Below are 205,242 nucleotides of genomic sequence, written 5' to 3'. Positions count from 1 at the left end.
GATTGCCAGCGAGGAGCTAGGCACTGTGGGAAAGGAGGTAGCTCACACCCCTCAACCCCCACCACACCACGGTTTGGCCATTGGTTTGTTCCTGAAAAACATGAACCTTTTGGAAATCCACAAAAGTCTCCTAAGGGAAGAAGAAATGGGTGGGAGGAGACTTGCCATCGCATGTAGAATGTGGATTCAGGCTGCTTGTTTTTTAAATTATGAAATAGAAACCCCTGATAATTGAAGGACTTGGGGATATTAGAGTTGGAGGTATTTGAGTTCATATCCCAACCCCCTTAAAGTAGTGTTTCCAAAATTGGGTGTGCATATCACTGGTAGTACACAAGTTGATTTTAGGGGACATATGAAATCTGTTATTTTATAGTTGTGCTATTTTGTTTAGTTACCCTTTGTTTACGGCATGTGATACTGGTTTTCCATCTTCAGTGATGATATGTGCAAGTTACAGAAAGATATTTAAACAAAGGCAATAATTTGATTTAAAGGAAACTTTTAATAATCGCACATATATTGTATAAATATGCCATGAAAACTAAGTGACTCAAGTTTGAGAAACACTTCTTTAAAGGTAAATTCTGATGCCTGCATGCAACAGATGACAAGGGGGGTACGGTGTAGTTTAGTGGCCTGGCCAAGGGCCCTGGCTACTCCATGGTGCTACTGGGATACACAGCCAAACCCGGGAAGATGGTCCATGTCCTCCGAGGCCAGCTGGAAGGGCTTGTCCAGTGAGGCAGCTACAGGGCTGGGCCTGGAGCCCAGGGCTTCCCAGTGGATGCTACTGCTCAGCCCTCCTGGCCCACATCTCTTAACTCACTTGGAGGGGGTCCCTCCTGGAGGCAGGATGCCCCTTCACACCCTTATCCTCCCTTCTCATTTTCCAACGTGGCCAGCAAGTGCTTTGATCTCTCTTGGAAATGTCTCTGGCCTCCTGACTTTAGGAATGAAAAATGTCCACACCGTGGCCTGGTGGGGGTGGGGTATGAGTGTTAAAAATCAGTCTTCCAAGTGGAAAAATATTTGATGGGAATTTTGACAAACAGTTGGGGAAGGATTAGGATAAGAATGAAGTGATTTATGGAAATGAAACTATGGCCGAAAAATTCAAATTTTTTTTGTCAGCATTCCAAATGACAAAATTATTTCATCACTAGACCTCGCCAAGGCTTTCTGAAAGTTGAATACCCATTGGTCTTCCAGGGTCCAGCTCATGCCCTGCACCAAGAGTAGGGATGGGCGAGGAGGGTGTGACCCAGCAGAGAAAGTTTCAGTTTGTGAGCAAACACCTGTCATGTCCAGGAGGCCTGGAGACCTTGTGGCTCTTGTCACATGATGAAGGGGTTGAAGAAATTCATCTACACACTGTGGAACCCGGACTCAGCCCTGGACCACAACTTTCCCTCTGTCATTCATTGGCTGTGACACTGAGAGATCAATTTCCCCTCTGAGCCTCAGTTTTTCCATTTGCAGAATTGGGGAAGGAACCCCCTCCCTCTTGGGTTTGTTGTGCGAAGGCAATGAGGTGTTTCCCATGTGCAGCTGTGAACACCATGAGAACACATGCCACTCCCCATCTTCCCAAGAGCCTTGACGCCTTCTGCATGGGCATGTCTTCCACCGCAAGCAATAGAAACTGTGTCTGGTTGACTGGAGCAAGAATTGGAGAGGATGTGGGTAGCTCTCAGAATCAAAGAAAAAGTGCAAAATCAACCCATAAGAGCCAGCGTGCAGACAGTCCCCTCTTAGGAACTGAGGGACACTCCTCAGGGAGCCATGGCAGCAGCACAGCAGGTCAGCTGTTTCCGTCTTGGCATGGCTCCACTATGACTCAGCGTCCTGGGGGAACCAGAGTCTGATTGGCTTGGCCCGTGTCCCAGCTCCTCGCCCAGGAAATGCCTCAATTGATTGTTACACCAGGACTGCATGCAACATAGACTTGTGCCCTAGAGCCAAATCAGTGAGTGCCATCAGAAGGACCGGGCATGGGGAATGAAAATAAACCACCACCGCCAACAAAAAAACGGGGGAACCAACCATAAATTCCTTCCGCTGAATGTTGGAGCCCATCTTTTCATTTGCATGATCCACCCTCTCCATTCTGTGTCTTCCAGTTGCAGCTACTCTTCAAGGATCACTAAGGACCATTCCACCTACTGAACAGTGATCACAGCATCAGTGTGTTAACTTCTGCTGTGAGCACCAATCTTCACATTCTCCAAAGTGCTGTGTGATTGCAGTTCCTATCATATCCACTCTTGTTGGCTTTTCACACGTACTGATGAGCTGTCAAGGCAGGAGATCCCCCATTTCCAGGGCCCTACAGAGGTTCAGATGAGAGAAGAGACAGGAAGTGAGTGACCTAAGCTCATAAGGCTTGTACGTGATGGAGCTAGGGCTTTACTTACTAATTTTAGGAATTTTTCTGTTTATTCTCTTGAGACTTCTGCAGATCAAAATCATTGTATCTGAAAATAGTAATGTTTTATGTCTTCTCTCTTAATAATTATGTATTCTATTTTGTTTTTATTTTATTGCACTACTAAAAAATTTTACAATAAAAAAGTGACAGCTGATACCTCTATTTATTTCCTGGACTTGATGAGCGTGTTTCTCAGGTTCTGCTGTAAAGCACAATGTGTAAAGTATGTAAAATGGTAATACTTGGCATACAGTAAGTGCTACATAGGTGTTAATATTTGCATCACTCTGTAGTTCTGAACTCATCTGCCTAACAAGCACAGCCTGCCCCCACTATCCCTCCTGTGCCCCAGACATGGGTATAGCTGAAGAGGGCCTTGGTTTGGTTTGATTCCATCATGTATGCACTCAGTGGAGACTCAGTAAGTGTTTATTAACTTAAAATGCATGCCCGAATGAACGAATCAGTCCATTGAGTTCTAGCGGCCCTTACCTGGGACACGCTGGCCTCATGGCCAAGGAAAAGAGCTTGCGGAACCAGGTGATGATTTTTAAAGCTTGGTATGGATAGTCTCCAAAGACAGTCACCATCAATTTCTTTCCTCCCTGTATGTGCTGGATGATTCTTACACCAAGTACTGGAATCTTGCCTTTGTCTTACTAACAAAGTCTGGACTAACCTTAGTGACTTGCTTAACCAATGGATTGTGATGGAAGTAACATTCTAGGACTTCTGAGGCTGGGCTTGTAAGATGCCTGGATCTCTTGATAATGTTCCCTCCTGGAATTTAGCTGTCAGGCTGTGAGAATCCCAAGCCATGTGGAGATGCCATATGTGAGTGCTCCAGTGAAGAGCCCCCACTGAGGCTCCAGGTGACAGTCAGAATCCACTGCTCACTGTGCGACTCGGCCATTTTGGACATCCGGCCCAGCTGAGCCTTCAGGTGGTGTGCAGCCGCAGCCAGAAACTGACTACCACACATAAGAAACCTAAGAAAGAACTACCGCACCCAGTCCACAGGGCCATTACATCATAATGAACCATTATTTTAAGCCACTCTGTGTTGGGATGGTGTTTTTGTTTTGTTTTGTTTTTTTGTTTTATTTTGTTTTTTGTGAGACAGAGTCTTGCTTACAGGCTGGAGTGCAGTGGCGCGATCTTGGCTCACTGCAAGCTCCACTTCCTGGGTTCACGCCTTCTCCTGCCTCAGCCTCCCGAGTAGCTGGGACTACAGGCGCCTGCCACCATGCCTGGCTAATTTTTTTTTGCATTTTTAGTAGAGACGGGGTTTCACCGTGTTAGCCAGGATGGTCTCGATCTACTGACCTCGTGATCTGCCCACCTCGGCCTCCCAAAGTGCTGGGATTACAGTGGGATGGTTTTAAAAGCAGTAACAGATACCCAGAGAGCTTCTGCTTAGAAGGCACACATCACTTCCCTGCTCAGAATCCAGCACTGAACTCCCAATTTATTGGTCAAGAAGTGATGTCCACAGGGCAGAAAAATATGGGCATTCCTCAAAGACGTAGCAAGTATTTAGGGATAATAGTAAGAGAATAAAGTGGCTGGATATAAAATAAACACAGTGATAAGTTGCATTTATATATACTTGCAACAACCCTTTACAAAATAAAGTGAACAAAGATCTCTTTTACAATCACAATAAAAATAAAATATCTAGAAACAACATTAGTGCCTTGGATACATCTAGTTCCTAGTACAATCCCCCAGGGAGGCTGTGAGAAGTTTTGTAATGAGCTTGTTAACAGAGATTGTATATTGGGAAATTTCCAGCAAATTTGCAAATTGGCATACTACTTCTGCCAAATGACTAAAAATGTTCTGTTGAACTGCTAAAACTTTCCTGTGTATGTGCTGAGGTTGTGATAAAATGGCAAAGTAGGATGGCTGGTCTGATTGGACTCCAATTGAAACATTCTCTCAAGTATGTGCTAAAGCAAAAAGCATGAAGTCAGCTGCAAGTGAACAAGTTGTCAGGCTTGTGCCTCAGCTTCCATGAAAGGAGCTGGCAGAGGCAGCCCTGCTGACCTCTGAGCTTTGCACGACCTGGGTGTCCAGCATAGATCTGGGTATGACCTCCAGGAGGAGGCAGGCAGCCTTCAGGGCTGCAAGCTTCTGTTAGAAGCTTAGCAAGCGTCTCTGACCATCACTTCCTCTGGAAATGTATTCTTTAATAAACCATTGCATTCATGAGTGAAATTGAATAAACATCCCAGGATTCTCAATCTTTGGGAAAAAGCTCATTCTAAAGTCACAAATTGTCTCACTAGAGAAAAATGCCACTGTATGCAGTACACACAAATGATTACATACTGCTTCTAATGGTTACTGACTCTGTGACCCTTGTCCCCAAGCCCCAAGTTGAGAAAAGCTTGTATTTTAGAGGTTTGAATGACAAGGGGAGGGAAAGGATAGGGAGATGAGACAATCCCTCCCCAAGATGAACCCTTCCCGCAGGTGTGTCCATCTCCTAGGTGCAGCCACCTCCCAGGTGTACCTTTCTCCCAGGTATACCCTTTCCCCAGGTATACCCACTCCCCAGGTGTACCTTTCCCCTAGGTACACCCTTTCCCTAGGTGTACCTTTTCTAGGTGCACCTTTTCCACAGGTACTCCCTTCCCCCAGGTGCACCCACATCCCAGGAACACCCTTTCTCCAAGTGTACCCACTCCCTAGGTACACCCTCTCCCCAGGTGCACCCACTCCTCAGGTATACCCTTCCACCAGGTGCACCCTCTCCCCAGGTGTACCCTTCCCCCAAGTGCACCATTTCCCCAAGTATACCCACTCCTTAGGTGCACCCTTCCCCCAGGTGCACCCTCTTCCTAGAGGCACCCACTCCCCAGGTGCACCCCCTCCCCAGGTGTACTCTTCCCCCAGCTGTGCCCTCTCCACAGATGTACCGTCTCCCCAAGTGCACCTACTCCCCAGGTGAACCTTCTCCCAGGTGTACCAACTTGCCATGTGTACCCTTCCCCCAGGTGCTCCCTCTCCCCAGTTGCACCCTTTCCTGAGGTACACTCACTCCCCAGGTACACCATTCCCCCAGTTGTACTTTTCATCCAGGTGTGCCCTTCCCACCAGATGCTCCTCCCCCTGGTGTGCCCTTCCCCTGGGTGTACTTGACTCACTTTCCTTCAGTAGGTTTCCGCTCAGTTATCACTCTATCATGAAGCTTCCCTCACCACTCTGTTTAAAATGCAACCTCCCTCAACTCTCCCTCTCCTCTCCCCTACTTTATTTTTCTCCATTTCATATAGCTGATAATTCCCATCTTTATTATGCTTATTGTCTGTTCCCAGTCAGGTAAGTCCTATGTGGTGTTTTTTTGAAATTTTGTTCTTTGCTATATCTCAGTGTCTGGGACAGTGTCCAACATATCCTAGGTGCTCAGTACACATTTATCAAGAGAATGAATGGATTGGACACATCCATCTCCCTTCCCTGACTCTGAACTTCTGGAGCACAGGGACCCTGCCTTTTTCATCCAGGCCAATACATAGCAAGTGCTTGTTTAAATGTTGGTTGAACTCAGTGGCCCACCCATTACAACATAAAGACACCAATACTTTCAGGAAGCTTCAGCGAAAAACCCTTATAGAAAAAACTCTCCCAGGTGTATGCCCTCTGCACCAATTGCAAAGCTCTCGACCTCATTAAAAAGCATTTCATTAGAAGGTGACTGATATGGTTTGGATTTGTGTCCCCGCCCAAATCTCACCTCAAATTGTAATCCCCAATGTTGGAGGAAAGGCCTGGTGCGGGGTGATTGGATCGTGTGGCCAGATCCCCACTGTTGCTCTTGGTATAGTGAGTTCTCATATCTGGTTGTTTAAAAGTGTGTGTCACCTCCCGCCTCTCTCTCCTCTTCTTCCTTCTCTGGCCATGTAAGATGTGCCTGCTTTCCCTTTGCCTTCCACCATGATTGAAAGTTTCCTGAGGCCCTCCCAGCTATGCTTCCTGTGGAACCATGAGCCAATTAAAACTTCTTTTCTTATAAGTTACCCAGTCTCAGGTAGTTCTTTATACAATGCGAGAACAGACTAATACAGTGACCTCATTGGGATTTATGCAATCTTATCAGAAATGAAATTTCACAAGTCCACAGTATCAGTGCCATGGGGAACCTAAGAATCCCGGAAGTCAAGGGCAGCTCTTTGCCTGTCCTGAGCCCTCAGCACAGGGAATCAGTGCTGTAATTGAACTCACTGGAGTAACCCTATAAATGGAGAGATGGCCGCGTGTGAGTCTAAGCAGAACTGGACTTGGCAGGGAGGACCCAGGCAGCCCAGGGACACGGTGCCCATGTTCCCGTTTCCTGTAGAACTTTGCAAGCATGATACCCATCTCTAGCATGAGCCATCAGGGCCCCAGCATGGACCTGAAATCAGAGCCTGCAACCCCCGTGTCTCCCTCCTTCTCTTTCTCAGCCTACATCCCTGCTTCCTTAGCCATCAGGCCCTGCTAGGGAGGCTGTCCCAGCCCTACCTGGCCTGACCTTTGGGGCCTGAGAGGGTAAGTCCAGCCTAGGTGTGTGTGTGGGGGGGTGGGGTAGACAACAGCCAACTGCCTTAGGAGCAGGTTCCCTACACACAGACCCCTGCTCCCTGAATGTGGCAGAGGGATATCCAAGGACGTGTATGTGTTTGCCTGTTCATTAGCTCACTAAGCCCTGCCTTCTGCAGACACCCTGGTGGTGCTAGGTGTACAAGGATGAGACAATGGACCTCCCCTTCTGCACCTGAAGTGGGCCTGCTGCACACATCCAACAAGAGTGGAAATACCAAACACATTAATAAGTGCTTCCAAATAATACGCTTGCACAGCTATTGCCCAATGAGTAATTTCTGATATGCTCTGCGGAGTGTTTGTCAGGACAGATGAAGATTTATTCCTTGTGCCAGCCCCCTTCTCTGCATTTTCCCTTTCTCCCCAACCCTCCAATCTCCCAGTACGGATGTAGTAAAATATTGATAAATTTTACAATCTATTATACATTAGTAGTCTATTAAGACTATGTACCACACTGCAAACGCAATAGTAGTATATGGTGGGGTTTTTTCCTAGTCCAACTTTTTGTTTCGCTTAGAGTTAGTGATGACCTCATTTTAAAATTTGCTTCATTTTGGTGCACTGATCTTTATTTATTTTTTCAAAATGCTGCATTAGACCTGTCAAGTACATGGCCATATCCTTTATAAGGTGCCTCATCTTGCAGACTCTGTCAACCCCACTGTGCCCCAGCACCTCTGCCTTGCTGCACAGGACCTCTGGCTGCCCAGCCTGCAGGCATCCTGAGACTGACTGTAGCCCGTGTCCTGTACCAGTACCCGCCCCCACGGCTCCTGCATCCAGATCTTGCTGTTCCTTTGTTTGTTCTGTTTTTTTTTTCTTTTTTTTTTTTTTCTGGATTGCGTGCTCCAGTGGCTTCTAAAAAAGAGTTTTGAGGAAGGGGGCATATTTTCAGTCCTTCTTTGAGTTAACAAGTGCTCCTGTTTCATTGTCTCATGTTTCATTGGGAATAAAATATTTAAAAGTGGGTTCCTGTCTTCCTTTCAAGTGCAGCACCACCTTTTTCCAAGATGCTGTTGTTATTTGCATCCTAGTTTCCTTGTCCAAGAGCTGTGTGGATGTGGTTGTCAGCATCTCTCCTTTCCCTTTCTCATGAATGTCTGCTTCGCAACTCATCCTTAGTGGGCATGAGGCCAGTCTTTGCCATCTGGGTGTCCTGGCCCTTCAAGTCTGAAATGGAACTGGCTGAACTTCCCACCTGCTGTGGTGGAGTCTGGGGCCGTAGCTAAGAAGGCACAACACTGTGATTGTCTGAGAATGTCTGCAATTGTCTGTGATTGAACGCTGTGATTGTCTGAGAGTGTCTCAGTTCAGTGGTCAGTCTATTCCCTACATGTCTAATAAATGAAAAAAGTTTCATACAGTAACTGGAAGTCAACTAGAATATATGCGACTTCACTTATTGTTCAATGTTGGGTTGATTCATGGGTGGATTTTCTAAACCTTTCATCTTTTATGGGTTGATTTTCTAAACCTTTTATCTTTTATGTTATTTTCCATTTATTCATCATTTTAATCTAATTTTTGGAAGGTGTTTCTAACTTTATATTTCAAACCTATTGAATGTCATTATTTCACTTATCTAATTATCTTCTTAGAATCTTTCTTGTTTTCAAATTATTTTTTTATTGAGACCAAAGAAGCTACATAAAATGTTACAAGCCTAAATTTGAACTGAAAGTTTCAATATCAATTTCATTTTGTTTTTGTTTTTAGAGACAGAATCTCACTCTGTCACCCAGGTTCAAACTCCTGGGCTCAAGCCGTACTCTTGCTTCAGCCTCCTAAGCAGCTAGGACTACAGCTGCATGCTGCCATGCCTGGCTAATATATTTTTTAAAAAATCTGTAGAGACTGTTTTGCCCAGGCTGGTCTTGAACCCCTGGCTTCAAGTGATTCTCCCACCTTGGCCTCCCAAAGTGTTAGGATTACAGGCGTGATGCTTGAATAGTAACAAGAGTTTTTGCAGGATAGTAACAGGCCTTCAGTTCTGTACACAAACAACAGTAATAGCAATTGCCTCAGGGAAGTCCAAAGAGGGTGAGTGGGTTGTTAACTTTTTCTCTATTCATTTTTGGATTGTTTCGTGTTTTATACCAAGCACATATTCCTTTTGTAGTTAATTTTAACCTTATAATAATTTCTGTTTACAGATCTTACATGTTGTGTTTAATGGGTTTTGGCAGTTTCACAACCTGCACAGCCACCATCTCGAACAAGCTAGAGGACATTTCATTGCACCAAGAAATATCCTGGGGTTGCTTTCCGGTCAACCCCACCCTCACCCAGTGACTGTGCTGACTTTTATTACCATACATTAGTTTTATCTGATCTCAAACATCCTGTAGAAAAGTCACACAGCATGTACTATTTTGAGTCTGGCTTCTGTCACTTAACATAATATTGCTGCATGTATTCCTTCCTTTTTATTAATAAATAATACTCTACTGTATAAAAGTATTAATTTTTTTATTCATTCTCCAATTGGTGGGCATTTGACTTGTGTTCAGGTCTTGACTATGGTGAATAGGCTGCTGTGAACATTCTACAAGTCTTTGTGTGGATGTATATCTTCATTTCTCTTGGGTAAAATACACAGAAGTGGAATGGCTGGGTCAAAGAGTGCATAGTTAATTTTTAATAACATAATTTGAAAAATAAAGCAAAAAGCTACAGCAATTACAAAAGGTGGTGGCCAGCCCAGGAATAAGCAAACACCAACTGCAGAGAATGGAGAATATAAGAATGTGTGTGCTTCCCATCTTCAGCCTCAAGCGGGCCCTCATGGCCACAGCCACCTCAGGAACCCTCCTTAGAACTCTTCAGTAACATTTGTAGGGGCCATTGATTTGAATCAGGCTCCTCTCCTGCATCCAGCAGACCAAGCCAATATGGAGTCACTCATGCTAAATGTCACTAATTTCCTTAAGAGTATACTAAGGCAACAAATAGCTGAGTTTGGTTAGTTAAGGCTTGAGCCTTATGTCATAGTAGGCAGTCAGCCGACCCAGTGAGATAAAACGCTGAGCTGTAGCCAACTTAGTTGTTCTTTTTGCTCCATGTTGGTTTTCTGTTCATAAATGCTGTCTGACCATGTGGCAGGCAGGAGTTCTCTGAACTTGTTCTAGTTCTAAGGGCTGCCCAGCTTGCAAGTTTTTTTCCCCTTAAATAAACCTGATAAATTTAAGCTTGCCTGAGGTTTTCCCTTTTCAACAGATCAGTGAATGTGAAGAAACTCAAAGAGGAGCATAGTGACCCCCAGGAGCAGGGGGTGGCAAAGCAAAGGCACCCACCAGGCCCATTGTGCCCACTGATCCCCTGGAACTGGGGATGGTGGATTGAGCCCTCTCGGATTCTGAGCTCCACTCATTCGGGTTCTGAGCTCTCTGAGCTTATTTGAGAAATTTGATCCAGACTGGGTTCAGAAATCTTCAAACTGGACTGGATCCTATAGAGGTTTCAGATGTCTGGCTGGGTCAAGAAGAAACTGAACTGGGTGTGGTAGGTAGGGTTCCTAGGAGATAGGGAATCATGGGTTCACTGGGATCCAAGGAGCTTAGAACTCCCCCATCTGGGACTCTAGTCAATTTCTTGTATATGAACTATGGACCCAGAATCAGGGCTTTTCTGGAGAAATGGGTGAGCCTTACCAAAAATAATTTAGAGTTACAGCAGCCACAGTGGGGAAGTTTGTTTGCTTGTTTGATGAGACAGAGTTTTACTCCTTTTACCCAGACTGGAGTGCAATGGTGCGATCTCGGCTCACTGCAACCTCTGCCTCCTGGGCTCAAGGGATTATTCTGTCTTAGCCTCCCAAGTAGCTGAGATTACAGGTGCACACCACCCCCCGCCCCCAGCTAATTTTTGTATTTTTTGTAGAGATGGGGTTTCACCCTGTTGCCCAGGCTTGTCTTGAACTCCTGGTCTCAAGTGATCCATCCCCCTCAGCCTCCCAAAGTGCTTGGATCACAAGGATGAGCCACTGTGCCTGGCTGAGAAGTTTTAATTTAGATAAAATTGTTTATTTTCAGGGAAAAATTAGAAATACAAAGAGAAAAAACCCACAAGAACAACGGAATGCATTTTTAATTGGTATGCAGAAACATGTAAAAGATTAAACAAAGAGTGTCTGACTTAAAGGTTTCTTCCCAGGAGACAAATAAAAAGCTTAATCAGCAAACTGAGGACCAGAGGAAGGAGGACTGCCGCTCATTGAATTGAATTAACTCTGACTGCTCCTTGCTGTCTTTGCCATTACTTCAATACCCTGAGTCCACTGATTGTTTTGCTCAAGTACCTTTCCATCTTGAGGAAAATGAAAAGGAGAGGTTGGACAACTGTCTTACAAAGTGAGACCCTCTGAACACCTAGGCCTGCCTGCTGTAACCACTTTTACTCCATGCTCTGAAGCTGAACTTAGAGCCTTCATAAGATACTTTCCTGATGCAAGAGAAAATCCTCAAATGTTTACCTAGGAATTTAGAATCCCCATAGGAGCTTATGATCCAGGAACTTCTGACTTTATCAATTTATTCACTTGATTTTGGGACTTGGTAAAGCTCAAAGGTGTATGAAAGCAGCAGAATAGAGAGAACCCGAGGGGATATTAAAGACCTTAAAAAACCTTCTTGCTACAACAAGCTGGAAGAACACTGAAAACCTTTTAAATTCAGTTCCTAAGTCTTCTCCACAAAAAAAGGATCCATCTGTCAGACAGTCTTGCAGGTGAAAAAAGGACGGACCCATTTCATATTGCAGAGCTGGTTTAGAAACACTATTTGTGAAACATTCTGCACTCAAAAGACAGCAAGGAGAATTTCCTGTAGGGACTAAAATGGCATTAACTGCTCTATTTATAAACAAACGTTGTCCCGAATTTAGCAGTTGCATTAAGAAGCATGAACTTGGATGGGGAATGACAGACATGGTTGAATTCGTGGCTTTAGCTGAGCATTTTCAAAGGACTCCAGAATAAGAAAAAGCACAAAAAGCTAATAAGCTTATGTCTTTTCAATTGCAACAATTACAGGGGCCAAAGCCAAAGGGACCATCTTCTCCTTGTTTTAAACCACAGCCTAAAGAACCTAGAGTAAGAAACCCTTCACCCCAAGATGTCTGCCTACATTGCAAACAGCCAGGTCCCTGGGAGAGAGGCTGCCTAGTCATCCAAGTCTACCAAGGAGCCTCCTCCTTTCAGCGGGGATGGTCTGCCCACTAGAGGGAGTCCATGAGATCACAATCAGCCTGGCTGCAGGAGGGACCCTCCAGCTAGCTGTTGCCTGTGATGCCTTTTGATAAATAATGAGAAACAGAGGCTAAGACAAGCAGGGAACGTGTACCATGCTGGTGAATATTGGGGCTACTTTATCTTTCACAAACCCCACTTTAATAAGCTGTTAAAGCAAACTAAATATGGCTTGAGAAGGACTCTGTACTTCTATGTTTGAGTCCTTGTGGATGAACTGCAACCTAACTTAATAGGTGGACAAGATTGAAAATCTAACTTAGGAGTATGCACCTGTAACAATCGCTGAGTCCTGGCCAATCCCAGCAGCCATACTTCAACCACCCATACACCACTCAGTGTTCAAACTGTGTTCAAATAAGGCAAACGCCGAGCTGTAACCAATCCAGCTGTTCTGTACCTCACTTCTGATTTCTGCAAGTCACTTCCTTTTTTTTTTTGTCTATAAATTTGTTCTGTCCACGAGGCAACCCTGGAGTCTCTCTGAATCTGCTGTGATTCTGAGGGCTGCCCAATTTGTGAATCGTTCATTGCTCAATTAAACTTTTTTAAATTTAATTTGGCTGAAGTTTTTCTTTTAACATGGTGTCAGAAGCGGGATCCAAAGTACAGCTTCTAGCGACCCCCAGGAGTACTGAGTGAACAAGCAAGGTAACTGCAGGACCTATTTGTGTCCATTGATCTCTCAGAATGGCTGGGGATCGTGGGTAAATTCTCTCTCGGATTTCGGAGCTCCATGGATTTGTGTTTTGAGCTCTCAGTTTCTTTGAGCAAATTTCTGATCCAAGCTGGGTTTGGAAGTCATGACAGAAACTGGACTGGGTCCAGGAATGGATTTGATCTGGGAATTAACTGGCTTGGATCCAGTTAGAGGACTCTTACATCTGACTGGGTCAGAAAGGAACTGGTCATAAATGGTAATATTGCAGGGGGTGTAAAATTTGGCTTTTAAAAATTTTCAGGGATTTTTGTATTCTACTCTTTTGTTTCATTTTTCTTGTGCGTTTAGGTGGGAAAAAAAATTCATTGGCTAAGTTAATCTAGGAAACCTGATAGTAAAGCCAATGTTTTAGGTAAAAATGGGATCCTTAATTTCTGGAAAACCAAGTTCCTTCTGGCTTATACATTAGGCCCGGGAGGCAGCAAAGTCTTACAGAAACAGCGAAACGTTACTAAAGATAACTTACAGTGGTACATTCCAAATAAACAACAAATACACTAGAGTGCATTAATTTTTTTTCTTTTGTGTTGCAGCAGGTCCCTGAAACAAACAAACAAACAAAAACTGGATTAGGTCTCCATCTTGTTTTATGTCATTGGTAGCTTGAACTTGTAACTTCGTGGTGGTACTTTCTCTTGGTCTCTGCCTTCCAGGGGATAGGAATTTTAGGGTTCATGTCACAGCAAACTCTAAAAATTATCTTGAGTAGTTGAAAGGCTTTGCAAGCTCAAAATTAACTACTCTAGACTCCTTCTGGGAAGGGCGATGGAGACTGCCCAGTATTGTAGCTCAGTAGCTAAGGTTTTGTCCTTTCACATTGGTGGCCTGGGTTTGATTCCAAGCTTAGAGAATGAGTACTTTCTGGTTAACACCTGTGTGACTTTTACCACTTCCTGATTTTCTTCCCATCCATGAACAACCTCTAGCTTCCCTTCTTAAATCTTCCTTTCTCTGAGCTACCTTTAAAAATTCCAGGTTTTGTAAAAACTGCTTACCACCTCTTTGAAAATACCTAGTACACTTGTGGTTAAGTCATATCCTTAGTTGAGCTTTGTTGGTTTCATCTGTAAGGTTACCATTGGTAAAGTTCAGAAGCCAGAAATATTGGCCATTTGGCCTGGCTAAAGTCAGGTAATAAGAAATTTAAAAGGAGTTTTTAGAAAGAGCACTATGGTTAAAATTCAGCTTAATTAAAAGCAGATATTCAAGCTCTAACAGCCTTGGGCTCTTTGGGAAAAATAAGAGGTGCCAGAGACCCCATTTTGGAAAAAAAAAAAAAAAAAAGCTGTTTTCTTCATGGAATCCCAGGCATTGGAAATGGATAGATCCCTCTCAAAATCTAAGGCTCTGTTCTTTAGACCAGACCAAATGGTATAAAAATGAGACCCTTAATTTTTGAAGGTCGGTTTTGCCTTCCAGCTGTGACTGCTTATTATATTAGGCCCTAGAAACTGCATGCTTTCCTGGCCCTGTCCTTCCAAGGACTCTACCCTAAACCCAGTAATCCAATTAAGAGACATAGAAACTACTGGGTCTTCTTTTTTTTATTTTTTATTATACTTTAAGTTCTAGGGTACATGTGCACAATGTGCAGGTTTGTTACATATGTATACATGTGCCATGTTGGTGTGCTGCACCCATTAACTCGTCATTTACATTAGGTATATCTCCTAATGCTTTCCCTCCCCTCTTCCCCCACCCCATGACAGGCCCCGGTGTGTGATGTTCCCCTTCCTGTGTCCAAGTGTTCTCATTGTTCGGTTCCCACCTATGAGTGAGAACGTGCGGTGTTTGGTTTTTTGTCCTTGCGATAGTTTGCTGAGAATGATGGTTTCCAGCTTCATCCATGTCCCTACAAAGGACATGAACTCATCCTTTTTTATGGCTGCATAGTATTCCATGGTGTATATGTGCCTCATTTTCTTAATTCAGTCTATCATTGATGGACATTTAGGTTGGTTCCAAGTCTTTGCTATTGTGAATAGTGCCACAATAAATATATGTGTGCATGTGCCTTTATAGCAGCATGATTTATAATCCTTTGGGTATATACCCAGTAATGGGATGGCTGGGTCAAATGGTATTTCTAGTTCTAGATCCTTGAGGAATTGCCACACTGTCTTCCACAATGGTTGAACTAGTTTACAGTCCCACCAACAGTGTAAAAGTGTTCGTATTTCTCCACATCCTCTCCAGCTCCTGTTGAGAAACTACTGGGTCTTCTTTTGTTCTGCCTGTGTAGTTATATATGTGTTGAGTGTGTAATGTTTATATAAGAGAGCTCTAATTAATTGGCCTAAAGAAAAATATGTGCTTAAATCAAATATTTTGTCAGGAAAGTAAAAACTGTAATGTCTTAGTTTATATAACTTTAGTAATCTTTGGGAAATAAAAACAGCTTTAAAGATTATTGGTAAAATAAAGATATTTGGTCTAATATAGACAGGTCAGATATTAGATTTGCTAAATGCTTTAAGGTTATAAACTGCTTTGACTTTTGAAATTGTTCAACTTACCTACTTTGGAGACATTAGATTCTAGATAAGGCCTGGGGACATGTGGAATTAGCCATGCATCTTGGCTATGCAAAGAAGGTTATACAGAAAAGAGATTTTATATAGGAAAGGATCTCGCATGGTAAATTTTTGTCCTAAAATAAAATAACTAGTTGTTTAAAAAGAGGGATGTTTAGGACAAGTCAGAAAGTCCAAGCATGTTGTAGATGGTCTGTGTACATTGTGAAAGGATTCATGAAAAGAAATTTATGCACCAAAAGTAAAAGTTGCTAAAAGTTACCATTGTAACATATAATTAAAACTACTAAAAAATAGTTTTACATGCAAGGTATGTGAGGAGAGTGAAATGTGTTTTTGGTAAAAGATTATAAGAAGGGATGGAAATGTAAATTTTTGCCTAGTTTAGAGGGCTAAAGGATTGTTTCAAATTAGATAAGAAAAAGCTAAGGGTCTGAACAAGTTGCGGAAGTTTTCTAAAAATTAATCTGGTAAAAATATTCTGTGTTTGAACATATTGACTAAATTTAAAGGGGTATTATTCAGTTTTTCCATAAATCGAACATTGAAATAAAAGCACAAATGGTTTTCTTGAAGCACTGATCTGCTCTTTTACAAAAATTGTAGAGGGTGATAAAAGGTTTATAAGAATCTCACCTCATGGTTAAACTGATTAAGCATAATACCAAGTGTTTTAAACCTTTAACATATTTGATAGGCTTTCCAAAATCAAATTTCAGCTTCAAAATAGTCTTTTCTGACCTTAACTTTGGGATGCTACAGAGAGCCGCTGAAGCATCCAAAAGAGAGGTAAACAGGATTATTTGATATGTTATTACATAGGAAGCCTTGTCAAAGAAATAATGTTTAACCTTCTTCAGATTACATTTAGTGAATGATACTAATGTATATTCTAAAATTGTATGGGATTTCTAAAATTCTAATATGTCTGAGTATATGCTATCAATCATAATTATGGTTATTATGTTAAGTTACTGTAGACCACAGAAATAACCAAATTACTATTTATATTGTGCCTTTGACTATTAGTATTTAAAGTCATTTCCACAGTTAATTGCTTAGTGCTGATGCAGTTTTTGAAAACTTCACAAGCACGTAAAATCCTAGAATATGGTGTCTTTTAGGAGACTCATGAAAGGATGAAATGGACCCTAAAAAGCACTCTGGAGTGCAGGTTTCTAATAACTTTAGAATCATTTGAATTGGGTAAGAATTCCTGGAACTTTAATGAAAAGACTGACTAGGTTATAAAATTGCTAACCTAAGTAGAACAAAAATTAATTAAATATCAAGAAAATACTTTGTCAGATTTTCACAGTAAATCAGCCAATACTGAAATTTTTTAGTTATACAATTTGAATGAAATGCATGGTCTACTTCAAATTGCCTATTATGACCCATCAGTTATCAGTGCTATGCACCTAATTTGGAAAAACAACTGGTATTCAAGAGAATATAACTCTGATGTTAATTAAGCATGGACTCATGGAGAACCAGGATGGCTGCCTTGTCCTTCCTGAGCCCAGCCGAAAGAAACATGGGACCATGAGGACACTGTAAGCTTTGAATGACATGCTGAGACCAGAAACCCAAAATGATGGTAACTGAAAGTGGTGCTACGGCCCTAAGTTTTGGTTACACTCTCACTTAAGTGAGAACCCAGCAAAAAGGGGGATTTTTTTAAAAAAACAAAATTATAGGAGGCCAATTGTTTTGGACTGAGCTCATGCACTAGACTCCAACAGACCAAACCAAACAAAAATGGAGTTGCTTATACTAAATGTGACATAATTGAGCTAAGACTTTAAGGAAGGACACAGATCCTAGACTAGAACAGACTAGGTCTGTTTTTCTCTTATAGATAGTGACATCAATGACTAAAGTTTTGGTCAATCTCTCAAAACTGAGAAAATGACCAAAAGGGGGAATTATTAAAGCAAACTAAATATGGCCTGAGAAGGGCTCCATACTTCTATATTCAAGTCTTGTGGATGAACTGTAACCTAACTTAGTAGGTAGACAAGATTGAAAACCTAACTTAGGAGTATGCACTTGTAACAGTCGCTGAGTCCTGGCCAATCCCAGCAGCCATACTTCAACCACTCACACACTGCTGAGCATTCAAATTGTGTTCAAATAAGGCAAACTCCAACCTGTAGCCAGTTCAGCTGTTCTGTACCTCACCTCCGATTCCTGTATGTCACTTCCCTTTTTTGTCTATAAATTTGTTCTGACCCTGAGGCATCTCTGCAGTCTCTCCAAATCTGCTGTGATTCTGGGGGCTGCCCGATTCACGAATCATTCATCACTCAATTAAACTCCTTTAAATTTAATTCAGCTGAAGTTTTTCTTTTAACAAGCTGACAAATCCCTGAAAGTGGAAAGGTCATTTCTGTGGTGGGGGTTTTGAATCAGACACAATAGTACCCATGTCGGAAACTGTCCAGTTGATGCTGGGGCCATTTTCAGAAAAGTGAACCTTCTTCCTATGTGACACTCTTCTAGTAACTCACTAGGGCAAGACTTATCTGCTAAGCTAAAGAGGCATATGAAGTTTCCTGCAGAGCAGGAGTTAATGTTAGAATTTCCTGACCTCCTGAACGAGATCTGTTGTGCTCTCCACAGGCAGAAACTGACAAGATCAAAACTCAGGCCTGCAATATCTTTGATCTCTCTAAAATACCCAAATGTTTATAGGCTTCTTCCTTTACTGATATAGGAAGGGTTAAAAGTATGGTACCTATAAAAGTCTAAACCGATCATTCTAAACCTTTATGTAAATTATCCTAATATTTACTGAGGCCTGGGCAATTCAAGGACTCTCATCAATTGCAGAAGATTTAATTAAACAAGGACTTATTCTATGTATCAGTCCTTGTAATATTCCAGTCTTACCAGTTAAAAAAAATCAAGGGACAAGGATGCACAAGGAGGGAGATTTGTTCACGATTTACGAGCACTTAATAAAATCGTGATACCAAGGTTTCCTGTGGTTCCAAACTCTAACACTTGATTGTCCAGTGTGCCCATTGATTCAGAATGGCTCACAGTCATAAGCCCCTGTCCAGCTTTCTTTAGCATTCTAGCTGAGAAAGAGAGTCAGTATTTGTTCGCTTTTTACTTAGAAAAATCAAAGTATACCTGGACTGTAATGCCACAGAGGTTTCCTGAAGCGCCTCCTTATTTTTCCCAGGCATTACACCAGGACTTGACAACCTTGCAATTTCCTTGAAATTCTCCCCTCATTTGGCATGTAGATTATCTCTTGCTTTGCTCTCCCACTAAAGTGTGGTCTAAAATGGACTTACTTCACCTCTTACAGCAACTTGCACATAAAGGTCACAAAGTTTTGATGGAAAGCCTTCAGTTTTCAAGGAGAAAGTTTCACTCTAAGGCATGACCTGACTGTGGAAAGGGTTTCCAAAAGAATAAAAACCACTCAAGGTTTTCCCTGGCCTACAGCTAAAAGACAGTGAAGAGGTTTTCTGAGACTTGCAGGATACTGCAGATCCTGGGTTCCAAGCTTTTCCTTAACCATCTCACCATTGTATGAGCTCACTAAGAATGCAGCACCAGAACCTGCACCATGGGAGGGCAGTCAGGAGTAGGCTTCTCACTGGCAGAAACCGGCCTTACCGCAGCCCCAACCTTAGGACTTCCAAATTGCACTAAACTTTTCACCTTGTTCATTCATGAACATGGCAATCAGGCATGAGGGAAAACAATAGGCCCATTGCACATTACAGCTGGCAGTCAGCCCCCGCAGCTGAGGCACATCCTCACCACTAAAAGCAGTAGCCACAGCTGCCATATCAGTAGAGTTTTAACCTGAGTTAGTCTTAGGGAATGAACTTTTACGCAAGCCCCACATGTTGTGGAAAATTTATTAAATTCCAGTCAAATTCAGCATTTTTCAGCAAGTAGATTGTCATCTAATGAAATCCTTTTGCCTCCCAATCTCCATCTAAGCTGTTGCACTCTGCTACCTCTGGCTGATTACAGTGTGAGTGTGGTATCTCAATCAGTGGTCTAGCATGCTGCTTTATGAAGCACTCCATTAGCTAATCCCAAGGCGACATTTGTTTGTTGATGAGTCTTGGGCTGAAAACTCAGAAGGAAAATGTCAGGTGGGGTATGCTGTTACCACTCAAAATGAATTAATAGGAAAGGAAACTCTTCCCCAATTTAAATCAGCCTAACCTGCAGAGCTTTTTGCTTTTACCTGAGATTGTCACATAGTTAAGATAAATCAGTAGATATTTTTAGATAGCAGATATACTTTAGAAGTACTTCATAATTTCAGCATGTTATGGAAACAAAGGGGGCTTCTCACTTCCAGTGGGATCCCCATCAAAAATGAACTCCAAATAAATGAACTCCTTTCTGCCATCCTGTTACCATCACAAACTGCCATTATTAAAATCAAAACACCTACTTATAAAACTGCACCTGAGTATCAAGGGAATGCCCTGGCAGATGTTCATGCTAAGTCAGCCAGTACTAAAATTGTTAGGATGTGTAATTTCAATAAACTCCATAAGATTGATCAAAGTCAGCTCCTCTATGATGACTTACTTAATAAACAGTGCAGTGCACCAATTTGGAAAAACAAAATTGGTATCTGAAAACACGTAAATTCAGCGTGAAGTGTGGACCCATGGAGGCCCTGGATAGCCACTTGGTCCTCTCTGAGTCCTTGAAGCTTCCGTTGTTAAGGGCTCTGCACTCCATAGCTCATTACGGTGATCCAAATTACGAAAAATATTGGTGGGGTGATTGTTCTAAAATTGCTAAAAGAGTTGATAGCCAATGTTTGATTTGTCAAACCCATAATCCTGGGAAGACAATGAAAGCTTCAGGTGGTGTATTTATTTCTACCACATGATGAACCATTTGAATATTTGCAGATGAACTTCATTCAACTTCCACCCTTGATGGGATATCAGCATGTTATTGTAATAGTTTGCATGTTCTCTGGTCAGATAGAAGCTTTCCCATGTAAGAAAGCTGATGCTAGGATAGTTGCTAATATGTTATTAGAAATGTGTTTCCTTTCTGGGGCGCCCCTGGAGAAGAATCTCCTGCAACAGAGGAATCTATGTTACTGGACAAACTCTAAAGCAGTTAAACAAGGTATTGCAAACACAATGACACTATCATTGTCCCCATCACCCTCAATCTTCTAGAAAAGTTGAAAGAACAAATGGCATTTTAAGAAACTGAAATTGACAACTGAATCAATTGGATTGCCTTGGCCAAAGGCACTACCATTGGCTTTGCGGGGAATCAGATTCACTCCCAGTGGAAAACATAGACTGAACCTTTATGTAGTAGTTATTGGAGGCCTGTGCCCTTAAAAATAGAACTCATGTATCTCCCACTCTCCTCAATTCTGATATAACTAAATAATGTAAGGCTTTCATGTATTATGCCAAAGTATATTCTCACCAGATAAAAGAAACTTTCCATGATCCATGAGCTGAGAACAATCAAGTCCCTCACAGTTTAGAACCTGAAGACAAGGTCTTCTGGAAAAGACATCAAAGAAAGATTGCCCTGGAACCCTGTGGGTAGGCACCACAGCAAGTTCTTCTCACTACCCACACTGCAGCCAAGCTTTGGGGCCTTGAACCTTGGCTGGGTTCACAACTCACAGCTCAAACGGCCTCTCAAGTTTCCTGGAAGTGCACACCTGTTGTAGACTTTAAGGTAAAGCTGGCCATGGGGAAATTTTCCTGGAAGCAGATGACATGTTAGATATGAACAGTTTTCCCAATACGTGGGAACTAAACTCTTCTCTTAATGAGACGCTTTCCCTGTTGAGTTTTCCTCGTTTATGCCTACTTTTTTACTTGGAAGGATACTTCTGTAGTTAGAAATTCACCATAAATACAAAATGTTGAATTTTTTTTCTGCTAATCCAGAACTTTACATGATCTAAGGGATCCATTAGTTCACTTAGTGATTAACTTTAGGAACATACCTAATGCAATTGCCTATTTAAATTGTATTTGTGGTCCCTTTTATAGAGCTGGACTTCTGGCCCACAAAACTCCTGCTTTGATTTGGCCCAGTCATGGGATGCGAGATGGCTTATCAGCTGAGCAAGGAGGAGTCGGTGCTGATGCTTTTTGTTGCATATGAATAAATACGTCGGGTACTGTACAGACTCAGTCACAAAAAAACAACAAACAGGCTATTTGGTTAAAATGGGTGCACTCTTCATTTGGTGTATTGTTTGATCTATTCGACTGTAGTTGATTTGTTTCATGGGGACCCTGGGTAAGGGGCATACTTTAAACTCTTGGTATCATGCTCCCAATAGTCATAATAGTAGTCTTCCTGGTGCATTGTATTCTTTCAAAAATTTTTAAATGTTTGCATGCAGCTATCTGTTAAACATTAAATGGTATCTATTTATTGGAATGACAAAAATCCTCAAAAGTATGATCATGAGGACTATGAATAAATGACACGTTGAGACTGAATATCTAAAATGACGGTAAGTGGGAGGAGCGCTGATGCCCTAAGTTTTATTCACATTCTTACTTAGGTGAGATCCTGACCAAAAGGAAGGGGTTGTTAAATTAAATTTGCAGGAGGCTACTGATTTGGAGAAAGCTCCTTTACTGGGCCCAACAGACCAAGCCAATATGGAGTAATTCCTGCTAAATGTAACTAACTTAGGAGCACAGTGGTCTCTCGGTATCTGCAAGGCATTGGTTCCAGGACCACCTGCGGATACCAAAACCCGTGCATACTGAAGTCCCACAATTGCCTCTGTGAAACCCATGAATACGAAAAGTTGGCCCTTTGCATACACAGGTTTCACATTCCACAAATGCTGTATTTTTGATTTGTATTTGGTTGTAGATGCAGAAACTGCCAATATGGAGGGCCAACTGTATTTATTTTAAAAATCCTGCAAACATGGACCCGCACAGGTCCAACCTGCGTTGTCCAAGGATCAAATGTATACTCATGTCACAAATATCTGACTTTCAGTTAGTAACAGGCAGCCGGCTGCTTCAAGTGAGATACAATGCTGAGCTGCAACCAATTAAGTTGTTCTTTTTGCCTCACTTCCACTTTCTGTCCATAAATGCAGCCTGACCGTGTAGCAGCCAGGAGCTCTTTGAACCTGTTCTGGTTCTGAGGGCTGCCCAACTCACAAATCTTTTTTTTTCTTCTCAAATAAACTCTGACAAGTTTAAACTTGCTTAAGGTTTTTTTCTTTTTGACAGAGCCGTTGTCACCCGAACCTCTCGTTCAGACTCCTCACCTCCACCTTCTGTTCTGGGTCTGCTCTTTTAGTCTCCGGTTCAACTGCTCCAGCACGACCCTCTCATTGGTCTTAAAGGGCCCTTGATAGTTTCCCTCAATTCACCAGCATTTTCCTCGTCCAGCTCAGAATCTGCAGTCCAAGACTGCCCTTTGATTTTCACTGAAACCATCTGGGTCAGTCTTGGGTAAACTCAGAGATGGGTTTCCTTTTCCTCCGTGCCTGCTTCTTGAGTAGTCTGATGCTTCTGGGGTCTCAAACGCGCAGTTTCGCCCCACTGTAAACTGAGGTGTGCCTTCAATACGGCCCAGGGTCCTTCCACCGCTCTCCCATTCCCCAATCCCACAAGGACTGCTCGAGCTTCCCTCTCCTGCATCCCACCTCGGGAGATGACCTTACTCCACTCTTTAGAGAGAGAAGGAAAGCCACAAGGGGGGATCTTGTACCAACATGAACCATGGGTAAAGAAACCCCACCGTCCATCTAGCTACCCACCCATCCATCCTCCCACCCTCCCTTCCTTCCTTCTGGTTATGATGCTGTTCAAGCCACCTCGGAATCTGCTTTTGGACATCTTCCCTTCCCCCCGTTTTTAGGAACCACAGACACTACTGATTCTCCCCTTTCTTTCTTGTACATTCAACTTTTCCTTCTCAGCTGAGTCTTTCTCAATAGCTTTTTACACTCTTAAGTCTCTCTCATTACAGCCTTTCCCCGTTCCCACCATGACCTTCTCTTGTTACCTTCCCCTTCCCAGCCAAACACTTCGCAGTGTGTGCTCCAGGAATGGCAGCAGCCTCTCCTCGATCCCCGCTCCCCCTGAGCAGCCCTGGGTGCCTGTTCCTGGATGGTTCCAACTTCAGAGCTCCACAGTGACTTTGCCCTCCCAGCGTCCGTGCAGTTTCAGGTGGTGGCGGCTGGTGCTACTGCTGATCTCCAGCTGCCTCACCACTTCTTTTTGCCCTGCAGCATTTCCAGCACTTTTGCAGCTACTTCACATGGAGCTCCCTCCACTGAGCAACATGAGGTGGGCTCTCCACTGACTGGACAGTGCCACTCATCTGCGGATCCCTCTGGTCCACTCCCCACCCTTCACGGGGCCTGGTGCTTGGAGTCTGACCTGGGAGGGCTGCAGCCCCAGGCCTCTCTACCTCTGACTTGCAGAGACTTAGCCATTGGAGGGTCCTGGAAGGACATGAGGTGAGGGAGGGAGCTGGGTCTTCCCTGCTCCCTGTTATGATCACAGTTGCCGCATCTCCCAAGCAGTCCCTACACGCTGCACTCCTCTGGGTTCCATGAAGTTCTCCACACCCCAAGCCCTCAGGCTCAGGGTCAGGGTCAGGGTCAGGGTCAGGTTCAGGGTCAGGGTCAGGGCCCTGCTGTCCCTGGCCCTGGGCCATGGCACCATCCTGTGCTCCCCAACCAGTGCCACGTTCTGCTCACTTGTCTTGCACATGCCTGCGCTGAATCCTGGGTGGGTGATTTCCTCACACTTAGTGGCCAGCCCAGGCCCAGGGCCATCAGGGACAGAGCTTCCAAGAAGGCCCAGTTGCTCCTTTCAGCTTTCTGATGCTACATGAGCTTTTCCAATGCAATTATGGTGATGGCTGATGGAAACTGATTTTTTAAAGTTATTATTTTTAATTGTGGTAAAATAAACATAACCCAAAATTTACCATTTTAACTATTCTTTAGTGCACAGTGCTATGTTTTTAAGAGCATTCACACTGTCGTGCAACCATCACTGCCATCCATCTCCAGAACTTTTTCAACTGAAACTCTGTCCCCATTAAACATGAACTCCCCATTCTCCCCTCCCCATGGCCCCTGGCACCCCCCATTCCACTTTCTGTCTCTATGAACATGAGTACTTTAGGGACCTCATAGAAACAGAACCATTTGTCCTATTGTGGCTGGGTTAACTCAGTTAGAATAAACTACTCAAGATTCCTCCATGTTGTAATGTGTGTCAGAATTTTCTTCCTTTTTAAGTCTGAATAATACTCCAGAATATTGACTTTTTAAAGATGTTTTTACTTTGCAAAATAAGAAAATGAGAATCTAATATCAGTTACTGGAATGCTGTTGAAATTGCCCTGGCCTATGAAATCAGAACATCTTGTTACCACTGGACAACAGAGTGAAACCCACAGTCTGCACCCCATGTTGTGGCCTCGTGACCCCTGACTTTGCCAGCTTCTCTCCTGCAGCTGCAATGCTTTCTCCTGATTCCTCAAAAACAACCCACATCCCCACCTCCATGCACCAATGCATCATTCTTACATTCTCTCCAACTGGAACGTTTCTTATTTTTTGCTGGTTAAAGTCATCACAGTCTTACTGGGCCTTATCTCCCAGGTGAAGCCTGAAGTACCCAGACCCGCTTTCTTCATGTCTCACCTCTGTGATGGTTCACATCCCCTCCCACCTTTCATATCTGCCACCTGTGCATTCATCTCCCCCATAGAGGTGCGAGCACCTGGAGTAGAGACACCGTCCCTGCCTCCTCTTTGCTCATTTATTCCTTTACAGTGAGTTTCTGGGGGCCATGTGCCAGCCAGGTGCTGGCACCAGCCAGTTTGCATGGGGGTGCAAACACGCAACACCCCCAGGTTAGATTTGGCATGGGGCTGGAGAGGACCTGGCAGGAGCAGGGCTGTAAGCTCTGTGGCCCAGAAGCATTCCATCTATGTCTGCAGGTCATCAGGTGGGCTCTGGTGTGTGGCACAGAGCTCTGTTAAGTCTCATCCCTACCTTCGCCTCTACATGAAAAATTGCATGCAGGCCCTTTAAAGGGGGAAATATGGAGAAAACCATTTTGAATTCTTGGTTCCCACTGGGGAGAGGTTCTAAGGGGTGGGGATCAGGTGACATCATGAGTAACTCACGAGGCAGGGTAGAAGCATCTGAACGAGGCATCCTAGGAGATAAAGAGAAACACTGGCTCCAAAATTAAAACAAAACAAAACAAAACAAAAACAAGCCCAGGTCACTTGGCCTCCCCGCTTTGATTTCCCACAGGCTATGACCTTCAAGTTAATGTTTCCTTTGCAGCGTACACACAGTCCCAGTTACTGATTCCCCAAAAACAAGCTGAATCATCATTATACAACAGAAAGAGAACCCATGTCTATCCCATCCCCCATTCACAGAGCCCTGAGCCAGGCTTGTCTCCTAATCTGCCTCTGGATTGGAGCAGTAGCCCCCATTGTTCTACCCAGACTTGGGCTGTGTAAGTGCACACTGCTTTCCCTGGGAGGACTTAGCCACCAGGGCCCTGCGGAAAGCCCGGGCAGAGGCTCTCTCTGCAGGGCTTATCCAGCCACTGTCACTGCAGGTGCCTCTCCTGGATCAGGGCCTGTGCAGGGCTGTGGGATACACAGATGAAACAGGCCCTGTCCCTGCCCTCAGAGGTGTTGCAGTTGATAAAGAGACAGACACACATATAAATAGTTGCATTAGAGTGTGGTCTGTGCTGTGAGTGAGGGAATTCCCAAGGAGAAGGTTGGGGTCAGGCTTCCCAAAGGAGATGATGCACAAGCCCATCCCTGGGGCACAGGCAGGGCTCAGCTGGTGGCTTCAAGAAGCAGGGCATTCCCGGCACAGTGAACTGAACTGGCAAAAGAGGGTTTCAGTGGGACTCGTTCAGAGAGTATCATATAGTCCTGGGACAGGGACAAGCTGGCTTCTGCCACTGTCTGACCTCAAGCCTCAGCTTCTCTCTCTGGTCTATGAAAGGATGGATTCGGAAATCACACAGTTACTTCCACCATCTTTCATGTGTTAAAAGGAAGTCACTACGTTCAGCCTACATTCAAAGGCAGGGGAATTAAGTGCCACTCCTTGAATGGAAGAGCATCAGAGAGTTTTAAAATGACCACAGTCCACCTACTGGCCACAAACTACTTACATCCTTCCACATGCAAAATACATTCGCCCTCCAAACATCCCCTCAAAGCCTCATCCCACTGTAGAATCAGCTCAATATCCAGAATCTCTGCATCTAAATCAGGCTTTGATGTGGGTGAAGCACCTGGGGTATTATTCCCTCAAGTGTAGCTCCTTGAGTAGAGTTGCTCTCAATCTACAGACTTAGGAATTCCAGAGACAAATTAACTGCGCCTCCCCCCTGCACCCACCTGACATAAACTGGTGGGATAGGCATTGGATAACCACTGTAGACGTGCCTGCTCCAAAGGGAACAAGGACAGGAGGCATGCAGGAGTAACTAGTGTACGGCAATTCTAAAATCTTCCTGGGCGGGTCCTGAAAGTCTCTTGAATAGGACTCAGTCTGACTCTGGCCCCAGAGTGATTCTCCACGCTCTTGGCTCCACCCTTTGGGTTCTTTGTTCTATTCCCCAAGTCATCCCTTCTTTTCCATGAAATGCAGCCCAGGTTCATATCCGTATAGTTTCTCAGCTTGCTTCCTCCCAGAATTTGGGGGAGTCTAGAGGTCTCTTTTCATTTTATATTGTCTCTGACCCTTTCAGTCCAAGTCTACACTGTTTTGCTCATATAATTCTTTTAAAAATGTTGCATGTCTCCTGTAGATCTCACTGAGGTTCATGCCTTTAGACAACTGTCAAACCCACACATCTCTTTGAGAAAAGCCCTTCTCTCTCTTGGGCTTCTGCTGAGACTGCTGTCAAGGACAACTGTAAGCTTCTTAGAAATCCTACTATTTAACAAAATATTCTGAGGTGTCCCTTTGTTCTCTTTGAAGATTTTACAAAAGATCTCATGACCACACTCTTGGCTTCATCTTTAGGCCATCTTCCTTGCACTGGCCTGCATTTGCTCTTTGCCTGGAAGCCATTTGTTAGTTTTAGCATCATATGACATCTGGAGAAGCTGGACATTTTCACAGCCCAAGTTATGGTTCCTTTTTATTTAACAATCCTTCCTTTGGCTTATGTCCCTTCTCTCACATTTTAGTATAAGCAGCAAGAAGAAGCCAGGAGGAGGCACCTTCAACAATCTCCTTAATGAGATCCCCCAGTTCATCTGGTACATTTTCTACTTTCCACATGATTTCGGAACACTTTCTGCTTAAAATTCCCTCCTCTCCTGCTCCATACCTCTAAGAGTATGGATTCCTCTCTGATTTCCTAATACATCTTTTTGGGGTGTCTAACCTCCAAGCCATTGTTCAGTGGTTCCTGTCGCCCATCTGCCTTCTCAATTTTAACTCCCAAGTTCAGAACACACCACTTTCCCATTGCAGGCCCCTAACACTCAGCCAGTTTTCCTACAGATTATATGGCACACCTTCCACACACAGGGCATGCATTCAGCCCTGGGGACTTCCCAGGAGAATAAGCTAGTCTTCGCCATCATTGTCCAGAGACATGTTAATCAAGCAATCCCAGAAGCAGTGATAAAATTGCAGTTGAAGGCAGGGTGCAGTGGCTCATGCCTGTAATCTCAGCACTTTGGGAGGCTGAGGTAGGTGGATCATCTGACGTCAGGAGTTTGAGACCAGCCTGGCCAACATGGTGAAACCCCGGTGAAACGTCTACTAAAAATACAAAAATTAGCTGGGTGTGGTGGCGCATGCCTGTAATCCCAGCTACTCAGGAGGCTAAGGCAGGAGAATCGCTTGAACCTAGGAGGTGGAGGGTCCATTGAGCTGAGATTGCACCATTGGACTCTAGCCTGGGTGACAGAGTGAGACTCTACCTCAAAAAAAAATAAATAAATAAAGTTGAGAGAGGTTCATGAAGAAAAATTACAGGCCTCTCTGTGATCACATAATGGAGGAATCTGTCCTAGTAAGGCTGAGGCTAGGGAAAGCTTCCCTGAAGTCATGGCATTTTAGTAGGAACTTCCTGAAGAATGATGGGGGTTCTCTGGACAAAGATGAACGGCACATGGAAACTTTATGAGTCGAGAAGTTCCACAGATATGAGGGACAGCAGGGAGACCTGCAGGCTGGAGCCTAAAGAACAAGGGGACAGTGCCTGAAAGTAGGCTAAGTGGATCAGCAGGCACAGGCCACCTCAATCCTGGGTGCCCATACTGGCTTATGTGAGCAAAATACATGCATTAAGCCATTCAACAAACATTTATTTAGCAACTGCTACAAGCCATCACTGTGTATTGGGGATACAACAGTGAATACATCTCACAAATTTCCTGTCCTCAAAGAGCTTACAGTCTAGTGGGAGAGACAGACAATGAACAAACAAAGAAACAAGGAAATATCAGATATACAGTTAAGTGCTGTGAAGGAAATAGAACAGGGTGATGTGGCAGGGAGTGGCTGAGGGACTTCCTTAGTTTGTGTGACCTGGAACAGCCTCTCTAAGGCTCTGCATCAGATATCTGATATGTGATACCATATGGGAGCAGGCTCTGAAAGAACACTACAAGTAGAGAGGTAAAGGCAGGGGCTGCAGCAAGCCTGATGTGTTCAGGCACTGAGCAGAGAGAGGGCCAGGTGGTCGGGACTTAGCGAGAGGGTCGCCTCAAAAGAAGTGAGGCTTAGCAGGGCACGGAGCAGTGCGGCCGCAGGTGTGGTGGGAAGGGTGTTCCAGGAGAAGGAGCCACCTGGACACAGGCTTGCAGTCATGAAACAATACGCAATTATCACTCCCGGCATTCTACATGGCCTTGCCTGAGACCGGGCTGGCCAGGATCTCTGGGAACCAGGAGGAGGGGTCTGCGGCACCAGGACTGAGTAGAAGGGAGAGAGTGGAGAAGGGGAATTGCAGAGAGAAAACCAGGGGCTGTTTTTCTCTCGGAGAGGCGGGTAGGCACTGGGCGGGCAGAAGCGCCGCTATCCACCCGGATGCGCAGCTGCTAAGGGGCCGCCTCTGCAAGCGGCTGCAAATTCCCGGAGGGCAGCGTCTCCTTTCGCTCTGCTGTGTCCGTAGCACATGGCAGGTACTTGGCCCATCAAGAGTGAGAGAGGGTGAGCGAGTGAGTGAGTCACCGGCTTGGCGAGGGTCTCCTCTGACCCACTTAGCCTTGCCAGCGCTCAGAACTGCCAGCCCTGCTGGGTGCTTGGGACTTTTCAAAGCCCTGGGAATTCTCCAAGGGTCCACAGTAAGTCTTCTTGACCTAAGCGGGAAAGAGCGCAGGCCCCTGCGGGGTTGGCTTTTACATGGCATTTATAGACCCGCCCGGAGAGGGTGCGCTGCGCTCCCGCCATAGTCCCACCACCGGTGAGCGCCGCCCCCACTCGGCTGACTCTCCGCCCGCCCCGCGCCCCTCCCCTCACGGGCTCTGGCCTTAACCAGAGCTCGCGGACTGGCGGGGACAGGTCCCACCTCCTGGCTCCCAGGACGGGTCTGCACCAACCTCAGTTTCGGGGCTGCGGCTCACAGAAGTCTAACCTGCCCGGGACGCCCGCACCAACTCCTGCGCGCGGTGAGTTTCTGGGCTCTCGAGAGCGCTGGACTCCCGGCGGAAAGGAGGCTGCCCCGGCTGCAGCTCCGGGGGCTCCGGGGGCTCCAGGGGCTCCAGGACTCGGTTCTCACCGCAAGGGCTCCTGCGGGGCCCATCAACTTCGCCGCTGGGACGCCGGGCTCGGGGTACGGGTCCGGAGTTCTTTGGAGCAATTGAGGCTGAACCTGGCCAGGGGTCATCAGGCTAAATGACCGCAGCGCCAGGACTGGCCCGCCGAGGATCTGGCCGGCCGCGGTGGTAGGGCCCTTACGGAGCTGGCGCCAACCTGTGGGGTGGGCACTGCTGGCCCGGCTTATGGAAGAGAAAACTGAGGCTCGATAAGAGAAAGGGACCAGCGAAGGCGACGCGATGATTTGTGACTGGGGACTACCTGTTTCCTGGGCCCCTCGACCCCATTCTGTGACAGGGAAAGGTCTTCCCTGATTGGCCAAATCTGGGGGCCTGGCACGAGGGCCTCTTGTGATTGGAGGGGTCGACGTGAGCGCTCAGGGGCTGCGCTGGAGTCCCAGCTCCAGCCACTGCGCTCAAGTGGACGGTCGCGCGTGCAGAGGGAGGCCGGATAGCAGACCCCACAACGTGGCTCCTGGGGCCCCGCTATCGAGAGCTCAGGCCCCGCGGGCACTTGCCTAGGAGAGGAAAGAATCTTCCCAAAGTGCAGACAGAGACGGAATTTAATCAGGAGTCCCAGACTTGGAGTTTGGAGGCATGGGCTCTGGTGTCAGGTGACTTTGTTTCCTCCCCACGCCTCCACTTCTCCTTGACCTTGGGCAAGTTTCTTGTGTTCTGAATCTTAGTTTCTTGTCTCTAAAATCGGGAGGGGCAATGAACAGTAGTGCCTGCCTCCCAAGATTGCTTGAGAATTACATGAGACTGCCCCGCGCCTGGCCCTAGGAAACCCTCGGAGAATGTTGGCTGCTGTTTGTTTGTTTGTTTGTTTGAGACAGAGTCTCGCTCTGTCGCCCAGGCTGGAGTGCAGTGGCACGATCTCGGCTCACTGCAACCTCCGCCTCCCGGGTTCAAGTGATTCTCCCGCCTCAGCCTCCCGAGTGCTAGAACTGCATTCATGGGCCCCAGGGCCCTAGCACCAGAACAGAGGGCCCAGAGCTGCAGTCCTGCAGGGTGGCCCAGCCTCACAGGGACTAGAAGCTGGGTCCTGGAGAGCCAAGCCTGGGCTGGGAATTGGGTAGGAGGGTTGGGAGGCCCAGGAAGCCTCCCAGTGTCCCCACACCACCAAGTGAAAGGACACTGAGCGGCCATGACTGGGGGAGGAGGTGGAGGCCTGGAGGCGGCCCATACGGCCCACAAGGGGCTCTATGGGCTTCACTGCAGGCCCCTGCTCTTTCTGGGGCCAAAGGGCAAGCCTGATTGAGGCCCCTCCCAAGGCTCCCGTGCCTGCCATTCTGGCTTTCCCTGGACTGTGACAACAGCCCCTTGGTGGCCACCTGGACTCTGCCTCCCTGCAGGGGGGGAACGACATACTCTTTTATTTTTTTTTTTCAGAAGTAATCATGTACAATATAAAAAAAGAACATTCAGTTAAGAAAACAAAATAATTACAGTCGTCAAAAACCTCTGAAACCCAAAACCCTTTACCCAGTAACTTTCAACATTTCAGTGTAAATTCTTCTAGGCTTTTACCCTGCAGATAAACACACGCATGCACACACAGACACACACACACACACACACAAACTTAAGCCTTACACAATTATCGTGGTTTGTTACTTGTTGGGTGTTTTGACAGTGTCAGGTTTGTATAACTCAATATTTACCAATATTTTCTAATAATTTAATGTTTTCTTCTTATATTTGATTTTCAAGTATTTATTTTTAACCCAATTGGACTGTATTTTAGAGTAAGATGTGAACTATAGAGCTAGATTCATTTATTTATTTCAATTAGTAGACATTTTTAGAGCAGTTTTAGGTTTACAGAAGAATTGAGGACGGAGTGCAGAGTTCCCATATTCTCAGTCTGTCCCTTCCTGCGCGCTTTCTCCTATTTTTCTTTCTATTCTTTTCCTTTCTTTTTTTTTTTTTCTTTTTTTTTTTTTTTGAGACAGGGTCTCACTTTGTTGCCCAGGCTGGAGTGCAGTGGCACAAACACAGCTTACTGCAGCTTTGAACTCCTGGGCTCAAGTGATTCTCATGCCTCAGCCTCCCAAGTAGCTGGGACTACAGGCATGCACAACCACGCCTGGCTAATTTAAAAATTTTTTTGTAGAGATGGGTCTCACTTTGTTGCCCAAGCTGGCCTTGAACTCAAGGGCTCAAGTGATCCTCTGCCTTGGCCTCCCAAAGTGCTGGGATTACAGGCATGAACCACTAGGCCTGGCCTCCCCTATTTTTAACATCATGCATTGATAGGATATTTTTGTTACAGCTTTTTTCTTTTTGAAACAGTCTTGCTCTGTTGCCTAGGCTGGAGTGCAGTGGCACAATCTCAGCTCACTACAGTTTCTGCCTCCCAGGTTCAAGCAATTCTTGGGCCTCAGCCTCTCGAGTAGCTGGGATTACAGGTGCACCACCATGCCCAGCTAATTATTGTATTTTTATAATAGTAGAGACAGGGTTTTACCATGTTAGCCAGGCTGCTTTTGAACTCCTGGCCTCAAGTGATCAGCCCGCCTTGGCCTCCCAAAGTGCTGGGATTACAGGTGTGAGCCACCAGGCCTGGCCAATTTTGTTATACTTGGTGAGCCAATATCGATGCAATGTTATTAATGAAAGTCCATAATTTACATTAGAATTCCCTCTTGGTGTTGTACCTTCTATGGTTTTGGACAAACATATAATGATGAGTATCCAGTGTTACAGTATCATAGAGAATAGTTTCACTGCCCTAAAACTCTCCTGTGCTCTACCCATCCACCCCCCAACCCCCCTACCTATCCCTGGCAACCACTGGTTACTGCCTTTGTAGTTTTGCCTTTTCCAGAATGTCATATAGTATGTATGAATCATATGGTATATAGCCTTTCCAGACTGGCTTCTTTCGCTTAGCAAAATGCATTTAAGCATCCTCCATGTCTTTCTGTGACTTGGTAACCCATTTCTTTTTATCATTGACTAATATTCTGTTGTATGGATGTGGAGGTACCACAGTTTATTTCTCCATTCACATACTACAGGATATCTTGGTTGCTTCCAAGTTTTAGCAGTGAATAAAGCTGCTATCAACATTTGTGTGCAGGTTTTTGTGTGGACATTAGTTTTCTTCTCCTTTGAGTAAATATCAAGAGCGATTGATGGATCACATGGTAAAAGTATGTTTCGTGTTATAAAAAACTACCAAACCTTTTTCCATAGTGGTGGCATAATTTTTCATTTCTACCAGTAATAAATAAGAGTTCCTGTTGCTCCACAGCCTCATCAGCATTTGTTGTCAGTGCTCTTAATTTAACTCTTCTAATACGCATATAGTAGTATCTCATTGTTATATTTTAATTTGCAATCTGTAATGACTTACAGTGTTGAGCATCTTTTTAAATGCTTCTCTGCCATCTGTATATCTTCTTTTGTGAATGTCGGTTAATTTACTTGGCCCATTTTAAAATTGGGTTGTTTGTTTTACTGTTGAGTTTTAATAGTTCTTTGTATATTTTGGATAACAGTGCTTTACCAGATATGTCTTCTCTCCCCAACCATGGCTTGTCTTTTCATTCTCTTAACAGTGTCTTTTGCAGAGCAGAAGTTTTAAATTTTAATAAGGTCTAATGTACCATTTTTTTTCCTCCATGAATTGTGCTGTTGTTGTTGTATCTAAAAAGTCAAATCCAAGTTTTGGCAGTTACAAATAAAGATGCTGTAAACATCAGTGTACAGATATTTGTGTGATTTTTGTGCAATGCAGATTTTCTCCATTGTCTTGCCTTTGTCTCTTTGTCAAAGTTCAGTTGACTGTATTGATGTGAGTTTACTTCTGGGCTCTCTATTCTGTTCAATTGATCTATCTGACTATTCTTTTGCCAATACCGTACTGTCTTGATTACTGTAGCTTTATAGTAAAGTCTTGGGGACAGGCAGTATCGGTCCTCTAACTTCGTTCTCCTTCAATATTGTGTTGACTATCCCAGGTCTTTTGTCTCTCCAAATAAACTTGAGAATCAGTTTGTTGATATCCACAAATAACTGCTGGGGTTTTGATTGGGATTGCATTGAATCTATAGATAAAGTCGGAAAGAACTGACATCTGGACAGTATAGAGTTTCCCTACCCATGAACATGTACTATCTCTTCATTTATTTATACATATTTTTATGTTTTCATCAGTTATGGTTATTCTCACATAGATTTTGACCTATTTTAGGTTTATGTATAAATAATTCACTTTTTGGTGCTAATGTAAATGGTTTTGTGTTTTTAATCTCAAATTTCAATTGTTTATTGCTAGTATATAAGAAAGTAATCAATTTTTGTATATTAACCATGACTTTACATCCAGCAACTTTGGCAGAATAACTTATTATTTCCAGTTTTCTGTTGCTTTGTTGGCATTTTCCACATAGCCAATTATGTTTTTTGAGAACAAGAACAGTTTATTTCTTCCTTCCCAATCTGTAGACTTTTCATTTTCTTTTCTTTTCTAATTACATTAGCCAGCACTTCCAGTATAATGTTGACTAGGAAGGGTGAAAGGGAACATCCTTGCCTTATTTCTGATCTTAGGGGAAAAGCTTCTAGTTTCTCTCCATTAAGTATGATGTTAGCTGTAGGTTTTTCATAGATCTTCTTTATCAAGTTAAGTTCCCATTTATTACTAGCTTGCTGAAAGCTCTTATCATAAATGAATGTTAGATTCTTGTCAAATGCATTTTCTGGATCTATTGATGTGATCATATAATTCTTCCTTAGCCTATTCATGCGATGGATTACATTAATTGATTTTCAAATGTTTAACCTAGAATAAATCCCATGTGGTGGTTATGTATAATTCTTTTTAAACATTGTTGGATTCAATTGCTGATTTTTTTGAGGATTTTAACATCTATGTTTATGAGAAATATTGATCTGTTAGTTTCCTTTCTTGTAATGTTTCTGGTTTTGGTACCAGGGTAATTCTGACCCAAGAAAATTAGAGAATTTCCTCTACTTCTATTTTTTGAAAGAGATCATAGAGAATTGGCATAATTTCTTTCTTAAATGTTTAGTCATATTCATTAACCCTAGTGCTTTCTATTTTGGAAGGCTACTGGCTCCAGTTCTTTAATCAGTATAGGCCTATTCAGATTATCTATTTCTCTTTGTGTGAGTTTTGGAACGTTGTACTTTCAAGGGATTGTTTCATTTCATTTAACTTACCAAATTTGTTGATATAGAGTTGTTCATACTAGTATTTTATTATCCTTTTAATGACCGTAGGATCAGTATTGATGGCCCTTCTTTCATTTTTGATATTAGTAATTTGAGTCTTCTCTCTTTTTCTTCTTAGTTAACCTGGCTAGAGGTGTCTCAGTTTTATTCATCTTTTCAAGGAACCAGCTTTAGGTTTTGTTGATTTTCTCTATTGACAGCATGTTTTCAATTTCACAAGTTCTGCTGTAATTTTTATTATTTCCTTTCTTCTGTTTATTTTGGATTTAATTTGCTCTTCTTTTTCTAGTTTCCTAATTTGGAAACTTGCTTTTAGCTCTTTCTTCTTTAATAATATATGCATTCAGTGCTCTAAATTTCCCTCTAAACACTACTTTAGCAGCATCCCATAAATTTTGATGTTATATTTTCATTTTAATTTAGTTTGAAATATTTTAAATTTTTTCTTGAGAGTTATTCTTTGATTTGTTTACATGTTGTTTAGAAGTGTGTCATTTAGTTTCCATTTTTTTAATGTTTTTCAGATATCTTTCTGTTATTGATTTCTAGTGATTCTGTTGTGATCTCAGTAATCTCCATCATAGAAGTCATTGATATTTGTTGTTGTATGTTTTATGGCACAGAATGTGGTCTGTCTTGATGAATATTCCATGTGAACTTGAGAAGAATGTGTATTCTGTTGTTGTTGGGTGAAGTATTCTCTAAATGCCAATTAGATACACTTAATTGATGGTGCTGTTCAACTATGTCCTTACTGATTTCCAGCCTGCTGGATCTATCAGTTAGTGGGTACTGGCCAGGCACGGTGGCTTACGCCTGTAATACCAGCACTTTGGGAGGCCGAGGTGGGCAGATCACCTGAGGTCAGGAGTGCGAGACCAGCCTGACCAACATGGAGGCTCTACTAAAAATACAAAATTAGCCGGACGTGGTGGTGCATGCCTGTAATCCTAGCTACTCGGGCGGCTGAGGCAGGGGAATTGCTTGAACCCGGGAGGCGGAGGTTGCAGTGAGCCGAGATCGTGCCACTGCACTCCAGCCTGGGCAACAAGAGTGAAACTCCGCCCCCCCAAAAAAAACGTTAGTGGGGACTGACAGAGAGGTGTTGATGTCTCCAACTGTAATAATAGTGGATTCATCTATTTCTCCTTAAAATTCTGTCAGTTTTTGCTTTACACATTTTAGCACTGTTGTTAGGCACATACATATTAAGGAGTATTATGTCTGCTGGGATAATTGACTCCTTTACCATTATGTAGTGCTTCTCTTTATTCCTAATAATTTTCCTTTCTCTGAAGTCTGCTTTATCTGAAGTTAATAGAACTACTCCATATTTCTTTTGATTAGTGGTAGCACGGTATATCTTTCTCCATCCCTTTATTTGTAACCTATCTGGTTTTTATGTTGAAATGGGTTTGTTGTAGACAACATATAGTTAGGTCACGATTCTTTATTCACTCTAGATAGTCACATGTTTTAATTGGTATATTTACACCATTGATATTTGAAGTGATTTTTTGATATAGTTGGATTAATATTTACCATATTTATTACTGTTTTCTATTTGCCCTTTGTTTCTTTTTTCTTCCACACTTTTTTCTGCCTTTTCTGATCTTAACTGAGCATTTTATATGATTCCATTTTCTTTTCTCTCTTAGCATATCAGTTTTACTTTTTTGTTGTTGCTTTTTTAGTGGTTGACCTACAGTTTGCAATATACACTTAAATCTAATTTAAGTCTGCTTTTGAATAACACTATACAACTTTATGGGTAGTGTAAGGGCCTTATTGCAGAGTATTCTTGATTCCTCCCTCCCATGCCTTATTATTACTGCTATCATTCATTTCACTTATCCATAAGCTACAATCACTGAATACATTGTTGCAATTATTATTTTGAACAAATTGTTATCTCTCAGATTAAGAATAAGAAAAAAAATTATTTCACATTTATTTCTAATACTCTTTTGTATGTTGAGTTTCTGACTTGTTTAATTTTCCTTTTTTTCTGAATTACTTCTTTTAACATATCTTGTAAGGCAGTTTACTGGTGACAAATTCCTTCAATTTTTGTTTGAGAAGTCTTTCTCCTCCACTTTTGAAGGACAATTTTACTGCATACAGATGGAATCTAGTTAGTTCTAAGTTGATGGAATGTTTTCAGTTCTTTAAATAATTCTTTCTATTCTATTCCTGATTGCATGGTTTATGAAGAGACGTTTGATGTAATCCTCATCTCTCTCCCTCTATAGGTAAGGTGTCCTGCCCTGCCTCTCCCTGGCTTCACTGAAGATTATCTCTGTGTCTTTTATTTTTTGCAGTTTGAATATGATATGCCTAAGTATAGATTTTTTGGGGGGTGGGGGGTGATCTTTATCCTATTTGGTTTCCTCTGAGCTGCTTGGATCTTGGTTTGGTATCTGTCTTTAATTTTGGAAAATTATCAGTCATTATCACTTCAAACATTTTTACTATTCCTTTCTTTCTTTTTATTCCATCTGATATCCCTATTACAAGGATTTACACCTATGGCAATTGTCCCACCATTCTTGGATATTCTGTTTTGTCTTTTTTATTCTATATTTCCCTTTGCATTTCAGTTTGGGAAGTGTTTGTTGATATTTCATCCATCTCATTGATTATTTCCTCAACTGTATCCAGTCTATTGATAAACCTATTAAAGACATTCTTTGCATTTATCACAGGGTTTTTATTTCTAGACTTTTTTTGATTTTTTTCTTAATTTCCATCTCTCTGCTTACATGACCAATTTGTTCTTATATGTTCTCCACATTTTTCCATTAGAGCTCTTAGCATTTTAATTATCATTGTTTTAAATTTTCCATCTGAAAATTCCAACATTGCTTCCATATCTGATTGTGGTTTAGGTGCTTGTTTCATCTTTGCAAACTGTGTTTTTGTCTTTTATATATCTTGTAATTGTTTTGCAGAAAATCAGATATAATGTATTGGGTAAAAGGTACTGAGGTAGATAGGCTTTTAGTGTGAGGTTTGATATTTACCTGTCTAGGAGTTAGAATGTGTTTACTATTTGCTATAGCTGTGGGTATCAGAGGATATAATTTTCTCTCTTCATCTTCTTGTTTTTGTCTACCCTGTTGTCTTTGGGTTTTTGTAGAAACTCCTTAAATAGGCTCTGGCTTGCAGTTCTCTTATCCGTAATCCCCTTGTTACTATACTGGAGCCCTGTGGATGTAGTAGCAAGGTGTTTTGGTGGGGGGAAGTGTTTTACAGTCCTACAATTAGGTCTTAGTGTTTCAGTGAGCCTGCACCCCTGGGCTGTGACCTTCACAAGTGTTTCTCAGTCCTACCCCTTTTAGGTGATGAGAAAGGCTAGAGGGGCTGGATTTGGGTTTTTCCTCATCACTTAGGTTAGTTAGGCCCTGGGTGTCCATTCACTTAGGCTCTGGTATAATAGTTTCTATGAGGGTAGATATGTTGAGAAAAAAATGACTGCTTTCCTTGCCTCCTGCCAAAACCAGAAGGGGATTTTTCTCCAATCCTTACTGTGAGAACTGTAAGAATTAAAGAAAGAGGAAAGAAATACAAAAGCTGGCTTGCCAGTTAAGACATTTATTTTAGAGAAAATCAACCTGAAAGGAGCCTTCTGGCCAAGTTAGGTCAGAGGCACACTCTCTTACAGACTGAGTTTTTAAGGATTCAGGATGGGAGAGTTTATCAGAGGCTTGGACTGCTTCTGTGTCTCTTTGTTGTGCTTATCTGGGAGGGAGAGTTGTGTGCCTGTTTTCATACATTTTTCCTGCAGCTGCAGGTATAGTCCCTGAGTCTGTTTTTACTTATTTATTGAGACAGAGTCTCGCTCTGTCGCTAGGCCGGAGTGCAGTGGCGCCATCTCGGCTCACTGCAACCTCTGCTTCCCAGGTTCAAGCGATTTTCCTGCCTCAGCCTCCTGAGTAGATGGGACTACAGGCATGCGCCACCACGCCTGGCTAATTTTTTGTAGTTTTAGTAGAGACGGGGTTTCACCGTGTTAGCCAGGATGGTCTTGATCTCCTTACCTCGTGATCCGCCCGCCTCGGCCTCCCAAAGTGCTGGGATTACAGGCATGAGCCACCGCGCCCAGCCAAGAGTCTGCTTTTAGCTTTCCTGTCTTAGTGCCCCTGAAGGAAAGGGAATGTGCTTGTTCCTTATTATTAAGGCCCACTGTTTTACTGGGGCCCATCGTATGAGGGTGAAGTTTGGCAGTTACCCAAGATACTTTCCCCCCACCTCCCTTTGTGTCCCAGCTGTCTTATCCGTGTTTTACTGTCTGCTCTTTCTGGCTGCTTGTAGTTAGAAGAGAAGTGATTTCCTTGAAATGCATGAGGCTAGAAAGGGAGCTGGAATTTAAAGTGGCGGTGTTTGTCTGAGATGACAGTACTCCTGCTCTATCATTCCAGACCCTATGGTTATAAAAGGACAAGAGGGGACATGTTCTTTCTAGCTACTTCCTGCTGATGCGGGGGTGGAGAGTTTTTTGGTCTTAGATTGACTGTAGGATCAACACCATTTGTAGATGTTTTTGGGTAGTTGCGAAATGGCCATGATTCTGTCGGTTAAAAATTTTTGATAAAGGTTAATTAGGCAGAGTAAAAACATTAGTCCTAGGCTTTTCAGCAGCATTTTTTATTAGGCCCGACTGGTTGAGACAGAAGTAACTTTTTTTTTTTTTTTTTTTAATGACAGGCAGAGGTGCATGTTTGGAAAGACCCATGTGTTATTTTTTGTTAGTAACTGTTATTCCTGCTATGAGGATAATAATTAAGCAAAATGCTACAGTAATTGAGATTCTCTGTCAGATATTCCACTCTGAGGGTTCACAGTCCTACTGCAAATAGTAGAGTGAGTACAGCAGTTCCCGCGAGGGTGTCATAGTAAATAATTTTCATTAAAAAAGGTTTTAATAGTTGGCTTAAAAGGAGAAGTAGAAACGACAAAAAGTATTTGGTGAGGTGGGGTTGAGACTGAGTAAGATGAGCAATTTTTACTTAGTTACTTAACTTTTATGATTTTTAGCTTAAGATTTCTTATTTATTTTTTTACATGAATAGGACTTTTTTTGGACTGTTAGGGGTTGCTTTCTCAGCTCTTTAGGCTTTGACTTGAATATGATGTATCCAGGAGTTGATTTCTGTAACGGATATAATTTAAACTGTAAAAGATAATAAAAATTGAAAAATGTTAGGCAAGACTAGAATTTAACAACAGGTGTGCTATAGTTTTTGAAACATAATTTTTACTTTTCAGTTTCCTATTTTTATTAAAAGAATTTATGATAGGACTGATTTGCTTTATTATACTTGGCTTAATTATTTGTATACAGTGCAGCAATAATAATTATTTGCTACATAGGCCTTTTAAATCAGCTTTGATGGAACTTTGTTACATAGAAGGAATTTGAGATAAGAGTTGTTAAAGCCAAGCCCAGCCATGGATTTGTACCATTAAATACTTATGAGTTGGGTGAATTCCTTTTCTTTTGAGGTTTTAAGATAACTTGGGGTTCCTGGCCTGTCAGAAAGTGACATTCTTTACTTACCACACATCAGAAACCCTGTACAGGGACTGTGCACACAAAATATGAGGCCAGTTTTCCAAGGGTTTCATTGGCTTCTTAAGTTTGATTCCTTAGAGGAGAGCACACCATTCCAGTCAAAGCCTTGGGAAAATAACCAGTTTTTCCAATTGTATTCTGTTACAAAAGAAAATAGATTCTTATTGCACTGATGCAAACAACTGTAGTGTTGTCCTTTAAGAATGCTTATAACTAGTTTTTAAATTCTAGAGGAACTAGGCAAAGAGAAAAAAACACGCTTTAAATTCTATTTACAGGAGTATACTTTACTTAGTTGTTAGAAGCTGTAGCTAGCTTAAGACAAGTTTTCTTGACTCTGAAAAATAAGATAAAGATTAGCAGCATTCTAAGGAAAAGGTAAAAACTTGTTTTTGTTTTTTATTAGTTTAGTGCATTTTATTAATTTTTGTTTTGCTTGATATTTATAAACATTTTAGCTTTTTGTGAGTTCTGCATGTTTTGTTGTTGTTGTTGCTGTTGTGAGAAACCTGCCTTTGAGAGCGCTTGTTAAAGTTTCACAGCTTGAATATAAACCACGTTTTGAAGATAATTCAAACAAAATAAAAATTGTCTGTAAATAACAAAATGTCTAGTTTGGATACTGTTAGAAACACAATTGACAAAGAAATGTGGTTGTTTTTGTGGTTTACAATAACCCAACATAACAACTTTAAGTGTGATTAATAGCACATATTTAGACATAAGAACCTTAGACATCCCATACAGTTTTGGAACATATGTTAGTATTATTCCTTAGAATATAACCTATTAGACAGTCTTTTGGAAATTTTATGTTGCTAAATAATTCTGTTTACCTCTTTTTGGATGGTTTAGGGGTTTTGTGCAGCACCGAAAAGCCAGGGGTTAGGAAAGACAACCTCGAGACTAAAGTTTGATTTGGGGAAGACTGTTAAATATGTTTAAAATTTAAAACCCTCGATATTATGAAATAGAATTTTAGATTACCGTTAAGTTTTTTTCTGTTTGTTTTGTTTTGCTAAAATGATGAGATAACAATCTGGAAAAGCAAAAACCATTTATTAGCCTTTTGTATTACAGGAAAATTTTGTTTAAGAGAGAAAGTTAAATTTTACCCTTTCATTAGTTTGCTATTAATGTTAACTTTAATTTTAATGAAACCTTATAGATAATTTTATTTAATTTTAATGAGTTTGACTATGAAGTGAGATTTTTATATGCCCATTATAACCCTTGACAAGTTTTGCTAAAGAGTAGATTAGCATTTTAAGAAAATCTTGTGGTGCTTTTATTTTAGTGTTTAATTTACAGAAAAAAAGCATATAATACTCTTTTGAGTTTAGTTAATGTGTTAACACACAAGAGTTTTATTTGCAGAATTAATTTTTATGATGTTTTTACAATTTGCCTAAACCTTTCACTTTATTTTATTTAATTTTAAGACAATTTATTATTCTTCAGCAAAATGTACATTTTTATGCCTTTTTATAATTTTTAACTAAAAACACTTTTTACTGTTTTTATACACCTTGCATGCAAATCCATGTTTAGCAGTTTTAATTACATGTTATAATGATAACTTTTAGCAATTTTTAACTTTAAGGTAAAATGTGTTAAGTTTTTTTGTGTGTGACTTGAAACTAAAAACACTGACTCATTTTGTAATTTGGGCGAAGTAGCTCTGAAATATAATGCTGTTTTTTCAATTTTAAACACTTGGGTAAAATCGCAAGGTGAGTGCTTAGGTAGAAATAAGTAACTACTGAACAGGTGGGAGCAAAGTTTAGTTGGGCAATACTCTTTATGATACCGACATGTGAATGCTTACTAGTTTTAAAAGTGCTGGCTTTATTGTTGTAGTCACAGAGGAGTCTAAAGGCAAGGCTGGGTAGCTTCTGGCTCCCACGTTAACATTATTTATTTAGTATGCCAGATTTTTCTTAAGGTGCACTAGCCACTGAGGATATTTTTGCTGGTGGGAACTGAGATTTTCTAGACAGGTAAATTAGCTGCCAATTATGGTTTATCTTAGGGACATGTTTATAGAGATAGTATTCTTACTTAGCTTGCATTCTAAATTTTGTTCCCTTATTATCTTGTTAAAGCGATGAATATGTTTGTACAATGAAGACAACTTTTTTTGCCTTTTTAGGTTAGAGCTTCAGCATGAGAATTATACTTCAACACAGAAAGTTAGGTCTATAAGTGAAATATAATAAAGTGTTCTGAAAAGAAGGAGACTACCTTACAACCCCAAGAGAAAAATATGCGGCACTAAGCCCTGGTTCCTTTTTTCCTTATTGTTTTGTCATTTTTTTAGAACTTTGGGAACTAAAATCTTTTTGCTTAAATGCTGAATTTATAAATTGAAACAGACTCTTGGGTTTTGTTATAAAGGCAACGTAATAATACTTCTATGTATTTTATAGGCTTATATAGTATAATAACTTGAATTTATGGTTGGATTTGACTGAACCTACGTAGATACTAATCTGAATGACTCATATACAGAAAATGTGCAGTATTTTAAGTATAAAAAATTAAACTGGACTAGTTTGCTTTTGTTTTATAGTATAAATGAAAATGACCCAAACTATTTAATTGTATGAGCAGAAATTATGAATGAAAGATGTATTTTAGAGCTATATGACAGAGGGGCATTTTAACTTGAATTCCCCAGTGGCAAAAGTAGTGTATAAACTAATGCTAGTGTATACACTACTGAAGTGCCAACTTATGTAACATTTTTAAATTTAATTTTTAAAATGAAAGATTTTTTTTTCACTGTGAAGGGCAGTAACATTAAATTTTCCCAGTGGGTATGAGTGAATGATTTACTTAGTACATTGATATACTTAACTATTAGCATTTTTGGGAAGCTGGATTTGATACAAATTTATTTTGAAAAACATGGTTTATGAAATTTTATAATAAAATTATTAATAAAGACATTGTTAAGTTTCTATAAACATGCACTAAAAGTGGCAAGACAGAGTGGAGAAATGTAATTTTGGCTGAGAAAAAAACTTTTTTCAGGAAAACAAGATTTATGAAGAGAAAAACATAAAGGACTTTTGAATATACTTTCTTGGATATCCATTTTAATTAAGCTGAGCACTCTTTTTTATTAAAGGTAAGGGTGGATTTTGGAATTATATAAATGTTATGCCAAGTTAAATGAAAGGATTGAGTTATATGCAGGAATTCCCTGTGATAATGAGAGGGATTTTTAGAGAAAGATCCCAGAAGCTGTTCTATCTGCCACAAATCAGACATGGAGAAGGGGACATGAACGTGAGCAATGCCTTTAACCCTGGCCACTTCCCGGAGAGGGAGAATGGCAGGGGAGGTTTGACTGGTTGGAGCAGTTTTTGAACCGGTGGAGAAGGACGAGGGGTGCGGTTTAAAGTAGAAGAAACCCTGAATATGGGGAACCTATTGCCAGAATCTCTGAGATACAGCTAAAGCAGTGTTAAGAGGAAAGTTTCTAGCACTAAATGGCTTCATCGAGAAGATAGAAAGATCTCAAATTAACAAACTAACTTCACCTAAAGGAACTAGAAAAAAAGAACAAACCAACCCCAAAGCCAGTCAAAGAAAAGAAGTAAAAATTAGAGAACTGAATGAAATTGAGATGCAAAAATCCATACAAAAGATCAATGAAATCAAGAGTTGGTTTTTCAAAAAAATAAAAATAAACAAGATCATTAGACCACTAGCTACATTAACACACAAAAAGAGAAGATCCAAATAAGTATAGTCAAAAATGGCAAAGATGACATTACAACCAATCCACAGAAATTAGAAAAGATTCTTAGAGAATACTGTGAACAAATATATGCACACAAATGAGAAAATCTAAAGGAAATGGATAAATTCCTAGAAACACACAATCTCCCAAGACTAAAGTAGGAAAAGATTGAAATGCTGAATAGACCAATATTGAGCTCTGAAACTGAATCAGTAATGAAAACAACTACCAACCAAGGAAAGCTCAGGGCCAGATGGATTCACACTGAATTATACCAGACATACAAAGAAGTAATGACACCAATCCTATTGAAAGTATTACAAAAAAATTGAAAAGGAGGGGATCCTACCTGACTCATTCTGTGAAGCCAGCATCTGCCTAATACCAAAATCTGGCAGAGACATAACAAAAAAAGAAAACTTCAGGCCAATATCCCCGATGAACATAGACACAAAAATCCTCAACAAAATACTAGCAAACCAAATCCAGCAGCACATCAAAAAGTTAATATACTGTGCTTAAGTGGGCTTTATTCTTGGGATGCAAGGCTGGTTTAACATACACAAATCAATAAATGTGATTCACCACATAAACAGAATTAAAAGCAAAAACTATATGATCATCTCAATAGATACAGAAAAAGCTTTGGATAAAATCCAACATCCCTTCCATAAGCGAAAAACAAATAACCCCATTAAAAAATGGGCAAAGGACATGAACAGACACTTCCCAAAAAAACACGTACAAGCAGCCAACAAATGAGGAACATTTCAATATGTTCCTCATCACTAATTAAAATGAGGAAAATTTTAATATGTTCCTCATCACTAATCATTAGAGAAATGCAAATCAAAATCACAATGAGATACCATCTTACACTGGTCAGAATGGCTATTACTAAAAAGTCAATAACAGTGCTGGTGAGGCTATAGAGAAAACAACGCTTATACACTGTTGGTGGGAATGTAAATTAGTTCAGCCACTGTGGAAGTTTCTTAAAGAAAAGTTTAGAGATTTCTTAAAGAACTTAGAACTACCATCCAACCCAGCAATCCCATTACTGGGTATATACCCAAAGGAAAATAGATCATTATATGAAAAAGACACATGCGCTTGTATGTTCGTCGTTGGACTATTCACAACAGCAGTGACAGGGAATCAACTTAGGTGCCCAACAATGGTGGATTGGATAAATAAAATGTACATATACACCATGGAATATTACACAACCATAAAAAGGAGTGAAAGCATGTCTTTTGCAGCAACATGGGTGGACTAGAGGCCGTAATCCTAAGTGAATTAAGGCATAAACAGAAAACCAGATACTGCACGTTCTCACTTGTAAGTGGGAGCTCAACATTGAGCACACATGCACATAAAATGGGAACAACAGACACTGCAGACTGCTAGAGGGAGTACGGGAATGGGTTGAAAAAACTCCGTTGGGTACTGTGCTTACTACCTGGGTGCAATATGTTCATATATCAAACCTGCACCTGCACCCCCTGTTTCTAAAATAAAAGTTGAAAGAAAGAGAAAGCTACACCAAAACCTGAATAGGACATTTGTTACAATGAAGTATTTGACACATCAATATTTCTTTTCTTCTTTTCTGCCTCACCCTGCCCTGCCCCGCCCTACCTTGCCTTGCCTTGCCTTTTTTTTTTGAGACATAGTCTCACTCTGTTGCCCAGGCTGGAGTGCAGTGGTAGGGTCTCAGCTCACTCTAGCCTAGACCTCCCAGACTCAAGTGATTCTCATGCCTCAGCCTCCCAAGTAGCTGGGACTACAGGCACGTACTACCATGTCCAGCTATTGTTTGTTTTTGCAGAGATGGGGTCTCACTATGTTGCCCAGGATGGTCTTGAACTCCTGGCCTCTAGCAATCTGCCCACCTCAGCCTCCCAACGTGCTGGGGTTGCAGTCATGAGCGACTGGGACTGGTTCATGTCAATATTTCTTACAAGCATAGATTTAAAAACAAATAAAATACCAGCTCTTCAAATTCAGAGATATATAGAAAGGTTATACATCATGGTCAAGTGGTATTCATTCCAAGAATGCAAAGGTGGCTTAACATTTAAAAATCAATCATTATGATCCACCACAATAAAATAAAAATCTCATGACCTATAGGAAGAACATTTGGTAAAAGTCAACTCCTTGTCATGATTGGCAGCCAGAAATATATTAATAAGACAACTTTCATAATATGCTAGTCTATCTACCAAAATTCCCCAAAGCTAACCAATGGTCAAATATTGAATGGTTTCTTCCCAAGGTCACAGGAATGAGACAGGAACTACTATCACCATCTGTATTCAATATTGTAGTGGATATATTGGCAAGTGCTATAAGAAAGTAAATGAAATGAAAGACTTCAGGATTAGAAAGAAAGAATTAAAACCAACATCATAACATGATTTTATACTTAGAAAACCACAAAGAATCTACACAGTATGAAAATTTATATGTGAAGCAATTAAGGTGCTAGTTAATACAACGTCAGTGTACAAAATCAATTGTATTTCTATATGCTAGCAACAAAAAAGACAAACCAATTTTTAAAATGGGTCAAAACTCGAATAAACATTGCTCCAAAGAAGGTATACAAATGGCCAAAAAGCACATGAAAAGATGTTTAACATCATGATTCAATAGGAAAATACAAATCAAAACCACAATGAAATACCACTTCACAACTACTAGGTAGATCAGCTACAATAAAGCTTTAGGTTATGTATCTTCACCACTACAACAAAAAACATTTTTAAGCTATACTAAATGCAAAGATAGACAAACTGACTAAAGTTTCAAAGATAGATGTGTACATGTATGATCCTTTTCAATGAAGAAACGTCTTTTCAGTAACTAGTGCTGGGTTAATTTTATATGCAGATGGAAAAAAAATTCTGGACTTCTACCTTATATTGTATGAAAAAATCAGTTCCAGAGGGATTGCACATCTAATGTAAAAGGCAAAACAATAAAGATCTTGAATGACAAGGAGAACATCTTCATGAAGTTGGAGTAGGCAAAGATTTTTTAAATAGAATACAAGAACCACTAAACATAAAGGAAATGTTTGATAAAATGTACTATATTAAGTTTAAGAACATCTGTTCATCAAAAGACATTATACGAGGATGAAAAAGGCAAGCCACAGAATTAGGGAAGATATTTTCCATACACATATCTGACAAAGAGCTCAAAGTCTAGATGATTAAAAAACAAAACAGAGCAACAATACAAAAAAACTCCTTTTCAATAAGAATAAAACCACCCAATGGAAAAAAACAGACAAAAGATTTGAAGAGATGATTCCCACAAAAGGATATCCAAATAGCCAAGAAACAGGAAAAGGCATTCGACTTCATTGGTCATCAGGGAATTGCAAATTAAACCCCAATGAGACAGCTGTATTTCATGTTAGGAAAAGCGCTAAAATGAAGACACAAGCCAAAGTGGAGAGCACATGGAAGTGGAAACTAATACAACCACTCTGGAAAACTGGCAGCGTCTGTTAAAGCTGGAAATTTTCACACCTATGACCCAGGAATTCCACCCTAAGTACACACCTGACAGAGATGTGTACATGTGTACCATGAAGACCATGTGCAAGTATCTTTGTAGCATCCTATTTGTAATACCTTTAAACTGGTAACTACCCAAATTCCATTAACAATAGAATGAATAAATGAACTAGAGGTCATCCACATATCAAAATACTCTGCAGCAATGAGAATAAACTCAGTACAACTACATGCAACCACAAAGATAATGTTGAGGGAGAAAATCTACAAAACACTGCATGGTTCCATTTATGTAAAATGAATACATATAAAGGGGATATATATATATATCAAGCGAAACCATTCGATGCTGTTAGAAGTCCCATCATTCTTGGTGAATGTAGTGACTAGAAGAGGCTCAAAGAGTTCCTGGAGTTTTTCTCTTTCTGGTGGTGTTGACAGTGGTGTGTTTGGTTTGTGAAATTCATTGAGCTACACATCTATGATTTGTGCACTTTCTGTATGTATGAAGTACACATTACTTTAATAAAATTTTCCAAAATAAAATCTTATTTTCGTAAAAGGACAATTTAAAGAACTGTATTAAGTGAATAATAGTTCAGGTTTTACAGATATGCGTGAGGTGAATGAATGACCAATCTTTGGAGAATGTGCATGATTAGCTAGGCTTCATTCTACACATCTTCCTTAGTGGAATCCCATTCCACTTTCCACCACCTTCATCCTCAGGCGCCCCCACGCAGGCCCCTTTTCTGTTGCAGCTCAGCTGGACAGCCCCTTCGGCGGGGACTCCCCTTGCTCCTTTTGTGACTCCTGGCTCAGAGGAATAAGCCTAATTTGTAGGCTGAAAGCCATTTGAGAGATGTGGCATCTTTCTCATGAACAAGTGTGACTTGACCAAGGCCATAGAACTGGTTAGTTACAGAAATATGCTCAAATACATATCAAACATCTTGACACCCAACATTCCATGCCAGTTTGGAAGGTTTCAAAAAGAAATCCCCTAATTCTACAATCCATTTCCAGCTCACCTGCTGTCGCATTGAATATTCTGACATTAGGGATCCATTGGGTCATGTGTACATGTTTCATCTGGTCTCTCTTACAGTGGCAGTCTCCCCTCAGTGGCCTGCCACCCACAGAGCCACAGAGGGGACTGGGGTAGAGCAGGCCAGGTGCCATGAACTGCCCTGTCTTGAACCAGGGCTGGCTTCTCTGAGACCAGCGATCTCTGTCTAATTGCTGCCTTATTCCTTCTCCAGGTCCTTCCAACCCTCCTGCTACCATGAAGATTGCAGTGATTGGACAGAGCCTGTTTGGCCAGGAAGTTTACTGCCACCTGAGGAAGGAGGGCCACGAAGTGGTGGGTGTGTTCACTGTTCCAGACAAGGATGGAAAGGCCGACCCCCTGGGTGAGTGAGCCAATGGAGCAGGGAAGCTGATGGAGGGCGGCCCGCCCATCCAGGTAGAAGGGAAGCAGTAGGTGGGAGTCTGGGAGCAGAAGTCTGCAGGGCCTGTGCTCTAGCTGGGAGGCAGCCATAAGTGGTCTACCTTGAATCCTGCTCCAGTGCCAACAGGCTGCTGGGCTTTTCTGGAATAAATTGGAGATCCCCTCCCCACCTGATCATGGGGTGGCATTAGGGTCCTGGAGAAGGGCTATAGAGAAGCCCAGCCTGGTCCCAGGTCCCACACAGAGCTTCTCTGACCCAGCACCCATGATTGGGAAGGTCTCCATGTTCTGAACTGGGGGTCCATATTCTGAAAGGTGGGCATGCGCGGCATCACCATTGCTGGGGCTGCCGTCAAAACACATAGTGCTCTACTTACCCATCAGGGGAGAGACCATGATCACAAAGGTGGTTTTCCCAGGGCGAGTCTTCTCCATTGTACTCTGGATGTGCTGATCCCTGCAATTTCCCCAAAGGTGGGAAACTCGACTTCATAATTTGTGGTAATGGGGAACTGCATTTGCACTCTCCCCTGGCATTTTGTAAAAGAAAAGAAAAAAACACAGAGAGTACTAAGCGCACCCTGAGAGTTTCGGATTCAGAATGAGGTGGAAAAGTCAGAATTAGGTGAAATTGTTAACCTGGGACAAGTTCCTGGGAGATACTGGCATCTCTTGTACTAGGAAAAGCACGTTTTGAGAATCATGGGTCTGGGTCACTGCCTTTGAGCTGGGAACCTCAGCAGACAGGATGCAGGGGCCTCAGCTTGGATGAACAGACCCTCTAGGAACACTGACTGGTCCTTCTCAGGCCTGATGGAGACAGACTGTGGGGCAGGGCTTAAGGATAGAGGGCCAGGATTAGGAAAGGGGGCTTGTAGGCCTGGCCAGGCACAGAGGTGTAGTTTGTTAAGGAAAGCCAGTCTCCCTCAGTGGGGAAGCTGCAGCCTGGCCCTAGAATCAACTCCAACACTCAACACCCAATGCCAGCCAGGCTTCAGTCTTGGACCTGACCACAAGTGACCCATGACATACCCTGACCCCACCACAGCCTGGGTCCTACACCCAGCCACTAAGTGACCACTGACCCCAGCTGCTGACCCTGGACCCAGACCAGGCCTGGCTGGGACTCCTACTTGGCCTTGATCTCAGATGTCCTGAAGCAGTATTTCATTGGTCACTGTGGGACAGCTTTTGCAAGTGCAGTCCAATCTGCTGACATCACATCCCACCCTCTCTCAAAACTACCAGACACCAGGACAGAGTGACAGAGGAGGAGACCGGAGAGGAGAGCCAGTCCAGTCAGGGCCCAAACATCACACCAGAGGCTCTAACAGAGAACTGAATACAAAGAAGTGTTCCTTGGGTATTGAAGAGTGGAAGGCAGAGAGCCCAAAGTTATTGGGGACAGCGACTGCAGGAAGCAGCTGCCACTGTAAGGCTAAGATAAAGGAGGACGCTTTAACTATAAAAACTTGGGAGCTTGGGCCTGTAATCCAGACCTGTGAGGAGGGTGTGCTGGTGACGGGGCAGGAGGAGGGGCCCTGCAGGCTGTATCTGGTCCTCTGGGGTGTGTGTGTGTGTGTGTGTGTGTGCACGCATGTGTGCATATTGAGGCTAGTTCTGCAGATGATGGAAAAACTGATTTAGCCATTGCTCTGAGAAGGAACGACTGTGACTGGGATGAAGAAGCTGGGCTGGGGGAGGCTCACAGGACAGGAACCCACTGGACAGAAAGGAGTGGGGATGCCCTGTTGCCCTTCTTCCCCTTCTTCCTCCATCAGGGAACAGCTGACAAAGCAGAAATGCCATCTGCAGGGGGGCAGTCCCCATCACAGAGTGAGCAGTAGAGGGGGCCGGAAGACAGTAACTCAGTGACGGGGATGGCAAGGCCTCAGGAGAGGAATGAGGGCAGAGGTCAGCCATCTGGGTTCTGGAAGAGGGAGGCACTCAGAGGTCCTGGGGTTCAGCAAAAGTCAGGATGCAGGCAGGGCAGTCCCCAGAGCCTCATGCTTGGCTGGTGCATCCGTCTGTGTTGCCCAGTGGAGCCTGGCTGGGGTGTGGGTGAGGGGGCAGGAATGGAGAGAAGTCCTATGAGCTGCTCTGCTGGGAAGGCAGAGGTGGCTGCGTGTGGGTGGGTTATGGAGAGGGGCCAGTTTCTTATCCACCGTCCCACAGGTCTGGAAGCTGAGAAGGATGGAGTGCCGGTATTCAAGTACTCCCGGTGGCGTGCAAAAGGACAGGCTTTGCCTGATGTGGTGGCAAAATACCAGGCTTTGGGGGCCGAGCTCAACGTCCTGCCCTTCTGCAGCCAATTCATCCCCATGGAGATAATCAGTGCCCCCCGGCATGGCTCCATCATCTATCACCCGTCACTGCTCCCTAGGCACCGAGGGGCCTCGGCCATCAACTGGTGAGATGGGGCAAAAACACAGGGGGCCATCCCCATACATGTCCCTCCATCAGCCTGACTTGTCACTTTCCATTAGCCCAAAGCATTTCTAGGGCTGCAGAGTGGGCATCGTGCAGGTGCCTGTCCTGTGGCTGCCAGATGTCAGCCACAGAACAGGCTGTGCAACGTTATCAATGAGTGAAGGCTCTAGAGCACTGGGAGCAGGTGTTGCTAAGCACTCTGCATTCCCACAGTTATTGGAGAAGCTGGCACTGTCAGTGTTCCCATCCCCCAGCTGAGACAGAGAGGGCACCAGAAGGCGCAGGGACAGAGAGGGCACCAGGAGGCGCAGGGGCCAGGGTGCCACCCCAGGCGGTGGGCTGGGGGTCCTACTCTAACTTCCACTGCCGCTGCTCTGGGCAGCACACTTCGTAGAAAGAGATAAAGATGGAGCAAAGGATGGCCTCCACAAGGTACTCTGAGGGGACAGAATTCCCAAGACAACAAATGGGGTGACAAGGCAGATGGGTGGTCAAAGAGGGAAGACATTTGAGTTGAGAAAAGAGAGTGGATTTGTAGTCGGACTGGTCTGTTGAGATTCAGGCTCTCTGATCTTTGTGGGTGTCGCTTCACTTTTCTGGGCCTTAGTTTCCCTATCTGTAAACCGAGTATACCTGTTATCCCTGCTGTGAGGACTCAGTTACATAAGGCATATAGAGCTTTTAGCACAATTCCTGGCCCATGGTTGTTATCAATACATGCTGTTTTCCTTCTTCCGTTTCCCGCCGGAGCCGGTGTCAGTCCTACCCCTGGGAAGAGAGGGCCTCCTGGAGGGTGGCAGGTCCACGGGCCTGTACCCAGGACATCCTCCGTGGCCCTTCATCGTGGACTCCAGGTTTCACTCTTCTGCTTCCTAGGACCCTCATTCACGGAGATAAGAAAGGGGGGTTTTCCATCTTCTGGGCGGATGATGGTCTGGACACCGGAGACCTGCTGCTGCAGAAGGAGTGTGAGGTGCTCCCGGACGACACCGTGAGCACGCTGTACAACCGCTTCCTCTTCCCTGAAGGCATCAAAGGGATGGTGAGGACCTGGAGCCGGCCGCGCCCTGCCCGCCCCGACGCACCCTCAAGCATCCTCCCTAGACCCAGCCCACCGCTCCTGGAGGCCAGGAATCTGTTCCCCAAATTCAGGATTCTGGAGGGAGAGGAGCTCTCACTTCAAGGTTTCAGAGGCAGGATTAGGACAAACAGTGTATTGTATTAGGAGGGAATCTTGCTCACAACGGACAGAACCCAGCTCAAAAAGCGTTTGGCAAAAAGGGGACATTTTGGGGCCCGTTCAATAGACAAGGAAGGCTAAAGGCAGGGACTGGGTCACACCCTGCTGAATCCAGGAGCTTCAATTATGACATCGTTAGGATTCTATTTCTCTCTCCTTCACTCGTTGATTCTCCTTTTCTCTGTGTGATTTGTTTCATTCTCAGTTTGGCTGCCCTGAATTAGAGGAAAGATAGCCACTATAGCTCAAGGATTCTAATTCTTGATTCCAGGGAAAGAGAAACACTTTTTCTCCTAGAATTCATCAATCACAAATCAGGGGAGATTCTGATTGGCCAGCTTGGGGGTCATGTGATCCTCATGAGCCAATCACCAGCTGGGGTGATGGAGTGCTCTGATAGGCTGTCTCCGTCACATGCTTCCTGCTGGGAAGGCCGTGACCTGTGGTCACATGGCCTGAGCGGCAGGGCGGCTCAGTCACCTGGGCAGCTGGTACTGCTGAGAGGCAGGGTGGCAGGCTATGGGCCGGAGCCCACAGCTGCAGGAGGGGCCCGGGGATCATATGTGAGGGCTGCTTGCCCCTGCCCGAGGACAGGCTGGCAGGGACGGCCACAGGCAGAGGTGCTGTCCAGGCATGCAGCAGGAGGGAAGGAGGCCCTGGGGAGCCCTTGCTGTTTGGGCGCAGCAGGAAGAGCAGCTGCAGTGTCCACTGTCCCCTCGTCCTCCTCAGCTCCTGGCCACTGCCTTTTATTTTTCGGTTGTGTTAAACTTGTCTTCCCCACAGATTGACCAGCTCACAAAAATAGTGAACAAAGTAGAGTTGCTGGAGATTTAGTGGTACAGAGAGGGAGCTTACCTGTGCTTCCCACGGCAAGCAACTCAAATACTCCTTGAAGCTGCACTGTCCAACAAGGCAGCCACTGGTAACATGCAGCTATTAAATCAATTAAAATGAATTATACTGAAAAATTCAGTTCCTCAGTCTCAGCCACATTCTAAGTCCCCTGGCCACCGTGTTGGACCGTGCAGACTTGGAACTCATCCATCACCACAGAGGGCTCCATTGGGCAGCCCTGCCTCAGATGCTCTGACACCCGGTCACTTCCCATTCTTGGCACCTCCCGGTCTCTTCCCTCAGGCTCTTGCTCACGTGGGCCCAGACTCCTTGGCTCTCCTTCTCCCTCTCTGATTCCTTTCCCACCACCTTCCTCTTTCCTGTCACAGAGAAACAACTTCCTGCTTCATCTCAGACCTCCAAACTTCCACCTTCAAGCCCACCACGGGGCTCAGGACCCACTCTCTTTAAAGGCAGAGAAGGCTTAGACAGCAACATGGACATTTGTGTCTGTGTTATACCTGCAGGGCTTTACAGTTTATATAATCATCTAAGATATCAGAAGATGTAAGATCTATGTAATCTAAACCTTTGCCAGGTAGAGAGGACGGGTCTGTGTCCGTTGTGCAATAGAAGTTAGGTTCACGCTGACTCCCTTGTTCATATGGCAGGTGTTTCTTGGGTGACTGCTGTGTACCAGGCAAGTCTGGTCAGTCTGGGGAAGGGTCCAGGCTCAATGTGGGCCCTGGGGCTGGGAAGGAGGCAGGGTCCTATTGCTGGGGATAGCAACCCACTGGATCTCCCCAGGTGCAGGCCGTGAGGCTGATCGCTGAGGGCAAAGCCCCCAGACTCCCTCAGCCTGAGGAAGGAGCCACCTATGAGGGGATTCAGAAGAAGGAGACAGCCAAGGTGAGTGCTGGGTCCCTCCACACCCTCATCCTGCCTGTGAGCAGACTGGGGTTGTAGAGGGCAGCCTGAGGAGGCTGGGGTTCAGCCCAGATGGTGCAGGTTGTAATTCTTTGAGGCCAGAACACAGGGCAGCCCAGGTCAGGGATGCATGAAGAGAGCCGTGGAGGAGGAGGACCCTGGCACCTGGGAGGGTAGCGAACAGGGTCCATTCCAGGTTCTTTCCTGTTCCTCTTTAGGAGGAATGGGCAGACAAAGCCCACAGGGAGATAAGAGTGGGAGTTAGGGGGCAAAACGTCAGCCGTAGTGCGAGCAGTCTTCAAGGCAAGGTGTGAGGGACAGTGCGGGTCTCTGGAGCAATAGCCAGTGGAGGAGCCTCAGAAGCCTGTAGGCTGTGTCTCAGCTCAGGAGTATGGGTTGCTGTGTGGGGACCCACAGGGGCCCTGCCAGTGAAAGGTTGGGCCCTATGGGACGGGCCTGAGTACATTGTGCTGGGGCCTCTGTGTAGGGTCTGGGCCATCTTGACAGCAACAGAACATTATCTTCCCCAAACCATTCTGAAGTCTGCTCAGCCCATGAGAGACTGAGGGTCAGAGAGCACCCAGAACTAGGGGCACCAGCTCAGGGACTCCTGCAAGTGTCTAAGAGGAAGCTGGGGTTACCAGCTGTCTCACAAGAGCTTGGTCCACTGTCCAGATGTCATCAGGGTGGGAGGGGAGTGAGGAGAGACCAGCTGAGCACACACACCTTGCTCCCCACAGATCAACTGGGACCAGCCGGCAGAGGCCATTCACAACTGGATCCGCGGGAACGACAAGGTGCCGGGAGCCTGGACAGAGGCCTGTGAACAGGTGTGTCCCTGCATGGCTGGAATCCAGCCACGTGCATTGGTGTATCCCACTGGCCATTAAACTGTCACACATGTTTGAACTGGTTGGTATAATAAATAGCTACTGCCCTGGCCCCTACTCCCACTGGGTGCCCCCTAAACATCCCAGCCTTTCCCCAGGAGTGAGAGACCTACCCAGCCTGCAGTAGCTAAAGGATAGATGTCCTGCGTAGCTGGAGGCCTCCAGGCCCTTGTAGTGCCCCTGGGGCCCAGCTGTATTGGTGGTGAAATATTTTGAGTCTCACCACTGGGCTTGCGGAGACCCCAGGCCCAGTACTCACTCTGACTTGGCCTCAGGCAGGGTGGAGCAGCACATTCAGGGCCAGGCTGACCGTGGGCAGGCCAGATGCTGAAGATGGGGAGACTTGGGGGTCACAGGCTCTAGTGAGGCATCAGGGGTGGCGGGACTGTGTGTGGTGGACTTTGTGCAAACCTTGAGGGCAGTCTTGTCCCCCACACAGTCTCAGACTCTCCAGACCCCTGACCCCCAGCCGACTGCCCAGACTGTGGCCAGAAGCCTCTCTGCTGTCCTCATCAACGCAGAGCCCTTTGTACTAGCAAATGCATCTTCTGATCAAAGCAACCACTCCTTGGCAGCACCCTGAAGGCAGGTAGCCTCATTCCGTGATGCCTGGAGCACATTCTCCCCCAGTCTGTGCACCTCAGGTCTGAGGCCATGGGCCAAGGAGAAGGGTCTTATGGCAGAGTTGAGGCAGACCTGCCATCAGCTCCCTGAGGCCACTGAGGCTCCTCCAGGTCTTGTTTGTGCCCCAGGAGAAAGGGCCTCAGGGGTCACATGGGCTTTGAGCCGGCTCCCAGGTCTCAGCTACCCCTGGCCCCTCTCCCTCTCCCAGCCCTGCTCAGACCTGCCTGGGCTACTGGCTTCGGGGGCTTCTTCTCACCCACCATCTTCTGATATTTCTCCCCTTGACAGAAACTGACATTTTTCAACTCAACGCTGAACACTTCAGGCCTGGTGCCCGAGGGAGACGCTTTGCCCATCCCAGGAGCCCATCGGCCAGGGGTGGTCACCAAAGCAGGACTCATCCTCTTTGGGAATGATGACAAAATGGTAAGGGCACGGCTGTGGGTCACTTGCCTGCTCAAAGCCACCCATGCTCCTGTCCTTGGACTCAGGCCTCACAGGAAGACCCTAGGCTCCTCTGGAGAAAATGGAAAAAACCAGACCCAGGAAGGAACACTGACCCTGATTTGTCCCTGACCACCCGGCTGGTCCTGAGCACAGGGTGTCCGAGGCAGTTTACCCACTTCTCTGTTCTGGGAAAGCTGGGCTCCCTACCCTTCCTGGCTAGGCACCCATCTCCAGGCTGAGTGCCCTGTGTGGGTGTCAGGCAACCTAGAATCAGAGAGAAGCCCTCCCAGGGAGCCTGGGTTCAGGGCCTCTCTTTGGTCTATCAGAAACACCTCTGGGTGTGGGGTCATTAAGCCTCTGTGCCTCAGCTCCCATCTCTTTGAACGGCGATGCCATGGTAACTTAGCACGTGCAGAGCCTTGGGAGCCATGCCGGCCACCTGCTCTTGTTATTAGCAGACTACAACTCACGGTACCAGCAAACACTGATGGAGCACCTTTTATACCAGAACAATGTATATGCGTTAAATTTAATCTGCCTAACAACACTATGAGATATGTATAAATATTATATCCTTATAGAGGAAAAAAACAGAGATTTAAATAACTTGTCCAGGATCATCCAAGCTAGCCCGTGGCAGAGCTGGGATTCAGACTCTGAAATTCTGGCTCCAAAGCCGTGATGCTGGTCTTGGCCATGGTAGCTTCCTGTTCATATGCACTCTACTACTCCTTCTCACATGAGCAGCCGGGGGTAGGGAGAGGGCAGGCAGGGATCTTCCCACACACTGACAGGGTCCGGACAAACCCCATGGGCGTGGTACCCCCAGCCGTGTTGCTGTGTCCGGCCTACCAGAGTGAGGCGTGGCAGTATGGGGCCTGGCCTTTGCTCGCTCTTGGTGTCCAGTCTGCCATGCTCCCCTGTCAGAAGGTCTAGGCTGCTGTTGATGTCTGCAATGTAGTGTTTTGGGTATCCAAGATTGATATATGCAGTTGCAAGAGAATATCTGTCTGTGGTCAGGTTCCCTAGAAGCAGCATCTAAGGTAAAAATTCTTGTGCAAGTGATTTATTGAGGGAATGTTCCAGAAAATCATGCGAGGCAGTAAGGGCAGAGGAAAGCAAAGCAAAAGTAAAGGTTCAGGAGAAGTCTAGCCTGGGGCTGCTCCCAGGGTGGGTTTTGGAGTATTAACTGCACCCTCCAATTATACCTGCCTGTCCCCACCTCTGTCAGCCTTTGGTTTCAGTGGCCCCTGGGGTGGGGTGGAGGACCCACCAGGCATAATCCCTCGGCCTCTTTGTGTACAGGAGCTCTTATCCATCCACAGCAAGCAAGGATGGGACAGTGCAGGCCGTTATCATCCAGCCCTTGCTGCAGCTGGAGGACAGGGCACCAGCCACAGGGGTCTGAGCAGGGCACCCACAGCATCTGTCCAGAGACCTGCAAAGACAGGAATGCAAAGAAGGCAATTAAGTGTCTTAAGAGGAAGCTGGGGTTATCAGCTCTCTCACAAGAGCTTTGTCCACTGTCCAGAGGTGGTCAGGGTGGGAGGGGAGTGAGGAGAGACCAGCTGAGCACACACACCCTGCTCCCCACAGATCAACCCAGAAGACCCTGGGTTGAAGCATCTCTCAGCCACGCCCTGTGGAGTCTGGCTGGGCTTTAGCTTGCAGAAAGCTCCAGAACATCTTTGAAAGGCAATGGGGCGAGGGTCAGGCCGAGAGGCAAGTTCCAGTTCTGGCAGAGCATGCATACAGAGTACCATTCTTACACAGCCACTCTTAACGCACAGTGACATGCACCCACCCATGAGCTTATCCATAACTCTTTTTGTACATGTGTTTTTTTTCCTGGCCCCTAACAAAAGCATTTGTTGAAAAACTATTGATAAACAAGCAGGCCCCAAACAATTCAAACATCTTATTAAATACAGTAAATCTGAGGCAGACACTAGAGTAGCCCAGAGTCATGAGCTACAATGGGGGCAGTTCATGTCTGGCAGCCAGAATCCCCTTGAACTGATGGCTGGACGCAGGCTCTACCTGGGACCAGCTTGAAGTGCTATCCTGAAGCTGCAGACTGCAGGGCCGGCCAGACCCTTTTTCAGCCTCTCCTCTTCCCACCTCTGTATCCCACACAGGCATCTGGTGATGTTCTCCAGGTGTTTCTGTGGCAGTTCTGGGAGCTACTGGGTGATTGCAAGATTAGTTTTTTTTTCTAAGTTGACTTTCTATGTGGTGCCTGAATGACGTTTTCTTTTTTTGTTCAGTAGGAATCCTTTTTTATAGAAGTAATAAAGTCATTACACTTAAAAACAAAGTGAAAGTGTGGTGGGAGTGGGTGATGGAAAATCGAGCAGCTGGTAGGGGACACAAGCTCTGCAATTCCCTCTGTGTCCCTGGAATAGTGGCCTCCCCACTCTGAACTCATCACTAATCTGAGACTCCCTGCTTCTTCCTCATCTGAAGGTTGGAGACAAGGCTGGAGCGCCCAGCACAGCACCCCTTGTGGGACACCTTCATCACTGCCTCAGGTCCGACCACAGGAACTGTGAAATCCTTCCTTTTGGCCGGGCGCAGTGGCTCATGCCTGTAATCCCAGCACTTTGGGAGGCCAAGGTGGATGGATCATGAGGTCAGGAGTTCGAGACCAGCCTGACCAATGTGGTGAAACCCCGTCTCTACTAAAAATACAAACAAAAATTAGTCGGGCATGGTGGTGCGCGCCTGTAATCCCAGCTATTCAGGAGGGCTGAGGCAGGAGAATCGCTTCAACCCGGGAGGCGGAGGTTGTAGTGAGCCGAGATCGCACCACTGCACTCCAGCCTGGGCAACAGAGCAAGACTCTGTCTCAAAAAAAGAAAAGAAAAGAAAAGAAATCCTTCCTTTTGCAGCTGCTGGTGAAGAATATTCAGCTGGAGGATGGCAAAATGATCCTGGCCTCGAACTTCTTTAAGGGGGCAGCCAGCAGTGTCCTTGAGCTGACAGAGGCAGAGCTGGTTACTGCGGAGGCTGTGCGGGTAAGAGGCAACTTCAGGGCTGCCATCCAGTTGGGCAGGTTGTGCCGTGCACATGTGTTCTGCAAATCACACTCCCCAGAGTTGGGCAGCGCCAGCCCTCTGTGGGTGTCTGTTTTGGCTCCAGGTGCAGTGTTGGTTCTATCTCGTCTTGGAGCTTTCTGTTGTCTTCTTGCTGCTCCTTCCTCTGCAACTGGGGCCCTGGGATCTGGCCAGTTCAGTCTGACTCTTCTAGGGGCTCATTGTCAACACTTAATAAGTGAAACAGAAGCTCCTGGAATATTTGAAAGAGTCAGGTGTCAAGCCCATGTCCCTGTGATTAGAATGTGAGCACTGGAGCCTTCCAGAAAGGCTGCACCAGAGGCAGCATCCCGGGCTGTGACCAACACAAGCTGCCCATAAGGCACACCTGGTCTCCAATCCAGCTTTGCCCCAATATGATGCTGTAGGGAGCTTTCGTCTCTAAGACTCAGTCTTCTCAACATGAATTTCCATCCATGCTCACTTCCTGGAATTTGTTCCTGACCCTTCATGCTCCCTCCCACTGTATCCTTCTTCCCTGGGTGGAGAGAAGAGATCTGGGGGAAGACCTTCAAGAGAGAAGGAACAGCAAATGGCAAGGCCCTAACAGGGCAGAGGCCTCCCTGTGTTCAGGGAGTCACCATGGGAGGGCACTGTAGCTGGAGCCCAGGGGGTGAGGGGCAGAGTCAGGTGGGCACAGCTGGGGACCTTGGGTGTTAACAGCACATGTGCGGCAAGGCTCAGCAAGGATGGACATGAGGCATTTGTGTGATCCAAAGGTGCTGAGAGCCAGCAACTTCCTTCTTGAAAGTGGAACACCTTGAAGGTCTGTTTAAAAAAAATCCTATTTATTCCAAAGATATCCCTGGAGCAGTTGCTCTGGCCCTGACTTGGCCTGCCCTGGTGTTGCAGGGCCAGCTGGACAGACAGCCCTCCTGGAGCCCACAGCTGAGTGGCTCTGGGGATGAGCTGGGGTCATCGTTTGTAGATGTAGACCTGAGTCAAACGATGCTATCTTACAACAGCTGCAGCCAAGTCCTGCATCTGTAAAATGGGAATAACAAGCCCTTCCTCAATGGAGGATTGGTAGAGGAGATAACACACATGAAGAGGTTTAGTTCAGTAGCTGGCATCTTTGAGGAACTCAGTACACATCGGCAATACGTCTAAGCATCTCATGAGAAAAGCAGATACTTCTGGAGTGTGTACTGTGGACAAAAGTTCTCAGAAAATGAGTTTGGAGAACAGAGACTTTATTCCAGTGACCAGTTTGCAAACCGTCCAAAGGCAGCTTCTGGTGTAACAGGAAGGTGCATTCCTGAGAACAACGGGAAGGGTGGGGTTTTATAGCAAAAGCTCTCACCCAGGTTCCCATGCAAAGGAAGGGTTGAAACCAGTTCTAATTGGTTGGTACAGCTGAGCCCTGATTGGCTGGTTCAGGTGAGCTCTGAAAGACTCAAAGATAAAAAGGTGCAGGTTTTAGGGGAACCTAGAGTACATGTGTGACCCCCTAGACAGCAAGTGTCCACTTGGCTCTGTTTTAAATTTAGGCCCAGTTTGCTGCTGGGGATCCATCTTGAAGGATTGGCTATTTCAGGTTTGCATTTGTTCACCGTGCACATTCAGAGTTCCAGATCCTCCTGGAAGAGCGGCGTGTTTATTCATGATAACAACTCTATGCAGTAGGTGCCCTCAGTACCTGCAGGTCTCAGCTGTGGAGCCAAGGCCTGAGGAGTGGAGTCCGGGCTCTGGAGGGCTGGGCTCAAGTCCTCCTCTAGCTGTTCACCGTGCAGCCCCCTAAGGCCATCGCTAGGATGGCTATCATTAGGCCTCTTGCTCACAGCTGCACTCGGCCTCCAGGATGTATGGTCTGGAGACCGATGTGATAGAGGGGACATGGCCAAAACGAGGGGAGGCCAGTCTGGGGCTGTGCAGCTCCCCGGTGTTGGTGGAGGGGCCTGGCCTGTGGCTGTTCAGGAGAACGCTCCAAGAGCCTGCTGTGGGCTCGGCAGGTAGTGGGCCACAACCCCCTATGCCTTCATGAGCTGAGGCTGGGCAGTTGCTGCCCATGGCAGAAACGTTGTGTTTGCTGACTCTCCCTGTAGTCCAGACTCTCTGCCTGCCTCACACACGGAATCCTTACACAGCTGCTGTCAGCACTGAGGGGCTGCCTGCATTTTCATGGCTTGGTGGGCTTTGGCTTTGTGGTGCACTCAGTGACCAGTCTGCCGCACTGCCCCTTTGTGGCTCCACTCTCATCTGATAAGGGCCCTGGACGCTAGCAGGTGCCATCCAGTAGGGGACAACTGGTGGCCCCAAGCGGTGTGGTCTGAGGCAGGTAGATCCTGCCAGTAGAGTAGCCAGCAAAGGTTTTGGGGAAGAGGTGACACAGGAATTGGACCCTTAAGGATGCCCAGGACTTAAATATTAGCTGGGGAGTCAGGGGAAGGTGTCGCCAGCAGGTGAGAGCCTAGCAGAGACCTCGAGGGGCAGGCAGCAGGTGTGTGGCAGACAGTGCGTGGCTTGGTGTGGTGTTGATGCTCGCCCTGAGGATGGGAAGGGCAGATCCATGACATTTTTCCAAGAAAGAAAGAGGAGAGCCGGGGGTGCTTGTGCCAGGGGTTGGGGGAACTGGTTCTGATTGGGCCTGGACCAGCATCTCATGCCTCACCCCCAACCTGGGCCCATGATTGACAATGGCCTGGAGTTCATCCAGAGAGTGGGGACCTGGCCTGATATTGCTGGGGCCCCTCCTGACTCCTGCCCCACTGGGCCTCACCAGCAGCCTGCCCAGAGAGCAGTCATCCCATCTTGACTGCTGGACAGCCTTACTGGGTGCCTTAGTGGGAGCTGAGCACCCACATCCACAGGGCCAGCTGGCTGGGCACTGCTGCCCTCCATAGGTCCCAGACTGAATCCTTCAGAGGACACAGACCAGTTAGCATCTTGGTGAGGTCAAGACCCAGGTCTCCTGAACCCATCTGTGAGCCTCATAGTCACCTTCAGGCCCACCCTGTCTCCAGCCTGCTGCTACAACACCCGGGCATCGGTGTCACACTAGGGACACCAGAACCTGGGCGCTAGCACCAAGGTGAGTGGGGGTCAGGAGCAGCTGGGCCCCACCTTCCTAGTCCCCAGCCATGCCTAGAGGCCTGGCACATCTGTCCTCCATCAGCTGGACTGTCATGGGGACCCCAGAGAAGCTGGGGGTTGAGGTGAGGTGGGCATGAGGACAGCAGCCAGCATCAGAGGGCCCTGGGATGTGGCAGCTCCTTCTTTCCCAGAAGGTGGTCACTCCAGGACCATTAAGCCTCCTGGGATGAGGCAACAACTTGGAGGTACATAGAGAAGCCCAGCCTGGCCCCAGGCCATCCATGAGTCTGTTCAGGGGTTGTTGTCCTGGAGTGGCACTTGTCCCCAGCTCCCCTGGGGCCAGCCTCTCATCAGGTCTTGCTTTGCAGAGTGTTTGGCAGCGGATCCTCCCCAAAGTCCTGGAGGTTGAAGACTCCACTGATTTCTTCAAGTCAGGGGCCGCGTCTGTGGACGTTGTGAGGTAAGGCCAGGAGTGGAGGGGTCCTGTCCCAGGTACTTGGTGCTGTGTCACAAATCTCTGCAAAACTGAGCAGCAGGAAACAACCATTTGTTACACTCATGGATCATGTGGGCCAGGGACCCAGGAAGGGCCAGTGTGCAGGTCTGCGTGCACACATGGTGGGCAGCACAAATGAATGGTTGCAGGTCTTTATGCAAATGTTAAGGGGGCGTAGTTGCATGCAGCCTCTCTGGGGAAGTTCTAGGAGGGAATTTGGGAGGAGTTGATTCAGAAGAACAGTACTGAGTTCATAGGGAGAATTAGGGTTATGTATTGTGCCAACCATTTGTGCTGTGCAACAAAGCACCCCAAAACATTGAGATTTAAACCAACACCATATCCTTAGCTCACAGTACTATGGTTCGACAGTTTGTGCTGGGCTCAGCTGATTTGCATCAGATTCAGCTGCTGTCAGCTGGGCTCACATAAGGGCGGGATCTGCCAGGTCAGCTGGGGGCTGGCTGGTCCTGTGGTGGTGGTGGGTTCCAGGAGGGAGAGCGGGAGCCCAGGGAGGGGGTCTCAGAGTGAGCACGTTGTGTTCATTGCATTCTGTTGGCCAAAATGAGTCACAGAACAGGTCCAGCTTCCAGGGTTGGGGAAAGAAACTCCACATCTTGCTAGCAGGTGCTGCACCTTCACATGGCCAAGGCTGTGACTGCAGGGGTGGGCATTGTGACCAGTTTTGCAATTGACCATGCATATGAGTTGGGGCTGAGTGGGCTGAGTTGGGCCTATGTGCTTGGCACTGTGGACCTCTAGTAACTCACTGTGAGGCAGTATGCAGTTTGTAATAATTGTTTTGTAAAAAATATGCCAAGAAGAAGAATGCCAGACACCTGAGAGAATGGTGTCCAGAGGCCAGGCCATGCCTTGTGTACAGCTACCGAGCTGAGGATGCAAAGAAAGCAAAACTGCTTTTCTGTAAATAGTTAAGAGTATATGTCCTTTTAAAAAAAATGTGGCAAAAAAACACATAATACAACATCTACCTTCTTAAAATTATAGCTGTATATTGTAGGATTGTTAACTATGAGCACAGTGTTGGTCAGCAGATCTTTAGAACTTTTTCTCGCACAACTAAACCTTTCTGTCCGTTGAACAGCCACTCCCCATTTCCTTCTCCCTAGCCCCAGCAACAGCCATTCTTTTTGCTCTGATGAGCTTGGCCACTCTAGTACTTCATACAAGTGGAATCATGCAGCATTTGTCCTTCTGTGACTGGCTTTTTACGCTTAGCATGATGTCCTCAAAATTCAGCCCTTTTGTAGCACATGGCAGGACTGCCTTCTTTTTATGGCTGAATCCTATTTCATTGTACAGATAGACCATATTATCTGCTCATCTGTTGATGGACATTTGTGTTGTTTCCACATCTTGGCTGTTGTGAATCAATGTGGAAGTGCATGGGAATTTGAGATCAGTTCTTTTGGACAAATACCCAGCAGTGAGATTACTGGGTCATATGATAGTTCTTCTTTTAATTTTTTCAGGAACCTCCATATCATTCTCCACAGAGGCTGCACCATTTTACATTCCCACCAACAGTGCACAAAGGTTCCATTTTTCCCATATCTTTGCCAATGCTTACTTTCATTCCTATCTTCCTTCCTCTCCCCTTTTCTTCTTTCCTTTTGAACAATAACCATCCCAACAGTGATGAGATGGTATCTCATTGTAGTTTTTATTTTCATTTTCCTGATGATTAGTGATGTTGAGCATCTTTTCATATACCTGTTGGTCATGTGTATGTCTTCTTTGGAGAAATGTCTATTCAAGTCTTTGCCCATTTTTAAATTGGATTATTTGTTTTGTTTGCTATTGAGTTGTAGGAACTCCTTATATGTTTTAGGAATTAACCTCTTATCAGATACATGGTTTGCAGAAGTTTTCTCGCATTCCATGCTGATTGTTTCCTTTGCTTTGCAGAAGCTTTTTACTTTGATGCATATGACTTGTATATTTTTGCTTTTGTTTCCAGTTCTTTTGGTGTGATATTCAGGAAATGATTGCAAAGACCAATGTCATGGAGACTTTCCCCTATGCTTTCTTCTAGTTTTATAGTTTTAAGTCTTAAGTTTTTCATATATTTTGAGTTGAATATTTTTATGTGTGGGGCAAGATAAGGATCCGATTTAATTATTTTGCATGTGGACATCCAATCTTTCCAACATCACTTGTTGAAGGGACTATCGCTTCCCCATTATGTATTCTTGGCACCCTTGTTGAAGATTAGTTGGCCATATATGTTTAGGTTTATTTCTAGGCTATCTTGTTCATTGGTCTATATATCTGTGTTTATGCCAGTATCATACTATTTTGATTATTGTAGTTTTGTAGTAAATTTTGAAATCAGGAAATGTGAGTCCTCTAACTTTGTTCTTTTTCAGGATTGTTTGAACTATTCACAGTCCCTTGATAGTCCATATGATTTTAAGATGATTTTTGTAATTTCTGCAAAAAATCACTTGGGATTTTAATAGAGTTGGCATAAAAATTGTACATAACTTTGGGCAGTATTGTCATCTTAACAATATTAACTTCTCCAGTCCATGAACACAGATGGCTTTCTATTTATTTAGATCTTCTGTAATTTTTTTCAGCAGTGTTTTGTAGTTTTCATTGTACAACTCTGTTGGCTACTTGGTTAAATTTATTCTTATTTTATTCTTTTGATGCCATTGTAAAGGGAATTGTTTTATTAATTTCCTTTTTGGATTGTTCATTGCTAATTTATGGAGTTGCAACTGTTTTTTTGCATGTTATTTTTGTATCCTGCAATTTTGCTGAATTCCTTTATTAGCTCTAACAGTTTTTTGGAGGTGCAGAATATTTAAAGTTTTCTTTTTCTGTTTTTTAGACATGGTCTTGCTCTGTCACTTAGGCTGGAACAGTGGTTTGATCATAGCCCAATGCAGCCTCAAATTCTTGGGCTCAAGTGATCCTCCTGCCTCAGCCTCCTGAGTAGCAGGACTGCAGGCATGCACCACTACACCTAGCTAACTTAAAACAATTTTTTTTACAGACAAAGTCTTGCTATGTTGCCCGGGCTGATTTTGAACTCCTAGGCTCAAGTGATCCTCCCACAGTGCTTGAATTACAGGGTGAGGCGTTACACTTGGCCCATTTAAAGATTTCTACATGTAAGATCATGTTATCTGTGATGAGATATGATTTAACTTCTTCCTTCACAATTTGGATTAATGTTTCTTTCTTGCCTAATTGCCTTGGATGGAACTTCCAGTACAGTAGTCTCCCCTTATTTGTGGTTTTGCTTTCTGAAGTTTAAGTTACCCATGGTCAATCATGGTTGGAAAATATTAAGTGGAAAAGTCCAGAAATAATTCATACGTTTTTAAATTGAGAGCCATTTGATAGAATGATGAAATCTCATGCTGTCCCGCTCCATCCCACCTGATACGTGGATCACCCCTTTGTCCAGGATATCCATGGTGTATGCACTGCCCACCCATTAGTCACTTAGTAGCCACTGGTGTTATCAGAAAAAACATAGAATATATAGATGGTCCCAGACTTATGATGCTTCAACTTAGGATTTTTTGACTTTATGATGGTGTGAACATGATACGAATTCAGTAGAAATTATGCTTTGTGTACCCTTACAAAATTCTGTTTTTCACATTCAGTACAGTGTTCAATAAATTGTATGAGATACTCAAAACTTTAGTATAAAATAGGCTTTGTGTTAGATGAGTTTCCCAACTGTAGGTTAATGTAAATGTTCTGAGAACATTTAAGGTAGCCTAGGCTAAGCGCTGATGTTCAGTATGTTAGGTATATTAAATGCATTCATGATTTAACATTTTCAATTTATAATGGGTTTTTGGGATGTAATCATATCATAAGTCAAGGAGCACAGTGTAAGGTTCAGCCCTATATGTGGTTTCAGGCACTCACTGGGAGCCTTGGAACAACCCCAACCCCCGACCCTGCCCGTGGGTAAGGAGGAACTACTATAGTGTATTGAATGGAAGTGGTGAAAGCAAGCATCCTCATTTTGCTGCTGATCTCAGGGGAAAGGCTTTCAGTCTTTCACCACTGAGTATGTTAGCTGTGGATTTTTCAAATATGGCCTTTATTATATAAAGGATGTTCCCTTCTATTCTTAGTTTGAGTGCTTTTTAATCATGAAAGGATATTGAATTTTGTCAAATTCTTTTTCTGCATTAAATGAGATGACCATGTGTTTTTCTCTTCATTCCATTAATGTGGTATGTTACACTGATTGATTTTCATAGGTGAAGTATCCTTGCATTCCAAGAATTAATCCCACTTGGTCATGGTATGTAATATTCTTAAAATGCTGCTGAAATCAATTTGCTAGTATTTTGTTGAGGATTTTTGCATCAGTTTCCATAAGGGATATTGGTCTGTAGCTTTCTTTTGCTGTAGTATCTTTGTCTGGCTTTGGTCTCAGAGTAAACGCTGGCCTTATGGACAGAGTTGAAGATGTGTTCTCTTCTCAGTTTTTTGGAAGAGTTTGAGAAAAATTGGTGTTACTTTCCCTTCAAATGTTTGGTAGAATTCACCAGTGAAATCATTCAGCCCTGGGCTTTTCTTTACTGGAAAGATTTTGATTACTGATTCAGTTTCCTTACTAGTTATATATCTATTCAAATTTTCTGTTTCTCCATGAGTGAGTTTTGGTAGATTGTGTGTTTCTGGGAATTTGTTCACTTTACCTAGTTATCAAATCTGTTGCCATATAATTTATCATGTATTTTCTTATGATGCTTTTTATTTCTGTAAGATTGGTATAATGTCTCCCTTTGATTTCTGATTCTAGTAATTTGAGCCTTCACTTTTTGTTTCTTGGTCAGTCAGATAAAGGTTTGTTAATTTTGTTGATATTTTCAAGAAATCTAAATTTGATTTTGTTGATTTGCTGTTTTTTTTTCTGGTCTCTATTTCATTTATCTCTGTTCTAATCTTTATTATTACTTCCTTCTGCTAGTTTTGGGTTTAGATTGCTTTTTAATCTCATTCCTTAAGGTGTACAGTGTAGGTTACTGATTTGAGGACTTTATTCTTTTCTAAGTATGTATTTACACCTGTAAACTTCTTTCTTAGCACTACTTTCCCCGCCTCTCATAAGTTTTGGTATGTTGTGTTTTTATTTTCCTTTGACTAAAGGTATTTTCTAGTTTCTCGTGTGTTCTTCTTTGACCCATTAATTGTTTAAGAGTGTGCTAGCTCATTTTCATATCTTTATGGATTTTCCAGATTTCTTTCTGTTATCGATTTCTAGTCTCATTCCATTTTGATTAGGAAAGATATTTTGTAAGAGTTCAATATTTTTACATGTGTTAAGACTTATTGTGTAGCCTAACAAATGATTTATCATGAAGAATGTTCCATGTAACCTTGAAAAGAATGTGTGCTCTGTTCTTCTTGAGCAGTGTTTTGTACATATCTGATTGGTTTGTGGTGTTCAAGTATCTTATTCTCTTGAGTTCTATCCATTTTTGAAAGTTGGGCATCTAAGTAGCTAACTACTATTGTAGAAATGTCCATTTTTGCTTCATATATTTTAGGGCTGTGTTAGGTGTGTATGAATTTATAATTGTTATATCCTCTTGCAGCATCAAACTTTGTATCAATATAATGTCCTTCTTTGTGTCTTGTAAACTTGTTAGATTTAAAGTCTCTTTTATGTTACTATTTGCATGGAATATTTTCTCTATCCTTTTACTTCCAGCTCTTTTGTATCATTATATCTAAGTGATTCTCTTGTAGCATATGTATGGATGCTGGGTTTTATCCAGTCATCCAATTTGTGCCTTCTCATGTTTAAACTTTAAATAGATTAAACAGGAGAGTTTAATCCATTTACATTTAACTTGGTTACTAATAAATAAAGATTTATTTCTGCCATTTGTTTTCTGAATGTCTTATTTTTTTGTTCCTCAGTTTCTCTATACTGTCCTTTTTTGTATTTGGTAATTTTTTTTGTAGTGTATCACTTTGATTCCCTTCTTTCTTTTACTGTATGTTTTTAGTTATTTCTGGGTTGTTACTTAGGGATTACAATTAACATCTTAAATTTATAACAAGGTAGTTTGAATAATATCAACCTAGCTTCAATAGTATACAAACACTCTCATTCTATACATCTCTTTTCCTTCCCCTTTATAGTGTTACTGTCACAGTGTACATTTTTATACATTGTATACCCATTAATATATATTTAAAATTATTGTTTTATGCACTTGCCTATTGTCATATAGGAAAAAGAGAGAAGTTACAAACCACAATAAAATACAATAATATGGACTTTCATACTTACCTATGTAGTGGCCTTTACCTGTGTTCTTTATTTTTAATTGTGTCATCAAGTCTATGGTACTTTTATCTCAGCCTGAAAGACTCTTTTCAGCATTTCTTCTAGGGCAGGTCTACTGGTAACCAATTTCTTCAGCTTTTGTTTCTATAGAAATATCTTAATTTCTGTTTCATTCTTGAAAGATAGTTTTGATGGATATGGAATTCGTTGTTGCCATTTTTCCCCAAAACTTTTAATATGTTATCCAACTGCTTTCTGGCCTTTAAGGTGTTTTAGTGGAAGTCAGCTTTTAATCTTATCAAAGACCCATTGTATATAACAAGCCATTTCTCTCTTGCTACTCTCCAAATTATTTATTTGTCTCTGAATTTCAACAAGCTGGGTGTAATGTGCCTTGGTGTGGATCTCTTTGATCCTGCTTGGACTTCATTCATTGTATGTCTTAGATGTGTATATTCATTTCTTTCCTCATGTTTGGGAACTTTGGGGCCACTATTTCTTCAAATACATATTTAGAGAAACCTTTTTCTCTTTTTTCCTCTGGAGCTCCTGTGAGTATGTTGGTGTGTTTCATGGTATCCTATAAATCCTTCAGGCTCTTTTCATTTTTCTTCATTCTTTTTTCTTTCTGCTTCTCAGACTGGATAATTTCAAGTTTGCTCATCTTTCCTTCAGCCTGCTCAAAACTACTGTTGAACCTCTTTAGTGAGTTTTTTGTTTGTTTCAGTTATTCTACTTGCCAGCTCAAGAATTTCTATTTGACTTGTTATTATAGTTTCTGTCACTTCGATATTCTCATTTTGTTCATACATCACTTTCTTGATTTCCTTTAGTTTTTTGTCCATAATTTCCTTTGTCTCATTGAACATATTTAAGGCATTTGACATAATGTCTTTGACCAATAATTCCGATATCTGATCTTCCTCAGGGGTACCTTCTTCAAATTATTTTTTGTTCCTGTGAATGGGCTCTTCTTTCCTATTTCTTCATATGTTTTGTAGATCTTTCTTGGTCATAACTGGACATTTTGGGTGTTATGTTGTGGTAATTCGGGAAATATATTTCTCCCACTTATTAGGGATTATTGAATCTTCCTTGTTGAGGGCTAGAACTGTCTGTTTGTGACTTTTCCAAATTATTTTTTGCAAGGTGTGTTCCTTATTGTGTGTTGTCGTTGAACTTTCTGTTCCATTGTTCCTGCAGTCAGCCAGTGACCTAACAAAGATTTCCATAAATGTCTGGCTACCAAAGTGGAGGGAAAGTATTGCCTTTTAAAATCTCCTAGAAGCTACTTCAGCCTGTGAGGGTTGAAACAATGACTGCCAGCCTTTGTGATAGCTTCTCAGCAATCAAAAGGAATATCAGTGCTCAGGACACAATGCTGGTGGTCAGAGGACAAGGTCCTTATTGCCCACCCTGGCTTCAGCAAGCTGCGTCTGGAATATGACCCAGCCCTGCTTCAACTTTTTGTGGCAGAGGTGGGAGGTGGGGGGTGACAGCCAATATCTTATGAGAGGCTGAAAATCATTTAAATTGATTGACATTTACCAGCTTCTTTACCAGTCTTTCTCCTTGGTGCTGAAAGCATTTGACTAGACCCCAAAGTTCCAACATATTTGATTCATGTAAGTTCCATAGTTATTTAGATAAGGGGATACATTTTTGGAGCTTCTTGTTCTGCCATCTGCTGTCTAGACATTGGCCTTTATTTCTTTTGGATAAATACTTGAGAGTGAAATAGGAAGTATGTTTAATTCTTTAGAAAGTGCTAAACTGCTTTCCAAAGTGGTAGCACCATTTACATCCCTGCCAGCAGTGTGTGCAAGCTCCAGTTGCTCAGGGTACTACATCTTTCCCAATAGTGGGAATGGTCAGGCTTTTAAATTTTAGACATTCTAATAAATATGAAGCTATATTCCATTGTGGTTTTAATTTGCATTTCCCCAGTGCCTAATGATGTTGAGTGTCTTGTCATATTCTTATTTGCCGTCCATATTTCTCCTTTTGAGAGGCATCTGTTCAATCTTTTGCTCATTTTTAATTAGGTTGTTTGCTTTCTTAGTATTGAGTTTTGAGGGTTCTTTATTCTGAATACAAGTCCTTTATCAGATAATGTGATTTGGAAACATTTTCTTCCAATCTGTGGCTTATGTTTTCATTCTTTTAACAGAGATTTTTGGAGATTATTATTAATCTGCTAATTATTATTATTATTAGATGGGTTGTCGTATTTACTCATCGCAAAATAGCAGAGCAGCTATTATTATTTCTGTTTTACAGGTGAAGAAATTAAGGCTTAGAGGAGTTAGTCATTTGCCCAAGGTCACAAATTAGAAAGTAATGGAGCGAGAATTTGGACCCGGGACCATCTGAGTCCACAGCCTGAGCCCTTCTCCCCAGTTCTGGGCTCATGGCTACCTCTCGGTGCTGGGATGGAGCCTCTCTGGGGTGTTTGGCCCCACTGCCACTGCTGCTAGCGATGCAGGCCTGCTGAGCCCCTCCCGTGTCCCCATCTTTCCATCTCCTTCCTCCAGGCTGGTGGAGGAAGTGAAGGAGCTGTGTGATGGCCTGGAGTTAGAAAATGAAGATGTGTACATGGCATCCACCTTTGGGGACTTCATCCAGCTGTTAGTGAGGAAGCTGCGAGGGGACGATGAGGAGGGCGAGTGCAGCATTGACTACGTGAGTGCTGGGCCCTCCCTGCAGCAGGCCCTGCAGAGCCCTCAGGCAGCTGCATCTATGACTACATAAGACAAGAGGGGAAACCTGGACATTCAGAAAGCCAGGGCCCCAGGAGCCCACCCTTCAGTTTCCCACACTCTCCCTGCACCCGGGATAGCCTGGGGATGTCAGTACAGTGGGGCCAGCTTGCCAGAGGATGTTGCTGTCTGATGCTCAGGACATGGGCCAAACTCTGAGTCCCAAGGCAGGTGATCAAGATATTAAGAAGAGACTTTTAGTTCCCACTAAGGAAACAAATAATCCTATACATTCAACTTGTGTGTATGGAAGTGTGACAAGTAATTGAAAATCTGTTTTTTAAGGAAATTAAGAAATCTTCCTTGAGCTATCTTGGTAGACTGCCACCTCCCATAAGAATGGGCTTTAGCATAGTTTGTTTGGCTGGTAGATTGGAACAAAAGTGGGTGAAGTAAGGGGCCAAGGTGGACCTAAGGGTGTCCTTGGGATTGAGGACAAATGACTGACGAACAGATTTCAGGAGGAGGATCATATCCCAGAGGTGCCTGGGTTCAGGGAGGAATTGCCAATCCACAGGGATGTGAGTGGTGGGTTGTAGCATGTCTGGGGCTTGCCAAGGGCTTCACTAGCCACTGGCATTTTCCTCTGTCTGAGTCCTCTTAGCCCACCCTAAGGAGGCTGAGGAGCCAGCCCAAGGTGGCACAGGGAGTAGGTGGAAGCGCAGAGCTCCCGCCAGGCAGCCTGGCCTCAGAGCCTGTCCTTTGTCTCTCCCCTGCTCAGCTGTTGCCTACATGCAGCTCTGAAGCCCCAGGAGGCCCCTGGGCAGTGTGTGTGTGTGACTGTGTGGCCATCTGTGTATGCTTCCTGCACCCTGCATGGGTTTGTGCTTGTCACTGGGGCCTTTCTTTCAGGTGGAAATGGCAGTGAACAAGCGCACTGTCCGCATGCCCCACCAGCTCTTCATTGGGGGGGAGTTCGTGGATGCCGAGGGCGCCAAGACCTCTGAGACCATCAATCCCACCGATGGAAGTGTGAGTGCAGGCCCAGCACCCCTTCTCCACATTCCCCAGCCTCCCTGTCCTTCCTTCCCTGCCCCCACTGGCCTCTGGGGGTCCTGACCCTGAGAGTCTCTGCTTGGACATGTGCCTTTGAGAGGGACGGGAAAGAATGCCAGGTCGTTTCCAGCCCACCTTACTGGAGTGGAGTGGAGAGGAGGTGCAGGGTGGTGGCAGGTGGCAGGAGGGCTCGGAAGGGTCTTGCACCTGCTTCAGAGACTGGGAACAGAGTTCCTCCTACCCCAAGGAAGAAATTAGGCCACTGCCACACTTGCACACTTCAGCAGTAGCCCCAGTGTGAGACTACCTTGTCTACTACTTGAGCCCTCCACCGTTAGGACATTCTTCTTCGACCTGAGTCCTGTGTTTGCCACTCCTTCTTGACTGTGACCTTGTGGCATCATGAGCCAAAGCACGCCTATGGTAGATACACACGTGAACATATCCAAAACACAGGTTTCAAAGCAGGGCTTGCTTTTATGGCTGCATACTGACATTTTTCTATCCTGTCCATCCTATAGAATTGGCCAAGTCCTTGCAGAAGACAGAGAGCACACTCAAAATGAGTCATTTGAGAGGAGTTAATGAAAGACTCATCTGCAAAGGGAGAGGGAGGGGGTAGGGACACAGACAGGACAGTGCGGTGCCCTTGGGACGGAGCATCAGGAGGGGCTGAGGATGGGGCCTTGGCAGAAGGGGCATGGCTGTCTTGTGGCGGCAGACAGGAGGCACTGGCTTTGCCCTCCCTGGGCTGCCCTCACCACACCCCACCGGCTCCCCTCACCACACCCAGCAGGCACCAAGGTGAGGGAGCCTGCACGGATGGCACACTCAGGGCAGGAACAGGGTGGGGACCTTGGGGTGTAGACACACAAACAGCCCTCTCCCAGGGCCCTGTCTTCCCTTCCTGTGTAAACCCTCCCAGGGTTGTCCTTTGGCCATGCTTCTCCTCCACACCTGCTCATGTGGACAGGGGCCGCCTCACTGGGGCCCCAGGAGGAGGCCAGGGAAGCAGGCAGGGGTATCTGTGTGCAACTGGCTTAGGGAGAACTTGTCATGGCTCTGCTTCCACTATAGGTCATCTGCCAGGTATCCCTGGCCCAAGTCACCGACGTCGACAAGGCAGTGGCCGCAGCCAAGGATGCCTTTGAGAATGGACGGTGGGGGAAGATCAGTGCGCGGGACCGGGGCCGGCTGATGTACAGGTGGGAGCCCAACATGTACCTGCCAGCCACTGCCACCATCAGCTTCTGGGCAGTGGCACGGGGGGGACTTCTGTGGAGGCCCTTTTACCTGCCAGGAGGAGCTGGGTCCTGGGGAGGCTATGGGACCGAGGCCATCAGATGGGCCAGGCTGGGGCTCCTTGCCTGAGGCTCAGAAAAGGCTTCTCAGAGGAAGGGATATGAGAAACAGGAGACATTTCAGCAGAGTGGGCTCAGGGGAGGTGCCTGGTGGAGGTGAGGAGGTGCGGAAGCCAAGGGATGCTTCCAAAGTGGGCGCAGGCTGGGCCTCCCAGGCAGACAAAGCACTTCCCTCACCAGCCTGGGCTGGAGGGGACTTAGCTCCTGCACGCAGAAGACAGCAAGGGCCAGAGAAGGGCTGGCCTGGTCTCTGCTTGCTCAGCCAGGCTCTGACTACTGGAATCTATAGGTTTCACATTTTCTATTAAAAAAAAAAAAAAAATTTAAGCCAGGGAGAAAGGGGCCTTCTCTCCTTAGTTCCAGTTCAGACGTCTTAGGCAAGGACTTATGATGACTTTAGCTTATGACCTTAGAGTGAGAGGAAGGCCTGGAAGAGAGGTGCTGTGCCCCTGGAACCACAGGGCCTGGCGGGAAGGAGCAGTCACCCTCACAGAGGTGGAGTGATGTTCCTGGGAGAAGAGAGGGTGCGGCCAGATGAGCCGAGAACACAGGTGTCTTGGGGCCTGGCTCTTTCGCTGGGGTCCTGGGAACGTCTAGGGGTGCGAAGCCAAGTTATGGCGTGGTCCCAACGAAGCTCCTCACCTGGCAGGAGAGACCCTGCCTTGGCCTTGCGGTCAGAATGGCTTCTGTTTCTGTTATACTCCAGAGGCCAGAAAAGCCGGGGCAGCCCAGCAGCAGGAAACTAGAGAGAGGGGTTGCAAGAGCATGGTCTGCAAAACCGAATGGAGATTAGGGTTGGGGCAGGGAGGGCTGTGGGGGTCGGGCATGCCCAGCCTTTCATAGGTTCCAGTCCCCTTCGCAAGCCCCTCAATTCTAGAAAGGCACTGGCCACGCCAAGTGGTCCCTAGAGTTCCTGGAGGTCAGGAAGAGCTGTGAAACAAGCACGACAGGTGGCGGGAGAACCTCTGGCCTGGGCCCTGCGTGCGCGTTTGGTGGACCGCACAACCAACAGCGTGCGTGGGGTCCCTCCCTTGGCCTCTGCTGCCATCTGGTGGCTTGTATCATAACAGATTCTACTCACCCATAATGACAGTGAGGGGGGCACCCTGGGCAGCTGTAAGTGGACCCCTTCCTGTCCTATGCAAACTCTCAGGCCCCGTGAAGACCTGGGAGTGCCCATTACTGGTTCTGCCTCAGCTCAGCACAGCAGAGGCTGGGTCTAGGTGTCCCGGAGGGGGCAGTTCAGGAGCTCCCAGATAAATGGCTGCAGAGCACCCTGTCAGGGTGGCGGGACCACCGTGGGTGTTAGGGAACACGAAATTCACTGCAGGAATCAGACATTACACAATTGTGGAAGCTAGGAAGAAGGATCCAGAGGGAGAGTTAGACAAGGTTCCTAGGCAGTCCCCTGAACTCCTGGTAGACAGGATAGAACCTCCAGGGAGTAGGAGCAGCCGTATCCAGCTGCCAAGTGGGGCCACAAAGAGGAGCTCCTGGGAAAGACCGTGGGGGAGCTGCTGGCTCTGCCCAGATACCACTGTGGTCCACGGCTGAGAATCTGACGGTGGTCCAGGCTGCTGGTGGTCAGTAGGGCCGGCCGAGCCTGCTGGGCACCCCTGCATCTGCCCTGCAGACCTTCAGAGGGAGATGGCAGCAGCTTCACTTCTCCTGCACTGCTACCCTGGCACCCAGGGACTGGGCTCTGGGGAGCATGGGTGCCAGGGTGTGAATTCAGCAGCCTAACTGAATTAACAATAGAATAGTCCTGCAAGGCAGCCTCTCAGAGCTTCCCGAATAGTGCACTCGGGTGATGGATACTTTAGAAAGTGTGTCCTGGGAACTGGATTGATGACACAGCCATGTCACACACAGGTGGAATTATCTAGAAATGTGGGGGATTCAAAGGATTGGGGCTGATGAAGGAGAAGGATGTGAGCAGGGGAGGCATGGCACACCACAAGCTTTAGTGGGCTGCAGGTTGGGTAGGGTTGCAGGAGACGAGCAGTGAGACTGTCCCAAGGCTGCCGTGTGGGCTTCCATGTCCAGGTGACAACACACAGTGATGCAGTGGGAGCCTCTGGGTCTGAGGGCTGCCAAGGGCAGTAGCAGCTTTCACCTTATCACCCCAAGGCCCTGTTTTATCAATGGGCAACAACTGCTGGTTGAGGTTCCTCTGGGTATGCAAAGCAGCGGGCCCTAAGTGGCTAAAAACGTACCTGTTTGGGCTACTTTAAGCCTAACTGGGAGTGGGAAAATTTGAGTTTGGTGCCAGCAGGCTTTGGAGCAAATGGGTCTCATTTATATAACAAAGAGGCAGCTCCTGTCTTCGCAGCTGGGGAGCCTAGTCCTCTATCGGCCGCTAGGTGATGTTTTCACTATTTGCTGTACAAAATCGGTTTTTCTCAGGAACCGATTTACGCATGGGCTCTCCTTGCCCAGGGTGGCCTCGCTCAGTTGGTTTTATGCAGCAAACCTGAGCTGAGTGCTTCCCAGTGCTGTGCTGGAGCTGGGCGCTGCAGAGAGCAGGGAACCAGACAGCGCCCTGCCTCCTGCAGCCTGGATTCCAGTGGGCAGGCAAATCGTGATGAAATTATCATCTACCTGAATGTCTGTTACAAACTGTAGTGGTGGGGGAGTGAAGAAAGGCAGAGGAGGCTATCAGAGGATGTGACAGGGAGCTCTGATCAGTCAGAACATGGTTGGGGATTTGGGTCGGCTTCCCATTGAGTCCGTGTCTGAAACAAGTACAGAAGGCTAAGAGGAGAAACAGGAGTGTGGAAAGGGGGCCCAGACATGCAACACAGCCCCTAAAAGCCAAGGCAGGAGGCCTGACTGACCTGAGCACCTGGAAGAGGCCGATGTGAGGAGGAGGAGGGAGGCAGAGGAGCTGGGGTCTTGTGGCCCCAGAATGAAATGGAAATGGCCAGGAGCTGCTTGGCCAGGCACAGAGTTGCAGATGCATCCTGAGTGGCGTGGACAGCTGTCACGGGTCCTGGTGGGTGTAGGCAGGTGAGGACCGGAGCAGGCCTGGGGTGCGTGTGGGCTTCATGGTGCCTGGGTGCAGAGGGGAGCAGTGTGGGAAACGGCTGGCAGGCTTTGGTCCCACACTTGCCTCTGGGCCCGAGCTGCCCTGTCTCCAAGGCTGAGTTTGCTCTGGGCCTGTGGTCTCCACTTTCCCTGTCCACCCTCCCCCTAGGGGATGAGAGGGGCACCCTCATAACTCCCAGGCTGCCCACAGCTGCACATCCGTCAGAATCAAGGGAGGGCAACCCGACCTCGGCATGCTCAGGCTGAAGCCAGTCTGTGTAAACGCGTCAGCCCCCACGTTGCTCCCTAGTCAGCCCTTCTGTGATGGGGATGGGGCCACCTCTCCATCTCTGGAGATGCCAGGCTCAGGAGCATGCCCCCACCATCCTGGACTGAACAGTTGGTTTATTGGTGCTGGAAAGACAGATGGACTTTCTCCTGGTTCAAGCTTTCCGAAGACAGGAAGGGCAGCCTCTTGGGCCATGACCCCTTTGCTGTCTGCAGCAAGTGGGTGAATGCCTCTGCAGGATAATTTCGGAGGAATAGGATAAAGTAGTGGATCCACAAATACTTCAGGAAGGAAGCGAGGGAAGATCGAGGAAAGGAGAGAGGGACAGAGGGTGTCATCCTCACAGCTATCCGGTGGAGTAAACGGTGCTGGCCCATTGCATGGATCAGAAACGGAGGTCCGCACATCTGAGAGTGGCAGAACTGGGGTAGAGGGCAGGACCCCAGCTCCTTGAAGAAGGGCCTTGTGAGGGCAGATGAGGCCGTGCCAGGCCTGAGCCCACCTCCCGCTTCCCCTCACCCTGGTCAGGTTGGCAGATCTCATGGAGCAGCACCAGGAGGAGCTGGCCACCATTGAGGCCCTGGATGCGGGTGCCGTCTACACGCTGGCCCTGAAGACCCACGTGGGCATGTCCATCCAGACCTTCCGCTACTTTGCTGGCTGGTGTGACAAGATCCAGGTGGGGCCCAGGCTCCCACCCAGTGTGAGCACATGCAGACTGGCCCAGCCATATAGGAGAACTCCAAGGGCAGCACAGTCATCTGCATGCTGCGCAGCAAATGACCACAACTGGTGGCTTGGAATGACACCTGTTTATTAGCTTGTGGTCCTGCAGGTGGGAATTCCAGGCAGGCTGGGCTGGGTTCCATGCCAAGGTCTCACAAGGCCAAAGCTAAGGCGCTGGCTGGACTGGGCCTTATCTGGAGACTCTGGGACAGAACCTGCATCCAGACGAGTTCGGGTGTTGACAGAGTTCAGTTCCGTGTGGATGCAGGGCTGAGGCCGCAGGTCCTTCCTGGCTGCAGGTCCCTGCTCAGGGCACTGTATCTCCCAGCGGCAGCAGGTCACTCTCGGGCTTGGGATCCCTGTGACACTGTCTTCTGCCTGCTTTTCTGGGGGCTCCTGCAGTTATTCTGGGCTCATGGGCACTATGTCCCCACCTTAGGGTCAACAGGGACAGTCAACACCTCATAGGAGGGAGTGTCACCATATCTTCAGGCTCCCGCCATCAGTTGTGGAACTTGGGGGCCATTTGTAGAGGCTCCCTGGGGAGGTCCACCTCTGCAGGACTCATGGCGTCTCTGCCAGATCAGATCTGGGCTCCATGGTTCCTCCTCTCCACCAGGGCATGACAGCGACAAGGGAGGTGGGCTGCCTGGTGCCCGCCCCTACTCCGCAGCTGTGTAGCTTCTGGCTGCAGCTGGACCCCCCAAGGCCTGGGCCTTCTACATGTGCTCAACTGCTTAGAGCTGTGGGGAGGGGGACACCCGGCCCTGCCCCCACCCTCACCCTTTCTTGCTCGAATGTCAAAGCTAGAGGCTTTGCTGGTACCAGGACCAGCTTCCACCCAAGGGCTCTGCCTGCCAGGCTCAGAGTGGAGCAAACACCTTGCCCCTCTGGCTGCCCCCCTGCCTGTCTCTCAAGCCTCAGGTCACACCTAAGCTGGTCGCTTTGACTTCCTCCTGGAGACCCTGGTGGAGACTTGCTGCCTAGAGGGGAAGGGGTGTGGACCCTGGGCCCCTGGGTGACTGCCCCTGTTCCTCTTCCAGGGCTCCACCATCCCCATCAACCAGGCCAGACCCAACCGCAACCTGACCTTGACCAGGAAGGAGCCTGTTGGGTGAGTTCCTGCCCAGGGCGAGGTGCAGCCTCGCGGTGCTTTCCATGCAGTACACGGAACTGTAGCACAGCCTGCGGGAGCTCACAGCACCCTGTGCGTGCATTTATCAAACAGCCATCCATGTGCTTCTTGAGCACCTGCTCCATGCCAGGCATTGTTGTAAGGACTTGAGGACAATTGTATTTAATCTCCCAGTAACACTGGATCAGTCAGGTCCACGGTGGGAAACAAGAGTAAACCCAAAAAATGTCCAAAATGGGTATGGTGGTCAGTGTTCATAAAGATGAGGAACTCCTGCACAGCACTGAGGAACAGGAAATATAGAACAAAGGAGGAACAGGCAGAGGACGAGAGCTGCTCAGCAGGAGGAGTTCGGACCCCGCTGGATGCCAAGCATGTAGGCGCCGGGAAATGAACCTGGCGTGAGGCACCTCACCTCGCCACCCAGTGGCCCCAGGGCAGGAGTAGGGAGAAGGGCTTGGAACACAGCCACCGGGCTCTGGGTTTTCCCTGCTAGAGGAAACTGGGCAGTGACCTCTCGAGGCCATACATCCTGATTTGGCCCCAGTCCTGGTGAGTTACTCACACGCGTGCCTGAGGAGGCTTACCCAAGAGTGCATGGCCACTGTGCTAGGCCGGTGACAGCAAACACCAGAGCAGCAGGTGCTGGTGCAGCCCTGATCCATGATCTGCACTGAGGATGCGCCTGCAACTGGACCTAGAGAGCCCCAGCCCTGGGTCCACCCTCACTGCGCCTGCACGCGGTGCCACAGGAGAGCCTGGCCAGGGTGACCTGGGAGCAGGGCCCAGCTGGCATGAGCACCACAGTCATTCCCACCTGCTCTGTGCCCCTTGCAGGGTAGGGGACCTCACAGCTGTGGGCATGGCCAAAGGCCCCTCAGCTCCACCTGAATGTTGGAGTATTTGCAAGGAGAACGTGCTCCAATGTCCCTGTGTCACTGACAGCTCATGCAGATGAACAACCAACTCCTCAAGCACGGGCTGGAGGAGGCTCCTGTGGGAAAGTGGGCTGTGGACCCTTAGAGCCCCAGAGAGGAGCCAGGCTGCAGGTGGAGGCATCGCCTCCAGGGTCCCCACAGAGGACATCGGGCAAGGTCTGCACATGGTTTTGGTTGTCCCATCAGAGGGGGTGATAGAGTACAGCCCCCCACAACAAAGAACTGCCCCGCCCCAAATGTCAGTAGTGTGGGAGCCAAGAAACCCTGCTATGGGGCAGTGGTCAGAGACCTTTGTCGTGCTTTGAAAGGGGCTGGGCTGGGCTGGGCAGGGCAGGGCGGGTCGTGGCCCACCTGGGGCCACAGTTCAGAGCCACACTTGGGTCTTTGAGGCTGCCCACCCCTCCCAGCTGCCAGCATGGGGTTGGGGGGTGTCCACCCCCATCAGACTGAGGAGGAAACAGACACTGTGTCACCCAGAAGCATCCCTATGTCACCCTGTGAGGCTGGCCTTGGACCCAGGACTCTGGGCGCCTGGTCAGCACCCCAGTGTGAACACATCCTGCCCTGGGGCCTGGTCCCAGCAGCTCACACAGACCAGGGCTCGCCCAAAGGCAGGTAGGCAGGGCCACTGCTGACCATGCACCTGGTGGGCCGTGATTCTGGAACTAATGGTCTCTGCCTGGCAGGGAGGCCGCCAGGGCCTCTGGGCTTCACCCCTCCCCACCTTCACAGGGGACCTCGCCTCAGTGGGAATGTTCTGGAGCCGGAACCCAAGGTTGGAATCCCAGCTCCTCCCCTTTCTAGGGCAAGCTCCCAGCCTGTCTGTACTCAGTCTCCCCAACTGTCAAATGGTAATAAAACAGTCCTGTCCTCACTGAGTTGTTTGGATGGGTGAGCATCAGGTGTCTAGGGCACAGCATGCTGTGAAGGAGTTAGGAGGGCCAGGTGAAGGAGCCATGCAGGGCCGGGCCTCCTGGGTAATGGGACTAAGAGGAGAATTCTGTATGTGGTTCTGAGAAGGAGCAGAGTCCAGCTCTTTTGGATGTTTGTGTTAGGAAATTTACTAGAGACCATGTCACTGCTCCACTCGGAATCCTCGGGTGGCTTCCCAGTGCCCTTGACATGGAATCAAACTTCTCGCTTGGCCATGCAATCCGGGCCTGGTATCCTGGCCCCCTCCCCAGTCCACTGTGGTTGGCTGTGCTGGCCTCACGGATCCCAGGCCCTCCACCCTCATGCCCCACTGAGCACTTGCACCTGTGTCCCACCTCCAGCCCTCACCAGCTGTCCTCCAGCTCTCATCTGTGATGCATCCGCCAGACCTCTGCTCCCAGCCTGCCCTCTCTAATCTATAATCTCATTTTATTCTCTGTGTGAGCATTCAGACTGATGCTGCCCTGTGCCCATGCCTGTCATCATCCCAGCACACCTGCAGTGTCCCATAAATACTGCAGAATGACTGAGTGATCAGAGCTAGAGAGCCCCAGCCCCGGGTCCACCCTCACTGTGCCTGCACGCGGTGCCAGAGGAGGGCCTGGCCAGGGTAAGGGGCTGCCCATCTCCTCCCCTGGCCAGTGCCACCGCAACCTCAGCAGTGAGGCTGCAGCTGCCTCGTGGGGAGCCCCTTCCCCTCATGTCTTCAGCCGCACCCTGGCCCAACAGCCACTCGAGCTCCCTAGTGAGCCAAGCATTTCTTGGGGACACCAAGAAACCTTGCTTGGTGTCCCCTGCCCAGGCTCCATGCTCCCGAGAGAGAGAAGGAACTCCACCCTCACCGTCCATGCAGCTCCCCAGGAGCGTCAGAGGGCAGAGGAGGGGGCTCAGGGCCGCACAGCAGGAGAATGGCCCCAAGGGAGGGAGGGACGGGCCTAAGAACCATGGGGTGGTTGTCTCACTGGATGTCCACTCAGTCTCCCACTAAGAAAGCCCACTAGGAATTAGAGGCAGCAAGGCTAATGAAAGTCGGTTTTCACAGCAGCTGGGCAGGGAGGATTCACCTGGGCCTGGGTCCTGCAGCCCTGCTCCTTTGACCCCGTGCCAGGGCCAGCTCTGCACACTCCAGTCCCGGGGCTCGGCCTTTCCCCTAACCAGTGAGTGTGGGCGTCAGTTCGGGCTGCTGTAGAAGAGACCACCAATCCAGGGCCTAATCAATGGAAACTCGTCTCCTGGTTCTGGGAGCTGGAAATCTGAGGTCAGATGTGGGCAGAGCTGTTTCCACATGAGGGCTGTGAGGGTCTGTCCTGACCTCTCTTCTGGCATCTGGTGGCTGCTGGTGACCTCTGGCCTTCCTTGGCTTGCAGGGAGACCCCGTCTCTGCCTCATGCCCTCTTGGCATTCCCACTGTGAGTCTGTCTCTCCATGTGGTGTTCTTTGTATGAGGACAGCATTCCTCCTAAATTAGGGGCCCGCCCACCCCAGTGCTACCACATCCTAATTAATTACAACACAGCAATCTGGTCTCCAAGCAAGGGCATGCCATTAGACTCTGGAGATTAGGGCTTCAGCATACGAATTGGGGAGTGGGGGCACAATTCAGCACATAATTGTGGGGCTTTTCTGATGTGTTTTCTTTTCCGAGCTCCCCTCAGCCCCGTTCACTGTAACCGACGGCTTCACCTGCTCCCTGGGAACACTCAGCAGCCCGTGCTGTGCTCCCAATCTCCTGGGTGTGTGTGGGGTGTGGGGCAGCTCCCCTATCTCAGTGCTCCCTGCTGCTCCCCCCTGATGCCTCACACGGGTCCTGCCCACCGCCTGTGTCTGGCTAAGCAGCTTTCTTTTGGGGAAACACCCAGTGATGGTGGTGGGGTGGCGACAGGAGCCTGTGCGTGGTCTACGGGGCTCTGTGTGGATGTCCTCATCTGACTGTCCAGCGCTCAACCAAAGTGGTGCTGTATGGGGGGAAGGCAGGGCCACACAGGATTCATACCCGGCCAGTGTGCCTGCTGGTCCCTGGGACTCTGCGGCCTCCCCAGTGCCCACGGTGCTCTGAGTATGAGGCACCTGTGCCTGGCCAGAGGCTCGCTCTAGAACCCAGGGTGGCACTGACACTGGGCACCATGGCTTCACACAGAGCACCCTGACTTCATCAGTGCTGCCTTGCTGACTCTGTCTTCTCTTCTTGAGGATTGACACCTGGCCTCACACTCTGGAGGACCCTCTCCAGGCCCTCCTGACCCACCCCTGGTGACCCCTGACCCTCTTTAGCTGACCCTGGCCTGTGTCCTCACCTGTGCCTGCCTGCCATCACCCTCTCTCATTGCCTGTGCCCCAGACAGTTCCACAGCTTCCATCAGAAATGGTCCAGTATCCCATGCCATCCTGCCCTGCTAGGAAGAGGGGCTGCTGCCAGACCAATTCTTACTGTAGCATCCAGGACAGAAACAGCAGGCGTGAGCTGCCTCTCAGAGGGACCTTGGGTGCCTTATCAGGAAGCCTGGCTTTGAGAGTGGATGTCAGGCCCTGGGTGAGGTGGAGGGAATTGGCAGGTCCACTGTGGGCCTGGTGGAGAAGAAGGACAAAGGCCAACCTCTTTTGTGTGGCAGGGTTTGTGGCATCATCATCCCCTGGAACTATCCCCTGATGATGCTGTCCTGGAAGACAGCTGCCTGCCTGGCTGCCGGGAACACAGTGGTGATCAAGCCTGCTCAGGTGAGCGTGGGTTCACTCTGGACAGGGCCTGCAGGCCACAGAGAGGATCAGGAACTCACTCTATAAGGGAGGAAGGGAAGGGCCTCTCTTGGCCACACGGGCACTGGAAGAAGGGTCCTGCTAATGCCAGCTGCCCTCCATGGGCCCCACTCTCAGTGGGCAGAGGCGTATGTGGCAGGCAGAGCTCTCCAAAGCAGACTCTTTTTCAGCCATGGCTGCTTGAGGCCATCTGGCTGTGCTGGAACTTGCAGCTGCTCGGGTGAGCAGAGGCAGGGATTTCTGCACTCTGGATTCATGGGGCAGAAACCAGGCCCCATGCTCTAAGACAGCCTGAGTAGTCTATCCATAAAGCTGGTGCCATGTCCCTTATGTGGCTTCCGAGACCAGAAGTCCTGGAGAGAAGCAGGGTGAGCGGTGGGATTCGTGGTCCCCATCCCTGCACACAGAAGCTACGCAGTGTGGTGTCTGAGAGGTGTAGGTGGGGGAGTAGAGGCGGGATGTCAGGGGTCACCCAGGCATGCTGGGAAGGTCCTTGGGAGTGAGGACATACCCAGTGAGCCTCAGTTTCTCCATCTGTACATTGGCAATGACAGCCTGCCCGCTGCCTGCCTCCCAGGATGGTGCATGACATGGCAGGGATGGTGTGCCCAGGAGGGCACCCACTCGCCAGCTTCTTTGGGGTAATTTCGCGGCAAGGGCATTGATGTAATGAAAAACAATAATGATGGCTGACATTGATAGTATTTACCCTGAGTCAGGCATGCCTCAAGCATTTCAACATGTATCACAAATTAGGTAGTAATTTACATACATTTGCTTATTTAAGCATCACACACAACCCTCTGAGGAGACCTTAACCTCTGGCTTTAGAAACTTATGCTGTGCAGAAGGGAACCCAGGCCTGGCCGGCTGGAGCCCTGCCAGGAGGAGAAGCTAGGGCACCAGATGTTGGCCCACCCTGATTCCCAGCTGGTGCTGTGGGCGCACCGGCTGGGCAGGCAGGGCCCCCTCTGGTGGCTTTCCTGGGGTCTTCCTGGTGCCACAATCTGCAGCTACTCTCCCAGCTTGCTGCTGGGCTGCTGGGAGAGGAAGGCGGGGAGGGAAGGCAGAGCCCCACTTTCAAAAACCTCCTTACCCAGTCTCCTTTCCTGGCCCCACACCCAGGTGACCCCACTCACAGCCTTGAAGTTTGCAGAGCTGACATTAAAGGCCGGCATTCCCAAAGGTGTGGTTAACGTCCTCCCAGGATCTGGTAAGAGCCATTGTCGGGGGCAGGGCTAGGGCTTCTGGCAGCTGGAGATGCCATTGGGCAGAGCAGGCCCTACTGGATAGTGGCGTGAGGGCAGAGTAGCCTGGGGAGAGCCCAGGCGGGGGCCAGCCTGTGACAAAGGAGGCCCCTCCCATGGGGGAGAGCACCTGCACCTGGAAGGGCTTTCGTCTTCAGATGCCCCAGCTGAATGTATTCCAGTGTGTGTGTGTGTGTGTGTGTGTGTGTGTGTGTGTGTCCGCGCGCCCTGGAATAAACTTGTTACTTGGGGATTTTCTGCCCTTGGAAGTTTGAGAGAATTTTTCTTTAGAACATTTCAGGCTTAAAGCATTTAGGGAGGTCATACATGAATCACTTTTTAAGTTTTTGTTGTGTTTAGTTGTCTAGTTTATGGAAAAGTCTCTTCTTGTGCAGATTTCAAATGTATTAGCATGAAGTTGTATATAATAATCTCATAATTTTTATCTCCTTTTTGGATTTTCCTTTTGATTGTTGTAATACATTCTTTATATTTTTCCTTTTTCTCTCTCTTTTTAAGTTGATTAAATTGGTGAAAAGTTATTGCTTGTTTGTCTCCATCCTCCACTCTAAAAAAATCAAATACAGCTCCTGGATTTCCTTACCTTTTCCATGGCTATTTTTATAGTTTCCCCCTTGCTTTTATTATTCCCTTGTGTGTTCTCCTGAGTGGTTCTTCTATTTTTTTTTTTTTTGCAGCTTTTTGGGTTGAAAATTTAGTTCAGTTTTTTTCTAGTTCAAATAAGGAAAGCATTTGAAAAAGTTTTGGTGATGGCCAGGCGCAGTGGCTCACACCTGTAATCCCAGCACTTTGGGAGGCCGAGGTGAGTGGATCACCTGAGGTCAGGAATTCAAGACCAGCCTGGCCAACATGGTGAAACCCCGTCTCTATTAAAAATACAAAAATTAGCTGGGCATGGTGGCAGGCGCTTGTAACCCCAGCTACTCTGGAGGCTGAGGCAGAAGAATCGCCTGAACCTGGGAGGTGGAGTTTGCAGTGATCCGAGATTGTGCCACTGCACTTCAGCCTGGGTAACAGAGCGAGACTCTGTCTCAAAAAAAAAAAAAAAAAAGAGTTTTGGTGATACCTCACACCTTGTGACTGACACTTTTATCATTCATTATAAATGCCCCTGTTTATCTTTCATGATCGTTTTTGTGTTAAAGTCAATTCTGTCTTAGTATTACTACACTGGCTTTCAAATGGTTGCTGTTGACATGATATATATTTTTACATTTTTTTACTTTCAACCCATTCATACTTTTGAATCTAAAATGTGCCTCCATATATAACATATAGTCAGATCTTGTTTTTTATCCAGTCTCATAATCTCTGCCTTTTGACTGGAGACTTTACATTAAATATTGATACAGTGGGTTTACCATTTTACTTTTCATTTTCTATGAATCTCCTGTCTTTTTTCCCTCTGTTTCTCCTGCTGTACTACTTTCTTTTGCATTAAGCAAATATTTCCTAGCATAACATTTTAATGCTTTCAATAATTATTTTCAGTATACATTTTTAGTTATTTTCTTAGTGGTTACTCTAAGACTTATCATATACTTATCAAAATCAACTTCAGATTTATACGAACTTAATCCCAGTGAAATGTACAAATGTTACTTCTGGATAGGTCTGTTATCTTCTCCCTGTTTGTGCTAGGATCATGTATTTTTGTACACATATAACATCTATATATGTTACAAACCCAATAATATATTGCTATATATATTACTTAATTTTACACCTACTAAAGAAGTTGAGAAAAGAAAGGAGAACAAGTCCCTATGTGCAGAGTTTATATGTTATCTGACTCACAAGTTCTGGTCCTCTTCAGCTGGTCCTATGGATTTGAGCTACTATCTGGTGTCATTTCCTTACTCCATTTAAGTTTTATTCCCACCTACCTCCTTTCTGCTTTTATTGTCCAATATGTTAGATTTCTATTTGTTACCCCACAATTATACAATTATGTATATAATCATTTTACACAATCGCTTTTTAAATCAGTTAAGAAAGCAAATAAAATATGCATTGATACTGTATTTTATAATTACCTAATTACCTTTACAGTGCTCCTTGCTTTTTCCTGTGGATTCTGACTACTGTCTGTAGTCACTTGCCTTCAGCTTGAAGAACTTCTTTTAGTATTTCCTGTAAGGTGGGTCTGCTAACAACAGATGATCTGTTTTTGTTTATCTGGCAATATCCTTATTTGCCTCTGCTTTTTGAAACACAGTATTGCTAGATGTAAGATTCTGGGTTGACACTCTTGTTCTTTCTTTGCACTTGTTCTGCCTTGCAGTTTGAATACAGTCATGTACTGTCTTCTCCATCTGGCACACCTGAGGTAGAGTCTTCCCCTTATGAGTGCGGTCTGGGTGGAGGAAAGGGCCCCAGCATCTTAGCCATAGTCACCAAGAACTTAGCTTCTGCAACTGAGAGTTGGCAGAAATGAGAGGGCTTGGTGGCCTGCACCTCCTGGTGGATGCCAGCTTCCTTCGCTGGGAGCTGAGAAGGAAAGAAGCGCTGCCTTCCTGGCCACACCTGCCTGGAGTGGAGCTTCCCTCAAGGGGAGGGAGCAGACTGTGCCTTCAGTGCTACAGATATTCCCTGCTCTTACTGAGAGTCAGATTTTCTTGAAGAATGTTTCTCCATTTGTCGTATGCCCTTAGAAGAATTTCCAGGGAGTTTAAGTGGTTGTTTTTAGATCATCTTCACCAGGATAGTGGTTTCCCTGGGGAATTGTCCGCAGGGCTCCTCAAGCTGGCCTTCCAGAAATGCACTCCTGCCTCATGCCTTTTGAGCAGGTTGTGTTCATGTTTTTATTACTCTTAAATATCATATAGTTGTAGTTTTGGTCTTCTCTCTAACCCAGTAAGTAAAAAGAGATTTAAAAACAATTGCCAAGTTGTTTTTTTGTCTAAAATTTAAAATTCCGTTCTTATATTTCTAATTGTATTATGTCATGATCAGAGACTATGGCCTGTATGTGAGTTTGCCAGGGCTGCTGTCACCAAGCACTGCAAACCGAGTGGCATAAACCACTGCAAGGCAGCGCCGCGCAGCTCTGGAGGCTACGAGTCTGGATGGAAGGTGTTAGCAGGGCCATGCTCCGTCTAAAAGGTTCTAGGGAAGACTAATTCTTTGCCTCCTCCTAGCTTGTAGAAGCATCATCCCGATCTGTGCTTTCATCTTGACACGGCATTTCCCTGAAGATGTGGTGTCTGTGCCCAAATCTCCCATTTTTATAAGAACACTGGTCATTTTGGATCAGGGCCCACCCCAGTGACCTCATCTTAACTAATTTTACCTGTACTGACTTCATCCCCAAATAAGGCCACATTGTGAGGTACTGGGGGTTAGGATGGTGACCTATGAATTTCTAGTGAGTGGTTGGGGGAGGCACAGTCCAACACATAACAGCTTGTAAAAATTTTGTTTTCTAAAATGGAGAATTTTCGTGGTCTGATATATGATACCTTTTTGCAAATATTTCTTAAATAGCCTAAGAGAGTGTTGTTATTTTTATTACTATTATTATTATTACTAGTAAATAGACTTGATTTTAGAGCAGTTTTAGGTTGATAGCAAAATTGAGCAGAAAGTACAGAGTCCCTATACACCACCTGCCCCCACACAGACACAGCCCTCCACTACTAATATCCAGCACCAGAGGAGTATGTTTGTTACAAACAATGACCTACATTGACACCTCATTATCCCCCGAAGTCCGTAGTTTAGGGGTCACTCTTGGGTTGTACATTCCATGGGTTTTGACAACTGTGTAATCCCTTGCATCTACCATTAGAGTGTAACACAGAGTAGTTTCACTGCTGTGCTATACCTTTTATCTCTTCCTCTGTCTAATCCCTGGCAACCAGTGATCTTTTTCTTGTCTCCATCGTTATGCCTTTTCCAGAATGTCATGTAATTGCAATCATATGCGGGCTTTTCATTTGGCTTCTTTCACTTAGTGATATGTATTTGAGGTTCTTCCATGGCTTCTTGTGACTTAATAGCTCATTTCTTGTTAGCACTGAATAATTTCCCTTGTCTGATTCACATCAGTTACTTATCCATCCACTTTCTGAAGGACGTCTTGGTAACTTCCAAGTTTTGGCAATTCTGAGTAAAGCTGCCGTAAACATTCGTGTGCAGGTTTTGGTGTGGACGTAAGTTTTCAACTCCTTCGGGTAAATATCAAGGAGCACAGTTGCTGGATCATATGGTAACAGTGCATTTGGTTTTTAAACTGACTGCTAAACTGTCTTCCCGACTGGCTGTGCCATTTTGCGTTCCCGCAGCAATGACTGAGAGTTCCTGTTGCTCCACATCCATCCCAGCATCTGGCATCATCAGTGTTGTGGATTTTTGTTGTTTAGTAGCTGTGCAGTGGTATCTCATTGCTGTTTTAGTCTTTTATTCTCTAATGACAAATGACATTGCGCACTGTTTCAGGTGCTTACTTGCCATCTGTCTGTCTTCTTTGGTGATGTGTCTATTTCTGTCTTTTGCCCAGTTTTTAGTGGTTGTTTGTTTTCTTATTGTTGAGTTTTGAGAGTTCTTTGTATATTTTGGACACCTGTTCTTTGTCAGATATATCTTTTGCAAACGTTTTCTCCCCAAAACAGTGATTTAATGGGGAGTGGTGGAATGGAGTTAGTATCAAAATCACTGGTAGAGCTTTAACTGTATATAGAGGGAGGATACAAGGGTCTTATTCCAAACCTGCCAAACTGGAACCTTCATGGGCGTGCCTGGGCATGTGAATTTTACAAGCCTGGAGGCAGGGGAGTGGTGGAAGATGGAGGGACTGGATAGGTGCAGGAGCTCTGGACTGAGCGAGTCATGGGATGGAAAAGGGAGGTGTCAAGAATGACTCTTGGGTTCTTGGATTGAACCAAATGGCTGCCAGGAGAAGTTGTTTACTGAAATGGAGAACCCTGGAGGAAGAGCAGGTCTAGGTGAACGATTAAGAGTTCAGTTTCAAATATGTTGAATTTGAGAAGCCAGAAGACATCCAAGTGCAGATGCCAAGCAGGCAGAGGAGTGACCAATGGATCTGAATCCCAGAGGAGTTTGGCTGGAGAGGCCGATTTGGTTGGGGGGTGACATACCTGAAGATGGCCCTTGGAAGCCTGTGAGATCAGCTGAGCACGCAATGTAAGCTGAGGAGAGAAGAGGGCCTGGTACAGAGCCAGAGGTGCTGGGTATTTTAAGGTTAGGTGAGAAAGGAGATGGAAAAAGAGCCGTCAGAGAAGTAAGAGTCGAATTAGGAGGGTGCAGAGTCAGAAGCCAAAACAAGATAATGGCTTAAGTGGGGAGCTACGCTGAGTCTGGGAGGAGGCAGCGTCAGGGAGCCCACTCTGAAGTCTCGTTGAGATGGAGACCTGAGGGACAGAGAGGACTTAGCCAGGTTGGGGACAGGGTTTGTGCAGGGCGTGGCTCGGAGTAGGGGCTGGGGGCGTGGGACGGGGCAGGAATCACGGCATTCCCTGGGAGGAACAGCAGGTGGCAAGGCCTCTGTGGCTGGCTCACCTGAGGGCGGGTGTTTTGGAGTCTATGATGCTTAGGATGCCACATCCTCGGGGACCTGATCAGGCATCCTTGGGTCTCTGTTCGAGCCCCTGCAAGAGCTGAAGGTTTGGTGCCCTCACCTTGGGGTCTGCCTGATGGTGAAAAGCCATGTGGGGAGTGGGTTGATTTGCTTGGGCTACCATGTCAAAGCTCCGCAGACTGGGGCTTCAGAAACAGATGGTTATCATCTCTCAGTTCTGGAGGCTGGAAGTCCAAGATCAGGGTGTCAGCAGCGTCAGCTTCTCCTGCAGCCTCTCTCCTGGGCTTGCAGACGGCTCTCCACCCTCTATGTCCTCGCATGGTCATTGCCCAAATCTCCTCTTCTTAGAAGGACACCAGTCAGATTGGATTAGGGTCCATCTCAATGACCTCATTTTGCCTTAATCACCTATGTAAAGGCCACATCTCCAAACACAGTCCCATTCAGAGGTACAGGGGATGAGGGTTTCAGCATTTGAATTTTAGGGGACACAGTTCAGCCCCTAATAGGGAGCGAGGCTCCATGAGCCCCAGGCACCATGGGGATCAAGCATGTGGGGAGCATTTTGAGGGCCTCAGACCCCCAGTGAACCTGTGCAGTCCTGGAGGTGGGCTCCTGCCTCCCCAGCACCAGGGGGACCACTCTGATTCCCCCCTCCCTCCCGCCCACAGGCTCCCTGGTCGGCCAGAGACTCTCAGACCATCCTGATGTGAGGAAAATCGGGTTCACAGGCTCCACAGAGGTGGGCAAGCACATCATGAAAAGGTGCGTGGCTGGGGGTGGAGCAGAGGAGGGGCTGCTGTGGGCTGCGCCTGGGACATGGCAGTGCTGTCCCAGGAGCTGTGTCCTGCTTCCCAGGCTCCAGGGCACAGCCACTTCCGTGGCCCTGCTGGGCTCTATGCAAACGCTGAAGAGGCATCTGCCTTTCTGGCAAAGCCCCGGGGAGGCCTGGGCGGAGACCTGTGGAGCCCTGTCAGACCAGCAAGGGGCTGGATCGAGAGGTGCTGAGAGTATAAAACACGCATGGATTTCAAGAACTGAGCACCCACAAAAAAGTGAAATAGCTCATTAATAGGATGTTTGGGGTTTTTTTTTGTTTTGTTGTTGTTTTTTTTTTTGAGACAGGGTCTTGATCTGTCACTCATGGTGGAGTGCAGTGGCACCATCATAGCTCACTGTAGCCTTGACTTCCTGGGCTCAAGTGATGCTCCTCAGCCTCCCAAGTAGCTGGGACTACAGGCATGCACCACCAAGCCCAGCTAATTTTTTGTGTTTTTCATAGAGATGGGGTCTCATGGTGTTGCCCAGACTGGTCTCAAACTCCTGGGCTCAAGCAATCCACCTGACTCGGCCTCCCATCTCCGTGCTGGGATGACTGACGTGAGCCACTGTGCTCTGCCTTCATTAAGTTTTTATATTGATTTCAAGTTGAAATGATAATATTCTTGATTAGTTGGGTTAAATAAAATATAATAAAATATACTATTAGGATTAATTTCACCTGCTTCTTTTCAGGTTTTTTTTTTTTTTCAATGGAGTCTCACAGTGTCACCCAGGCTGGAGTGCAGTGTCGTGATCATGGCTGCAGCCTCTGCCTCCCTGGCTCATGCGATCCTCCTACCTTAGCCTCCTGAGTAGCTGGGACTACAGACACGTGCCACCATACCTGGATAAGTTTTTAAATTTTTTGTAGAGATGGGGTTTTGCTATGTTGCCCAGCCTGGTCTCGAACTCCTTTAATGTGGCTACCATCAAAAAAAGTCCCATTGTCTATGTGGCTACTGTTTGAAGCTTTCATTCTATTTCTATGGACAGAAGTGATCTAGGTCAACTCATGTCTTCATCCTTGGACTTTGGCCTCAAATTGACTGGTGTCATCTCCCAGACTCTGTCACTAAACCACAATATGACCTGGGCCACACCCATGCCTTGGGTCCCCCACCAGTTCCATTACAGCAGTTTGATAGTGCAGGGGTTCTGGTCTCCATCACTGACAAGCTGGGAGAGCCAGCCAGGGCCAGACCACAGGTGGAGCCCTGACTGACACTGGAGCCTGCCCCAGCCCTGACACTGAACTTCTGGGGGTGGGTTTTGGCACCTGCACTTTGAGTGACGTGGGTAGGGGAATGGGGTAACTGCAAGTAGTCACTGCAGGTTTGCCTCTCCTAATTCAAAAGCTAGCTGGTCTCTTCCTCTGAGGTGTGTAGGTTGTAGCCATGTCTGAGCACATGTGAGTCAAGTCCAGGGTGAGGGCTCAGGAAATGTCAGCTCTGAGCACTCCAGAGCTGGACAGAGGGTTTGGGGGGCAAGATATGTTGATCTGCCTCACCATGGTAACCATTTTACCATCAATATGTAGTTCATGCTATAACCAGGCATGTGGTGGCACGTGCCTGTAGTCCCAGCTACTCGGGAGGCTGAGGTGGAAGAAGCCTGGGACACGGAAGCTAAATGAGCCGAGATCACGCACTGCACTCCAGCCTGGGCAACAAAGAAAGCCTGGCTCAAATAAATAAATAAATAAATAGAACAGAACAAAAAAAAAAGTACCTCAATTTGAACATTTTATTTAAAAAAATAAATACTAGGCTGGGCATGGTGGCTCACACCTGGAATCCCAGCACTTTGGGGAGACTGAGGCCAGCTGGTCACTTGAGGCCAGGAGTTTGAGACCACCCTGGCCAACATGGTGAAACCCCATCTCTACAAAAAATACAAAAAAAAAAAAAAATAGCCAGGTGTGGTGGTATATGCCTATATTCCCAGCTACTCTAGAGGCTGAGGCAGGAGAATCGCTTGAATCCGGAAGGCGGAGGTTACAGTAAGCTGAGATCACACCACTGTACTCCAGCCTGGGCAACAGAGTGTGACTCTATCTCAAAGGAAAAAAAAAAAGGCTGGGTGCTGTGGCTCATGCCTGTAATCCCAGCATTTTGGGAGGCCGAGGTGGGCAGATCACCTGAGGTCAGGAGTTCAAGACCAGCCTGACCAACATGGTGAAACCCCGTCCCTACTGAAAATACAAAAATTAGCCGGGCGTGGTGGCACGTGCCTGTAATCCCAGCTACTCGGGAGGCTGAGGTAGAAGAATCGCTTGAACCCGGGAGGTGGAGGTTGCATGAGCCAAGATCATGCCATTGCACCCCAGCCGGGGTGACAAGAGTGAGACTCCATCTAAAAACAAAACAAAACAAAACAAAACAAACAAACAAAACTAAAAAACGAAATCATGCTATGAACCTCAAATATACACAGTAAAATTTATTAAAAAAAAAAAAAAAAGAAGAGCAAAGCAGAGCTCTGAGCAGCTTCCTGCCCCAGCATCCCTGGTTCTGCTGCTTTCTTCTTCCCAGGCAGCCGTGTCACACAGACCTGCAGCTGAGATGGGTGCCATCTCCCTGGGTTGCTTCTGCAGAGGAGGCCTCTCCTCCCCAGTGGAGCCTCCTACCTGCCGGCTATTGACTGAGTGTCCAGCTGAGGACAGCATCCCTGCAGTGCATTTCTTGCCCACTGATGTGATGTGTTCATGACTCCCAGCCTCTCTGTTTGCTCTGCCACTAATACAAGGAGGTGCCCCAGCCTCTGGGCCCCTGCAGCTGTGCCAGCGGATGGTGCTGTTTTGTATTCCTTAATTTGTGCAGCACCAGCTGCGTGCAGGCACTGTGCTTGGCACCGGGGCTGTAATAGGACCCAGACAGATGCGTGCCTGCCCTGGCCAGGCTCATGCTCTGCAGGTGGGGTCAGAGGTCAACATGCAGTAGAGGAAAGGACAGCAGATGGGGTGCACAGGCAGGCTGTGGTTTTATACGGGGCGATCAGGGAGGCACCCCAGAGAAGGGAACACAGGCCTGCAGGAAATGAGGTGTGGAGTGGGCAGCAGGAAGGGCAGTCCAGGGGGCAGTGGGGCACAGGCCTGGTGTGTACAGGCCAGAAAGGAAAGGCAGGTGGCCGTGTGAAGCCGCAAGGGGTGGGGGGGAGTGGGGAGGCACTGGCCGGGTCTTGCTTCTTGCAGCAAAGCATGCTTTGGGCCTACCCAGGTCCCTGCCACCTGGGGTCCCAATGCCCCTACCTGCCCTGGAGGGACCGGCCCCACCAGCCCTCTGTTCCTTGCAGCTGTGCCATAAGTAACGTGAAGAAGGTGTCCCTGGAACTGGGCGGGAAGTCACCCCTCATCATCTTTGCTGACTGTGACCTCAACAAGGCTGTGCAGATGGTGAGGGCCGGGCCTGGAGGGGGCAGGGACAGTGAGCGGGAACAGGGACTGTAGGGACCAGGAGGCCCTGTCTCTGATTCCACAGCCACACTCACACGTGTAGCCCTGGTGGAGTCCATAGCGTCATCACAAGCATAGCGTGGCAGGCAGCAGGCTTAGGGAAGAATGACGTGTGCCCTCCAAACATACTTCCCAAGAAGTTTCATAGCTGCCAGGATAGCTGAGATCAACTGCCTATAACATATGTGTGTGTGTGTATTACATATAAATATGAAATTGGGAAACACACGCCACAGCTCCATCTGTTCTGAAATAAACATTGCAGCCTTTTCTGTCTGATGAGAGGGCAAATCAGATGTGTTGATCTGCTTCACTATGGTAACCATTTTACCATCTATATGTAATCCATAACTTCATGCTGTAAACCTCAAATATACACAATAAAATGTGTGTTTTTAAAATAAAAGAGCAAAGCAGAACTCTGAGCACTTGGGCCCAGCCCTGCTGACAGTGACCCTCTACCGGTGGCCGTGGGTGCAGTGCCTGGCTCCACCACTGACTTAGTGGGCAGCCTTGAGCAAGTTACCTAACCTCTGTGGCGTCTGTGCTCCCACCTGTGGATAGGGACCATGGTGATACCCACCTCCCGGGTGGCTGCAGAATGAATATGTCTGAAGGGCTTAGGTTAGTGGCAAGTGCCACTTGAGACATGTGTCAGTCCTTGTTCTCACCATTAGTATTGTTGTTGCCTTGGTCCTGTCCTGACTCCTGTGGGAGCAAACCAGTAAGACCATGTTCAGCCAGGTCCCCAAATATGCCCCCGGCCCTATCTAAGTTCCACTGTGCCGTGGAGGGTGGCCTAACACCCTAGCTTGGGTGTGAAAGGGAGTCCAACCTCATTTGGTGGAGAAACTGAGGGAGGCAAGGGCCTTGTTCACGGGCCCGGGTGAACCCATCAGCACGGGGATCTAGCTGGGCCCTGTGCTGAGCTGGAGGTCGGGGCCCTGTCATTGGCTGTGCAGTCCCAGGTTCCAGGAGAGCCAGGCTTGACCATGGCTCTCCGTCCTCCCCTGGGTCTCCCACAGCAGGCGAGTTTGAAAAAGCAGGCTGCCTGGGGCCTCTGAGGGCCTTTGTTCTGGACTCCTGCCAGGAGTTCCCTGGGCCAGGGCTGCCCCACCTCTCACCCACCCATGTCGGGGCTGCCTGCCTGTGTCCCACCCTCTGCCCTGTCACCCACCGCCTGCTCCATGCTTACACACACGGCTGGCATCTCTCCTGTCAGCTCCCAAGAGTGTAGACTCTGAAACAGGAGTCGGCACCTCCTGGGCCGCCCCAGTGAGCCACCCAGGGTGCAGGAGGGTCTCAGGCAGGCCAAGGCTCACTCCCACTTGGTCCCCATGCTCTGCAGTGTGGATGGCAGCCTTATCCTCCAGTGGTGGGAGTTGGGGCGTGGTGTCTCTCTGTCACTGCATGGGCCTCAGCGTCTTCACTTCCCACACAGTTACCTCTCACCTCTCCTCTTGAGGTGACTGAGGATTGAGTGGGGCCCACAGGAGGAGATCAGGACACATGGGTGCCTCCTTTCCTAATTAGAAGAGGCGGCTGGGCCCTGGCAGAGCCGGGGGCTGGTGTCCCAGGAGGAGCAGTGACCTGGTGTTCTTGTCCATTCTCTGAAGGGGATGAGTTCTGTTTTCTTCAACAAAGGAGAGAATTGCATTGCAGCAGGCCGACTCTTTGTGGAGGACTCCATTCATGATGAGTTCGTGCGGAGAGTGGTAAGTCCTGCCCCAGGGTCTGCGGGCGGCTGGTTCACTGGGACAGCAGCGCCTGGCTGGAGGGGGTTGGAGGAGGGGAGACAGGGCAGGGTCAAGTGAGGCTGGGCTCCTCCTGGAGGACACTCCCCCCGGGGGTCAGGGAACCCACAGCGGGAGCTGTGCTGAGTCTTCACTGGATTTTATTATTTCACCAAGAAATAGCAGACCTGTAGCAAAACTGACATCACCAAAAAGGGCCCATCTTGGGTTGGTCCCCTAGAAATAGAGCCTGGGGCAAGAATTCAGTGCAGGTGATTTACTCAGAGTGGACTCTTGGGTGAAGCCTGGAAAGAGAAGAGACCAGGGGAGGACTGGACAGAATGGAGCAAGAGCCTGGTCTCAGGTCAGCCTGGGCCTGACCATGGACAGGGGCCCTGGAGCACGAATCCCCCTACACAGGCATACCCCTGGAGCCAAGTGGCCAGGCTGTGGGCCCCTGTGGCAGGTAGGCTTGGCTGTGGGCCGCCAGCAGGGGAGAGTAGCTCCCGTCAGGCTCTGCAGCCACCTTGCATGGCCTCGGGGATCTGGTGGGCACAGGACAGTGTCTCCCACCAGATTTATCCACTCAGCCACACCTGGAAGAGCAGGCTTGATGCTGGCCTCGGGACAGATGGGCCATCCTGAGTCCCCTTGGGAGGTTTGTAATGCCTGGCTTCTCAGTTCCTCAGCGGGTTGGCTTCATCCTCTCCAAGCAGCTCGGATATGGTGGGAGTATGGGGCTGATGGCACCAGCATTACCTTCTCACCACATGGTGCCAGAGTGGGACATGACTCCTTCCTCACCACCTCTGTTAGAAAACACTGTGGGGTTGACACGAGCCAGGCCTCAGCCATCCTTCATCCAGGCCATGATACCAGGGGGGGAGCAAGCTGAGGTTGGCTTAGCTTCCGCGAAGAGCACCGCCCCCCACCGCCCCTAGGTTGTGGAGAGCAGCATCTAATCCCAGTGGATAGTGGCAGGGATGCGGGAGAAACAGCCAGCAACCGCCACACATGGTTTCAGAGAGATGGTACCTGGGAAACCAGGGAAAAAGACGGCCTATGAGCAGAGGGGTGAGGGAGGGGCCCCTGGAGGAGAGCTGGTGCTGGACCTGGGGAGGTGGCTCAGAGTCCGGAAGCAGTGGGAAAAGGAAGGACTTTCTAGGACGGGCTAGAACAGTTTTTGCCATATAACGACCCTCAACACGGAGTGGCTGGAAATGAAGCCCTGCCCTCAGCTCATGTTTCTGTGGGCAGCAGTGGCAGTCTAGGCTGGGGTTTGTTGGGGCTCATCTGGGTTTGTCAGAGCTTGCCCAAACATCTGCAGTGAGACTCAGGGGCAGCGGGGCAGCGGGTGGCTTCGTGGGACAGCTGTCGTTGCCCTGGGGGCCTGCATTCTGCAGCGTGTGCTGGGACATGTTCACGTGGACAGTGGAAAGACTCCTAAGAGTGAGAGCACAAGTTGAGAGGCCTCTTGAAATGCACGAAACATTGCTTCCATGCATTGTGCTGCCTAAGCAAGTCACAGGCCGGCCCAGATTCAAGGGGTGAGGAAACAGACTCTACCACGTGATGGGAGGCACAAGCTCATCTTCCATAGTTGGGGAGCTGGCCTGCCCGGCCAAGTGAGGCCCACTGCCACGATGGGCCCGGCACAGGAATAGCAGGACCAGGATACAGACCCAGGGACTACTGGAGATAAAGTGGCGGTCATGGGGGGAGTGTGACTGCGGGGACACAGAGCTGTGCACACAAGGTCCTGTCTGGGGGTCTTAAGGGAGTCATGAGACTTCCACAGAAGGGTGACTGCAAGGGCCAGAGTCCCAGGGATAATTCTCAGGACAGTCACAATCCCAAATAAAGGAAGTGAGGCCAGTGTTCAGGAGGCTCAGTAGGCTGCTTGTTCTTTGTATCCAAGATACAAAGCCATTTGATCGGGGTGCGGTTTGGGGCGACAGGACAGGAGCAGAGAATAAGGAACAAAAGCAACCGGGTTTGGCTACAGGGTGGAGACAGGACAGTCAGAGGCACACAGTGGGCCCTGGTGAGAAGAGCAGAGGGGTGTGCCGGGTGCTCGAGTCACACCTGTGTCTGATTAGGGCTGATTAGGGGTGCAGAGTTTGCAAGATGTGAGATGCCCTGGCCTTGGAGGAGGAGGGTCAGCAGACTAGAGCCTTGGGCCCCTCCCCTTCACTTAATTTCTTTCCCACTTTGGCACCAGGACTATTGCAGCAGGGCTGGTGTATCCCACCTACCGCACATCCTGGAGTCCCCCGGACAAACAGTTCCTTCAGCTTCTTGGTCCATGAGGCTGGTGCAGGACCAGAGTCAGATACGTGTTGTATTGAGCCCCATCTCAACTAGTCAAATATGCCGGCCTCTGTCCTCCTCACCCACACCCCTGTATGTCTCCATTTCCAGCCCATATGTTGCTGGGCTCCTGTCTCCTTGGAGACTTCTGTCCCTCTACACATAGGAGCCATTTGGGATTTCAGCCTGGAAGGTGGATTTAGAGTCAGAATTCAGAAAGCCCTGAGGCTAGAACAGAGTGTGGACTTTCCCCAGGGGTCAGCCATGAGAGCTGAGTCAGGTGAGGATCATTGTCAGAAACTGTGGCAGCACAAGCCACACCTGACTTGGAGGACTTTCTGCAGGTAGAAGAGGTGCGGAAGATGAAGGTGGGCAACCCGCTGGACAGGGACACCGACCACGGGCCGCAGAATCACCATGCCCACCTTGTGAAGCTGATGGAGTACTGCCAGCATGGCGTGAAGGAAGGGGCCACACTGGTCTGCGGCGGGAATCAGGTCCCTCGGCCAGGTGAGTCAGAGTGTGTCAGGTCCGCTTGGGTCAATTGAGGCAGCAGGTCCCATGGCCTCTGGTTCCCTGTCCAGCTGAACTGGAGACATCTGAAGGCCAGGTACCTACACAGTCAGGCTGCAGCCCCATCTGGGACCTGGGATGGACTGGGCTGTGGCTATTTGGGCACCAGCCAGACCCGGGGATGGGACGAGCATTATTCAGTGCTGGTTTATTCAGTATTGAACTGGACTCTGACTTGCCCTTACTGTCACCGCAGCCTTGACAGTCTCTCCCCCATAGATTTCATGAGACTAGATTTTATTATTTTTCCTCTATTTCACTGGCTGTTAACCTCTCAGCCGTTGCTTCACCTGTTCTCTCAATGCAGGTGCATCCCTGCCTATCCTTAGCTTGGAACACCTCTCATGGGGGACTTTTTGCCCGCAGGATCTCTCCCCTGCAGCAGCTCAGACCCTACCAGATACAGGCCTCCAGGCTCCACCCCACCCAGAGCTCCTGACCGCACAGCCAGCGGCACTGGACACTTCCACCTGGATGTCCCCCAGGCCCTTCAAACTCAAAGGTCATTGCAATGTCCCAGCTATAGTTGAGCCCAGACACACACACCTGCTGCTCCAGGACCCTCTGTCTGATCGAGCAGTCCAGGCCAGAAGCGCAGCAGCCACGGGGATGGACCGTTGACGCTGCTGCTGGGGGACAGGTGCCATGACTGTCTTCCTCACCCCTAGCTCCTTTGTGCCTAGACCGGGCCTTGCACAGAGTTGGTGCTCAGTTAATTTGATGGCATGAAGGAGGGAAGGAAAGAAGGAATCCCTGACTCTTCTCTTTCTGTGACCCTCATTTAAATTATTGGCCTGATTCTGTCAAATCTGAGAATTGTCCCACTCTGGGCCTCCTCTGCCTCCCTGACCCTTGTGCGGGCTCCCTACATCTTGCCTCGCTCAGTGTCACAGCAGCCTCCCAAGTGGCCTTGTGAGCCTGCTGATCCTTTATTCACACAGCTGCCAGGGTCTGGTGACCTCTCCTCTGTTAAGACCTTGCAGCAGTGACCCATCCTCCTGCAGTGCAAGTTCGGACTCCTTGACCTCACAGCCGGAGTCCTTCATGATCTGTGCCTGACTTGCCCTTGACCTGTACTGCAGCTGCATTTCATTCTCTCCAGAGGCTTCTCCTGCTTTCTTGGGCTCCATGCATTTGCTGCTGCTCGGCTTAGTGGAGGCTTTCCAGTGTCCCCACCTGGAGAGCTCCTGCTTCTTCAGCTCACAGGACATCCAAGCCCGGGCATGCCCGTGTCACAGGGCATCGGGCACCGCACACCTCAACAGAGCTCTCGTGACCATTGCACTGCTGCTGTCACTGTCCACTTACCCTCTTCCCACTCCCGCTGGACTGTGAGTTCCATGAGGCAGGTGGGGTTGGGGGAGCATCACCAGGACCCTTGCAGTGCAAGGATGGCCGGGTTCAGGATTGGTGGAAGACAGTGTGATGGAGGCCTTGTACCAGGAGCAGGGCTAGGGAGCCAGCAAGGGGTAGAGCAGCACCCAGGAACCAGGAACAGTGGGGAGCCATCACCCCGCCCTGGAGGGGGTATGAGAAGGAACAGAATTCCTGCAGCCCAGTGAGGGGCAGAGCATGGGATGGGGCTGCCTTCTGGTGGCCCAATGACCAGGAGACCAGCTCTCAGGGTCTAGAGGGGACAGGGGAGAGTACAAGGTAGATGGGGAGGGGATGACAGAGGGGTGGTCAGCATGGCTCACATGCCCTGGCAGAAGTGGTGCAAGACTGTGGAGTAAACACAGGCCACATAAACCACTATGCATGTACATGAGTCACATTTTCAGAATTGTAATCAGTGTTAAAACATCATTTATGTATGTATGAAAAATATTGAACATTTTATTAAATAACTTTTTAACATGGTTTGAAATTTTCTATTTCTCTAAAAACTAGAGTGAGAAAATTCCCAGTCTCTTGATTATTCCTAAGTTAGGCAGGATTGAATCTCAGTGAGGTCAGGCAGGATTGACCTCAGTGCAGCAGGTCTTAGGGCTCTGTCTCTAGAGAAAACAGAGAGGAAGCATTTCAGTTGTCAGAAGTGCTTCTGCCCTGGCAACCAGGGCCTGTAGGGGCTGCATCCAGGGTTGGGAGTAGGTGGTCCCTTCTTGACTGGAGAGCATGGAGCTGGGCCTTGGTAGGGACCCTGGGAGGGCAGAGGGAGGAAGCCCCAGGAGGTCCCAGTGCCCAGAGCTCCTCCCCTCTCACCTCCTCCTACTCCACGGGTTGTAGCCACCAGGGTCAGTGGCAGAGCTGCCTGGGAGGTTTCACCTGCCAAAGAATCTAGGTGGTTTTAGATTAGCTGTCACCAGAAAAGCTCAAGTCTTTGCTTCGGCCATGGGTTCTGGCACTAGGATTGGATGGACTTGGGATCAGGTCTCAGCTCTGTCACCTGCCAACCGGCGGCCCCATTTCCCTCAACAGCACTCCGTTAAAAGCACGGTGAGACCCACATCAAAGAACAAGCCAGGTGGGAGAGCCATCTGCAGCGTGGTGACACCCATCACACGGGTGCCGTGACCCGGTGCTTATGTCGGGTCATCCGCAGGTGGCTGGTGTGGCCCAGGCCCTGCTGACGGAGAGGCTGGACCATCGGGCACCGTGTCTCCCATGTGCAACGGGCTTTTATCTCTCTTGCAGGGTTCTTCTTTGAGCCAACTGTTTTCACAGACGTGGAAGACCACATGTTCATAGCCAAGGAGGAGTCCTTCGGGCCTGTCATGATCATCTCTCGGTTTGCTGATGGGTAGGGAATCCTGCTGATGTCTCAAGGGCCCTGACTCTCTCCCACGTGTTACTGGGGTCTTCATGTGGGCTTTGGGAGGTAGTCTACGGGCAGTCAGGAGGAGAACTCAGGCAGGGCGCAAGCCGTGGACACCCCGCTTGTGCCGCCTGCTGAGTCTCCACACCCCTGAGAAGAGAGCCCAGTGACCTGGGGCTTTGAGTCCCCCCTGTGAGCAAAGGCAGCTCCCTTCCCTGTCCTTGTCACTTGTCACATGCTCCAGCATGTTTCTCACAGCCCGCTGGGCTCTGTTCTAAGGTCTGTTACCATGCATTAAACCACCCCCCACACTGAGTGGCTTGGAATAATCAGAGATTTATTTTAGTCACGGTCTAGGTTCAATGAGGCAAACCCATCTCTGCTCCATGCAGTGTCTGGCCTCAGCTGGGGTGACAGAGTGGCTATCCTGATGCTGCTGGGGGTCTTGCGGGAGGCTTCCTCCGCGTGGCAGCCTCGGGGTTGCCGAGGCACCTGGTTCCCTTCGGAGGCCAGGTGGAAGCCAAAAGGCTCTTTATAATCTAGCTCTTTAGAATCCCAGAGCATCCCTTCCACCACGGCCTGTTGATGAAGCAAGTCACCCAGACCAGGCTGGGCTGGAAGGGAAAAACTGTACTCCACTCACAGTGGGGCCACTGAGGCCCATGCTGTCACTTCTCAGGCCTGCCCCTTGTCTCCGTAGCACCTTGGAGCAAATTGCAAAATCGTGCCTCGTCCTCACATTTTACTATCCAACTACCAAAAAAACCCCAGAAATTATCATCGTATGTCAGTGGTATTAGAATAAGAGACTTCACTGCCACCTAGCCAATAAATATGGTTGTAGTAAGTCTCCAAATCGCTGATGTCTGGTGAATGCCCAACCTGCGGCGGGCACATGTGGGTCCTTCTGCATGTGAGGACCCAGCGGCCCCTCTCTGGGCCCCTGCTCCCAGTCTGTGGAATAAAGGGCTCACCCGATGATCCAGGAGCCCCTGTGGTGGCCACCTGCCCATGGGCCTCTGCCCTTCCTCCTCGCTCGCAGCCCAACCCAACCCAATCTTGCCCCCGGCGCTGCAGCCCGGCACATTTTCTCCTCGGAAGGTCTTATGCAGCTGGGGTGTGGAGTGGGCCGGGGTGTGGAGTGGGCCAGGCTCTCCTCTGCACCTCCCTCAGGGAGTTCTTCCTGGACTTTCTCTCCAGGGACTTGGATGCCGTGCTGTCTCGGGCCAATGCCACGGAATTTGGCCTGGCTTCTGGTGTCTTCACCAGGGACATCAACAAGGCCCTGTATGTCAGTGACAAGCTCCAGGCAGGCACTGTGTTTGTCAACACGTACAACAAGACCGACGTGGCCGCTCCCTTCGGAGGATTCAAACAGTCTGGATTTGGCAAAGATCTAGGTAACCTACTCCTGCCTGTGGGGTTGCTTTCATTTATTCATTCAACAAACATCTGTTCAAAACCACTTAGGGCCAGGTCCTATCTCAGATGCAGGGACGTAGCCTTGAACATGATGGCTGTCAGGGTTCGCTTCTTACTGGGAGGGAACTTGTGACAAGTCCGTGAGCAAGATGCTTGCAGAGGGGGGTCGTGCTGGGAAGAAGGCAAGAAGAGGGGCCTGGAGGAGACACTCCAGCCAGGAGGCACTGGGGGCCTCTCTGGTGTGGTGGCACCTGTGCTACCCAGACCTGCATAGCAGGGAGGAGTTGGCCATGAAGACCCAGGGGCCCGTGTTTCTGGCTGAGGGTTCAGCAGGTCCTTGGGGGAACCAGCTTTGGTCGTGGAGCTGCAGAGAGGCCAGAGTGGTGGGAGTGGGCCAAGGGGGAGCAGGAGGGAGGAGAGAAGGCCTGAGAGGCAGGTAGGGGCCAGATTGAAGGCCCATGGGCCATGGTCAGGGGCTCAGGTTGCATCCTTAGTGTAAAGAGGAGCCATGGGACCAAATGTACCCCCGGGTGAACACCACGGGTGTTGCAAGTCTCCCAGTAGAGGTGAAGTTACTCAGGCGGCAGCAGGCGGGGTCCACCGGCACATAGCAGGCGGGGTCCCCCGGCACACAGCACAGGCTCCCCAGTGCTCTGCCTGCTGGGTGGCATGGAGTTCTGCTCCGGCCCTCTCTCCCTGGGCTGCTCCAAGCCTTGGGCCTCGTCCTGCTCTCTCAGCAGGGGGGACTAGACAGGTCTGATGGGCAAGCTTGGCAAGGGTGGCTGGCAAGGTCCGGGGAAGCCATATGCTGTCTCAGAGGTCCCACCTGTCTCTCCAGGCTCCTGTGCCAGCCCAGAGACCACAGGGAAGGTCATGCTGAGGCTGGGGGTCAAAGGCTGGTCACTGTTTCCAGTTTTCTCTCCTCCCCCTGCCCCCATCTTTCAAGCCCTGCAGAAGCCCCCAAGGGTACCCATGAGAGGGGCCCATGTGTGCCCACAGGGCTGGACTCACATGCACGCATGTGTAGGCTGGACACTCCTGCTTCCTCTGTCCCTGTCGGCCTCCTCTTCCTGCCTTCTCCCAGGCCACCTTCCTGGTGTCCACCAGGGGAATCCATGAGGCCCATGGCCACCCAGGGAAGGCTGTGGCTGCCAAGTCCCCAGGACGTGATCTGGGCCCCTTATGAATCCTCCCCGAGTTCCCTCAGCTCCCTCCTAACCCTAGTCCCCATGTCCTGCTGAGAGGACCAGCACCCTCCTGGGACAGGCCCACAAGCCAAGCCTTCCAAGCAGCCTGCCTGGGCAGACTCAGGACCTCAGAGGGACGGGGCAGTGCCACTCCTGGGGCCAGCCAGAGCTGCTGGGGAGCTGTCAGGCAGCCCCAGGCCTCACACTTGTCATGGGGCTGAGATGCACCAGCCACATAGCACTGCCAAGGCCTGGGGCCTCAGGGCCCTGCGAGGCATCCCCTTTTCCCAGCCACAGCTTGATGCAGACGTAGCTGGGGGCAGCCATGAGAGAAGAGATGGGCCAGTGAGTCTGGGCAGTAACGCCAAGTCTCTCCACCCCCTTCCACCTGAAGGGGCTTCCCACTGTCCAGACAAGGCGGTGGGAGCTGGGGAAGATTCTTAAATGGCTGCCTCAGATTGGCTTTGTATTCTGGGGAGTCCTGGCCCACTATCCACTGCCAGGGATAACCTGGGTAAGATTCATGACCTCGCTGGGCCTCGACTTCTCACCTGGAAGTGGGGTGAGCCAGAGCTGCCCCCACGTGGTTGCTGAGGAATAAGACACTTGCAGCCCCGAGCAGTGCCCTGCCTGTGGTGGGAGCTGCTGTGACCTTTGTGGTGTCTTACAGGAGAGGCGGCTCTGAACGAGTACCTGCGGGTCAAGACAGTGACCTTCGAATACTGAAGAAAGGTCTTTGTGAGAAGAAAGTCCCTGCCCCTCCCTCGTGGCTGGGGCCCCCTCCCTCTTGAGCCTGGGTGCACAGCACCTCCCACCTGGGGGGCTAGTGGAAGCCCTCCTGCCTGCACACCATGTCTGCATCTTGGACGCCCTCTGTCCAGTCAGAAGCAGCCCTTGGCTGGGTGAGGTGTGCCCCTCCCAGGGAGAATAAAGCTTCTGAAGAGAGACCGTCCACATCTCTGCGTTTCTCTGCTCCACCTGTGGGTGTTCCTGGGTGGGCCTGGAAGTTGCGCAATCACCTGGGTATGATGGTGTTGCTTGGCCTGGGAGAGCCAGACACCTGGGGAGAGAGACAGGAGGAAATGGGTGTGGGTCATCTCAGGCCCCAAAGAGCAGAAGCTGCGACAGTCAGGGCTGCAGGAGGTTTGGAAGGGTAACCCCTGGGAAACAGGTGGGAAGACGGGGATTGAGCTGGGTGAGCCCTGGACTGGGAAGCAGCTCAGACTCCCTCAGCAGATGGGGCCGGGCCCTCGCCCCTGCTCTGTCAGCACGGCCGTGCTCTCAGCTGGTAGCCAGCCCGAGGGCCTGCAGTGGAGGGCTGGGCCCAGCTGGGAATGCCAGGCAGAGCTGTCTTCCGTCTGACACGGTGTCTCCTATGTACCTTTATGGCTTCTCCTTGGCCCAGGGACCTGAGCTATAGCTCTCTTTCCTGTGCCCTCTCCCTGTAGGAGCTTGCGGCCCTCCTCTCTGCACCCACATCCTATAGGCACCAAACACTGCAACCTGACCTACCTGCTGTTACCTCAGTTTCCCCACATGGAGCTCTCTTCTTAGCATCTCATCTCCCCACCCACCTGGCTCTGCCCCTCTGGGTCCCACAGGCCCACTGCAGGCCCCTCTGTCCCTCCCACAGGCCCAGGCCATGCTGAGAGCTCCAGGCCCAGCCTCTGCATGTCTGGGAACATCTTCAGGCCTCTCTGTGCGTCATGCTGCCCTTCAGAGGCCTGTGAGTTCCCCGTCTCCTCAGGGATTCCCTGCCCTGCTTTCCTTTATGATTCCTGCTCTTCTAGGAAGTGTGTGCTTCCATAAAGGCCTGTCCAGACCCCGCCTTTCGAAGGCTGCCAGCAGCAATAACAACAGGCAGTGCCAAGCTCCATACTGGCTACACTTCTGTCCCTTGAGCCCCAGCTCGATGCCAGGCAAGAATCCAAATCCTCCATGCATGTTTCTCTTGCTACTCATGATCCCAGGGAGGCAGGAGGTATTTTTATCAACATTTATAAATGAGGAAATGGAGGCAAAGAGACATCTAACTGCCCAAGGCTGCACAGCTACTGTGAAATTGTATTCCCCTTACTTCCCAAGTTAGGAGGACGTTGAAGCTCCCTCTGCCTGTAGAGGAACTCACCCCTCCCAGGTGCCGAGTCTCCCGGAATAGGCCTTGGCTGGGGGTGGCCTGGCAGAGGTGGCTGTGCTCCTGGGCACCCACACCCACCATAGGGGAGGCTCTACTCTCCCATGGCCACCCCACCAAAGCAGGCCTTGCTGGTGATGCCCCGTGCACTGCTGGAGTCAGGCTGAGCTCACAGGCCTTTCTAGAAGTCCAGGAGAAACCCACCAACTCCCACTCTGTGCAGTTCCTCAGAGCCTGAAGCCCAGGCCCAAGCCAGGCCCCCCGGGAGCCTCCTTTTTCCCACTTCCCACCTGCCTTCTGCGGCAGGGTCGGCTCAGACCCCGGCGTGCTCCTGGCATGTCCAGCCTCACATCTTGCTGCCTCCAGACAGAAAAGAATGTGCCTTCACTTCTGCTTAAAGCCTTCTGGGCTCTGTTCCTAGCTCAGAATTGGTCTTCTACCACAATGCCTGGTGCTGGAGATGGCAGCTTCCCGGAGAGAAGCTGTTCCCGTCCCTAGCGGTGGGACTTGCCCTAGCACGTGCCACTTATACCAGAACAGATGAGTCCATGTCAACTGCTTCCTGAGTTCCCTTTGTTCTGCCTCAAACACTACCAGGGCTGGGGTATCCACGGCAGCATCCAAGCACATGCAGCTGCCTCTCAGCCCACAGCCAGGCCGCTCACACTCCTCCCAACAAGAGGTGGAAGCCAGCCTGGTGTCTCCATAGGGTCAGTCCTGGCTTCCCCGTAAACATCCTTCGTGACAGAAGAGCAGGCAAAGCCTCGAGCACAGGCCCATCCAACTCAAACAGAGCCAGGAAGTGCCTCTCCCTGCTTTTCAGACACAAACAGAGCTTGGTTTTAGCCAGGGCGCCCACTGCAGTCACGCTGGAGACCTCTGGTGCAGATGGGCGAGACTGGACCCAGCTTTCCAGCTTTCTTCCCCTTTCCATAATTCTCCTGAAAGTGTAAGGTAAGGACATAAGACTTCGTTATCCCCCAATTTCCTTTCTTTGTCCCCTTCTTTCTTAAGTCATATAACCTCTGCATTTTACCTGGGCACACGGCTGCCCAGAAGAAAGGCTGGATTTCCCAGCATACTTTGCACTAAGTGTTGGTCATGGAACCAAGTTCTAGTCAACAGGATCTGGCTGCAAATGATCTGTGCGGTTTCCAACATGCACCCTGAAGGGGGGTCATGCTGTTGCCCTCCTTTCCCTCCCCGGGCTGGCTGGAAGCAGACCCAGTGACACGGCGATGGGCATTGCCCAACCCCGCGGATGTGGGCAGCACTTGGACCCGGGGGAAGGAGGGGTGTGCGGCTGCCCGCGATGGAGGAAGCCGAGTCCAACATCATGGAGGCTCATCTCCCCCGGGGCGACTCACTGCCAGGCTATTCTGTGGGAAATAAGCTTTTATAAGCTTTTGTGGCCTTTGAGAACGTTTATGTCTCGCCATGTTAACAGAAGCATTTAAGGTGGTTTAGAAGTATAATAAACAAAAATATGCATGAGTGAACGGGGGCTGAGAGGAAAGTGGTGGTGAGTCAAACCCGGAGTGTGGTTGTATCCAGACTGCAGGCTGTGAAACTGCATACCCTTCTAAAGCTGGGCCACAATTCAGCTCAGAGCTTTCTGGCTGCTGAGAGTGCAAGGACACCTGACTGGTGACCTCATTCACGGTGTCCAGATGCCAGAAACAAATTAGTGTTTCTGCTTCCCATAGAGATAACTGCTTCTCATAGAGATAGTAATCCATCTCATGAATCCTCCTTAAAAATGTTTTATAATATAATGACTGCCGTCTTATGTGACTTCATATGGTGGCAAGTTGCACACAGCTGTTTCTTATGACCTTCCCCAGTGTGACTGAATGCACATTAAACCTCCGCCACTACCAGCAGCTCACCAGGGCAGGGAGTGTGTGCATGGGGTGGCAGCACGCTGGATCCAGGGCTCTAGTGCTCTGCTGATCTGACTTCATCCAACTGGGATAGGGTGAGGAAGTGGAATTCACCAGAAGTCTTTCCAGAGAGAGCTTTGCATTTACCTAGAACATTCTGATGTGGTGAAGCTGGGGCGGTGGGACATTCAGAATCAAAGGCTGGCCACAGACTTGCTCCAGGTAATAAAGGGAAGGAGAATCCTAAGGGAGGTGGAAAAGAGAGGAGGGCCCGGTACGTGGCAAGAGGGGGAGGGAGGGGGAAGAGGACCCTCCGTGGCAGAGTGGAGACCTGTCTTTGGGGAGAATACGGGAGTATGTAATGAAAATTCCCTTCCTTTTCTCCCCTCCAAAATCAACAGTTCCTCTTTGTTCCCTGTTCTTTGTGGGAATGACCCCTTTTGGGCAAGCTCAAAGAGGAGTTGATTTCTTTAGCTACAGAGACACAAACAGGAACAGACTGCAGAGCAAAGCCCACCACATCAGGTTGGACTGCACATCCATTAGGCATCCTCCACAAAGGCCGCTATTCCCTCTGCCAACCCACAGTGGACATGAGTAGGACCAAGAAATTAATCCTTGCTGTCATAAGCTACTGAGAGCTCAGGGCTGTGTTGATGGCCACAGTGACAGACTCTGGGTATCAGTTATAACGCAGTTATAAAGTTTTGGAGCAACCAAAACAGCAAACAGTAGAGGAAGAGTTAAAACAATGATTCCCAACCTTAACTACCTGAATATCTTCATTCTACCCTCTTTATTTATTTATTTAGATAGTCTCTGTCACTCATGGAGTGTAGTGGCGCAATCTCAGCACACTGCAACTTCCCCCTCTCGGGTTCAAGCGATTCTCCTGCCTCAGCCTCCCGAGTAGCTGAGACTACAGGTGCCTGGCTAATTTTTGTATTTTTAGTAGAGACGGGGTTTCACCATGTTGGCCAGACTGGTCTCAAACTCCTGACCTCAAGTGATCCACCCGCCTTGGCCACCCAAAGTGCTGGGATTATGGGCGTGAGTCACCACACCTGGCCTCATTCTACCCTCTTTAAATCCTCTAATGAAATTCACAGATCATATTACCAACACATTATCTAAATGATATTAATATATTGCCGTCACTTTAAATGAGAAATAAAGAATAGAAATTTTAAAATAAGATAATCCATGCTTCACCAGGTAGATGGTGGGAAAGTTCCAGTTGCTCCCGGGCTCTGGAGCACTAACTTGAATTCAGATTTTACTCACAGGAGCTCAGAACCTGAGATTCAATTGCAAAGTAGCTGAGGGCTAATCAGATCTGTCCTGGGTTGCCTTCTGCACTGCCTCGTGGTCACAAAAGGCTCCAAGCATGGACTTTAAAAATATTATGAGAAAACATACTTAACATAAAATTTGGCCAGGCACAGTGGCTCATGTCCGTAATCCCAGCACTTTGGGAGGCTGAGGCGGGTGGATCACTTTGAGCTCAGGAGTTGGGGCAACATGGCAAAACCTCGTCTCTACAAAAAAATACAAAAAAAAAAAAAAAAAAAAAAGCCAGGTCATGTCCATCCCTCCTGGAGCAGCTGTCAAGAGAAGTCAGGGCTTGGCCAGCCCACCACTGGGGCCTGTTCCCAGAGGGCCACCTGCCAGCAGTGGAGGGGAAAATGGAGGCCAGCCCTGGACTAAGGCTGCTGGCACCAACCTGGAATCCATTTGGGAAAGATGGAGACTGGCTGGGAACACCAGCTGGACACTGTGGTGGCAGGGTGACAGTGACAAATTGGAACAGTCATGAGGGAAGGTGTGGGCAGGGCCAGGCCTGCCTGGATGCCCATGTCAAGCTCACAGTCAAGCCCTCCCTATTCCTCAGACCTCCCCCGTGGTCCATCTGGGAGCTGGGAATCCTTCCTTCCTTAGAGATTAGTCCCATCAGGGTTTTAGTAACAATAATAAACATAACAGCAGGAAACACTATTGACCTCACTACATGTGAGGCGCCATACTGTTATAGCAGCTCATTGCAAAATACCATGGCCCAGGGGCTTAAACAATACACTTATTTTCTCACAGTTCTGGAGGCTGGAAGTCTGAGGTTAAGGTGCCGACAGGATTCTGTCTGATGAGGCCTCTCTCCCTGTCTTGCAGATGGTAACCTTCTTGCTGGTGTACTTGTGCAGAGGGAGGTCTCCCCTATCTCTTTCCCATCTCTTCTAAGGACTCCAGTCCTACTGGATTAGAGCCCCACCTTATAACCTCACTGAATCTTTACTATCTCCTGATAAGCCCTATCTCCACATAGAGTCACATTGGGGGCTAGCAATTCAACATATGAATTTGCAGGGACCCAATTCAATCCTAATAGCTCCTAACATTGTATGAGACTTTATTATTTACCAATATATCTTATGTCTATCCTATCTTTAGTTTCCACTGAAAACTGCAGTTTCAGCATAGCAGCTCTTTGCCAAGCTACTCACTGCTTAGACTCCAGCCAGGCCTCTGGATTCCTGAACTAGCATTTGCAAGTGCTCTGTGTAAGGGGGAGACAGAGGGGCATGAACTAGTCTACAGGAACTGGTACACACTGCCTCCCACTTACCAAGGTCCCAAGAAGTGGATCCTGTGTGCTGGTGTGGTGACTGCCCTTTGGAGCTTGGCTGCAATGCTTGGTTGCCTCCTTTTCTAGAATGCTCCCATTTTCCCCGTGCTTTCTCCTTGACTGAGGCCAGCTGCTGGTTGCTGTTTGTCATTTTACTTTGCCAGTTTATTTTTCATGCATTAGAGTTAGGAAGAAAATAGTGTCTTGTACCCATAACTCTATGAAAACCAGACAGGCCCAGCTCAAAATTTATAGAGCCCAGGGCAAAAGTACAAGTGAGGGTCCACAAACCATATATCTAAATATTTCATGATTATTGTAAGCCAAAAATAAAATTATAAGTCTCCCAACCAATTGAATGTGTTACAGATAGTTAGGCATGAGCGGGGTAGGATAGGGCTCCCCCTTAATCCACTGAAAATGTTGGGTGGTGGTTCGGCAATTACTGAATTGCCTCTCTAAGAATGCTAATTTCACAGCGCCAGGGAGAGGCCATTTCCTGGTAGTCCACACCTGTTAACAGCAAAATGTTAATTGAATGCAGGCCCCAGGGAGAAGCAACTTCCTGGGCATGCATGTTAAGAGGCAAAACATGGTGAAGTATGATCTTCCGGGGGCACACTCCACTGGAAAAAGGAAGAAAGCCTCAGATGGGCCTGTGTATAACTCCCTAAACACACCACACATGCTCAATTCTAAAAGGTAAGGAAAGCACTGGGCATGAGGAAAACCCACCCTCAGGGAGGAATCATGGGAAAGAAGGGAGCTTATAAAAGTCCTAGGATCATGGTCAAACATGACCTTCTCTCTTTAGCCTTCACGTGCTTGCTCGGGTCTCTTCCAAGCACACCTTCCTTTCATTCCTGTTCTAAGACTTCTTAAATAAACTTCCATTCCTTTTCTGGAACTTGCCTCAGTCTCTTTTTCTGCTCTATGCCCCTCAGTTGAATTCTTTCTTCCGAGGAGGGAAGGACTGAAGTTGCTGAGGACCTGCCAAGACCAGCTCAGTTGGGGAGACCCTAACCCAGCAGCATTAGAGGAATTACACACACACAGAAATACAGAGGTGTGAAGTGGGAAATCAGGGGTCTCACAGCCTTGAGAGCTGAAAGCCCTGAACAGAGATTTACCCACGTATTTATTAACAGCAAGCCAGTCATTAGCATTGTTTCTATAGATATTAGATTAACTAAAAGTATCCCTTATGGGAAACGAAGGGATGGGCCAGAATAAAGGGGTGGGTCTGGCTAGTTATCTGTAGCAGGAACATGCCCTTAAGGCACAGATTGCTCATGCTATCGTTTGTGGTTTAAGAACGCCTTTAAGCAGTTTTCCACCCTGGGCAGGCCAGGTGTTCCTTGCCCTCATTCTGGTAAACCCACAACCTTCCAGTGTGGGCGTTATGGCCATCATGAACACATCACAGTGCCACAGAGATTTTGTTTATGGCCAGTTTTGGGGCCAGTTTATGGCCATGTTTTTTTTTGGGGTGGGGGGGCTGTTCCCAACATGTCCCCCTTTTTTGATTTGCAAATTGATAAAAGCAAAGGCACCTTTGTCACGGTGAGCTACTTCTCATAGGAGTCAGGATCCGCATCTGCAGACTATACAAAGAAAAACAACAACACAGATTAAAAGCATAATAATCATTGAAATCACAGAGCCTCCAAGTGTTTTTATCCATTTTAATGGGTTACTAGCTGCTAATCTGTCTGCAGCTCCTTCAAGCACTCCAGTTCTTGGCATTAAGGTCAGGTGTGCCTGGGATGCTTTAAATATTTGTTTTTTTAATTTTGCAATATCCAAAAACAAGTTTGTAGAGTGTCCTTCTAGATGCTTTTCTATTCTTTCCCAAATTTTGATCTTATTAAAAGCTATTAATAGTTTCCACAAAATCTTATGTTAGCTCCTACAACAAGCCATATCATTTGAGGTTGAGGTGCCACTATACTGCCATGGTTCCAGATAATAGGAACTCTTGTCATACTTTTTATCATTTCTACCATCTGACCGTTTTGTTCAGACCATCTGAACATAGTGTGGCCATGGCATGCAGACTCAGAGGTGCAATTCAAGCTAAATATCCCCTTAGGGGACCAATTAATAATGATTCCATAGGAATCGTTGTGCAGCACCTCTGCCTGTTCTGCAATGCAATCTTCCTAAACAAGTACGTTCATTTTCTGGCCAGGTTCAATTTTGTTTACAAATAGGTTTTTGAGGGCTGTATGCCTCAATTATAGGAACAGATTTATTATGGTAAATACTGAGATCAGAAAGCATGTGTAACTGTGTCATAGAGTGATTACATCCAGGCATTATTGCCAGCCAAGATTGATAAATATGCCCAATAAGTATAATTGTTCTCTGTGTCAGCCCTTGTTGAAGGAATACTCACGGCAATGGTGATCATCACTATCGTAGCTACTATTAAATTACTCATTGTGACTGGCTGTCTCGCTTTCCTTAGGTTTTCTTCTGCCATCTGTGACAGCTTCTTGATCTGTCCTCCGGTGGGTGGTTGTGTTCAACAGGTGTTGCTTGTGACAGTTGGGGTCCTCCTGAGCATCAGCCTCAACACGGCTGCAACAGGGGGTCCTTGGGATCCTCCTGGAATCTCTTCCTTGGCATCTGGCTCATGATAAGGTTTCAGGTGTCTTGATGGTATCCAAATCGGCTGTTGATTTTGGCCTGGAGAGACATAAGCATAACCTCTACCCCAAGTTATTATTTTACCTATTTCCCAATTTTTTGTTATTGGATCTCACCACCAAATCAGTTGTTCTGCTTCTGGCTTTGCAGCTGGTTTCTGTAGATGCTATTCAGCTACTGATAACATCTGGCCTTTGGGCAGGCTCAAAAAATTTAAAGTTAATAATGCTAGATTCAATTGTGTATGGGCTGTCCCAAATCCCTGTTTCTCCCCCTTTTTTGTTTTTATTATCAATTGTTCATCTGTATGAAATTGTAACTGAGCATTTTCAATTAACTGTGTGGAATGAACCACGTATGAAGAATCAGAAATCACATTAATAGGCATATCAAAAACAGTCAATACCTTAATTACAGCTACAAGCTTTGCTTTTTATAGGGAGTCTGGAAAACTTTACTTTTCGAGCCAGAATAAGAAGCTTTACCATTATTAGACCCATCTGTGAAACAATGAAAATGCTTAGCAGGCTGCAGGTTGTTTACTGCAGGAATTATAAATGCAAACTGTTCACAGTCTTGCTCAGCTAAAGGGATAGTAAAGAAACAGTCTTTTAAATCTATGAGTATTAAAGGCCATTTTTTTGGAATTACAGCAGGAGAAGACAATCCTGGCTGTAATGTTCCCATAGGTTGTATAACTGAATTGATGGCTCTTAAGTCAGTTAACATTCTCCATTTACCTGATTTTTTTCTTAATTACGAAAACTGGAGAATTCCAAGGCGAAAATGTTGGAGCTATGTGCCCATTTCCTAATTGTTCAGTAACTAATTTCTCTAAAGCCTCCAGTTTCTCTTTACTTAGTGGCCATTGTTCTATCCAAATTGGCTTATCTGTTAACCATTTTAAAGGTATAGGTTCTGGAGGCTTAACAATGGCCGCCATCAAGAATGATATCCTAATCTTTGGTGGGAACTTTGTCTTTCCACTTGAAGCAGTTCTTTCAAATCTTGCAAACTTTTTTCTAGTCCCATACCAGGGACATACCCCATTTCATGCATCATATGTTGACTTTGAGGGCTATATAATTGTTCTGGAATTAGAACTTGTGCTCCCCATTGTTGTAATAAATCTCTCCCCTATAAATTTATAGGTACAGAAGTTATAATTGGTTGAATGGTCCCAGGTTGTCCATCAGGCCCTTCACAATGCAAAATATAACTACTTTGATATACTTCAAGGGCTTTGCCAACTCTAACTATGTTAAATTGAGCAGGTTGAATTGGCCACGCAGACGGCCAGTGCTGTAGAGAAATGATCGAAATGTCCACTCCTGTATCTACCAAATCTTTAAATTTCTTTCCCTGAATAGTTATTTCACATGTAGGATGTTTATCAGTAATTTGATTTACCCATTAAGCTGCTTTGCCTTCTTTATTTGTGTTTCCAAATCCTCCTGTTCATTTAATTTCACTTTTTCCCATTCCCACATATGGCACAATCAGGAGCTGTGCTATGTGCTCTCCTGGCTCTGCTTTCCAGGGAACAGAAGTAGATATAACAATTTGAATTTCCCCATTGTAATCTAAATCAATGACTCCTGTTTGTATTTGTACCCCTTTTAAATTTAAACTAGACCTTCCTAAAAGTAATCCTATTGTCCCTGATGGCAAGGGTCCACAGACTCCTGTTGGGACCTTTTGTGGGGGTTCCCCAGGCAGAAGGCTCACAGCTTTTGTACAGCATAAATCTACTGCAGCACTACCGGCTGTGGTAGGGGAAAGACATTGTACAGGGGTGAGGGAATGGCCTGAGCTGGAAATGCCCTGGTTTGGAATGGGGCCCAGGACAGGCCCCTCATGGCATTTCCCAAAATCGGGTTCCCATCTTTATCAAACCTAGAGTTACACTGATTAGCCCAATGTTTTCCTTTTTTATATTTTGGACATATTTCAGACTCAGCAGTTTTCTTTTTTCCCCTATCTGGCAGCCTGACTCGCTGATTATTTCTACATTCTTTTTTAGTATGAATAGCTTGTTTAAATTCTTTGAGTAATTTAAAAGGAAAAGGCTCAAATGTAGCTATATTTCCCTGTTGATCTGGAGGGTGTATTCTAACAGGGAACTGCCAAGCCTCTATATCACCCTCTCTTCTAGCTTGCTGGATTCTTGCCTAAATAGAACTGAAAGCGGTCGCTTGAGGTGCTGCTCGAACAGTCACTGGGGCAACTACTTTTCACCCAGTATCCTGCAGAAAAGAAAGATCTGGAGGGTCTTTTTCTTCAAAATAATAAGCAGGGGGTGCAGAAGGGTAGGGATGAACCTCTCCCTCCTTTGCTGCTTTAGCTTTAGCTGGCAAACAAACCTGCTCTGTAACCTCTACTGTTACTTCGTTACACTCTCCTTCTTCCTCATCATCAGTGTGAAAAAGTTCCAAGGTGGAATGAACCAGACTCCACACTTGTCCCATTGTTACCCTGATGCTTCTGAGCTCCCCTTCTTACTCACCATGGGGATTGCTTTAAGAGTACTCGGGTGTCCTCCAGCTTAGTTCTCCACGTTCTCCAACCGTCACTCTGGCAACCCTTCAACCTGGATTTGAGCCCCCACAATGGACGCCACTTGCCGTGACCAGCTCAGTCGGGGAGACTCTAACCCAGCGGCGCTGGAGGAATTAAACACACACACACACACAAATATAGAGGTGTGAAGTGGGAAATCAGGGGTCTCACAGCCTTCAGAGCTGAGAGCCCCGAACACAGATTTACCCACGTATTTATTAGCAGCAAGCCAGTCATTAGCATTGTTTCTATAGATATATTAACTAAAAGTATCCCTTATGGGAAATGAAGGGATGGGCCGAAATAAAGGGGTAGGTCTGGCTAGTTATCTGCAGCAGGAACATGCCCTTAAGGCACAGATTGCTCATGCTATTGTTTGTGGTTTAAGAAGGCCTTTAAATGGTTTTCCACCCTGGGTGGGCCAGGTGTTCCTTGCCCTCATTCCGGTAAACCCACAACCTTCCAGTGTGGGCGTTATGGCCATCAAAAGCATGTCACAGTGCTGCAGAGATTTTGTTTATGGCCACTTTTGGGGCCAGTTTATGGCCAGGTTTTGGGGGGCCTGTTCCCAGCAGGACCAGTATAAATTTGCTGCCAGTAACTCAGGGTAACTCAGATCTCTTTCATGGGTAACAAATGGATCCCTCCTCTTGGCCAAGGACCTGAAATTAACCTGAAAAAGTAGTTCAGGCCATGATGGGGAAGGAGGAGAGTTGGATGTGCCTCATTATACACCCCTCTGTTTGGATTCAGGCACAGCTGACCAGCATTAACATCAACACAAAGACCTTCAGATTGACAGAGCAGACTCTTTGTAGCAATAAGACACCAACATGACAGATAGCAGGCCATAAAATAAATCAAAGTATTTTACCCCCAAATGTATTTCTTTGACATATTTTGAAGTGGCCCTGCAAAGCTGTCTCTAGTGAGGAAATCTACATTCTGTAGAGAATCCCCTTCCCTTTCCATGTCTTTTTCCTGATCCAGGAAAGAATTAACTAAGAGTCTGACAACTTTTTAAGTCTGATAAGAAACATTTACAATCTACTCTCTCTGAAGCCTGCTACCTGGAGGCTTCATCTGCATAAAAAAACCTTGGCCTCCACAACCCCTATTTCAACCTAGACACTCCCTTCTGTTGATTCCAGGTCTTCAGATAAACTTTTTCAACCAATTTCCAGTCAGGACGTCTTTGAATTCACCTGTGACCTGGAAGCCTCTCCCTCCACCCCGACCCCTCCTGCCCACTTCCAGTTGTCTCTCCTTTCTGGGCCTGACCAATGTAAATCTTTCATGTGTTGTCTTTTGTTTCCCTAAAATGTATAAAACCAAGCTGTAGCCAGACCACCTAAGGCACACGTTCTCAGGACCTCCTGAGGCTGTGTCATGAGCATGTCTTTAACCTTGGCAAAATAAGCTTCTAACTGATTGAGACCTGTCTCAGATACTTTTTGGTCTACATTATAAATAAAACCAAACAACTGTAAAATGGAGTCTATCTTCTGGCCTTGACAAATGTACCTTCATAGAGATCTGTAAGGCCAAGTTCAAATGTAGACTTCTTGGACTCCTTGGAGTTCCATGTGGCCCTGTGAGAAGAGACAGCAATGCCCCAACCTGCCTTTGTAGGTGTGTGCTGATCTGGGCACACATCCTAGAAGGGGATTGGAGCCACTGGACCTCTCAGGTCCTAGGCAGCTGGGGTACCATGCAGAGGCTCCCAGAGAACATGGCCCCTCACTCCATGACAAGCAGGGGATAAAGGCCGGAAGAGGGCATCTTCGTATCTGTTATTGACTTGGAGGGTTTGACCTTGACTTAATTTTATCCCTCAAAATTGGCCCTTACAATCTCACATGCCCCACTCTTCCTCAATAGCTGCTAGGCCTAGAGGGAGGGTGCTTTTATAGTTTCAGCAGCAGAGCATTTGTAGTGAAACAGGTCTGGGCCCAGTGGGATGCTAAACGAGGGACTCATCTCTGGCCTTCAGAATACCATGATTTTGGTTTCCTTGGAAGTAAAACAAGGAGAGAGAAATAACATTTATAGTTTGACAATTATAAGAGTAATTTGTGTGTCAGAACAGAAAAAGGAGCCTATTCAATTAGGGCACCAATTAAAAATATGAAGAAAAATTATAACCTGGTACTCTCTATAGGATTATTGTAGCCAAGAAATAATTCATGATTTAATCTACACTTTAAAAAACAAAAATTATGGTCAAAATCTACTGCCAAGTGTTACACTTTTCCTTTAAAACCATTTTTTAGCTCCTTTCTTTTCTACTAAAGAGAAATTATAGTAAGACCAATTTCTGTGTAAAGTAAGTTCTAGGCTCATTATACTTGTCCTGATTATTTGCATAAAATTCAGCAAAAATTGATTAGCCACATAGGCTCCTTCTAAGTTGGCTTTGCTGGAACTTTACCTAAAAATATACTATTTTAGTTAAAGTCTTTGTACATTAACCATTGTCTCCAACTGTTCTGTTTTAAAAGACTTTTATTGAACTTACACAAATAACTATATTGTCATAAAACCACAATCCAGATTTTGGAGAACTTAGAGAGAAAGGTACATTTGCTTAAAAAACATACTTCACTCAAATAACTAAAAAAAAAAAAAAAAAAAAAAAAAGATTTTCTTGACCTTCTTTAACTAGAGCAGCATCTTTTAAATGAGATGTCTATTTACCTCGGAAATACCATTCACAAGCCAAGCAGCTCATGAGAGCTGTCTATCAGGCACTGTGGAATCCAGCAACTCCTCCCAGAGTTAGAATTAGTCCTAAGAAAGGGCTCCTTGTTTATCAGTATCTCCTCCTTATATTCCCAGGTAGCAAGATTCTATGTAAACCATTTTTATTTTATTATGGAACTCTTTTGGGCACCATTGTTTCCATTAACATAGGGATAGCTTCAATTAACATTCCAGATTAAGGCAGTAAATGGCCCTCAACTGGAAATTCTCTAGTTTAGTTTTTGTCATTGGGAAGTACTCAGTCTTTTGCCATCAGCCCCAGTAAATGTTCCACAAACGATATGAAGTGGAGGATTTGTCCTGACTAGTATTCCAGCTTCTACCCTATAGTATGTGGGTTCAGAAAACCTTACTAGTTCCCATTTGGTGTGTCCAATTTCTCAAAAGAGCAGATTTACATGCCCTTAGTTTTATAGCACTAGAAAGGGGAAACATCCCTCAGTCAAATGCAGTACCCATTTTCATAAGACATTTAGGTAAAAGGTGTTACAACTACCTTACATAAAGTTTGTTTAAACATCTTACATTTCATTATTTTATTAACCTGTATGTTTTTATGTCCTGGTCCCAGGAACCTTTTTCTACCCCAAGACCATTTTACCTTTTCTGGTGAAAAAAGGTTTGGGTTCCTAGCAGCAAGCTGCATCTGCAAAACTCATGAGGGATAGCAAATTTGATAAGGCTTCTCAAGCAGTCGTTATGATTCTGTGGGAGGGGCAACCATGTAAAAGGGACCCCCTCAACCCCCAAATTTACCATGACTTCGGTAATAGGCATATTTGGTGGAAGGATATACCAGTTATCCTAAATCCAGTTATATGGCTTGCACATGAAGCATATTAACTGCTTCATCTGAGGTGCTTGTTTCACTTGGTATTTTATACAGAGAGCTGGGCAGTCCCCTTCTCAGGGCAACCAGACATTATGGTGGCATTTATCTGGTCCACTAGACTAACTGTTCTCTCAGGAATGACCTCTTCTGCATTTGGATCATATATACTCATTAGTGATTGTTCAATAGTGAGCTGTGGGGTGCTGCATCAACCCAAACAAGCTCTTAATTTCTGTAGCATTTAAAATTAAGGATTTTGTCCTTAAAGTGGTTATTTTTACAATCCGCTATACATTTTTTTAAGAAGCTGATGATACAAATCTACAAAATGAAACAATTTCTTTATATTATACCCTCTGGTTTTAAATAGTTTTGCCCTTCCCCCACATTGACTATCTTTTTGATAGCCACAGGTCTGAGTTAACTTTTGTTGCTCTGGCTTAATTGTTCTATTTAGTTTTATCTGTATATATTTTTTTCTTCATTCTAAAGCAACTCTTAAGTAGTTTTTTAACTAGCGAAGAAAAACCTACTTTCCTTTTCTGGCAAAATCAACATCCTTGTGTTTTATAAACTTCACCAAAAACATATTTTATGCTCCTATTTTAACTTTTAGTAATTCAAAATTTCCAGTGATAAAAACTGAGGTTTTAACATGACTTTAAGATTTTAAATTACTAGAGAGTTTTGAGATTAAATTTGCCAAATTACTTTTACCAAAGATTACCAAGATCATGTGAATTAAAAGTCATCTGAGCTAGCATCTACCAATCTGATAAGCACTTACATTTTTAAAGTTACTAGGTTAGAGCTCTTTCATGTAGTTTGGTAGTGAAATATCACTTCCACATGACACAGATAAAGATATAACAGGCATGCAGAATTAAAAGGTCTACAAGATCTAATTTTATTGGCCTGTTTTCAAAAAAAAATTATCTCCCTTCAGATAATTTTGTTAATTATCCTATAACTATTATTAAGTTACAGGAACCAACAAAAGGTGAAGGAGAGATCTATTATCTAAGGCCATTTCAAAAGAGAAAGAGCTGAGCTTGTGAGATATCAATCTGCAGAATGTCAAAGAGACAGATTATAGAGTTTATAAATTTAAAACTTATTACATTAAAAATAAGTCAATATTTGTAATAAAATACTGTTTTAGCCAATTATTTAGTTTTGTATTAGTGTATTTTTTAAATATCAAAGACCCATCTCTAGAAAGACTACTATAATTTCTTCTTAATCATAGCCAACTGCATTATACAATCTTTTTTTTTTTAAACAAATTCCTTTTACTAACCTTATTACAACTTACATAGACCATTCACAACATGCTTAAATTTTCTGTTCTGTCCTAAATATCTTTCTTGAACAACCTAGTCATTTTATTTTAGGACAAAAATTCGCTACACAAGATTCTTTCTTATATAGTATCACTTTCCTTTTTACCTTCTTTACCAAAAATTACCTCTTTATGTCTTATGTTTCTCTACATCTCTTATTTCCTAGTTCCTTTTACCTTGTTTTATACATAACCTTTAAATAAGCTTTGAATTAGAAAAAGATATTTACCATTTAAAAAAAAGTTTTTCTATAATTTTTAAATTGGAAATTACCCAGATACTTAATACTTATTAATAACCTGAGGTCCTAAATTATATGACGTTTGTTTACAAACACTTATTCCATTACCTTTACCTGATTAATTTATTTGTTTACCTGGATTATTAACAAAAACTGTGACAGTCATTATTGAAGTTATTTCCCTGTTAACCATTTTTATAGCTGTGAATTTCAGGTGTTTACTTCAATAATGAACTTATGATTAAATATAAGAGTATTTTTTCCAGTAACTCATGATTTAGCTGTTTTCATTAAACCAACCATATTCCATGTCTTATTTATCAAAAATTATACAAGCAAAGATCATTCTGTCTTGGGCTGGGTTTTATAGTTTTATAACCCTATGGCTAATCTTATAGTATTCTGAAGGAATAAGCATGAAGCTACTTGATCAATAAATGCAAACAAAAATACTAACAATTCTTAGAACATTTTAATTTTTTTTACCAATGATTTTAAAGACAGTTTATTTATTAAATATTTTACTTGTCACGTGAACTTGAAAAGCATTGATTAGTATTTTTTGATCAAGTATTTAAGTGCTTTTATTTTTACTTAAGCTAATTAGAGCTCTTTTACATATTTTTAGTAGTGACACATTGTGTACACAACACATAAATGCATAGCGTATTAGGCATGGCAATAGAAGTACATCTTATGTATTTGTAAGACCTCTTTTTCCCTTAGACTTTTAAATTCATGATAGCCTGTTTCATCACCCTGGGCAGTTGTCAGCTAAATAGTCCTACATTTGCATATTAAAGGAAACAACTCTTAGGTGAAAAATCAGATAGCAAAATTTACATCTCAAAGTACCAAGAGACAGTCTGGTTTGCTAGAGGGAAATTAAAATGGATTTAATTTGCCATTTAAACAAAATTATAGAAGTCTATTATAAAATCCTTTTAAATACACACACACACACACACACACACACACACACACACACACAGATCCTATAGCTTTTACTTCAGAACTTTAGCCATGAGATAAATACAAATTCCCCAGCTTGCAAAAAAAAAAAAAAAAAAAAAAAAAAAAACAAGAAAACAAAGAAAAAGAAAAATAGGTTAGATCCAAACAGTGGTTTTTAATTTCAGTACAAAAGTAAAAGCAGATTTAAAGCAGGCAGAAAATATAGAGAAGAAGAGAACTTAGGAACTCTATAGTGTACAGGTTGACCTTAGGGCTCTTTTCCTTAATGTAAATGTGCACAAGGATCATTATATTTCCATTTTACATAAGCTCTGGCAAGTAGACGCACCATAAAACCAACAGAGTGCCCGAAATGAGGTCATTCTCCTTGTTTTCTCCTCATTCTTAGATCATTTGTTTCCCACCTTTTTTTTTCTTAGAAGTAGGAACTGAGCTGTGGCCTAGGGTTTTTGTGTGGTGGATCAATGTGTGCTGCTTGTGGGCAGGACCCCACCATGTGTCACCACTGAGTTGTTTCCACCCTGTTACATGTCTCAGTTTCTCTCTCCAGAGGTCTATTACCTTTGAGAGGGCTCAAAATGATGGGTGATCAGTCCTTATATGCATTCCTGGACAAGCCATTTTTAAAATTAATTTTTGTTGGGGATTTCCCCATAGGGCTGCTGCATGTCACAGGATGTCAACCCCCCCCCAGACACTCCCACAAGGCCCCCAGTCACCCAGGAGCACGTTTTGGCTGGGAGGAGCAAATGCCTTTCTCTTTGGAGTTGAGAAAACTCAGTCTCTCATTTACCTATGAAAACAACAGTTCAATTCCTCACACAAATGCGCAGACAAGCCGAATCAAGATTAATTTTGGGAGAAAAAGCAATAAAGAAAACCCTTTAGAATGTGTCTCTGAACTAGAATTAGAATCCTTAAACAACAACTTCCTAGGAGAAAAACCAGCTCACACTAAACGAAGGACTGTCAACCAAAGGGCGATCTGGGGCTCAGGAGAACTTAACCAGTTCCATCGGGGGAGAAGCTAGAAGTCTGGGAGGCTTCAATGGGCCCCACTGGTATCTTCGCTCCGAGTTCAGGCAACTCCTTTGGGGTCCTGAGTCTTCTCTGAGGCCCCACGCTGGGTGCCAAATTATTGTGGAAGAGTCAAACTCTGTAAAATATTTGAAGAGATTTATTGTGAGCCAAATATGAGTGACCACAGCCAGTGACACAGCCTTCAGGAGGTCTTGAGAACATGTGCCCAAGGAGGTCGGGGTGCAGCTTGGTTTAATACATTCTGAGGAGGCATGAGACTTCAAGTTAAGTTCATTTAAGAAATAAATTTGTTTGATCCAGAAAGGCAGGAAAACTCAAAGAGGGGGAGGGTGGTTCTAGGGTATAGGTCAACTTAAACATTTTCTGGTTGACAATTGGTTGAGTTTGTCCAAAGACCTGGGATTAAAGAAAGGAATGTCTGGGTTAAGAGGTTGTGGAGACCAATGTGTTTTATCACGCAGATGAAGTATTCGGATAGGGTAGCAGGCTTCAGAGAGAAGAGGCTGTAAAATGTTTCTTATCAGACTTAAAGTCTGTGTTGATGTTAATGCAGGAGAGGGATAATGAGGCATGTTCGGCCTCCACTTCCCCTTATGGCCTGAACCAGTTTTTCAGGTTAAATTCTAAAAGTCCTGGCTGAGGAAGAAGTCCATTCGGATGATTTGGTGGTTGGGAACGGGGAGGTGCCTTATCATTTATTTTTTGGTTTAAAATATAATGATATATTTTACCAAGTCTTGTGAACCATCAGGCCTCCCTCAGGCCCGGACTGGGAATTGCCAATTTCGTTAGGTGTGACCGTAATACTATGAGAATGTTTAAAAAAATAGGCCTTACTGATTAAACATACTCGAGTATTTAAAGGAGAATTTATCCACTGGGATGCTTTAAAATTACTCTGGGAAAAAAGGGAAAACGAAAGGCATGTGTGGGGTGAAGCACAGACTTGTCGTTGTTGTTTTTAAAGCAAAAGGCGGGTCCCAAGGGAAGTTGGCTGTCGGTGGGTTCCCGTTCTCCGTACCTTTCTACCTTGACAGCTCCATAATAAAACCTGCAGCCGCATAGGCGCCTCTCCCGTAGCGCTCCCGCGGGGGCGCCAGTGGGGCCCCAGCTGCGAGGAGGGCCCGGGCTCGCGAGACTCGGTCCCCCACTTCCGTCCCCGCGATCCCCGGCTCCCAGCCCCCCGGGCCCCCGGCGGGGCTCTGCGCTGCCGGAGCTTGGGCGTCTGCTGCTGTCCCGGAGCGCCAAGTCGTCCGAGGTCCGGCCGCCCGGCCGGGGCGGGGCCAGGGAGGCCCGGCCTTCCCGCTTCCTGCCTGAGCCGCAGGCCCGCCCCTGCGTCCTCCGCCCGCCTCTTTCCCGCCGCCGCCTGGGAGGGGACCCGGTAAGCGCGGCCCTGTTCCGGGCGGGGTTGGGGCGGAAGGTGGGGTCAGCTGGGGCCCAAGGGGGGTCGGGGAGGCGCGCGGGAGAGGGCGCCCGGGAGTGGGTGCGCGGGAGGCGAGTGAGCCGGGCGCCGGGCCCTGGGGGCTCGGCGGGAGGGGGAGTCAGGTGGGGACCGGGATTTGGGGGACTCGGTGGGGGAAAGGCGCGCGGGAGATGAGGTAAACACGAGGGGTCGGAGGGGCGGCCTGGGGCGGGGTGGGGCCATGCCTGGGGTAGGCCACGCCTCGGGGAGGCCGGGAGAGAACCCAGGCGCTGGGGGTCGCGGGGGAGCCGGCCGGTCCTACCCTTAGGTGTCTGAGGCCGCTCCCCACACCGCTGCGGTGTGCATTCAGCGGCCCTGTCTCCTCCTTCCTGGCCTGCTCAGGGCACGGCTCCTGGTTGGATGTCACACGCGTGACTCCTGCAGCGCCCGCGCGCAGGGACCCCTCGCTGCCTCAGCCAGACCTCCCGCCAGCCTCTACCACAGGCTCAGCCCACTGTCCTGGGTGGGCTCGGTGCAAACCTCTGGTGAAGAAAACCTCCTGGGGGTGCCCAGCCGGGAGTCTGTCTCAGAGTCCCACACTCTCTCCATCCAGGAGAGCCGGTGGGATAGGTCTCTTTAAAATCCCGTTATTTATTTGTTTATTTTTTCCTCTTTCTTCCAGTTTTTTCCATATGACTTTAGTGATCAAATCCCACTTTTTTTTAGAAGGCTTTTTTTACACCAGTGGTTTTCAAACTGTGGTCCCAGGACCAGCAGCACTGCCTTTCCTGAGATCTGCTAGAAATGCGGGTTCCCCAGCCCCACCCTGACCTTCTAAATCCTAAACCTTGGGGGTGGGTCCCCATACTTGTCTTTAGCAGGTCCTCCTCGTGGTTCTGACCATTGATCTGAAACCTTAGGGCTTTGAGGAGTCTGAACTGGGGTTGAGGATGGGCCAGGTGCCCTGTGATGATAATGCATGACTCCATTTAATCTTCACAGCCCTACACAGTAGGTAGTATTACCCCATTTCACAGATTAGGCAACAGAGGTACAGAAAGTTTAATTTTTCCAAGGTCACAGACCTAGAAAGGGGAGGAGCTGGGATTCCAACCTTGGGTTCCGGCTCCAGAACATTCCCACTGAGGCGAGGTCCCCTGTGAAGGTGGGGAGGGGTGAAGCCCAGAGGTCCTGGCGGCCTCCCTGCCAGGCAGAAACCATTAGTTCCAGAATCACGACCAGCCAGGTGCGTGGTCAGCAGTGGCCCTGCCTGCCTGCCTTTGGGCGAGCCCTGGTCTGTGTGAGCTGCTGGGTCCAGGTCCCCGGGCAGGATGTGTTCGCACTGGGGTGCTGACGGGGCGCCTAGAGGCCTGGGTCCAAGGCCAACCTCACAGGGTGACACAGGGATGCTTCTGGGTGACAGAGTGTCCGTTTCCTCCTCAGTCTGATGGGGGCGGATACCCCCCAACCCCATGCTGGCAGCTGGGAGGGTGGGCAGCCTCACAGACTCAGGCGTGGCTCTGAACTGTGGCCCCAGGTGGTCCACAACCTGTCCTGCCCAGCCTAGCCCCTTTCAAGGCACAAGGGTCTCTGACCACTGCCCCATAGCAGGGTTTCTCGGCCTCCACACTACTGACATTTGGGGTGGGGCAGTTCTTTGTTTTGGGGGGCTGTCCTGTATCACCCCCTGTCGGGACAACCAAAACCATGTGCAGACATTGCCCAATGTCCTCTGTGGGGACCTTGGAGGCAATGCCTCCACTGGCATCTTCTGGCATCTTGGCTCCTCCCTGGGGCTCTGGGATTAGAGGTTTCCTGGCCCACAGCCCACTTTCCCACAGGAGCCTCCTCCAGCCTGTGCTTGGTTGTTCATCTGCACGAGCTGTCAGTGACACAGGGACATTGGAGCATGTTCTCCTTGCAAACACTCCAACATTCAGGTGGAGCTGAGGGGCCTTTGGCCATGTCCACAGCTGGGAGATCCCCCACCCTGCAAGGGGCACAGAGCAGGTGTGGTGCTGACACCAGCTGGGCCCTGCTCCCGGGTCACCCTGGCCAGGCCTTCCTCTGGCACCATGTGCAGGCACAGTGAGGGTGGACCAGGGCTGGGGCTCTCTAGGTACAGCTGCACACGTGTTCCCAGCATGAATCACGGATCAGGGCTGCGCCAGCACCTGCCGCTCTGGTGTTTGCTGTCACCAAGCACAGTGGCTGCGCACTCTTGGGTTAACCTCCTCAGGCACGCGTGTGAGTGACTCACCAAGACTGTGGCTGAGTGAGGATGTGTGGCCTGGAGTGGTCACTGCCCAGTTGCCTCTGGCAGAGGCAGACCCAGAGCCCTGTGGCTGTGTTCCAGGCCCTTCTCCCCACCCCTTGCCCTAGTGGTGGTGAGGTGAGGTGCATCACACCAGGTTCATTTATTTATATTAAAAAAATTTTATTGACACATAATAGATGTACATATTTTTGAGTTGCCTGTGATAATTTAACACGTTCATGTAACTTGTAAAGATCAAATCAGTGCAATATAGACATCCATCATTTTAGAGATTGGTCTTTTATTCCAGAAACATTTGAATTCTAGCTATTCCGAAATATAAAATAGATTATTGTAAACTATAGTCACTGTATTGATTCATCAAACACGATTTCTTATTTCTTCCATCAAACTGTGTATTTCTAGCCATTAACCATCCTCCCTTTTTCCCCCTGTCCCGCCACAGGCTTTGGTAACCATTGAACTTTCTACCTCCTTGAGATCCCCTCCTTCAGCGCTCACATATGAGTGAGGCCATGTGATGTTTGTCTTTCTGTCCACGGCTTATTTCACTGAATGTAATGACCTCCAGTTCCATCTATATTGTTGCAGATGACAGGATCTCATTCTTCTTTATGGCTGAATAGTACTCCATTGTGTATATGTACCGCATCTTCTTTATCCTTTCATCTGGTATGGAAACTTAGGTTGATCCATATCTTAGCTATTGTGAATAGTGCTGCAAGAAACATGGGGTACAGATATCTCTTCAATATCCTGGTTTCCTTTCTTTTGGATATGTACCCATTAGTGGGATTGCCGGATCATATGGTAGTTCTGTTTTTAGTTTGTTTTTTTTTTTCAGAGATGGAATCTCGCTCTGTTGCCCAGGCTAGAGTGCAGTGGCACAATCTCAGCTCACCACAACCTCCACCTCCTGGGTTCAAGTGACTCTCATGCCTCAGCCTCCCAAGTAGCTGGAACTACAGGCGTGTGTCACCACACCCAGCTAATTTTTTGTATTTTAGTAGAGATGGGGTTTTGGCATGTTGGCCAGGCTGGTCTCAAGCTCCTGGCCTCAAGTTATTCTCCCACCTTGGCCTCCCAAAGTGCTGGGATTACAGGCTTGAGCCACTGCATCTGGCTTGCTTTTAGTTTTTAAAGGAACTTCCATACTGTTCTCCATAGTGGCTGAACTAGTTTACATTCCCACTAACAGTGTACGAGGAACACTTTCTCCACATCCTTACCAGTGTCCATTATTCCCTGTCTTTTTTATAAAAGCCATTTAAAATGGGGTGGGATAATATCTCATTGTGGCTTTGACTTGCATTTCTCTCATGATTAGTGATGTTGAGTACTTTTTGCATATATGTGAGCCATTTATGTCTTCTTTTGAGAAATATCTATTCAGATCTTTTGGCCATATTTTAATTGGATTTTTTTTATATTGAGTTGTTTGAATTCCTGGTACTATATATTCTGGTTATTAATCCCTTGTGAGATGAGTGGTTTCAGATATTTTCTTCCATTCTGTGGGTTATTTTTTCACTTTGTTGTTTCCTTTGCTGTGCAGAAACTTTTTAGCTTGATGTAATCCCATTTGTCTATTTTTGCTTTGGTTGCCTGTGTTTTTGAGGTCTTACACAAAAAGTCTGCCCAGACCAATGTCCTGCAAAATTTCCCCAATATTTTCTACTAGTAGTTTCATGGTTTTAAATCATATAAGCCTTTAATCTGTTTTGATGTGATTTTTTAATATAGTGAGAAATAGGGGTCTAGTTTCATTCTTCTGTATATGGATATCCTGTTTTTCCAGTCCATCTATTGAGGAGACTGTCCTTTCCCCAGAGTATGTTCCTTGTGCATTTGTCAAAAATGAGTTGGCTATAAGTGTGTGGATTTATATCTAGGTTCTCTCTTCTGTCCATTGGCTTATGTGTCTGCCAGTACCATGCTGATTTGGTTACTACAGCTTTGTAGTATATTTTGAAGTCACTATGATGCTTCAAGCTTTATTCTTTTTGCTCAGGATTGCTTTGGCTATTTGGGGTCTATTGTAGTTACATATAAATTTTAGAATTGTTTTTTCTATTTCTGTGAAGAATGACATTGGTATTTTGGTAGTGATTGCATTGAATCTGTAAATTGCGTTGGGTAAAATTGTCATTTTCATTGAAATTCTTCCATTCCTCAAACATAATGTATCTTTCCATCGGCTTTCATTTTTATTTCCCTAACCTCTTCTCAGGTGGCTGTCTAGGCTGCCTTTGTGTTTCTCCAGCTGAGCTCTTGTTCCCATCCTGTGTCAGTTTCTCCATGGTTTTCTCTGTAGGAGTTCTTCATTCTTTTTGCACACTTATCCTTTGTCTCTTGTATTGGGTCCAACTATTTTCTCCTAGGCTTTTGCTTGCTTTTAAATTTTATTTAGAAGTTTTGTCCTACAGAATATTTAAACTTTGATGTAGCTAAATTAATCATTTTTCCCCTTTGGTTTTTGCTTTCTATTGTGTGTGTGTGTGTGTGTGTGTGTGTCCCTTACCCTTAAGGAATTTAAATCCCTGATCGTGTGTGGGTGTGTGTGTGTGTGTGTGTGTGTGTGTTTCCCTTACCTTAAGGAGTTTAAATCCCTGATTTAGGTTCAAATTTTTTTCTGGCTGTCCACTTCCCTGGTTGCTCAGGACATCCAAGCCCTGCCTTTCTGGCAGAGGGAGCTGGGAAAAGTTAACCACCTCTCTTTGTTCCTGTCCATAAGCCTTGGGCGTCTGGGTGCCTGTAGCATTGCTCGGGTGACCACTGGCCTTGGCAAGAACAGTTTGCATCAGGAGAAGAGGAGGGGAGGTGAGAACACACTGTGGGCATGATTCTTTGTATAGTTTTGCCATGAAGAGGAGGAGGGGAATGAAGTGAGAGATAGCTTGACGTCAAGGCTGGGTTTATAGAGGCAGATCCTAGAGCAAGTTTCTGTTCTCATCAGATGATCCCACAGAGGTAGAGGGGAGAAACTGAGGAGGCAGGAGAGAGGGGTTCCTTGTAGGTGCGACCCCTTGAGAGGACCCTGGTAGGGTCCCAGGCCTAGGGGAGACACTGGCCTTTCTGGTGCTCTTTTAATTCTCTGTTTCCTCTTCTGCGTAAAGTGATCGTTAATAGTCTAGCCTTCCCACAGTCCCGTAAGGATTAAAGGAGGTAAAGGCATACTGCATAGGTCATCGGTAGCTGTGTCTGTTATTTTTTGAAAAGATTAGGGATCTGGCATTGCAGGGACCCCATGATCCCCACCCTGTTCTGCCAAGCATCCTTCCTCCTCATGGTTCTGGGGCTTCCACCCAGAGAAGCAGAGTGGGGCCTGGAGAGCCGGCCGATAGCTCAGCTCTGTGTGGTACGGGTTCCTCCCAGTGTGGGCAGGGTCCAAGTCCTCCTCCTCTCCTTTCTTCTCCACTAGCTGTCTCTCCATGATCTCCAGGCTTCCAGTGTGAGCCTGGCTCAGTTTTACCAGCATTGCTACAGAGGATGTGATAGGAATTTAAAGAAAATGGCTGGTCTGGCCTGAGGGGTCAGGCTGGAAGGTTGAGGACGAGAAGGTCATGAGGAAGGTGGAATGGGTTCTGCTGTTAGGACCTAAGGGATGCAGCAGTGGCCTTGCCTAGCCAGGAGAGTGGCCATTCCTGCCTGTGGGAGTGGGGTGGAGAGTTGGAGGGGCCTGGTGTGGTGAGAGGGAGGCATTTTCTGCCCCTGGCATTGGGCCCCTGCAGGTCCTTCAGGGAGGTGGGAGGCAGGTGGGAGTAGGCAGTTCCCATCTCTGTTTATTGCCTCTTGGAGCCACACCGGTGCCGCCTGGGCCCAGGTTCTCTGGGCTGGATGAGGGGCACCGTTCCTGCCACCGAGGGTGCCGCCAACTCGAGATGCCTCCCTGTGCCCTGTCCCCACTGCACATCACAGTCGCCCAGGCCGGCGGCTCCTTTGCTAACTCATCACCTGCTCCATTCAGGCCCCTGAGAAGGAAGCACGGAGGAGGCAAGAGGCGCCATGACTCTCAGCTTCTCCCTGCTGCAAGGCACAGTGTGGGGCACACATCCCTGTTCAGTTCTTCCGTCAGCTCCTCCTGAATCCATAAATTCCTTGGGAAAATGTTTTACCAGCAGTTGGGAGGCATAAGCCTACCACCTCATTCCTTACCTGAAACTGTGATTGACAAGCAAGGATGACAAGCAGGCATGTAGACATTTTACTGAACACGGGCCAGAGATGTATACTTTCTATCAAATAAAATCCAGGATCTAGAACATGGATTAAAAAAAACAGTGAGTGTGTGGGCCTGTGTCTGTGTGGGTAAACATTGGAAGGATATACACTAGACTTGCACTGATTATTTTGGAATAGTGAAATTGTCAGTGATTTTTAAAGTGTTATTTTATTTATTTATTTATTTATTTTTGAGACAGAGTCTTACTCTGTCCCCTAGGCTGGAGTGCAGTGGTGCGATTTCAGCTCACTGCAGCTTCCGCCTCCCAGGTTCAAGTGATTCTCCTGCGTCAGCCTCCTGAGTAACTGGGACTACAGGTGTGCATCACCACACCTGGCTAATTTTTTGTATTTTTTGATAGAGATGAGGTCTCACCATGTTGGCCAAGCTGGTCTCAAACTCCTAGCCTCAAGTGATCCACCTGCCTCTAGCTCCCAAAGTGCTGGTATTACAGGCATGAGCATCGTGCCCAGCCTCGTTATATTATTTTGTATTGTCTAAATTATATTTTTTATTAACACATGTCACTTTTGTAATTGGAAAAATAATCCAGTTATTTTCATTTTGGAAAGGAAAGGAGGCTGAGGTGGTTTATTGATTGTAGAATAGATGAAGAGATTGTGGGGCAGTCATACAGTTCAGTTTTCTACAGCAATAAAATAGATTCGGCAGCATGGCTGAATCTCAGAAATCTAATGTCAACTGAAAGAAACTGGACATGAAAAGAATCCGTGGAGTGTTACTTTGTTGATCTAAATCGCAAAGTAGGCCAAACTCAGCTGTAACACTTAGGGCTGCACACATTGTAAAACTAAAGAAAAAATAAAACAGATCGAGGAATGGTCATCCCCAGAGTGAGGCTAGTATCACCTCGGGTGGGGAGGAATGAGTTGTTATCAGAGAGGGGCTCAGAGTGGAGAGGCTGGTCATGCTTTGCTTCTTGAACTTAGTGGGAGTATAAGTGTGCTTGCTTTAATATTATCTCATAAATGATTCATAATTTTTTTATTGTGATATAAAGTTCATACCATAAAATTCACCCCTTTTAAATGTACAGTTCAGTAGAACAGAAAACTTATATTCACACAAAGACTTGCACATGAATAGTCATAGGAGTATTATTTATAATAGCCCCAAAGTGGAAATAACCCAAATGTCTGTCACTCATTAGTGGGTAAGCAAAATATGATATGTCCATGTAATTGAATATTACCCAGCTGTAAAAAGGAATGAAGTACTGATTCATGTAACAACATGGATGAAGCTTGACAACATTATGTTAGGTGGTATCTTACTGTGGTTTTGATTTGCATTTTTCTAACAATGAAGCTGAGCATCTTTTAATGTTAAGTGAAACCATTGTTTCATGTGCTTATTGGCCATTGTACATCTTTGGAGAAATGTCTGTTTAATTCCTTTGTCATTTAAATTGTCTTTTTATTGTTGAATTGTAAGTATTCTTTATATATTTGGGATACTAAACCCTCATTAGATATAATGATTGGCAAATACTTGCACATTTTGTGGATCGTCTTTACTTTCTTGAGAGTGTTCTTTGAAACACAACTTTCAAATTTTGATGAAATCCAATTTGTCAGTTTTTTCTTTGGTTGCTTGTACTTCAGATATCACATCTAAGAAACTGTTGCCTAATCCAAAGTCCCTGGGATTTACACCTGTATTTCATTCTAAGTGTTTTAGGTAGTTTTAGCTCTTATGTTTAACTCTTTAAGCCATTTTGAGTTAGTTTTTGTATGTGGTTTGAGGTAGGGGTTCAAATTCATTCTTTTGCATGTGATTATTCAGTTGTCCCAGCCCCGTTTATTGAAGACACTACTCTTTCCCCATCCAATGGTTTTTATACCTTTGTCAGAAATCCATTGGCCATAGATGCATGAATTTATTTATAGACTCTCAGTTCTGTTCTGTTAATCTATATTTCTATTCTTTGCCAATACCAAGTTTTACAATAAGTTTTGAAATTAGGAAGTCTGTGTTCTCCAACTTCATTCTTTTTTTTCAGGATTTTCTGTTCCCTTGCATTTCCATTTGCATTTTAGAATCAGCTTGTCATTTTCTCCAGAAAGAAAGAAAGAAGGAAGGGAGGGAGGGAGGGAGAAAGAAAAAAAAAAGACCACTGGAATTTGAATAGGGATTGTATTAAACCTGGAGATCAATGTTTTATAGTTTTCAGGGTACAAGTTTTGGACTTCTTTTGTTAAATTTGTTCTGAAGTTTTCTTCATTTCTTGCATTTCTATTGCAAATGCAATTGTTTTATTTATTTACTTTTAGATTATTCATTATTAGTGTATAAAAATAAAACTGGCCGGATACAGTGGCTCACAGCTGTAATCCTAGCACTTTGGGAGGCTGAGGCAGGAGGATCAGTTGAGCCCAGGAATTTGAGACCAGCCTGGGCAACATAGCAAGACCTCATTTCTACAAAAAATAAAAAACTATAGCCAAGCATGATAGCATATACCTGCAGTCCCAGCTGCTCAGGAGGCTGAGGTGGGAGGATCACCTGAGCTCAGGAGTTTGAGACCAGCCTGGGCAACATAGCAAGACCCTGTCTACAAAAAATAAAATACTAGCCAAGCATGGTGGAATATGCCTGTAGTCCCAGCTGCTCAGGAGGCTGAGGTGGGAGGATCACCTGAGCTCAGGAGTTTGAGACCAGCCTGGGCAACATAGCAAGACCCTGTCTACAAAAAATAAAATAGTAGCTGAGCATGGTGGAATATACCTGTAGCCCCAGCTACGCAGGAAGCTGAGGTGGGAGGATTACTTGAGCCTAGGAAGTTGAGGGTGCAGTGAGCTATGATCGTGCCACTGCACTCCTGCCTAGGTGACAGAGTGAGAGCCTGTCTCAAAACAACAAAAAAAAAACAACAACCAAACAACCCAAAAACCCAAACAACAACAAAACAAAAAAACTGACTTTCGTGTATTGACCTGCGTCCTCCAGTCCTACACCTTGCTGAACTTGTTTACTGGCTGTAATAGTTTGTGTGTATGTGGATCCCTTATGATTTTTTACGTATAAGATTATGTCGTCTGTAAACAGGGATAATTTTACTTCTTCCTTTTCAAGCTGGATACGTCTCATTTCTTTTCCTTGCTGAATTGTGCTGGCTAGAACCTCAGGTACAGTGTTTAATAGAATTGGCAAAAACAGGGATTCTTGTCTTGTTCCTAATCTTAGTGGGAAAACTTTCAGACTCTCGCTAAGTTTGTTAGCTTTGGGTTTCTCACAGATGCCCTTAATCAGGATGAGAACATTCCCTTCTATTCCTCTTATCATTATCAAATATCCTTCTTTGTCTGTGGTAAGAATTCTTGTCTTAATGTCTAGGAATAGAAGGGAATGTCCTCATCCTGACTAAGGGCATCTATGAGAAACCCAAAGCTAACTTTTTAAAGTGTTTTTATCGTGAAAGAGTGTTAGTTGTTGCCAAATGCTTTTTCTGTGTCTGTTGAGCTATGTTTTCTCCCCATTATTCTATTAATTTGGTGTATTACATTGATTTTCATATATTGAACCAACTTTGCATTCCTGAAATAAATCCCACTTGGTTATATTGTAAAAGTCTTTGTATGTACTAGTGGCTTGAGTTTATTAGTATTCTGCTGAGGATTTTGTGTCTGTATTCATAACACACATTGGTCTGTAGCTTTCTTGGGTTGTCTTTACACTGGTCTCATACAAGCGGTTGGGAAGTGTTCCCTTCTCCAATTTGTTGTTGAGAGTTTATGAAGGATTTGTGTTATTTTTTTTTAAATGCTTGGTAGACTTCTCTAGTGAAGCCATCTGGTGTTAAGCTTTTCTTTGTGGGAAGTTTTTTGATTACTAATTCAATCTCTTTATCTGTAGATCTATTAATATTTTTTATTTCTTCACGAGTCAGTATTACTAGTTTGTGTTTCTAGGAATTTGTACATTTCATCTAGGTTTTCTAATTTTTTTAGCTTTATTTATTTTTTAACGTTTAGGTTCAGGGGTACATGTGCAGGTTTGTTATAAATTAGGTATCATGGGGGTTTGGTGTACAGATGATTTTGTCACCCAGGTAATAAACATAGTACCTAATAAGTAGTTTTTTGGATTTTGTTTGTTTGTTTTTGTTTTTTTTCTGAGACAGGGTCTTGTTCTGCCACCCAGGCTGGAGTGCAGTGGTGCAATCTCGGCTCACTGCAACCTCCGCCTCCCACGCTCAAGCGCCACCTGCCTCAGCCTCCTGAGTAGCTGGGACTACAGGTACACTCCACCATGACTGGCTAATTTTTGTATTTTTTGTAGAGGGTTTCACCATCTTGCCTAAGCTGGTCTTCAACTCCTGAGCTCAAGCAATCTGCTTGCCTCGGCCTCCCAAAGTGCTGGGATTACAGGCATGAGCCACTGCATCTGGCCAGATAGGTAGTTTTTTTGATCCTCTTTCTCCTCTCACCCTCTGTTCTCAAGTAGGCCCTGGTGTCTGTTGTTCCCTTCTTTATATGCATGTGTACCCAATGTTTGGCTCTCACTTATAAGTGAAACATGGTATTGGGTTTCTGTTTCTGCATTAGGTTGTTTAGGATTATGGCCTCCAGTTCCATCCATGTTGCTGCAGATGACATGATCTTGTTTTTTCATGGCTGCATAGTGTTCCATGGGCATATGTACTACATATTCTTTATTCAGTCTTCTGTTGACAGGCATTAGGCTGATTTTGTGTCTTTGCTATTGTGAATAGTGCTGCGATGAACATACCTGTGCGTGTGTCTTTATGGTAGAATGATGTATATTTCTTTGGGTATACACCCAATAATGGGATTGCTGGGTTGAATGGTACTTCTGTTTTAAGTTCTTTGAGAAATCACCTCCACTGCTTTCCACAATGGCTGAACTAATTTACATTCCCACAAGCAGTGTATAAGCATTCCCTTTTGTCTACAACCTCACCAGCATCTGTTATTTTTTGACTTTTTAATAATAGCCATTCTGACTGGTGGCTTTTCCAATTTGTTGGCTTACAGTTAATCATATATTCTCTTATAGTTATGTTTAGTTTTGGTTGTAATGTTTCCTCTTTCATTCCTAATTTAACTATTTGAGTCTTCTGTCTTTTTTTCTTCATCAGTCTACATAAAGGATTGTCAGTTTTGTCGATCTCTTCAAGGACCCAACTTTTGGTTTTGCTGGCCTTTTTTTTTTTTTATTTTTTTTTACAATTCTCTTTCATTTATTACCAGTCTAATCTATATTAATTCCTGCCTTCTACTTTTTTGGGTTTAGTTTGCTCCTCTTTATCTTAAGGTGGAAAATTGATTTATTAATTTGTTCATTTCTTTTTAAAGAAATTGATAGTTATAGCTATAAACTTCCCTCTAAGCACTACATTAACACATGCCATGATTTTTTGGCATGTTGTATTTTCATTTTCATTCATCTCAAAGAAATTTCTAATTTATCTTGTGATTTTTGTCTTTGACCCATTACTTATTTAAGAGTATGGGCTGGGGCATGGTGGCTCATGCCTGTAATCCTAGCACTTTGGGAGGCCGAGGTGAGCAGATCACTTGAGCTCAGGAGTTTGAGACCAGCCTGAGCAACACAGTGATATCCCATCTCTACAAAACTTTAAAAAATAATTTAGCTGGGCATGGTGGCACACACCTGTAGTCCCAGCTACTTGGGGGGCTGAGAAGGGAGGATTACATGAGCCCCAGAGGTCTAAGCTGCAGTGAGCTGTGATCATGCCATTGCACTCCAGCCTGGGTGCCAGAATAAGACCCTATCTCAAAAAAAAAAAAAAAAGTTGTTTAATTTCCGCATATTTATAAATTTCCTAAATGTCCTTCTGTTATTGATTTCTAATTTTATTTTGTTGTGGTTGGAAAACATATTTTGTATGATTTCAGTCTTAAATTATTGAAGTTATTTTTCCTAAGATAGATCAAGCCTGCAAAATGTTCCATGTGCACTTGATAAGATTGAGTATTCTGCTATTGTTGCGCGGAGTGTTTTGTATAGATGTGTTTGATCTAATTGGTTTATAATGTTGTTGAAGTCCTCTTTCTTTTGTTGAAATTCTGTCAAATTGTATTATCAATTGTTGGAAGTGAGGTATGTCCAACTATTATTATTGAATTGTCTTTTTCTTCCTTCAGTTCTGCCACTTTTATGTATTTGGGGGCTTTGTTGTTAGGCATATGTACGTTTGTAATTGTTATAGCTTCTTGATAGATTGACCCTTTTATCATTATCAAATATCCTTCTTTGTCTGTAGTAAGAATTCTTGTTTTTATGTCTGTTTTGCCTGATATTATTAATAGTATTAAAGCCACTCCAGTTATCTTTTGGTTATTGTTTGCATGGTATATTTATTTAAATCCTTTTACTTCCAACCTATCCATTTATACTTAATGTAATAATTGATAAGATGGGATTTATGTCTGCCATTTTGCTATTTGTTTTCTGTCTGTCTAATGTCTTTTTTCCCTGTTTCCCCATTACTGCATTGTTTTGTACTAAGTAGATCTTTCCTAGTGTATCACTTTTATTCACTTGTTATTTCTTTTATATTTTTTTTTCTTAGCAGTTGCCCTGAGGATTACAATCAGCACCTTGGTTTATAATAATCGTGTTTGGATCAATAACAACTTAATTCCAACTTGATTTATGTGGTTGTCTTTAAATTGGATAAGAGTAAAAAGAGTTACTAACAAAAATGTGTTTATACTTAAAAAAAAAAATCTGTCTAGGTGGTTACCTTTGCCGATGCTCTTCCTTCCTCTGTGTGGATTCTAGCTAGTGTCTAGGATCCTAATTCGGCCTTAAAGACTCCCTTTCGTGTTTCCTTTAGGGCAGGTGTGCTGGGGACGAATGCTCTGTGTCTGTTTATCTGAAAATCTCTTAATTTCTCCTTTACTTTGAAAAGATAATTTTGCTAGTTAAGAATTCTTAGGTGACAGCTTTTGTTCTTTGAGCACTTTGATGCCATCCTGTTGCCTTCTGGCTTCTATTTCTGATGAAAAATGAGCTGTTAATCTTATAGAGCAGTGGTCCCCAACCTTTTTGCCACCAGAGACTGGTTTTGTTGAAGACAATTTTTCGATGGACTGGGGCGGAGGGGAGGCACTGGTTTGGGGATGAAACTGTTCCACCTCTTCATTAGGCATTAGATTCTCATAAGGAGCACACAACCTAGATCCCCTGCGTGCGCAGTTCACAATACGGTTTGAGCTCCTATGAGGATCTGATGCTGCCGGTGATCTGACAGGAGAGGGAACCTGATCAGGCAGTGATGCTCGCCGGGAGCCGCTCACCTTCTGCTGTGTGGCCCAGTTCCCAACGGGGGTTGGGGACCCCTGCTCTAAAGGATCTCTTGTACATCATGAGTTGCTGCTCTCTTCCTGCTTCTAAGATTCTTGGCAGGTCTTGGTGTGCTCTCTCGGAGTTTACTCTACTTGGAATTCGTGGAGCTCTATGGATGTGGAAATTAATGTTTTATGAAATCAGGAAAGTTTTTGCCCATTATTTTTCAAATATCTTTCTGCCTTCCCCCTTTTCAACATTTATATTGTTATGCTTGATATTCTTCCATAGTTCTCGGAGGTCCTGTTTCTTTTTCTTTATTCTTTTTCATTTCCGTTCTTCATACTGAATAATCACTCTTGATTTATCTTTCAGTTCAGCAATTCTTTATATTCTCCCTGCTCAGATCAGCCATTTGCTCTTCTAGGGAATTTTACATTCCAGCTCTTGTACTTTAGAACTCGTGAATTTCTATTTGGTTATTTTTAAAAATAATTTTCATCTCTATATTGATACTCTGTATTCAAGTAGACATCATTCTGAAACTTTTCTTTGCTTCTTCCGGTACGGTTTCTTAAGTTCTTGGAACATATTTAAAACAGCCAATTCAAAGTTTTAGCCTCCTTCAGGGACAGTTTCTATTAATTTTTTTTAATGGGCCATACTTTCTTATTTCTTGGCATGTCTCATTTTTATTGTTGAAAACTAGACCTTTAACAGTATATAACGTGACAGGTGTGGAAATGAGATTCCCCCCTTCCCAGGATTTACTGTTGCTGCTTGTTGTTGTTTGCGTAGTGATTTTTCTGGACCAATCCTGCAAACATCCTCCATTCTCTGTTGTATGTGGCCACGGCAGTCTCTGCCCAGTGCCAGCTGATGACCGGTTACAGATTTCCTTGAACTCCGTGCCTGGAACTCCATGCAGGGAATGAGTGTGCCTCCTGGTCTTTACCCAGTGGCTCTGTGTGCACACTGGGTACATCCAGTCCGGTGCTCACCAGAGCCTCCCCAGCCTTTACCTGCTGCTTGTGCAAAGTGTCCAGGAGGTACAAACTTGGGGCCTTCCTAGGAATTTCCTGAGTGTGTTCCTAGCCATGGGTGTGGCACTATCCATTGGTGGCCTATTAGGTTGGTGCGAAAGTAATTGCAGTTTTTGCTGTCAAAAGTAATAGCAAAAACTGCAATTACTTTCGCACCAACCTAATAGATGCCCAGAGTGTGCGGGAATTTTTCGAAACCCCTGTTGACATCCCCTTCCTCAGCTTTTCCTTTTAAGTGTTTTCATTAGTCTGTTGTTCACCCCAGCTGGTAGCCACTGTGCCTATAATTGTTTTCTACTAACTTCTCCCAGGGCAAAAGGTTTTGCACCAGGTGAACTCCAAGTGGGGTTAAATACAGACAGCCCTCCAAGTGGGGTCTTCCAGGGATCTCCAGATGGGTCAAAAAATAATTCTTTGGGCATGGGGACTTGTAAGAACTCCAGCCTTGTCATGCCCTTCAGGCTGCTGGCTCTCACTGCAGTTGCAGGCTGTCAATTTTCAAGGCTAGGGCAGAGCTGGAGAGGGTAGTGGGACCAGGCATGTTAGAATGTCACCAGCATCTTGAATGTTACAAAGTGATCTTTCTTGCTGAGAGTCAGCAATTTTTCTTGAATGGGTATTCCTGGATGCCTTGAGCCTTTGGTATCAGTAAGAGTTCTGAAAAAGATGATTTTGACAGTTTTTGCTGGGTTTTTTTTAAATTGCTTTTATAGGAGAGAGAATTTTCAGAGGCCCTTTTTTGCTGACTTTAGCCCATATATGTTTGTGCTTTTCTGTATGTTTTGTGCTCACACATGTGCATATTAAACAACAAACTATTGTAAATTGGGGTGCAGGAGGCTGGTGGAGCAGGTGCTGAGTAAGGGCTGTGGGTTGGATGGGACCATGCCGGCCTGGGGCTGGACAGGTGCCTGAGGCTCCTTGGGTGTTAGCGCCATGGGAATCAGGAACTTGGCCCTACAACTTTGTGTCTCCCACTGTAGGGCTGCCAGGCGCCCAGCTGTGCCCAGATGGATGGGACAGAGACCCGGCAGCGGAGGCTGGACAGCTGTGGCAAGCCAGGGGAGCTGGGGCTTCCTCACCCCCTCAGCACAGGAGGACTCCCTGTAGCCTCAGAAGATGGAGCTCTCAGGGCCCCTGAGAGCCAAAGCGTGACCCCCAAGCCACTGGAGACTGAGCCTAGCAGGGAGACCACCTGGTCCATAGGCCTTCAGGTGACCGTGCCCTTCATGTTTGCAGGCCTGGGACTGTCCTGGGCCGGCATGCTTCTGGACTATTTCCAGGTAAGAGGGAACTAAATGGGGACAGGGAGCGGGGCACTGCCGAACATCACCTATAGAGTAGGCAGCTGCATGTAAGGTTGAGCTTAAAGGTTGTCGGGCAGTCCTCTTGAAAAGCCATTTTTTTTTTCTATATATTGGGCAAGATTCTTTTAGTCTCTGGTGACAGAGACTAAATTTAACCCAAGTTAATCTTCAGTAGACAATTTATTAGCCCATATGATTGATGTAGACCAAAATTTACTTAATCATTTCCCTTCTGATGTACTTTGAAGTTTAACAACTGTGTCAGTCAACTACTGCTGCCATAACAAAGTCCCACACACTGGGGTGCTTCAACAACAGACATTTATTTTCACACAGTTCTAGAGGCTGGAAGTCCAAGATCAAGGTGTTGGCAGCATTGGTTTCTCCTGTGGCCTCTCCTTGGCTTGCAGACGGCTGCCTTTTCTCCGTGTCTTCAGGTGATCTTTCCTCTGCATGTCTCTGTCCTAATCCCTCTTCCTAAGAGGACACCCATCAGATTGGGTTAGGGCCCACCCTAATGACCTCATTTTAATTTAATTACCTCTTAAAGGCTGTGTCTCTAATTATAGTCTCATTCTGAGGTACTGGGTGTTAGGACTTCAACATACGAATTTTTGCAGGGACATAATTTAGCCTGTAACCACTTAAAAAACAAATGTTGCAGTGAATCATCTTGACATAAATCATTGTATACATCTCTGAATAAATTGGTAGGATAACTTGTTGCGAGTAGAATTGCTGGGTAAAGAGCATGTGCATTTGTGGCTTTGATGGAGATCACCAAATCATCTGCTTAGTGGTGCGGTGGCCGGGGCGGGGGGCGGGGGGGCGGTCCAACCCACAGACCCTGACCCAGTGACAGATGAGACATGTACATTGACACACATTGACACAGATATTTTGCCTGTCAATCCAGCTAAGGGGCTGTGCTCTGAGTCTGCAGCATCGCCCCATACGCCGGCGAAATTCATATTTATTTAGTACAGATTAAATGACAAAGGCTTTGAGTCAACACACCTGTGGGTAATTAATTTGGTTGCCCTCCACCAGAGAGAGCAGTCCTACAGATGATCAAAGGTTTGTCTTAGGACCGCATGAGTAAACAAGCTATTTAGATAAACTCCCCCACATTCCCTTGTTATTTGCTCTTCTGCTATCAACTCAAGGTAAAGAGGATTAGGCTGCCTTCAGCTAAATCTTTTACTGAAGCTATGCAACACCCCGGCCTTCCAAGAAGGTTTGTGACTATTTCCTATAACTATCTTTATAATTTTTCCCACTACTCTGACTGAACTCCCGCATAGTGGTAGGATGTTGTACTTCCTCCAGTACCACAGGGAAATGCTTGTTCCCAACACTCATCAACACAGGTTTTTTCAACCTTTTTGATCTTTAGTAATCTGCCAGCTGGAAATTGCATTTCATTGTATTAATTTAATTTCTCTTGATGCCTAACAAGTTATCCCAAAACTCACGCGTTATATTAAGCATGTATGTATCCCAATAAAACACACATGGTTCATATGATAGCATGTATTATCTCGTGGTTACTGTGGGTAAAGAATCCAGGTGAAGTTTAGCTGGCTTTTCTGCTTCATGGTCTCTCCTGAGGCTGTGGCACTAGCCCAGCTCACTTAGAGGGTGACATTCCTGGTGGATACTGGACTGCGAGCCTCAGTTCCTCACTGCTGTTGCCCAGAGGCCCCCTCAGGTCCTCTCCATGTGGACATCTCCATCATGGTGCCTGCCTCATCAGGGTACAGTCCAAGACGGAAAAATAGTCTGCTGGCAAGACAGACATCACTGTCCTCTGTAAACTAGTCATAGAAGCAGCATGGCCTTGCTTCTGTTGGTGAGAATCAGGTCACCAGGTTGAGCCACATTTCAGGGGAAGCAATTGGCTAAAAGCATCAGTACCAGGAGGCAGGGTCGGGGGCCTTCCTCCAGGGCTGCTGCCTGCTGTGGTCATTATGGTGTGATCTGTGCTCCTTATTATGAGTGAGACAGGTTGAGGTCTTGATATTTCTATTTATATTCTTTGCTCATTTTTCTATGGGGTGTTTTTCTGTTTTCTTATTGATACCTAGGGGCTTTGTATATATTAAGGAAATTGATCATTTCATTGTGATGTGGATTATAAATGTTTCCTTTTTTTTCCATTTATCTTTTGACTTTGCTTTTGGTGGCTTTTTGCTATGCATTCATTTTTTAAAATGCAGTCTCAGTCATCTTTCTTCTAAGGCTCTGAGCCTATGCCTTCCTTAGAAACAGAAGCTGCTTTTTATACAGGTGCCCATCTGCCCATGTGCGTGCACAGGGCAGCACATATTAGAGACTAGGGATGTGTTCCCATGAAGAAGAAAAACTCTCTGCTACAAGTCTGCTTTCTTTTCATTGCATATATGAGAGGTTCAAAGTGGGTGTACACAGCTGTCGTGCTGGTCTGCATCGGTTTGTTGGCTGGTTAGTGTTCAGTTCAGTGCAAACATTTCAAAACTGGAAGCTTTTCATTAAAGTGCTTATATTCAGCTCCTCTTTAAAACTCAGAAGATTTGGCAACATGTGGTTTTTGTATCAGTTTTATATCGCTGTGTTCCACATTACCACAAATTTAACAGCTTAAAACAGCACGCATTGATTAGCTCATAGTTCTGTAAGGCAGAGGGCAGGCATGGTATGGCTGGGATCTCTGCTCAGGGTCTCAACAGCTGAAATCCACGTGCTGGCCAGGATGCATTCTCTTCATGAGGCTCTGGGGGAACATCCACTTCTAAGCATAGTCCTGTCTTCAGAACTCACCTCCTGGTGCTGGGTTCCTCCCTGAGGTTGAAGGACTGCAGTTCCATTTCCTTGCTGGCTATCAGCCAGGGGCTGCACTTCACTTCTCGAGGCCACTCCTACGTCTTGCCTTGTGGCCCTTCCATCTTCAAAGGCAGCAGTGGAGAAACCTCCCTTGGGTGAAATCCCTCTCTGACTTCAGGAAGCACCTGCTCCCTTTAAAGGGTTTACCTGATGACGCCAAGCTCCTCCAAGTTAATCTTTCTGAAATTCCACCAGGACTCCTCACTGGAATGCGTGGAGCAGGCAGGAATGGCAGCAGTCTCCAGAAACTGATGCAGTCCTGGGCTCTGTGGGTGGACTGGGATGAGCATTGTGTGCATGTGCCGGGAAGAACGGGGGTCTCCAGGCAAGCTATGGCCTTACAGAGACACCGAGCGGTCTAGAAAGGCCAGGAGGGCAAGAGGGCTGGCTGGAGGGGTGTTTCATGTGGGCAGAGAGAGAAGACTGGGGGTGCGGGAGGAGGTGAGAGCAGCCTGTTTTAATTGCCTCCTCTTTACTCTGCTGGTGAGGGTGGGGAGTCCTGCCCTAGGGTTATGGGGATGGTGGACACTCAACACCTGGCTCTGGACAGGTGAGGACCACGGCAATTTGTTAGTCCTCATACCAGTCACCCAGGCAGGAGGATGCTGCACACCTTGCGGGGCCACTGGGGAGCAGAGTGAGTCAGCAGGGGATGTGGGGGGCAAGATTTGTCATAACAAGAGAGTGGGAAACCTGCCCTCCATTCCTGACTATATGCGTAATTCCACAGGGTGGCAGAAACTGAAGCGTGCTCCTCGGGGATGTGGAGGGACAGTTCCTGCCCTGAGATAAGGAGGCTCTTGGGCTGGGAACCTCATCCACAGGAGCAGAGTCAGGAGGGGAACGCGCCGCTCACATTATCTTGCTTTCTCCAGGTGTTGAGGCCGCACTTCGTAGTTTTAGGCCTTACCCCACCATTGACCCCTTGATGCCTCGATGCCAGCTTAAGTCTTGGTGGTGACTGAGACTTCCAGGGAATAGAAGAGCCTCTCCAGGAAGCAGCACAGACCCTTGGCCAGGAGGGAGAGTACCATGTGGTGCTCTTGTCCAGGAAGGGCAACAGAGGGATTTGGTGGCCTGGGTATGGGGAGTGTGTGTCCCCGGGGGGGGGTTGGATCTGGCTTAATCAGTGCCTGTGACAGTGGTGACACCCAGTGGAGGTCACCTTGCCACCTGTCACTTCATCGGAGTTGAAGTGAGGGGCCCATGTGCCTCCTGCTAACCCTGGCTGCCTGTGGCCCACCCAGGAAGTAGAGGCTCCACTGGGTGCTTCCTGCAGAGCTGGTGCTCTATATTTCAAGAAGGAAATGAGGGCCTTGGCCACCGTCGGCCATGTCTGAACTTTAGAGAGGATCAGGAGTGACTGGCTGAGGCCTTGTGTGTGGCTGTAGTATATGTGTAGGCATTTGTTACCCTGTTTTATGTTTTGTGTGTCAGTGAGGCAGGAAATTCCCAGAGCTCTCTACCCCCAAGTGGGGCATCTTTGAGGCTCTGGGCCAAGAGCCTGTGCCCAGGTGCAGAGGGAGCTGCCAGCAGGCCAGGGCGCCTATGCTGTTGATTGCCTGATGCTTGGCCACTGCGCTGACCCTTAGAGGTTTGCTCTTTATCAGGGACTTCCTGGTTAAGATGGGAAGCAGCAGCCTTCCCCTGAGCTCCCTTGCATATTACACGGCAGCACCCACCGTGAAGCCTATAGCTCCCACCGTGAATGGCCAGCCCATCTCAAGGGGCCTTGGGTAGCCAAGAGGCCCAGGGAGGGGTGACTCCTCTGGCACCATGGCGTCTGGCAAAGGACTGAGGACAGGGGAGACCACCCCTCCTGCAGGTGGCATATGCCAGAGAGCCCAGGTTTGGCTCCATTCTATTTTTAAGGAGACCTCAGTAGCTGTACTGAGCTTGGGGGTGCCACATGTGAAGGCATAATGGGCAGTGGGAATGGAGGGTCACAGGCACAACGTCTGTGAGAACCTATGCTTCCAGGAGAGCCCAGCATGTGTCCAGCAGCTACTCCTCTGATGGTGCACAGTGCAGGGTGGAGGAGAGCATTTCCCTGGATCCGCAGCCCCTAGACAACTTACGGCCATCAGCCTGTAGACTCCAGGGCTTGAGGGGAGGTTGCTAATGCCCCTCTCTTCCATGAAGGCGTTTCTGGGGGCACTAATAAGAGTAACTGCTGATATTAACTTGGGCAGATCCTAGAACCTTTTGTTGGAGTGGCCTGTTTGAGTTGGCTTGCTTTGCAGATGACAGCATAAATGGGCGTAAGTAAAATTTGTAGATGAGAAATATGTTGCTTCCAAAACCCAAAAAGAACTAAAAGATATTGGAGACTTGTATTAATGTTGTGGATGCTGAGAAGGTTAATACTTCTTTTGTTGCAGTGTTGGGGACGGCTCTCAGTTTACCAAGTAATTTTCAGGCATTTAACCAAGGTGCCAGGCCTCGCACCACATGTAGGGTGATGGCCCCCTCTCTCATTGTGAGTGCCTTTGTGAGTTACTTGTATGCCCTTAATGAGTGTGTCAAAAGAGCCTCTGCGGAGGAGGGCATCATCAGTGTAATGTAACTGTGCTCCTGAGAAAGGCAGATGCAGGGGAGACCTTGGCCGCATGACTGTGTGTGATGGCAGAGCTGCGGAGGTCCCTGTGGGGAGCCTGGAAAAGGTATCTAGTGTCCCTTTAGAGGTGAAGGCCAACTGTGTCTGAGAGGCTGGTGAAATAGGCACTGAACAGAATGTATTAGCCAAGTCTATAGCAGCAAAGTACCAGTTGATTTGGATGGAGTCAGTGATTTCAATAATATTCGGTATTGGATGTGGGGGTCTGAATGGACAGGGTCATGCCATTAAGGTGGTGGTAATCCACCAGGAGGCACCCTTTTGTTCTCCCCAGGTTTAGGAATGAGCCATATTGGCCTGTGTAAAGGAGAAGCAGGAGGATTGACATACCCTGTTTAAGTCTCACATAATAAATTTCCCTCCTTGAAGGTCCTGTTGTAATTTGCATTGGGTAGTATTAACTGTTTTAATGGTGAGCAGGGGAGGGTCTGTGGAGTCTCATCTTGTCAAGCCAATTTGTAAGTCAGACCAGGTGGCAGGAGTGCCAGGGAGCACCCACCAGCCCCACACCAGCCTGTAGTCAGTTAACAGTGGTTCTCGTCATGGGGGCGAAAATAACCCTTTAGGGTGGGAGGAGATGACAGAGCCCAAGAGAGACAGCAGAGGTTCAAGCCAGCAATTTGCAGTTGCATCCCAACTGGCTGTGTGGGCTTGTTAGCAAGCAAAGAACAGGCAGGGAGAGCTGGCCAGGTGTCCTCAGTCACGGTGGGCCCATCTGTTTGTGAGCCTGTTGTTATGGTCACCTCCTCTTCACCTCATCAATGAGGGAGGGGGTCTCACCCTTGGGTTAAGGGTATGGTGGACCCTTGACACCCAGCCCTGGACAGGTGAGGGCCACAGCAGTTCGTTCATTCATTCATTCATTCACTCATTCAGGCAGCATATACTGTGTACCTGTGCCAGGCAGACACCCCTGCCCTCATGCCGCTCACACAGCAGGTTCTGGGGTCAACGTTGATAGCAATGAGGGCTGTGTGCTCCAGCAAGTGGTGGGAGCGGCCCTGCGGAGGGAGGCCAAGAAGATCCCCCTTCCCCAGGAGGAGGTGTTGCAGGGGAGGCAAGAGAGGCTGCTTGGAGACAGTGTGGGAGCAGGCCAGCCTGGCAGGGGGTGGACAAGTCTTTCATCTTCACCTGTGGGTGGGTTCTGCCAGTCGAGATCAGAAGCAGAAAATAAAGAAGAACCTTAACAGTTATTTAAAATTTAATTGGCCTGATCTGTGAGACCTGAACAAGATGGGGGAAGAATTCATGCCTGTAAGAATGACCATCTGGCCCAGAACCTGCCGAGGGTCAAGGTGACCCTGAGAAATGAATTGGATGCTGCGTTGGAAACTGCTCCTGGTAAACAAGCAGTTCCCACTGCAGTGTCAGAAATGTACTCCAGAGCCCCTGCCCACACTCTGTGGACCCTCCCCTAAAAACACACCCCAGTAAGAACGAGGTGGTGGGCAGAGATCAGTGGTCCTCAACGTTCTGATCCTGTGGTCTTTGTGGAGCCTGGGCGGCCTGTTGCAGAAGCTCCTCAGGTGGTCCTGGTGCCCCTGATGGGTGAGCACCACTGATCTTGTGCCACTTGCTCATGCTGTGGGCTGTGGGGTGGGTTGGAGGCCCAGAGAAGGTCACACAGAAACCGCTGGACCCGGCTTCCACCTGCTGCTCCGTGCAGCTGGAATCTAGTTCAAGCTCTTTGAGATTCTTCTGCTGTGCTACTGAGCTATTTTTAAAACCACACTTTTGATTTTCTGGATTATAACCCAGTGAGCTGTGTTGACATGTTTTCTTCTCAGGTTTTCACAGGAAAGTCATTTTTCTTATATAGTTACATTATTTGCTTTTGATAGTTTTTTATTTATAAAAGCAAATAGTCACAATTGTCAGAATAGACAAAAAATTATAAAGATTACTTATGAACCCACCACCCAAAGGCAACTACTGTTAACATTTTGGTATATATCCTTCTGAACGTTTCACTGTGCATGCACGTGTGTGTGTGTGTGTGTGTGTATCCTTCTCACTTTTTTTTTGAGACAGAGTTTTGCTCTTGTTTTCCAGGCTGGAGTGCAATGGCATGATCTCAGCTCACCGCAACCTCCGCCTCCCAGGTTCAAGTGATTCTGGTGCCTCAGCCTCCCGAGTAGCTGGGATTACAGGCATGCGCCACCACGCCCAGCTAATTTTTGTATTATTAGTAGAGACGGGGTTTCTCCATACTGGTCAGGCTGGTCTCGAACTCCCGACCTCAGGTGATCTGCCCGCCTCAGCCTCCCAAAGTGCTGGGATTACAGGCATTAGCCACCGCACCCGGTCTCTCACTCAATTTTTAAACAGATTTGAGAAACATTTTTGTAATGATTTGTAACTACTTGGTCAGACACCTCTTTCTATATGAGAGTCTGCAAATGGTTGTTTATTTCTGCGTCTCCTGTGCTGATGAGGGTGGTTCCAGGATTCACTGTGTATGATTATACGTTGTGTGATGATGTTTGACCACGTCCGAAACTATGATGACACTGTGAGAGGTGGTGACACCTGAAGGAAGTGATCACCTGTTTGGGGGCTGCTCAGCTGTATGCCTTGGGAATGTGCATCCCACAACAGGCCTTGAGCAGCCAGGGAAACTAGGCCAGCCTTAAAGACAGAGGACTCTGTCTTTAACCAGGTGATGCCTTTAAACCAGTAACCTTCTGCAACACTTCTCTCAGAATCAGGCCATTTCTCTCTGCCTCCTGCCGGTTCAATCTCCTGTTTGAACAAACTGATCCTAACCATGGATGACGGGCAGTGATGGGGTTGGCAGGCAGCCCAGAAGCTGAGGGTCTCGGCCTGCCTTTGACACTAACTTGCTGTGTGATCTTGGGAAACTGTTCATTTTCTTCATTTGCAAAACAGAATGCTATAGTTCCTGTGAACATCCCAGGGCTGTTGTGAAAATGATAGAATGTGAGAGAGCTCTGAGAAATACAGAGTGCTGCACAAGGGAACAAATGGGCACTCCTTCATCCAATTGCAGTGACTGAGTGTTACGGGCATTCCTTCATTCATTTGCAGTGACTGTTTGCGTGTGGCCGAGTCTGCTCTGTGCCCTTGTTATGCCCTGGGTTTGCTTCAGAGCACTTATCACAGATCATCCTTCCTTTCTTTCTTTCTTTCTTTCTTTCTTTCTTTCTTTCTTTCTTTCTTCTTTCTTTCTTTCTTTCTTTCTTTCTTTCTCTTTCTTTCTTTTTTGACTGATAACCTGTGTTTGTTCTGCTCGCAGTGTACCCTGGCATTTAGGGCGGAGGCTGGCAATTACTAGGCCCTAAGTACTGATCTGTGGAATGGAGCCATGGAGAAGCCCCAAGATTGCAGCAGTGAGAAGGGCTCTGTTCTCAGGAGGGGTGCGTGCCAGGGAGGGAGAGCAGATACACCTGCATTTTATGCTTCTGTTATGCAAAAGTGGGACCTGTCTTCAGGAAGGTTCAGAGAGTACGTTGGGAATTCTGGGGAAAGAGCTGTTAGGCTCTGGCTGAGAGGAGGTGCCTCAGCTGGCCATGAGGCCTGGCAGACGTTTGGCCTGGGTGATGTGTTGGCCTGCAGCAGAGGGGAGGAGCACGGGCATGGCCCCCGTGAGGGTCATGAGAAGTTCTGTCTGCAGCTGCAGCATATGACCATGTACTTGCAAGAAGGAGGCTCACGTGGATGTGTCTTTCCAGATTGCAAGGGGTCCGGATGCTCCTTTCTCAGGCAGTGTGTTGACCACACACTGTGTGAGCAAGGGCCATCCTCACAGTGCACCTGTGGGTTGTGCCTGTGAAGAGCACACAGTGGTTTTGTGAGGAGACAGATTAGAGGGACAAAGGGCCGTGGTGAAGGCAGCGTCTGTGGGCAGGAGTGGGGGACAGCTGTGGGAGAGGTGTGGGGACAGGCAGAGTGGATGTGGGACTGAGATGGTAGGGGCTCCGAGTGAGGCTTGCATTTCTGGCTGCACCTTTCCTTGAGGCAGGCCACTTGGGAGAGGCAGGCTTGGAAGTGGCAGTCCTGAGAGACTGGTGGAGTGAGATACATGCTCATCCCTACCAGAGCCTGGGTATATGATCTGAAAGCTCAGAGGAGAGGTCTGGGCTGTGAGAGGTTTGGGAGTTGCTACATCTGAAATAGCGAGATCACGGATGAGGAAGAGATTCCCCAAATGCAGTTAACTACGGCTATGTAACGAAGGACACCCAAGCTTAGCAGTTTGTTTAAAGCCAATTATTGTTTGATGCGGAATCTACAGGTTGGGCAGGGCCCGGTGAGAAGAACCGCCTGCTCTGCGTGCGTGGTGGCTGTTGGGCCAGCCCAAGACGGCCCACTCATGTGCAAGGCTGGGCTGTGAGCAGGACCCTGGCATACGGCCTCTATGTGTGACCACGTGGTCTTCCTCACAGCAGAGTGGCTGGGAGCATGAGCAGCCCAAGAGATAGGACATAGAAGTTGTCAGTTTCTTAAGATCCATGCCTAGAAACTGACTACCACAGCGTCTCTTCCACTTTGTTCTCTCGGTTAAGCTGTGGGGACAGAGGGAAGAGGGGGTCAGAAACTCTAGCTCTCAGTGGGAATTGTGCTGGAGTTTAGGGCCAGTTATGCATTGCTCCTATGAGGGGCTTAAAAATATCTGTTGAATGAATGAGTAAATGAAGGGTGTGCACAAAGACGCAGTGCAAGAAATATTGGGGGCACGAGGGGAACAGGTGCTGGAGAAATTCGTCTGGAGTTCGGTTGCAGGGACAGCCTTGGGGAGGCCGGTAGGATCCACACTGGGGAGGGCAGTGGACTCCAGGCTGGGGTCTGCACTTAAGCCTGGGATAGTCCGACGGGAGAACCAGGTAACGTGCCCACTAGGGCGACAGTTTAGGGATGGGAGTGGAAGTGAGGCCTAGACCCGACCACAGTGCTGGGTTCAGCTGGTGTGAGTCTGACCCCCAGCTTCGGGCTTCTGCCTGCCCCAGCCTGCCCTCAGGCCTGAACATTCTGTTCCTGGTGCCTGTGGAATGCGCAGAGGACACACCCAACAACAGAACCCCAGGAGTCAGAGGTGGCTTCCCAGCCCCTTCTCCTTCTCTGGGTGAGGAGGGGTCAGCAGGGCCAGTCTGACATTTGTAGCTGAAGAAAGCGAGGCCACTTTGGAAGCATGTTTATGAGTCTTCCAGGCCATGGAGGGAGAACAGGCCTGCGTTTTTTTCTGTGAACACAGCTTCCTGTGGCCATGAACCCCCTGGCTGGACACAACTTGAGATGACCCAGGGCGTGGCTTCCTGCTTGGGGACCCATAGACTGCTTGACCTTGAGGAATAAAACTCGAGGTCTGTAGAGCTGGCCTGAGGAGGCAGTCCCTCTGTGCTGATCTCTCCCCAGGCCCTCCTCTGCCAGGAGGGGAACAGCCCAGCACACTTGTACAGGGCGAGGTGGCAGCAGACCTCCGTGTGGGCACTCACCAAGGCCAGGCACCACGTGGGCTTCAGCTCTGTCCAGCCCAAGCCAGTATGGACCAGCCTGCTGGGCTGCTGATTGCTGTCAAGGCCGGTGCAGAGGGACCATGAGCCTCCATGGCAGACTGGCAGAGGGAGGTCCCGGCGGACACACAGCCACTGTCTGAGGAGAGCCTGACCTTCAGGGAGGGACAGCAGGGCCTGGCAGAGTCTCTGTAATGAGGCCGTGAGTCACACTGGCCTTTGTTCCTCACTCATCTGTGCTGGCCCTCAGCCGAGGGGCTGTTGGGGAACTCTCTGCAGGCACAGGGCACCTGGTGACTGGGAAGCTTCTGTTTGTGTGGACTTCTTGGGAACAGCGTCCTGGTGTGGGCCAGGAGGAGAGGACTGGAGCACCCCAGGCTCTGACTTCGTGCTCCTGGGATCGTGGTGCATTGCCTGGCCATGGTGGTCACCCAGCTGAATCTGGAGTTTTGCTTTCAGGGCAAGAAGCTGCGAGGCTTCAGCTGTGAGCTTACCCGGTCCCCACATGGGGTCTTGCCTGAATCTTTCTTCACCATCATGTGCCAGGTCGTGGTGCCCATTCTGCTGTCCGGCTTGTGCATGATGACAGCCGGCCTGGTGATGAACACCATTCAAGTGCGTACTGGGTGTTTGGGGGATCAGGGGTGGGAGACACACAGACTGGGTCTCCTGGCACCACAGACAGGGCAGGCTGGAGACATGAGGGGCCTCTACAGTGGGAGGGCAGCCCTCAACCTGCCCTTGCTGCTTGGGCGTCCCGGGTGTCAGCGAGGCTGGCAGGAGGGACCTCCAACGCTGAGACCTCAGCATTAGAGATTCGCAGAATGATGGAGGTTTGTCAGAACCTTAGCCTGCATGTGCCTCCTCAGCCCAAGGAGCTCAAACCGCCTTCCTCCCAGTGTATGTGGGCTCAGGAGGCAGAGTCTGCCACTCACCAGTGGAGGGGATTTTTAGTCACACTGTTCTGCCTTGATTTCCCCATCTGTAAAATGGGGATAATGAAAGCCCTCACCTCACAGAATTGTGAGGACCAGATGACTGAGTCTGTATGCTGTGGTCCCTGTGGGCAGAGCTGCAGTGTGCCCAGCCCGCAGCATCCTGGCGTGGCCCCTGGTAAAAAAGGACAAGGTTTGCAGCCCTGGGGGTGCAGGTGGGAGGGCCATGGCGGTCTCCCTGCAGTGGAGGCGTGTGCTGAGGGAGATTTGCTTATCACAGTCTGTTTCTCCCCTAGCATGGTTTGGGCAGCGTATTGGAATCATTGAGAGGTTTGTGCTATCTGTCAACTGAAACATTTCGTAGAGTCAGTTTAGAAAAATTGGAAAATACACCCAAGCAATGGAGGAAGGCTGTCCCTTCATCTCTATCACCGCTGCTGTGGACCTTTCAAGACAATTTTCTATGTACATATAAACATATACATATATGGTTTATAGTATGCAGTTTTGCTTTTTGTTTTTTTGAGACAGAGTCTTGCCCTGTCGCCCAGGCTGGAATGCAATGGCGTGATCTCGGCTCACTGCAACCTCCGCCTCCTGGGTTCAAATGATTCTCCTGCCTCAGCTCCCAAGTAGCTGGGATTACAGGTGCCCGCCACCAGGCCCAGCTAATTTTTTTGTATTTTTAGTAGAGACGGGGTTTCACCATGTTGGCCAGGCTGGTCTCGAACTCCTGACCTCGTGATCCACCCACCTCAGCCTCCCAAAGTGCTGGGATTACAGGTGTGAGCCACCGTGCCTGGCCTGCAGTTTTGCTTTTTAATCTGTAAATATAAATTTAAAATTTCAACCCATGAGGACACCCCAAGTAGCATTTCATGTTCCCGAGTGTATGCAGCACCTCCTTCCTAATGGCCACTCAGAGTCTTTCTGTGCCCCTGGGTCCAAGTTGGAGAGGGGCAGTCTGTACCCACCAGGCCACCCAGCCTCCTAATCTGAGCTCACGATGCCTCCCAGGTGGCTTCTGCTTGCTCGTCTCAGTTGATGGGACGCTCATCCCCTTTTGGGGCTGGGGTGGCCTTTTGCATCCTGGCCAGCCCCCCATTAGAAAGCCTGTGCTTCTGTGGGCTTGCAACCTGAATACCCACTTGTTCCCCCAATAGCCTCATCCTAGAGCTGTGCTGAGAGCTTGTCGCTCCTTCCCTGAGACCACCCTGCTGATGCTGGGGAGAGAGACTATTAGGCGTTCCGGAGGGCTGGGCAGGGAGTGGAGGCCACAAGGAGGTGTTTGCCTGTGAAGGAAGAGGGAGCAGTCATTCTTCCTAGGGGCCAGGGGATCTGCAGAGGAGCAGGACAATTTGATTTGGACTTTAAAGGTAATGTAGCAATTTCCAGGATGCCCTGAAAAGACGTGAACATTCCAAGCAGAGGGATTTGTGTGCAAAGATACAGGTGAATGATAGTGTGCATTTGTGGAAAGTGAGAGACAGGGGTGGCCGCTGTCATGGGGACAGTGATACTGGGCAGGAGTGAGGGGCTCTGTCTACTCTGCTCAGAGGGTGTGCCGTGCACTGAGTGTAGCAGGTGTTTGCTTTATGTTAAAATGAGTGTCTTGCTGGTTTTATTGAAGGGTAGCATAGACACGTAGGAGAGCACACAACTGTGCAGCTCCATGGACCACCTCAAGGTACAGGGGCCTTTGCAGCCCCACCTGGGGCATCCTCAGCAGAGCCCCAGCAGAGTCCTCTGTGCTTAGTCATCTCAGCCCCACCTCTGACTCCAGTGCTGTGGGTTTGCGTTGACTGTTCTTGACATATGCCTGTGTGTCTTTGGGGTTCATAGGACTTATGTGTTAGGTATACTCAGGAGAGGAGTTGGCAGTGAAGGGTTACAGGTGGCTGAGTGATGGGGTCATATTTGTGCCACAAAACCCACCCCAGACAGTGGTGTCAAAGATGACCCCGAGGGTGAGGCCGGAGGAGCAGGGGAGAGCTGGGGGACTGTGGGCAGAGTTCAGAGCCCCTCAAGTGCAAGAATCATTATTTCTGATGATTTCAGCCTCCCCAATGACTGATATAGGCATCTTTACAGTGTTGCTGGAGAGGGCGGTGGCAGAATTTAAAAGTTGTGATGACTTGAATGTCAGATTGGGGAAAAGAAGGTGTTGAGTCCTGGCTGGCAGAGCAGGAAGGACACGGGTGGCAAGGAGAAGTTTGGAGATTTGGAGTTTGAGGTGCTTGTGGGGTGTCCAAAGTTCAGCCAGAGTTGGATGGGCAGATCTGATGCTCACAGAGACTTCTGAGTCATAGACACTGGGAGGCACCCACACAAGCCCAGGGTATCAGTCAGTGTATTTGCTATTGGCTGCAGGTAACAGGAAACCTAACTCAAAGGGACTTTAAAAACAAAGACACTGATTATCTCTGTAAAGAAGTCTAGAGATAGGACAGTGCCAGAATTGGTTAGGTAAAAACAAAGACACTGATTATCTCTGTAAAGAAGTCTAGAGATAGGACAGTGCCAGAATTGGTTAGTTACTGGATTAACAGTGTCACCCAGTATTTTTTCACTTTACATTTGTATTAGTTTGCTAGGACTGCCATCACAAAATACCACAGAGGAGGTAGCTTAAACAATAGAAACTGATTTTTTTCCGCAGTTCCAGAGGCTGGAAGTCTGAGATGAAAGTGTTGGCAGGGTTGGTTTTTGAGCTTTGCAGATGGCCCTGTGTCTTCACATGGTCTCCCCTCTGTGCATGTCTAGGTCCTAATTTCCTCCTCTAATGAGGATGCCACGCATACTGGGCTAGGACCCACCCTCATGACTGCATTTCAACTTAATTATCTCATTAAAGACAGTCTCTCCAAATACAGTCATGTTTTGGTACTAGGCATGAGGACTTCACCATACGAGTTTTGGGGGACACAGTTCAGCCAGTGTCCATAGACTTTAGTCCCGTCACGGTTGTGTGATACCCGATGTGACCAGACAGGACTTCTCAGGTCTCACTGACCAGTCATAGCAACGTCTGGCAAGGAGGATGGGACCACTATGCATCAGGATTCAGCTTCCCCCGCCGTCTTCCGCCCAGGCTTCCTGCTGAAAGCCCCGGGAGCATGGAGCAGGTGGGGTGTCTGCTGGAAGATAGTGCTGTGTGCACAGTGGAAGGGTACTCGAGCTGCGGAAGGGAGAGGGTGTGAGGAGAAAGGAGAACTGAAAAGAAAGCAGGAAGGAAGATCGGTATTAACATGGTCAGGAGGAAGAAGAGGGGCCGAGATGGGGTGGATAGTGAGGTTGGCAAAGGACTGGGGGTGGAGGCCCAGAGGCCAGGGGAGAGGGTACAGAGCTGTGCCTGTCAGCAGGTGCTTTATCCGTGGAGGGGAGGACAGTGCCACCCTGCAGGGAGAGCAGCAGATGGGGCTTACCCATCAGGAGGCCACCACTTCCTTTAGGGAGACGGTGAGAGCCATAGAGTTGCAGCACTGAGGGTGATGGGTGAGAACAGGCACTTGTTCAGAGGTAGTAGTGCTCAGAGAGCAGGAGGAAGGCTGCTGGGTGGCGCAGGCTGAAAGGAGGAGTTTGCTGTGACTTTGGGGTTGGTAGGTGCCGGGTCTTGGGTATAGACAGAGAGAGTGCCCATGAGCACGCTGGGCTCCACAGGACGTTAGGGAGGGTGTGGGTGGTGGTGCCCAAAGGCCAGCTGGGGAGTACTTGATGATGGCCTTGGTTCCCCTGCTGAGGACGGAGGCCCACCCTATGTGGAGGGTGTGCAGGCTGAGAGGACAGCTGCACAGAGCTGTGGCCAGATGCCACCAGGAGACTGTGAGGTGTGGGAGGACACCCTGCCTGGTGGCATTGTTTTCTTCTCAAGTTTTAAGAGAGGGCAAACTCAGAACTCCATCAGAGCTGGAACTGGATTCTGAATTCCACAGCCTGGTAGATAAGGTACAGGAAGAAACTAAACAGTGCTCATCTTCCTTGGTCTGAGAGCAGAAAGGAGTCTTAAAGGGCCTCTGGTCTGATCTCTTCACCTTCACGCCTGGTCAAGCCTGTTGCTGGGCAGCTTATGGATGACTGTCCAAGTCCCTAGGGGCTGGGTGGATTTGCACATCTTTACACAGCTCTTGCCTTGTAGGGGATGGACAGGGCCTAGATCCCAGGCCGCCTTTCTCCTTGATGACGAAGCAGGGATTTGTTTCCAGGTCTAGAATTCCAAAACCAGGAGAAGCTTCTAGTGTTAGGCGTCAAAGATCTCAGCAGCAGCCAGACAGGCAAAATAAATCAGTAGGATCAGGTGGGGCATTAAAACTGATTTAGGGGAACATCTAATTGCACATTAAACAGTTAAGAATTGTTTTCACCTCTGCCAATAAGTGTTTTCTCTTCCATTTTCCTTGAAGCATGAATCCCTTTCATCTGTCTTTGAAGTTATTGATTTTTCTACTTTTAATGGGATAGAGGCATATTCTATCTGTTTTTAAAAACCCTGAGCCCCACAGGGTGCTCAGTGGCAGCAGGCACGCAGTCCCTGGACCTGGGGGCAGAGGGAGGCAGGGCCTGCATGGCCTGTGTGAAGATCGTTGATCCCCGGTAGAGTCAGGGCCCTTCCTCAGCCTGGCCGTCTTGTGGGTGTTTCTAGGCCTCCCCATTCATGAGAAATTCCCATCTTTCTCATCCGGGACCTGTGCATGCCTCTAGAGAACCCATGGTGCAGAGCACATGCAGCATGGCTGCCACCCGCTGGCCTCCAGCCTGGCCCAGCCCCCAGTGTGCTTACGGCCGCTGATACTGATTCAGTTAACAGCACTAAAAGGTTTTCACAGCTTCATTTATTTCTGTTTAGTTTAAAGCCATTTAAGAAAGTACTTAGTCCTATTTGTTCATTTTATAGGGAGTGAAAAGTGACTTGCTGAAGGTTCTCTCAAGAAATTTCCAGAGATTTGCTGATGTGTGTGTTTGGCTTATCTCCTTACTGTTTCCCTACCAGCACTGGCCTGTGTTTGTGGAGGTGAAAGACCTTTTGACATTGGTGCCGCCCCTGGTGGGCCTGAAGGGGAACCTGGAGATGACACTGGCATCCAGACTCTCCACAGCTGTAAGTGGACACCTGGACATTCGAGGCGGCCACAACGTGAGGCAGGCGCGTCCCTACCACCTGGTCTCCCCTGGCTTGTGGGCGGTGGGTTGGATTCTCCAAAACAATGGATATTTCTGGGTTTTGATACCTCATCATGCTGTCCCTTGTCCCTCTCCCAGCCCAATGCCTTGGCTTTCCACTACCAAACTGGATGACTGAGGGATGTGCACAACCCTGTTTGCCCCTGTTCCTCCTTTGACCTAAATGTCAGTGGGTGCCTTGTGCCCCGAGTCTGCACACCGCCCTGCCACCCGCATCCACCTGGACCCTGAGCTCAGCCCCATCACACGTTCACACAGAAGCCACGACAAGCAATGCAGACCTGATGGAGGGTTCCATGGAGGAGACAGGAAGGTTTTGTCACCCAGATTAACCTTTCTCAGTGGCTTCTGCTCCCCAGAATGGCTCCCTGAATGCTTGATCACTGGAGGTGTCTTCTCTGGGCTCTTGAACCAACACAGTTCCTAGCTTTACCAGCTCTTCTCACACCTTCCCAGCTATCCCAGGAGACTGAAGCTTTTTCCCTTCTACTACACAGAATGGTTTCTCCCTTTCTCTGATGCCCATGTGATATCCTGTAGGTGACAAAGACTGTGGCAAGAGGAGGTTGTGGTGTGTTCAAGGATCTGAGAGGACAGCAACGTAGCTATAGAGTAGAGGGCAGGTGGGGTGGGGGCAGGGGGCTGCCGAACATGAGGCTGAAGAGATAGGTGAGGCGCAAGTGGCTGAACAGTGGCCCCAGAGATAACCAGGTCCTGGTCTTGGAACCTGTGGATGTTAACTTATAGGGAAGAGGCCCTTGCAGAGGTGACTAAGAGAAGCCCCTTGGGATGGGAGATTGTCCTGGATTATACAGATAGACCCAGTGTAACCACAGGGGTCCTTATAGAGAGGAACAGAGGGACGTTTCAGACAGGAAAAAAGGCCATGTAGTGGAAGCAGCATAAGAGAGGAAAGATACTGTGCTCCTGGCTTTGACGACAGAGGAAGGGCCATGAGCCAAGAGATGGAGCTCTGTGTGCTGGGAAAGAGAAGGAAACAGATTCTCCCCTAGAGCTTCCAGAGGGAGTGAGGTTTTGATTTTGACCCCATAAGACTCATTTCAGACTCCTGTCCTCTAGAACTATAAGAGGATAGATTTCTTTTGTTTTAAGCCACTAAGTTTGTTACAGCAGCGAGAGGAAACTAACACATGGGGCCAGATCATGTGGAGCCTTGTGGGATGTGGAAATGTCTGAGCAGCTGGTAACATGATACAGCTACACACATGCACACACAACTCATGTATACACATGCATACGTGTGTGCACAATTGTTTTGGTCAGTGTTTGGGAGGGAAAAAAATGTTGATAGTAATCTCTGCCATGGAGGCATTTCAGGTGTTTGTTTCATAGTGTTTAACTGCATTTTTTTTTTGAGACAGTTTTGCTGTGTCACCCAGGCCAGAGTCCAGTGGCATGATCTCAGCTCACTGCAACCCCTGCCTCCTGGGCTCAAGTGATTCTCATGCCTCAGCCTCCCAAGTAGCTGGGATTACAGGTGTGTGCCATCACACCCGGCCAATTTTTGTATTTTTAGCAGAGGCAGGGTTATACCATGTTGGTCAGGCTGGTCTTGAACTCCTGACCTCCAGTGATCTGCCCGCCTCAGCCTCCCAAAGTGCTGGGATTATAGGCATGAGCCACCGTGCCCAGCCCGTAACTACATTTTAAACACTTCTCTACAACGATCGTATCTCAGTGTTTTAATTCTCTTAAAATATGTAAAACATGAGAGGAAGAAAAGAACTATTAATGTAATTCTTGAACTTCCGACCTCGTGATCCACCCGCCTTGGCCTCCCAAAGTGCTGGGATTACAGGCGTGAGCCACCGCGCCTGGCCATATTAATGTAATTCATTACAACAGTCTGTCAAAGGAGAGCAGACACATTATCATAACAGTAGAACCTTCAAAGGTTTTACTTTGTTTTTTTTTTTTAAATCAGTCTTAAGGTATAAATTGATAACAATAAAAACAGAGGGTTTAAGTGTGCAGGTCAATGACTTTTGACGAATACATACACCTGTGTAGCTGTGACCCTAGTTGAGACACAGAACATCTCCATCTCCCTGGAAAGTTCTTGTTGCTGTTGCAGCCCACTCCCCTACTCCATACCGGCCCCCTTTGATCTACCTTCAATCTCCATCTGTTAGTTTTGCCTTCAACTCCCGTATGTGACTTACAAAGATACTCTTAGTGCAACTTGAAACAGAAGAATATTTTATTTATGTTGTTCTGTGTATTCTGGCTAGTATAATAAACTAGGAAAAGAAAGTAAGAGTCTTAAATATTGGAAAGGGAGAGAAAAACTTATTTTATTAGTGATATGCTTGCCTTCTTGGAAAATCTAAGCAAATCACTTAGAAAACTGTAAAACAAATGGTAAAGTAGGCCAGTTTCAAAACATCTAAATGAAATAAAATATATACATGAACATACATAAACATGTCTCTATATACTCCCGTACACACTGGAAATAGTCGTTTATAAGGTATAATTTAAAAAGAGATTCCCTTCAAACTATTAACCAGTTTTTAAGTAGTTTCAGAATAATCCTCAAAACAAAATGGGCAAAACCTATACAAATAAACTACAAAGCTTTATAAAGAGAAATAAAAATTTGGAGAGAGAAGTTCCTGAATGGCAAAAGTCAATGTTGTAAAGTTATCAATTCTCTTTCTTTTAGCTTATAAAATTAATACAAATTTTTCTAATAACTAGTGATGGTGAGCATCTTTTCATGTGCTTATTGGCCGTTTGTATGTCTTCTTTGGAAAACTGTCTATTCAAGTCCTTTGCCCATTTTTTAATTAGTTTTTTTGGTTGTTCTGTTGTTGAGTCGTAGTTCCTTATATATTCTGAATATTAATCTCTTATCAGTATATGCTTTGCAAATACTTTCTCCAGTTCTGTAGGATACCTTTTTGCCTTATGTCCTTTAATGCACAGAAGTTTTTAATTTTCATGTAGTTCATCTATTTTTGCTTTTGTCACCTGTGCTTTTGGTATCATATCCAAGAAATCATTGCCAAATCTAATGCCTTGAAACTTTTTGCCTATGTTTTCTTTTGAGACTTTTGTAGTTTGAATTTTTGTTTAGGTCTTTGATTCATTTAGAGTTTATTTTTGTACATGGTGTAACATAAGCATCCAACTTCATTCTTTTGCATGTGGATATTTCGTTTTCCCAGCTCCATTTTTTTGAAGACTCTCCTTTTCCCATTGAATGTCCGTGGCACCCTTGTCATTTGACCATATATTTAAGGGTTTATTTCCAGGATATTTTATTCCATTGATCTCCATGCCTGTCTTTATACCACACCATTTAGATTACTGTAGCTTTATAATAAGTTTCGAAGTCATGAAGTATGAGACCTCCAACCTTGTTCTTTCTTGAGATTGTTTTGGCTATTCAGGGTCCCTTAAATTCCATAGGAATCTATAAATGTATTTTTCTGTTTCATCAAAATACAGCATTTAGTTCTTGTTTGTTTGTTTGTTTGTTTTGAGACAGGGTCACCCAGGCTGGAGTGCAGTGGCACGAACCTGGCTTACTGCAACCTCTGCCTCCCAGGCTCAAGTGATCTTCGCACCTCAGCCTCCTGAGTAGCTGGGACCACAGGCATGAACCACTGCACCTAGCTAATTTTTGTATTTTTTGTAGAGACAGGGTTTCACCATGTTGCCCAGGTTGGTCTCAAACTCCTGAGCTCAAGCTATTTGCCCATTTTGGCCTCCCAAAGTGCTGGGATTACAGGTGTGAGCCACTGTGCTGGCCAGCATTTAGTTTTTTTGCTTAAATATTTTAATGTTTAGGTTTTGATGAGATTGTATTAAATTTGTAGATTCTTCAGCTAGTATTGACATCTTTCTTTTCTTTTCTTTTTTTTTTTTTTTTGAGATGGAGTTTCGCTCCATTGCCCAGGCTGGAGTGCAGTTGTGCCATCTCAACTCACTGCAACCTCCACCTCCCAGATTCAAACAATTCTCCTGCCTCAGCCTCCCAAGTAGCTGGGATTACAGGCACCTGCCACCATGCCTGGCTAATTTTTGTATTTTTAATAGAGAAGTGGTTTCATCATGTTGGCCAGGCTGGTCTTGAACTCCTGACCTCAAGTGATCCACCTACCTCGACCTCCCAAAGTGCTGGGATTACAGGCATGAGCCACCATGCCCAGCCTAGTATTGATATCTTAACAATATTAAGTCTTCCAGTCCATGGATATGGTATGTCTTTTCATTTATTTGTGTCTTCTTGAATTTCTTCAGAAACACTTTGTGGTTTTTAGTGTACTAGTCTTTTGCCTTCTTGGTTAAGTTAATTCATAAGTATTTTATTCCTTTTGATGCTATTATAAATGGTATTGTTTCTTAGTTCTTTTTTGAATTATTCATTGTTATTGTATAGAAACGCAACTGATTTTTGTTTGTTGATTTTGTATCCTTCATCTTTGCTGAATTCATTTATTATAAAAATTTGTGTGTGTGTGTGTGTGTGTGTGTAATCTTTAGAGTTTTCAGCATATAAGATTACATTATCTGCAAACAGAGGTAATTTTACTTCTTCTTTTCTAATTTGTACACCTTTTACTTTTTTTATTTCTTGCCTAATTTCTCTGACCAGAACTTTTAGTAGTGTGTTAAAAAGAAGTAGTGAAAGCAGGCATCCTTGTCCTGTTCCTGATCTTAGAGCAAAAGTTTGTCTGCCACCATTAACAGTGATGTTTACTGTGGGATTTTCACATATAACCTTTATTATGTTGAGGTAGTTTCCTTTTATTTCTAGTTTGTTGGGTGTTTTTTTTTTTTAATCACAGAAAGGTGTTGAATTTTGTCAGATGCTTTTTCATCATGTGGTTTTTTTTCCCCCCATTGATTCTGTTAACATGGATTGATTGATTTTTGTATGTGGAGCTATCTTGTATTCCAGGAACAAACCCACTTGGTCATGGTGCATAATCCTTTTAATATACTGTTGTATTCAGTTTATTAGTATTTTTTGAAGATTTTTGCATCAATATCCAGCAGATATTGGTCTGTAGTTTTTCTTCTAGTGTCTTTGTCTGGCTTTGGTATTAGGGTAACACTGTTTCATAGGATGAATTTGGAAGTATTTCTCCCTCTTCAATTCTTTGGGACAGTTTATGGAGGATTGGTGTTAATTTTTCTTTAAATGTTTGGTAGAATTCACTAGTGAAGGCTTCTGGTCCTGGGTTTTCTTTGTTGGGAGATTTTAATTACTGATTTCATTTTCTTAGTTTTCAGTATATTCAGATTTTGTATTTCCCATGATTCAGTCCTGGTAAATTGTTTCTCGAGGAATATATCCATTTTAATTAGGCTGCCTAGTGTGTTTGGATACAATTTCCTTTCTTGTATTCCTTTTTATTTCTGTAGAATCAGTAGTTTTGTCCCATTTTCATTTTTAATTATAGTTTTTTGAGACTTCTTTTTTTTCTTAGTCAATTTAGCTAAAGGCTTTTGAATTGATTTTTTTTTTTTTGAGGAACCAATCAATTCTTAGTTTCATTGATTTTTCTCTGTTATTTTTCTGTTCTCTATTTTATTTATCCCTGCTATAATCTTTATTATTTCCTTCTTTCTGTGAACTTTAGGTTTAGTTTGCTCTTTTCTTAGTTTCTTAAGGTATAAGTTTAGGTGGTTTATTTGAGGTCTTCTTTTTTTAATGGAATTGATTACAGCTATAAATTTCCCTTTAAAACTGCTTTCACTGCATCCTATAAATTATGATGTGTTGTATTTTCATTTTCATTTGTCTTGAGATATTTTCTAATTTACTTTGGAATTTTTTTTTGGACCCACTGGTTGTTCAAGTGTATGTTGCTTGATTTCCACATTTTTGGAGATACTTCTGTTGTCTTTCTATTGATTTCTAGTTTTACTCCCTTGTGATTGGAAAATATACTCTGTATGATTTTTTTTTTTTTTTTTTTTTTTTTTTTTGAGATGGAGTCTCGCTCTGTCGCCCAGGCTGGAGTGCAGTGGCGTCATCTTGGCTCACTGCAAGCTCCGCCTCCCGGGTTCACGCCATTCTTCTGCCTCAGCCTCCTGAGTAGCTGGGACTACAGGCGCCCACCACTACGCCCGGCTAATTTTTTTGTATTTTTAGTAGAGATGGGGTTTCACTGTGTTATCCAGGATGGTCTCGATCTCCTGACCTCGTGATCCACCCGTCTCGGCCTCCCAAAGTGCTGGGATTACAGGCGTGAGCCACTGCGCCCGGCCCTCTGTATGATTTTAATCTTCTTAAATATATTAAGACTGGTTTCATGGCCTAATATACGATCTGTCTTGGAGAATGTTTCATGTTCACATTTCATTGAGAAAAATGTGTATTCTTCCATTGTTCGGTGGAGTGTTTTGTATATTTTCTTTTAGGTCCAGTCAGTTCCTAGTGTTATTCAAACCGTCTGTTTCCTTACTGATCTTCTGTCTGGTTGTTGTATTCATCATTGATGATGTGGTATTGAAGTCTCCAACTATTATTGAACACCTCTCTGTTTCTTTCTTCAGTTCTGTCAGTGTTTGCATCATGTATTTTGGGAACTTTGATGTTTGGTAAAACATGTTTCACTATTTGTAATTGTTCTATCTTTGGAATGATTTCATCCTTGTATCATTGCATAATGTCTTTCTTTGTATCTTGCAATGGTTTTTGACTTAAAGTCCATTTTGTCTCATATTAGCATAGCCACCTCTGCCCTCTTTTGCTACTCTTCGCATGGAATATCTTATAGCATCTTTTCACAATAAACCTTTGTGTGTCCTTAAATCTAAAGTGAATTTCTTATAGACAACATATAGTTGAATCCTGTTTTTTGTTTTGTTTTGTTCTTAATCCATTCTGCTAGTTTTTGTATTTTGATTGAGGGATTTAACCCATTTACATTGAAAGTAATTACTGATAGGAAAGGACTTACCGTTGCAATTTTATTTGTTTTCTGTGTCTTAATAGCTTTTTTGTCTCTTATTTCTTCCCTATTGCCTTCCTCTGGGGTGTTTTTTTTTTGTTTTTTTGTTTTTTTGTTTTTTTTTGCAGTGATATGTTTTGATTGCCTTCTTAGTTCCTTTTTGTTTATATTTTATAAATGTTTTCTTTGTAGTTACCATGAGGATTACATACAACATCCTAAAGTTATTACAATTTACCTTAAACTGATAGCAGCTTAACTTCAATTGCATATAAAACTCTACTGTTTATAGCTCTGCCTCTGAACTTGGTTATTGATCTCATAAAGTATATCTTTTTATATTGTGTACCTATTAAATATATATTTTTATGCTTTTGTGTTTTAAATGCTTATAAAATTTTTTACAAACCAATTTTAAAATAATACAATTTTTAATACTTTTTTGTGCATTTACCTTTATTGGAGAATATTATATTTTCATTTGGCTTCAAGTTCCTGTCTGGCATTCTTTCATTTCAACTTGAATGACTCTCTTTACCATTTCTTGTAGGGCAGATCTAGTAATAATGAACTCCCTTAGCTTTTATTTAGGAATTTCTTAATTTTTCCCTCATTTGTGTAAAATAGTTTTGCCAGATACAGAATTCTCAGTTGACAGGTGTTTTTATCCAGCACTGTAAATATATTAATATTACCTCTGGACTGCAAGTTTATGCTGAGAAATCCACTGATGATTTTATTGAGGATCTTTTGTATGTTATGAGTCTCTTTCCTCTGTTGGCTTTGAAGATTCTCTTTTTGTTTTTGACTTTCAAATAGTTTGTTTATAATGTGTCTCAGTATTGATCTTTTTGAGTTTATCCTACTTGGAATTCATATACCTTACATTTCTATATTCATATCTTTTTTTTTTTTCAAATTTGGGAAGTTTTTGGCCATCATTTCTTCAAATAAGCTCTCTGCCCACTTATCTCTTTCCTTTCTGGAATTCCAAATTGTATGTATTACAATTGAGTGTTCTGTAATTCCATTAAGTTTTATTCACTTTTCTTAAATCTTATTTATTTTTGTTCTTTCAGACTTGATAAATTCAAATGACCTGTTTTCAAATTTGCTCATTCTTCAGACTTTTAGAGTTTGCTGTTGAACCTCTGTAAAGAATTTTTCAATTCAATTATTGTGTTTTTCAGTTCCAGTATTTCTGTTTGGTTCTTTTTTTATGATTTCTGTTTCTTTGTTGATATTTTCATCTTGTTCATATCTGTTTTTTAAATTTCCTAAAGTTATATGTCCTTTAGCTCACTGAACATATTTAAGACAGTTGCTTTAAAGTCTTTGCAAGCTCAAAGACTTTCTTTAGGGTCAGTGTCTGTCAATTTTTTTGTTCCTGTGACTAGACTGTGTTTCACTTTTTTTGGTATCCTTTTTCATCTTTTATTAAAAATTAGGTATTTGCAAAACAGCCATCTCTCCAAATCTTTGCAGACTGGCTCTGTGTAGGGAAAAATCTTCACCAATTAGTCTGGCATGAAGGCTTAAGGTCTTTTCGGGGGTTTTCTGGCATGCATCTCCCAGGGCCTGTGGATGTGCTTTTTCTCTCCAATTCCCCCATATACATGGCTGCTTTTAAATGTCTTAATATCCCTCAGAATGTCAACTCTGCTTCTTCTCAGGGCCTTGACATTCTATTGTGTTCCTCTGTCCATAATCTCTTTCCCCCAGGCACGCATGGGCCTACATTTCCTCCATGAGAACTCTAATATGTTGGGCACCTCTGTGGCCTTCATCCTAATGTCCAAACTGTGTCACCATTTCCATTTGCTTTTGAGAGACAGACAGAAACCAGTTACTTGGGCAGCCCTCAGGCAAGCCAGAGGATAGCCAGCAGGTTCTATTCCTTTCTTTCCTTCTTTCTTTCTAGGATTAGGTGGTTCCTCCCAACTGCACCATGCTGTGTGGAGGAGGGGGTGGTGCAAGGGCAAGCAGAAACACCATGGAATTCCCTACTGGTTTGAGGGTGGCTTTTTCTTGGTTGGATTTTCTCTTGGTTGCTGCAGATCTTAACTGGTTTCTGAGCTGCCTCAAAGCTATTTTGGTCACTCTGTGTTGCTTATTTGATGTGTCTGTGCGGAAACAAGGGCCTGGAGGTGCCTATTCACCATCTTGCTGGTGCCACTCTTTGTCAGCTTCCTTTTAAATTTATTTTTGTTTTGATTGAGTACATCCTCTAGTAATTGTTTTAGATAAGATTTGTTGGAAGTAAACTTTGGACATTTGGAGTAGGAAAATGCTTTACTTTTTCCTTACCATTGAATGCCAGCCTGGCTGGCTAGGGAATGCAATGTTCATAGTTATGTTCCTGCAGTACTGAAGTTATACTTTCAGTATCTTCTTGTGCCCAGTGTTGCTGATGGAAGCCTGCGCCCTTTTGAGTCTCATTTCTTTTAGGTAATTTGTTTATCTTTCTATCTGGACTTTTTGGAGATTTTTTTCTTTTATCATCTGTGTTATGGAATTTCACCATGATGTCTCTGGCATAGAGTTTTTCGCATTATCTTGCATGTATCTTGGAGTTTTTCAATCTAAAGACATCTGTCTTCAGCTCTATAGAAAACTTTATTATTTTTTGTATTTTTATATTCATTCCCCCACCCCCCCTCCATAACTCCTATTTGGGTACATATTGTAGTTTCTGAGTCTACCTTTTGAGTTTCTTAACTCTCTTTTCATACTCCCTACATTTCTGCTAGAATTCTTCTGCTCCATTTAATTTTTCACTGATTCACTCTTCATCACTCTGTCTCTTCAACCACTGTGCTATTGAAGTCATCTAATGAAAAGATTTTGTTTTTGTTTTTTATTTTAAATTTAGAGATTAAGTATGTACTTTCTGGAATCTTAAAAATTATCTTTTTATTTATGAAGGACCATTCTCTGACATCTCATTTAATTAACTTATCCTAGATACTTATTCAGTTTCATACTTTGATTCTGTTTCCCTAGATTTTGTACTTCCATTGGTTGACTTTGTTGAGTTTCAAACTCAGAGGCTTGTGGCTTGCCTTTAGTGAAGAGGTGCTTGTGCATCATTTTATTTTAGATTTACACTTACCTCGTAGATCTGTGAATACTGCCCTTAGAGGAGGCTCCAATCTAAAGATTGGAGGGAGGGCACTCAGAATGTGTTGACTAGACTGTGCCAGTAACTCTTTTCATGGGTAAGGGGGCTCTGTGTCCCTCTTGTCATGGTCACTTGGGGCACTGCCCTGCCTCTCTGACCCCAACACTCTCGCTGCATCTGCTTGGAGCCAGGCCAGGTGGCCACATCTCATTCTTGGCACAAACCAAGCAGGCAGGGGAAAGGTCAACCCTCCTTGAAGCTCCTGCAGAGGTATCTGCAGCAAATGCCCTTTCAGCTGCTCCAGGCTCCCTTCTGCTCGCATTATCCCCAGGACTACCTCTGCCTTTTGCAATAGGCCTTTCCTCTGTCGTTTTCAGTTATGAATTCTCTCGTCAACCCAATTTGTCACTTTCCATTCTTCAGGGATTCCTTTTCATTTCTGTTACAGCATAGATACCTCTTCTTGTTTTCCAGCACTCTTGTGCATTTTAAAAACGATCTCCTCAATGCTAGAATGAATCCTGTGATGCTGGATTAGAGTTGGAAATAAGCATGAACTCAAGTTCATTGTAATATGTATGTAGATAGATATTTATGACATGTATAGATGCATAGATAGTTACTATATTCTTGAGGTTAAAAGCCAGCACCCATATTTATTCTGTTGCTGAAATGGTTCTAGCTCAGATGGCTCCTGCTTCCTGACATGCCCCACCCGCTCTTGGGCACTCCCTTACTTTTTGGCACTGTCAGATACTCCAGGTACACACCTTATATTTTCCTTGCCCTGGCCCTAATGAGCCATTTTCCTAAGGAAGCTGGCTCCTTTTATTGAAGAACTGAATTTAGCAAACAAGATCTGGGCAGTGGGTGTACTTGTTGCTCCTGGGATGCCACACTTCTAGTTCCTCTCAGTGCACTGAACTAGGAAACGTATGTATGTATATATGCCAACCTGTGTATGTACACATATCCACAGATAAGATCCCTTAATACATTATTAGAGTGTGGGACTTTAAAGAGAAGTAGGATCTTTGCATAGCCTCAAAGTATCTCTTTTAAATATGTGTGGATTGTCTGGTTGTTTTAACGTATGTCCTCAAATCTTGGATATACTGCCTTAGAGGAGCTAAAGCTTAATTCCTTCCCCTTGAGTGTGGGCAAGACCTAACGACTCATTTCTAACTGAGAGTATAGGAAGCAAAAAAATAGTGTTTGCAGTGGAGAAACCTGGCAGACGCCACCTCAGCAGTGACCTGGGTCAGCAGTATTGGTGACAAGTCTCGCTGCTATCACCCATGACAGGGTGCACAGTGGAGGCACCTCACCTCACTGGTCTTCTACCTCAAAATGCACAATCTCAGTTTAACCATGAGGAAGCCTCAGGGAAACCCAAATTGAGAGACATCCCATAAAATAGCTGATTTGTATTCTTCTACAATGAGATTCAGGAGCTGTGGCTAAATGCAATGGGCAATCCTGATTTATTTCCTGGAACATAAAAAAGGACATTAGTGAGAAAACTGGGGACATATGAATACATTCTATAGTTTAGTTATTAGTGTTGTACCAGTGTTCAATTTTTAGTTTGGTGACTGTGTTAGCCCATTTGTGTTGCTCTAAAGGAATACTTGAGACTGGGTAATTTATAAAGAAAAGAGGTTTATTTGGCATATAGTGCTGCAGGCTGAACAGGAAGCATGGTGCCAGCATCTGCTTCTGGTGAGGGCTTTAGGAAGCTTCCAATTATTGTGGAAGCTGAAGGGGAGCCAGTGTGTCACATGGTGAGAGACGGAGCGAGAGGGAGGGAGGAGGTGCTAAACTCTTAATCAGCTCCCATGTGAACTCAGAGCAAGAACTCACTCATTACCATGAGGAGGGCACCCAGCCAATCATGAAGGATCCACCCCCATGACCCAAACACCTCCCACCAGGCCCCACCTCCAACACTGGGGATCACATTTCAACATGAGATTTGGAAGGGATAAATATCCAAACCAGATCATTCTTTCCCTGGCCTACCAAATATCTTATTCTTCTCCCATTACAAAATACAATCATCCCTTTCCAGTAGTCCCCAAAAGTCTTAACTCATTCCAGCACCAACTCAATCAAAAGTCCAATGTCTCATCTGAAACCGAGTGCACATTTCTTCCACTTATGAGTGATTTACTCCCAAGATGCAATGGTAGTACAGGCATTAGGTAAACATTCTTATTCCAAAAGGCAGAAATCAGTTGAAAGAAAGGAACAACAGGCCCCATGCAAGTCTGAAGCCCAGCAGACAGGCATTACATTTTAAAGCTCCGTAATAATCTCCCTTGACTCCATGTCCTGCGTTCAGGGCACACTGGTGTGAGAGGTGGGCTCCCAAGGCCTCTGGACTTCTCTACCCCTGTGGCTTTCCAGGGTGCAGCCTCTGTGGCTGCTGTCATAGTGGGAATTGAGTGCCTGCAGCTTTTCCAGGCACATGGTACAAGCTGGCTGGTGGCTCTACTATTCTAGGGTATGGAGGGTGGTGGTCTCCTTCCCAAGCTCCACTAGGCATTGGCCAAGTGGGGGCTTTGTGTGGCCTCTAACCCCCATTTCCCCTTGATACTGCCCTAGTAGGGTTTCTCCGTGGGGGCTCTGCCCCAGTGGCAGGCTTCTATCTGGGCACCCAGGCTTTCACATACATCCTTTGAAATCTAGGTGGAAGCAGCCAAACCTCCTTCACTCTTGCATTCCATGCACTGACAGACTTTACACCACTGGGAGCCACCAAGGTGTAAGACTTGCATCCTCTGAAGCAGCAGCCGAAGCTGTACTTGATGTTCTTTGAGCCATGGCTGAAGCTGGAACAGCCAGGGATGTTGGGAGCAGTGTCCCAGGGCTGTGTAGGGAAGCAGTGCCCTGGCCCCAAAACCATTCTTTCCTCCTAAGCCACTGGACCTGTGATGGGAGGGGCTGCCTCAAAAATCTGAAATGCCTTCAAGGCTTTTTTCCCATTGTGTTGACTATCAGCACTGGTTCCCTTTTCTCTCTAGAAAGTGGTTGCTCTTTAGGCCCCTTTGATTCCTTTTCTACCACAGGACCAGGCTGCAAATTTTTCAAAAATGTATGCTCTGCTTTTCTTTTAAATATAAGTTTCAACTTTTAGTCATTCATTTGCCCCCACATCTGTTTTTAGGTTGTTAGAAGCAGCCACACCACATCTTGAGAAATTTGCTCCTTAGAAATTTCTCCTGCCTGATACCCTAAGACAGCACTCCTAAGTTCAACCTTCCACAAATCCCTAGAGCCTGGGCACAGTGCAGCCAAGTTCCATGCTAAGGTGTAACAAGGGTGACCTTTTCTCTAGTTCCCAATAACTTTGTCATTTCCACCTGAGACCTCATCAGCCTGGCCTTCTCTGTCCATATCTCTATCAGCATTTTGGCCAAAACCATTTAACAAGTCTGTACGAAGTTCCAAACTTTCCCTTATCTTCCTGTCTTCTTCTGAGCCCTCCAAATTCTACAGGCTGTACAAGAATCATAGTGGTGGCATCTGCTTCTGGGGAGGCCTCAGGAAGCTTCCATTCATGGTGGAGGCGAAGGGGAGCAGGCATCACATGGCAAGAGAGGGAGCAGGAGAAGGGAAGGAGGTGCTAGACTCTTAAACAATTAGCTGTCATGTGAACTCAGAGTGAGAATTCACTCATTACTATGAGAAGGGCACCAAGCCATTCATGAGGGATCTGCCCCCATGACCCAGACACCTTCCATCAGATCCTACCTCCAATACTGGGGATCACATTTCCACATGAGATTTGGAGGAGACACACATCCAAACCATATGCGTGACTGTCTCAGGTTATATAAGTATTATCAGGAGAGGTTGGGTGCAGGGTATGTAGGAGCTCTCTCTGTTGACTTTGAAACTTTTCTGAAGTCTAAAATTATTCCCAAATAAAATGTTAAAGGATTGTCTTACCCCAATCTGGAAAGGAGAAGGATAGCAAAACAGATGTTCCATCTTCCATCTTAATCCAGTAAGTGTATTTTGTTATTAGAAAAAAATACAGAAAGTAATGACAAATTATGTGAGTGAGCTAAATATCCTTCTGAAGGGATGAGTCATTGGATAGGTCAGGATCCTGGCAGGAGAGAGGTGATATACAGGTGGGCAGTGAGCGGAGTTTCAGGAAGGGTTCATTCAGGAAACCAAGAAGAGGCAGCGAAGCACCCCAGGACTCACACCCACAGGGAGTGAGTATCACTCCAGTTCTCAAGGGGCAGAGGGAAGAAAGGCAGTTTCCAGATCCTGGCGGGTGGGGTTGGGGCTGTGCGTGTAGCTGTAGGTGAAGGCTGACCCACCAGAGCTGTGGGTTTGGGTGGAAGATTACAGCCCCTGCCCCATAGGAAGGGTGCAGGGGTCATACACCCCAAACTCACTGTTGGGCCTCCAGTATCCTCCCAATGGCTCCCCATTGGCCAGAACCAACCAGAAGTGAAAGGGCAAGGGGGGTGTGTTGAGCTTGTTGATGCCATCCTTACAGGGCAGCCTCACAGGCCCAGAGCTGGTGCAAGGGAGAGCAGGCCCGAGGCGTGCATGGAGAATACTTGGCGCTGGCGCCCCGAGTCAGTGAAAGCAGGCTGTTTTACGTAGACAATAAGGAAAGGCTTAGAAAATCTAGAACGGAGACAGGATCCTGTGAGATTTTTCGTAGAAGCCTGGAATTGTCAGATTCAAAGAAGTTTTTTAAAAAATTCAATGAAATCTTAAATGCACATCGAGGAAGGGCCTCTGTGAAACCCTTCTATTGAGGAAAATCTGGGTTGCTCTCTGTAGATGCTCCTGCCTCCCACTGGTTTTCTCTTTGAACTCTTCATTCCTATTCAGACTGGCCCCATGCCTGCAGCTATTTCCCCTGATATCTCTAGGACCTCCATTCCAGGGCAGAAAAATATCCCTACCTGATGGAGACCTGCTCCCCCGAGAGCCCCCTCGTGGGTGGCGACAAACACTCCTTCCTTGACCAAACCCAAGTCAGGCTCCTCTGAGCTGTCTTCTCCACTTGCCTTCTGGCTCTGTTCTAGAGAAGAGCCCTGCTAAGCCGGTTTACTGGAAATCCCCTACCCTGATATCCAGCCAGGCTCTTCTTCTCCACTCTTGGTATCTGATCATAGTGCTCCCTCCATCCTTGATACCCAACTGAATTCACTTAGTAATTTCCATCGGCTCCCTTGCCCTGCGCATTGGCTTTTCACCCTCAGTTATCCCTGTAGTGTTCAGCGTTGATTTCGCTCTTTCTCCCTCATGGCAATAGTCTTGGAGGAGGTCCTCTGCTGTTTTTGACAAGCGTCAGGATTGTTTCTCTTAGGTAGCGGTCTGTGTTCCTCCACCCAAACCCGCAGCTCCTGTGGCTCCTGTTGGCCTGGCTGGCATGCTGCTTCCTGTCTGTCCCATCTCGCCTCCTTCCCTCCTCATCACCAGCTTGGTCAGCCCTGGGAAACGTAGTGTTCAGTGGTCTTCTCTATACTAAATCCCACCACCATCCTGGAAGGTTTCAGCATCCACAGGGATGACTCATCCACAACCCAAGCCTCCGAGTTTTTGGACAGCTCAGCTCTGGTGAGTGCCACCTTCAGTCCACTCCAGCCACCCTGGCCCAGAAATACTCTGGACACTCTGAAATCTTAATCCCTTTACACCCTACCTCTTGCCATACTTCTTCCCCTCTCATGTCTCTCTCTCCCACCTCTGTGGATGTCTGAGCTCCTCAGCCTCCTGCCCTCACCGCTTTACCTCTTGGTCTCACTTCCTGCTTTGTGCAGCCTTCGCTCAGTGATGTGCTCCTGGATGCCAGTGATGGACTCAGGCTCACATGCACAGCAAGGGCCAGGCTGCCACGTGGGCTGTACAGGCTATAGATGTGTACTTTTATTTTAACTGTTTTATAGATGATAAAAAATATTTTGAGAAAGGAGTGTCTTTTCCGACTCATACTCAGAAATCATATGGGCCAGCACAAGTCCCTTATCTGATAAGATCAGCACCCAGGTTGGAGCTGGTTGATTAATAGAAAACATGAGTTGAAGCAGCAGACAGGCACACTTAGGTCTCAGTGAACACACAGTGCAGCTGCAGAGCAGAAGAGGGGTGAGTCATTGGCCACTCGTGCTCAGCACGCCCTGGGTTCCACTGAGTCTCTACCCTGCCTCCTTCCCTTACTGTTCAAACAGGGACACCTGCGGTGGGTGTCATATCTACTCAAGAGTGGACTGAGGCCTAACCACAGTCAGGTGCCGCATCCCAGATGTCAGTCGTGCTGAAGACAAAAAGGCTCCCCTTCTCTGTGAAAAGAAAATGAATTATCAAGTGTGTTAGCAGTAGGCACATTTTTATATTTTTCTCCTTGGAGTTCAGGAACTTAATGAACTGAGTTTAAGGAATCTAGGAAAATATATTTGCTTTGAAAACTTTTCTGATTTATGTCTTGAATTTTGTTGGTAAGTGTTATGCTGTTAGGAGCCAAAAACCATTTTTAAAGGATAAAGTCATATTTATGATCTCAGTTTTTTATCCTAAGAGAAGAGAGACTTATATGTGTTCCTTAAATGGGATGATTTTGCCAAGGTGACATTGAGCGGATTGGTGGTCATTGGAGATAAGGCTAGCTTCAGGGTAGAGGAGGGTGTTGTAGGTGGCAGGGGGACCTGGCCAAAGACTGGGCTTCACAGTAGGAGGCCTTGACTGAGGTCTGCACATGAGTTTGAGAGCTAGAAATGGCCTTCAAATTGCTGGTAACATGAATGCCTGTGTGTGTGCATGCATGTGTGCCTCTATGCATTGTGTGGCTGTGTGTGCCTGTGTGTGTACCGCTGTGTGTGTGCAGGTGGTGCAGTCATATGCTTGCATGGTCATGGAGGACTGATCCATGACCCCCATCCAGTTCTCAAAGGGGTCTGTGCCCTAACGTTTCTCCCCACTCCCCGTATAAGAAGGCCAGGTCGCTGTTTGGAGAGCTGAGCAGAGGAATTTTTTTCTGACGCTGATGAAATGGTATTTGTTGATTTCTTCCCTGAGAGACTGCCTTTCCCAGGAAGGGTTGACCTGGCTTTGGGCCTAGCCAGTCCTACCTTTGTCCTTTTCTCTTCATTCTAGGCCAACACTGGACAAATTGATGACCCCCAGGAGCAGCACAGAGTCATCAGCAGCAACCTGGCCCTCATCCAGGTGAGTCTTCACCTTGTCCGACCCTCCCTTCTGAATCTGCAGCCAGGCTTCCCCAGGTGGGAAGGGTGAAGGCTAAGCGAGCTCTTGTCCCTGCACTCTGGCCTGAACTTTGAGAACAGGTAGCTACCTGTCCCTCCCACATCCAATAGACCACATTCACGCAGCTTCTGGAGGCTCAGCCCACCTGAAGCAGACCCAGGGTTGTCCCTCCAGCTTCCCCACTCCCTCCTTTCCAAGCCCCACTTCTTGAAAGACTCACCTGTACTTGCTCCTTCTCTGTCTCATGGACTGCACAGTGCTAACAGGCTTCTCTTGCCTCTAATTGTGCTTCTCAGGCCACAGGTGTTCCCCTAACTGAGGCAACCTGTAATTGCCTCTTACATGTGATCTTACTTTTTCTGGGCATCTGTAGATCCTTCCTGCCTGGAAATCCTCCCTTGGCTCTGCTCCTGCCTCTCTGCCTGCTCCTTCTCAGCCTGCAAGAGACATCTTAACCCCTTAGCTGCTTCATGCTCCTCTCACTCACACATCCTTCTCCTTCTCCCAGGTCCCAGTTCCACTGAGCTCTTATCCTGGGACCTTGCCACAGAGTGTCACTAAGTTAGGAGGCCCAAGGCAGGGGGAGATGAGGAAAAGATTGGCTCAGAGGCAAGAGGAGAGGCTGGGCCTGGACATAGACAGGAGGTAGCTTTATCCTAGACCCTTCTGGGCCTCTCTGAGTTGGGGTGGTCTGTGACAGCACTGAGAATATGGACCCTGAGATCAGATCAGCCCATTGTTTATCCACTGGATAGCCTTGAACAGGGCTGACTCCCCCATCCATCACATTAGAATGATACCTACTTTATCCCGCACCTGGGTTCCAGAACCAGTACATCTAACTGTACGGGGCATCTCCATCTGCCTGTCCCAGAGGCACCCCCAAAACAGCCAAGTCTGGCCTCATTGTCTTCTCTCCCCATACTCACCTCTGCTAAAGTCCCCAACTCAGTCTAGTGTGATGGTTGAAAGCTCACTTTGGGAATCAGCCCACTGAGGGGCCTCAGGCAAGTCACTTCACCTTACCTGTGCAGGGTTGTTGTGAAGTTGTCACCATGTCAGAATGTGGCATCTGGCTGGCACCTGGACATCACCCTGTCCTGTCAGCTGTGCCTTGTGGATGGTCCTTCCCAGTAACCACACCAGAAACCAAGTCACCCCAGCTGCTTCTCAGCATGCAGTCGCTTTGAGGCTTCTGCCTCCGAGTTGTGCATGAATTCCGCTTCTCCTCCTCCTCCCCTGCCTGGATAGTGGCAGACCTCCACACTGCTCTAGGCACTCCCAGGCCAGGAATCCTCCAGCTCCTCCTGGCCACCTGGGTGGCCTTTCTAAAACCCAGTCAGTTATGCCTCCTCTCCTTCACTGGCTCCTCTCGTCCAACTGTGGGCCTGGCCGCGCTGTCTTACCAGCTTCCTGCCCAGCCCCCACCCCTTCACACCTCCCTGCCGTGCATCTTCAGCCACCTCTCCTGGGAAGGTCCTTTCTCCTCTAGTTCAGCTGCCAGTGAAGTTCGTTAAAGGCTCCACTCAGGTGTAAGTTCCTACCTAACACCAGGTGTATCTCTTTCTGCCTTTTACGTCTTTGGTGCCTTATGCATGCTGCTGCGGCTGCCCTGATTGTAGTTGTGTGTTTACATGTCTGCTGCCCACAGCTAAGCTGAGTCTTACGGGCTAGCACCATGTCCTGTGGCTGAGGAACTGCAGAGTTGAATGAGATGCTGGGGATGCCTCTAACACAAGGTCTAGCAAGGGGCAGGTAATAAATGCCTCGACTACAAGTCACACTGGTTGTACTTTGCTGTTTTCCATAAAATCTTTGTCCATATGGATGTGCATTTCCACATAATTGATTCTCAACATATGTTTATGAAGCCCTGCTCAGGGACAGGCACTGGCTTGGTGTATAGTCCCAATCCTAGCATGAATGTAATTTTGTCTCCTCCATTTTTAAAAAAGCTTAATTAACTCTGAATCATCAGCAGTGCAATAAGTTTTATTCATTGGACTTTTTAAGAACTTCAGCATATTCTGTCGTATAAATGTGGGGAGGCAGCAGTGACCAAAGGGCAGCCACTAAGAGCCGGTCCCCTGGGAGTCCACTCAGCACCAGCCCTGCCCACTTCCCTGAACCCTGCCACTGAGCGGGGCCTTGAGGTCTTCCTAGCCTTTGACTTACTTGAAAGATTATACTGCAATGAAAGTATCTTTGTGCATGAAATTCCTAAGATAACTTCCCACAAGTTCAAAGGGTATGAACAGTTCAAAGCTCTAGATTTCCCTCCAAAATGACTAAAAATTATTTTATTTCTTAGTATTAAATAATTAGCCCTACCATTAATATTTGAGCAATATTTGAATCAGTTTCTCTATAACCTCATTAGCATTGAAAATGTTCTTCTAAACTACTTTTTGAATTCACCATATAAATGTGTGTGCCCATAGATAATATATATGGTTTTCTGTATTGTTTAAACATAAAAAGTTTTACACACATAATTCTGTGACTTGTACTTTTGTCTTAATAACGACTTATTGAATAAAAATTACTTCGAGCATGGCAGATAGCACTCAGTAAATATCAGCTGTGAATGCTTTGTACAAATACACAAATGTTTCTTTTGAGAAAATGCTGAATCAGAAGGTATATAGATAAATTGTAGCCAAAGTTTCCCCCTAAATTCCTGTACCAACATTGACCCCCTTCAATGTATAAGAGAACCATTTTCTCACATACTTGTCAATATGTATTTTATATTATCAACTTTTTAAATTTTAATCTTACCTAATCTGATGAATAAACAAAGTATATCTTGTGCATCCATCCATCCATCAACCCAGCCACTCACCCACCGACCTACCTGTCTACTCATCCATTTGTCCATCTGTTTATTTGTCCATCCACCCACCCATTCACCCACCTACCTATTCACCCACACATCTGTCATTCATCCATCTGTCCATTGAGCCTGTATAAGTACCTGCAGAGTGCCAGGCTCTGTGCTCAGAACAGGAGACCCCAGTAGAAAATAAGACAACACTTACCTTTTAAAAGAGGAAGAACAGCATCAGCTGTTAATGAATAAGATACCTTCAAATGGAGATTTTATTTAGAATTTTCCTAACTACTAGAGAAGTTGATCTTTATGCACGTCTGTTATCCCTTTGTATTTTCTTTTCTGTGAGTTGCCTATCCATAACCCTTGTGCATTTTTCTAGTTAGTATCTAGAATAATGAAGTCCAGTGTATAAATGGACTTGTGTATATATGTATAATATATATATAATTATATATTATATATCATATATATTATATGTTATAAAGTTTTATATAACTTAATATATATTGTTTAAACATAAAAGGTTTATAATATACATATATTGAGATTTTATTTAGAATTTTCCTAAAATATAATAACATATATAATATATATTATACATATTATAATTATATATTCTGTATAATATATATTACATATGTATTATATTTATTTTATTTTTTGAAATAGTTTTTATGTTCAGGGGTATGTGTGTGAATGGTATGAAGTAGGGACCCATATTTTTCCCAAACCTAGATATCCAGTTTTTCTTACCCTGTTTAATATTTACCCATTCCATCCTGATTTGCAATGCCACCTTTATCCTGCTATATATTCATGATTACATTCTTATATATTAAATTTTCATATATTCATGGTTCTTTTATGGGGCTGTGTTCTGTCCTGCTGATCTATTTGTTTCTGTCAGGACCACACTGCTTTCATTCCTTCAGCTTTAAAATACACTTTGATCATGAGTATGCCACAACTCCCTCTTTGACCTTTCTCAAAGCTGTCTTAGCTATTCTTGCACAGTTACTCATTTTTGTGAAATTTAAAATGAGTTGTCAAGTGCCGTGAAAGATCTTGTTGGGACTTTGACTGGAATTACATGGATTAACTTGGGGAGCAATTTTTAGCTTTAAAAAACTAGCTCTTTGTATTAGTTCATTTTGCATTGCTATAAAGAAATATCTGAGACTGGGTAATTTATAAAGAAAAGAAGTTTAATTGGCTTATGGTTCCACAGGCTGTACAGGAAGCATGATACTGGGATCTGCTTGGCTTCTGAGGAGTCCTCAGGAAACTTCCAATTATGGTGGGAGACAGAAGGGAAGCCAGCACTTCATGTGGCCAGAGAATGAGCAAGAGAGTGGTGGGGGAGGGAGTGCCACATACTTCTAAAGGACCAGATCTCAGCAGAACTCACTCATTGTAGATGACAGCACCAAGGGGTCACCATGAGAAACCACCCCTGTGATCCAGTCACCTCCCACCTGGCTCCACCTCCAACATTGGGGATTATAATTTGACATGAGATTTGGTGGGGAAACAAATACAAACTATATAATTTCACCCCTGGCCCCCCAAATCTCATGCCTTTCTCACATTGCAAAATATAATCATGGCTTCCTAACAGTCACCCAAAGTCTTAACTCGTTCCAGCATTAACTCAAAAGTCCAAAGTCTCATCTGAGACAAGGCAAGTGCCTTCTAACTATGAGCCTATAATATCAAAAACAAGTTAGTTACTTTCAAGATACAGTGGGGGATACAGGTATTGGGTAAATACTCCCATTTCAAAGGGGAGAAATCAGCCAAAGGAAGGGGTTATGGGCGTCATGCAGAATTGAAACTTAGTGGGGCAGTCATTAAATTTTAAAGCTCCCAAATAATCTCCTTTAACTCCATGTCTCACATCTAGGGCACATTGGTGCAAGGGGTGGGCTCCCAAGTCCTTGGGCAGCTCTGCCTCTGTGGCTTTGCAGGGTTCCGCCCTGTCTGCTGCTCTCATGGGCTGGTATTCAGTGCCTGCAGATTTTCCAGGCTGATGGTGGCAAGATGCTGGTGGAGCTACCATTCTGGGGTCTGGAGGATGGGGACCCTCTTCTCCCAGCTTCACTAGGCAGTGCCCCAGTGGGAACTGTGTGGGGGGCTCCAACCCCACATTTCCCCCAACACTGCCTAGTAGAGGGTCTCCATGAGGGCTGTGCCCCTGCAGCAGGCTTCTGCCTGGATAGCCAGGCTTTTCCATACATCCTCTGAAATCCAGGCGGAGGCTCTGAAGCCTCAACTTTGCACTCTGTGCAACCGCAGGCATAACACATGTGGATGGAACCAAGGCTTATGCGTTGCATCCTCTGAAACAGCAGCCTGACCTATATCTGGGCCCTTTTGAGCCATGACTGGAGCTTGAGCGACTGGGACATGGGACAGAGTGTCCTGAGGCTGTGCAGGGCAGCAGGGGCCCTGGACCTGGCCCATGAAACCATTCTGTCCTCCTAGGCCTCTGGGCCTGTGAGGGGAGGGGCTGCCAATAAGGTCTCTAAGATGTCTTCTAGGCCTTTTCCTATTGTCTTGGCTGTTAGCACTTGGCTCCTTTTTATTTATGTAAATTTCTGCAGCCTGCTTGAATTTCTCCCCTGAAAGTGGGTTTGCCTTTTCTACCGCATGGCCAGGCTGCAAATTTTCCAAACTTTCACTCTCTGCTTCCCCTTTAAATATAAGTTCCAGTTTTGCATCATTTCTTTGCTCATGCATATGAGCATAGTTTATTAGAAACAGCCAGTTCATATCTTGAATGTTTTGCTGCTTAAAAATTTCTTTCACCAGATACCCTAAATCATCATTCTCAAGTTCAAAGTTACACAGATCCCTAGGGCAGGGGTATAATGCAGCCAAGTTCTTTGCTAAAGTGTAACAAAAGGAACCTTTGCTCCAGTTTCCGAAAAGATCCTCATCTCCATCTGAGACCTCATCAGCCTGGCCTTCACTGTCCAAATTATTACCAGAATTTTGGTCACAAACATTTAACAAGTCTTGAGGAAGTTCCAAACATTCCCTTATCTTCCTGTCTTCTTCTGAGCCCTCCAAACTCTTCCACCCTCTGCTCGTTACCTAACTCCAAGGTCGCTTCCACATTTTCAGGTATCTTTATAACAGTGCCCCACTCTTCAGTACCACTTTTCTGTGTTAGTCTGTTCTCACAGTGCTATAAAGAAATATCTGAGACTGGGTAATTTATAAACAAAAGAGGTTTAATTGGCTTACGGTTCCACAGGCTGTACAGCATGGAAGCATGATGCTGGCATCTGCTTAGCTTGTGGAAAAGCCCCAGGAAACTTACAAGCATGGGGGGAATGCAAAGGGGAGTAGCACTTCACACAGCCAAAGAAGGAGCAAGAGAGAGGAACGAGGTGCCACACACTTTTAAATAACCAGAACTCATGAGAACTCATGATCACCGATGACTTCACCAAGGGACAGGGTGGGGGGTGGGGGTGGCGGTGATGTTAAACCATGAGAAACTGCCCCTGTGATCCAATCACCTCCCACCAGGCCCCATCTCCAACATCGGGGATTATAATTCAACATGTGACTTGGTGGGGCTACAGAGCCAAACCATATCACTCTTCTCCCCCTACATGGTGGAGCTCTTTGTTTCTGTGTCCTTCTTTAATAACGTTTCCAGGTCAGCATTTTGGATTAGAGGTGCCAGTGTCGATGTCCAGATCAGGGCAGCTCCTGGCGCAGGCTGTGGTGTGTGTTTGGCAGGACAGAGATGGGAACAGAGCCTGGAAGGGGAGGGTGTGAGCAGGGTGCCAAAGGAGAGACCAAAAGTGTGTGAAGTCCTCCCGTGTGACTGCTCTGTGTCGTGGGGTACACCACATGGCAAGTGAGGTGTGTTGTCTGCACTGCCGGGAGTTGCAGAGGACTTCTGCTCAGACCAGTGAGAGTGGAGTTGCCAGCAAGATACCAGGTGGCCCCTGACCAAAGCCTGAGCAGATGATGGAGAAATAGATTCTGCTCTTGAAGGCAGTGCCTAGCAAGGGAGCAGAGGTGGCCAGCGTGGTTTCGGAGGAGTTGAGTTCAAGGCAGGTGTGGGGTGTGGTATTAGTTTTTCCTGGGGTGAGGGCCTGTGAGATTTTAGGGTAAGGGAAAGGAGGCAGTAGCATGTGGCACCCGGCCCCTTGCGGTGAGTGAGGTGTGAAGGGCAGGGAGTGTGGCTGTGGCCCCGGGGCCCCCCTTCATGCTTCTGATTTCTGTCCAACAGGTGCAGGCCACTGTCGTGGGGCTCTTGGCTGCTGTGGCTGCGCTGCTGTTGGGCGTGGTGTCTCGAGAGGAAGTGGATGTCGCCAAGGTGGAGTTGCTGTGTGCCAGCAGTGTCCTCACTGCCTTCCTTGCAGCCTTTGCCCTGGGTGAGCCATGCCCCAGCTGTGAGCCCCCACCCGCTCCCTGCTCCTCTGAGGTCCCACCTCAGAGCTCATTGTGTTTTCAGTTTCTGGGGGTGTGAGTCCCACTGCTAATGGGACTGATGGTGGGCTCAGGGTTCTCACTGGCAGGGTGGGACGAGCCAGCTGGGTCTTCATGGCCCACCTTGTGCCCTCACCCAGGCAGGGGTGTGTGCCGCTCCTGCCACCACTCGCCTCTGCTCTCTGCTGTGTAAAGACCTGTCCCTGCTCTGCAGGTCTCTTCAGCTGGTCACACTCCCGTGCTGAGGCCTGACACCTGCACAGAGCAGGCTTGTTCATCTGTGCAGTCAGCCTGTTGGTTTTAAACACTTATTGAGCATGACCTTACACACAGGCCTGTGATGGGCTCTGGAGGCTGCAGGTGTCCTGAGGGTAAGGCACAGATTTGAGCTTCCTTTTCATGTCTTCAGAGAGGCCTTTCTAACCTGTCTGAGGAGACTGTGGCTGCTGTGACGGAGCCCCCAGTCAGCGGCTTGGCAGCAGCAGACATTTACTCCTCGTGGGGCTGCAGGCTGGAGCCCGAGGTTGGGCGTCTGCGGGGCTGGGCTCACAGCTGCTCCCTTTGAGGCTGCAGTCGGCCCTTCTCGCTGTCCTCACACAGTGGAGAGAGGTGGGAGCTCTTTGGAGCCTCTTTCATAAGGGCCCTCATCTCATTCGTGGGGCCCCCATCCTCATGACCTCACCTCCCAAAGGCGCCACCTCCTCACCTTGTGGGTGAGGATTTCAACATGTGGGTTAGGGGGACAGCAGTGTTGAGTGCACAGCACCACACTCCCACATGCACCCACGTCCTCTCTCCCCTTCCCATGGGCCCCGGCTCTGCTTGTGTAGCTCAGATTGTCTTGTTGCATCATCTTGCTGCCTCACCTCCCTGCTAAAATGTCAGCTCCTCAAGAGTGGGGACCCAGTAGTTCCCACCTGCTGTCTGCTGCTCCTTTCTCATGCCAAACACAGCTGGTGCTTAACGTGTATCTGCGACACACGGGAGACAGATGCGGGCAGACATACCCCTTCCTTGGGGCTCGCACATGTGCAGGGAAAGCAGTTGCCACACGTTGGCCACGTTGCATGGTTGTCCATTGGTGATTCAGTTGTTGCTGGGTGTCTGCTGTGTGCCTGGCACGGTGTAGTGCTGGGGATATACTGTCAACAAAATGTGTTTTGATTTTATATTCTAGCTCAGGGGCAGACAATAAGCTTATGAATATACAGGACACTAGAGTGAGTGCCACATGTCGCTTTTGTCCTGAGGCCTCCTCTGACCAACACTAAAGTGACCATTCCAGCCATGCTTTACGTTAGTGTCCTGTTTTACTCACCTCACCTCAAATGTGTGTTCACACATGTGTGTACTGTCTCTCCCCACACCCGACAGGCATTTCCACTGATGGGAACAGAGCCTTTTGGTTATTGTCATCACTTAAACCAGGGCCAGGCTTATAACCAGCTTGCAGATGTTCGCTGAATGAATGGACTCTCCTCCAGCTCTCTCCTGGGTCACGTGTCTTTGTGAATCTTCCAGACCACGTGCCTTGCTTTGGTTCAGTGAAAGAAGGAAAAGTTGATAACTTCATAATTGAACCTGTGTTTATACATCCATTCCCCCACCTACTTGCTCAGTCAGTATCCTCTGGGCTCAGCTCTCTGTGGGTTACCCATGTGGGCTATTCTCATTCCTACCAGGCAGCTAATCAGGCCCATTCCTGTGCCAGTGCATGGAGGGTGTAGGCCAGAAGAGGACTGTGCCAAAGCAGGCTGCAGGTTTACAAACCACGTGTCCCTGCTCAGGGTGTTGGCTGAGGCTGGCTCCTAGTCACAGCCTGCGCAGGCATGGACGGATGGTGGATGCCATGACCCAGCCTGGTCCACAGATGGGGCGGGATGAATGTGCCAGACTTTCCAGAGAAGAACAGTCCAGGAGACCCTCAGCATAAAGTCTCCTGAAAACAACACAGTCTGACAGTCCTGAAGGCCAGCCCTGTCTTTGCAGGGACTTGTAGAGAACACCATTCCCAGCTCCCCATTTTACAGAAGGGAAAACTGAGGCCCAGAGATCGGATGAAGCTTAGCAACACAAGCAAAATCTGTATTGTCCATGGCTGTTCAGAAGCATTGCGGTTACCTCACCAGGCAGTGTTGAAGAGGCTATCACAGAAGCCTCAGGGTAGTGGTTTTCAATAGGTGCCCCCAAACCACTGGTGTTCCTTTAAATGGTCCTTGCAAGATTGTCCCCAGCTCACTGAATCAGCGTGCGAACTCGGATTCACTTACAGCTGGCATTCAAAAGGAGACACAGGGCTGTGACTTGTTCACAAGATCAGGCAAGGCACAAACCAGCTTGTAGTGGCAGCTTGAGGATGGCATCAGGTGGTGATTGTAATTATTTTTAGAGTTACAAGATCCTGGGTAAAGTGTTAAAATGCCAATAGCCACAACACAGAGTATCTTCTTAGAGAACCAAGTGAGAGTCTGTTGAGTCAAGTCCTAGGCTGTGGATGGGGACTAGGAGATCACATGTGATAGTCCCCTTCAGAGCACAGTCTGAACAGTCTGAACAGGAAGGAGGACTTCGGAGGCATGGTAGCCACGGAAACGTGAGCCTCACCTCTTCAGTGCTGCCCCCAGAAATCCGCCACCACTGCACGTGCTTCCCAGTGCACCATGGACAGCACCGCTAAGCTCCCAGTGCAGGACTGTTCCTGGGAGACACGGGGCCCTCCGAGTATGCATCTGACAGCCTGGCTGAGCGCACCTAGAAATGCAGTGCAGTCTTAGATGTACCCCACCTTCGCTGCCCCCCTCCCCTGTGCCCTAACTGTGTTGATGTCCTCCAGTGCTCCCAGCTCCCTCCTGCCCTCCCTGTCTTCCCTCACAGGCTTAGTCCCTAATCAATCTCTTACCTAGCTGTTTCCATCTGGATGTCTGCTTCTCAGAGGATGCCAGTAAACACAGGAGGCCATGAGCTCACCCCGAGGGGTTCCATTGCTCCGAGCATCTTTGGAGCAGCCCTCATGCAGCATGGGGCTGTGGGCTGCCTGTCTCTGTGGTTCCTGGTGATTTGGGAGCTCGGGAGCCACGGGTCACTCCTTAGCATCATGTGCACAGGTCACAAAGTGGAGTCCAACTCTCCCAGCCTTCTCAGGCCTCCAGTGTAGTGGGAAGCTCTGAAAGTCAGGGCAGCCTGGCTTCACGTCAAGGACTTTGTGGAGGGAGGCAAGTTAATGAGCAGCCTCCCTGCCACCTGCCAGTCCCTACTCAGTGCCGCCCATCCCTGTGCTGCTGTGCCTGCTCAGAGCCATCTGGCTCCCTGGGATTTGAGTCTGCTGTTTCTCCTCTCTCTCTCTGCAGGGGTGCTGATGGTCTGTATAGTGATTGGTGCTCGAAAGCTCGGGGTCAACCCAGACAACATTGCCACGCCCATTGCAGCCAGCCTGGGAGACCTCATCACACTGTCCATTCTGGCTTTGGTTAGCAGCTTCTTCTACAGACACAAAGGTAAAGAGTGTCTTCTTCTATAGACACAAAGGCTCCGTGGAGGGGGGGCCCTGGAGCAGGTCACCACTGAGGCTGAGTGGGTACTTTTGCACCCAGCCCATGTGCTGTTGTTTGAATGTGTCCCCCACATTTCATGTGTTGGAAACTTAACCCCTAACTTGGCAGTAATGAAAGGTGGGGCCTTTAAAAGGTGATTGAATTAATGGATTGATGGATTAATGAGTTATCATGGGAGTGGGACTGGTGGCTTTATAAGAAGAGGAGGTGAGACCTGAGCTGCACGCTGGGTTCTGTCACCATGTGGTGCCCTGCACCACCTCCAGACCACAGAGTCCCCGCCAGCAAGAAGGCCCTCACCAAATGCTGCCCCTCGACCTTGGGTTCTTCAGCCTCCACAACCATAAGAAATTTCCTTATGAATTATCCAATTTCTGGTATTCCATTATAAGCAAATACACTAAAGCAAAAAATTGATACTGAGAAGTAGGGTGTTACTGATGTCAACCTTAAATAACAATATCCAGATAATATTGTTACCAGCGGTGAGTCCAGCTATCTGGAGAAACTCCAGAATGGCAACTTTGTGGCAATTTCAGTTCTTTGTCTTCTGGAAGGAAAGATTTCAAATGAGAGACACAGGCAAGGTTTAAAGCAGGAGGGAGAATTTATTTTAAGCAAAGCGAGAATTTATTAGAGAGTACACTTGAAGGAGAGCCATGTGGGTGACTTGAAAAATCAAGTGTGTTGTTTGCTTCAGTCACGCCCCCCACATCCATGCCTGGGCAGTTGTTTAAAGGTATTTTGTTCCTAACTGCCTCCCCCATTATCTTCATGTACCTGGAATTTGTGATACAATGAACAATAATATAGCCAATCCATAGCTTATGTTATTTTAATGTAAATTCTTTGTAAACAACTTAGGAACAGCCTCTTCCTTTATCTTTAAAATCCCACTTGTAACTGCTACTAATTGAAGTGTATATTCAGGGCACTTGAATCTATGCTCCCACTGAGCTGTTCTTAAGTTTTGGGCTCAGGTGAACTCTAAACTTAGTCATAGAATAGGGTGTTAGACATGAGCAGGGCAGGAGAGAGGGCCCCCAAGAATGTTGGGCAGTTGTCAAGCCATGGTCAGGCAATTATAAATCTGTCCCCCTGAAATAATGAGCAGGAGAAGGGAGGAACCCCAGAGCTGTCTGGTTCTCATTAAGTAACGGACAGGCAGGCATAAAACCGTCCCTCTAAGATAATAAGTGGCCATGACTGGTGCCTGGAATGACAGGAGTCTTAGAACAGACAGAAGACACCTGGAATTAGCAAGCCATAATCCCCGATAGGGTTTTAAGCATGTGCAGTGAAAGGGCAAGATGGTGAAATTTAACTGGTATATGACCTTCCTCTGGAGCGCTGGACCAGTGAGAACTGCCCCTACTGAGCATGTGCACCACTTCAATAAACACACTGCACATGCAGCTCTCCCAAGTGCTGGCAGGGCCACTGCACATGTGATAGATAAAGGCCCGCCCAGGGGAAGAACAAAAGGAGGACACAGAAAGCCCAGGAAAAGATAGGGGGTATAAAAACTCTAAACAGGCCAGGCGCGGTGGCTCACGCCTGTAATCCCAGCACTTTGGGAGGCCAAGGCGGGCGGATCACGAGGTCAGGAGATCAAGACCATCCTGGCTAACACGGTGAAATCCTGTCTCTACTAAAAATACAAAAAATTAGCAAGGCATGGTGGCGGGCGCCTGTAGTCCCAGCTACTCGGCAGGCTGAGGCAGGAGAATGGCGTGAACCTGGGAGGCGAAGCTTGCAGTGAGCCGGGATAGCGCCACTGTACTCCAGCCTGGGCAACAGAGAGAGACTGTCTCAAAAAAAAAGAAAAAAAAAAACTCTAAACAAAGAAGCAAACAACACACCTGATTTTGACAATCGGTTGAGTTTATCTAAAGACCTGGGATCAATAGAAAGGAATGTCTGTGTTAAGAAAAAGGATTGTGGAGACAGTTGTTATTTGCAGAGAGGAAGCCTTCAGGTAGCAGGCTTCAGAGAGAAGAGATTATAAAATGCTTCTTACCGGACTTAAAGTCTGCATTGATATTAATGCTGGAGAGGGATAATGAGGCATGTCTGACCCCCACTACCCGTCATGGCCTGAACCAGTCTTTCAGGTTACATTTTAAGAGTGCCCTGGCTGAGGAGGAAGTCCATTCAGGTGGTTGGGATGGAGCTTCGAATTTTGTTTTTGGTTTACCTGGTGAACTCTTAGAGAAAATGGAAACGGCGGGAAAATTGGGAAAATTTTTAGCCTGGCCATATGGTAGAGAATGAAAGAGTTTCCAGGAGAGGAATCCAAGGGTGTGACTGAGCCACCAGTTTCTAAGGAGATTAGCATGGCTGAAAGGGAGCTGGGAGCTAATAGTCAAGACAAGGGGGAAAAGGCCCAAAAGCATTTCAGAGATTTTTTGAGGCCCCCCCTCCCATCACAGGCCCAGAAGCCTAGAAAGACGGAATCGTTTCAGGGGACAGGCCCAGGGCATGAGCTTGCTGCCCAGGGCCACCTAGGGACTCTGTTCCCTGTATCCCAGTGCAGCGCTCCTTGGCCATCCCAGTCATGGCTCACACGGCTCGGGTGCAGCTCATGCTGCCGCTCCAGAAGGTACAAGTCATAAACCTAGGTCCATGTGGTGCTAATTGTCCAGACTTGCAGAGAGCAAGGGCCTTGGAAGCTTAGTAGCCACTACCAAGTTTTGGAAGTATTTTGTCCAAAGCCTGGGGGCCCAGACGAAGACTTGTTTCAGGGCTGAAGCCACTGCAGAGTTCCCCTACTAGAGCAGTGCCAAGCAGAAATGTGGGATTCGAGCTGCTCCAGAGTTCCACCAGGACAATGCCTAGTGGAGCCATGGAAGCAGGACTCCCGCCAAGACCCCAGGACTGCAGAGCTGTTAGTGTGCGATTTCAGCCTGGGAGAGCTGGGTGGACTGAGCACTGCACAGCCATGGTTGGAGGTAGGGGGATCTCAGAGGCCTGGGAACCTCAACCCCCACACCAGCGTGTAGAGGATGCCTGGCATGGAGTCAGAGGAGAAAGCTCTGGAGTCATAAGCCCCAGTGTCTGCTCTCTCAGGTTTTGGCCTATTGGTCTTTTCTTTTTGTCCATTTCTTCTTTTTGGATGGGAATGTCTGCCTTATGCCTGTACCACCATTGTATCTTAGAAGCAGGTAGCTTGTTTTGATTTCATAGGCTCACATGTGAGACTCTGGACTTCGGGCTTTTGAGTTGATGCTGGCATAAGTTAAGACTCTGGGCTATGGGGATGGAATGAATGTATTTTGCATGTGAGAAAGACATGAATTTGGGGTACCATGGGTGGAATGCTGTGGTTCGAATGAGTTCCCTAAATTTCATGTGTTGATCCCCAATGTGGCAGTATTGAAAAGTGGGGCCTTTAAGAGGTGATTGGGTCATAAGGGCTCTGCCCTCATGAACAGATTAATCCATTCATGGATTAATAGATTAATGGCTTAATTGGATTAATGAGTTACCATGGGAGTGGGACTGGTGGCTTTAAAAAAGAGGAAGAGAGACCTGAGCTACATGCTCGGTTCCCTCGCCATGTGGTGCCTTGCGCCACCTCCGGACTCTGCAGAGTCCCCACCAGCAAAGAAGGCCCTCACCAGAGGCAGCCTCTCAACCTTGGACTTCTCAGCCATTATAACCGTAAGAACAAATTCGTTTTCTTTAGGAATTACCCAGTTTCGAGTGTTCTGTTATAAGCAACAAAACTGACTAAGACACTGTGACCTTCAAATCAGCCATTATTCCCACAGGAAGGACCCTGCTGTATTACAGTCAAAAATCCTTTTACAGAGGGAAAGCCTGAGGTTATTCCACAAGTTCAAGGAGTGCTCAGGAAAGTGCCTCAAGCTCTCCAAACCATGTTAGGAAGAATAAGCAACTGAAGCCTGCATTTATATGGGTTGTTAACTTCTACCTTTAGGGCAGAGGTGTACTAGGAGGTTGAGTGGGGCCTGAGGCTGGTCGGCCACACTGATGTGTCCTCACAGGATTGGAGGGCAGTGGGCATGCAGTGACAGTTGTTGAAGAAGTGCCCAGACAAAGGGAAGAGCCTCAGCAAAGCTGCAGTTTATCACTCCCCATGGGAATGTAGGCCTAGGGATTTGAGAAAGCATCCCATCTTTACCTGTTGGCAACTGAAGCAGACAAATAAACAGCTGTGATTTAGAGGGTATGGGCACTGGGACCCTTTCTGTCCCAGCTTTGGGACTGTCTTCTTGCCATCCTGGTGTTGCCTGCCAGCAGTGATGTTTAATCACCAGGGAGATTCGCCAAGTTTACTTAAGTGGCAAGGGAGATCTGTAAGAAAGAATAAGATGACCTAACTTTACTTTTAAGCTAAACTAAACTTAAAACAAGAAGATTTGTATATGGGTTATTTGAGTTGGATTTGCAAAATAAGTGAGAGTTCAGGCATCACATGAACCTTTGCCTCTGCCCCAGGCTGTACCGTGTGCTCATTTCCACATGACTTATGATTTAGACACAAAATCACTGTTGGGGCATCTGTCTCTCCAGTGAGACTGTGACCTTCTCTCTGTTGCACTCAGGAGTCACTGGGACTGGCCTGTATTAGATAAATCTTGACCCGCTGAGGTGTGAGCAGCTGACTGTAATACCTGCTGGGTGTAGTTGGGAATTGGCATTGCATATTGGGGAGGTGTGCTGGGGAAAGCATGAGGCAGGCCCTGGGGGTGCTTGTGAGTAGCTAACTGAAAACTCAGACTGGATTCAAAAGCATCGTATAAGGTGATGCTTCTGCAGGCCGCTGTTTCCCAGAGGGTGGGAGACCTGGTTAGAGGTGGCTGGGCCTGGCTTATATCTCCTGCAGAGGCCACGCCCTCCTACCATAAAGTACCTTGTCTGTAGCCAGTCTGGGGCACCTGAGGCAGAGGAATGGGCCATAACCCTTTAGTGCAGAGAAGGAAGGAGCGGATGTTCCTGATAACACCCCCAGAGAGGGAGTACATGGGACACAGACCCATGCCTGGGTACCCCTGAGTGTTGGGCCCCCTTGGCAGGTGAGCCTGCCCTCCAGAGGGTGGGGCTGAGGGTGAGACGACCACTCTAGAGAAAGCCAGTGTCTTGTTCTGTCACTTGTGGGGGACCCTCACACGGAGCACAACACAGAAAGGGAGGAATGAATGCACGAGATGCCCGAGTGTGTCAGGCTTGTCCTGGGCCCCCGCAGCAGTGACTGATCCAGCACCTGCCCAGTCTTCACTGGCCTCTCGCCAGTGGAGAAGATGAGATGGGGACACGAGTAGCTACCCGGCTGGTGACCCTTGGTTGCCTGGGACTGGCCTCAGCCAGGACCATGGGTGGCATCCCATAGCCGGCCCTGGCGTTCCATGGACCCAGGCCATAGCCCTGACGGGGCTGCTTGCTGTCTAGGCAGCCACCCTTTTTTGCACGTCTGCTTCCTCCTGCTGCCTGTCTAAGCAGGGGCTGTCGAGAAGGTGAGATGAGATTGTGCACCCGAAGTACTGAGCATAGTGCTGGCTCATGGTGCATTCCATACATTGTACTTCTATTTATTTATGACAGTAGCATCAGGGTGGGAGGAGGCAGAACAGGGTACTTTATATGGGGAAAATAGCAAGTTTGCCAGAGAAGTGGAGTTGAATGTGGCAGGAATGGAGGACAGAGAGGAGCTTTTCCAGTTACTTCTTGGGATGGTGAAAGTTCTGTGAAAAGTATGGCAAGGCAGTTCCCCCTCAACTGATGAGGACAGGAGCGTCCTCACCCACCTCTCATTTGTGAAACCCAGGCCCAGCCTGTGTGTGCTGGCCTTGGCCACATGAGCTGCGTGTGTCCCTGTTCTCCTTTCAGATAGTCGGTATCTGACGCCGCTGGTCTGCCTCAGCTTTGCGGCTCTGACCCCAGTGTGGGTCCTCATTGCCAAGCAGAGCCCACCCATCGTGAAGATCCTGAAGTTTGGCTGGTTCCCAATCATCCTGGCCATGGTCATCAGCAGGTGAGCAGGAGCCAGGGCCACGGCCCCTCTTCCTCCTCTCAGCCATGAAGGCCCCTAGAACCAGGGTGACACTCACTGCCTTGGGGGACAGGAATGGAGTGAAATGTAGCTGTGGGCTCTTTCAGTAACTCCCATTGCTGATTGAATCATACCTTTTTTCCTTTCTTCTCTCCCTTTCACTGAGAACCCTGGGCCTTGTTGGTTCTAAGAGAGGCTGCCCTGTTTACATTTGCCAGAGCACCAGGGACCCAGGAAGAGCCAAAGCTGGGGCCGGCACTGGAGTGCACTGGAGCCCCAAGGGAGACAGCGGCTTTCAGGCCATTGCCACTAGAGCTTTGCTGGCCCAGATCCCTGCTTAGGTGGCAGGTCCCCCACCTTGGCCTCAAGGCCACATCTGCTGACTCACTCGTCCTCCTGGTCACTGGCCACACATGGCTACTGGTGGGACCTAGACAGCTGTGGGGTTAGCGCCCTTCCAGAGCCTTAGAACCTTCAGCTGAGCCCAGGTCCACCACCCTCCAGCTCCCTCTCAAGGCTCATTTCCTGAGAGTTGACCTTGATGGGGGCCACCCCTGTCCATTCTGATGAGTTTTTCTAACTTTGAGTCTTGGGGAGAAGAGGCGATAGAGTAGGTATCCTTGCTTCCAGGAGGCTCCTGGGCTCCTTATACAGATTGACCTAGCTTCTCCAGGGCTCTAAGAAGTCCCAAGGGGTGGGAAAGCTTTTGCTAAACTACAGTGGCCAGTGGGAGCAAGGTCTGGCTGCAGCATTTTCTGAGAACATGGGGTGGGCATGAGGTGATCCTCCTGCAGGTTCTGTTTTCTGCTAAAGAGCATCTCAGTCGTGGTGCCGGAGTCTTGGGACAGCCCAGCCAGCTGTGTGCTTTTGAAAAGGCATTTGTTAGTTTTGCAATAAGTGGGTGTTCTCGGATGGCCTTCTGCAATGGTTGAGGCTCAAAGTGGAGATGGAAAAGCATGAGCAGGGTGCAAAGGATGCTGGGGAGACCAGTTTGGCCGCAGCAGATATTTTGTGTAGGGGAGAGGAGAGTGACAGCCAAGGATGGGAAGCTGGGCTGAAAGGGTGATTTGTGTGGAGAGTTGCAGGGCCACTGTAAGTGTAAACTCTGATAACTTGACTGCTGTCTGCTATTTCCCCAGTTTCGGAGGACTCATCTTGAGCAAAACCGTTTCTAAACAGCAGTACAAAGGCATGGCGATATTTACCCCCGTCATATGTGGTACGTATTTGAAGGGTTCCCATGTGGTCCCTGGGTTGGGTAGGCCCACAGGATTGGGTTGGACCGGAACAGCAGACCTCAGAGGGGCAGCACCAGCCCCGCACAGGCAGTTGGGCAGCTGAGCCGTGGACAGACTGCTGCCTTACAGGGATGCTGGAGCAGGTCTTCTCAGATGGAAGAAGCCTGGGGAGGAAGCCCCACACACTGTTCGCAGCAGCTCAGACCCGGCTCCTCACAGGCAGCCCTGGGACATAAGCTCTCCTGACAGGACCGAATTCCAGGCTTTGCAGGCACTGAGTCAAACTCCGGCCTCGATGGCACCTGCCAATTGAGCATGGCCTTCAGAACCGGGGCGCTGGCTCTTGTGGCTTTTCTTTTTCCTTTTTTGGATTCATTGCTGACATCAGAACTCAGATATTTACACTTAAAAATCTGGATTTCTTCTTCTTAAAAATTAAGACTGTAACAAATACCGGGTCTCTACCCTGGGCACTGCAGCAGTGCCTGAGACAGATCCAGGACTGTGCTTCCCAGCTGCCTTGATCTCCCCCTTCCCTGTTGTCTGACACCTGGCTCTCTGCACATACTTACCTCCTAGGCCTACACCCTGTGGGGTTTGTGTGGATGACCCCTCTTTTAACCAAAGCTTAGCTTGGTGTCTGGTGTCTGATAAGTTTCTGTAAATGGAAGTGATCAGTTAGGAGAAGAACAAAACATGTTTTGTCCAGTTTAGCCCCCAGGCCCTGGCCTGCAGGGACTGAAGAAACAGCCTTCAGAGGCTCCTAGGCAGCCCCTGCGTGTCCACAGTGTCCCTCCTCCCTTGCTCCCTTAGGGGACCATGTCTTTATTCCTTGCATGTCAGTGGGCCACCCAGCGTGTCCTCACCCCAACAGTGCCAAAGTGCCTTCACATTGTGCATGAGAACAGCAACAGAGGGCTTATTACGTTGGAGTGATTTTTTGGGATGAGTCACCAACTCGGATGCCTTCAGTGGCCAAACAATCTGCATGAATTATGCAGCTAGACAGTGAGAAATGGCAGGGGTAAGCTGCAGAATGCATTTCTCATATGAACAGTGTGGTGCCTGTCCAGCTCCAGCCAGTAGTTGCCTCGGGAGAGTGTAGGTCCAGACTTGCCAGTGCTGACTTGGGAAGAGAAGCTGGGAATCTGTATTAAGGGCCTAATTTGTAAACAGTACCAATTAATTTGAGGTTTTTTTTTCCTTTTTCTTTTTAAAATTATGTATGGGCCAAGCCGAATAGATCGCAGCAGTCCTCTGCCTGAAGACAATTGTTTGCATCCTCTAGAACAGCCTGTGTGGTTGGCCTCTGCCTGAGAGGTCACTGGTGCACACCTGGCCCAGCTAGGGAGAGTTCTCCATGGCACTGAGCAAGTAGGATAGGGGAATCCCCACCTTCCATCAGCCCGCCCCCGCATCTGCCCCCACAGAAGGAATGCTCAGCATGGCCTTTGTCAGCTGGACCATCTGGCCCGGGCAGAGCTTGAAACCTTTTTCATACCCTGTGGGATCCCGGAGTCTCAGCAGGAAGCCCTGGTGTTCCCAGAGACCGCATGTGCTCATGGTTTTCTGGGCCTCATGACTCTGCCTCTAGGGTTCTGTGTTCTATGCCCTGTCAGTCTACACATGACCCCGCTCGTCCTGTTTCCCCTAAAGCCACTTGCTCTGGGCACACACCCAAAGCATCTATGAATGTGGGAGTTTGCACTGACAACTGAGCTCCGAGAGAGGGGCTCACCTAGCACCACAAATTGAAATCATGCAGCAGACAACGTCTTTTCTTCAACGCTCTCAGACCACACAGCCATGAGAGGTGTCCCAGGCATGTCTCCTGCCGCATGCTTGCTTTGCCACCTGCCTGTGATCATCTCTGTCCTCCCCTCACCTTCCCTCTCATTCTTTTTTTTTTTTTGAGACAGAGTCTTACTCTGTCACCCAGGCTGGAGTGCAGTGGCGTGATCTTGGTTCAGTGCAATCTCTGACTCCTGGGTTCAAGTGATTCTCCTGCCTCAGCCTCCTGAGTAGCTGGGATTACAGGTGTGCACCACCATGCCCAGCTAATTTTTTTTGTATTTTTAGTAGAGACAGAGTTTCACCATGTTGGTCAGGCTGGTCTCGAACTCCAGACCTCAAATGATCCACCCACCTCAGCCTCCAAAAGTGCTAGGATTACAGGCATGAGCCACCATGCCTGGCCCCCTCTCATTCTTATCCACTGTCTTCATTCCTCCTCTCTCCTTCCCACCTTGAGTGAAAAAAAAAAAATCACTTTCATTTTCTCAGATATTCCAGGCTGTAGTCTGTTTCCTGTCAATGCCTGTGGCCTTGAGGTCTGACTTATCCAGACTGCCTTATCACACTATTCTCAGACCTTTCTATCCACTCTCCCCTCATCCTTACTTTGTCCCTGGATCCCCTCCCTCCCATCCTCGCTCCAGCCAACAAATACTTATTGAGAACCTACTTTACAGCCGCACTCCCCTCACCTTAAGAGATGCCAGCAGTCAAGGTGATGCAGTTACTCCCTGGATACCTCACTCACAAGCTCTGGGCCACCCTGACTTGCTGCCAAACAAGATCTGTGGTCAAGTGGGAGGAAAGGAAAAGATAATGAAATACTGAATTAACCAAAGAAGACTTCCTGGAGGAAGGGAACTTAAAATAAGGGATACAACTTAGAGACTGGCGTAAAGAAAGGGAAAACAGATTCCTTTTCTCCTCGTAGGTGTTGGTGGCAATCTGGTGGCCATTCAGACCAGCCGAATCTCAACCTACCTGCACATGTGGAGTGCACCTGGCGTCCTGCCCCTCCAGATGAAGAAATTCTGGCCCAACCCGTGTTCTACTTTCTGCACGTCAGGTGGGTGTCATGTCTTTCAGAGGCCATGATAGCCATTTCTTTAAACAAGAAAACATCGGTGTCATTGGAATCTGGTGTTTGTAGCAATGGATGCCTGAAGCCAGGGCTGATCTCGGCACACATCACCTTCAGGGCCCCAGAAATGAGACTCCCCGGCCCTGCCTTTCCTTCATTCCTTCATTCAATTATTTATTGAATGTCCACTGGGCACTAGGTGTTAGGTTAGTGGTGAAACAGGGAGAGCTGATTTCTTGCCCTTGAAGTACACAGTATAGAAGGGCAGATAAACACAAGTGGGCTCGTAATTAAAAATTATGTTGGGTACCGAGCAGCAAAAGTGCAGAGTGCAGTGAAAAAGAATTAGAGGAAATACACTTGGGATAAGGAAGCTCCTCCCTGAGGACAAGTGGGTGTTGTTGGGAGGAGGAGGGCAAGAGAAGAAGGGGCTTTCAGGGCAGTGGGTGCAGTCTAGCAAAGGCCCAGAGGCAGGAAGGAGTGTGGCAAGTCTGAAGAACTGAAAGGCCAATGTGGCCTGAGCTGAATGGACAGGAGGGGATGAAGGAGGCTGAGGCCAGAGAGGCCGGAAGGAGGTGATCCGACAGAGCCTTGGAGTTGAGGAAGGAACCTGGATTCTACTCAGAACCACTGGAAGCTTTTGGAGATGTTGTGTCTTTTTGTTGGCTTTGAAAAATCAGATCTTCTTTCCTGTTACATTGTTTTGGATTTCCTTTCTAAGAACTACCTTTAGCCTTCTTTTGGGTTGGCTGTTGGCACATTTCTGAAGGATATTTTCACTGGTTGTAAAATTCGGTGTCAATAGTTGTTTTCAAACACTTGAAAAATGTGCCACTTCCTTCTGATTCCATGACTTATGATGAGAAATCTGCCATTTCAATTTATTTTGCTGTATAGGTATGGTGCCATTTCTCTCTTGCATATTTCAAGACCTTGTCTTTAGTTTCTAGGAGTTGGATTATGATATGTATTGGTATGGACTTTTTGGGGTTTATCCTATTTGGGGTTTGTTAGGCTCCTTGAACACATGGATTTATATCTTTTGTCAAATCGGAAAATTTAAGCCATCACTTTTTCAGCTGCACTCTCCTTCTTTTTGATATTCTAATGACATGAATGTTAGATCCTCTGTTACAGCCCCACAAGTCCCTGAGACTCTGTTTGGTTTTTGCAAAGTCTATTACTCTCCTTGTTTAGATTGGCTCATTTCTATCACTTTTTTCTCCAAGTTGACTGATCTTTTTTCCCCTGCCCTCTCCATTCTGCTATTGAGCCTATTCACTGAGTTGTCTGGGACTTTTGGGGGTATTGTATGTGTTTAGTTTTAACATTTCCATTTGGTTCTTCTTTCTTTCTATCTTCTTTTTCTTTTCTGAGACTTTCTATTTCTTTGCTTATACTTTCTATTTTTTTGTTTGTTTCAGGTGGGTTTGTGATTGCATGATGAAGGATTGTTGTAGTGGCTTCATTAGAACGGCTTTCAGGTGATGCTGACGTCTGTGTCGTCTCACTCTGCTGTCTGTTGGTTGTCTTTTCTCATCCAGGTTGAGATTTTTCTTGCTCTTGGTAAGATGAGTGATTTTCATTTGAATCCAGACATTTTGGGTATTATGGACAAGACTTTGGATCATGTTTGAATCTCTACTTAGCTGGCTTCCTTTGACACTGCACCACTGGGGAGAAGGGATGGACTGCTGCCCAGGTGGGGATGGAAGACTGGGTTCACCATTCAGCCTCTATTGCTATCCTGGGAGAAGAGGAGCACCTTGTTATTGCTGGGCACAGTGCAATCTAGGTTCCTCACTAGGCCTCCTCTGAGACCACCTTGGCTGGGACAGGGAAAGATGCCTTGTTGTTGCTCCCCACATGGCTTCACTGACAAGGTGGGGGCCCCATTAGCACTGGGTAGAGATGAAAGTTCTGAATCTCACCCTGCCAGCCACAGGAGATGATGGTGGTCCCACCAGGCCTTTCCTGATGAGGTCGGGGCTGCAGTTTTTCCTGTGGTGTTTGTTGGAATAGAGTTTGTTGGAATAGAGTTATTGTCTGAAAGTTGTCTGTTTTGCCGGGCTTCCCCTTTCCTGGCCTTTGGTGAAAAAGATCAGACTTCTATGGAGTCTCTTTTTTTGAGACAGGGTCTCACTCTGTTGCCCAGGCTGGAGTGCAGTGGCGCAATCTTGGCTCACTGCAACCTCCACCTCCCTGGTTCAAGCGATTCTCCTGCCTCAGCCTCCCAAGTAGCTGAGATTACAGGTGTGCGCCACCATACCCAACTAATTTTGTATTTTTAGTAGAGACAGGGTTTCACCATGTTGGCCAGGCTGGTCTCGAACTCCCGACCTCAACTGATTGCCTGCCTTGGCCTCCCAAAGTGTTGGGTTTACAGGCGTGAGCCACAGCGCCTAGCCTATGGAGTGTTTTTTGTCTATTTGTATCTGCATTTCTTGATGGCTGAGGCCAGGACTCAGTCTTGGTTATGTGAGGCAAAGAAAGAAAGAGAAAAAGGACAATTCAGGGGACTCACGACCATGTTGTTCATTGCAGCCCAAGGTCCCCAGCCAGCCTTTCAGAATCTGCTTACGTTTGTTTTATATACAATGTTTAGGGCTTTCAGTTGTACTTAATGGGAGAAATAGGACGAAGTGTGTCTTCCCCATTTGTTCAGAAGTCAGACTCCGTGTTATATTTTCTAACTTGTTATTTGTATATAGAAAAGCTGTTATTTTCTGTGTTGTGCACCTAAACATTTTATTGAATTCTTATTGTTTACATGGTTTTCCTATAGATTTTCTTGAGTTCTCACACCAACTTCCAATAGTAGCTTCTTCCAATCATTTTGCTGCTTCTTTTTGACATTTTTTAAAATAATACTTTTATTCCATGTCTGATTTCTCATCATGAATAGATGTCGTTGCTCTTCTGCACTAGCTTTGAGCTACATGTGACCTTTTTTCTCCTTTTATTATTTTGGTGAAATACATATATTAACTCAGAGGCAAATGGAGACCTACTTTTCATTAGAAGTCTATTTCCATTTTGAGAAATCAATCATATTCATGTTAGAATTTTAAAAAGTATTTGTGGTAGGGCCAGGGTCAATCACACTTATTGTAAAGTCTCAAACTCAGAGCATGGGAATCTAAAGGAAACCCAGGGCTCACTGGCACATTGCAGGTATGCTGACAGGGCCACAGAGGCTGCTATGAAGAAGGGGCTGCCCGAGGTCCCCTTTTGAGCCGACTGCCCTCCCCAGATCACCAGCGCTGCACTGAGTGAAGCACCATACCCAAAGCTCTTTTCCTCCTTAAGCCCCTTGTATGTTCTCTTTTCTCTGCTCAAACTCCTCTCCCCCAAATTCAAATCCCAGCTGAAATGTCATCTGCAGGAGCTCATCCCCACTGATAAACACTTCCTGCTTTTTGCCCTTCTTTTTACCTTTATTTTCTTTAAAGTACTTGTCACAGTTTGAAATAGCCTTTCTTGCTTCTTTTTATTTCTGCTTACTTGATTCTTGTTTCTCTTCTCTAAAATATCAGCTCCACGAGGGAAGGGGAAAGACTGTATCCCCATCTGCCAGAATATGCTTGCCACAGAGTAGGTGTCCAGTGAACACTTGGGAATAAATGGATGAGTGAGTGTGGATGCCTCACTGAGGACTGTCACATGCCAAAGTGGCCTCGCTTCAGGTCACATGACCTTCTTGGTTCTGTTTCTTTCAGAAATCAATTCCATGTCAGCTCGAGTCCTGCTCTTGCTGGTGGTCCCAGGCCATCTGATTTTCTTCTACATCATCTACCTGGTGGAGGGTCAGTCAGTCATAAACAGCCAGACCTTTGTGGTGCTCTACCTGCTGGCAGGCCTGATCCAGGTAAGCCTGGCTGCAGCAATTAGAGGTGCGCAGCTGTGTAGTCAGCCAGCAGGCTTGATCTCTTGTCTGAGTGAGAGGCTGAGGGAGGCGGGTGGGGGTGGCTGGACGTGTGGGGCACAGTCCTTATCTTCCAGGAGTTGAGTCAACTTGTCAAATACAGAGGCCATTCCACACTGCACACCACATGCTACATGCCACACACTCCACACCACACAGCGCATCCCACACACTCCACACCACACCACAAACTCCACACCACACACTGTACCCCACACACTCCACACCACACACTTCACACCACACACTCCACAACACAGTGCAACCCACACACTCCACACCACACACTTCACACCACACACTCCACACCACACAGTGCACACCACACACACTACACACTGCATGTCACAGTGCATGCCACATGCATGCTACAGAGTGTGTGCTGCATGCTACATGCTATACAGCTTACGCTACGTACTGCACTGCATACTACACATGTCATCTTGCACATCACTCGTCACATTATGTACTGCATGCTAGACACGGCACACAACATGCCACACACTGCGCGCAGCACATTCATCATCACAGGATAAGAGGAGCAGCCCTGAGGATGAAGCATGTTCCCACGGAACAGGCTGAGGAGTGGTCCAGCTATCCACTGCCTCCCCAACGGTGGGTGGGCAGGGCCAGACCCCTGCAGGGTCTGCTGCTGCAAGGCATGCGTAGACATTGATCAGGGCTGGACAGCAGTAAGCATGGTGAAGGAGATTAAGCTGGTGCCTGTGTTGGGCAGGTATTCAGCACACTGCCTAGACTGCAGCGGGCTGATGGTCCCCAGTGGGTCTGGGGCCTTTGCAGGGAGCACCGTGGGCGCTGGAGGGCAATTCTATGGGTGTGGTGCTGGTACTGGCACTTTCTCATCTCCCAGAGTTTATGGCATTTGTAATTGTGGTATGTTCCTGACCCTAAAGGGTAGGATTAGGGAAATCCCAGAAGTTGTCCTGAGCAGCAGCAGCTTATGACTCCAGTTGGGGAGAAGGAAGGAGCTGGGGTTAGCCTGGACAAGGGATTGAGGAGCCATGAGACCTGAGCAGGCTTGTGTGGACTACCCCATGGCACCTTCAGGAAGGGCTGACTGTCCTAACCTCCAGGGGAGAAGGGCTCAGGCAAACCCAAATGGACATCTCGGCAAAGTCCCATGAGTAGAGCCTATCGCAGCAGAGAGAGCCCCAGCTGGTGAGTGGCAGTGGGTCTGATTGGCCCTTCAGGGTGCCAGAAGCTGGGCCCACTAGAGGGAGGCTAGGTAAGTACAGATGAGGGTCACCTCTCTAGCCACTGCTTGAGCTCGGAGCTGGGCTTCAGACCCCAAGAGAAGCTGGATGAAGGAGGCTGGCTGGGGTTGACCTGTCCACCTTGGTATCTCTCCTTGAGCCTCAGCTAGTGCTTCCTGCCTGTACTTGACTTTCTGACTTGGTCTTCTTTTGTGTCTCTTTGCCCTTCTGACAGGTGACAATCCTGCTGTACCTCGCAGAAGTGATGGTTCGGCTGACTTGGCACCAGGCCCTGGATCCTGACAACCACTGCATCCCCTACCTTACAGGGCTGGGGGACCTGCTCGGTACTGGCCTCCTGGCACTCTGCTTTTTCACTGACTGGCTACTGAAGAGCAAGGCAGAGCTGGGTGGCATCTCAGAACTGGCATCTGGACCTCCCTAACTGGGCCCCGCTGGTCCCATTTGCTCATTAGAATTTCCTCTCACATCAGTGGGATACAGAATTCAGTTTCTCCCTTGCCAGGTCCTTGGGATGGTTGACCCCTGCCTCTGCAGTAGCCTTTTGTGAGTCTGCTAAGGTAGCTCTCACACACCTCGGCTCTGGGGTTGATACCTGAGCCTGCAATAGAGCCCTGAAATCAAGAGCATGGCTTGAGTGTGTGAATATGATGTGTGCACATGCTTAATGAGCGTGCAAGTGTGCACACGTTTGTGGAGAGGAGGGTGTTCTGGCCTGAGAAGGTAAAGAAGAGGCATGTCCAGTATGCTTTGCAGGGTGTGTTTGCTCTTTTCCATGCCCATGCAACCCAGATTGGGGTGGAGCAGGAAGGAGCTCTTTTCTGTTCCCAAGCCTCAGAACTCTTGAGCTGTGGCTTACTTGCTGTCTTCACCAGGTTCAAGCTCCGTGGGCCACACTGCTGCTGTGCCAAGAAGGTGTACAGCCTCCCCAGGATGGGGCCTCATACAACCCTTCATCTGCACTCAACATTTAATCGTGTCCTTGCTGTCTTTTTATTTTCCTTTTTGTTTGTTAGCAAAAACCTCTATTTAGATTTCAATAATCAGAGAAGTGTAAAATAAAACAGATTATATTGTACTTGACCCTTTATGTCTTTAAAGATAGTTAATGCAACCCTGAGGCTTGGGGTCTATAAATAACAAAAGCATCTGGCATTTCTCTAGTGCAGTGTTTCTCAAAGTGGCCTTCAGCCTAGAAACGTCAGTGTCACCAGGAAACTTGTTAGAAGTGCAAATTATTATCCCTCACCCCCTGGCCTGACTAGCCAAATCAGCATTTCTTGGGAGTAGAGCCAGCTATATGGGTTCCACAAGCCCTCCAGGTTTCTCATACACACCCACGTTTGAGAACTACTACTCGAGAACATCATCTTTAAAAAATGTATGATCATTTCCTGTCTCTTATTAACTCATCAGGACAACTGTAGCCATGCTTGGACTTGAAGATTATTATCTTCATGTGGTAAAACAGACATCTATTCATGTATTCAACAAATGTTGATATAGAACCTCTTGTTTTAATGTTCTAGAAGGAAAGACATGGTACATTAACTGGAATAATTGAGCAGACTTTAAGGAAGGCACAGTTTATAGGTGCATGGGGACCAGAAGAAGGGGTGAAGCATCCTGGGGCCAGGCACTACCAGACATTCACCTGTCCTGGAGAATAGTTGGGATTGTGGTTTCCTGAGATGCATGGGGATCTCTAAGAAAGAGACACAGCTACATCAGCTTGTGGCCTGGCAGAGAAAGCCAGGGAAATAAATATCCCAATCTCATTCTCTGTCCACCCTATTATCTCCTGCCAGTGTCTCCCATTGGCCAAACCCAACCAGAAGTTCAATGACTGGGGAGCCGCTTGACGATCCACAGAGGTTTCAGCCTCCTGGGGCACAGAGCCAGGGGAGGCTGGGGATAGATCTGGAGAGGCAACTGGAGAATATTCAGCACAACTATATGCCAAGCTCCATGCTAGATACTGGGGACACACTTGTGGGCAAATCACTCATCATCCCTGGTTCAAGTCC

The 205,242-nt window shown here is 46.7% G+C and overlaps 2 protein-coding genes, 4 long non-coding RNA genes and 1 pseudogene across 41 annotated transcripts, besides 21 other annotated features; 3 read left to right on the top strand and 4 right to left on the bottom strand.

The window, feature by feature from the left end:
- Positions 1-485: 485 nt before the first annotated feature.
- Positions 486-30,590, bottom strand: ALDH1L1-AS2 (ALDH1L1 antisense RNA 2). The gene is made up of 2 exons (NR_046383.1): positions 30,111-30,590; positions 486-2,329 (listed from the first exon to the last, which is right to left on the bottom strand). It is a non-coding gene; the product is annotated as an ALDH1L1 antisense RNA 2 (long non-coding RNA).
- Positions 1,327-2,526: an enhancer, noted in NCBI's record as "MED14-independent group 3 enhancer chr3:125926972-125928171 (GRCh37/hg19 assembly coordinates)". NCBI's record gives its function as "activates an origin of replication core promoter dependent on BRD2, BRD4, P300/CBP and CDK7 cofactors, and independent of MED14, by STARR-seq in HCT116 cells {active_cell/tissue: HCT116}" and the evidence as "EXISTENCE:reporter gene assay evidence [ECO:0000049][PMID:35650434]".
- Positions 12,268-12,317: an enhancer, noted in NCBI's record as "active region_20437". NCBI's record gives its function as "activates an Ori minimal core promoter by ATAC-STARR-seq in GM12878 lymphoblastoid cells {active_cell/tissue: GM12878}" and the evidence as "EXISTENCE:reporter gene assay evidence [ECO:0000049][PMID:35858748]".
- ALDH1L1 (aldehyde dehydrogenase 1 family member L1) lies at positions 12,710-107,085 on the top strand. Of its 9 annotated transcripts, none has more exons than XM_024453325.2 (23): positions 12,710-12,920; positions 49,653-49,802; positions 52,016-52,250; positions 53,147-53,312; positions 55,152-55,253; positions 56,012-56,101; positions 57,074-57,211; positions 60,124-60,249; positions 63,729-63,820; positions 72,695-72,842; positions 73,772-73,891; positions 74,993-75,120; positions 79,121-79,271; positions 80,362-80,432; positions 84,934-85,039; positions 86,204-86,291; positions 92,557-92,650; positions 95,999-96,098; positions 97,775-97,873; positions 100,546-100,711; positions 103,409-103,514; positions 104,730-104,929; positions 106,809-107,085. In XM_024453325.2, the coding sequence occupies exons 2-23, from the start codon at positions 49,676-49,678 to the stop codon at positions 106,862-106,864; spliced, it is 2,709 nt and encodes a 902-aa protein (XP_024309093.1). In that variant the 5' UTR covers positions 12,710-12,920; positions 49,653-49,675; the 3' UTR covers positions 106,865-107,085. The 9 variants fall into 9 exon arrangements, 8 of the variants coding, with proteins under 8 accessions (XP_024309093.1, XP_011510657.1, NP_001257293.1 ...); XM_011512355.2 differs by lacking the exon at positions 12,710-12,920 and adding an exon at positions 29,108-29,187; NM_001270364.2 differs by lacking the exon at positions 12,710-12,920 and adding an exon at positions 29,469-29,693.
- Positions 25,755-26,049: an enhancer, noted in NCBI's record as "tiled region #2719; HepG2 Activating DNase matched - State 5:Enh, and K562 Activating non-DNase unmatched - State 24:Quies". NCBI's record gives its function as "activates a minimal TATA promoter and a strong SV40 promoter by Sharpr-MPRA in HepG2 cells, with weaker activation in K562 cells {active_cell/tissue: HepG2 | K562}" and the evidence as "EXISTENCE:reporter gene assay evidence [ECO:0000049][PMID:27701403]".
- Positions 28,900-29,653: an enhancer, noted in NCBI's record as "H3K4me1 hESC enhancer chr3:125899845-125900598 (GRCh37/hg19 assembly coordinates)". NCBI's record gives its function as "activates a minimal SCP1, AML or CMV promoter by ChIP-STARR-seq in primed H9 embryonic stem cells {active_cell/tissue: H9 hESC(primed)}" and the evidence as "EXISTENCE:reporter gene assay evidence [ECO:0000049][PMID:30033119]".
- Positions 29,654-30,409: an enhancer, noted in NCBI's record as "H3K4me1 hESC enhancer chr3:125899089-125899844 (GRCh37/hg19 assembly coordinates)". NCBI's record gives its function as "activates a minimal SCP1, AML or CMV promoter by ChIP-STARR-seq in primed H9 embryonic stem cells {active_cell/tissue: H9 hESC(primed)}" and the evidence as "EXISTENCE:reporter gene assay evidence [ECO:0000049][PMID:30033119]".
- On the bottom strand, positions 41,158-50,572 carry LOC105374083 (uncharacterized). Its single transcript, XR_007096056.1, has 3 exons — positions 50,480-50,572; positions 50,218-50,370; positions 41,158-41,244 (listed from the first exon to the last, which is right to left on the bottom strand). It is a non-coding gene; the product is annotated as an uncharacterized LOC105374083 (long non-coding RNA).
- RNU1-30P (RNA, U1 small nuclear 30, pseudogene) lies at positions 50,210-50,372 on the top strand (annotated as a pseudogene).
- Positions 52,029-52,529: an enhancer, noted in NCBI's record as "H3K4me1 hESC enhancer chr3:125876969-125877469 (GRCh37/hg19 assembly coordinates)". NCBI's record gives its function as "activates a minimal SCP1, AML or CMV promoter by ChIP-STARR-seq in naive H9 embryonic stem cells {active_cell/tissue: H9 hESC(naive)}" and the evidence as "EXISTENCE:reporter gene assay evidence [ECO:0000049][PMID:30033119]".
- Positions 55,470-55,639: an enhancer, noted in NCBI's record as "experimental_64577 CRE fragment used in MPRA reporter constructs". NCBI's record gives its function as "activates a minimal promoter by MPRAs in K562 erythroleukemia cells, with activity observed for both the introgressed and non-introgressed 3:125873944 variant alleles {active_cell/tissue: K562}" and the evidence as "EXISTENCE:reporter gene assay evidence [ECO:0000049][PMID:34662402]".
- Positions 73,295-73,795: an enhancer, noted in NCBI's record as "H3K4me1 hESC enhancer chr3:125855703-125856203 (GRCh37/hg19 assembly coordinates)". NCBI's record gives its function as "activates a minimal SCP1, AML or CMV promoter by ChIP-STARR-seq in primed H9 embryonic stem cells {active_cell/tissue: H9 hESC(primed)}" and the evidence as "EXISTENCE:reporter gene assay evidence [ECO:0000049][PMID:30033119]".
- Positions 76,323-76,402: a silencer, noted in NCBI's record as "silent region_14674". NCBI's record gives its function as "represses an Ori minimal core promoter by ATAC-STARR-seq in GM12878 lymphoblastoid cells {active_cell/tissue: GM12878}" and the evidence as "EXISTENCE:reporter gene assay evidence [ECO:0000049][PMID:35858748]".
- Positions 78,000-78,817: an enhancer, noted in NCBI's record as "H3K4me1 hESC enhancer chr3:125850681-125851498 (GRCh37/hg19 assembly coordinates)". NCBI's record gives its function as "activates a minimal SCP1, AML or CMV promoter by ChIP-STARR-seq in primed H9 embryonic stem cells {active_cell/tissue: H9 hESC(primed)}" and the evidence as "EXISTENCE:reporter gene assay evidence [ECO:0000049][PMID:30033119]".
- Positions 80,949-81,719: an enhancer, noted in NCBI's record as "H3K4me1 hESC enhancer chr3:125847779-125848549 (GRCh37/hg19 assembly coordinates)". NCBI's record gives its function as "activates a minimal SCP1, AML or CMV promoter by ChIP-STARR-seq in primed H9 embryonic stem cells {active_cell/tissue: H9 hESC(primed)}" and the evidence as "EXISTENCE:reporter gene assay evidence [ECO:0000049][PMID:30033119]".
- Positions 97,377-97,891: an enhancer, noted in NCBI's record as "H3K4me1 hESC enhancer chr3:125831607-125832121 (GRCh37/hg19 assembly coordinates)". NCBI's record gives its function as "activates a minimal SCP1, AML or CMV promoter by ChIP-STARR-seq in primed H9 embryonic stem cells {active_cell/tissue: H9 hESC(primed)}" and the evidence as "EXISTENCE:reporter gene assay evidence [ECO:0000049][PMID:30033119]".
- Positions 102,585-126,440, bottom strand: ALDH1L1-AS1 (ALDH1L1 antisense RNA 1). 2 transcript variants are annotated; one of them, NR_190231.1, is made up of 8 exons: positions 126,203-126,440; positions 117,934-118,090; positions 115,174-115,466; positions 114,329-114,379; positions 106,989-107,198; positions 106,690-106,831; positions 105,963-106,044; positions 102,585-105,122 (listed from the first exon to the last, which is right to left on the bottom strand). It is a non-coding gene; the product is annotated as an ALDH1L1 antisense RNA 1 (long non-coding RNA). The 2 variants fall into 2 exon arrangements; NR_189119.1 differs by lacking the exons at positions 102,585-105,122; positions 105,963-106,044; positions 106,690-106,831; ... (2 more) ...; positions 115,174-115,466; positions 117,934-118,090 and adding an exon at positions 124,275-125,296.
- Positions 106,594-107,415: an enhancer, noted in NCBI's record as "H3K4me1 hESC enhancer chr3:125822083-125822904 (GRCh37/hg19 assembly coordinates)". NCBI's record gives its function as "activates a minimal SCP1, AML or CMV promoter by ChIP-STARR-seq in primed H9 embryonic stem cells {active_cell/tissue: H9 hESC(primed)}" and the evidence as "EXISTENCE:reporter gene assay evidence [ECO:0000049][PMID:30033119]".
- SLC41A3 (solute carrier family 41 member 3) lies at positions 109,135-204,298 on the top strand. Of its 27 annotated transcripts, none has more exons than XM_005247563.3 (12): positions 109,135-109,226; positions 142,409-142,708; positions 159,605-159,712; positions 176,977-177,048; positions 184,176-184,320; positions 187,723-187,869; positions 193,780-193,924; positions 195,082-195,161; positions 197,906-198,040; positions 201,775-201,923; positions 203,430-203,541; positions 204,091-204,298. In XM_005247563.3, exons 2-12 carry the CDS (start codon positions 142,436-142,438, stop codon positions 204,246-204,248), a joined length of 1,524 nt encoding a protein of 507 aa, XP_005247620.1. In that variant the 5' UTR covers positions 109,135-109,226; positions 142,409-142,435; the 3' UTR covers positions 204,249-204,298. The 27 variants fall into 27 exon arrangements, with proteins under 27 accessions (XP_005247620.1, XP_047304360.1, XP_016862196.1 ...); XM_047448404.1 differs by having other exon boundaries at positions 159,605-159,757; NM_001008485.2 differs by lacking the exon at positions 109,135-109,226 and adding an exon at positions 126,531-126,562.
- Positions 109,520-109,709: an enhancer, noted in NCBI's record as "active region_20436". NCBI's record gives its function as "activates an Ori minimal core promoter by ATAC-STARR-seq in GM12878 lymphoblastoid cells {active_cell/tissue: GM12878}" and the evidence as "EXISTENCE:reporter gene assay evidence [ECO:0000049][PMID:35858748]".
- Positions 109,720-109,769: an enhancer, noted in NCBI's record as "active region_20435". NCBI's record gives its function as "activates an Ori minimal core promoter by ATAC-STARR-seq in GM12878 lymphoblastoid cells {active_cell/tissue: GM12878}" and the evidence as "EXISTENCE:reporter gene assay evidence [ECO:0000049][PMID:35858748]".
- Positions 126,184-126,733: a silencer, noted in NCBI's record as "silent region_14673". NCBI's record gives its function as "represses an Ori minimal core promoter by ATAC-STARR-seq in GM12878 lymphoblastoid cells {active_cell/tissue: GM12878}" and the evidence as "EXISTENCE:reporter gene assay evidence [ECO:0000049][PMID:35858748]".
- Positions 126,774-126,883: a silencer, noted in NCBI's record as "silent region_14672". NCBI's record gives its function as "represses an Ori minimal core promoter by ATAC-STARR-seq in GM12878 lymphoblastoid cells {active_cell/tissue: GM12878}" and the evidence as "EXISTENCE:reporter gene assay evidence [ECO:0000049][PMID:35858748]".
- Positions 151,324-151,823: an enhancer, noted in NCBI's record as "H3K4me1 hESC enhancer chr3:125777675-125778174 (GRCh37/hg19 assembly coordinates)". NCBI's record gives its function as "activates a minimal SCP1, AML or CMV promoter by ChIP-STARR-seq in primed H9 embryonic stem cells {active_cell/tissue: H9 hESC(primed)}" and the evidence as "EXISTENCE:reporter gene assay evidence [ECO:0000049][PMID:30033119]".
- Positions 152,427-153,834, bottom strand: LOC124909425 (uncharacterized). Its single transcript, XR_007096055.1, has 2 exons — positions 153,665-153,834; positions 152,427-152,737 (listed from the first exon to the last, which is right to left on the bottom strand). It is a non-coding gene; the product is annotated as an uncharacterized LOC124909425 (long non-coding RNA).
- Positions 184,882-185,382: an enhancer, noted in NCBI's record as "H3K4me1 hESC enhancer chr3:125744116-125744616 (GRCh37/hg19 assembly coordinates)". NCBI's record gives its function as "activates a minimal SCP1, AML or CMV promoter by ChIP-STARR-seq in primed H9 embryonic stem cells {active_cell/tissue: H9 hESC(primed)}" and the evidence as "EXISTENCE:reporter gene assay evidence [ECO:0000049][PMID:30033119]".
- Positions 188,458-189,240: an enhancer, noted in NCBI's record as "OCT4-NANOG-H3K4me1 hESC enhancer chr3:125740258-125741040 (GRCh37/hg19 assembly coordinates)". NCBI's record gives its function as "activates a minimal SCP1, AML or CMV promoter by ChIP-STARR-seq in primed H9 embryonic stem cells {active_cell/tissue: H9 hESC(primed)}" and the evidence as "EXISTENCE:reporter gene assay evidence [ECO:0000049][PMID:30033119]".
- Positions 193,020-193,202: a silencer, noted in NCBI's record as "fragment chr3:125736296-125736478 (GRCh37/hg19 assembly coordinates)". NCBI's record gives its function as "represses an EF-1alpha promoter that drives an FKBP-Casp9 reporter gene in an ReSE screen in phorbol 12-myristate 13-acetate-treated (for megakaryocytic differentiation) K562 erythroleukemia cells {active_cell/tissue: K562(+PMA)}" and the evidence as "EXISTENCE:reporter gene assay evidence [ECO:0000049][PMID:32094911]".
- Positions 204,299-205,242: the final 944 nt, after the last annotated feature.

This window comes from Homo sapiens, chromosome 3 (assembly GCF_000001405.40).
Source record: "Homo sapiens chromosome 3, GRCh38.p14 Primary Assembly".
In the NCBI taxonomy this organism is placed as follows: domain Eukaryota; kingdom Metazoa; phylum Chordata; class Mammalia; order Primates; family Hominidae; genus Homo; species Homo sapiens.
Note: the sequence above shows the minus strand (reverse complement) of the source record. Positions and strands in the feature narration are given on the sequence as shown.

Excerpts from the sequence above, each read along its gene's own strand:
- ALDH1L1 (NM_001270364.2), top strand. Across the intron at positions 73,892-74,992 it reads TCAATCCCACCGATGGAAGT|GTCATCTGCCAGGTATCCCT; the intron begins GTGAGTGCAGGC and ends CTTCCACTATAG. Across the intron at positions 96,099-97,774 it reads TCAACAAGGCTGTGCAGATG|GGGATGAGTTCTGTTTTCTT; the intron begins GTGAGGGCCGGG and ends CATTCTCTGAAG.
- SLC41A3 (XM_047448404.1), top strand. The coding sequence starts at position 142,436 with ATGGATGGGACAGAGACCCGGCAGCGGAGGCTGGACAGCTGTGGCAAG. Across the intron at positions 177,049-184,175 it reads GCAACCTGGCCCTCATCCAG|GTGCAGGCCACTGTCGTGGG; the intron begins GTGAGTCTTCAC and ends TCTGTCCAACAG. Across the intron at positions 198,041-201,774 it reads TTCTACTTTCTGCACGTCAG|AAATCAATTCCATGTCAGCT; the intron begins GTGGGTGTCATG and ends TGTTTCTTTCAG.